The 287,604-nt window shown below is 51.2% G+C and overlaps 1 protein-coding gene across 1 annotated transcript; it reads right to left on the bottom strand.

Moving 5' to 3' along the window:
- Positions 1-111,015: 111,015 nt before the first annotated feature.
- On the bottom strand, positions 111,016-113,774 carry LOC144132232 (uncharacterized). Its single transcript, XM_077664486.1, has one exon. The coding sequence runs from the start codon at positions 113,538-113,540 to the stop codon at positions 112,683-112,685; it is 858 nt and encodes a 285-aa protein (XP_077520612.1). The 5' UTR covers positions 113,541-113,774; the 3' UTR covers positions 111,016-112,682.
- Between the last annotated feature and the right edge of the window lie 173,830 nt (positions 113,775-287,604).

The following is a 287,604-nucleotide window of genomic DNA, read 5'->3' as shown; positions in this document are numbered from 1 at the left end:
GATACGAAATGAGCAGAGTAAAGAGTGACTCGCATCACCGCTTATCAAGGAACTCAGGCTTCTAAACATAAATGCGCGCAGCGTGGTAAATAAAAGCGATCATGTTGAATCCATAATTCTAGGGTATCAGCCACACATTGTTGTAATCACAGAGACTTGGCTGCACGAAGGAATTGATGATGAAGATGTTTTCCCTCCCCTTTACCGGGTGTTCCGTCGGGACAGATCTACCAGAGGAGGCGGTGTTGCCGTACTCGTAAAACATGGCATCGACACTTCTTTTCTAACTCAAATTGAAAGGCATGAAAGCCTCGCGTTAAAACTTTCTTGTTTTGGGCGGTCCTTTTTAGTAATTGCAGTTTACAGAGCTCCCAATTCCCCTCCGCAGTTTCTACGTGAACTGTCTGATTTCATGAATGATTTTCATCATGACAGAATCTTATTAATTGGTGATTTAAACCTTCCATCAATTAACTGGGACAAGCCCTTTCTCAACCCCGATCATGCTGCTCATGAAGAGCACATATTTAATATTATGTTGAGACATGACTTGCAGCAAGTAGTGAGGCAGCCAACACGTGTACATGGTTCTACTTCTTCTCTACTTGACCTTATCTTTGTAAGCCGATCTATTAGTGACTACCATGTTTCAATTGAGCAGGGAATTTCCGATCATGATTTGGTATATTGTTCCTTCCCTGTCCATATTGTTTGCAAAAAGCCTGTGGCCAAAGTGTGCTATGTAAAGGACTTCTCGCGTGCGAAAGATGAGAGCGTGTTGGATTATTTAGATTTTTGCGTCAGCAGTTTCCGAGGCAGTAATGCTGATGAGCTATGGAATAAATTTAAAACATTGTGCACTCACTGCCTTGAGAACTTCGTCCCTAATAAAATAATAAAGTCTCGCAAAGCTTCTCCCTGGATCACACGTGAAGTCCTGCAATTGAAAAGAAAAGTGAAACGTTTGAAGCGTGGAGGCGCCAGTCGTTTCATTATTCAGTCTTTTCAAATATCCCTTAATGCAGCTGTGAGGTCCGCTAAACGTCATTACTTTGAATACAGACTGCCTAATTTCATTCGAACTTCACCTGAAAAATTTTGGAACCACTTATGTCAAAAGAAAAAACCTATTGACCGAATAATGCACGACGGCAAGCCTCTCACAGATAAAAATGATATTGCTACGCAATTTAACCGCTACTTCCACAGTGTCTTTGCTAATGCAAGTGGTGAACATTATTCTTTTGAAACGCCCTCCACTATGCCTTCTATTACGATATCAAGACCTGGCATTGTTGAATTGCTGCTGAACCTGAAAACTAAAGCATCGCCAGGCCCTGATAAAATTCCAAACGCTTTCTTGCGCCGGTATGCCGAAAAGCTTTCCGAGTTTCTGGTTGTTATTTTTTGCGCATCTCTTTCATCAGCTGTCATTCCTTCAGAGTGGAAAACTGCACGTGTTGTTCCTGTTCTAAAGAAAGGGGACGCATCACTGATATCAAATTACCGTCCCATCTCTCTCACTTCAACCTGTTGCAAATTACTAGAACACATAATCGCCAAGTACATCATCGGTTTTTTTGACGATAACAATATCCTTTCTAACGTTCAACACGGGTTTAGGAAGGGCTTTTCTACTGTAACTCAACTAACATCGGTTGTTCATAGTTTTGCATCTGTACTTGATAAATCCGGCCAGGCTGATATTATTTTTATGGATTTTAGTAAAGCTTTTGACCTCGTCTCCCATTCTAAATTAATTTACAAGCTTAAACAAGTTGGTCTTCCTAACTTCATAGTTAACTGGGTTTCAGCTTACTTATCTAACCGACAGCAGTTTGTTAGTATTGACGACCACTATTCAAACAGCCTGCCTGTCTCTTCTGGTGTTCCCCAAGGAAGTGTCCTCGGTCCCCTGTTATTTTTAATATATGTGAATGACATTGTAAAAGTAGTTACTCATCCCGTTCAAATCCGGCTATTTGCAGATGACTGTTTTGTTTAATGTAATTACTTGTCGTGAAGACCAACTATTACTCAATTTAAACCTAAAGAATATTCTGGATTGGTGCAACCAGTGGGACATGAAACTTAACGCTCAGAAAACCGTATTTATGAGATTAACAAAAAAGAAAAACAGCCTTTTATACCCTTACGCTCTTCCATCATTTCCACTTTCGGAGGTAACTGAATATAAATATCTTGGCGTGACGATAACTAATAATCTAAGCTGGAACAAACATATAGGTAACGTATGTGCATCAGGTTTTCGTAAACTTTGTGTCCTCAAGCACAAATTGAAGCATGCTCCTGCAGACTTGAAATTTTTAGCCTATTCATCATTAATCAGACCCAAGTTAGAATACGCTTGCATTGTCTGGGACCCATTTACTAAAACTAACATTCAAGCGCTTGAAATGATCCAGCGCAAGGCCATTCGATTCATCTTTTCAAAATACCGTTCAACCGATTCACCTACTGCCATAATGCGAGCACACCGAATTCAAACATTGCAGGTACGACGTAAAATTCTCAGATTAAAATTTCTTTTCCTTCTCAAACATAACAAGTTGTCAATGTGCCCGGATCCCTACGTCAAGCCATTTTCCGCTCCGCGACCAACAAGACATCGCCACTCTGATTCACTAACTCCATTCACCGCCAGAACTAACCTATTTAAATACTCCTTCTTCCCTCGCACCGTAACTGAATGGAATGCTTTACCTTTAACAGCACTATGTGACATAGATTCCATTGAAAAAATAGAAGATTGACGCCATCAAACTTATTTTGCTTTGTGTTTTAAATCTTCGTTCAGTGTTTTTTGTATATTCATGTTGCACTGTATTGCCCCTCCTGCTAGGGCCCAGAAGGGCCTGCAGTATTCTGTAAATAAATAAATAAATAAAGAAGAGGACCTAGCTAAGATTGCATGAACATGACAGCTAACACGTTAAATAACATTTTCAATCAGACAGCGCGTCATTCCTTCCTGCCATCAGATATATACGCTGCATCCTCGCAGAAAACAAAAACTATCTCTTGCTTTCATATCAACGCACAATCCTTGCGAAATAAAGGCGACGAATTTGAGGCGTTTTTTTCCACACTTAACTTCCGTTTCAACGTTGTCATGGTCACTGAAACGTGGTATCAAAATAGTTGTGAAATACTGCAGTTGCCGAACTACAACACGCATGTACAAAATCGCAATGACAAACGAGGCGGAGGTGTCTTGATAGCAATAGAAAAATGTTTTAAATGCAGTATTCTCGCTGATTTCACTCAAATTCATGATGACTACGAAGTACTGTCCTTACAAAGTGGTAAAAATGTCTTCTCTGTTATATACCGGCCTCCTAAAAGCAACTTCTCAAATTTTGCTTGCTTTCTTGATGAATATCTCCAATGGGTCTCAGATAACAACCTTAACCTAGTATTAGGTGGTGACGTTAACATAGATTTTCTTTCACATTCTGCTAACAAACTAGAAGTTGAGTCTATACTGCAATGCACGGTTTTATTAATGTCATAAATGAACCAACACGATTACAGGCTGCAACGTCAATTGATGTGTTTTTTACTAATTATCCAGCTGATCATCTTAAATCAGGAAAAATTAATGTCCATATCAGTGACCATCTTCCAATATACCTGATTGTTGAGTGTGAAACATCTAGGAAACAATGCGTACCTTCTGCGATAGAATACCGGCGCATTAATAATGAAACACTGAATTTCTTTCGAGGCGCACTTGCAAATGTTGACTGGAACGTTGTGCGAAACAAAAATGCTCCAGAGGATGCCTACAATGCCTTCATCGCCATATTCAGGACTATATATGAGCAAAGCTTTCCTTTTGTCGCTTTCAAAAAACCTCGAAAAGCCAGAAAACCATGGATAACTGCAGAATGTCTTAAAATGATAAAAAAGAAGACGCACCTTTACAACCGCTTCATTCAAACAAAGTTACCCGATGATCTTGTACGATTTAAAACATATCGCAACCAAGTTACGTCTACTCTCCGTCAGGCAAAAAAACAGTACATGGAAAAACTATTTAACCAAGACTTACTAAAAAGGAGCGATCTTGTGTGGCAAAACATTAAAAGAATTTTAAACCGAGGTTCTGCTGCCACTGATGTACTTGAACTTTTTGTTGATAATGAGCTAGTGAGTGGGAAAAAGCTAGCAGATAATTTCAATAATCATTTTGTGTCTCAGGCGGATGGGAATGACGATCTCACGGATGTGAAGTGTCTTGACGTACGGATTGTTTCCAGTGCATTCCTATCGCCAACAGATGCTATTGAAATTAAAAATTGCCTCTTGTCTTTACGCAACAGCAAGGCACTTGACATTGATGGTTTCAGAATTTCCCCAGTAAAGTATGTAGCCGATGTAATTAGCCCAGTGTTAGAATATATCTTTAATTGTTGCATTGAACATGCAGTATTCCCCAAAAGAATGCAGATTGCCAGAGTCACGGTTATACATAAAGGCGGAGACAAAAACATTCTGTCAAATTATCGACCAATATCCATTCTTCCTGTTTTTTCAAAGTGTTTTGAAAAAATCCTGTTTAGACGAATATCTGGTTTCTGTGACAAACATAACATAATAACGCCCAGTCAGCATGGTTTCAGAAAACACTTCTCGACGGAAACCGCGCTTCTAACTCAGAAAGAACTAATCTTAGAGTCCTTTGAACAGAAACTTCTCACTCTTGGCATTTTCATTGATTTTTCCAAAGCATTTGACCGCATGAATCACAGAATAATGATAGCTAAGCTCGAGCACTATGGTTTTCGCGGAAAGTTTCTTCAAATAATTCAGTCTTATTTAGGTTCTCGAGTACAACAGGTAAACATACACAATGACTCCTCAGATTTTAGGCATATCACTTCAGGCGTTCCGCAAGGCAGTATCTTGGGACCACTCCTATTCCTCCTTTATGTTAATGACGTCGTCTGCATTAGTAAGCTGCCAACTTTCATTATTTACGCAGATGACACCACCTTATTTTTTAGAGCCTCACATTTACAAGATCTTCAGCAACAAGCATCACATTGTCTACACTCGCTTTTAGAATGGTCTAAATGCAATTTGTTAAGCATTAATACCCAGAAAACAAAAGCTGTGCTCTTCAGACCTCGCAGTAAGCCTATTAACGGATCGCCACTTTCTTTAAGATTGGGCTCGTCACTCATCCAGATTGTTCCAGTCATCAAAAGTTTAGGTGTGATTTTTCATGAGAACTTATTATGGAATGATCATGTCGAAATGGTAATAAACAAACAGTCCAAGGTTGTCGGTATTTTATGTCGACTAAGGTACTTTATGCCGAAGCGTATTAAGCAAATGCTGTATAACGCACTTTTTTCTTCTGTTCTTAACTATTGCTTTTTGGTCTGGGGCACTACGTCTTTTACCAACATTAATCGTTTGCACCTTCTTCAAAAAAAAAGCTGTTTGTAGCATTGTGAATGCTCCGCGACTAGAGCATAGTGGCCCGATATTTCAGGCACTCGGCATCACCCCCCTTCCCCAGTTGTATGAAACGTTGCTCTTAAGACGGTATGAAACAAGTGTTGTTAAAAACAATTGCTTTATGTTACAGCTGTCTGGACTGAAATACAAAGAGTCTAAATACTCTACTCGAATAGTTTTGAATTGGTTTGTACCTAAGACCCGCACAAATTACGGGTATCAAATGTTGAACTTCACTCTCCCACATTTATTAAATAAGAAATCCTTATAAATATATAGCTAAATAATGCCAAAAACTGTTATATGTCCTGTATGTTTCTACATTTTTTTTGTTGAAAGTGCCCTCGTATTGTTTCTTTCGTTTGTTTTATTAACGTGAACAAGTATATCACTGCCAAGCTTCTGTAGGGTGCGCCGGCCTCGTCAAGCCTTGCCACTGGCTTTTTGCCGGTGCACCCAACATCGCCATGATGGTAAATAAATATATTCTGAAATGTACCGCCAGAAATTATGAGGAGCGGTCTTGATAAAATTAGTTAATGTGACGTTCATCAGCTTTGGACCAGTCATCAGCATTGGACCATTCAAAAATCCATGCTTTTCGTCTTTGAACAGAAGTCGGTGTTCTTAATGGGTGGACACATAATGAGGCCTTATGATCTGAAAGACCATCTACTACCTCACATGAATAATTTGTAAACTGAACTATATCACTAATAAACGTAAGGTCAAGAGTACTCAGTTGGTAAACGATCTTCTGCAGAGGGAATGCATATTTAGCTCCGGAAGGGGGGTCCAACAGCTGGTGTTACCGAAAGATTGTCACGGATTTCCCCGGAGAACACTGACCGAAAGAATGGACTAGGCGACGGGTGTACCCACACCAACGCACATTTATTACACCCTACTTGACACACACACTAGAACACAAAACTAACAAAACTAACACAAAACACAGGCACTTTAAATACACACGACCCGGGCACACTGCTACTAGCGTCTACTACTATAGTTCTACTGGTAGCGGACGGCGTTCGTGCTCACGGTTGGTTCGGTGTGGGTGACGCGTCGTATGAATCCAGTAGGCGGCATCGCTGGCTGCGTTCGACGTGCTTGGGCTGGCGTTGCTGGCGGCGTTCGACGCGCTTGGGCTGGCGTCGCTGGCTGTGTCGTACAAGCTCCCGGTCCAAGCGCCCGTGGAGGTGATGCCGGTGTTGGCTTTGGGGGCACCACCCGGATAGGTGGCAACAGTAATGGAGACCCCCCTGGCCGTAGCAGGTGTTAGCCTCCTCTGTTGACTCCCCGGAACCGGCTCAGGCACGGCAGGGGGTCCACGATGCGTTGCCGTAGAACGCGAGCTCACCGGAGCAATAGCCGGCGTCGCTCTCTTCCAGCCAAAGTGTCCCTGACCCTCCGGAGCCTCCGCTTCTCTGCTGTTCCCCCCTGCGCCTCGCTCTCACTCGCCCTTTTATAGCCTGGGTGTTAGTCCACGTAAGCCTTGTCGTTGTCTTCTTCTCTTCTCCACCAAACATCTCTCTCGACCTCAACGAATGCTTCTTCTTCCTATTCTTTATTCTTCGGTTAATTCGCGTCGTCTTCTTCACACCTTTTTCCTTTAAAATTTAATTTAGGCTCCTTAATATATGTGACAATATCAACACAACATAAAGATACGTTATTGAGTTGCGGGACAGGTTGGAGGAAACATGCAGGCTTGCAGATCAAGGCCTTGAAAGGGCGCGAACGCTATAAGGGATACTATGACAAGAAAGACACTCACAGAAATCCGAAACCGGGCGACAGGGTTCTTATCCTGTTATTCACGGATCATACTAAGTTACTGATGCAATGGAAGTGCCCTTACCTTGTGACGCAGAACAAAAATGACATGGATTATGAATTACTGATAAATAACATAATGGTTTTCCATGCCACAATGTTGAAAAACTACGAAGGGGTCGTGAACGGTACGCCCCCAAGGTAGCACGCTCGGTAGTGGCAGAGGAGGCATGATGTCGCCAAAGTGCCCAAGCGCACTGGGAAGAAAAATATAGGATATTGTCACAAATGGGGTGTAGGATCAAAACGCTAGGCACAGGCCGCAAGGAATCAAGCAGTGTTCCAGCTGCAAAGAGCACGCGCGCTTCACTTCTTTTTCCTCAAGGCGCCGCCCGGGGACACCTAGCGGTATTATTCCCCCTCCCCTTCCAAAAGAACGAAGCGAAAACGTGGGCGTACTTAGGGCGAACGAGGTGCCCGTTACTGCGTAAAGTACGGCTTCATACACAGTACGTGCACGACCTCAGGCTGCGGTCGACGGCGCGAACTGGGCAGAGTGTCATCGAGAAGGACTTCATGCGTCACCACTCTGTTGCGGCGCAGCACTGTGTAGGGTCTAAAGTAGCGGCTCAGGAGCTTCTCCGACAGGCCGGGGCGATGTACCGGGGTCCATACCCACACTTTGTCGTCGGGGTGGCACTCGACGTGGCGATGTCGTTCGTTGCAGCGTTCTGCATCCGTTGGCTGCTGCAGGCGGATGTGCATACGGCCAGTGAGCGGGCTTCCTCTGCGTGCCGGGTAAATTGCTCGGCGTCTGGCGTGAGCGCCTGGTCGTCAGGGGGGCAAGGAAGCATGGCGTCGAGCATCGTTTCGACATCACGCCCGTAGACGAGGCGAAACAGCGTAATTGGAGTCGTTTCCTGAATTGCCGTGTTGTAGGCAAACGTCACATATGGAAAGATCTCGTCCCAAGTCTTGTGCTGTACGTCGACGTACATTGCGAGCATGTCTGCTAAGGTTTTTTTGAGGCACTCCGTGAGCCCGTTTGACTGCGGGTGGTAAGCAGTAGTCTTGCGGTGGTTCTTTTGACTCAGCTAGAACACCTCGTGCATGAGCTGCGCTGTAAACGCGGTGTCCCTATCGGTGATGACGGAGGACGGGGCGCCATGTCGTAAAACAATGCGGTGTATGAAGAAGCGCGCTATTTTAGGTGATGTACTGCGCGGCACCGCCTAGGTTTCCGCATAGCGCGTCAAATAATCAGTCGCAACTATAATCCACTTATTGCCAGAAGGCACAGGGAACGGGCCCAAAAAATCAATGCCGACTTGGTCAAAAGGTGTGCGAGGTGGCACAATTCGTTGGAGCAAACCTGCGGGCTTTAGCGGTGGTGACTTGCGACGCTGGCACTCACGGCAACCTCTGACGTAGCGGTGGATGGTCTTTGCAACTTTAGGCCAATAATAGCCCTGACGCACAGGAGCGAGCGTGCGTGCAAATTCCAAGTGGCCAGAGGTCGGCTCATCATGACACGCCGAAAGGATGTCGTCGCGGAGGTCTGATGGCACGACTAGGAGGTAGGGCCGGTCACCGTTGCTGGAGTTTTTCTTTAACAGTACGCCACTGCGAATGCAAAAAGAGGACAACTGGCGGGAAAAGCATCGGGGTACTTTGGAAGCATGGCCCTCCAGGTGATCCATGACGGACCACCGGTCAGTGTAAGATCGGCCAATTGGTTGGCCCACGCGACAGCAGTAGCTCGGAGAAGGTGACGAGGTTCGCTCGTAAAATTAATAATCAGGAGTTCCGCCCGACCGTCACGGAGGTGAACAACACTTCGGGCCGCGCAAATGCCTTGTGTCAGCAGCAAGGAAATGTTGCCCTCGGCGACTCTAGATCCATCACGTAGCCCATCATCGCATTCGACGCTTGCAAAAACAGTGGAGCGCGGTGGGATCAAGACGCTTTCAGTGGAAAAACGAAGGACGGTGCTGCGTTGCCCAACGTCGGAGGTGTCGTCGGCTTTCGCTGTCGAAAACGTAACGGTTCTGTGCCGCAGGTCGATAACAGCACCATTCTCACGGCGACAATCTACGCCCAAAATCAGGTCACGAGAACAGTCGCGGAGCACCAGGCAGCTAACTATGAACGTCGAGTCGCTGATCCGGACCCTAGCCGTGCACTGTTCAAGCGGAGTAATGATATGGCCCCCCGCCGTCCGGGTCTGCACGCCAGAGCAAGGAGTTTTAACTTTCTTTAGAGGCGCTGCCAATTTGCCACTGATAATAGAAAATTCCGCTCCTGTGTCCACCAACGCTCTAATGCTGTGACCATCGAGAAGCACGGGTATGTCGAGGAAGAAGCGGTCGTTTAGTTCAGCAGCTGTCGTCGACGTCGTCAAAGCTCTATCATCGGATGTCTGCGTCGTCTGCATCGTCATTGGGTCTTGGCAGCGTCGATATCCAGCGACCACGCCCCTGGAGGTCGCTGTCCTCATTTTTCCCGGGGAAGGCTGGGCTAGCAGTCCGCCGTCGCTCGCGAGTTCTGCACATTCGGTGAAAACGATGGACGGTGAGGCGACGGTGATCGGGACTGACGGCGCGCCATGGACTATTGACGTTGCTGGGTCAGGTACTCTTCAATCTCACGGGGCTGTTGGCCAAACCGGGACCTTGGCGCAACGGAGGGAAAACCCTGCAGGCCAAGCTCTTGATATGGGCACCGGCGGAACAGGTGACCGGGCTCCCCACAGTGGAAGCACAAATGCCGGCGGTCAGGGCCACGCCAGTCGTCCGCTCTGCGCAGAGATTTTCGATCACTCAGGATGCGGTGCTGCCCTGGCTGCACGGAGGGTAGCAGGACGTCATGATGGTTGGGAAAAACTACCGCTGGATTCGGGGCAGGGCGTCGCAGCGCGTCAGCGTAGTTAGGGCGGCAGTAGTCTGTCTAGTTGTGCGGTGGAAATGCCGGTAGATTTGAGGCACGGCATCGCAGAGCTTCAGCGTATGTCGGGCGGCATTAGTCTGTCTGGGTAGGCTGTTGTTCGGCGTGTAGTAACGGAGGCCTGATAGCTTGCTGTACCACTTCGCGGATAACGCTTATAAGGCAGCTGGCCGCTGGCTGCGACGTACCACAAATCTCCAGCTCCTCACGGACAACAGCGCGGATCATGTCGCGGAGAAAGTCGGTATTTCTGTTGATAACCTGGATGGACTCCGTAACAGAAGCAGCAAGGGCTGGCCGGTCGTACGCAGCGGAACGCTGCCGGAGGACCTGCTCCATCGTGACTGCCTCCGCTAGAAACTCGGCAACAGTGCTAGCGGGGCTGCGCACGAGGCCGGCGAAAAGCTGTTCTTTAACACCGCGCATTAGGTGGCGCAGCTTTTTGGCTTCCGACATGGCTGGATCAGCCCGTCGGAAGAGCCACGTCATGTCTTCGACGCACATGGTAACCGTTTCGTTGGGAATTTGCATACGGGTCTGCAAGGCTCGTTCAGCTCGTTCCCGACGATCAGCGCTGACATACGCGGCGAGCAGTTGACGTCGGTACTCAGGCCATGATTGAAGTGTCCTCACGGTTTTCGGAACACGCAGGACCACCGTCCTCCAAGCTGAAAATGTTCCTCACCTTGGCGGCGCCATCCCATTGGTTAAATGCGGCGACACGTTCAAACTGGAGGAGCCAGTCTTCCACGTCCTCCAGTTGAGTCCCGTGAAAAGACTGGTAACTGTGGGTTCTGGAGGCTGTAGTACGCGGCGCCTTGCATGACCGGCTGAGGGGTAGGCGCCGAAGGAGAGTCGATGGCCTGAGCACAGGAGGCAGTCTGCCAGGCGACGAGGTTGTATCCAATAGCCCATGCTCAGGGGGCAGTCCAAGATTTCGGCTGCTGACCCGGTGCACTTTCGTGTCGACAGGGAGAGGCCTGGGGTCCTCGGTGTTCGGAGGGGTGTGCGACATATTTCAGAGCGATTTACCCAGCGCACGCCACCACAAAATGTCAAAAATTGCTTGCAGAATCAAAAGGCTAGGCACAGGCCGCAAGGAATCAAGCAGTGTTCCAGCTGCTGTTGTTGTTCTTGCCTCAAATGTCTCACTTCTTTGGCCCCAAGGCGCCGCTCGGGGACACCTGGCGGCAATATATAAGGTGCTAATATAGCCCAATTTGAATGAAGACTGAAGATCACAGATAATGGCCCTACTTCAAAGCAAGAGGGATGTGTTATCGAATCTGCCGGGCAAAACGGATATCATATGTTGCAAATTAGATTTCTCCACAGATAGACTAATCAGTGTGGAACAATACCCACTTAATTTAGTAGTTCACGAATCAATTCAAAATAAGATGCGGGATATGTTTAAGCTTGGTGTGATTGAGACGTCGTGGCCAGCATACAATAAGCCTCTCGTTGTGAAAAATCCGATGGTACTAGCCGATTGTGTGTAGATTTTGTTCGGCTAAATGACATCATATTACTCGATGCCGAACCTATACCAAGAGTGGACGTGGTGTTCGCTAAGGTGGACCACAAAAGGTTTTTTCTAAATTTGATTTGGCAAAAAGGTGCTGGCAAATACCAATGGAAGATTAATCGAAAGAGAAGACTGCCTTTTCTTCTCGGCGAGTTTATTCGAGTTTAAATTCATGAATTGTAGAACTTTTGCTGGGCGAGTTGGTGCATAGCTTTCTTGGTAAAGCGTTGCGCACACGACGAGACGAACACAGCAAAGAGTAGGACGAGAGAAAGAGCGCAAACTATCAACTGACTTTATTGCTATCACAGCAACATATATATGCAGAAATAACACGTGCCAAACAAAGAGGAGCGGGAACAAAGATGAAAGTTGTCTCAAGTCAAGTCTGCATGTGTCAACAAAAGCAGCGGATAAACTTTTTCTCTTTATCATATAAGGTGACCGAGGTATCACACAACTATCACCTTTTCCTCTGATGTAGAATGCCTCCAAAAGTTCGCGGGCTAATTTGTTTTTGCTTTTGCCCAGAATCTTGATTTATTTGAGCATCGGCTCACAACCAGGCCATGAAATGCAATGAGCGGGCAAGTTCGCCCCTTCTCTTTTCTGTATAGAAAGGGCATGCTACCCTGCTCGTTCATTGATGCAGCGTCCAGTTTGGCCGACATACACGCGTCCACATTTGAGCGGGATTTGGTAGAACACGCCAGTGGCACATTTGGCAAACTGTACAGCATGTTTGATTCTGCATGCGCCTCGTGGGGTTCCATCCTCGGTTATCCTGGAGCATAACCCAGCCAGCTTTTTTGGGGCCGAAAATATCACCGGAACGCCATGCCTGCTGGCCTCTTTTTCATATTGTGGGAGACTGTGCAAATATGGCACCACCGTCAGCTTTGTACTCAACATGCGCTCAGGGACACAGCTGCGCTTGCTTTGTCTTCTGCAAAAGGTTCTGCCTTTTGGTTTGAAGACAGCATCCGCAATAATCATGAAGCGAATGAGGATGGTTTTGGATGGGCTTCAAAATGTAGAACCCTTATTGATGGCAACCTGGTGGCAGCAGCTACACGGGAAGAGCATGTAATTACGCTGGAAAAACTGATTGACAGAGTTCAGCAAGCCAGGTTGACCATAATAGCGACAAAATGGGAGGTGGGCTTTGAAGCCATCTCTTTTCTCGGACAAAAGCTGGAGATGGGCCGCATCGCGACGAAAGACGACATCTTGGTCAAAATACAGCAAGCCCAGACAACGACGAGCAAGAAAGAAGTACAGTCGTTCCAGGGATTAGTGGGATATTACAGGGACTTTATTCACGATTATGCTCACATAGCCGATCCGCTTGTCAAACTCGCTAAGAACGGTGGAAGCAATAAGCTGAATTGGACTGCCGAACTGCCGCAAGTTCTGCTCGCCCCGAATTTGGATAAATAATTTGTTTTTTGCACTCATGCATCCGACCGAGCTTTTGGAGCCGTACTTTTGCAAGAAGAGAATCGCGTGCTACATCAGGTATTCTTTCAAGAAAGAGATGATCGGCTAGTGAACGCTACTACTCCACTGTTGAAAAGGAATGCTTGAATACTTAACCAAGGCCAAAATGAACAATATTAAAGTATGAGATGGAGTTTGGCCTTACAAGAATCATCATTTCAGGTGGAATATATTAAAGGAAGAAATAACGTTGGAGTAGACTTCAAAAGTAGAGCCAACTGAACAGCTCTAGCTATCTCTGCGATGTATTTTTTTGTTGTTTTTGTGTGCTTATACAAGGGAGAGCGTTGTGGAAATGAACATGTTTATTGAGGACACCGTACTGACAACGGCAGTGGCGTGTTAATATTCCGAAAATGCAATTTGGTGTGCTGTGTTAGTGGTGTGCTTTTGGTGTGTGCTTGACATATACGGTGTGTTGTGTGCTGTGTTCAGAATTGACACAGAAGACAGTCCGTTGTCCGGGAGGCTGGAAGATGAGAATTATGTGAGCAGTTTTTTTATGGAAAAATCTATTCATAGAAGGAGACCCTTGTCAGATATAATAGAGAGTTTGAAATAAATGTATGAACGAAAGAGGTTTGAAGAAGACGTTGAGGATGGCCATAAGGATGACGTGTGTTACCCGAAGAATAAAGATGTAAAAGTATTCAATGAGGTGGGAAGAGATGATTGGTGGAGAAAAGAGAGGACGACGACAAGGATTACGTGGACTAACGCCAAGGCTCTAAAAGCGCGAGGGAGAGAAGGCACGGGGGGAGGAACAGAGAAGCGGAGGCTTCGGCGGGTCAGGGACGCTTCGGCTGGAAGAGAGCAACGCCGGCTGCTGCTCCGGTGAGCTCGAGTTCTACAGCGCCGAACCGTGTTCTTCCTTCCGTTCCTGAGCACGTTCCGGGGAGTCAACGGCTGAGGCAACCACCTGCTACAGCCAGGGGTGCCTCCAGCGCTGTTTCCAGCCATCCGGGTAGTGCCCCCAACGCCAAAATCACCAGCATCGTCGCTGCCAGCGACGCCAGCCTGAGCACTTCGAACGTCACCTTGACGCCGGCTTCTGGACGCATGCAACGCTGCAGCAGTGCCACACTGTGAGCACGAACGCCAAACGCTAGTAGCAGAACGCTAGTAGTAGAACTGGTAGCAGTGTCCCGGGTAGTGTGTATTGGTAGTTTTGTGTGCTAGTGTTTGGGTAAGGTGGGGTGCATTCAATGTGCGTTTGTATGGGTACGCCGGTCGCCTAGTCCATTCTTTCGGCCCGAGTGTCCTCCGAGGATCCTTGACACGTGCACAGTCACAAAGTTCAAGAGTGTCCGTGTTCCCACAAAGGCAAGCAGTTCCACGAGATAGCGGCCTTCCCAGAGCACCCAGTGTACAGTCACACAGTTCAAGCACGTCCGGGCTCCCAGAAAGAGAAGATGCCACAGAAGACAGCAGCCTTCCGAGAACACGCAGTGGAGAGACGCACAGTTCAAGCACCTCCTCGTTCCCACAAAGAGATGTCGCACGCGATGGCAGCCTTTCCAGAGCGCGCAATCACACAGTTGGAACAAGTCCTGTTTCTCACAAAGGAAAAATATCGCAGCAGAATGCGGCCTTCTTAGTCTAGGAGGACATGTTGGCGAGTTATTTGGCCCATGAAGTTAACAATAGAAAACACCGCAAAAAATAACCACCTGACGAGTGAACAGTACAGTTGATAGTCAGCGCTCGTGCTATTTCGTTCTCTCGTCAAGTAATGTAGAAGAATTTCGTGCTGGGCGAGTTGGTGCATAGCTTTCGGCGCATGGCGCTGCGCACACGACAAATCATACCCAGGAAAGACCAGAAGGTGGCAGATAGAGCACAAACTATCGACTAAATTTATTGCTTTCCCAACAGCATATATATGTTGTATTCACACGTGCAAAATAAGAGCGGAAAAAAATAATGAAAGGGATGATAAGTCAAGTCGTTGTTTTTGCCCTGTTTTCCATTTCCGAGAAAGTGCAGTGCACGGTCACACAGTTGAAGAAGTCAGCGTTACTTAAAAGGACCATGCCAAAGGACATAGCGGCCTTCCGAGAATGTGTAGGGAACAGCCCCAGAAAAGGAACATTTTCAGGAAATAGCGGCTGTCTCAGAAAGCGCAGTGCACAGTCGCACAGTTCAAGCATGTCCGGGTTGCCACAAAGAGGTGATGTCGCAGGGTACTCGTAGAGCGGCCTTTGAATAACGTTCGGTGCACAGTCACACAGCTCCAGCAGGTCAGGGTTGTCGCAAAGGAAACATGTCGCAAGAAAAACTCGCCTTAAGAAAAAGATAGTCCAGGAGGGCACGTTGGTGGGCTAGTTGGTGCATGAAGCTACCAACGGAAACGGCGGAAAAAACGACTTGCCGAGAGAACACGATAGGTGATAGTCAGCGCTCTTATTGTCTCGTTCTCTTGTCAAGTCGTTGTTTTTGCGCTCTTTTCTGTTGGTTGGTAACCGCCGCGAAAATGCAGTGCGGCTTCACACCGCTCACGATGAGGGTTACACAAAGGGAAGATTTCGCATGAGATAGCAGCCTTCCGACAACGCGCAGTGTAAAGTAACGCTATTGAAGCACCTACTGTTTCCCGCAAAAAGAAGTCGTCGCAGGAAATAGCGGCATTCCGAGAACGCGTATTGCAGAGTCACACAGTTCGAGCACGTCCGTATTCCCGCAAAGGCAAGGTGTCGCATCAGTTGGCGGCCTTTCTAGAACGCACAGTGCGCACTCACACAGTTCAAGCATGTATGGGTTCCCACAAAGGGAAGAAGTCACAGGCGACAGAAGAAGCAGGACTTGCCATTACGCGCGATCTTCGACCATATAGGAGACAACCGGCGCCAGAAGGCGTAATTCATGCCCGGCACTCGTGGTCGGTTCTGGTCACCCCAGCTAAGCTGCACGGACCGTCCGACGTCAGCCTACACGACATCATCGGAGGAAACCGGCGCCACGAGGCCTGTTTCTTCAGCGACGCTCGCGATCGTCAGCATTGGATATGGCGGTAAGCCAAAGGGCATTCGCCGGCCGAACTGGTCACTTGGCAGTAGCAGCGAGAGCCTGAAAGACTTAACGAGCTCCCCGGATTCTTTCTGCAGGGCAGTACTGGCACAAGTAATTTTTTCTTTTTTTGTCACTGCTGCTGCCAGGTTGACGTGCACTACTTGTGTGGTAGAATGACTAAGGAAATCACGAAATTGAAAGAGGAATTTCGTAATGAAATCGTGAGGATTAAGGAAGAATTACAAAAAGAACTAAAGACTTCACTTGAAACTAGCGAACGCGGCCTTCGGAATGAAATCCGGGAGCTAAAAAAGGAACAAACGGAACTGACCAGCAGCATTGAGTATACGCAGATTAACTTTGAGGTTGCAGAAAAAGCTTGTCACATATATTAAGGAGCCTAAATTAAATTTTAAAGGAAAGAGGTGTGAAGAAGACGAAGTTCATTAACAGAAGAATAAAGAAGAGGAAGAAGAAGCATTCGGTGAGGTGGAGAGAGATGATTGGTGGAGAAGAGAAGATGACGACGACAAGGCTTACGTGGACTAATACCGAGGCTATAAAAGGGCGAGTGAGAGCGAGGTCCGGGGGGGGAACAGCAGAGAAGCGGAGGCTCCGACGCGTCAGGGACACTTTGGCTGGAAGAGAGCGATGCCGGCTACTGCTCCGGTGAGCTCGCGTTCTACGGCAACGCATCGTGGACTACCTGACGTGCCTGAGCCCGTTCCGGGTAGTCGACGGAGGGCGCTACCAGCTGCAACGGTCAGGGGCATCTCCAGCGCGGTTGCCACCCATCCGGGTGGTGCCCCCAACGCCAACAACACCACAATTACCTCCACGGGCGCTTGGACCGGGAGCTTATACGACGCAGCCAGCGACGCCGCCAGCAACCCCACCCAAGCACGCCGAACTCAGCCTGAGACGCCGGCTACGGGATCCATACAACGACGCAGCCGCACCGAACCAACCGTTAGCACAAACGCCGACTGCTCATAGTAGAACGCTAGTAGTAGACGCTGGTAGCAGTGTGCCAGGGTCGTGTGTACTTATAGTCTTTGTGTTTTGTGTTAGTTTGGTTAGTTTTGTGTTCTAGTGTGTGTGTCACGTAACGTGTATTAAATGTGCGACAAGCGCCAGCTCAAGCGACAGACCGAGCAACGCAGCGTCCGCTCTCTACTCCTGTTACAATGTGCTTTAGCGTAACACCGGGCGAAATTTCAATTAGGCAAAAATAAGACCCGAGCTTGAAAGCCTTCTTCGAACGAGTCGGGGAAAAAGTGAAAAGAAAGAAGAGTCGTACGTCCTTCGAATATCAATTGCTAAATGGTGTTCTGCACAGGGAATTCATATTTAGTTAAGGAAGGCGGGTTCAACAGCTGGTGTTACCAAGAGATATGCGAGAGACCATGCTACGCTAACGACATGCCGCTGTTATGACCGGACACCATGGTGTTGAAAAAACGGTTTCTAGGATCACCGAGGAGCTCTTTTGTCCGGGTGTTCAGAGTGACGTTAAGCGCTTTGTTCGCTCATGTGACGTGCGCCAGCGCACAGTTCCGAAGGAAAGAGTTGGTCCCGTACCTCTGGGCAAGATGCCAGCCACCGACCTACCGTTTCAGCGAGTGGCGATTGACATTGTGGGGCCAATCTCTCCCGTATCCGCCAAAGGCAATAGATATGTGCTTAATCTGGTTGACGTCGCCACTCGTTATCCTGACGCTATTCCACTGAGAACTATTGACAATATCCAAGTGGCGGAGGGTCTCGTGGAAATGTTTTCGCGTTATGGGTTCCCGAGGGAAGTTTTGAGTGCCCGGGGCTCGAATTTCACATCGGCACTAATGAAGGAGGTTAACCGCCTTTTGTCAGTAAGGCAATTACTGACAACGCCTTGTCGTCCCATGTGTAATGGGCTTGTAGAGCGGTTCAACGGCACCCTCAAAAACATGATCAAGAAAACGTGCCAGGAAAGGCCTACTGATTGGGATAGATATCTCCCAGCTCTTTTGTTGTCTTACCGCGAAGTACCGCAAACGAGTCTTGGTTTCTCGCCTTTCAAGATGGTATATGGAAGAACCGTTAGATGTCCACTTGCAATACTCAAGGAGCTGTGGGCTAATAAAGAGATTGCATCAGATCTCAAGACAACATACACGTACGTTCCGGATTTGCAGGACAGGTTGAAGGAAACATGCAGGCTTGCACATTAAGGCCTCGAAAATGCGCGTGAATATCATGAGGGATATTATAGAAAGAAAGAAATTCACAGGAATTTGAATCCGGGCGACAGGGTTCTTGTACTGCTACCCACGGATAATAAGTTACTGATGGAATGGAAGAGCCCGTACCTTGTGACATGGAAGAAAAAGGATATGGATTATGAATTATTGATAGATGACAATAAGTAGGTTTTCCATGTAAATATATTGAAGTACGAAGAAAGGGGTCCCGTAGGTACGCCCCCAAGGTAGAATGTGCGGAAGTGGCTGAGGAGACAGGTGATGCTGGCGGGATCCCCTCGTGCAGTGGGAAGAATAATGCACGAGGGGATGAGGTACTAATGAAGCCCAATGTGAATGAAGACTTAGGACCACAGCTCTACTGCAAATAATGGGGGAGATGTTTTCGGATGGGCCAGGCGAAACGGAGGTCATATGTTAAAAATTAGACTTGTACACAGATAGAGCTAACTGAACAGCTCTAGGTACAACTGGGATGGATCTTGTTGTGGCTGTGTTAATGTATCTCTGGGATTTCTCTTGTTGTTGTTGTTGTGGCTGTTGTTGGTGTTATGTGATCATACAAGGGAATTTGTCGTGGACACGAACATGTTTTTTTAAGGACTCTGTAAGGACAGCGGCAGTGGTGTGTGAGTGTTCTGAAAACGCAATTTGGTTTGCTGTGTTAGTGGTGTGCTTTTGGTGTGTGCTGGGTCCAGAATCGCCACGGAACATACTCTGTTGGCTGGATGGTTTGAAGATGAGGATGACATGAGCAGTTTTTTATGGAAAAACTCTTGAGAGAGGGGGTCCTTGTCACTTATATTAAGAAGCCCAAATTAAATTTTAAAGGAAAGAGGTGTGAAGAAGACGAAGTGGATTAACCGAAAAATAAAGAAGAGGAAGAAGAAGCATTCGGTGAGGTGGAGAGAGATGATTGGTGGAGAAGAGAAGAAGACGACGACAAGGCTTACGTGGACTAACACCGAGGCTATAAAAGGGCGAGTGAGAGCGAGGCCCGGGGGGGAACAGCAGAGAAGCGGAGGCTCCGACGGGTCAGGGACACATCGGCTGGAAGAGAGCGACGCCGGCTACTGCTCCGGTGAGCTCGCGTTCTACGGCACAACATCGTGGACTTCCTACCGTGTTTGAGCCTGTTCCGGAGAGTCAACAGAGGACGCTACCACCTACTACGGCCACGGGTGTCTCCAGCGCTGTTGCCACCCATCCGGGTGGTGCCCCCAACGCCAACAACACCGGCATCACCTCCACGGAAGCTTGGACCGGGAGCTTATACGACGCAGCCAGCGACGCCGCCAGCAACGCCAGCCCAAGCACGCCGAACGCAGCCTCGACGCCGGCTACGGGATCCATACAACGCCGCAGCCGCACCGAACCAACCAACCGTGACCACGAACGCCGACCGCTAATAGTAGAACGCTAGTAGTAGACGCTGGTAGCAGTGTGCCCGGGTAGTGTGTATTTATAGTGTTTATGTTTTGTGTTAGTTTTGTTAGTTTTGTTTTCTAGTGTGTGTGTCACATAGGGTGTATTAAATGTGCGTTTGTGTGGGTACACCCGTCGCCTTTTCCATTCTTTCGGTCCGAGTGTTCTCCGGAGAGATCCGTGATAAATCTGCAGCTTGAAATAGTGCAAAACTCGAAGCTAATGAGTGAAAATCAGGACCTGAGTTCCCGATGAGCTAGCTGCCTTGGGAAAAAAAATCTTGGGACCTTGAGTTACGACTGGTGCAAATTGAACAATACTCTCGAAATATGAACATTGAAACCAAATGTGTCCCAGAAAATGAGGATCAATATATCGCTTTGATCCTGTCAACACTTGGGGATGCCTGTAAGGAACCTATAACTAGCTTGGATGGGGAAGCTGCGCAACGTGTTCCCACCCGCAGCTCTGGCAAATCTAACATCGTGGTAAGATTCAAGTCCAAGGCAAAACATAATGTCATGATGGAAAAAAGGAAAAAAATGCGACTCACTGTTGAGTACGTCGGATTTGAAGGCAGGGTTATAGGCAAGTGAGCACCTAACACCAGAAAACAAAAACTTGCTTGAAGCCGCATGTGCAAAAAAGGCGGAAGTGTTGCTTGTTGGGCGAGTTGGTGATCCATGAAAATAGAGAAGCGCGTAACAAAACAGGACACAAAGGAGAGACACGGAATAACCCGCCACAATGATAAGATTGTTCGAGAGATTATTGAGGCTCGTAGTATTTTGCGTGCAGGTAACAAGTGTGTGAGCGTGGCATCAGTGGCATTGTCAGCTAAAGAGCTCTCCTATCTAGAACGATGGAAACGAGCGAAAGGCTGACCCATCAATCTTTTTTGTTTTTCGTTTCGAGTTGTGGGTCATGTATTTATACGTAGCGACAGCAAGAAATAAACAGTTGATAGTTAGCGCTCGTGTCGTTCCGTGTGTCTCCTTTGTGTCCTGTTTTGTTACGCGCTGCTCTATTTTCAAAAAAGGCGATAGCCTGGAAACACGTGTGAACGAGAAATGGTGCTATCTACGCACGCCAGATTGATGAATCCAGTGATTCGGCTAATCTACAGGAGGATTTGTCAAAAATGACGCAGTGAATGCCATGGATCATTACACTCACTTTTACCGGAATCTTTCACTTGTATGGAAGAGACGACACTCCTCATACGATGTGAATATAACTGCTATCTAAGAAAAAAACGACTGCTCTAAATAAGACAGACGAACTAATTTTTTGAGAAGGCTTGCGTGTTCATTTGACATAATCATGCTCTCTGAAATATCGTATCGCTTCGATACCGATGATATTCTGATTCCCGGATACAAAAGATTCTTAATCGGAGCTCGAAACGTGGTGGGGGCGTTGCCCTTCTAGCAAAGGAAAACTACTCGTGCCAAGTCTTATCAAACCAGTGTGTGAACAGCACGAATATCGCGATGATTACAGTCCAATCAGCCCGAAAAATCTTTACCGTTGTCTATGGCCAGCATAAGGCAATTTAATCAAATTCGTTCGCATTTTAATAGAGAAATAACATATTTTTCTCATAATTACCTGTATTGTATAGGAGGCTATTTTAATATTGACATCAGCACTAATAATTCTGTACAACAAGAACAATGCAAGCCGCGGGCTTCGAAAATGTTATTAATAAACCTACACGCATAACTACGAAATCTTCCGCTAAAGGACGTCTTGCGGTAGATATTCGTGACGACCTCCCTATTTTTTGCGCTTTGAGAAACAACCCCTTCCAACAAATACCTCAATTTATAGCCGGCAGTTTATTTCACAAAAGAACCTCGAAACGTTTAGAGGTCACATACAGCTAGTGGATTGGGGTCCTGTTTTCGCTATTAAGAATGTGCCCTCACTGAAGTAAAGATGGCAAAAATCCTTGCAAACCTTGCAAGTCCACACGACTTATATGACAGTTAAAAAATAACACAGGCTCTTCGCTAAATTCATTAGAACTAAAGCTACCACACTTTGACTCAATTTAAAGCATTGCGCAATCGTTTGAACAATGAAATTAGGTCAGCTAGGACTACTTACTACAATAGCCTATTCGATAGGGAGCTATACACTAATCCTTAGGAAAAAGGAAAACGTCTTAATCTGCTTTTAAACAGAATTCTTCGTCCAAAGAAAATTACAACCCTGAAAGTTGAAGGTACTGAACTAAGTTGATCGTGCTTGGCCAAGGGTTTTAACAAATTTTTTACCTCACTTGGGACTTGCTCTCACAACCCTGCCTGTTCGAGATTTTTGGGTAACAATATATCACAATCCCTGTTTTTTGAATTGACTAATGAAAATTAGGTGTACATTAACCTAAAAACTCTGAAGGGAACGGCAAGCATAGACTCGCAATATCCAAACCCGTACAATAAACTATCTTACATGAAATTGTGCCATGTCGAACGCAGATATATAACATTGTACTTCCTACCGGCAGTTTTTCTGCTGCCATAAAACTTGTTAGGGTGGCTGTAATTTTTGAAAAGGGAGGCAGAAATAATCTAAATAATTATAGGCCAACATCCGTTTTTCCCTTGTTTTCTAAGGGGCTTGAAAGTGTAATTCATTTCTGCGTTCATAATTTTCAACACAAACACTATTACAAATGACTGTCAGTACGGGTTCACCAAAAATTGATCAACAGAACAGGAAATACTTGATCAAAAGAATATATATTAGGCAACATTGAATCCCAGAGGCTTACATTAGGATGGCTTGGCTTATCGGGGTTTAACGTCCCAAAGCGACTCGGGATATGATAGGCGCCGTAGTGAAGGGCTCCTGAAATTTTGACCACCTGGGGTTCTTTAACGTGCACTGACATCACACAGTAGACGGACCTATAGAATTTCGCCTCCATCGAACTTCGACCTCCACGGCCGCGATCGAACTCGCGTCCTTCGGGCCAGAAGCCGAGTGCCATAACTACTCAGCCACAGCGGTGGCTTGGCTTACATTAGGAAGTTTTGTAGAATTTAGTAAGGCTTTTGATACGCTTAGCCGTAATACTCTTTTTGTGAAGCTTGAACATTATTGTATACGCGGTTATGCTCTTAATCTTTTCAAATCATATATGCGCTCCCGATCACAATGTTTCCATCAATAACTGCCATTCTGAACTTGTAAAATTTTCAAACGATGTGCCCCATGGCACTCTTCTAGGTCCTATAATTTTTAATATATATATATATATATATATATATATATATATATATATATATATATATATATATATATATATATATATATATATATATATATACGAAGTAAAGTATTCAACATAGGCAAAGAGACAAAATATATTATTTATGCTGACGACATTATTCTGCTCCTCATATATGCAACAACAGACAGACACCGCGAACACAGCACTGGATAACTTGCGGGAATGGTCTTCACTGAAATAATTATCAGTAAACCAAGAGAAAACAAAGGCATAAATATTTCATTCGAAGGGCAAGGTAATCGTGAATCCACAACCAATCCTTTTCAGAGGCACAGAACTACCATACGTCGAGCCATTCACGTCCCTTGGCATAGATTTTACTCCTACAATATCATGGAATACCCACATCAGCAAGATGTGCGTCACCCTGTCTAAATTTATTGGTATCATAACTCGTAATAAATATATATTTGCCATTGAAAACGAAGCTCGACCGTTATTACGCTTTTTTCTTCTTATAAGTAGGTTATTGTTACTTGGTATGGGGAAATACTACTAAGTCAAATATACAAAAACTTTTTATTCTACAAGAACAAATGATACGGATCATTGCAAATGCTTCCTATGACGCCCCGACTCGCCGCATAAGACAAAAATAATTATTCCGGTTAATAAGCTATTTGAGCAGAGGTTTGCCTGCTTTTATTAAAAAATGATGGCGCGAAATGACCCTTTTATGAGCCCCATTGTTCCTCTTGTACCATATGCCACAACCTATGCAAATAGAGACCATAAATATTTGCAATACCCAGATGCAGAACAAACTACGGATCTGCGATGCTAAAATATATTCTACCGAAACGTTTGAGCACCCCTGTCTAAAGCAATATAACAAAAAAGACTTCTGCATTTAGGGAACTGTTCATTGAGTGGTTGTATTTTGTTACTGTATTGAAATGTTTTTACCTGCTATTGCCCTTTCTTTTTTATCTCTTTTCTCTAACATTGTACAATTATTCTCCCGTGTAACTGTCTCTTCTAATGCTGCCGTCTTCTACGGGTGACGAAGCTTGTTAAGCGGTCATTGCGAACCGTTTTTTTTTCTCGTCACACACGGTTATTTTGTATGACAAAAGCTGAAATAAGTTTAACTTGACTTCACCGAGCACCTAGTGCACAGTAACACAGCTCGAGCACATCCAGGTCGCAAAAAGGGAAGGTGTCGCAGGAGTTGGGGGCTTTTCTAGATAGCGCCGTGCGCGCTCACAGTTCAAGCTTGTCCGGGTTCCCACAAAGGAAAAAAGTCGCAGGAGATTGCGGCCTTCCGAGAACGTGCATTGCACAGTCACACAGTTCAAGGACGTCCGGGTTCCCAGAAAGCAATGAGTCGAAGGAAATAGCTGCCTTACAGAGCGGCCAGTGCACAGCAACACAGTTCTCGCTCGCCCGTGTTCCCAGAAAGAGAAGATGCCGCAGGAGACAGCAGCCTTCCGAGAGCGCGCAGTGCTGAGTCACAGTCCAAGAACCTCGAGGTTATCACAAAAAGATGTTTCAGCAGATAGCGGCCTTCTGAAATAGTGCGGTTCACAGTAACACAGTTCAAGAAGTGCCGGGTTCCCACAAAGGCAAGATATTGCAGGAGCTTGTGGCCCTCCGTCAAGCACTTCGGTATTCTCTCAGTGGCAAGATGTTGAAAGAGCTAGCGACCCTCTGTGAACGCGCATCTCACAGTCACACAGTTCAAACACGTCCGTGATCCCTGAAAGGCAAGATGTTGCAGGTGCTAGTGACCCTCCCAAAACGCGAAGTGCACAGTCACACAGTTCAAGCACTTCCGTGTTCTCACAAAGGCAAGATGTTGCAGGATCTAGTGGCCCACCGAGAACGCGCACCTCCCAGTCACACAGTTCAAGAACGTCCGTAATTCCAAAAAGCCAATATGTTGAAGAGCTAGCGGCCCTTCCAGAGCATGCAGTGCACAGTCACACAGTTCGAGCACACCCGCATTCTCACAATGGCAAGATAATGCAAGAGCTACCGATCCTCCCAGAACGCGCAGCGCAGAGTCACACATATCAAGCACTTCCAAATTCCCACAAAAAGAGGATGTTGCAGGAGCTAGTGGCCCTCTGAGAACGCGCTATGCACAGTCACACAGTGCAAGGATGCCCGTGTTCCCAAAAAGGAAAATGTTGCAGGAGCTAGCGGCCCTCCGTGAAGACGCAGTGCACAGTCATAAAGCTCAAGCGCAGCTATGTTCCCTCAAAGGAAACATGTTGCAGGAGCTAGAGACCCTCCGAAAACGCGCCGCCCACAGTCAAAAACTTCAAGCGCGTCCGTGTTCCCGCAAAGAGAAAATGTTGCAGGGGGTAGCGGGCCTCCCAGAACGCGCAGTGCACAGTTTCATTGTTCGAACACGTCCGTGTCACCACATATCAAGATGTTGCAGGAGCTACCGGCCCTCCGAAGACGCGAAGTGCACAGTCACACAGTTCAAGCACGTCCGTGTTCCCACAAAGCCAAGATGCTGTAGGAGCTAGCGGCTGTCCGGGAACACGCAGTGCACAGTCCCAAGCTTCCAGCGCGTCCTTGTTACCACAAAGGCAAGATGTTGCAGGAGATAGCGGCTCTCCGAGAACGTGCAGAGCACAGTCACAACCTTGGAGCGCGTACTGTCGCCTCAGCTCTGTTTAGTTGCCTAATTTTGCTTCATTTACCTGTTTTTATTTGAATATTCGAAGACACAGCATCTTCAAGGCGGTACTGCCCCTATGGGAAGAGTACGTCTGCTCCATCGCCGGCAAGCCTAAAGGAACAACGCCAATCTGAGGAGGCTGGCTCGGAAGAGGCGGCCATGGCTTCCCAGGCTGTGGAGCGACCAGAACATGGAGACGACCACCCGTCCAGCGAGACCTCATCGTTTGTGGGGATGGGTCAACAATTGTGGACGCTGACAAGTCAGTGCTGAATATGGCTGACATGGACGAGGGCTTTAAGTTGGTGAGTCATCGCAAGCAACGAACGGTCGAGATCCCGGTACTGGTCGAGCCCACATAGAAAGGGGTTGATTTTAGAGAGAGCAATCCCATCTTACTTTTCACAGCCATTCAATCACTGCTGGGATCAGCTCCGATTCGCAGTCTGTTCAGCTTGCACGAGGCTCTTCAGGTGGATGTCTCGACGGAAGAGCAGGTTGACAAGCTCCTGCAGAGCTCTCAGATTTTTGGCATCAAAGTTAACGTGCGGTTGCCCCATTCCTACATAAAGAACACCTGTGTTATTAACGGTGTGCCAAAGTGGTATTAAAAACGCGACCTACTTGATTATGTGAAACCACAAGGAGTTCTGCACATGATACGACTCGTGCGTCGTGTGGAGTCTCCAGGAAAAGAATGGGCTGCGAAATCTACCAAATATATCGTGTTGACATTCGCTCCCAGCTCAGAGCGCCCCGAAAAAATTGATCCGGGATTCAGAAAACACGCAGTTGCTGACTTCACTGAAGCTCCTCCATGGCGTTTTAGATACCAACGATTTGGGCACGTGGCCAAAGTTTGCAAAAAGGATCGAAGCTGTAAGCGGCGCGGAGGCGAGCACGTCTTTAAAACCTGCAAGGCCGACTTTGCTTGCGCTAATTGCGGTGCTGATCATCTAGCGAGTTTTGGAGGCTGCTCCTTCCGTGTGAGCGCTCTTTACCGTCGAATATCCTTTATTGCTGGTCCCAAAACCAAACGGGCTAAGACACCAGTCCCAGGATTAGACGAGTTCCCAGTGTTGGAGTATGATGTTGTTTGGAACCAAACAATGTCCTTAAAAGACCTGAGCCCAGCAAGACGCCAAAGTCCATTGCGTGCGAGTCAGTTGTTCGGCCTCCTGCAAAAAGTGTCCATGTTCCTGAGCGACCGGATCACATCCAGACTCGACGGCAAGGGGGACTCTCATATGCAAAAGTGACAGAAAAACCAGCTACTGCAGCCAAGAGTGTGTCCCCATCGGCATCTTTTGCTGATGTTGTGAGAGCGTTGCGCAAAATAAGCAGCTCAAAAGTCAAGGTATGTCTGACCTTCCTCATGTTTTGTTTCAAGCCCTGCGTTCGCATGTTCCAGCGATGGCGCCTGGTAACCTGAAGGACTTCCTACACCTGGTGCTTTCTTTTGAGTCCCTAATTGCCACCTTCGCAGCGAACTTCCTTGCGACCTAAATTGGATGGGGCTAAACCTCATGGATCTAATGTGGATCGAAAGGTATGTTTATATTGCAATAGAACTTCGCTGTGATTTTAAGTCGGTTAGCTGAACTGGTTTAGTTTGGTTTATGGGGGTTTAACGTCCCAAAGCGACTAAGGCTATGAGAGACGCCGTAGTGAAGGGCTCAGGGAATTTCGACCCCCTGGGGTTCTTTAACGTGCACTGACATCGCACAGTACACGCGCCTCTAGAATTTCGCCTCCATCGAAATTCTACCGCCGTGGCCGGAATCGAACCCGCGTCTTTCGGGCCAGCAGCCGAGTGCCATAACCACTCAGCCACCGCGGCGGCTAGGTTAGTTGAAGGTCCTATTCTTGAAGGTCCTATTCTTGAAGGAGACTTGTGTTCCAGTATGGGCCCTGTCAGAAGCTGGCCTGCCAAACGGGAGATGTTTGACTGGATATGTCGCCCATAAAAACTGCAGCATGAAGCCATTTCCTGCAGGAAGTGCCGCGCTTTGCATAAGAAGGGAAATTCCATATGTTTCTCTACGCGTTGCCGATCTTTGCACGGATGGCATTGAGGTAGCGGCTTTGCAAATACAGCTCGGCTTTCAAACCCTTTCTATTGCTTCCGTGTGCGTGTTCCCCCAGAATAAGGTAGCATTGGATTGGTTTCTACAGCAGCTCTGAGACCGCTGCCCAGCTCTCGAATCATCTGTGGTGATTTCAATGCCCATCATGCCGTCTGGGGGACGAGAACACGGATTCCCGTGGACGCAAACTCGTAGACATTATTGACAGTTTGGACCTGTGTGTTGCCAATGACAGAAGCCGCACTTTCTTCTGGCCTCCAGCGTCAGCGGCAGCTGTAAACCTGACGCTGCATTCACATGACTTCCGCGTGAGGTGGACAACAGCGCCTGATCACATGGGAAGTGATTACTATCCGATTTTTGTGTTTGCTGCCGTTTTTCGTATGCATCTTCCTAAAATTAGCAATGTGGTCAACTGGAACAAATACTGAGAGCACCTAGAACTTGTTTCTGGTGATGTTATTGAAAGAATTATTTCTAGTAAGCTGGCAGTAACTACGGCGGTCAAGTTACCTGATCATTTTCCGGCCCTGGATTTAAAACTCAGGAACGTTTCTGCAGCGAGAAGGGCGGAGCGCCAACTCATGCGGAAGAAGGACGACAGGGACTTGAAGGCGACCTTCAATAGGCTGAATTCGGCCATTCGACGGCACACGAACATGCTCTACAGGTTGCAATGGGCCTCATTCTGCGCTAATTTGACTCTGTTCTCACCGATGACGAGAATATGGCGACTTATTGGCAGCCATGTTGGAGAATCTCGTCCTTCAAAGCGTTTTGAAGCTCTTGCAATGCGCAAGGAGAAACCTATTGCGTGCTTGGCAGAGGAATTCGCAGACGCACTCGTACGTACTAATTATGGAATAGATGTATATATACACACCACCTGCTTCCTCCAGGTCTATCATGGACGTCCGGTTCACGCTTCGTGAGCTTCAAACTGCGTGGCGGCATCTCCAATTAAATGCTTCATAATCTGCCCTTGGAACTCAGGAAGGAGCTCCTCAACTTCGTCAATCGAGTTTGGGAGACTGGCGACGTTCCTATGTCATGGAAGGTGGCCCATGTAGCTCCCGTACTGAAGCCTGGCAAAGACATGACGGACCTTGCCTCGTATCGCCCTGTGTCATTGACCTCCTGTGTAGGTAAGTTTATGGAGAAGCTGGTAAATGAACGCTTATCGTGTTCGCTTGAGGACAGCAAGGCACTACCAACATGCATGACAGGATATCCTTTTAAACGAACACTCGCCAAAGTCATAAAAGAAAAAAAATAACCGTAACCGAATTGACGTTTCGGCACCACTACGGGTGCCTTGTTCACAATGGGATGAAAAACGAGACGGGCTGCTGCTTATGTAGGGAAAAAGTTGCGTATCGTGCGGATGTATATCTCTGGTAGATTGCCCTGCGTCCTGTTAATCGCTTGGCTTGTCATTTGTATGTGAAGGGATTCCTTGAGCAGACGAGTAGATAATGATTTTTCTTTCTCAAGTATTTGCGTGGAATCCCAGTCAATCAAGTGGCCCGTGTTTTGCTGGTGTTCGGCGAGAGCGTTAGAAGTCACTTTTTTGTTTTTGACGTCACGCTGGTGTTCTTTGAATCGTCTCCTGAAGTCCCCTGTTTCGCCTATATAGGCTGCACCGCATTCTTTGCAAGGAATTTTGTAAACTACCCCAGGGTAGCTGGTCTTTTCAAGCGGGTCCTTTGCTCGTACCAAATGGTTTCTGAGCTTGCTGGATGGGACATGGGCAACTTGGATGTCGTAGTCAGCCAGTATCCGGCATAACGTCTCGCTGACCCCAGGGGCATATGGAATGGCTGCACGTTTTTTCTTATTGGCTGCTTTTGCTTCGGCTTGAGGGGCCGCAGCGTGTCGTTCTTGTGATTGTAGCACTTGACGCGGGTATCCGTTCTTTGAAAGCTCCTTTCTTATGCGGCGGACTTCACGAGTTCTTTTGCATGGGCTTGAAAAACCTTGAAGGCACGATTGTAAAGCGCCGCGGCAACGGAGCGAGCGTTTCTGCCCTATTGGGTGCGCAGAATGAAAATTCAGGTACTTCCCTGTGTGGGTAGGCTTCCTGTACACGCTCGTCGTGATGCCGTTTGCTGTTCGTTCGATGAGGACGTCGAGGAAAGGGAGGCGCCCATTGCTCTCTTCTTCCATCGTGAACTGAACGCTCTCTTGAAATGAGTTCAGGTGCCGTAGAAATTTTTCCGCATCCTGTCGTCGGATGATGCAGAAACAGTCGTCGACGTACCGCAGGAAAAACCTAGGTGGCGGGTCGAACGATGCAAGCGCACGACTCTCTATCGTTTCTAGGGCCAGGTTGGAGCAGACTACGGAAATAGAGGCTCCCATTGCTGTGCCGAAGATCTGCTTGTACATCGTCTTGTTGAACACAGAGTATGTGTTTGACAAGCAGAATTTTAGGAGCCGGCGCAAGTCGTCGGTCTCTACGGGCGTACGTTCTGGCAGAGACAAGTCGTTCTTCAGGGCATTCCTGTAACACTCGACTGCGAAGTCCACCGGCACGCAAGTAAACATGGACCTCACGTCGAACGACACCATAATGTGATCATCGCCAAAAGTCGCAGTCTTCAGTTTGTCAATGGAATGTGCCGAGTCTTTGACGTGCGTAGGCGTGTTTCCTGCCAAAGGCGCCAGTATCCGGTGGAGGTATCCCGACAACTTGTTCAGTGGTGACCGTGTGAAGTCAACAATCGGGCGAAGTGGTACCTCCTTCTTGTGTATCTTGGGCACCCCGTATATAGCTGGCGCCGAGCCGTTGTGACAAAGCAGACGAGTGTAAAGATAGCCTTTGTCGGGGGGGGGGGGGGGGACGAACTTGAAAACATCACTAAGAAGTTTTTGCAGCTCCGACTCGATTTTCTTTGTAGGGTCTCGCGCCAGCTTGGCGTACGTCGTTGTGTCCTCCAGAAGGGCGTACATTTTTCGCACATAGTCGGTGCGGTCTAAAACGACAGTGGCGTTACCCTTGTCAGCAGGCAAGATGACGATGTCTTTGTTCTTCTGCAGCCTGGTCAATGCTGTTTGCTCTGCGGGTGTGATAGTGCGAGTCTTGCTTTTAGCAAGCTTAGAAAGAGCTCCAATGGCCATTGAGCGTGCTTCGCTTTGTAAGCTGGGGGCGACCTTGCGTATAGCCTCTTCAACAGCGCAGGTAATGTTAACAGCATTTGGAGGAGCGCCAGTATTGAAGTTGAGGCCTCGGAGAAGTAGGCTGCGTTCATGCGGATCAAGCGTGTGCGAAGACAGGTTGCATATACTCGCTGTCACCCCGGCCTTAGGCGGACTGGCCAACAGCTGCTTGAACTTGGCATTTTGTGCCATATGTTTCAATTCTTGATTCTTGGCGCCCTCGCTGTTGGCATGCAGAAGAACATCAAAGAAGTCCGCGGGAATGAGCTTTTCCAGGAACTGTTGGGCGCCTTAAATGTCATTCTCCAGGCGTTTGTTTGTGCATTTTGTCTCGAGGATCCTTGCCTGTAGTAGTCGCTTTTCAGCTTGAGCAATGGTTTGTTTTCCAGTTGGCGTACGCACGAGGATCGGTAGCCGCAGAGACTTGGGGATCAATCCATGTGATTTGCAACGAAGATTGAACTGGAGGTGGCTTTGGAACGAAGTCAGCCTTGTCTTGAGGTTGACGAATTGTCGAATCTTGGTAACAGCAGGCGGCCCATGTTTCTCGCGAAGAGCAACATAGTTGAGGGTTCGACGGAAACTCGTCTGGCGAGGGAAATTCAGCATATCCTTTTAAACGAACACTCGCCAAAGTCATAAAAGAAAAATAATAACCGTAAGAGAATTGACGTTTCGGCACCACTACGGGTGCCTTGTTCACAATGGGATGAAAAACGAGACGGGCTGCTGCTTATGTAGGGAAAAAGTTGCGTATCGTGCGGATGTATATCTCGGGTAGATTCCCCTGCGTCCTGTTAATCGCTTGGCTTGCCATTTGTATGTGAAGGGATTCCTTGAGCAGACGAGTAGATAATGATTTTTCTTTCTCAAGTATGCGCGTGGAATCCCAGTCAATCAAGGGCAGAAATAGGGCAGAATAGGGCAGAAACGCACCGTTGCCGCGGCGCTTTACAATCGTGCCTTCAAGCTTTGCTCAAGCCCATGCAAAAGAACTCGTGAAGTCCGCCGCATAAGAAAGGAGCTTTCAAAGAACGGATACCCGCGTCAAGTGCTACAATCACAAGAACGACACGTTGCGGCCCCTCAAGCCGAAGCAAAAGCAGCCAATAAGAAAAAACGTGCAGCCATTCCATATGCCCCTGGGGTCACCGAGACGTTATGCCGGATACTGGCTGACTACGACATCCAAGTTGCCCATGTCCCATCCAGCAAGCTCAGAAACCATTTGGTACGAGCAAAGGACCCGCTTGAAAAGACCAGCTACCCTGGGGTAGTTTACAAAATTCCTTGCAAAGAATGCGGTGCAGCCTATATAGGCGAAACAGGGGACTTCAGGAGACGATTCAAAGGACACCAGCGTGACGTCAAAAACAAAAAAGTGACTTCTAACGCTCTCGCCGAACACCAGCAAAACACGGGCCACTTGATTGACTGGGATTCCACGCGCATACTTGAGAAAGAAAAATCATTATCTACTCGTCTGCTCAAGGATTCCCTTCACATACAAATGACAAGCCAAGCGATTAACAGGACGCAGGGCAATCTACCCGAGATATACATGCGCACGATACGCAACTTTTTCTCTACATAAGCAGCAGCCCGTCTCGTTTTTCATCCCATTGTGAACAAGGCACCCGTAGTGGTGCCGAAACGTCAATTCTCTTACGGTTATTTTTTTCTTTTATGACTTGGCGAGTGTTCGTTTAAAAGGATATGCTGAATTTCCCTCGCCAGACGGGTTTCCGTCGAACCCTCAACTATGTATGACAGGATTCCGCCCAGGTCTTAGTACCCAAGTTAGTGTTCTAGACTTGATGAGTCACACTGAACACCAGAGAGCTTTCGTCCTTTCCACATTAGCCATTTTTCTTGACGTTGCGAAAGTTTACGGAAACGTGCTTCAGAACTAAATTCTAAACAGTTTGCAAAGCATGGGCATACAGGGCCATATTTTAAGAATCATTTACAAGTTTATAAGTGATCGCGCGGTTCGTGTACGGTTAGGGAGTACCTTAAGCACTTAAAGGGTTTTATAACGAGGTGTGCCTCAAGAAAGTGTTCTTTCCCCCACGCTCTTTAACGTCGTATTGGCTGGCCATCCCGATTCATTGCAAAAAATTGCAGGCCAGTGCGTATGTTAATATATTCTGACGACATCTCTATTTGGATTACTGGCTACCAACACAAGCGATTAGCCCTGATAGCTCGACAGGCTCTACTTTCGACACAAGCTTACCTTCAAGGTGTGGGACTTCCTCTGTCAGTGAAAATCCCGGCTTTGTTCGGTTTCCCGGTGTCGGAAGACGTCAAGCGCGGTTGAAGATAGACCTCGGGAACTCTTGCATCCGTCAATTCAACCAAACGCGTTACCTGGGCGTCATTATTGACGCCCGTCTACAGTGGCGAAAAGCTGGACACGCGATTGTTTCATCTATATCTTGGCGTCTCAATGTGATCCGTAGAATTGCTCGTGAGCAATGGTCAAACTTCATAAAGCGCTGGTGGTCAGTCGCATAATGTATCAATTACCTTTAATTTCCCCCTCGGCATCACAGCTTGAACGTCTCGAAGTTGTCCACAGAAAGGGCCTAAGAAGAGCCATTGGAGTTCCTCGAGCGGCTGCGGATGCGGCAGTACTTCATGAGTCTCCATCGAAATCTCTTAGCCTTGTCGCTTCTCGGAGACTACTAACGCATGTTGGCCGCCTAGGAGTGATGGTAGTGGGGCGATCCCTTCTCCAGCGCCTCTGCATGAGATATGAGTCGAAGGCTTACTTGGCACTCAATACTCTTAGTTCTTTAGGCCTTAATGTCCAAAGGCAAAGGAAACAGTTGAAACCCCCTGGTCTTTTCCGACCCTCAACTTTAAGGTAACAGTTCTCCATGTGAGCGCAAGGCGCCGCTCTCCTTTGGCAGCAACGCGTTCTCTCGTATTTGAAAATTTGGAGAGTATGCCTGCCATATTCAAATATTCACGGATGGTTCTGTGGACAAGGTCAAACAAGCTAACGCAGCGGCATTTTACAATCCTTCTTTGGACTGTAAGTGGTCCGTACACTTTACTGCTGTCGTTTCCTCCACAACGGCTGAAAGTGTTGCTATTGAGGCTGCTTTACGGAAGTTAGGGTCTTTCTTGTCTGGTTCAACCTGTTGTCATCCGAAATCTGCCATTCAAAGGTTAGAGCGCGGATTTCCTACTGATACCTTGCCTATAAGCTCTCTGCGCTTGGTGCAGAATGTGCACAGCAGAGGCTTTGCTCTTTGTTTCCAATGGGTTCCTTCTAACATAGGAGTCAACGGTAATGAGAGGGCAGACAATCTCGCCAATAAAGCTCTGTCACTTATATTAAGGAGCCTAAATTAAATTTTAAAGGAAAAAGGATGTGAAGAAGACGACATGAATTAACCGAAGAATAAAGAAGAGGAAGAAGAACCATTTGGTGAGGTGGAGAGAAATGATTGGTGGAGAAGCATTCGGTGAGGTGGAGAGAGATGATTGGTGGAGAACAGAAGACGACGACAAGGCTTACGTGGACTAACACCGAGGCTATAAAAGGGCGAGTGAGAGCGAGGCACTGGGGGGCAACAGCAGAGAAGCGGAGGCTCCGACGGGTCAGGGACACATCGGCTGGAAGAGAGCGACGCCGGCTACTGCTCCGGTGAGCTCGCGTTCTACGGCACAACATCGTGGACTTCCTGCCGTGTTTGAGCCTGTTCCGGAGAGTCAACAGAGGACGCTACCACCTACTACGGCCACGGGTGTCTCCAGCGCTGTTGCCACCCATCCGGGTGGTGCCCCCAACGCCAACAACACCGGCATCACCTCCACGGAAGCTTGGACCGGGAGCTTATACGACGCAGCCAGCGACGCCGCCAGCAACGCCAGCCCAAGCACGCCGAACGCAGCCTCGACGCCGGCTACGGGATCCATACAACGCCGCAGCCGCACCGAACCAACCAACCGTGACCACGAACGCCGACCGCTAATAGTAGAACGCTAGTAGTAGACGCTGGTAGCAGTGTGCCCGGGTCGTGTGTATTTATAGTGTTTGTGTTTTGTGTTAGTTTTGTTAGTTTTGTTTTCTAGTGTCTGTGTCACATAGGGTGTATTAAATGTGCGTTTGTGTGGGTACACCCGTCGCCTGGTCCATTCTTTCGGTCCGAGTGTTCTCCGGAGAGATCCGTGATAAATCTGCAGCTTGAAATAGTGCAAAACTCGAAGCTAATGAGTGAAAATCAGGACCTGAGTTCCCGATGAGCTGCCTTGGGAAAAAAAATCTTGGGACCTTGAGTTACGACTGGTGCCAATTGAACAATACTCTCGAAATATGAACATTGAAACCAAATATGTCCCAGAAAATGAGGATCAATATATCGCTTTGATCCTGTCAACACTTGGGGATGCAGGTAAGGAACCTATAACTAGCTTGGATGGGGAAGCTGCGCAACGTGTTCCCACCCGCAGCTCTGGCAAATCTAACATCGTGGTAAGATTCAAGTCCAAGGCAAAACATGATGTCATGATGGAAAAAAGGGAAAAAATGCGACGCACTGTTGAGTACGTCGGATTTGAAGGCACGGATATAGGCAAGTGAGCACCTAACACCAGAAAACAAAAACTTGCTTGGAGCCGCATGTGCAAAAAAGGCGATAGCCTGGAAGCACGTGTGAACGAGAAATGGTGCTATCTACGCACGCCAGATCGATGAATCCAGTGATTCGGCTAATCTACAGGAGGATTTTTCAAAAATGACGCAGTGAATGCCATGGATCATTACACTCACTTTTACCGGATTCTTTCACTTGTATGAAAGAGACGCCGCTCCTCATACGATGTGAATATGACTGCTATCTAAGAAAAAAACAACAGCGGTAAATGCTTGCAAGTCCTACGTTTGAACATGCAGTCTGCTCTAGATAAGACAGATGAACTAATTTTTTGAGAAGGCTTGCGTGTTCATTTGACATAATCATGCTCTCTGAAACATCGTATCGCTTCGATACCGATGTTATTCTGATTCCCGGATACGATAGATTCTTAATCGGAGCTCGAAACGTGGTGAGGGCGTTGCCCTTCTAGCAAAGGAAAACTACTCGTGCCAAGTCTTATCAAACCAGTGTGTGAGCAGCAAGAATATCGCGATGCTTACAGTCCAATCAGCCCGACAAATCTTTACCGTTGTCTATCGCCCACCATAAGGCAATTTAATCAAATACGTTCGCATTTTAATAGAGAAATAAAATATTTTTCTTAGAATTACCTGTATTGTATAGGAGGCTATTTTAATATTGACATCAGCACTAATAATTCTGTACAACAAGAACAATGCAAGCCGCGGGCTTCGAAAATGTTATTAGTAAACCTACACGCATAACTACGAAATCTTCCGCTAACGGGACGTCTTGCGGTAGATATTCGTGACGACCTCCCAATTTTTTGCGCTTTGAGAAACAACCCCTTCCAACAAATACCTCAATTTATAGCCGGCAGTTTATTTCACAAAAGAACCTCGAAACGTTAAGAGGTCATATACAACTAGTGGATTGGGGTCCTGTTTTCGCTTGCGCTGACTCTGATACTACTTATAGTATTTTCTTGAGGCTTTTTATACCCGTCTATTAAGAATGTCCCCTCACTGAAGTAAAGATGGCAAAAAATCCTTGCAAACCTTGCAAGTCCACACGACTTATACGACACGTTAAAAAATAACACAGGCTCTTCGCTAAATTCATTAGAACTAAAGCTACCACACTTTTGACTCAATTTAAAGCATTGCGCAATCGTTTGAACAATGAAATTAGGTCAGCTAGGACTACTTACTACAATAGCCTATTCGATAGGGAGCTATACACTAATCCTTAAGAAAATGGAAAACGTCTTAATCTGCTTTTAAACAGAATTCTTTGTCCAAAGAATATTACAACCCTGAAAGTTGAAGGTACTGAACTAAGTTGATCGTTCTTGGCCAAGGGTTTTAACGAATTTTTTACCTCAGTTGGGACTTGCTCTCACAACCCTGCCTGTTCGAGATTTTTGGGTAACAATATATCACAATCCCTGTTTTTTGAATTGACTAATGAAAATTAGGTGTACATTAATCTAAAAACTCTGACGGGAACGGCAAGCATAGACTCGCAATATCCAAACTCGTACAATAAACTGTCTTACATGAAATTGTGCCATGTCGAACGCAGATATATAACATTGTACTTCCTACCGGCAGTTTTTCTGCTGCCATAAAACTTGTTAGGGTGGCTGTAATTTTTGAAAAGGGAGGCAGAAATAATCTAAATAATTATAGGCCAACATCCGTTTTTCCCTTGTTTTCTAAGGGGCTTGAAAGTGTAATTCATTTCTGCGTTCATAATTTTCAACACAAACACTATTACAAATGACTGCCAGTACGGGTTCACCAAAAATTGATCAACAGAACAGGAAATACTTGATCAAAAGAATATATATTAGGCAACATTGAATCCCAGAGGCTTACATTAGGATGGCTTGGCTTATCGGGGTTTAACGACCCAAAGCGACTCGGGATATGATAGGCGCCGTAGTGAAGGGCTCCTGAAATTTCGACCACCTCGGGTTCTTTAACGTGCACTGACATCACACAGTAGACGGACCAATAGAATTTCGCCTCCATCGAAATTCGACCTCCACGGCCGCGATCGAACTCGCGTCCTTCGGGCCAGAAGCCGAGTGCCATAACCACTCAGCCGCAGCGGTGGCTTGGCGTACATTAGGAAGTTTTGTAGAATTTAGTAACGCTTTTGATACGCTTAGCCGTAATACTCTTTTTGTGAAGCTTGAACATTATTGTATACGCGGTCATGCTCTTAATCTTTCAAATCATATATGTGCTCCCGATCACAATATGTTTCCATCAATAACTGCCATTCTGAACTTGTAAAATTTTCAAACGATGTGCCCCATGGCACTCTTCTAGGTCCTATAATTTTTAATATATATATATATATATATATATATATATATATATATATATATATATATATATATATATATATATATATATGTATATATATATATATATATATATATATATATATATATATATATATATATATATATATATATATATATATATACGAAGTAAAGTATTCAACATAGGCAAAGAGACAAAATATATTATTGATGCTGACGACATTAGTTTATTCTGCTCCTCATATATGCAACAACAGACAGACACCGCGAACACAGCACTGGATAACTTGCGGGAATGGTCTTCACTGAAATAATTATCAGTAAACCAAGAGAAAACAAAGGCATAAATATTTCATTCGAAGGGCAAGGTAATCGTGAATCCACAACCAATCCTTTTCAGAGGCACAGAACTACCATACGTCGAGCCATTCACGTCCCTTGGCATAGATTTTACTCCTACAATATCATGGAATACCCACATCAGCAAGATGTGCGTCACCCTGTCTAAATTTATTGGTATCATAACTCGTAATAAATATATATTTGCCATTGAAAACGAAGCTCCACCGTTATTACGCTTTTTTCTTCTTATAAGTAGGTTATTGTTACTTGGTATGGGGAAATACTACTGTGTCAAATATACAAAAACTTTTTATTCTACAAGAACAAATGCTACAGATCATTGCAAATGCTTCCTATGACGCCCCGACTCGCCGCATAAGACAAAAATAATTATTCCGGTTAATAAGCTATTTGAGCAGAGGTTTGCCTGCTTTTATTAAAAAATGATGGCGCGAAATGACCCTTTTATGAGCCGCATTGTTCCTCTTGTACCATATGCCACACCCTATGCAAATAGTGACCATAAATATTTGCAATACCCAGATGCAGAACAAACTACGGATCTGCGATGCTAAAATATATTCTACCGAAACGTTTGAGCACCCCTGTCTATAGCAATCTAACAAAAAAGACTTCTGCATTTAGGGAACTGTTCATTGAGTGGTTGTATTTTGTTACTATATTGAAATGTTTTTACCTGCTATTGCCCTTTCTTTTTTTATCTCTTTTCTCTAACATTGTACAATTATTCTCCCGTGTAACTGTCTCTTCTAATGCTGAAGTCTTCTACGGGTGACGAAGCTTGTTAAGCAGTCATTGCGAACCGTTTTTTTTCTCGTCACACACGGTTATTTTGTATGACAAAAGCTGAAATAAGATTAACTTGACTTCACCGAGCACCTAGTGCACAGTAACACAGCTCGAGCACATCCAGGTCGCAAAAAGGGAAGGTGTCGCAGGAGTTGGGGGCTTTTCTAGATAGCGCCGTGCGCGCTCACAGTTCAAGCTTGTCCGGGTTCCCACAATGGAAAGAAGTCGCAGGAGATTGCGGCCTTCCGAGAACGTGCATTGCACAGTCACACAGTTCAAGGACGTCCGGGTTCCCAGAAAGCAATGAGTCAAAGGAAATAGCTGCCTTACAGAGCGGCCAGTGCACAGCAACACAGTTCTCGCTCGCCCGTGTTCCCAGAAAGAGAAGATGCCGCAGGAGACAGCAGCCTTCCGAGAGCGCGCAGTGCTGAGTCACAGTCCAAGAACCTCGAGGTTATCACATAAAGATGTTTCAGGAGATAGCGGCCTTCTGAAATAGTGCAGTTCACAGTAACACAGTTCAAGAAGTGCCGGGTTCCCACAAAGGCAAGAGATTGCAGGAGCTTGTGGCCCTCCGTCAAGCATCGGTATTCTCTCAGTGGCAAGATGTCGAAAGAGCTAGCGACCCTCCGTGAACGCGCATCTCACAGTCACACAGTTCAAACACGTCCGTAATCCCTGAAAGGCAAGATGTTGCAGGTGCTAGTGACCCTCCCAAAACGCGAAGTGCACAGTCACACAGTTCAAGCACTTGCGTATTCTCACAAAGGCAAGATGTTGCAGGATCTAGTGGCCCACCGAGAACGCGCACCTCACAGTCACACAGTTCAAGAACGTCCGTAATTCCAAAAAGGCAATATGTTGAAGAACTAGCGGCCCTTCCAGAGCATGCAGTGCAGTCACACAGTTCGAGCACACCCGCATTCTCACAATGGCAAGATAATGCAAGAGCTACCGATCCTCCCAGAACGCGCAGCGCAGAGTCACACATATCAAGCTCTTCCAAATTCCCACAAAAAGAGGATGTTGCAGGAGCTAGTGGCCCTCCGAGAACGCGCTATGCACAGTCACACAGTTCAAGGATGCCCGTGTTCCCAAAAAGCAAAATGTTGCAGGAGCTAGCGGCCCTCCGTGAAGACGCAGTGCACAGTCATAAAGCTCAAGCGCAGCTATGTTCCCTCAAAGGAAACATGTTGCAGGAGCTAGAGACCCTCCGAAAACGCGCCGCCCACAGTCAAAAACTTCAAGCGCGTCCGTGTTCCCGCAAAGAGAAAATGTTGCAGGGGGTAGCGGGCCTCCCAGAACGCGCAGTGCACAGTTTCATTGTTCGAACACGTCCGTGTCACCACAATATCAAGATGTTGCAGGAGCTACCGGCCCTCCGAAGACGCGAAGTGCACAGTCACACAGTTCAAGCACGTCCGTGTTCCCACAAAGCCAAGATGCTGTAGGAGCTAGCGGCTGTCCGGGAACACGCAGTGCACAGTCCCAAGCTTCCAGCGCGTCCTTGTTACCACAAAGGCAAGATGTTGCAGGAGATAGCGGCTCTCCGAGAACGTGCAGAGCACAGTCACAACCTTGGGGCGCGTACTGTCGCCTCAGCTCTGTTTATTTGCCTAATTTTGCTTCATTTACCTGTTTTTATTTGAATATTCGAAGACACAGCATCTTCAAGGCGGTACTGCCCCTATGGGAAGAGTACGTCTGCTCCATCGCCGGCAAGCCTAAAGGAACAACGCCAATCTGAGGAGGCTGGCTCGGAAGAGGCGGCCATGGCTTCCCAGGCTGTGGAGCGACCAGAACATGGAGACGACCACCCGTCCAGCGAGACCTCATCGTTTGTGGGGATGGGTCAACAATTGTGGACGCTGACAAGTCAGTGCTGAATATGGCTGACATGGACGAGGGCTTTAAGTTGGTGAGTCATCGCAAGCAACGAACGGTCGAGATCCCGGTACTGGTCGAGCCCACATAGAAAGGGGTTGATTTTATAGAGAGCAATCCCATCTTACTTTTCACAGCCATTCAATCACTGCTGGGATCAGCTCCGATTCGCAGTCTGTTCAGCTTGCACGGGGCTCTTCAGGTGGATGTCTCGACGGAAGAGCAGGTTGACAAGCTCCTGCAGAGCTCTCAGATTTTTGGCATCAAAGTTAACGTGCGGTTGCCCCATTCCTACATAAAGAACACCTGTGTTATTAACGGTGTGCCAAAGTGGTATTAAAAACGCGACCTACTTGATTATGTGAAACCACAAGGAGTTCTGCACATGATACGACTCGTGCGTCGTGTGGTCTCCAGGAAAAGAATGGGCTGCGAAATCTACCAACTCTATCGTGTTGACATTCGCTCCCAGCTCAGAGCGCCCCGAAAAAATTGATCCGGGATTCACAAAACACGCAGTTGCTGACTTCACTGAAGCTCCTCCATGGCGTTTTAGATACCAACAATTTGGGCACGTGGCCAAAGTTTGCAAAAAGGATCGAAGCTGTAAGCGGCGCGGAGGCGAGCACGTCTTTAAAACCTGCAAGGCCGACTTTGCTTGCGCTAATTGCGGTGCTGATCATCTAGCGAGTTTTGGAGGCTGCTCCTTCCGTGTGAGCGCTCTTTACCGTCGAATATCCTTTATTGCTGGTCCCAAAACCAAACGGGCTAAGACACCAGTCCCAGGATTAGACGAGTTCCCAGTGTTGGAGTCTGATGTTGTTTGGAACCAAACAATGTCCCTAAAAGACCTGAGCCCAGCAAGACGCCAAAGTCCATTGCGTGCGAGTCAGTTGTTCGGCCTCCTGCAAAAAGTGTCCATGTTCCTGAGCGACCGGATCACATCCAGACTCGACGGCAAGGGGGACTCTCATATGCAAAAGTGACAAAAAAACCAGCTACTGCAGCCAAGAGTGTGTCCCCATCGGCATCTTTTGCTGATGTTGTGAGAGCGTTGCGCAAAATAAGCAGCTCAAAAGTCAAGGTATGTCTGACCTTCCTCATGTTTTGTTTCAAGCCCTGCGTTCGCATGTTCCAGCGATGGCGCCTGGTAACCTGAAGGACTTCCTACACCTGGTGCTTTCTTTTGAGTCCCTAATTGCCACCTTCGCAGCGAACTTCCTTGCGACCTAAATTGGATGGGGCTAAACCTCGGGGACCTAATGTGGATCGAAAGGTATGTTTATATTGCAATAGAACTGCGCTGTGATTTTAAGTCGGTTAGCTGAACTGGTTTAGTTTGGTTTATGAGGGTTTAACGTCCCAAAGCGACTAAGGCTATGAGAGACGCCGTAGTGAAGGGCTCAGGGAATTTCGACCCCCTGGGGTTCTTTAACGTGCACTGACATCGCACAGTACACGCGCCTCTAGAATTTCGCCTCCATCGAAATTCTGCCGCCGTGGCCGGAATCGAACCCGCATCTTTCGGGCCAGCAGCCGAGTGCCATAACCACTCAGCCACCGCGGCGGCTAGGTTAGTTGAAGGTCCTATTCTTGAAGGTCCTATTCTTGAAGGAGACTTGTGTTCCAGTATGGGCCCTGTCAGAAGCTGGCCTGCCAAACGGGAGATGTTTGACTGGATATGTCGCCCATAAAAACTGCAGCATGAAGCCATTTCCTGCACGAAGTGCCGCGCTTTGCATAAGAAGGGAAATTCCATGTTTCTTTAAGCGTTGCCGATCTTTGCACGGATGGCATTGAGGTAGCGGCTTTGAGAATACAACTCGGCTTTCAAACCCTTTCTATTGCTTCCGTGTGCGTGTTCCCCCAGGAGAAGGTAGCATTGGATTGGTTTCTACAGCAGCTCTGAGACCACTGCCCAGCTCTCGAATCATCTGTGGTGATTTCAATACCCATCATGCCGTCTGGGGGACGAGAACACGGATTCCCGTGGACGCAAACTCGTAGACATTATTGACAGTTTGGATCTGTGTGTTGCCAATGACGGAAGCCGCACTTTCTTCTGGCCTCCAGCGTCAACGACAGGTGTAAACCTTACACTGCATTCACATGACTTCCGCGTGAGGTGGACAACAGCGCCTGATCACATGGGAAGTGATTACTATCCGATTTTTGTGTTTGCTGCCGTTTTTCGTATGCATCGTCCTAAAATTAGCAATGTGGTCAACTGGAACAAATACTGAGAGCACCTAGAACTTGTTTCTGGTGATGTTATTGAAAGAATTATTTCTAGTAAGCTGGCAGTAACTACGGCGGTCAAGTTACCTGATCATTTTCCGGCCCTGGATTTAAAACTCAGGAACGTTTCTGCAGCGAGAAGGGCGGAGCGCCAACTCATGCGGAAGAAGGACGACAGGGACTTGAAGGCGACCTTCAATAGGCTGAATTCGGCCATTCGACGGCACACGAACATGCTCTACAGGTTGAAATGGGCCTCATTCTGCGCTAATTTGACTCTGTTCTCACCGATGACGAGAATATGGCGACTTATTGGCAGCCATGTTGGAGAATTTCATCCTTCAACGCGTTTTGAAGCTCTTGCAATGCGCAAGGAAAAACCTATTGCGTGCATGGCAGAGGAATTCGCAGACGCACTCGTACGTACTAATTATGGAATAGATGTATATATACACACCACCTGCTTCCTCCAGGTCTATCATGGACGTCCCGTTCACGCTTCGTGAGCTTCAAACTGCGTGGCGCCATCACCAATCAAATGCTTAATAATCTGCCCTTGGAACTCAGCAAGGAGCTCCTCAACTTCATCAATTGAGTTTGGGAGACTGGCGACGTTCTTATGTCATGGAAGGTGGCCCATGTAGTTCCCGTACTGAAGCCTGGCAAAGACATGACGGACCTTGCCTCGTGTCGCCCTGTGTCATTGACCTCCTGTGTAGCTAAGTTTATGGAGAAGCTAGTAGATGAACGCTTATCGTGTTCGCTTGAGGACAGCAAGGCACTACCAACATGTATGACAGGATTCCGCCCAGGTCTTAGTACCCAAGTTAGTGTTGTAGTCTGGATGAGTCACACTGAACACCAGAGAGCTTTCGTCCTTTCCACATTAACCATTTTTTCTTGACGTTGCGAAAGTTTACGGCAACGTGCTTCAGAACTCAATTCTAAACAGTTTGCAAAGCATGGGCATACAGGGCTATATGTTAAGAATCATTTACAAGTTTATAAGTGACCGCGCTGTTCGTGTACGGTTAGGGAGTACCTTAAGCACTGAAAGGGTTTTATCACGAGGTGTGCCTCAAGAAAGTGTTCTTTCCCCCACGCTCTTTAACGTCTTATTGGCTGGCCATCCCGATTCATTGCAAAAAATTGCAGGCAAGTGCTTATGTCAATATATTCTGACGACATCTCTATTTGGATTACTGGCTACCAACACAAGCGATTAGCCCTGATAGCTCGACAGGCTCTACTTTCGACACAAGCCTACCTTCAAGGTGTGGGACTTCCTCTGTCAGTGAAAAAGCCCGGCTTTGTTCGGTTTCCCGGTGTCGGAAGACGTCAAGCGCGGTTGAAGATAGACCTCGGGAACTCTTGCATCCGTCAATTCAACCAAACGCGTTTCCTGGGCGTCATCATTGACGCCCGTCTACAGTGGCGAAAAGCTGGACGCGCGATTGTTTCATCTATATCTTGGCGTCTCAATGTGATCCGTAGAATTGCTCGTGAGCAATGGTCAAACTTCATAAAGCGCTGGTGGTCAGTCGCATAATGTATCAATTACCTTTAATTTCCGCCTCGGCATCACAGCTTGAACGTCTCGAAGTTGTCCACAGAAAGGGCCTAAGAAGAGCCATTGGAGTTCCTCGAGCGGCTGCGGATGCGGCAGTACTTCATGAGTCTCCATCGAAATTTCTTAGCCTTGTCGCTTCTCGGAGACTACTAACGCATGTTGGCCGCCTAGGAGTGATGGTAGTTGGGCGATCCCTTCTCCAGCGCCTCTGCATGAGATATGAGTCGAAGGCTTACTTGGCACTCAATACTCTTAGTTGTTTAGGCCTTAATGTCCAAAGGCAAAGGAAACGGTTGAAACCCCCTGGTCTTTTCCGACCCTCAACGTTAAGGTAACAATTCTCCATGTGAGCGCAAGGCGCCGCTCTCCTTTGGCAGCAACGCGTTCTCTCGTATTTGAAAATTTGGAGAGTATGCCTGCCATATTCAAATATTCACGGATGGTTCTGTGGACAAGGTCAAACAAGCTAACGCAGCGGCATTTTACAATCCTTCTTTGGACTGTAAGTGGTCCGTACACTTTACTGCTGTCGTTTCCTCCACAACGGCTGAAAGATTTGCTATTGAGGCGGCTTTACGGAAGTTAGGGTCTTGTCCGGTTCAACCTGTTGTCATCCGAAATCTGCCATTCAAAGGTTAGAGCGCGGATTTCCTACTGATACCTTGCCTATAAGCTCTCTGCGCTTGGTGCAGAATGTGCACAGCAGAGGCTTTGCTCTATATTTCCAATGGGTTCCTTCTAACATAGGAGTCAACGGTAATGAGAGGGCAGACAATCTCGCCAATAAAGCTCTGTCACTTATATTAAGGAGCCTAAAGTAAATTTTAAAGGAAAAAGGATGTGAAGAAGACGACATGAATAAACCGAAGAATAAAGAAGAGGAAGAAGAACCATTTGTTGAGGTGGAGAGAAATGATTGGTGGAGAAGCATTCGGTGAGGTGGAGAGAGATGATTGGTGGAGAAGAGAAGACGACGACAAGGCTTACGTGGACTAACACCGAGGCTATAAAAGGGCGAGTGAGAGCGAGGCACTGGGGGGGGGGGGGGGGGAACAGCAGAGAAGCGGAGGCTCCGACGGGTCAGGGACACATCGGCTGGAAGAGAGCGACGCCGGCTACTGCTCCGGTGAGCTCGCGTTCTACGGCACCGCATCGTGGACTTCCTGCCGTTCCTGAGCCTGTTCCGGAGAGTCAACAGAGGACGCTACCACCTACTACCGCCACGGGTGTCTCCAGCGCTGTTGCCACCCATCCGGGTGGTGCATCAACGCCAACAACACCGGCATCACCTCCACGGGTGCTTGGACCGGGAGCTTGTACGACACAGCCAGCGACGCCGCCAGCGACGATAGAACAAGCACGTCGAACGCCGCCAGCAACGGCAGCCCAAGCACGCCGAACGCCGCAGCCACACCGAACCAACCGTGAGCACGAACGCCGACCGCTAATAGTAGAACACTACTAGTAGAAGCTAGTAGCAGTGTGACCGGGTCGTGTGAATTTATAGTCTTTGTGTTTTGTATTAGTTTTGTTAGTTTTGTGTTCTAGTGTGTGCGCCACGTAGGGTGTATTGAATGTGCGTTTGTGTGAGTACACCCTTCACCTAGTCCATTCTTTCGGTCCGAGTGTTCTTCGGGGAGATCCGTGACAAAGATAAGTGGCGAGCCTGTTCCAGGATACATTTCCTTTTTCTTTTTTGCTTTGTCTCGAATTTTTCCGATATCTCGACGGCAGAAAGTATGGACTTGGCAAAAACGTTAGAGCTGGCGCTCAAGCTAGGGTTAAGCAAGGAAGAGGCGATGCGTCTCTGTGACGAGGAGCAAGAAGAGGCAAAAGGGCAGAGAGAGGAAAGGGCGCAAGCACGCGCAGACGCTCGTGAAGCAGAAGAACACGAAGCGAAAATAGCTCGCGAGGCAGAAGAGCGAGCAGAGAAAAGAGCTCGCGAGGTGGAAGAGCGAGAAGAGAAAAGAGCTCGCGAGGCGGAAGAACAGGAGAAAAGAAGGATAGAACGGGAGAAAGAGTTTATTTTGTGGAAACAGGCGCATGTCGCGGGAGGATATGAGGAGATCATGGACATTGATCGGCGTTCCATAGCGGATGCAAAATCTCCTTAAACCGACTAGAGATGATTTGGATTCACATCTGCAACAATTCGAGCGGATAGCTTTGGGGCAAGGCTGGGAGCGCAGTGAATGGGCCACGGCATTAAGCATGTGTTTAGTCGTAGATGCGCTGAATATGTTTGGGAAGATGCCTGGTGCTGATTCCATGGACTACGAGAGAGTAAAAAAGGCACTCCTTCAAAGATTCAGGCTTACGGCAGAGGGGTTTCGTGAGAGAATTCGCACCGCGAAACCTGAGGATTCAGAAACCGATACAGTTTTCCTGCAGGCTGACCAACAATTTTGATAGGTGGCTTAATATGTCAAACACAGAAAAGAGTTTTGAAGGGGTGCGTGACAAGCTGGTCACAGAGCAATTTTTAGTGTGCTGCAGCTCAAAGCTAGCGCTATTCCTGAAAGAAAGTTGTGTTCATTGGAAGAGTTCGCCGACACTGCAGACCAATTTCACGAGGCTTAAGGGCTAAGAAATTTGAGTAAGGCAAAGGAGGAAACCCAAAAGACCCTAGAGACAGATGCGGCAAAACAAAGAGTATATGGCGGAGCATCTAAGGCGCCAGTAAGGTGGTTTCTCTGCGGAAAGGTGGGACACCGTGCAGCTGACTGTCGGACTAGTAGCACTGCCCAAAAAACACAGATTTTGTGTCAAGGTTGTAAGTGGAGGGGCCATACTCTGGACGAGTGCCGATACAGAACGCAGGACCGAGCTGCATGCGTTGTCGACTCAAGGGTAGAACTTGTCACGCCATCAGAAGTTCCACAGCTGAAAGGAGAGCAAACGCCGCTGGAAAACGAGGCAGTGAGTGGAACACCCAAGTCTAAAGCAGCAATGCCAGTGGTGGTTGGTCAAATAGGAGACCGTCCTATATTGGTGCTTAGAGACAGCGGAGCCAGCACAGTCTTGGTTCGGAGAAACCTGGTGAAGGACGAGGATCTTACAGGGGAAGCGTCGGCACAGTGAAGTAACTTCCTGAAGCAAGTATTCTAGTGTCCACGCCATATTATACTGCTCAGGTAGTGGCAAAGTGCGTAGACCAACCCATCTACGATCTCATCTTGGGGAACATTACGGGTGCAAGAGGTGTCGAAGACCCCGATCCCGAGTGGAGGATGCTCGATGTTGAAGAATATCCAAAGGAGGAAAGGCCTGCGACAGCTCAGACGGGTGCAGTCAGTTTCTTGTCGGCAGTGGAGACAAGAGCTCAAGCGACAGCCCGAGCAACGCAGCGTCCGCTCTCCACTCCTGTTACGATGTGCTTGAGCGTAACACCGGGCGAAATTGCAATTAGGCAAAAATAAGACCCTAGCCTAAAGACCTGCTTCGAAAGTGTCGGGGAAAGAGTGGAAAGAAGACTCGTACGTCATTCGAATATCAATTGGTAAATGGTCTTCTGCACAGGGAATGCATATTTAGTTCAGGAAGGCGGGTCCAACAGCTGGTGTTACCGAGAGACATGCGAGAGACCGTGCTACGCTTAGGACATGACGCCATTATGGCCGGACACCAGGGTGTTCAAAAAACGGTGTCTAGGATCACCGAGTTGTTCTTTTGGCCGAGTGTTCAGAGTGACGTTAAGCGCTTTGTTCGCTCATGTGATGTGTGCCAGCGCACAGTTCCGAAGGGAAGAGGTGATCCCGTACCTCTTGGGAAGATGCCAGCCATCGACCTACCGTTTCGCCGAGTGGCTATTGACAATGTGGGGCCAATGTCTCTAGTATCCGCCAAAAGCAATAGATATGTGCTTAGTCTACTTAACGTGGCCCCTCGTTATCCTGACACTATTCAACTGAGAACTATTGACAGTATCCAAGTGGCGGAGGGTCTCGTGGAAATGTTTTCGCTTTATGGGTTCCCGAGGGAAGTTTTGAGTTCCCGGGGCTCGAATTTCACTTCGGAACTAATGAAGGAGGTTAACCGCCTTTTGTCAGTAAGGCAATTACTGACAACGCCTTGTCATCCCATGTGTAATGGGCTTGTAGAGCGGTTCAACGGCATGCTCAAAAACATGATCAAGAAAACGCGCCAGGAGAGACCTACTGATTGGGATAGATATCTCCGAGCTCTTTTGTTCGCTTACCGCGAAGTACCACAAACGAGACTTGTTTTCTCGATCTTTGAGATGTATGGGAGAACCGTTAGAGGTCCACTTACAGTACTCAAGGAGCTGTGGGCTAATAAGGAGATTGCATCTGATCACAAGACAACTTACACATACGTTCTTGAGTTGTGGGACAAGTTGGAAGAGATATGCAGACTTGCATATTGCCACGAATATTTGCAGTGTTTGTTCGTTTTTCAAATCTGACGCCACACCACTTTTTCGCTTTCTTTGCGACGCAAGACGCGACTAGATTTATCTCGATTGATTGCAGCGAGGCAGAGCTGATTCTACGTTGTTCCGGAATGTTCTAGTAACTTTGCGCTCTTTATCTGGAAAGTTCGCTATCAGCTTTAAATTGAGCACGGCCGACAGCGGCGGGGATTCTGTTCGACGACCGCCGAGCACGCTTATCGCTTCGCCGCCACCGAGGGATTCAGTCCATTTTGGGTGCAAGTCAGCCCAATAAACAGTTTTCTTTTAGAAGACCCTTTCGTCCGTCTTCGTCGCTGCTTCGACTGCCGTCACCACTACGTGACATCTGGTGGAGGTGCGGGGTAGCCTTCCATGTTCCGGACGCCCCCTTCAAGTCGTGAACCCAGCCCTAAGAGTTCACACCCGAGGACGAACCAGCAGCTCAGCGAGCCAGCCGGCGTCTCCAGGGAGAGGAGCCTGAGTTCGGGAAACTGCCGGACCGCACCAGACAGCGAAAAGACACTGCTACGAGCACCGCAACCTCGCCGAAGATGTCGACACCGATCATACTGCAGCAGCCGCGGGTGCCGCCAACTTTCAATGGATCCCTAGTCGAAGGCCCTGAAGAATGGTTGGACCAATTTGAGCGCGTGGCGTCATTCAACAAGTGGGATGATGCGGCAAAGATTGGACACGTGTTTTCCTCATTGGATGGCTCCGTACGCACGTGGTACGATAACTGCGAGTCGTCCCTTACGACATGGGAGCTATTCAAGAGAGAACTATTGAAGGTATTCACCAGTGTCGTGAGGAAAGAAAGAGCCGAACGACTCCTCGAGTCCAGGATCCAGCTTCCGAACGAGCCCGTCCGCAGTTACGTCGAGGAGATGAAGCGCCTATGTTGCCGCGCCGATCCCGGGATGACCGAGGAAAACAAAGTTCAGATTTTAATGCGCGGCGTAAAAGAACAAATCTTTGCAAGCCTCGTCCGCCAGCCGCCAAAAACAGTCGAGGAGTTCATGCAAGAAGCCTGCACGATTGAGAAGACCCTCGACGTCCGAGCTCGGCAGTACAATCGCCCTTCATCTGCCTGTGCAATCCGTTCGGACACGCCGGCCACCACCAGCGACAGCTTCCCGGAAGTCAACCGCGAAATCGTCCGAGAGGAGCTAAGTCGATTACTGCCATCTTCCCCACAGCCACAAGCAGCGACTCTGATGGATGTGGTACGGGAAGAAGTGCAACAGGCACTTGACACCCCGACGCCACAGAACCCCCGGCCATGACCTACGCCGCTGCAGTAAGGACTGTTCAGCCCCAGCGACAACCCCCACGTCCACCCCGAGATGAGCCAATTGTTACACAACGCCGCCTCCCAGCCCCCGCCCGCCCAGCCTATGACAGATGCTCAAGCCCCAGGAAATGCGACACCTGGAGGACTTCCGACAACCGGCCGTTGTGCTTCCATTGCCGTGAGGCCGGCCATATTCTTCGTCACTGCCCGTACCGACGTATCGGTCTTCGAGGATTTGCCGTTAACGCCCCACGACCACGCTTCGGACAACGTCCGCAGGAAATCGACGAGTACCTGCGTCGAGAAGAGTACACGGCGAACCGCTTTTCGCGCTTACCATCGCCGTCAACCTCGCGCTTTGCGTCCCCACGCCACAGCTACGCAGCCGCGGTACGAGGAAGGTCTCCCAGCCCCCGTGGCGGAAACTAAAGGCAGCAACCTCTAGAGGTGAGGTTGCTCACGAGCTAAACGCCGAAGATCCTCCACCGACCACGCCCCATGAAGACGCTGCACCCGCGACGCCGCATGAAGAACTGACACTCGCTGCACCGACGCCGCACACAATGAGAACCTCGACCACGACGCAAGCTACCTTTAAATCGACGCCGCCACCCAGAGGAGCTTCGACCACACGCCCAACCCGTGACTCACATACGCGACGAAGCCGTTACCCGACGCCGAGAGCGACATTCAATGCAAGAGCCAGGACCTCCGACCTAGAAGGGACTTTCGACGGCCAGAAAGTTACCGCTCTAGTCGACACAGGAGCCGATTACTCCGTGATCAATTTAACATTTGCTGCGCATCTGAAAAACGTCACAACGGCTTGGGACGGCCCACAACTTCGCACCGCAGGAGGCCACCTCATTACGCCATCAGGACGATGTACAGTGCGAGTGACTGTCAAAGGACATACCTATCCTGCGACCTTTGTTGTGCTACCCAATGCTCCCGCGAAGTGATCTTGGGTATGGATTTCCTTGCTGAGCATCAAGCGATCATCGACCTGCGAACCAAGCTGATCACGCTTTCTACGGACGAAGCCATCGCTTCGATGAAAACTCGGGAAAATCTCGCCCTAAGTGTCCTGGAGGAAGAAGTGAGCGTCCCACCCCGTTCAAGCGTTATCGTGACCGTAGGCGCCAAGAAAGCCATTAACGCTGAAGCCGTCATCGAGGGGAACATGCAGTTGCTTCCAGACCGAGGAATCAGCATCGCAAGAGGCGTCGCACATTTCCGCAATGGCCAGGCCGAAGTTCTGCTGACTAACTTCAGTGAAGAATACCGGCACAGTAACAGATGAACGACGATTGCTTTTTTTGACGAAATATCTGACGTACGAGACTACTTCGCCCTCTCCGACCCCTCCGCAGAAGATTCGCCTGACCAAGAGAACTCGCCCACTTCCGACATCAACCCAGTCCTGCACCGGAACAGACAAGACCAGATCCGCAATCTTCCTCGAAGCTACAGTGACTGTTTTTCGACATCGCCGAAGGTCCGACAAACGCCAATTGTTCAGCATCCCATTATAACGGACCAACACGTCCGACCTCTCCGTCAAAGCCCCTACCGTGTGTCACCGCGAGGACGACAAGCCATCTGGGACCAAGTCGAAGAAATGCTTCACGACGGCGTCATCCAGCCTTCAAACAGCCCATGGGCGGCACGGGTTGTTCTAGTGAGAAAGAAAGACGGCGCACTTCGATTCTGCGTTGATTACGGCCGCTTAAACAACATAACAAAGAAGGACGTCTATCCCCTCCCCCGCATCGACGACACGCTGAACCGCCTCTGCAACGCCAAATATTTCTCATCGATGGAACTCAAGAGCGGCTACTGGCAAATTGAGGTCGACGAAAGCGATCGCGAGAAGACAGCATTCATAACTCCGGATGGGCTGTTTGAGTTCAAGGTGATGCCAATTGGTCTCTGTTCTGGACCGGCGACGTTTAAGCGAGTAATGGATACAGTGCTGGCAGGCCTGAAGTCGCAAATTTGTCTGGTATATTTAGATGACGTCGTAGTCTTCGCCTCGAACTTTGAAGAGCACCTCGAAAGACTTCGAACAGTACTAGACACCATCAAGTCGTCTGGTCTAACCTTGAAGGCAGAGAAGTGCCACTTTGCCTACGAAGAGCTACTGTTTCTAGGCGACATCGTTAGCAAGGAGGGAGTATGCCCGAACCCGCAGAAAACAGCTGCTATTGAACAGTTTCCACCGCCGGCCGATAAGAAAGCAGTGCGCAGATTTCTCGGACTGTGCGCATATTACCGACGATTTGTGAAAACCTTTTCGCGCATCGCCGAGCCCCTGACCCAACTGACGAAAACGGACGTGCCATTTAAATTAGAAGCGCCGCAAGGAGAAGCCTTCAAGGAACTTCAGCGTCGTTTACAGTCCCCACCGATCCTCGCGCATTTTGATGAAAACGCCGATACTGAAGTTCATACCGACGCAAGCAGCGTAGGCCTAGGTGCCGTTCTCGTTCGAAAAAGTGACGGGCTGGAGAAGGTCATCGCATACGCTAGCCGTTCCCTTTCCAAGGCCGAGGCTAACTATTCGACAACTGAGGAGTGCCTTGCCGTCATCTGGGCTACGTCGAATTTCCGCCCCTACCTCTACGGGCGGCCGTTTAAGGTGGCCAGCGACCGCCACGCGGTCTGCTGCCTTGCCAATTTGAAGGATCCCTGTGGCCGACTTGCTCGATGGAGTCTGCGTCTCCAGGAGTTTGACGTCACCGTCGTTTAAAAGTCCGGACGCAAGCACTCTGACGCCGATTGCCTCTCACGAGCCCCTGTAGATGCACCGCCGCCGGACGACGATGAGGACGCCTTCTTGGGATCCATCAGCGCAAGCTCTTTTGCTCAGCAGCAACGCTCAGACCTCAACCTAAATGGCCTCATCGAGTACCTGGAAGGCAAGGTTTCTTCACCCCCCGCTTCATTCAAGCGAGGACTGTCTTCCTTCTGTGTGCAGAATGAGGTCCTTGTGAAGAACTTTACAGCGAACAAAACAGCCTACCTCCTGTTGTACCTACTTGTCTCCACGAAGTTCTACAGGCTTCACACGACGAGCCGACAGCTGGATATCTCGGGTTTACTCGCACCCTCTGCCGCATTCAAGACAAGTATTTCTGGCCCCGACTGTCTGGCGATGTCGCCTACTATGTGAAAACATGCCGAGATTGTCAGCGACGAAAGACTCCTCTCACCCGACCAGCAGGATTTCTGAACCCCATTGAACCTCCCTCAAGGCACTTTGAGCAGATTGGCATGGACTTGCTTGGCCCTTTTCCAACCTCAACATCTGGAAATAAGTAGATCATCATAGCGACCGACTACCTCACCCGCTACGCCGAGGCGAAAGCCCTACCGAACGGAACAGCAACAGAAGTCGCCATATTTTTCGTGGAGTGCATTTTTTCTTCGACACGGCGCCCCCGATGTGCTCATCACGGACACAGGAACAGCATTTACGGCGGAACTAACGCAAGCCATCCTGCGCTTCAGCCAAACCAGCCACCGGAGGACAACTGCATACCATCCGCAGACCAACGGACTGACCGAGCGCCTGAACAAAACCATCGCCGATATGCTCGATATGTATGTCGATGCCGAACATAAAACCTGGGATGTCATCCTGCCTTACGTCGTCCTCGCTTACAACACCGCAGTGCCGGAGACCACCCAGATGACGCCTTTTGGGCTCGTCCATGGCAGGGATGCCACGACCACGCTAGACGCCATGCTGCCCAACGTTAGAGAAGAAGAGAACGTCGACGTTGCCGCCTACCTTCAACGCGCAGAAGCTCGAAGGCTTGCCCGGTTACGGATCAAAGATCAGCAGCGGTCCGACGCCAGACGCTACAACCTACGAAGACGCAACGCGGAATACAAGCCAGGAGACTAAGTCTGGGTGTGGATGCCCATTCGCCGCCGTGGATTGAGTGAAAAGCTTTTGCGCCGTTATTTCGGTCCGTACAAGGTTCTTCGTCGGCTGCGTGAACTGGATTATGAAGTCATCCCTGACGCAATGACTGCATCCCAGTTACGCCGCGTACGACCAGAAGTTGTCCATGTAGTCCGTCTGAAGCCGTATTATGCGCGCTAAAGGGCGCTGCATTTCTATGCTCTATTTTCGCAAGATCCGTTTTTTTCCTTACAAGTCGCATTATTTGTTTTAATGCATCGGGTCGATGCTTCTTTGAGAGGGGACTTATGCCGCGAATATTTGCAGTGTTTGTTCGTTTTTCAAATATGCCGCCACACCACTTTATCGCTTTGTTTGCGACGCAAGACGCGACTAGATTTATCTCGCTTGATCGCAGCCAGGCAGAGCTGATTCTACGTTGTTCCGGAATGTTCTAGTAACTTTGCGTTCTTTATCTCGAAAGTTCGCTATCAGCTTTAAATTGAGCACGGCCGACAGCGGCGGAAATTGTGTTCGACGACCGCCGAGCACGCTTGTCGCTTCGCCGCCGCCGAGTGATTCAGTCCATTTTGTGTGCAAGTCAGCCCAATAAACAGTTTTCTTTTAGAAGACTCTTTTGTCCGTCTTCATCGCTGCTTCGACCGCCTTCACCACTACGTGACAATATCAAGGCCTGGAAAGGGCGCGCGAACGCTAAAAGGGCTACTATGACAAGAAAGCCACTCACAGGAATTTGAATCCGGGCGACAAGGTTCTCATCTTGCTACCCACGGATCATAATAAGTTACTGATGCAGTGTAAGGGCCCTTACCTTGTGACGCAGAAGAAAATTACATGGATTATGAGTTACTGATAAACAACACCAAGAAGGTTTTCCATGCAAACGTGTTGAAAAAGTACGAAGAGTTCCCGTACAGTGCGCCCAGCATGCTCGGTAGTAGCCGATGAGACAGATTATGTTGTCGAGATGCCCACATGCAGTTGGAAGAAAACTGTAGGTTGGGATAAGGTGCTAATAAACCCCAATTTGAATGAATACCGAAGTTCACAGATAAAGGCCCTACTCCTAAGCAAAGGGGATGTGTTTACGGATGTGCCGGGCAAAACGAATGTCATATGTTGCTAACTAGATCTTTCTACAGACAGACCAATCAGCGTGAAGCAATACCCACTACCTTTAGCAGTTCAAGAATAAATAGAAAAGGAGGTGGGGATATGTTGGAGCATAGTGTGATTGAGAGGTCGTGGTCAGCATGCAATGAGCCTCTCGTGGCTGTCAAGAAACTCGATGGTACTAACCGACTGTGTGTATATTTTCGTCGGCTAAATGACATCATAGTACCCGATTGAGAACCCATAGCAAGAGCAGACGTGGTGTTCGCTAAGGTGGCTCACAAGAGGTTTTTTTTCTAAATTTGACTGAGCTAAAGGGTATGGGCAAATACCAATGGAAGATTCGTCTAAAGAGAAGACTGCCTTTTCGTGCTCGGCTAGTTTATTCCAGTTTAAATTCATGCCTTTTGGTTTGAAGACAGCATCTGCAATATTCACGAAGCTCATGAGGAAGGTTTTGGATGGGCTCCAAAATGTAGAACATTATATTGATGACAACCAGGGGGCAACAAATACGTGGAAAGAGCACGTAATTACGCTGGAAAAACTATTTGATAGAATTCAGCAAGCCAGGTTGACCATAAAACCGGCAAAATGTGAGGTGGGCTTTGAAGCCATTTCTTTTCTCGGACACAAGCTGGGGATGGGTCGCATCGCGACGAAAGACGAGATCTTGGACACAATACAGCAGGCCGACACCGACGACAAAGAAAGAGGTAAAGTCGTTCCTGGGGTTAACGGGATACAACAGGGACTTTATTCCCGATTACGCCCACATAGCCAACCCGCTTGTCGAACTCATTAAGAAGGGGGCAAGCAATAAGCTGAGTTGGACTGCTGAACATGAAAACGCATTCGTGATGTTAAAAGGGTATATGGCAAAACCGCCCGTTCTGCTTGCTCCGAATCTGGGTAAAGAGTTTGTGCTTCGCGCTGATACATCAGACCGAGCTTTAGGAGCCGTACTCTCGCAAGAAGAGAATCGCGTTCTACATCCGGTATTTTTTGCAAGCAAGAAATTATCGGCTAGTGAACGCAACTGCTCCCCTGTTGAAAAGGAATGTTTGTCGGTGGTGTGGGCGGTAAAGAAATTCCACATTTATCTTTATGGGAGACATTTCAGGATTCAAACAGATCATCAGCCGCTGGAATACTTAACCCAGTCCAAAATGAACCATAGTAAAGTTATGAGATGGAGTATGGCCTTGCAAGCATACTCATTTCAGGTGGAATATATTAAAGGCAGAGATAACGTTGCAGCGGACTTTATGAGTAGAGCCAACTGAACAGCTCTAGTTATCTCTGGGATGTATCTTGTTGTTGTTGTTGTGTTAATGTATCTCTGGATTTATTTTGTTGTTGGTGGTGGTGGTATGTGATTATACAATAGAGTGTGTTGTGAACACGAACATGTTTATTAAGGACTCTGCACGGACAGCGGCAGTGGTGTGTTAGTGTTCTGAAAACGCAATTTGGTGTGCTGCGTGAGTGGTGTGCGTTTGGTGTATGCTGGACATCTGCGGTGTGGTGTGTGCCGGGTCCAGAATCGCCACGGAAGATAGTCGGTTGGCTGGATGGCTTGGAGATGAGGGTGACGTGAGCAGTTTTTCATGGAAAAACTCTTGAGAGAGGGGGCCCTTGTCACATATATTAGGGAGCCAAAATAAATTTTAGGGGAAAAAAGGTGTGAAGAAGACGACGTGAATTAACCGAAGAATAAAGAAGAGGAAGAAGAAGCATTCGGTGAGGTGGAGAGAGATGATTGGTGGAGAAGCATTTGGTGAGGTGGAGAGAGACGATTGGTGGAGAAGAGAAGACGACAACAAGGCTTACGTGGAACAGCAGAGAAGCGGAGGCTCCGGTGGGTCAGGGGCACATCGGCTGGAAGAGAGCGGCGCCGGCTACTGCTCCGGTGAGCTCGCGTTCTACGGCACCGCATCGTGGACTCCTGCCGTGCCTGAGCCCGTTCCGCAGAGTCAACAGAGGACGCTACCACCTGCTACGGCCCGGGGTGTCTCCAGCGCTGTTGCCACCCATCCGGGTGGTGCCCCCAACGCCAACACCGGCATCACATCCACGGGCGCTTGGACCGGGAGCTTGTACGACACAGCCAGCGACGCCGCCAGCTACGGTAGCCCAAGCACGTCGAACGCCGCCTCGACGCCGCCTACTGGATCCATACAATGCTACAGCCACACTGAACCAACCGTGAGCACGAACGCCGACCGCTGACAGTAGTATTAGGCCCTAGTAGCAGTGTGCCCGGGTCGTGTGTATTTATAGTCTTTGTGTTTTGTGTTAGTTTTGCTAGTTTTGTGTTCTAGTGTGTGTGCCACGTAGGGTTTATTAAATGTGCGTTTGTGTGGGTACGCCCCTCGCCTAGTCCATTCTTTCGGCCCGAGTGTTCTCCGGGGAGATCCGTGACAAGCTCTCTCAAAGAATCTATCACAAAAAACTACTTCACGGTGGAGAAACTCTACAGGAATGCGGTACTCGATCATTTCAGTACCCTGTGCAGTGCGCACGGCCTCTGCTCGCACTCGAGCCTGGATGCATAAGAGGGGCATAGCGTCGTCTCCGCTTTGTTCTTTATGTGGTGTGTGCGGGGATATCGAACATTGTATGTACTGCCCATTATATTATATTATATTACATTATATTATGTACGCGGAAAGATCTGTGATTTTCGCTCCCTTCAAGAAGACAGGAACCTCGTCACAGTGCAGTTCAGGACAATGTCTACCCGAGTAGAAACCAGATATGCAGAAGGGAGGATGCACGCCTTCTTTTAACATTTCTGCAGGACACGGATCTTGTTTTCAAATGGTGACAGCAGGAATTAACTATAGATTACTGTGATTGAATGTGAATTTGTGCGTAGATGGAGTCTTCTGGAGTGGACTGCGTTATACTGTGACTGAATGTGTGTATGGATTGTCGCACAGCAATGCCCTATGTTCTACTGCGACTGAATATGAGCATAGATGGTGACTTCTGGAGTGGACTGTGATGTGGACTGTGTGGACTGATTGTTTGCATAGATAGTGACCGCGGGAGCGGAATGTGTGCTATAATAAGAGACTCTGCGCATAGTGGCATAGATGCGACAGGCTTTAGGACATTATAAACATAGAAGGAACGCTACGGTGGGGCAAATGCCGCCACAATAAGTAAAGCTAACCCCACCTGTAGCATTCAACACCTCAACTCAACTCAGCTACACTCAACTTCCAGCGCGTCCGTGTTCCCACTAAAAAGCAAGAAGTTGAAGGAGCTAGGGAACGTCCGAGAACGCGCAGTGCACAGTCACAAATTTCAAGCACGTCCGTATTCCTACATAGGCAAGATGTTGCAGGAGCTATTGACCCTCTGAGAACGCGCAGCGCACAGTTACACAGCTCAAGCACTTCTGTATTCTAACAACGGGAAGATGTTGCAGGAGCTAGCGACCCTCTGATACCGCGCATTGCGCAGTCACAAACTTCAAGCGCGTTCATATTCCCAAATAGGCAAGATGTTGCAGGAGCTATTCACCTTCCGAGAACGTTCAGCGCAGTAACAGAGTTCAAGAACATCAGTTATCCCAAAAAGGCAAGACGTTGCAGCAGCTAGCGGCCCTCAGAAAACGCGCAGTAAAAGCCACAAATTCAAGCGCGTCCGCGTTCAAACGGCAAAATGCTGCAGGAGCTAGTGGCCTCCGAGAACGCTCAGTGCACAGTCACAAACTTCAAGCGCGTCCGTATTCCCACATAGGCAAGATGTTGCGGGAGATATGTCACCTTCTGAGAACGAACAGTCACACAGCTCAAGCACGTGCGTTATCCCAAAAATGCAAGATGTTGCATTAGCTAGCGGTCCTCCGTGAACGCGCAGCGCACAGTAACGCAGATCAAGCACTTCTGTATTCCCACAAAGGCAAGAAGTTGCAGCAGCTAGCGACCCTCCGATAACGCGCATTGCGCAGTAACAAACATCATGCGCGTCCATATTCATAAAAAGCCAAGATGTTGCAGGAGCTATTCCCCTTCCGAGAACGCGCAGCGCAGTCACACAGTTCAAGAACATCAGTTATCCCAAAAAGGAAAGACGTTGCAGCAGATAGCGGCCCTCAGAAAACGCGCAGTAAAAGCCACAAATTCAAGCGCGTCGCGTTCAAGCAACGGCAAGATGCTGCAGGAGCTAGTGGCCTCCGAGAACGCGCAGTGCACAGTAACAGACTTCAAGCGCGTCCGTATTCCCACATATGCAAGATGTTGCAGGAGAAATGTCACCTTCCTAGAACGCACAGTCACACAGTTCAAGCACGTGCGTTATCCCACAATGGCAACATGTTGCAGCAGCTAGCCTCCCTCCGAGAACGCCCAGTGCACAGTCACAAACGTCAAGCGCGTCCTCGTTCCCACAACACCAAAATGCTGAAGGAGCTAGCTGCCCTCTGAGAACGAGCAGTGCCCAGTAACACAGTTAAGGCACTTCTGTATTCCCACAAAGGCAAGATGTTGCAGCAGCTAGAGCCCCTCCGAGAACGCGCAGTGCACAGTCACAAACTTCAACGGGTCCGCGTTTCCACAACGGCAAGATGCTGAAGGAGCTAGCGGCCCTCCGAGAACGCGCAGTGCGCGGTCACACAATTCAATCATGTCCGCGTTCCAACCAGGGCAGTATTTTGTAGGAGCTTGCAGCCCTCCGAGAACGCACAGAGCACAGTCACATTTCAAGCACGTCCATCATCCAAAAAAGAGAGATGTTGGAGGCGCTGACCGCGCTCCGAAACCACGCAGTGCACGGTCACGCAGTTCAAGCACGTCGTTATCCACAAAAAACAAGTTTTTGCAGCAGCTATTGGCTCTCCGAGAACGCGCTGTGCACAGTAGCACAGTACAAGCATTTCTGTGTTCCAACAAAGGGAAGATGCTGTAGGAGCTAGCGGCCCTCTGTGAACGCGCACTGCACACTCACAAACTTCAAGCGCGTCCCGCGTTCCCACAACGGCAAGATGCTGCAGGTCCTAACGGCCCTCCGAGAACGCGCACTGCCCAGTCACAAACATCAAGCGCGTCCGTGTTCCCACAACTGCAAGATGCTGCAGGTGCTAGCGGCCCTCCGAGAACGCGCAGTGCACAGTCACAAACTTCAAGCGCATCCGCGTTCTCACAATGGCAAGATGGTGCAGATGCTAGCGGCCCTCCGAGAACGCGCAGTGCACAGTAACACAGATCAAGCACTTCTGTATTCCATCAAAGGCAAGATGTTGCAGCAGCTAGCTCCCTCCGAGAACGCGCAGTGCACAGTAGCATAGTTAAAGCACAACTGTGTTCCCACAAAACGAAGATGTTGAAGGAGCTAGCGGCCCTCCGAGAACGCGCAGTGCACAGTCACAAACTTCAAGCGCGTCCGCGTTCTCACAATGGCAAGATGGTGCAGGTGCTAGCGGCCCTCCGAGAACGCGCAGTGCAAAGTAACACAGATCAAGCACTCCTGTATTCCATCAAAGGCAAGATGTTGCAGCAGCTAGCTGCCCTCCGAAAACGCGCAGTGCACAGTAGCACAGTTAAAGCACTACTGTGTTCCCACAAAGGGAAGATGTTGCAGGAGCTAGCGGAACTCCGAGAACGCGCAGTGCACAGTCACAAAATTCAAGCGCGTCCGCGTTCTCACAATGGCAAGATGGTGCAGGTGCTAGCGGCCCTTCGAGAACGCGCAGTGCACAGTAACACGTGTACAGTTCAAGCACTTCCGCATTCCCAGAAAGGCAAGATGTTTCAGCAGCTAGCGGCCCTCCGAGAACGCGCAGTGCAAAGTAACACAGTTCAAGCCCTTCTGTATTCCCACAAAGGCACGATGTTGCAGCAGCTAGCGGCGCTTCGAAAACACGCATTGCACAGTAGCACCGTTCAAGAACTTCTGTATTCCCACAAAGGCAAGATGTTCCAGCAGCTAGCGGCCCTCCGAGAACGCGCAGTGCACAGTAACACAGATCAAGCACTCCTGTATTCCATCAAAGGCAAGATGTTGCAGCAGCAAGCTGCCCTCCGAGAACGCGCAGTGCACAGTAGCACAGTTAAAGCACTACTGTGTTCCCACAAAGGGAAGATGTTGCAGGATCTAGCGGCCCTCTGAGAACGCGCAGTGCACAGTCACAAACATCAAGCGCGTCTGCGTTCTCACAATGGCAAGATGGCGTAGGTGCTAGCGGCCCTCCGAGAACGCGCACTGCACAGTCACAAACTTCAAGCGCGTCTGTATTCCCACTTAAGCAAGATGCTGCAGGTGGTAGCGGCCCTTCGAAAACGCGCAGTGCACAGTCAATCGCGTCTGTATTCATACTTAGGCAAGATTATGCAGGTGCTAGTGGGGCTCCGAGAACGCGCACTGCACAGTCACGAAATTCGAGCGCCTCTTTACATCCCTTTAGGCAAGATGCTGCAGGTGCTAGCGGCCCTCCGAGAACGCGCAGTGCAGAGTCACAAACTTCAAGCGCGTCCGTATTCCCACAGAGGCAAGATGTTGCAGGAGAAATGTCACCATCCGAGAACGCACAGTCACACAGTTCAAGCACGTGCGTTATCCCACAAAGGCAACATGTTGCAGCAGCTAGCCTCCCTGCGAGAACGCCCAGTGCACAGTCACAAACTTCAAGCGCGTCCTCGTTCCAACAACAGAAAGATGCTGAAAGAGCTAGCTGCCCTCCGAGAACGCGCAGTACACAGTAACACAGATCAAGCACTTCTGTATTCCATCAAAGGCAAGATGCTGCAGCAGCTAGCTGCCCTCCTAGAACGCGCAGTGCGCAGTAGCACAGTATAAGCTTCTGTGTTCCCACAAAGGGAAGATGGTGCAGGAGCTAGCGGCCCTCCAAGAACGGGAAGTGCCGTCACAGTTTGAGCCCATCCGTGTTCATACAAGTGCAAGATGTTGCAGGGACAAGCGGCCCTCCGAGAACGCGCAGTGCACAGTCACATACTTTAAGCGCGTCCGTGTTCCCTCAAAGGAAAGATGTTGCAGGAGCTAGCGGACCTCCAAGAATGTGCAGTGCACAGTTTCCCAGTTCAAGCACGTCCGTGCTCCCAAATGTCAAGATGCTGCAGGAGCTAGCCGCTCTCTGAGAACGCCAAGTGCACAGTCGCAAAATGCAAGCGTATCCGTGTTCAAACAAAAGGATGATATGTCAGGAGCCAGCGACCATCCGAGAACGCGCAGTGCACAGTCACACAGTTCAAGCACATCTGTATTTCCACAAAGACAAGATGTTACAGGAGCTAGCGGCCCTCCGAGAACGCGCAGTAGCACACTTAAAGCACTTCTGTGTTCCCACGAAGGGAAGACGTTGCAGGAGCTAGCGGCCCTCCGAGAATGCGCAGTGCAGTCACAAACTTCAAGCGCGTCTGTATTCCCACATATGCAAGGTGTTGCAGGAGGAATGTTACCCTCCGAGAACGCACAGTCACACAATTTAAGCACGTGCGTTCTCCCAAAAAGGCAAGATGTTGCAGCAGCTTCCGGCCCTTTGAGAACGCGCAGTGCACAGTCACAAACTTCAAGCGCGTCTGTATTCCCACATAGGCAAGATGTTGCAGAAGGATTGTCACTCTCCGAGAACGCACATGTTGAATTCCAATGGCAGATCGAGAGCGCTCCGCCGTATCACGAACGGAGCGCGTAGTTCAGGCGGAGATCACTCCCTCCCATTTTGCCAATGGAATGCATGCGCTCCCGCGGGGGCACTTCAGCACAAGAATAGCTCCAACGTCAGGCAACAAGGCGGCGCCCTTCGAAGCACGGCCTCTCGCTTCTCCAGCGATTCGTCCTTGCCGCCACACTGTCTCTCACGTTCGCGGCAAACAAAAGGCGCACGAAGCTTTCGCTTTATGTGATGATGCCCGCACCACAAAATTGTAGTGATGAAACGCGCCAAATTTTCAGATTCCTTCCTTATTAACAGACCTGCTAGGCTTAGAGAGTACGCGTCGTCTGACATCAGAAAGCGCGGGAGGTTCAAACAAGTCAACGATTTTGGTCTAAAAAGCGGTCACAAAGAATTGACCGCGATAGAATTGACATCCCGTTAAGAAACATTTTTGTTTTAACTTGTGCGGACGCGAACAAAACGAAAAATAATTACATTTGGGAGAATTCAATTTAGAAAAAGCACAAAATACTGCTTGTACGTTTCCCGGATCACCGCGTAGCGACGACAGGAAGTTCGCGTATGCGACAGGACGGATGCAGCCGGTCATGACTGGAAGCAGACGCGGGAAAGTAAAACGTCGCGCGAGGTTCCGGATAAATCTGCCGATTTCGGCGGAGCAAATATCGCTGCTCCACGGAGTGATCCGGGATCGACGTCTGATGCCGATCTGCCATTGGAACAGACAACTCGCACTCCCATTTTGCCATTTGGATATGATTGCTCCCAACAGAGAAGAAAAACTTGATCCGGATCTACCATTGGAATTGAACAACAGTCTCACAGTTAAAGCACGTGCGTTATCCCAAAAATGCAACATGTTGCAGCAGCTAGCGGCCCTCTGAGAACGCGCAGTGCACTGTCACAAACTTCAAGCGCGTCTGTTTTCCCACATAGGCAAGATGTTGCAGTAGGAATGTCACCCTCTGAGAACGCAGTCACACAGTTCAAGCACGTGCGTTATCCCAAAAAGGCAAGATATTGCAGCAGCTAGCGGCCCTCTGAGAACGCGCAGTGCGCAGTAGCACAGTTCAAGCACTTCTGAGTTTCCACAAACGGAAGATGTTGCAGGAGCTAGCGGCTCTTCGTGAACGCGCAGTAGCAGTAACGCAGTTCAATCACGTCCGTGTTCCAACAAAGGCAACATGCTACAAGAGCCTGACGCCCTCCGAGAATGCGCAGTGCATAGTTACGCAGCTCAAGCACATTTGTGTTCCCACAAGGAAAATATTTTGTAGGAGCTTACAGCGATCCGAGAACGCACAATGCTCTGTCACACAATTCAATCACGTCCGTGTTCCCATAAAGGCAAGATGTTGCAGGAGCTAGCGGACCTCCTAGAATGCGCAGTGCACAGTTTCCCAGTTCAAGCACGTCCGTGTTCCCACAATGGCAAGATGCTGCAGGAGGTAGCGGATGTCTGAGAACGCTAAGTGCACAGTCGCAAACTGCAAGCGTATCCGTGTTCAAACAAAAGGAAGATGTGTCATGAGCTAGCAACCCTCCGAGAACGCGCAGTGCACAGTCACATAGTTCAAGCACTTCTATATTCCCACAAAGGCAAGATGTTGCAGCAGCTAGCGGCCCTTCGAGAACGCGCTTTGCACAGTAACACATTTGAAGTACTTCTCTATTCCCACAAATACAAGATATTGCAGGAGCTAGCGGCCCTACGAGAACGCGAAGTGCCGTCACACAGTTTGAGCCCGTCCGTGTTCACACAAATGCAAGATGTTGCAGGGACAAGCGGCCCTTTGAGAACGCGTAAGGCACAGTGAAGAACTTCAAGGATGTCTGTATTTCCACTTAGGCAAGATGTTGCAGGAGCTGTTGACCCTCCGAGAACGCGCAGCGCACACACAGTTCAAGCACGTCGTTATCCCAAAAAGGCAAGATTTTGCAGCAGCTAGCGGCTTTCTGAGAATCCCCATTGCACAGTAGCACAGTTCAAGCACTTCTGTGTTCCCACAAAGAGATGTTGCCGGAGCTAGCGGCCCTAGGAGAACGCGCAGTGCGCAGTCACAAAATTCAATCACGTCCGCGTTCCAACCAGGGCAGTATTTTGTAGGAGCTTGCAGCCCTCCGAGAACGCGCAGAGCACAGTCACATTTCAAGCGCGTCCGTGATCCAAAAAAGGGAGGTGTTGGAGGCGCTGACCGCGCTCCGAAACCACGAAGTGCACGGTCACACAGTTCATGCACGTCGCTATCCCCAAAAAGCAAGATTTTGCAGCAGCTATTGGCCCTCCGAGAACGCGCAGTGCACAGTAGAACAGTTCAAGCACTTCTGTGTTCCCACAAAGGGAAGATGCTGTAGGAGCTAGCGGCCCTCTGTGAACGCGCACTGCACTCAAAAACTTCAAGCGCGTCCGCGTTCCCACAACGGTAAGATGCTGCAGGTACTAACGGCCCTCCGGGAACGCGCACTGCAAAGTCAGAAACTTCAAGCGCGTCTTCATTCCCATTTAGGCAAGATGCTGCAGGTGGTAGCGGCCCTCCGAAAACGCGCAGTGCACTGTCAAGCGCGTCTGTATTCATACTTAGGCAAGATGCTGCAGGTGCTAGCGGGCCTCCGAGAACGCGCACTGCACAGTCACAAAATTCAAGCGCCTGTTTACACCCACTTAGGCAAGATGCTGCAGGTGCTAGCGGCCCTCTGTGTATGCGCACTGCACAGTCACAAACTTCAAGCGCGTCCGCGTTCCCACAACGGCAAGATGCTGCAGGTGCTAGCGGCCCTCCGAGAACGCGCAGTGCACAGTAACAGAGTTCAAGCACTTCTGTATTCCCACAAAGGAAAGATATTGCAGCAGCTGGCGGCCCTCCGTGAACGCGAAGTGCACAGTAGCACAGTTCAAGCACTTCTGTATTCCTACAACGGCAAGATGTTGCAGCAGCTAGCGGCCTTCCGAGAACGCGCAGTGCACAGTAACACAGATCAAGCACTTCTGTATTCCATCAAAGGCAAGATGTTGCCGCAGCTAGCTGCCCTCCGAGAACGCGCAGTGCACAGTAGCATAGTTAAAGCACTACTGTGTTCCCACAAAAGGAAGATGTTGAAGGAGCTAGCGGCCCTCCGAGAACGCGCAGTGCACAGTCACAAACTTCAAGCGCGTCCGCGTTCCCACAACGGCAAGATGCTGCAGGAGCTAGCGGCCCTCCGAGAACGCGCAGTGCACAGTCACAAACTTCAAGCGCGTCTGTATTCCCACATAGGCATTATGTTGCAGGAGGAATGTTACCCTCCGAGAACGCACCATCGCACATTTAAAGCCCGTGCGTTATCCCAAAAAGGCAAGATGTTGCAGCAGCTTCCGGATCTCTGAGAACGCGCAGTGCACAGTCACAAACTTCAAGCCCCTCTGTATCCGCAAATAGGCAAGATGTCGCAGAAGGAACGTCACCCTCCGAAAACGCACAGTCACGCAGCTCATGCAAGTCCGATATCCCAAAAAGACAAGATGTTGCAGCAGCTAGCGGCCCCCCGAAAACGCGCAGTGCACAGTAACACAGCTCAAGCACTTCAGTATTGCAACAAAAGGAAGATGTTGCAGGAGCTAGCGGACCTCCTAGAATGCGCAGTGCGCAGTTTCCCGGTTCAAGAACGTCCGTGTTCCCACAATGGCAAGATGCTGCAAGAGCTAGCGACTCTCTGAGAATGCTAAGTGCACAGTCGCAAGCTGCAAACGTATCCGTGTTCAAACAAAAGGAAGATTTGTCAGGAACTAGCGACCCTCCGAGAACGCGCAGTGCCCAGTAACACATTTCGAGCACTTCTGTATTCCTACAAAGGCAAGATGTTGCAGCAGCTAGCGACCCTGCGAGAGTGCGAAGTGCACAGTAACACAGTTCAAGCATTTCTGTATTCCCACTAAGGCAAGATGTTGCAGCAGCTAGCGGACCTTCTAGAATTCACAGTGCGCAGTTTCCCAGTTAAAGCACGTCCGTGTTCCCACAATGGCAAGATGCTGCAGGAGGTAGCGGATGTCCGAAAACGCTAAGTGCACAGTCGCAAACTGCAAGCGTATCCGTGTTCAAACAAAAGGAAGATGTGTCATGAGCTAGCAACCCTCCGAGAACGCGCAGTGCACAGTCACACAGTTCAAGCACTACTGTATTCCCACAAAGGCAAGATGTTGCAGCAGCTAGCGGCCCTTCGAGAACGCGCTTCGCACAGTAAGACATTTGAAGTACTTCTCTATTCCCACAAAGACAAGATGTTGCAGGAGCTAGCGGCCCTCCGAGAACGCGAAGTGCCGTCACACAGTTTGAGCCCGTCCGTGTTCACACAAATGCAAGATGTTGCAGGGACAAGCGGCCTATCCGAGAACGCGTAGGGCACAGTGAAGAACTTCAAGGACGTCTGTATTTCCACTTAGGCAAGATGTTGCAGGAGCTGTTGACCCTCCGAGAACGCGCAGCGCACACACAGTTCAAGCACGTCGTTATCCCAAAAAGGCAAGATTTTGCAGCAGCTAGCGGCTTTCTGAGAATCCGCATTGCACAGTAGCACAGTTCAAGCACTTCTGTGTTCCCACAAAGAGAAGATGTCGCAGGAGCTAGCGGCCCCCCTAGAACGCGCAGTGCGCAGTCACAAAATTCAATCACGTCCGCGTTCCAACCAAGGCAGTATTTTGTAGGAGCTTGCAGCCCTCCGAGAACGCGCAGAGCACAGTCACATTTCAAGCGCGTCCGTGATCCAAAAAAGGGAGGTGTTGGAGGCGCTGACCGCGCTCCGAAACCACTAAGTGCACGGTCACACAGTTCATGCACGTCGCTATCCCCTAAAGGCAAGATTTTGCAGCAGCTATTGGCCCTCCGAGAACGCGTAGTGCACAGTAGCACAGTTCAAGCACTTCTGTGTTCCCACAAAGGGAAGATGCTGTAGGAGCTAGCGGCCCTCTGTGAACGCGCACTGCACAATCACGAACTTCAAGCGCGTCCCGCGTTCCCACAACGGTAAGATGCTGCAGATGCTAAAGGCCCTCCGAGAACGCGCAGTGCACAGTCACAAACTTCAAGCGCGCCTGTATTCCCACTTAGGCAAGATGCTGCAGGTGATAGCGGCCCTCCGAGAACGCGCACTGCACAGTCACAAACTTCAAGCGCGTCTCTATTACAACATAGGCAAGATGCTGCAGGTGGTAGCGGTCCTCCGAAAACGCGCAGTGCACAGTCAATCGCGTCTGTATTCATACTTAGGCAGTCACATACTTAGGCACATCGGCACTGCACAGTCACGAAATTTGAGCGCCTCTTACACCCACTTAGGCAAGATGCTGCAGGTGCTAGCGGCCCTCTGTGAGCGCGCACTGCACAGTCACAAACTTCAAGCGCGTCCGCGTTCCCACAACGGCAAGATGCTGCAGGTGCCAGCGGCCCTCCGAGAACGCGCAGTGCACAGTCACAAACTTCAAGCGCGTCCGCGATCCCACAATGGCAAGATGCTGCTGGTGCTAGCGGCCCTCCGAGAACGCGCAGTGCACAGTAACACAGTTCAAGCACATCTGTATTCCCACAAAGGCAAGATGTTGCAGCAGCTGGCGGCCCTCCGAGAACGCGAAGTGCACAGTAACACGTGTACAGTACAATCACTTCTGTATTCCCACAAAGGCACGATGTTGCAGCAGCTAGCGGCAATCCGAACACGCATTGCACAGTAGCACAGTTCAAGCACTTCTGTATTCCCACAAATGCAAGATGTTCCAGCAGCTAGCGGCCCTCCGAGAACGCGCAGTGCACAGTAACACAGATCAAGCACTTCTGTACTCTATCAAAGGCAAGTTGTTGCAGCAGCTAGCTGCCCTCCGAGAACGCGCAGTGCGCAGTAGCACAGTTAAAGCACTTTTGTGTTCCCACAAAGGGAAGATGTTGGAGGAGCTAGCGGCCGTTCGAGAACGCGCAGTGTACAGTCACAAACTTCAAGCGCGTCCGCGTTCCCACAATGGCAAGATGCTGCAGGAGCTAGCGGTCCTCCGAGAGCGCGCAGTGCCCATTAACACATTTCAAGCACTTCTGTATTCCCACAAAGACAAGATGTTGCAGGAGCTAGCGGCCCTGCGAGAACGCGAAGTGCCGTCACACAGTTTGAGCCCATCCGTGTTCACACATAGGCAAGTTGTTGCAGGGACAAGCGGCCTTCCGAGAACGCGCAGTGCACAGTCACATACTTTAAGCGCGTCCGCGTTCCCACAGAGGGAAGATGTTGCAGCAGCTAGCGGACCTCCGAGAATGCGCAGTGCACAGTTTCCCAGTCGAAGCACGTCCGTGTTCCCACATTAGCAAGATGCTGCAAGTGCTAGCGGCTCTCAGAGAACGCTAAGTGCACAGTTGCAAACTTTGCACTTAGCGTGTTGCATTTTTGTCGCTGATGAATGTTTCGATGTTATAAAGTCCCCCCTGCTGTTGTCGGGGGATTTTGAGACGAACCCTGGTCCTGATAAATTGGACCATATTCTTGCTAAGCTGGAGACATTGTCAACTGGTCAAGACCAAATAATTACCGATGTACAGAACCTTAAGCGTAAGATGCGTTCTATTGACATCACAATTTCTGATTTGAGTAAGCGCGTAGCTGACCTAGAAAGTGTCTTCCAGGGTTTCTCTGCTCTCAAAACCGATCTACAATTTGCCCAATCTGTCTCCGCTAAGTCTGCTGCTCTTGTTACTAACCTTGAAGCTCGGTTAGATGGCACCAAAAATAAGTCACGCCGTAACAATTTGACATTCTATGGCCTTTCGGATTCTAATTCGCGCGAAACGCTCGTCGAATCGGAAGAAAGAATAATCCACCATTGTCATGACAAATTACAGATAACCTTGGGCACAAGTCAAATTGAGCGTGCACATCGTTTGGGCCGCTATGAGGAAGGCCGTCGACGGCCGATTATATTAAAATTTTTGTCCTCTAAAACAAAACAAACTATCCTCTCAGAGGGGCCCAAGTTGAAGGGCACCGATTTAAGAATCGGAGAAGACTTTTTCATTCCTGTTCGAAAAGCACGCAAACACCTTGTCGCGTTTGCAAAAGCAGAAACAGGACCGTTCTCCCTGCGGTACAAGACACTTTTTCTCGGAAAAAAACGCTACACCTTTGATGCTGCCACAGAAACGGTTACAGAAATAGCATAGCGCTTATCTCGCCACCGTCACAAATCTAATATGTGCTATACCACCCCTCGAGAGAATATTTGTCTGTCCGTTATCTATACCAATACATGCAGCCTGCTTTCAATGACCGATCTTCTGTCCAGACCCGTGTCTTAAACGGGCAGCAATCTGCTTGTTTTGACAGAGACATGGCTGACATAGTATAAGCGACGCTGAAGTTCTTTGCAACTTACCAAACTTTAATCTTTTCCGTGCTGATCGCACTAGCTCTCGAGGGGGTGGCGTCCTTATTGCTACAAGCAATCAGTTACAGTGTTCCCGCATCAACATCACATCAGACCTCGAAATACCATGGCTCGTTTGCCGAGCCACACCAGTATCTATATTAATTGGAGTTTGTTACAGACCCCCTCATAATAGTCCCGAACTCTCCCGTAAACTGCAGAACATTTTAAACGTACTTAAAACTAGACACCCCAACCATGTACATACTCAGTACTCTTAGGCCCTATACACCTGGTTATAACTTTACCATCTGCACACACTTTAGCCCGACTCGACCATAAACCCTGTGTTTGGCGCTCTTTGGCCCCAGTTGCCCTTGCGCTAATAAAAACCTAGCATCATCATCATCACCATCAAAACTAGACACCCTAAGGCACACATCCTCCTTTTTGGAGATTTCAACTATCCTGGCATAGCTTCGTCTACTCCTCATCAACCTGTTTTTAGGCAGTATGAATCCCGTTAATTTATGGATATCTGCATAAACTTTAACCTAGCGCAACTAGTAACACAGCCTACACGCATCGCCGGAGATACTGCTAGCATTGTTGACCTCATACTATCTAACTACCCCGACAGCCTCAACGCTATCACTTACCTCCATGAAATCAGCGATCATAAAGTTATTCATACATGCTTTAACTTCTCTTCGATGCAAAAGAAACTTCCCAAAAAACAATTTCTCTTTACAACAAAGGAAACTATGAGGCCTTCAACGCGGAATTGGAGGCCTTTTTTTCATCTTATCAGGAATCTTTTGACGAACAAGACATCCACACAAACTGGTCAGTGTTTAAACACAAAATGAATGAATTGACTAACAAATATATCCTAAAATGCAGCTTCCGCGCTAACCACCACAAACCATGGTTCACCGAGACTCTTGGAAGATTAGAAAATAAAAAGAAACGCCTCTTCAGAAGTGCCAAACTGAGCAGAGCAGACTGCGCATGGGAAAAATATTACGGTGTTGAAAATGCGTATTTGGTCGCACTAAGAAACGCTAAACGTTCCTTTTATCATATCGACTTGCCAAATATACTTACAAATAACCCGACTAAATTCTGGCAGCTTATAAATCCCCAGTCTTCGCGCGTTGTTAGCCTGACTGAAAATTCTGGACGTGTTATTTCGGACGTTGAGTGCGCTAATATATTTAATTCTGCCTTCGCATCTGTATTCACTAAAGAACAAGAACCGCCACCCCTCATGACAACCAATGACCCCACAACTGCAATGCCAACCGTTACGTTCGCAGAAACCGGCATATACCTTCTAATAGATAAATTAAAACTTTATTCATCCACCGGCATTTATGGAATTAACACAAATGTCCTAAAGAACACTCGCATGCATCTGCCAAGTTCTTATGCTTACTGTTCGCGCAGTCCATTTCAACGGGTATCATACCCTACGACTGGAAAGTGGGGAAGGTCGTTCCAGTCCACAAGTCGGGTAAAAAAGATTCGCGACTTAACTACCGCCCCATATCACTAACCAGCATACCCGGCAAGCTCATGGAACACGTCATTTACTCTTTAACAATGCAGTTTCTTGACTCAAATAATTTCTTCCATTCATCACAACACGGATTTCGTAAAGGATACTCCTGTGAAACTCAATTAGCTATCTTCGTTCATGACCTGCATGCCAACCTTGACGCTAACCTCCAAACCGACGCAATCTTCCTCGACTTTGCTAAGGCTTTTGACAAGGTACCCCACAACCGCCTATTTCTAAAACTTTCCTGCCTAAGCTTGCATCCTGACATACTAGCATGGATAAAAGAATTTTTGACTCACCGTTCCCAATCAGTCGTCATTATTAATCAAATGTCTAACTTATTATCAGTTTCCTCAGGGGTGCCCCAAGGATCCGTCCTAGGGCCTCTTTTGTTTCTAATTTATATTAACGACCTGCCTCAGAAATTAGATTGCCATATTCGGATGTTTGCCGACGATTGCGTTATTTAGAAAACAGTTACTGACTCCGTTAAACCAGCAATCCCTACAAGATAACCTAAATCTGGTACAAAACTGGTGCAACGACTGGCTAATGACACTTAATATAAACAAATGCAAGTATATATCTTTTTACCGTCGCAGTAATCCTCTCCTGTTCCCCTACTCTATCTCTAAAGTTCCTATCGACCCTGTCCAATCATATAAATATCTCAGTGTTCATCTTAGTCATGACTTCACGTGGAATAGTCATATCGCGAACATACTATTTCATCTGCTAACAAAACGCTTGGCTTCTTAAAGCGTCATCTCCACTCTGCCCCCCCAGCATGCTAAGATACTCGCATACAAATCACTAGTTCGATCAAAATTAGAATACGCATCGCCCATCTGGTCTCCGAAACAAGTACACCTTCTAACTGACTTGAATCAGTTCAAAATAGGGCAACTAGATTCATTCATTCCTCATTCTCTTTTGATATCAGCATATCAGCTCTGAAATCGCAGTCCAATTTACCTACAATTGCACTTAGTCGCCACATCGCTAGTTTATCCCTATTTCATAAATTCTTTTTTATTTTTTTATTTATTTATTTTACCCTCAGGGCGCACAGAAGCATTGTAGAGGGGAGGGGCAGAAATACAAGGAACACTATGCAATTTGGTTAATAAAAGGGAACAGAAAAAAAATAAGGCAACAACAACAACGACGAAAAAAGAACAAAAACGGCAGGTATTCAAAGCACACGGGCAGGTTACAAATGCGCAATAGTTTGGTTGAACAGAATGCAGCAGAGTACAGTATCAACATAAAAAAAAATGAAGGAAACAGTCATACAGAACATAAGCGCCAGTGCAAATTTTAAAAAGAAAATAAAAAAGGGCTTCAAAATATGTTAGTAAGGCAATACGAAATCGGTGGTTGTCAGTGATAGCGACCAGGTCAGCAGGTAGTTGGTTCCAGTCACGGGATGTTTTTGGTAGAAATGAATGTGCATATGTCGTGGTGTTGTGGCGAGGTATGGCGACTTTGTAGCAGTGATCTACACGGGCAGAAACATGAGCAGCATCTGTGATAAGGCGCGTCCTGAGTTGATGGTTATGATGATAAATTTTATGGAAGAGGCAAATACGAGCAATGTTACGACGGACAGTGAGAGGGGGCAAATTTAGATTTAGTTTCATGTTAGTGACGCTTGCTGTGCGGTGGTAATTATTGAGAATAAAACGAGCAGAGTGATTTTGTACGCTCTCCAAGGTTTTATTCAGTGATACATGGCCAGGGTCCCATATGGATGAAGCGTACTCGAGATTGGGTCGTACATAGGTAGTATATAGCTGTTTTTTAAGTGGAGACGGCGCTAGTGAAAAGTTACGTTTCAAATACTCAAGCAGGCGATTGGCTTTGGCTGTTACGTAGTTAATATGAAACTTCCAGGAAAGGTTATTCGCAATGTGTACTCCAAGGTACTTATAAGTTGAAACGGAGTCGAGTGGAGAATCATTATTACAATATCTTGGACAGGATGATTGACTGCGGGAAATTCGCATTGTTTTGCATTTTGTAGCATTCAGTTTCATCTGCCAAATGGAGCACCAAGAAGCGATATTATTTAAGTCAGTCTGGAGTAAAGTCACATCGGAAGTATTAGCTATTTTACGGTAAATTACACAGTCATCAGCGAAAAGACAGAGCTGGAAACACACTTGGGTAAGTCATTAATATAAATAAGAAAAAGCAATGGAGCCAAGACAGATCCCTGAGGCACTCCTGATTGGACGGGTACCTCAAGGGAGTCAGTCTCGTTAGCTGTGACATACTGGGTGCGGTTTGAAAGAAATGCGATTATCCAGTTAAGTACTACAGGATCGATGTTAAGGCGACTGAGTTTTAGTATAAGAAGTTGATTGTTAATCTTATCAAAGGCCTTCGAAAAATCTAGAAACGCACAATCAGTAATGAACCACGAGTCTAAAAATGAATGTAGATCATTGGTGAACATAAGTAACTGTGTTTCGCATGAGTATAATTTGCGGAATCCATGCTGGGAGGGATGAAAAAACTGGTTTGATTCGAGAAAGTTGACGAGGTTGGTGAAAATTATGTGCTCAAGTACTTTGCAGGGTATTGATGTCATGGAAATGGGGCGATAGTTAGACGGTTTGTGTGAATGGCCAGATTTGTATATAGGAACAACTTTCCCTGTTTTCCAGTCTTTGGGTAGACAGCTCTCGGTAAGTGATTTGGTAAAAATAAAGCTTAATAAAATAGAGCAGTATTCAGTAGTGTTCTGAAGGAATTTTGATGTGATTCCATCGACACCACAAGACGATGATCGTTTCAGTTTACTAATGATGGTTCTGATTCCGGCGGGATCAAAAACAATGGGGTCCATTGGAGAAAAATGAGCGTGAGGGAAAAGCGGGCATTGAGTGGCTGAGGGAGTAGTGAACGAGAGAGAGAAGGTGTTATTCAATAAGGCAGCGCATAAATTTTCAGGGACCTGTTTGCCACACTCGTCAATCAGGGTGATTGTTCGATCGTTGGAGCTCTTTACAATGTTCCAAAATTGTTTCGGATTCGTACTTATTAAGGAAGGAAGTGTCGTGTTAAAGAAATTGAATTTAGCTGTCTTCAGAGCGTTTATGTAGTTTTGCGCTGCCTGATTGTATATTGACCATCGTTTAGGACTACATCTCATTTTTGCTTGGCGAAAGAGCCTTTTTTTCTTATTGGATAAGCGTTTTATATAGGTGTTATACCAGGGGGCACTGGATGAGTGATGGATCGTTCTTAGTGGAATATACTTGTCACTGAGATGGAGAAGTTTACTTTTGAAAGATGACCAGAGTTCGGAAACCGAAAGCCTCGAGTGGATTAGCAAAATGTCATCGAGAAATGAGGAGAGCTTCATATTAATATCGTCAAAGTTGGCTTTGTTGTAATCTCGGATACGTTTCTTTTGTCGCTTTGCTCGCGTAGATGGCACTGAAAACGAGAAGTGTAATATGTTATGGTCGCTGAAGCCTGGTACGTGTAACACTGCAGAACTGATGTCAGGAGCTGATATAAGTATTAGATCAATCAGAGAAGATGACGTTGGTGTTACACGTGTTGGTAGATTGACAAGCTGAGATAAACTGAAGTCAGAACAAACAGTGACAAAGTTAGAAGCTTCAGCGGTAGTAGAACTAGCGCAAAGATTGGACTAGTCAATGCTTGGGAAGTTAAAATCCCCAAGCAAAAAAATAGGTGCACCAGGAAACTGTACAGTGATTTGGTTAAGACAGTCATGGATACCTTCACAAAACGCCGTGCTGCAATTGGGAGGGCGGTAACAGGCACCAATGACAAATTTTTTGAAAGCAACAGTTATACAGCACCAAACTGTTTCTAAGTCACAATCAACAGATATAGGAAAACACTGAAAACTTTCATTGATAGCAATTAGGACTCCACCACCCATTCTATCAGCTCGATCATAACGAAAAGTAATGAAGTGTTTATTGCAGTCGAACAGTTCATTTGATGATATTTTCTCAGAAAGCCAAGTTTCGGTTAGGACAATTATGTCGGCTTCAGAGTCGTTAATTAGCGCATTAAGATAGTCCTTTTTATTGTAAAGGCTGCGAATGTTCGTGTATAGCACGGAAACTTTCGACACTGATCCGCTTCCCCTCACACATCCCTAACTTTTGGACGAGTAAGTGCGGCCAGAACGTGTTGCCATGGTGGGTGGGGCCTCGTTATCAACTGTTCGGCTAGCGGGTGGCATCTCGCGTATGTTGTTGGTAAGCGCGTCATAAAAGTAGCATTTGTCTTTGGCAAGTAATTTATTGTGACGTAGCTTGTACTTAGTTTTGAGTGATTTCGCGAACTCAAGATGTTTCTTTCGAGCTTGTCGAGTAGCTGGGCAGAAGTCCTCGCTCATGCTGAAATCGCTATCCTGAAGGCCGGACCGCTTAGAAAATACCAGCTCTTTGGTCTTGTGGGTTATGAATTTAACAATTAGCGGCCTGTTTTTTTTGGAATCGTATCGGCCAATTCTATGAGCACGCGCTACCGCATCTGATGTTAGCTGCAGCTCAAGTTCCTCAGAAAGTAGAGCTAAAAGTTTTTCTTCGGACTGCTGGGGTGTTTCTGATTCGTCGTCACTGATTCCAGAAAAATTAAATTATCGCGACGAGAATGGTCTTCCATTTGATCAAGTCGAGAGCGGAGGACTATGGAATCTTGTTCAAGGCGGTCAATGTTTTCTTGTGCTTCATTCATATCTAGCTGTACGGTTGCCAATGAAGCGGTTTGCTGCTCAACACTTGCTAAACGTTCATTTATTTCAGATATGGTGCTAGAGAGCAAGACCTGCTCCTGCTTGATTTCGATAATAGTCTGGGGTAAGTTAGCTTGGTTTGCTTCTATCCTGATGCATCTCTCGTTGGTTTCTTTAACCATTTTGAGCAATTCAGTCATATCGTTATCTTTCGGTCCCGGGTTTTCTTCAACATCACCACACATTAACAGAAAGAGCGAGCAAAATGAGGCTGCCAGTGTTCCAGGGCATGGAAGCACAATAATAAATGGATCATCTGATTTAAAGCATTTAGTAGGGAGAAATGGACGACTAACCTGCGCAAAGAAGACGATAACGTGTGAGTGCATCATCGTCGAAGAGGTGCTTCCATGAGCGTAAATTGCTGGGCTAGTTGGTTCATAATGTTGTCAGGGTGGAACCAGCGGAACACAGACGCAGGACAAGAAAAGGAGGTACACACACCACACCGCTGGACTTGCAACTGATTTATTTCGAAGAAAACCACCACATTTAAAGGATTCCCTGCGCAAGCGCACACTCTGGATGAAGGGAACAACTGTATTAAGATAAAAGAAGGTTATATTCTTTATCCGTGATAAAAACCGAGGGATCGCTGACACACTTTTCCTTGTTTTTCCTGATTAGAAACGCTTCAAGAATTTCACGCTCTCGTCTTGTTCTCCCCCGACCGATAATGCTCGTGCGGTGAAGCAAAGGAGAACATCCCTCGCATACCTTAACATGCAAGGCTAAATTGCTGCCAGTGCCTGAATTGAACGTTGTTCGATGCTGCCTCAGACGTTCATTGATGCACCCTCCGGTTTGCCCGATGTAGGTTTTCCCACAGGACAATGGGATGCAATATACCACCCCTACTTCACACGAAGTGAACCTCGTCTGGTGCTTGGTTTTACAGGTCCCCTTTTTCTGCGGACCACCAGACATACGGGCGCACAAACCAGATAATTTCCGGGGGGCAGAAAAAACCGCAGTGACACCGAATTTTTGTGCCACTTTTTTTAGACCATGCGATGTCTTGTGGCAGTAAGGAAGCACTTCAATCTTCTTCCTGTTCTCTTGCGATGGACTAGCAGACTTAGCCGACAGTTTCTTCATCTTATTCCCCAGTGATTCAGCCACTGCAAGCAAAACCGACGAGGGAAACCCAGAATCTGACAACCGCGCGACCTGCTCGGCCAGACTTTGCTGCATGACATGTGGGCAACTTTTCTTGAGAGCGTTCGAAAAACACAAATATTTGCGATGCTGCGCTTCACCAGCTTCGAATGCGCCGATTCAAATGGCAAAAGCGACTTTTTAGTCCTGGGCGAATATTTCCAACACACGTGCCCATCGGGTAAAAAAGTCAATTCTAAATCAAGGAACCTAATGGTCTTGTCAGATGGAATCTCTTTGGTAAAAGCCAAGTTGCTAGAGCATGCGCTAAAAACATTTAAAAGCTGGTCTGCCACAAGAGTGAGCTTGTCAGTTTCGTTTAATTTTAAAATGACTAGAAAATCGTCCACATATCTGAAAACCCTAATAACACGTGTGTCTTGAATGGAATCCTGTAGAATCGAGTCAATTTTTGCTAAAAAAATTTCGCACAGAAATGGCGCTACACACGAGCCAATGCAGATACCTCGGTTTTGCACCACGTACTTGCTGTCATATTGAACAATTGTCGAATTTAAATACACCTTCAACAGCTCAAGGAAAGATTCCAGAGATATGCCACACTTGTTCTGGAAGGAAATTGTCCCCGTTTTTTCAATTAATTCGCGTACAGCACAAAAGAGTTCATGCGGAACAGAGTAAAACAAGTCCTCAATGTCCAAAGAGAAGGCTGCATTGGCACCGGGAAAACCGGTGTGTACCTCCTTTTCTTGTCCTGCGTCTGTGTTCCGCTGGTTCCACCCTGACAACAAGGTGCTTCCATGCCCACTGAAGACGAACCGCTCGGCGTCCGCTTTTAAGCCGTCCGTTTTTCGAAATGTTGATGACGCTGTGGCTGGACTACGATGGATGAGGCCTGGTCTAGCAGTGCAGATGGCAAAAAGGCAGGGGAAGACGGCGAAATGCGGCAAACCAGCGAAGCATTGTCCAGGCAATTCAGTGTTCAGTGTTCTTTTCACTGGAGTCGAATGTTCCGGCTTTGAAGGGCGTTTCCGCACCATGATTGCAGCAGCTGAAGATAGCAGAAAGCTGCGCAAAGAAGACGATAACGTGTGAGTGCATCATCGTCGAAGAGGTGCTTCCATGCCCACTCCATGGTGCTTCCATGCGCTGTCACAGGAACCCTATATCTGCCTCCCCCACCACGCTTTTCTCTTCGCACCGGACATCAGCAGCTGGTATCTCGGCCACGAGCACGCACAACAACTTTTTCTTCATCATTCTTTCCCCGGACTGCTAGCGACTGGAACGGCCTTCCCCATGAACTTGCTGCCATCACATGCCAAACTATGTTTCTTAACCAAATTACGCGTTTGCTTGCATCACGATAATCATTTTTCTTTGTATAACTCGTTCAATTTTTGTGTACTTTTTCTGTTGTTAATCTATAAGTGTCCACCCCTTATGTAATACCCTCACACGAGGGTCTTTAAGGAAATAAAGTGAAGTGAAGTGAAGCAAGCGTATACGTGTTCAAACAAAAGGAAGATGTGTCAGAAGATTTGACCCCCGAGAACGCGCAGTGCACAGTCACACAGTTCGAGCCCTTCTGTATTTCCACAAAGACAAGATGTTGCAGGAGCTAGCGGCCCTCCGAGAACGCGCAGTGCCAATAACACAGTTCAAGCACTTATGTATTCCCACAAAGGCAAGATGTTGCAGCAGCTAACGGCTCTCCGAGAACGCGCAGTGCACAGTAACACAGTTCAAGCGCGTCTGTATTCCGACTTACGCGAGATGCTGCAGGTGATAGCGGCTCTCCGAGAACGCGCACTCCACAGTCACAAACTTCAAGCGAATCTGTATTCCCACTTAGGCAAGATGCTGCAGGTGCTAGTAGCCCTCCGTGAACGCGCAGTGCACAGTCACAAACTTCAATCGCGTCTGTATTCTCAGTTAGGCAAGATGCTGCCCGTGCTAGTGGCCCTCCGAGAACGCGCACTGCTCAGTCACAAAACTCAAGCGCGTCTGTATTCCTACTTACGCAAGATGCTGCAGGTGCTAGCGGCCTTTCGTGAACGCGCACTGCAGATTCACAAACTTCAAGTGCGTCCGCGTTCCCACAATGGCAAGATGCTGCAGTTGCTAGCGGCCCTACGCGAATGCGCAGTGCACAGTCACAAACTTCAAGCGTGTCCACGTTCCCACAACGGCAAGATGCTGCAGGTGCTATCGGCCCTCCGAGAACGCGCAGTGCACAGTTAAAAACTTCACGCGCAGTGCACAGTTAAAAACTTCACGCGCGTCCGCGTTCCCACAACGGAAACATGCTGCAGGCGCTAGCGGCCCTCCGAGAACGCGCAGTGCGTAGTCGCAAGCTTCAAGCGCGTCCGCGTTCCCACAACGTCAATATGCCGCAGGTGTTAGCGGCGCTGCTAGTACCCGCAGTGCACAGTCACATACTTCAAATGTTGAACGCCTCCAAAAACGGCTTCGGTGCGCACAGTTAATCTGTACAAAGGTGGCAGATGTGAAGAATCCAGTCAGCGGTGGCAGCTTGCGAATCCGGTAGGCATCGCGGCGAAATGGGTGGCTGATAGTAGAATCCGGCCAGCAGCAGCGCCTGAAACAGCATGGGCGGTGAGTGGCGTGTCTTTTCGTAAGCAGTGCCGTCGCTCAAGGGACGGTGAAAAGCGCACGCCTTAGGTAGGTATCCTCATCAGCTGATATTGTTGCGTGTTGCCAGGTCAGAATGTTAAACGCCTCCAAATACGACTGCGGTGCGCACAGGTAATCTGTACAACGGTTGCAGATGTGAAGACTCCAGTCAGCGGTGGCAGCTTGCGGATCCGGTAGGCATCGCGGTTTAAATGGGTGGCTGATAGCAGAATCCGGTAAGCAGCAGCGCCTGAAACAGCATGGGCGGTGAGTGGCGTGTCTTTTCGTAAGCAGTGCCGTCGCTCAAGGGGACGGTGAAAACCGCACGCATCATGTAGGTGTCATCATCAGCGGATATTGTTGCGTGTTGCCAGGTCAGAAGGTTAAACGCCTCCAAAAATGACTGCGGTGCGCACAGGTAATCTCTACAACGGTTGCAGATATCAAGAATCCAGTCAGGGGAGGCAGGTTGCGGATCCAGTAAGCTTCTCGATGAAACGGGTGGCTGATATTTGAATCCGGTCAGCAGCCGCGCCTGAAGCAGTATGAGCGGTGAGTGGCGTGGCATTTCGTCAGCAGTGCGGTGGCTCAAGGGGACGGTGAAAACTGCACGCCTTTGTATAGGTGTCCTGATCAGCTGATATTGTTGCGTGTTGCCAGGTCATAATGTTAAACGCCTGCAAAAACGCCTGCGATGCGCACAGGTAATCTGTACAACGGTTTCAGATGTGAAGAATCCAGTCAGCTGTGGCAGCTTGCGAATCTGGTAGGCGTCTCGATGAAACGGGTGGCTGATAGTAGAATCCGGTCAGCAGCAGCGCCTGAAACAGCATGAACGGTAGGTGGCGTGGCATTTGGTCAGCAGTGCCGTGGCTCATAGGGACGGTGAAAATCGCACTCCTTATGTAGGTGTCCTCATCAGCTGATATCGTTGCGTGTTGCCAGGTCAGAAGGTTAAACGCCTCCAAAAATGGCTGCGGTGCGCACAGGTAATCTCTACAACGTTTGCAGATGTCAAGAATCCAATCAGCGGTGGCAGCTTGCGGATCCGGTAGGCGTCTCGATGAAACGGGTGGCTGAGAGTAGAATCCGGTCAGCAGCAGCGCCTGAAACAGCATGAGCGGTGAGTGGCGTGGCATTTCGTCAGCAGTGCTGTGGCTCAAGTTAACGGTGAAAACCGCACGCCTTATGTAGGTGTCCTAATCAGCTGAAATCGTTGTGTGTTGCCAGGTGAGAATGTTGAACGCCTCCAAAAACGGCTGCGGTGCCCAGAGGTAATCTGTACAAAGGTTGTAGATGTGAAGAATCCAGTCAGCGGCGGCAGCTTGCGAATCCGGTAGGCATCGCGGTGAAATGGGTGGCTGATAGTAAAATCCGGCCAGCGGCAGCGCCTGAAACAGCATGAGCGGTGAGTGGCGTGTCATTTCGTCAGCAGTGCCGTCGATCAAGGGGACGGTGAAAACCGCACACCTTATGTAGGTGTCCTCATCAGCTGATATTGTTGCGTGTTTCAAGGTCCGAATGTTGAACGCTTCCAAAAACAGCTGCGGTGCGCACAGGTAATCTGTAAAACGCTTGCAGATGTGAAGAATCCAGTCAGCGGTGGCAGCTTGCGAATCCGGTAGGCATCGCGGCGAAACGGGTGGCTGATAGTAGAATCCGGTTAGCAGCAGCACCTGAACCAGCATGAGCGGTGGCGTGTCATTTCGTCAGCAGTGCCGTCGCTCAAGGGGACGGTGAAAAGCGCACGCCTTATGTAGGTATCCTCATCAGCTGATATTGTTGCGTGTTGCCAGGTCAGAAAGTTAAGCAAAACTTGGTGCTGGGCTAGTTGGTTAAGCATTTCGTTTGAAACAGGTCAGCGCTAAAAAATACAAACACGGCGAGAGAACGACGACACAAGGGATGAGCGCTACTAACAACTGGTTTTATTTTTCGCTTCAGGGAAAGTAGTTAAAGCCTTGTCACATCATATCGTGCACACAGCCAGGGGCGTCAACATTTTTTCATATCAAAAAGTTAAGATATATATCTTAACACAGCAAGCCACAAAGAGCCAGTAATCGACAGCGTGAATAACACAAAAGGAAAAAGGAAGAAACAAACAGGACTAATAAAAATATAATCAGTTATTTTTTAAACGCGTCTCAAGAAATACCCGCTCCGCAGAGAACAACGTTATTGAGGCATCGCTCACACACTGATCTCGTTTTTTGTTTATGTGGAACGCTTCCAGCAAGACTCTGGATGTACTGCTCGCACTTCTGCCTAGAACCTTAGCCTCGTTAAATCGTGGCACACATTTGCACTCCAAAACATGCGAAACTAAGTTCGCCAGCTTGTCTTTTACCCTCAAGTTATTTGCATGTTGCCTTAAACGATCGTTAAGGCAACGCCCCGTCTGCCCGACATAGCACCTTCCGCAGGAAAGGGGGATCATATACACCACTCCTAGAGCACATCCGACATAGGCTTCTTCATGTTTAGTTTTGCATCCACGCTCACGTTCGCCGCAAATGCGCGGGCACAGCTTCGCCAGCTTACTTGGCGCCGAGAACACAAGTGGCACGTTGTGCCTGCTGGCCACTTTTTTGAGGTTATGCGACACCTTATGTACATAAGGTATCACCTCAGGCATTGTCTTCGCGCGTTCCGCGACAGCCATTTTTTGTCGGGCACCAGACTTCTTTAGGAGGTTTTCAGCAATGGCCACTATGATCGAGCAAGGGAAGCCTGCAGCCAAAAGGCGGTTGACCTGATTATTACAGCTAGCATGCATTTGGTGTGGACACGACCTGCGAAGCGCAGATTCCAGACAAAGCGAAGCAATAGCTCTTTTCACAGTCTTAGAATGATTTGAGTCGTAGGGCAATAGCTCTTTGTTAGCACGCGGGATATAGGCCCAGCAGTTATAACCTTTGCACAACCTCAGCCTCAGATCCAAAAAACGTAATTCGTTGTTGTCAGGAATTTCATGGGTAAAACTCAGGCCTTTACCATGCTTCTCAAATGTTCTTAGGACCTGTTGGATGGAGTCTGCGAATGTGGAGTCATTAGGGGCTTTTAAAAGAATTAAAAAATCGTCTACATATCTGAAGACCTTTAAAACAGGGCCTTCCAATAAAATCCGGATCCAAAAGGCGATCCATGCATGCTAAAAAAATGTGACACAATATTGGCGCCACACATGAACATATACAAACACCATTACGCTGAAGAAAAGGTTGCTTGTTAAAAGAGATAAAAGTGACGCTTAGATAGAATTCTAAAAGCTTTAAAAAATTGTCAAGGGACATACCCGCTGAAGACTGAAAGGAAATTTCGCCAGTAACTTCAGCAGATTCTTTCACAGCAACTGAAAGTTCGGCTTGAGAAACTGAATAAAACAAATCCTCGACATCAACAGAAAATGCGTAACCGACCTGGCTATTATCCTCAATGTAATCTGACACATTTTGGGACTTCTTTGTCTGGAAGGGATCATCCACCTTGATCACCGAGAGCTTCTTTAAAAGGAACCGGCAAGCACATTGCTGCCATGAGCCATTCTCGCTGAAGATCGTTCTGAAGGGTATTTCAGGCTTGTGAGTCTTAGCCGTGAAGAAGACGTTCAAGCAGTTGCCTCAACATTTACTAATATCATTAGCTAAAGAAAACAGATTGAGGTCCTTGCAAAAATCCATGAACTTAGTTTTAACGCGTACATCGCTTTTCCTCACAGGTGCAAAGATGGGGGATTCGTCGTCATGAAACAACAAGCCTACAAAGAAAAAGCACTGCAAGCTGTGGAAAAGAACTTTGCACCTGTGAGGAAAAGCGATGTACGCGTTAAAACTAAGTTCATGGATTTTTGCAAGGATCTCAATCTGTTTTCTTTAGCTAATGATATTAGTAAAAGCAGAGGCAACTGCTTGAACGTCTTCTTCACGGCTAAGACTCACAAGCCTGAAATACCCTTCAGAACGATCATCAGCGAAAATGGCTCATGGCAGCAATGTGCTTGCCGGTTCCTTTTAAAGAAGCTCTCGGTGATCAAGGTGGATGATCCCTTCGAGACAAAGAAGTCCCAAAATGGGTCAGATTACATTGAGGATAATAGCCAGGTGGGTTACGCATTTTCTGTTGATGTCGAGGATTTGTTTTATTCAGTTCCTCAAGCCGAACTTTTAGTTGCTGTGAAAGAATCTGTTGAAGTTACTGGCGAAATTTCCTTTCAGGCTTCAGCTGGTATGTCTCTTGACAATTTTTTAAAGCTTTTAGAATTCTATCTCAGCGTCACTTTTATCTCTTTTAACAAGCAACCTTTTCTTCAGCGTAATGGTGTTTGTATAGGTTCATGTGTGGCGCCAATTTTGTGTCACATTTTTTTAGCATGCATTGATCGCCTTTTGGATCAGGATTTTATTGGTGGCCCTGTTTTAAAAGTCTTCAGATATGTAGACGATTTTTTAATTCTTTTAAAAGCCACTAATGACTACACATTCGCAGACTCCATCCAACAGGTCCTAAGAACATTTGAGAAGCATGGTAAAGGCCTGAGTTTTACCCATGAAATTCCTGACAACAACGAATTACGTTACTCGGATCTGAGGCTGAGGTTGTGCAAAGGACATACCTGCTAGGCCTATTTCCCGCGTGCTAACAAAGAGCTATTGCCCTACGACTCAAATCATTCTAACACTGTGAAAAGAGCTATTGCTTCGCTTTGTCTGGAATCTGCGCTTCGCAGGTCGTGTCCACACCAAATGCATGCTACCTTTCATAATCAGGTCAACCGCCTTTTGGCTGCAGGCTTCCCTTGCTCGATCATAGTGGCCATTGCTGAAACCCTCCTAAAGAAGTCTGTTGCCCGACAAAAAATGGCTGTCGCGGAACGCGCGAACACAATGCCTGAAGTGATACCTTATATACATAAGGTTTCACATAACCTCAAAAAAGTGGCCAGCAGGCACAACGTGCCACTTGTGTTCTCGGCGCCAAATAAGCTGGCGAAGCTGTGCCCGCGCATTTGCGGCGAACGTGAGCGTGGATGCAAAACTAAACATGAAGTATCCTATGTCGGATGTGCTCTAGGAGTGGTGTATATGATCCCCCTTTCCTGCGGAAGGTGCTAAGTCGGGCAGACGGGGCGTTGCCTTAACGATCGTTTAAGGCAACATGCAAATAACTTGAGGGTAAAAGACAAGCTGGCGAACTTAGTTTCGCATGTTTTGGAGTGCAAATGTGTGCCACGATTTAACGAGGCTAAGGTTCTAGGGAGAAGTGCAAGCAGTACATCCAGAGCCTTGATGGAACCGTTCCACATAAGCAAAAAACGAGATCAGAGTGTGAGCGATACCTCAATAACGTTGTTCTCTGCGGAGCGGGCATTTCTTGAGACGCGTTTAAGAAATAACTGATTATATTTTTATTAGTCCTGTTTTGTTTCTTCCTTTTTCCTTTTCTGTTATTCACGCTGTCGATTACTGTCTCTTTGTGGCTTGCTGTGTTAAGATATATATCTTAACTTTTTGATATGAAAAAACGTTGACGCCCCTGGCTGTGTGCATGATATGATGTGACAAGGCTTTAAATACTTACCCTGAAGCGAAAAATAAAACCAGTTGTTAGTAGCGCTCATCCCTTGTGTCGTCGTTCTCTCGCCGTGTTTGTCTTTCTTAGCGCTGACTTGTTTCAAACAGAATGTTAAACGCCTCCAAATACGACTGCGGTGCGCACAGGTAATCTGTACAACGGTTGCAGATGTGAAGAATCCAGTCAGCGGCGGCAGCTTGCGGATACGGTAGGCATCGCGGTGAAACGGGTGGCTGATAGCAGAATCCGGTCAGCAGCAGCGCCTGAAATAGCAAGGGCGGTGAGTGGCGTGTCTTTTCGTAAGCAGTGCCGTCGCTCAAGGGGACGGTGAAAACCGCACGCATCATGTAGGAGTCCTCATCAGCTGATATTGTTGCGTGTTGCCAGGTCAGAATGTTGAACACCTACAAAAACGGCTGCGCTGCGCACAGGTAATCTGTACAACGGTTGCAGATGTGAAGAATCCAGTCAGCTGTGGCAGCACGCGAATCTGGTAGTCGTCTCGATGAACCGGCGGGCTGATAGTAGAATCCGGTCAGCAGCAGCACCCGAAACAGCATCAAGGGTGAGTGGCGTGGCATTTCGTCAGCAGGGCCGTGGCTCAAAGGGACGGTGAAAACCGCATGCATTATGTAGGTGTCCTGATCAGCTGATATTGTTGCGTGTTGCCAGGTCAGAAGGTTAAACGCCTGCAAAAATGGCTGCGGTGCGCACAGGTAATCTGTACAACGGTCGCAGATGTCAAGAATCCAGTCAGCGGTTTCATCTTGCGAATCCGATAGGCATCGCGGTGAAACGGGTGGCTGATAGTAGAATCTGGTTAGCAGCAGCACCTGAACCAGCATGAGCGGTGAGTGGCATGTCATTTCGTCAGCAGTGCCGTCGCTCAAGGGGACGGTGAAAAGCGCACGCCTTATGTAGTTATCCTCATCAGCTGATATTGTTGCGTGTTGTCAGGTCAGAATGTTAAACGCCTCCAAATACGACTGCGGTGCGCACAGGTAATCTGTACAACGGTTGCAGATGTGAAGAATCCAGTCAGCGGCGGCAGCTTGAGGATCCGGGTATGCATCGCGGTGAAACAGGTGGCTGATAGCAGAATCCGGTGAGCAGCAGCTCCTGAAACAGCATGAGCGCTGAGTGGCATGTCATTTCGTCAGCAGTGCCGTCGCTCAAAGGGACGGTGAAAACTTTACGCCTTATGTAGGTGTCCTAATCAGCTGATATCGTTTTGTGTTGACAGGTCAGAATGTTGAACGCCTCCAAAAAGGGCTCCGGTGCGCACAGGTAATCTGTACAACGGTTGCAGATGTGAAGAATCCAGTCAGCGGTGGCATCTTGCGAATTTGGTAGGCGTCGCGGTGAAACGGGTGGCTGATAGTAGAATCCGGTCAGCAGCAGCGCCTGAAAGAGCATGGGCGGTGAGTGGCGTGTCATTTCGTCAGCAGTGCCGTCACTCAAGTGGACGGTGCAAACCGCACGCCACATGTAGGAGTCCTCATCAGCTGATATTGTTGCGTGTTGGCAGGTCAGAATGTTGAACGCCTCCAAAAACGGCTGCGCTGCGCACAGGTAATCTGTACAACGGTTGCAGATGTGAAGAATCCAGTCAGCGGTGGCAGCTTGCGATGTTGGTAGGCATCGCGTTGAAACAGGTGGCTGATAGTAGAATCCGGTCAGCAGAATCGCCTGACAGAGCATGAGGAGTGAGTGGCGTGTCAATTCCTCAGCAGTGCCGTCGCTCAAGATGACGGTGAAAACCGCACGCCTTATGTAGGTGTCCTCATCAGCTGATATTGTTGCGTGTTGCCAGGTAAGAAGGTTAAACGCCTCCAAAAATGGCTGCGGTGCGCACAGGTAATCTCTACAACGGTTGCAGATGTCAAGAATCCAGTCAGCTGTGGCAGCTTGCGAATCTGGTAGGCGTCTCGATGAAACGGGTGGCTGAAACAGCATAAACGGTGAGTGGCGTGGCATTTCGTCAGCAGTGCCGTGGCTCAAAGGGACGGTGAAAACCACACGCCTTATGTAGGTGTTCTGATCAGCTGATATCGTTTTGTGTTGACAGGTCAGAATGTTGAACGCCTCCAAAAAGGGCTCCGGTGCGCACAGGTAATCTGTACAACGGTTGCAGATGTCAAGAATTCAGTCAGCGGTGGCAGCTTGCGGATCCGGTAGGCGTCTCGATGAAACGGGTGGCTGAGAGTAGAATCTCGTTAGCAGCAGCGCCTGAAACAGCATAAGCCGTGAGTGGCGTGGCATTTCCTCAGCCGTGCTGTGGCTCAAGTTGACGGTGAAAACGGCACGACTTATTTAGGTGTCCTGATCATCTGATATCGTTGCGTGTTGCCAGGTGAGAATGTTGAGCGCCTCCAAAAACGGATGCGGTGCTCAGAGGTAATCTGTACAAAGGTTGCAGATGTGAAGAATCCAGGCAGCGGTGGCAGCTTGCGAATCCGGTAGGAATCGCGGTGAAATGGGTGCTGATAGTAGAATCCGGTTAGCAGCAGCACCTGAACCAGCATGAACGGTGGCGTGTCATTTCGTCAGCAGTGCCGTCGCTCAAGGGGACGGTGAAAAGCGCACGCTTTAAGTAGGTATCCTCATCAGCTGATATTGTTGCGTGTTGCCAGGTCAGAATGTTAAACGCCTCCAAATACGACTGCGCTGCGCACAGGTAATCTGCACAACGGTTGCAGATGTAAAGAATCCAGTCAGCTGTGGCAGCACGCGAATCTGGTAGGCGTCTCGATGAAACGGGTGGCTGATAGTAGAATCCGGTCAGCAGCAGCGCCCGAAACAGCATGAAGGGTGAGTGGCGTGGCATTTCTTCAGCAGTGCCGTGGCTCAAAGGGACGGTGAAAACCGCACGCATTATGTATTTGTCCTGATCAGCTTATATCGTTGCGTGTTGCCAGGTTAGAAGGTTAAACGCCTCCAAAAATGGCTGCGGTGCGCACAGGTAATCTGTACAACGGTCGCAGATGTCAAGAATCCAGTCAGCGATGGCATCTTGCGAATCCGATAGACATCGCGGAGAAATGGGTGGCTGATAGTGGAATCTGGTTAGCAGCAGCACCTGAACCAGCATGAGCGGTGAGTGGCATGTCACTTCGTCAGCAGTGCCGTCGCTCAAGGGGACGGTGAAAAGCGCACGCCTTATGTAGTTATCCTCATCAGCTGATATTGTTGTGTGTTGTCAGGTCAGAATGTTAAACGCCTCCAAATACGACTGCGGTGCGCACAGGTAATCTGTACAACGGTTAAAGATGTGAAGAATCCAGTCAGTGGCGGCAGCTTGTGAATCCGGTAGGCATCGCGGTGAAACGGGTGGCAGATAGTAGAATCCGGTCAGCTGCAGCGCCTGAAATAGCATGAGCGTTGATTGGCGTGTCATTTCTTCAGCAGTGCCGTCGCTCAAGGGGACGGTGAAAACCGCACGCCTTATGTAGGTGTCCTGATCATCTGATATTGTTGCGTGTTGCCAGGTCAGAATGTTAAACGCCTCCAAGAACGGCTGCGCTGCGCAGATGTAATCTGTACAACGGTTGCAGATGTGAAGAATCCAGTCAGCGGCGGCAGCTTGCGAATCTGGTAGGCATCGCGGTGAAACGGGTGGCTGATAACAGAATCCAGTCAGCAGCAGCGCCTGAAACAGCATGAACGGGGAGTGTCGTGTCATTTCGTCAGCAGAGCCATCGCCCAAGGGGACGGTGAAAACCGCACGCCTTATGTAGGTGTGCTCATCAGCTGATATTGTTGGCGTTGCCAGGTCAGAATTTTAAACGCCTCCAAAACGGCTGCGGTGCGTACAGGTAATCTGTACAACAGTTGCAGATGTGAAGAATCCAGTCAGCGGTGGCATCTTGCGCATCCGGTAGGCATCGCGGTGAAACGGGTGGCTGATAGTAGAATCCGGTTAGCAGCAGCACCCGAAACAGCATGAAGGGTGAGTGGCGTGGCATTTCGTCAGCAGTGCCGTCGCTCAAGGGGACGGTGAAAAGCGCACGCCTTATGTAGTTATCCTCATCAGCTGATATTGTTGCGTGTTGTCAGGTCAGAATGTTAAACGCCTCCAAATACGACTGCGGTGCGCACAGGTAATCTGTACAACGGTTGCAGATGTGAAGAATCCAGTCAGCGGCGGCAGCTTGAGGATCCGGGTATGCATCGCGGTGAAACAGGTGGCTGATAGCAGAATCCGGTGAGCAGCAGCTCCTGAAACAGCATGAGCGGTGAGTGGCATGTCATTTCGTCAGCAGTGCCGTCGCTCAAAGGGACGGTGAAAACTGCACGCCTTATGTAGGTGTCCTAATCAGCTGATATCGTTTTGTGTTGACAGGTCAGAATGTTGAACGCCTCCAAAAAGGGCTCCGGTGCGCACAGGTAATCTGTACAACGGTTGCAGATGTGAAGAATCCAGTCAGCGGTGGCATCTTGCGAATTTGGTAGGCGTCGCGGTGAAACGGGTGGCTGATAGTAGAATCCGGTCAGCAGCAGCGCCTGAAAGAGCATGGGCGGTGAGTGGCGTGTCATTTCGTCAGCAGTGCCGTCACTCAAGTGGACGGTGCAAACCGCACGCCTCATGTAGGAGTCCTCATCAGCTGATATTGTTGCGTGTTGGCAGGTCAGAATGTTGAACGCCTCCAAAAACGGCTGCGCTGCGCACAGGTAATCTGTACAACGGTTGCAGATGTGAAGAATCCAGTCAGCGGTGGCAGCTTGCGATGTTGGTAGGCATCGCGTTGAAACAGGTGGCTGATAGTAGAATCCGGTCAGCAGAATCGCCTGACAGAGCATGAGGAGTGAGTGGCGTGTCAATTCCTCAGCAGTGCCGTCGCTCAAGATGACGGTGAAAACCGCACGCCTTATGTAGGTGTCCTCATCAGCTGATATTGTTGCGTGTTGCCAGGTCAGAAGGTTAAACGCCTCCAAAAATGGCTGCGGTGCGCACAGGTAATCTCTACAACGGTTGCAGATGTCAAGAATCCAGTCAGCTGTGGCAGCTTGCGAATCTGGTAGGCGTCTCGATGAAACGGGTGGCTGAAACAGCATAAACGGTGAGTGGCGTGGCATTTCGTCAGCAGTGCCGTGGCTCAAAGGGACGGTGAAAACCACACGCCTTATGTAGGTGTTCTGATCAGCTGATATCGTTGCGTGTTGCCAGGTCAGAAGGTTATACGTCTCCAAAAATGGCAGCGGTGCGCACAGGTAATCTGTACAACGGTTGCAGATGTCAAGAATTCAGTCAGCGGTGGCAGCTTGCGGATCCGGTAGGCGTCTCGATGAAACGGGTGGCTGAGAGTAGAATCTCGTTAGCAGCAGCGCCTGAAACAGCATAAGCCGTGAGTGGCGTGGCATTTCCTCAGCCGTGCTGTGGCTCAAGTTGACGGTGAAAACGGCACGACTTATTTAGGTGTCCTGATCATCTGATATCGTTGCGTGTTGCCAGGTGAGAATGTTGAGCGCCTCCAAAAACGGATGCGGTGCTCAGAGGTAATCTGTACAAAGGTTGCAGATGTGAAGAATCCAGGCAGCGGTGGCAGCTTGCGAATCCGGTAGGAATCGCGGTGAAATGGGTGCTGATAGTAGAATCCGGTTAGCAGCAGCACCTGAACCAGCATGAACGGTGGCGTGTCATTTCGTCAGCAGTGCCGTCGCTCAAGGGGACGGTGAAAAGCGCACGCTTTAAGTAGGTATCCTCATCAGCTGATATTGTTGCGTGTTGCCAGGTCAGAATGTTAAACGCCTCCAAATACGACTGCGCTGCGCACAGGTAATCTGCACAACGGTTGCAGATGTAAAGAATCCAGTCAGCTGTGGCAGCACGCGAATCTGGTAGGCGTCTCGATGAAACGGGTGGCTGATAGTAGAATCCGGTCAGCAGCAGCGCCCGAAACAGCATGAAGGGTGAGTGGCGTGGCATTTCTTCAGCAGTGCCGTGGCTCAAAGGGACGGTGAAAACCGCACGCATTATGTATTTGTCCTGATCAGCTTATATCGTTGCGTGTTGCCAGGTCAGAAGGTTAAACGCCTCCAAAAATGGCTGCGGTGCGCACAGGTAATCTGTACAACGGTCGCAGATGTCAAGAATCCAGTCAGCGGTGGCATCTTGCGAATCCGATAGACATCGCGGAGAAATGGGTGGCTGATAGTGGAATCTGGTTAGCAGCAGCACCTGAACCAGCATGAGCGGTGAGTGGCATGTCACTTCGTCAGCAGTGCCGTCGCTCAAGGGGACGGTGAAAAGCGCACGCCTTATGTAGTTATCCTCATCAGCTGATATTGTTGTGTGTTGTCAGGTCAGAATGTTAAACGCCTCCAAATACGACTGCGGTGCGCACAGGTAAACTGTACAACGGTTAAAGATGTGAAGAATCCAGTCAGTGGCGGCAGCTTGTGAATCCGGTAGGCATCGCGTGAAACGGGTGGCAGATAGTAGAATCCGGTCAGCTGCAGCGCCTGAAATAGCATGAGCGTTGATTGGCGTGTCATTTCTTCAGCAGTGCCGTCGCTCAAGGGGACGGTGAAAACCGCACGCCTTATGTAGGTGTCCTGATCATCTGATATTGTTGCGTGTTGCCAGGTCAGAATGTTAAACGCCTCCAAGAACGGCTGCGCTGCGCAGATGTAATCTGTACAACGGTTGCAGATGTGAAGAATCCAGTCAGCGGCGGCAGCTTGCGAATCTGGTAGGCATCGCGGTGAAACGGGTGGCTGATAACAGAATCCAGTCAGCAGCAGCGCCTGAAACAGCATGAACGGGGAGTGTCGTGTCATTTCGTCAGCAGAGCCATCGCCCAAGGGGACGGTGAAAACCGCACGCCTTATGTAGGTGTGCTCATCAGCTGATATTGTTGGTGTTGCCAGGTCAGAATTTTAAACGCCTCCAAAACGGCTGCGGTGCGTACAGGTAATCTGTACAACAGTTGCAGATGTGAAGAATCCAGTCAGCGGTGGCATCTTGCGCATCCGGTAGGCATCGCGGTGAAACGGGTGGCTGATAGTAGAATCCGGTTAGCAGCAGCACCCGAAACAGCATGAAGGGTGAGTGGCGTGGCATTTCGTCAGCAGTGCCGTCGCTCAAGGGGACGGTGAAAAGCGCACGCCTTATGTAGTTATCCTCATCAGCTGATATTGTTGCGTGTTGTCAGGTCAGAATGTTAAACGCCTCCAAATACGACTGCGGTGCGCACAGGTAATCTGTACAACGGTTGCAGATGTGAAGAATCCAGTCAGCGGCGGCAGCTTGAGGATCCGGGTATGCATCGCGGTGAAACAGGTGGCTGATAGCAGAATCCGGTGTGCAGCAGCTCCTGAAACAGCATGAGCGGTGAGTGGCATGTCATTTCGTCAGCAGTGCCGTCGCTCAAAGGGACGGTGAAAACTGCACGCCTTATGTAGGTGTCCTAATCAGCTGATATCATTTTGTGTTGCCAGGTCAGAATATTGAACGCCTCCAAAAAGGGCTCCGGTGCGCACAGGTAATCTGTACAACGGTTGCAGATGAGAAGAATCCAGTCAGCGGTGGCAGCTTGCGAATTTGGTAGGCGTCGCGGTGAAACGGGTGGCTGATAGTAGAATCCGGTCAGCAGCAGCGCCTGAAAGAGCATGGGCGGTGAGTGGCGTGTCATTTCGTCAGCAGTGCCGTCGCTCAAGTGGACGGTGCAAACCGCACGCCTCATGTAGGAGTCCTCATCAGCTGATATTGTTGCGAGTTGGCAGGTCAGAATGTTGAACGCCTCCAAAAACGGCTGCGCTGCGCACAGGTAATCTGTACAACGGTTGCAGATGTGAAGAATCCAGTCAGCGGTGGCAGCTTGCGATGTTGGTAGGCATCGCGTTGAAACAGGTGGCTGATAGTAGAATCCGGTCAGCAGAATCGCCTGACAGAGCATGAGGAGTGAGTGGCGTGTCAATTCCTCAGCAGTGCCGTCGCTCAAGATGACGGTGAAAACCGCACGCCTTATGTAGGTGTCCTCATCAGCTGATATTGTTGCGTGTTGCCAGGTCAGAAGGTTAAACGCCTCCAAAACTGGCTGCGGTGCGCACAGGTAATCTCTACAACGGTTGCAGATGTCGAGATCAGTCAGCGGTGGCAGCTTGCGGATCCGGTTGGCGTCTCGATGAAACGGGTGGCTGAGAGTAGAATCTGGTTAGCAGCAGCGCCTGAAACAGCATAAGCCGTGAGTGGCGTGGCATTTCGTCAGCAGTGCTGTTGCTCAAGTTGACGGTGAAAACCGCACGACTTATTTAGGTGTCCTGATCATCTGATATCGTTGCGTGTTGCCAGGTGAGAATGTTGAGCGCCTCCAAAAACGGATGCGGTGCTCAGAGGTAATCTGTACAAAGGTTGCAGATTTGAAGAATCCGGGCATCGGTGGCAGCTTGCGAATCCGGTAGGAATTGCGGTGAAATGGGTGCTGATAGTAGAATCCGGTTAGCAGCAGCAGCTGAACCAGCATGAACGGTGGCGTGTCATTTCGTCAGCAGTGCCGTCGCTCAAGGGGACGGTGAAAAGCGCACGCTTTAAGTAGGTATCCTCATCAGCTGATATTGTTGCGTGTTGCCAGGTCAGAATGTTAAACGCCTCCAAATACGACTGCGCTGCGCACAGGTAATCTGCACAACGGTTGCAGATGTGAAGAATCCAGTCAGCTGTGGCAGCACGCGAATCAGGTAGGCGTCTCGATGAAACGGGTGGCTGATAGTAGAATCCGGTCAGCAGCAGCGCCCGAAACAGCATGAAGGGTGAGTGGCGTGGCATTTCTTCAGCAGTGCCGTGGCTCAAAAGGACGGTGAAAACCGCACGCATTATGTAGGTGTCCTGATCAGCTTATATCGTTGGGTGTTGCCAGGTCAGAAGGTTAAACGCCTCCAAAAATGGCTGCGGTGCGCACAGGTAATCTGTACAACGGTCGCAGATGTCAAGAATCCAGTGAGCGGTGGCATCTTGCGAATCCGATAGACATCGCGGTGAAATGGGTGGCTGATAGTGGAATCTGGTTAGCAGCAGCACCTGAACCAGCATGAGCGGTGAGTGGCATGTCACTTCGTCAGCAGTGCCGTCGCTCAAGGGGACGGTGAAAAGCGCACGCCTTATGTAGTTATCCTCATCAGCTGATATTGTTGCGTGTTGTCAGGTCAGAATGTTAAACGCCTCCAAATACGACTGCGGTGCGCACAGGTAATCTGTACAACGGTTAAAGATGTGAAGAATCCAGTCAGTGGCGGCAGCTTGTGAATCCGGTAGGCATCGCGGTGAAACGGGTGGCAGATAGTAGAATCCGGTCAGCTGCAGCGCCTGAAATAGCATGAGCGTTGATTGGCGTGTCATTTCGTCAGCAGTGCCGTCGCTCAAGGGGACGGTGAAAACCGCACGCCTTATGTAGGTGTCCTGATCATCTGATATTGTTGCGTGTTGCCAGGTCAGAATGTTAAACGCCTCCAAGAACGGCTGCGCTGCGCAGATGTAATCTGTACAACGGTTGCAGATGTGAAGAATCCAGTCAGCGGCGGCAGCTTGCGAATCTGGTAGGCATCGCGGTGAAACGGGTGGCTGATAGTAGAATCCAGTCAGCAGCAGCGCCTGAAACAGCATGAACGGTGAGTGACGTGGCATTTCGTCAGCAGTGCCGTGGCTAAAAGGGACGGTCAGAACCGCACTCCTTATGTAGGTGTGCTGATCAGCTGATATCGTTGCGTGTCCAGGTCAGAAGGTTAAACGCCTCCAAAAATCGGTGCGGTGCTCACAGGTAATCTGTACAACGGTTGCAGATGTGAAGAATCCAGTCAGCGGTGGCAGCTTGCGAATCCGGTAGGCATTGCTATGAAACGGGTGGCTGATAGTAGAATCCGGTCAGGAGCAGCTCCTGAAACAGCATGAGCGGTAAAAGGCGTGTCAGTTCGTCAACTGTGCCGTCGCTCAAGGGGACGATGAAAACCGCACGCCTTATGTAGGTGTCCTCATCAGCTGATATTGTTGCATGTTGCCAGGTCAGAATGTTAAACTCCTTCAAAAGCGACTGTGGTGGGCACAGGTAATACGTACAACGGTTGCAGATGTGAAGAATCCAGTGAGCGGCGGCAGCTTGCGAATCCGGTAGGCATAGCGGTGAAACGGGTGGAAGATTGTGGCTTGTCATTTCTTCAGCAGTGCCGTCGCTAAGGGGACGGTGAAAACCTCACGCCTTATGTAGGTGTCCTCACCAGCTGATATTGTTGCGTGTTGCCAGGTCAGAATGTTAAACGCCTCCAAATACGACTGCGGTGCGCACAGGTAGTCTGTACAACGGTTGCAGATGTGAAGAATCCAGTCAGCGGCGGCAGCTTGTGAATCCGGTAGGCATCGCGGTGAAACGGGTGGCTGATAAGAGAATCCGTTCAGCAGCAGCGCCTGAAACGGCATGAGCGGTAAGTGTCGTGTCGTTTCGTCAGCAGCGCCATCGCCCAAGGGGACGGTGAAAACCGCACACCTTATGTAGGTGTGCTCATAAGCTGATATTGTTGCGTGTTGCTAGGTAAGAATTTTAAACGCCTCCAAAAACGGCAGCGGTGCGTACAGGTAATCTGTACAACAGTTGCAGATGTGAAGAATCCAGTCAGCGGTGGCATCTTGCGAATCCGGTAGGCATCGCGGTGAAACGGGTGGCTGATAGTAGAATCCGGTTAGCAGCAGCACCTGAACCAGCATGAGCGGTTAGTGGCTTGTCATTTCTTCAGCAGTGCCGTCGCTCAAGATGACGGTGAAAGCGGCACGCCATATGTAGGTGTCATCATCAGCTGATATGGTTGCGTGTTGCCAGGTCAGAATGTTAAACGCCTCCAAGAACGGCTGCGGTGCCCAGATGAAATCTGTACAACGGTTGCAGATGTCAAGAATCCAGTCAGCTGCGGCAGCTTGCGGATCCGGTAGGGGTCTCGATGAAACGGGTGGCTGATACTAGAATCCGGTCAGCAGCCGCGCCTGAAACAGCATGAGCGGTGAGTGGCGTGGCATTTCTTCAGCAGTGCGGTGGCTCAAGGGGACGGTGAAAACTGCACGTCTTATGTAGGTGTCCTGATCAGCTGATATTGTTGCGTGTTGCCAGTTCAGAATGTTAAACGCCTGCAGAAACGGCTACGATGCGCACAGGTAATCTGTACAACGGTTCCAGATGTGAAGAATCTAGTCAGCGGTGGCAGCTTGCGAATCCGGTAGGCGTCTCGATGACGGTAGGCGTCTCGAGACGTGCAGGCCACGGCACCGCCACTGCGATCCCACGCTCACCACTGATGTATCTACAGGTGCTGCTGCTGATTTTCCTGGGCCGGCCATGGACGATGCACAAGACGGAATGCCTCAACGATACAAGCTCCCAGCTCGGCGCGTGTACGTCAACCGACTGCGGCCTATCAACATGTTTTTTGCCTGCGTCACCTATTGTGGATGCTCCGCCACTTCTGGACGCAGTGGTCGATTCCGTCTGGCAACGTGGGACTCTGACTGCTGATCGGGCGGTACAAAAGTGCGCGCCTTTCGACGCCCCTCTGGGCCACGGCACCGCCACTGCGATCCCACGCTCACCACTGATGTATCTGCAGGTGCTGCTGCTGATTTTCCTGGGCCGGCCATGGACGATGCACAAGACGGAATGCCTCAACGATACAAGCTCCCAGCTCGGCGCGTGTACGTCAACCGACTGCGGCCTATCAACATGTTTTTTGCCTGCGTCACCTATTCTGGATGCTCCGACACTTCTGGACGCAGTGGTCGATTCCGTCTGGCAACGTGGGACTCTGACTGCTGATCGGGCGGTACAAAAGTGCGCGCCTTTCGACGCCCCTCTGGGCCACGGCACCGCCACTGCGATCCCACGCTCACCACTGATGTATCTACAGGTTGGTTACTATGACGCTTATTCTTACCGTGACGATGACGTCTGTCTTTTAGCGGTGTCGTGGCCACCTCATGTTTTAAAAAGTTTCCGCGCTGGTGTATCCTATTTATGGTGTCTGCTAGTTTTGGGAGGCGATGTCGAGCTAAACCCGGGACCCATGACTAAGGCTCAAGAGGAAAAGCTGGACCTTGTGGCTGGTTCCATCTTACGCCTTGAAGCCAGCAATGCAGCCCTTCAAGACTCTGTCAACAAAGTGCTTCAGATTCACGCAGACTTAAAAATTGACTTAGAAAAACTAACAAAGCGAGTTCACGATCTAGAGCAGAAATTTGCAACCGCACCATCTGCTGAGCTCGTGGGGAACAGTGACAAAGGTCTCGCAAATGTACAGGCAAAAATTGACGACCTTGAAATTCGCTCTAGGCGATCCAATGTTCTATTTTACGGTATAGATGATCCAGAGAAGTCGGAAACTTGGGAGGAGTCTGAACGTCTCGTAAATGACTTTTGGAAAGAAAAACTTGGGCTTACTGTTGAATCTGTTTCCAGAGCACATCGCGTGGGCCGCTTTTCTTCCGAGAAAAAGCGGCCTATCATAGCCAAATTTTTTAATGAAAGGGAAGTTGACACTGTCATGAGCCGCGGCTATAAGTTAAAAAACACTAATTTAAGCATCTCGCGCGATTACTCCGAAGCCGTTCGCGAAAATCGACGGAAGCTTCTCCAGTTTTCAAAAGCTATTAAGAAAGATGGGGATAAAGTTCGACTCGTTTTCAACAAGCTCTTCGTTAACGATGATCTTTACATGTGGAACACCAACGAAAGTCGAGCCATTCTTGTATCAGGGCGCGAGGACGGCGAATGACGTCCTCCCTCCGTTTCCGTTAACCTGCGTTCATCGACCACCTCACCTGCCAAATTACATTGTGGTAATGATGACGAATGGCTGTTTTTGTACACCAACATTAGAAGTGTTGTAGCTAACGGTATTGCACTATCATCTTTCATCGATTCATGTCAAGCTTCTTTAGTGGTACTAACTGAGACGTGGCTGAACGACACTACTCATGATGTCAACATCTTTACCAGTGCATGCAATTTCAAATTTTTTCGCTGCGATAGACAATTGCGAAGGGGGGGGGGGGGGGGGGCGGTGTTCTCATCGCGATAAAGGAGGATTTCATTGCCACACCTATCGTTATCGATTCTTTCCTTGAATGTGTTTGGGTTTCTTTGAATGATGGTGCATTTCGTGTCATCATCAGCGTTTTCTACCGTCCTCCCGACATGTCTGGTGCGTTTTCAGATGAATATCATCGGGTGCTCAGTGAAATGTATGCGCGTTTTCCCAATTCCGCTGTTATTATATTTGGAGATTTCAATTTTCCAATTGGTCAACACTTTCTGTAGTGGACACAGATGCAGAAGCACATTCTTTTCTCAGCACTTGCCTTGATTTTTCACTAACACAACTCATTAACCAACCAACACGATCAACTAAAGCCTCTTCCAATGTACTTGACTTAGTTCTCACAAACAAACCTGATATATTTTCAGGCATAACTCATGAGGAACGCATCTCTGACCACGATGTTATCACTGGGTACATTAAATCTCGCACTAGTAAAAAGATAACTACTAAAAAGAACATAAGATGTTACGGCAAAGCCAATTTTGATGCAATTAATGCAGAATTATTAATGTTTTCTGATAAATTTTTGCATGATTTCTGCTCTCGCTCTATAGAGCAGAACTGCATCCTTTTTAAAACTGCCCTCAATGATCTCATCGACCAGTTCATTCCCATGTTAACCATTACCTGTGATAGCAGTTCTCCTTGGTTTACCAACCGTCTTCGGCGGCTGAACAACAAAAAGAAACAACTATACAGACAGGCAAAACTGAATGGTCTTGTGAGTTCACATGACAAATACAGAGCATGTGAAAAGGATTATAAAGCACTATTAAAATCTACTCAGCGCAACTTTTTTTCTCATGACTTGTCTTCCATGCTGAAAAATAATATTCGCCGTTTTTGGCGTGTGGTAAACCCAGTAATTCGACCTGACATCACTCTTACAGATTCTGTTGGTGTTCCCATCCCTGATTCAGAGTGCGCTCAACTTCTTAACGATGCGTTTGTAACTGTGTTCACAGATGAAGACATTACATCTTTGCCTACATTAAGCGCACTAGTGGAACTAACTATGGACGAGATAGTCATCAGTGAGCCTGGTGTTTTATCTCTACTAAACAATCTCAAAACATCTTCTAGCGCTGATCATATGGGCTTCAATAATAAAATTTTAAGGAATACATCACATAGCATTTGTTCCATGTTAACCGCATTATTTTCCCAGTCGCTATCAACTGGCACCATTCCTAACGACTGGCGCATAGCTAAGATAATACCCATTTTCAAATCAGGTGATCGTGCTTCTCCGCTTAACTATCGTCCCATCTCCTTAACAAGTACAGTTTGTAAATTACTCGAGCATATTATACATACTCAGGTCATCAACTACCTTGAAGATCATAACATTATCTTCGATCATCAGCACGGTTTTCGCAAGGGCTACTCAAGCGACACCCAACTTGCCGGTTTTATTAACGATATTCATGCACTGATTGACACTGGTTTCCAAGTTGACGCAATATTTTTAGATTTTTCTAAAGCATTTGATCGCGTTCCACACCAAAGGTTGTTGCTTAAACTTTCCCAACTGAACATTCACCCTAATATTATTGCATGGATAGCAGATTTTCTCTCATCTAGAATTCAGTTCTCATCAGTTAACAACTCTAACTCATGTTACGCTAATGTTATGTCTGGAGTTCCACAAGGCAGTGTACTGGGACCTTTACTTTTCCTTATCTATATTAATGACTTACCCAATTGCGTGACGTCCAGAATCAGACTATTTGCTGACGATTGTGTGCTTTATCGACGTATAACCTGTAACACTGACAGCCAGCCACTGCAGTCTGATCTTGAAGCGATAAGCACATGGTGTTCTATTTGGTTAATGCCTTTAAATCTTTCCAAAACTAAGCTCATGTCTTTCACTAACAAGCCACGTATTCCTACCGCCTACTTTCTTGATAACAATAGTGTAGAATTCACCACAAGTTACAAGTATCTTGGCATTAACCTTCAATCCGACTTATCATGGAATCATCATATTAATCTCACTATTGCCTCCGCTAACCGTACTTTCGGACTTCTCAAACATAATTTAAAAGATGCCGCGACACATGTAAAAAAACTAGCGTACACCACATTAATCCGTCCGAAACTCGAATACGCGTCTGCCATTTGGGATCCTCATCAGAATTATATCATCAGTAACATCGAAGCCCTGCAAAACCGTGCTGCGCGATTCATCTTTTCTGATTATTCATGTTACACCAGCGTCACCTCATTGAAGACTAAAGCCGAGTTAGATAACTTAGCACTGCGCCGCAAAATTTCCCGTCTGTCACTTTTCCACAAGCTTTATCACCATCCTTCCCTTCATGATGAATTCTTTCAGCCACCGCCAGTTATCTTTCCACGTCGCGATCATCCTTACAAAGTTAAACGCATTAACTCCCAGTCATTCCATTATGCCTATTCTTTTTTACCACGCACAATAACCGAATGGAACGCTTTGCCATCAGAAATTGCCACTGAATCTGATCTAAATAAATTCCAACATCTTATGCACTCATGTTTCAACAACTAAAAAGGTATTTTTTTAGCGTTCTTTTCTTCCGCCTTGTCTTCTTTTTATTTTATATTTTTTTTGTACTTCAGCGCACCTTTTCCAGTGTTGTCTTTTTCTTTTTCTAGCGGTGCTGTTATTTATGCTCAAATTTTGCTGTTATGTGCATTGTTGCGACCCTTTCTGTGAATGCCTATTTATGATTAATATTTTGTGATTTCTATTTTATTTTAGTGCAATATCTTTAACCTTATAACAATGCTTTGTACTTACTCCCCCCCCCCATGTAATACCCTCAAATGAGGGCCTTTGGGGGTATTTTGAAAAAATAAATAAATAAATAAAACGGGTGGCTGATAGTGGAATCCAGCCAGCAGCAGAGCCTGAAACAGCATGAACGGTGAGTGGCGTGGTATTTCGTCAGCAGTGCCGTGGCTCAAAGGGACGGTGAAAACCGCACGCCTTATGTAGGTGTCCTGATCAGCTGATATTGTTGCGTGTTGCCAGGTCAGAATGTTAAACGCCTTAAAGAACGGCTGCGCTGCGCAGATGTAATCTGTACAACGGTTGCAGATGTGAAGAATCCAGTCAGCGGCGGCAGCTTGCGAATCTGGTAGGCATCGCGGTGAAACGGGCGGCTGATAAGAGAAGCCAGTCAGCAGCAGCGCCTGAAACAGCATGAACGGGGAGTGTCGTGTCATTTCGTCAGCAGTGCCATCGCCCAAGGGGACGGTGAAAACCGCACGCCTTATGTAGGTGTGCTCATCAGCTGATATTGTTGCGTGTTGCCAGGTCAGAATCTTAAGCGCCTCCAAATACGTCTGCGGTGCGCACAGGTAGTCTGTGCAACGGTTTCAGATGTGAAGAATCCAGTCACCGGTGGCAAGTTGCGGATCCGGTAGGCGTCTCGACGAAACGGGTGGCTGATAGTTGAATCTGGTCAGCAGCCGCGCCTGAAACAGCATGAGCGGTGAGTGGCGTGGCAATTCGTTAGCAGTGCGGTGGCTCAAGGGGACGGTGAAAACTGCACGTCTTATGTAGGTGTCCTGATGAGCTGATATTGTTGCGTGTTGCCAGGTCAGAATGTTAAACGCCTGCAAAAACGGCTGCGATGCGCACAGGTAATCTGTACAACGGTTTCAGATGTGAAGAATCCAGTCAGCGGTGGCAGCTTGCGAATCCGGTAGGCGTCTCGATGAAACGGGTGGCTGAAACAGCATGAACGGTGAGTGGCGTGGCATTTCGTCAGCAGTGCCGTGGCTCAAAGGGACGGTGAAAACCGCACGCCTTATGTACGTGTGCTGATCAGCTGATATCGTTGCGTGTTACCAGGTCAGAAGGTTAAAGGCCTCTAAACAACGCTGCGGTGCGCAAAGGTAATCTGTATAACGGTTGCAGATGTCAAGAATCCAGTCACCGGTGGCAGCTTACGAATCCTATAGGGATCGCGGTGAAACGGGTGGCTGATAGTCGAATCCGGTCAGCAGCAGCGCCTGCAACAGCATGAGCGGTGAGTGGCGTGTCATTTCGTCAGCAGTGCCGTCGCTAAAGGGGACGGTGAAAACCGCACGCCTTATGTAGGAGTCCTCATCAGCTGATATTGTTGCGTGTTGCCAGGTCAGAATGTTGAACTCCTCAGAAAACGGCTGCGCTGCGCACAGGTAATCTGTACAACGGTTGCAGATGTGAAGCATCCAGTCAGCGGTGGCAGCTTTTGAATTTGGTAGGCATCGCGGTGAAACGGGTGGTTGATTGTAGAATACGGTCAGCAGCAGCGCCTGAAAGAGCATAGGCGGTGAGTGGCGTGTCATTTCGTCAGCAGTGCCGTTGGTCAAGGGGACGGTGGAAACCGCACGCCTTATGTAGGAGTCCTGATCAGCTGATATTGTTGCGTGTTGCCAGGTCAGAATGTTGAACGCCTCCAAAAACGGCTGCGCTGCGCTCTGGTAATCTTTACAACGGTTGCAGATGTGAAGAATCCAGTCAGTGGTGGCAGCTTGCGAATTTGGTAGGCACCGCGGTGAAACGGGTGGCTGATAGTAGAATCCGGTCAGCAGCAGCGCCTGAAAGAGCATGGGCCGTGAGTGGCGTGTCATTTCGACAGCAGTGCCGTCGCTCAAGGGGACGGTGAAAACCGCACGCCTCATGTAGGAGTCCTCATAAGCTGATATTGTTGCGTGTTGCCAGGTCAGAATGTTGAACACCTACAAAAACGGCTGCGCTGCGCACAGAGAATCTGTACAACGGTTGCAGGTGTGAAGAATCCAGTCAGCGGTGGCAGCTTGCGAATTTAGTAGGCATCGCGTTGAAACATGTGGCATATAGTAGAATCCGGTCAGCAGCAGCGCCTGAAAGAGCATGAGCGGTGAGTGGCGTGTCATTTCTTCAGCAGTGCCGTCGCTCAAGGGGACGGTGAAAACCGCACGCCTTATGTAGGTGTCCTTATCAGCTGATATTGTTGCGTGTTGCCAGGTCAGAAAGTTAAACGCCTCCAAGAACGGCGGTGGTGCGCACAGGTATTCTGTACAACGGTTGCAGATGTCAAGAATCCAGTCAGCGGCGGCAGCTTGCGAATCTGGTAGGCATCGCGGTGAAACGGGCGGCTGATAAGAGAAGCCAGTCAGCAGCAGCGCCTGAAACAGCATGAACGGGGAGTGTCGTGTCATTTCGTCAGCAGTGCCATCGCCCAAGGGGACGGTGAAAACCGCACGCCTTATGTAGGTGTGCTCATCAGCTGATATTGTTGCGTGTTGCCAGGTCAGAATCTTAAGCGCCTCCAAATACGTCTGCGGTGCGCACAGGTAGTCTGTGCAACGGTTTCAGATGTGAAGAATCCAGTCACCGGCGGCAAGTTGCGGATCCGGTAGGCGTCTCGACGAAACGGTTGGCTGATAGTTGAATCTGGTCAGCAGCCGCGCCTGAAACAGCATGAGCGGTGAGTGGCGTGGCAATTCGTTAGCAGTGCGGTGGCTCAAGGGGACGGTGAAAACTGCACGTCTTATGTAGGTGTCCTGATGAGCTGATATTGTTGCGTGTTGCCAGGTCAGAATGTTAAACGCCTGCAAAAACGGCTGCGATGCGCACAGGTAATCTGTACAACGGTTTCAGATGTGAAGAATCCAGTCAGCGGTGGCAGCTTGCGAATCCGGTAGGCGTCTCGATGAAACGGGTGGCTGAAACAGCATGAACGGTGAGTGGCGTGGCATTTCGTCAGCAGTGCCGTGGCTCAAAGGGACGGTGAAAACCGCACGCCTTATGTACGTGTGCTGATCAGCTGATATCGTTGCGTGTTACCAGGTCAGAAGGTTAAAGGCCTCCAAACAACGCTGCGGTGCGCAAAGGTAATCTGTATAACGGTTGCAGATGTCAAGAATCCAGTCACCGGTGGCAGCTTACGAATCCTATAGGGATCGCGGTGAAACGGGTGGCTGATAGTCGAATCCGGTCAGCAGCAGCGCCTGCAACAGCATGAGCGGTGAGTGGCGTGTCATTTCGTCAGCAGTGCCGTCGCTAAAGGGGACGGTGAAAACCGCACGCCTTATGTAGGAGTCCTCATCAGCTGATATTGTTGCGTGTTGCCAGGTCAGAATGTTGAACTCCTCAGAAAACGGCTGCGCTGCGCACAGGTAATCTGTACAACGGTTGCAGATGTGAAGCATCCAGTCAGCGGTGGCAGCTTTTGAATTTGGTAGGCATCGCGGTGAAACGGGTGGTTGATTGTAGAATACAGTCAGCAGCAGCGCCTGAAAGAGCATAGGCGGTGAGCGGCGTGTCATTTGGTCAGCAGTGCCGTTGGTCAAGGGGACGGTGGAAACCGCACGCCTTATGTAGGAGTCCTGATCAGCTGATATTGTTGCGTGTTGCCAGGTCAGAATGTTGAACGCCTCCAAAAACTGCTGCGCTGCGCTCTGGTAATCTTTACAACGGTTGCAGATGTGAAGAATCCAGTCAGTGGTGGCAGCTTGCGAATTTGGTAGGCACCGCGGTGAAACGGGTGGCTGATAGTAGAATCCGGTCAGCAGCAGCGCCTGAAAGAGCATGGGCCGTGAGTGGCGTGTCATTTCGACAGCAGTGCCGTCGCTCAAGGGGACGGTGAAAACCGCACGCCTCATGTAGGAGTCCTCATAAGCTGATATTGTTGCGTGTTGCCAGGTCAGAATGTTGAACACCTACAAAAACGGCTGCGCTGCGCACAGAGAATCTGTACAACGGTTGCAGGTGTGAAGAATCCAGTCAGCGGTGGCAGCTTGCGAATTTAGTAGGCATCGCGTTGAAACATGTGGCAGATAGTAGAATCCGGTCAGCAGCAGCGCCTGAAAGAGCATGAGCGGTGAGTGGCGTGTCATTTCTTCAGCAGTGCCGTCGCTCAAGGGGACGGTGAAAACCGCACGCCTTATGTAGGTGTCCTTATCAGCTGATATTGTTGCGTGTTGCCAGGTCAGAAAGTTAAACGCCTCCAAGAACGGCGGTGGTGCGCACAGGTAATCTGTACAACGGTTGCAGATGTCAAGAATCCAGTCAGCGGAGGCAGGTTGCGGATCCGGTAGGCGTCTCGACGAAACAGGTGGCTGATAGTAGAATCCGGTCAGCAGCAGCGCCTGAAAGAGCATGGCCGGTGAGTGGCGTGTCATTTCGTCAGCAGTGCCGTCGCTCAAGGGGACGGTGAAAACCGCACGCCTCATGTAGGAGTCCTCATCAGCTGATATTGTTGCGTGTTGCCAGGTCAGAATGTTGGACTCCTACAAAAAAGGCTGCGCTGCGCACATGTAATCTGTACAACGGTTGCAGATGTGAAGAATCCAGTCACCGGTGGCAGCTGCGAATTCAGTAGGCATGCCGTTGAAACGGGTGGCTGATAGAAGAATCCGGTCACAAGCAGCGCCTGAAAGAGCATGGGCGGTGAGTGGCGTGTCATTTCTTCAGCAGTGCCGTCGCTCAAGGGGACGATGAAAACCGCACGCCTTATGTAGGTGTCCTCATCAGCTGATATTGTTGCGTGTTGCCAGGTCAGAATGTTAAACTCCTCCAAAAACGGCTGCGGTGCGCACAGGTAATCTGCACAACGGCTGGAGATGTCAAGAATCCAGTCAGCGGTGGCATCTTGCGAATCCGGTAGGCATCGCGGTGAAACGGGTGGCAGATAGTAGAATCCGGTCAGCAGCAGCGCCTGAAAGAGCATGGCCGGTGAGTGGCGTGTCATTTCGTCAGCAGTGCCGTCGCTCAAGGGGACGGTGAAAACCGCACGCCTCATGTAGGAGTCCTCATCAGCTGATATCGTTGCGTGTTGCCAGGTCAGAAGGTTAAATGCCTACAAAAACGGCTGCGGTGCGCACATATAATCTGTACAACGGTGGCAGATGTGAAGAATCCGGTCAGTGGCGGCAGCTTGCGAATCCGGTGGGCATCGCGGTGAAACGGGTGGCAGATAGTAGAATCCGGTCAGCAGCAGCGCCTGAAACAGCATGAACGGGGTGTGTTGCGTCATTTCGTCAGCAGTGCCATCGCCCAAGGGGACGGTGTAAACCGCATGCCTTATGTAGGTGTGCTCATCAGCTGATATTGTTGCGTGTTGCCAGGTCAGAATTTTAAACGCCTCTAAAAACGGCAGCGGTGCGTACAGGTAGTCTGTACAACGGTTGCAGATGTGAAGAATCCAGTCAGCGGTGGCAGCCTACGAATTCGGTAGGCGTCGAGGTTAAACAGGTGGGTGATAGTAGAATCCGGTCAGCAGCAGCGCCTGACACAGCATGAGCAGTGAGTGGCGTGTCATTTCGTCAGCAGTGCCGTCGCTCAAGATGGCGGTGAAAACCGCACGCCTTATGTAGGTGTCCTCATCAGTTGATATTGTTGCGTGTTGCCGGGTCAGAATGTTAAACTCCTCCAAAAATGGCTGCGGTGCGCACAGGTAATCTGCACAACGGCTGGAGATGTCAAGAATCCAGTCAGCGGTGGCAGGTTGCGGATCCGGTAGGCGTCTCGATGAAACGGGTTGCTGATATAAGAATCCGGTCAGCAGCCGCGCCTGAAAACGCATGACCGGTGAGTGGCGTGGCATTTCGTCAGCAGTGCGGTGGCTCAAGGCGACGGTGAAAACTGTGCGCCTAATGTAGGTGTCCTGATCAGCTGATATCGTTGCGTGTTGCCAGTTCAGAATGTTAAACGCCAGCAAAAACGGCTGCGATGCGCACATGTAATCTGTACAACGGTTGCAGATGTGAAGAATCCAGTCAGCGGTGGCAGCTTGCGAATCCGGTAGGCATCGCTATGAAACGGGTGGGTGATAGTAAAATCCGGTCAGCAGCAGCTCCTGAAACAGCATGAGCGGTAAAAGGCGTGTCATTTCGTCAACTGTGCCATCGCTCAAGGGGACGATGAAAACCGCACGCATTATGTAGGTGTCCTCATCAGCTGATATTGTTGCGTGTTGCCAGGTCAGAATGTTAAACTCCTCCAAAGTCGCCTGCGGTGGGCACAGGTAATATGTACAACGGTTGCAGATGTGAAGAATCCAGTCAGCGGCGGCAGCTTGCGGATCCGGTAGGCATAGCGGTGAAACGGGTGGAAGATTGTAGAATCCAGTCAGCAGAAGCGCCTGAAACAACATGAGCGAGGAGTGGCTTGTCATTTCTTCAGCAGTGCCGTCGCTCAAGTTGACGGTGAAAACCTCACGCCTTATGTAGGTGTCCTCATCAGCTGATATTGTTGCGTGTTGCCAGGTCAGAATGTTAAACGCCTCCAAGAACGGCTGCGGTGCCCAGATGTAATCTGTACAACGGTTGCAGATGTGAAGAATCCAGTCAGCGGTGGCGTCTTGCGAATCCGGTAGGCATCGCGGTGAAACGGGTGGCTGATAGTAGAATCCGGTTAGCAGCAGCACCTGAACCAGCATGAGCGGTGAGTGGCGTGTCATTTCGTCAGCAGTGCCGTCGCTCAAGATGAGGGTGAAAACCGCACGCCTTATGTAGGTGTCCTAATCAACTGATATTGTTGCGTGTTGCCAGGTCAGAAAATTAAAAGCCTCCAAAAATGGCTGCGGTGCGCACAGGTAATCTGCACAACGGTTGCAGATGTCAAGAATCCAGTCAGCGGTGGCAGGTTGCGGATCCGGTAGGCGTCTAGATGAAACGGGTGGCTGATAGTAGAATCCGGCCAGCAGCCGCGCCTGAAACAGCATGAGCGGTGAGTGGCGTGGCATTTCGTCAGCAGTGAGGTGGCTCAAGGGGACGGTGAAAACCGCACGCCTTATGTAGGAGTCCTCATCAGCTGATATTGTTGTGTGTTTCCAGGTCAGAATGTTGAACGCCTCCAAAAACGGCTGCGCTGCGCACAGGTAATCTGTACAATGGTTGCAGATGTGAAGAATACAGTCAGCGGTGGCAGCTTGCGAATTTGGTAGGCATCGCGGTGAAACGGGTGGCTGATAGTAGAATCCGGTCAGCAGCAGCGCCTGAAATAGCATGAACGGGGAGTGTCGTGTCATTTCGTCAGCAGTGCCATCGCCCAAGGGGACGGTGAAAACCGCACGCATTATGTAGGTGTGCTCATCAGCTGATATTGTTGCCTGTTGCCAGGTCAGAATCTTAAGCGCCTCCAAATACGACTGCGGTGCGCACAGGTAGTCTGTACAACGGTTGCAGATGTGAAGAATCCAGTCAGCGGCGGCATCTTGCAGATCCGGTAGGCGTCTCGATGAAACGGGTGGCTGATAGCAGAATCCGGTCAGTAGCCGCGCCTGAAACAGCATGAGCGGTGAGTGGCGTGGCAATTCGTTAGCAGTGCGGTGGCTCAAGGGGACGGTGAAAACTTCACTTTCACTTTCACTTTCACTTTATTCACCTTAAAGACCCCCTTCAGGGGGTAATACATAAGGGGTGGGTTAATATGTTGATCAACAAGTACAAGTCATTGCTTTGAAATAATTGCTTATCGTATCTGAAAATGCAGACAGGTGTGTGATGGCAGCGATATCGGTGGGGAGGCCATTCCAGTCCACAACAGTTCGGAGAAAAAATGAACCTGAAAAAGTTGCAGTACGCGACACAGGGCGGGCGATCTGAAACGGATGGGCAGTGCGGTGAGATATGCGGTTCGGATGAGTAATGTAGGGTGGTTGATTTAGAGAACTATGGAAAAACTTGTGGAGCAAATAGAGGCTGGCAATGCGGCGGCGGTCTGCGAGGCTTTCAAGAGCGGAATTCTTCTTCAGAGCTGAAACGCTGGTGGTATATGAATATGCAGAGTGAATGAAACGAATGGCGCGGTTCTGAACTGATTCGAGTGCATTTGTTAGGTATGCATGGTGTGGGCTCCAGATGGGGCTGGCGTACTCAAGTTTGGGTCTGATGAGGGTTTTATAAGCGAGCAGCTTCACGTGTTGCGGCGCATGACGAAGATGACGTTTCATGAATCCTAGAGATCTGTTAGCAGATGATATGATTGTGGTAATGTGTGTTCGCCAAGAAAGATCGCTGCAGAGGGTGACACCAAGATACCTAAACGATTGGACGCTTTCTATAAACGAGTTAGCAACTGCATAGGAAAAAATAAGAGGGTTGTGTTGTCGATGAAAGGAAATGAGTTTGCATTTGTTAGCATTTAGCGTCATTAGCCAGAGGTCACACCATTTATGGACGCTGTTAAGGTTGTTTTGAAGGGCCATTTGATCAGAAATGTTAGTGACAGTGCGATAGATTACGCAGTCATCAGCGAAGATACGAATTTTACATGACACATGTGAAGCTAGATCATTAATATATATTAGAAACAAGAGTGGGCCGAGCACAGATCCCTGAGGGACGCCAGATTTAACAGGGAGAGCGCTTGAGCGGTGGTTGTTAATAGAAACGAACTGAGATCGGTTAGCTAGAAATTCTTTAATCCATTGCAGGATATTAGGGTGTAAATTTAAAAGGGCGAGTTTTAGTATTAGGCGCTGGTGAGGTACCTTGTCAAATGCCTTCGCAAAATCTAAAAATAACGCATCGGTCTGCAGGTTGCGGTCAAGGTTAGCATGCACGTCGTGAGTGAAGATTGCCAGTTGGGTTTCGCAGGAGAGCCCCCTACGAAACCCGTGATGAGCCGGATCAAGGAAGCTGTTTGAATCTAGAAAGTTTATGATATGGGAATAGATGACATGTTCCATGATTTTGCAAGGCACGCTGGTTAAGGAGATGGGACGATAATTTAGCGGAGAATCCTTTTGACCTGATTTGTGGGCCGGGATGACCCTCCCCACCTTCCAGTCGTCCGGTAAAGTTCCTGTCGACAGCGATTGCAGAAACAGTAATGAGAGATAAATGGCAGAAATGTGTTTTGTGTTTTTCAGTACTTTTGAGTTCATTTCGTCCACTCCAGCGGCTGACGAAAGTTTAATTCTGTCGATAAGGTTTTCGATACCCTGCGCTGTGATTTCGATGGGAGACATTGCTGGCAGTGTTAGAGTAGGCGGAGTGGGCAATGGTGAGGCAGTTTCGTTTGTGAAAACAGATACAAACGCGCGATTAAATATTTCGGCACATTCAGTATCACTGGCATCCTCGCCTGCGGCATTCGTTAGAGCGATGATGCGAGTTGCTTGCGGATTTATTATTTCCCAAAACCTCCTGGGGTTATTCGTTAGGATTTTTGGTAGATCAGTTTGGAAAAATGCTTGTTTGGCGCAGCGAATTGCATTGTAATACGTGTCCTCGGCCTGATAGTACCTATCCCATGCATCTGCGTCTGGGCTCCGTTTCGCTGCACTATAAAGTCGTTTTTTTCTTCTTTCTAATCTCTTAAGGTTGTGTGAAAACCACGGTTTTTGGCGGTTTTCTCGAAAGCTGATAGAGGGAATAAATTTGTTTGTCAGATCTTCGATCTTCTTTTTGAAAATCGACCAGTTATCATTGACAGACCGGTGATGAAATGTGGATTGAAAATAAGGCAGGAATGCTTCTAGCTCGTTGTTGATTTCTTCGTAATTGCCTTTGTCGTACATACGGATGGTTTTCTTGAACGTTTGGCGGGATGTGGGGGAGAACTTGAATATGGCATGAATAACCTTATGATCACTGATTTCACGCAGGTAAGTAACCGATGATAAGCTTTCAGGGTTGTTGGTCAGTATTAAGTCCAGAATATTTGAAGATCCGTGAGCGACGCGTGTCGGTTCGAGCACCATTTGCGTCAGGTTAAAGTTTAGGCATACATCTACGAATTCTCTTGCTTCAGGGTTACCGGCGGTTAGTGGTCCTACGTTTTGCCAATCGATGCCAGGGTAGTTAAAATCGCCTAAGAGAACAATTTGTGCACCAGGGTGTTTTTTAGTAATTTGGACTAGTGCATCGTTCAGGTTAAGCGCGAATCCTGGGTTGCTGTTGGGGGCCCTGTAGCAGACGCCAAGTAGAACTGTTTCCGGTGGAGCGCAACATTTTAACCACAATATTTCTAGATCTGAACTAATGTTAACATGAGAACAAGATATTTGGCTGTTAATGGCAATAAGAACACCTCCACCGCGTGTGCCTTGACGATCATTGCGGTAAACATTGAAATTTGGCAATTCACCCAGAATTTCATTATCTGTCACGTCGCTTGTCAGCCACGTTTCAGTTAAGATTAATATGTTGCTGCCTGAAGATGACAGGAGATTAGACAGGGCTTCGCGCTTTGGAAGGAAACTGCGTATATTGGTGTAGATTATGGAAAAAGAAAGATTAACTCGACGGGTAGCCTGTGGTTGCTTGCGCGCGATCCGACGGCGACATGATTCCTATGCGATTTCTTTCACGGTCTGTGTGTCTTGGTCAAACATATAACGTTTCGGTCCCATGTGCAGCGTTTTGTATCGAAGGGAAAAGGGTCCTGACTTGGTTCTGGCGAAAGCCACAAGGTGTTTTCGGGCATTTCGGACGGACCGAGAAAAATCTTCGCCGATACTGAAATCTGTATTTTTAAGCTTAGGGCCATTCGAAAGAATGACCCCTTTGGTTTTGAAAGCAGACAGCTTCACTATTATAGGTCTTTGGCGGTCAATGCTGTGACGGCCAAGGCGGTGTGCGCGCTCTATGTCTTTAGGGTCGATTACGAGGTTCAAGCTATCAAGGCAGTGCTGGATTATTATTTTTTCTGATTGGTCATATGATTCTTTCTCATTTGGGTCGGGAAGTCCATAGAATACTAGATTGTTTCTTCTTGAGCGGTTCTCAAGATCATCCAGACGTGTGTCTATCTCGGAAAGCTGGTGGGTCGTTCTAGCAGTGCTGGTTTGAAGTGTTTCGATTTCTGTTCGCAGGGTACTAATTACCTCAAATTGGGTTTCAAGATTCGCAATTCGTTCACTTAGGGCAGATATTGTTTTATCTGTTGTTACTAGTTGATTTTTCAGGCCTTGGACTTCAGAAATAAGTTTTCTCTGACCAGCGCTCAACTTTTGCAGTTCGGCCAAAACAGCATCAGTATTAGGTGGTCCCGGATTTGTTTCAACATCGCCCGATAGTAATAGTAAAGCACGAATCACATTGACACATTCAACAGCAAGGCAGAAGCAGCACTGTGGGCTCGGCAGCTGCACCAGACAATAATTACTAGATTTCTTAGCAAAAAGAGTATATGGAACACCGACCTGCATGACGAAGGTAAGCGGATTAGCGGTCCGTACAGTGGCACAGCCGCAAAGCCCACAGTGTGCCGAAAGTGGGTGTCGCTGTTTTATAGCTGACGCAAACGGTGCTGTCGGTGACGATGGGGCTGCCGACGCCGCTTGTTTGGTCCAGTTTTCGAGAGGTGGCGTTGCCAGGGGCTCCCAAGTGTCGGTGGCGACCGGGTGACGAGCACAAATTTCGCCTTCTTGGTGTGGCGTCCAGATGCCTGGCACGATGCCAGGTGGTCTGGCCGTCAAGACCGGCAGGAAAGCGAAGGCGATGATTTGAGCAAAGACCTGCATGACGAAGGTAAGCGGATTAGCGGTCCGTACAGTGGCACAGCCGCAAAGCCCACAGTGTGCCGAAAGTGGGTGTCGCTGTTTTATAGCTGACGCAAACGGTGCTGTCGGTGACGATGGGGCTGCCGACGCCGCTTGTTTGGTCCAGTTTTCGAGAGGTGGCGTTGCCAGGGGCTCCCAAGTGTCGGTGGCGACCGGGTGACGAGCACAAATTTCGCCTTCTTGGTGTGGCGTCCAGATGCCTGGCACGATGCCAGGTGGTCTGGCCGTCAAGACCGGCAGGAAAGCGAAGGCGATGATTTGAGCAAAGACCTGCATGACGAAGGTAAGCGGATTAGCGGTCCGTACAGTGGCACAGCCGGTGTCCTGATGAGCTGATATTGTTGCGTGTTGCCAGGTCAGAATGTTAAACGCCTGCAAAAACGGCTGCGATGCGCACAGATAATCTGTACCACGGTTTCAGATGTGAAGAATCCAGTCAGCGGTGGCAGCTTGCGAATCCGGTAGGCGTCTCGATGAAACGGGTGGCTGAAACAGCATGAACGGTGAGTGGCGTGGCATTTCGTCAGCAGTGCCATGGCTCAAAGGGACGGTGAAAACCGCACGCCTTATGTACGTGTGCTGATCAGCTGATATCGTTGCGTGTTACAAGGTCAGAAGGTTAAAGGCCTCCAAACAACGCTGCGGTGCGCAAAGGTAATCTGTATAACGGTTGCAGATGTCAAGAATCCAGTCACCGGTGGCAGCTTACGAATCCTATAGGCATCGCGGTGAAACGGGTGGCTGATAGTCGAATCCGGTCAGCAGCAGCGCCTGCAACAGCATGAGCGGTGAGTGGCGTGTCATTTCGTCAGCAGTGCCGTCGCTCAAGGGGATGGTGAAAACCGCACGCCTTATGTAGGAGTCCTCATCAGCTGATATTGTTGCGTGTTGCCAGGTCAGAATGTTGAACTCCTCAGAAAACGGCTGCGCTGCGCACAGGTAATCTGTACAACGGTTGCAGATGTGACGCATCCAGTCAGCGGTGGCAGCTTTCGAATTTGGTAGGCATCGCGGTGAAACGGGTGGTTGATTGTAGAATACGGTCAGCAGCAGCGCCTGAAAGAGCATGGCCGGTGAGTGGCGTGTCATTTCGTCAGCAGTGTCGTCGCTCAAGGGGACGGTGAAAACCGCACGCCTCATGTAGGAGTCCTCATCAGCTGATATTGTTGCGTGTTGCCAGGTCAGAATGTTGAACACCTACAAAAACGGCTGCGCTGCGCACAGGGAATCTGTACAACGGTTGCAGGTGTGAAGAATCCAGTCAGCGGTGGCAGCTCTCGATTTAGTAGGCATCGCGTTGAAACGGGTGGCAGATAGTAGAAACCAGTCAGCAGCAGCGGCTGAAAGAGCATGAGCGGTGAGTGGCGTGTCATTTCTTCAGCAGTGCCGTCGCTCAAGGGGACGGTGAAAACCGCACGCCTTATGTAGGAGTCCTCATAAGCTGATATTCTTGCGTGTTGCCAGGTCAGAATGTTGAACACCTCCAAGAACGGCTGTGGTGCGTACAGGTAATCTGTACAACAGTTGCAGATGTGAAGAATCCAGTTAGCGGTGGCATCTTGCGAATCCGGTAGGCATCGCGGTAAAACGGTTGGCTGATAGCAGAATCCGGTGAGCAGCAGCTCCTGAAACAGCGTGAGCGGTGAGTGCCATGTCATTTCGTCAGCAGTGCCGTCGCTCAAGGGGACGGTGAAAACCGCACGCCTTATGTAGGTGTCCTTATCAGCTGATATTGTTGCGTGTTGCCAGGTCAGAAAGTTAACCGCCTCCAAGAACGGCTGTGGTGCGCACAGGCAATCTGTACAACGGTTGCAGATGTCAAGAATCCAGTCAGCGGAGGCAGGTTGCGGATCCGGTAGGCGTCTCGACGAAACAGGTGGCTGATAGTAGAATCCGGTCAGCAGCAGCGCCTGAAAGAGCATGGCCGGTGAGTGGCGTGTCATTTCGTCAGCAGTGTCGTCGCTCAAGGGGACGGTGAAAACCGCACGCCTCATGTAGGAGTCCTCATCAGCTGATATTGTTGCGTGTTGCCAGGTCAGAATGTTGAACACCTACAAAAACGGCTGCGCTGCGCACAGGGAATCTGTACAACGGTTGCAGGTGTGAAGAATCCAGTCAGCGGTGGCAGCCCTCGAATTTAGTAGGCATCGCGTTGAAACGGGTGGCAGATAGTAGAAACCGGTCAGCAGCAGCGCCTGAAAGAGCATGAGCGGTGAATGGCGTGTCATTTCTTCAGCAGTGCCGTCGCTCAAGGGGACGGTGAAAACCGCACGCCTTATGTAGGTGTCCTTATCAGCTGATATTGTTGCGTGTTGCCAGGTCTGAAAGTCAAACGCCTCCAAGAACGGCTGTGGTGCGTACAGGTAATCTGTACAACGGTTGCAGATGTGAAGAATCCAGTTAGCGGTGGCATCTTGCGAATCCGGTAGGCATCGCGGTAAAACGGTTGGCTGATAGCAGAATCCGGTGAGCAGCAGCTCCTGAAACAGCGTGAGCGGTGAGTGCCATGTCATTTCGTCAGCAGTGCCGTCGCTCAAGGGGACGGTGAAAAGCGCACGCCTTATGTAGGTGTCCTTATCAGCTGATATTGTTGCGTGTTGCCAGGTCAGAAAGTTAACCGCCTCCAAGAACGGCTGTGGTGCGCACAGGCAATCTGTACAACGGTTGCAGATGTGAAGAATCCAGTTAGCGGTGGCATCTTGCGAATCCGGTAGGCATCGCGGTAAAACGGTTGGCTGATAGCAGAATCCGGTGAGCAGCAGCTCCTGAAACAGCGTGAGCGGTGAGTGCCATGTCATTTCGTCAGCAGTGCCGTCGCTCAAGGGGACGGTGAAAAGCGCACGCCTTATGTAGGTGTCCTTATCAGCTGATATTGTTGCGTGTTGCCAGGTCAGAAAGTTAACCGCCTCCAAGAACGGCTGTGGTGCGCACAGGCAATCTGTACAACGGTTGCAGATGTCAAGAATCCAGTCAGCGGAGGCAGGTTGCGGATCCGGTAGGCGTCTCGACGAAACAGGTGGCTGATAGTAGAATCCGGTCAGCAGCAGCGCCTGAAAGAGCATGGCCGGTGAGTGGCGTGTCATTTCGTCAGCAGTGTCGTCGCTCAAGGGGACGGTGAAAACCGCACGCCTCATGTAGGAGTCCTCATCAGCTGATAGTGTTGCGTGTTGCCAGGTCAGAATCTTAAGCGCCTCCAAATACGACTGCGGTGCGCACAGGTAGTCTGTGCAACGGTTTCAGATGTGAAGAATCCAGTCACCGGTGGCAAGTTGCGGATCCGGTAGGCGTCTCGACGAAACGGGTGGCTGATAGTTGAATCTGGTCAGCAGCCGCGCCTGAAACAGCATGAGCGGTGAGTGGCGTGGCAATTCGTTAGCAGTGCGGTGGCTCAAGGGGACGGTGAAAACTGCACGTCTTATGTAGGTGTCCTGATGAGCTGATATTGTTGCGTGTTGCCAGGTCAGAATGTTAAACGCCTGCAAAAACGGCTGCGATGCGCACAGGTAATCTGTACAACGGTTTCAGATGTGAAGAATCCAGTCAGCGGTGGCAGCTTGCGAATCCGGTAGGCGTCTCGATGAAACGGGTGGCTGAAACAGCATGAACGGTGAGTGGCGTGGCATTTCGTCAGCAGTGCCGTGGCTCAAAGGGACGGTGAAAACCGCACGCCTTATGTACGTGTGCTGATCAGCTGATATCGTTGCGTGTTACCAGGTCAGAAGGTTAAAGGCCTCCAAACAACGCTGCGGTGCGCAAAGGTAATCTGTATAACGGTTGCAGATGTCAAGAATCCAGTCACCGGTGGCAGCTTACGAATCCTATAGGCATCGCGGTGAAACGGGTGGCTAATAGTCGAATCCGGTCAGCAGCAGCGCCTGCAACAGCATGAGCGGTGAGTGGCGTGTCATTTCGTCAGCAGTGCCGTCGCTCAAGGGGATGGTGAAAACCGCACGCCTTATGTAGGAGTCCTCATCAGCTGATATTGTTGCGTGTTGCCAGGTCAGAATGTTGAACTCCTCAGAAAACGGCTGCGCTGCGCACAGGTAATCTGTACAACGGTTGCAGATGTGACGCATCCAGTCAGCGGTGGCAGCTTTCGAATTTGGTAGGCATCGCGGTGAAACGGGTGGTTGATTGTAGAATACGGTCAGCAGCAGCGCCTGAAAGAGCATGGCCGGTGAGTGGCGTGTCATTTCGTCAGCAGTGTCGTCGCTCAAGGGGACGGTGAAAACCGCACGCCTCATGTAGGAGTCCTCATCAGCTGATATTGTTGCGTGTTGCCAGGTCAGAATGTTGAACACCTACAAAAACGGCTGCGCTGCGCACAGGGAATCTGTACAACGGTTGCAGGTGTGAAGAATCCAGTCAGCGGTGGCAGCTCTCGATTTAGTAGGCATCGCGTTGAAACGGGTGGCAGATAGTAGAAACCAGTCAGCAGCAGCGCCTGAAAGAGCATGAGCGGTGAGTGGCGTGTCATTTCTTCAGCAGTGCCGTCGCTCAAGGGGACGGTGAAAACCGCACGCCTCATGTAGGAGTCCTCATAAGCTGATATTCTTGCGTGTTGCCAGGTCAGAATGTTGAACACCTCCAAGAACGGCTGTGGTGCGTACAGGTAATCTGTACAACAGTTGCAGATGTGAAGAATCCAGTTAGCGGTGGCATCTTGCGAATCCGGTAGGCATCGCGGTAAAACGGTTGGCTGATAGCAGAATCCGGTGAGCAGCAGCTCCTGAAACAGCGTGAGCGGTGAGTGCCATGTCATTTCGTCAGCAGTGCCGTCGCTCAAGGGGACGGTGAAAACCGCACGCCTTATGTAGGTGTCCTTATCAGCTGATATTGTTGCGTGTTGCCAGGTCAGAAAGTTAACCGCCTCCAAGAACGGCTGTGGTGCGCACAGGCAATCTGTACAACGGTTGCAGATGTCAAGAATCCAGTCAGCGGAGGCAGGTTGCGGATCCGGTAGGCGTCTCGACGAAACAGGTGGCTGATAGTAGAATCCGGTCAGCAGCAGCGCCTGAAAGAGCATGGCCGGTGAGTGGCGTGTCATTTCGTCAGCAGTGTCGTCGCTCAAGGGGACGGTGAAAACCGCACGCCTCATGTAGGAGTCCTCATCAGCTGATATTGTTGCGTGTTGCCAGGTCAGAATGTTGAACACCTACAAAAACGGCTGCGCTGCGCACAGGGAATCTGTACAACGGTTGCAGGTGTGAAGAATCCAGTCAGCGGTGGCAGCCCTCGAATTTAGTAGGCATCGCGTTGAAACGGGTGGCAGATAGTAGAAACCGGTCAGCAGCAGCGCCTGAAAGAGCATGAGCGGTGAGTGGCGTGTCATTTCTTCAGCAGTGCCGTCGCTCAAGGGGACGGTGAAAACCGCACGCCTTATGTAGGTGTCCTTATCAGCTGATATTGTTGCGTGTTGCCAGGTCTGAAAGTCAAACGCCTCCAAGAACGGCTGTGGTGCGTACAGGTAATCTGTACAACGGTTGCAGATGTGAAGAATCCAGTTAGCGGTGGCATCTTGCGAATCCGGTAGGCATCGCGGTAAAACGGTTGGCTGATAGCAGAATCCGGTGAGCAGCAGCTCCTGAAACAGCGTGAGCGGTGAGTGCCATGTCATTTCGTCAGCAGTGCCGTCGCTCAAGGGGACGGTGAAAAGCGCACGCCTTATGTAGGTGTCCTTATCAGCTGATATTGTTGCGTGTTGCCAGGTCAGAAAGTTAACCGCCTCCAAGAACGGCTGTGGTGCGCACAGGCAATCTGTACAACGGTTGCAGATGTCAAGAATCCAGTCAGCGGAGGCAGGTTGCGGATCCGGTAGGCGTCTCGACGAAACAGGTGGCTGATAGTAGAATCCGGTCAGCAGCAGCGCCTGAAAGAGCATGGCCGGTGAGTGGCGTGTCATTTCGTCAGCAGTGTCGTCGCTCAAGGGGACGGTGAAAACCGCACGCCTCATGTAGGAGTCCTCATCAGCTGATAGTGTTGCGTGTTGCCAGGTCAGAATCTTAAGCGCCTCCAAATACGACTGCGGTGCGCACAGGTAGTCTGTGCAACGGTTTCAGATGTGAAGAATCCAGTCACCGGTGGCAAGTTGCGGATCCGGTAGGCGTCTCGACGAAACGGGTGGCTGATAGTTGAATCTGGTCAGCAGCCGCGCCTGAAACAGCATGAGCGGTGAGTGGCGTGGCAATTCGTTAGCAGTGCGGTGCTCAAGGGGACGGTGAAAACTGCACGTCTTATGTAGGTGTCCTGATGAGCTGATATTGTTGCGTGTTGCCAGGTCAGAATGTTAAACGCCTGCAAAAACGGCTGCGATGCGCACAGGTAATCTGTACAACGGTTTCAGATGTGAAGAATCCAGTCAGCGGTGGCAGCTTGCGAATCCGGTAGGCGTCTCGATGAAACGGGTGGCTGAAACAGCATGAACGGTGAGTGGCGTGGCATTTCGTCAGCAGTGCCGTGGCTCAAAGGGACGGTGAAAACCGCACGCCTTATGTACGTGTGCTGATCAGCTGATATCGTTGCGTGTTACCAGGTCAGAAGGTTAAAGGCCTCCAAACAACGCTGCGGTGCGCAAAGGTAATCTGTATAACGGTTGCAGATGTCAAGAATCCAGTCACCGGTGGCAGCTTACGAATCCTATAGGGATCGCGGTGAAACGGGTGGCTGATAGTCGAATCCGGTCAGCAGCAGCGCCTGCAACAGCATGAGCGGTGAGTGGCGTGTCATTTCGTCAGCAGTGCCGTCGCTAAAGGGGACGGTGAAAACCGCACGCCTTATGTAGGAGTCCTCATCAGCTGATATTGTTGCGTGTTGCCAGGTCAGAATGTTGAACTCCTCAGAAAACGGCTGCGCTGCGCACAGGTAATCTGTACAACGGTTGCAGATGTGAAGCATCCAGTCAGCGGTGGCAGCTTTTGAATTTGGTAGGCATCGCGGTGAAACGGGTGGTTGATTGTAGAATACGGTCAGCAGCAGCGCCTGAAAGAGCATAGGCGGTGAGTGGCGTGTCATTTCGTCAGCAGTGCCGTTGGTCAAGGGGACGGTGGAAACCGCACGCCTTATGTAGGAGTCCTGATCAGCTGATATTGTTGCGTGTTGCCAGGTCAGAATGTTGAACGCCTCCAAAAACGGCTGCGCTGCGCTCTGGTAATCTTTACAACGGTTGCAGATGTGAAGAATCCAGTCAGTGGTGGCAGCTTGCGAATTTGGTAGGCACCGCGGTGAAACGGGTGGCTGATAGTAGAATCCGGTCAGCAGCAGCGCCTGAAAGAGCATGGGCCGTGAGTGGCGTGTCATTTCGACAGCAGTGCCGTCGCTCAAGGGGACGGTGAAAACCGCACGCCTCATGTAGGAGTCCTCATAAGCTGATATTGTTGCGTGTTGCCAGGTCAGAATGTTGAACACCTACAAAAACGGCTGCGCTGCGCACAGAGAATCTGTACAACGGTTGCAGGTGTGAAGAATCCAGTCAGCGGTGGCAGCTTGCGAATTTAGTAGGCATCGCGTTGAAACATGTGGCAGATAGTAGAATCCGGTCAGCAGCAGCGCCTGAAGGAGCATGAGCGCTGAGTGGCGTGTCATTTCTTCAGCAGTGCCGTCGCTCAAGGGGACGGTGAAAACCGCACGCCTTATGTAGGTGTCCTTATCAGCTGATATTGTTGCGTGTTGCCAGGTCAGAAAGTTAAACGCCTCCAAGAACGGCGGTGGTGCGCACAGGTAATCTGTACAACGGTTGCAGATGTCAAGAATCCAGTCAGCGGAGGCAGGTTGCGGATCCGGTAGGCGTCTCGACGAAACAGGTGGCTGATAGTAGAATCCGGTCAGCAGCAGCGCCTGAAAGAGCATGGCCGGTGAGTGGCGTGTCATTTCGTCAGCAGTGCCGTCGCTCAAGGGGACGGTGAAAACCGCACGCCTCATGTAGGAGTCCTCATCAGCTGATATTGTTGCGTGTTGCCAGGTCAGAATGTTGGACTCCTACAAAAAAGGCTGCGCTGCGCACATGTAATCTGTACAACGGTTGCAGATGTGAAGAATCCAGTCACCGGTGGCAGCTGCGAATTCAGTAGGCATGCCGTTGAAACGGGTGGCTGATAGAAGAATCCGGTCACAAGCAGCGCCTGAAAGAGCATGGGCGGTGAGTGGCGTGTCATTTCTTCAGCAGTGCCGTCGCTCAAGGGGACGATGAAAACCGCACGCCTTATGTAGGTGTCCTCATCAGCTGATATTGTTGCGTGTTGCCAGGTCAGAATGTTAAACTCCTCCAAAAACGGCTGCGGTGCGCACAGGTAATCTGCACAACGGCTGGAGATGTCAAGAATCCAGTCAGCGGTGGCATCTTGCGAATCCGGTAGGCATCGCGGTGAAACGGGTGGCAGATAGTAGAATCCGGTCAGCAGCAGCGCCTGAAAGAGCATGGCCGGTGAGTGGCGTGTCATTTCGTCAGCAGTGCCGTCGCTCAAGGGGACGGTGAAAACCGCACGCCTCATGTAGGAGTCCTCATCAGCTGATATCGTTGCGTGTTGCCAGGTCAGAAGGTTAAATGCCTACAAAAACGGCTGCGGTGCGCACATATAATCTGTACAACGGTGGCAGATGTGAAGAATCCGGTCAGTGGCGGCAGCTTGCGAATCCGGTGGGCATCGCGGTGAAACGGGTGGCAGATAGTAGAATCCGGTCAGCAGCAGCGCCTGAAACAGCATGAACGGGGTGTGTTGCGTCATTTCGTCAGCAGTGCCATCGCCCAAGGGGACGGTGTAAACCGCATGCCTTATGTAGGTGTGCTCATCAGCTGATATTGTTGCGTGTTGCCAGGTCAGAATTTTAAACGCCTCTAAAAACGGCAGCGGTGCGTACAGGTAGTCTGTACAACGGTTGCAGATGTGAAGAATCCAGTCAGCGGTGGCAGCCTACGAATTCGGTAGGCGTCGAGGTTAAACAGGTGGGTGATAGTAGAATCCGGTCAGCAGCAGCGCCTGACACAGCATGAGCAGTGAGTGGCGTGTCATTTCGTCAGCAGTGCCGTCGCTCAAGATGGCGGTGAAAACCGCACGCCTTATGTAGGTGTCCTCATCAGTTGATATTGTTGCGTGTTGCCGGGTCAGAATGTTAAACTCCTCCAAAAATGGCTGCGGTGCGCACAGGTAATCTGCACAACGGCTGGAGATGTCAAGAATCCAGTCAGCGGTGGCAGGTTGCGGATCCGGTAGGCGTCTCGATGAAACGGGTTGCTGAAATAAGAATCCGGTCAGCAGCCGCGCCTGAAAACGCATGACCGGTGAGTGGCGTGGCATTTCGTCAGCAGTGCGGTGGCTCAAGGCGACGGTGAAAACTGTGCGCCTAATGTAGGTGTCCTGATCAGCTGATATCGTTGCGTGTTGCCAGTTCAGAATGTTAAACGCCAGCAAAAACGGCTGCGATGCGCACATGTAATCTGTACAACGGTTGCAGATGTGAAGAATCCAGTCAGCGGTGGCGTCTTGCGAATCCGGTAGGCATCGCGGTGAAACGGGTGGCTGATAGTAGAATCCGGTTAGCAGCAGCACCTGAACCTGCATGAGCGGTGAGTGGCGTGTCATTTCGTCAGCAGTGCCGTCGCTCAAGATGAGGGTGAAAACCGCACGCCTTATGTAAGTGTCCTAATCAACTGATATTGTTGCGTGTTGCCAGGTCAGAAAATTAAACGCCTCCAAAAATGGCTGCGGTGCGCACAGGTAATCTGCACAACGGTTGCAGATGTCAAGAATCCAGTCAGCGGTGGCAGGTTGCGGATCCGGTAGGCGTCTAGATGAAACGGGTGGCTGATAGTAGAATCCGGCCAGCAGCCGCGCCTGAAACAGCATGAGCGGTGAGTGGCGTGGCATTTCGTCAGCAGTGAGGTGGCTCAAGGGGACGGTGAAAACCGCACGCCTTATGTAGAGTCCTCATCAGCTGATATTGTTGCGTGTTTCCAGGTCAGAATGTTGAACGCCTCCAAAAAACGGCTGCGCTGCGCACAGGTAATCTGTACAATGGTTGCAGATGTGAAGAATACAGTCAGCGGTGGCAGCTTGCGAATTTGGTAGGCATCGCGGTGAAACGGGTGGCTGATAGTAGAATCCGGTCAGCAGCAGCGCCTGAAATAGCATGAACGGGGAGTGTCGTGTCATTTCGTCAGCAGTGCCATCGCCCAAGGGGACGGTGAAAACCGCACGCATTATGTAGGTGTGCTCATCAGCTGATATTGTTGCCTGTTGCCAGGTCAGAATCTTAAGCGCCTCCAAATACGACTGCGGTGCGCACAGGTAGTCTGTACAACGGTTGCAGATGTGAAGAATCCAGTCAGCGGCGGCATCTTGCGGATCCGGTAGGCGTCTCGATGAAACGGGTGGCTGATAGCAGAATCCGGTCAGTAGCCGCGCCTGAAACAGCATGAGCGGTGAGTGGCGTGGCAATTCGTTAGCAGTGCGGTGGCTCAAGGGGACGGTGAAAACTTCACGCCTTATGTAGGTGTCCTGATGAGCTGATATTGTTGCGTGTTGCCAGGTCAGAATGTTAAACGCCTGCAAAAACGGCTGCGATGCGCACAGATAATCTGTACCACGGTTTCAGATGTGAAGAATCCAGTCAGCGGTGGCAGCTTGCGAATCCGGTAGGCGTCTCGATGAAACGGGTGGCTGAAACAGCATGAACGGTGAGTGGCGTGGCATTTCGTCAGCAGTGCCGTGGCTCAAAGGGACGGTGAAAACCGCACGCCTTATGTACGTGTGCTGATCAGCTGATATCGTTGCGTGTTACAAGGTCAGAAGGTTAAAGGCCTCCAAACAACGCTGCGGTGCGCAAAGGTAATCTGTATAACGGTTGCAGATGTCAAGAATCCAGTCACCGGTGGCAGCTTACGAATCCTATAGGCATCGCGGTGAAACGGGTGGCTGATAGTCGAATCCGGTCAGCAGCAGCGCCTGCAACAGCATGAGCGGTGAGTGGCGTGTCATTTCGTCAGCAGTGCCGTCGCTCAAGGGGATGGTGAAAACCGCACGCCTTATGTAGGAGTCCTCATCAGCTGATATTGTTGCGTGTTGCCAGGTCAGAATGTTGAACTCCTCAGAAAACGGCTGCGCTGCGCACAGGTAATCTGTACAACGGTTGCAGATGTGACGCATCCAGTCAGCGGTGGCAGCTTTCGAATTTGGTAGGCATCGCGGTGAAACGGGTGGTTGATTGTAGAATACGGTCAGCAGCAGCGCCTGAAAGAGCATGGCCGGTGAGTGGCGTGTCATTTCGTCAGCAGTGTCGTCGCTCAAGGGGACGGTGAAAACCGCACGCCTCATGTAGGAGTCCTCATCAGCTGTTATTGTTGCGTGTTGCCAGGTCAGAATGTTGAACATCTACAAAAACGGCTGCGCTGCGCACAGGGAATCTGTACAACGGTTGCAGGTGTGAAGAATCCAGTCAGCGGTGGCAGCTCTCGAATTTAGTAGGCATCGCGTTGAAACGGGTGGCAGATAGTAGAAACCGGTCAGCAGCAGCGCCTGAAAGAGCATGAGCGGTGAGTGGCGTGTCATTTCTTCAGCAGTGCCGTCGCTCAAGGGGACAGTGAAAACCGCACGCCTCATGTAGGAGTCCTCATAAGCTGATATTCTTGCGTGTTGCCAGGTCAGAATGTTGAACACCTCCAAGAACGGCTCTGGTGCGTACAGGTAATCTGTACAACAGTTGCAGATGTGAAGAATCCAGTTAGCGGTGGCATCTTGCGAATCCGGTAGGCATCGCGGTAAAACGGTTGGCTGATAGCAGAATCCGGTGAGCAGCAGCTCCTGAAACAGCGTGAGCGGTGAGTGCCATGTCATTTCGTCAGCAGTGCCGTCGCTCAAGGGGACGGTGAAAACCGCACGCCTTATGTACGTGTGCTGATCAGCTGATATCGTTGCGTGTTACAAGGTCAGAAGGTTAAAGGCCTCCAAACAACGCTGCGGTGCGCAAAGGTAATCTGTATAACGGTTGCAGATGTCAAGAATCCAGTCACCGGTGGCAGCTTACGAATCCTATAGGCATCGCGGTGAAACGGGTGGCTGATAGTCGAATCCGGTCAGCAGCAGCGCCTGCAACAGCATGAGCGGTGAGTGGCGTGTCATTTCGTCAGCAGTGCCGTCGCTCAAGGGGATGGTGAAAACCGCACGCCTTATGTAGGAGTCCTCATCAGCTGATATTGTTGCGTGTTGCCAGGTCAGAATGTTGAACTCCTCAGAAAACGGCTGCGCTGCACACAGGTAATCTGTACAACGGTTGCAGATGTGACGCATCCAGTCAGCGGTGGCAGCTTTCGAATTTGGTAGGCATCGCGGTGAAACGGGTGGTTGATTGTAGAATACGGTCAGCAGCAGCGCCTGAAAGAGCATGGCCGGTGAGTGGCGTGTCATTTCGTCAGCAGTGTCGTCGCTCAAGGGGACGGTGAAAACCGCACGCCTCATGTAGGAGTCCTCATCAGCTGATATTGTTGCGTGTTGCCAGGTCAGAATGTTGAACATCTACAAAAACGGCTGCGCTGCGCACAGGGAATCTGTACAACGGTTGCAGGTGTGAAGAATCCAGTCAGCGGTGGCAGCTCTCGAATTTAGTAGGCATCGCGTTGAAACGGGTGGCAGATAGTAGAAACCGGTCAGCAGCAGCGCCTGAAAGAGCATGAGCGGTGAGTGGCGTGTCATTTCTTCAGCAGTGCCGTCGCTCAAGGGGACGGTGAAAACCGCACGCCTCATGTAGGAGTCCTCATAAGCTGATATTCTTGCGTGTTGCCAGGTCAGAATGTTGAACACCTCCAAGAACGGCTGTGGTGCGTACAGGTAATCTGTACAACAGTTGCAGATGTGAAGAATCCAGTTAGCGGTGGCATCTTGCGAATCCGGTAGGCATCGCGGTAAAACGGTTGGCTGATAGCAGAATCCGGTGAGCAGCAGCTCCTGAAACAGCGTGAGCGGTGAGTGCCATGTCATTTCGTCAGCAGTGCCGTCGCTCAAGGGGACGGTGAAAACCGCACGCCTTATGTAGGTGTCCTTATCAGCTGATATTGTTGCGTGTTGCCAGGTCAGAAAGTTAACCGCCTCCAGGAACGGCTGTGGTGCGCACAGACAATCTGTACAACGGTTGCAGATGTCAAGAATCCAGTCAGCGGAGGCAGGTTGCGGATCCGGTAGGCGTCTCGACGAAACAGGTGGCTGATAGTAGAATCCGGTCAGCAGCAGCGCCTGAAAGAGCATGGCCGGTGAGTGGCGTGTCATTTCGTCAGCAGTGTCGTCGCTCAAGGGGACGGTGAAAACCGCACGCCTCATGTAGGAGTCCTCATCAGCTGATATTGTTGCGTGTTGCCAGGTCAGAATGTTGGACGCCTACAAAAAAGGCTGCGCTGCGCACATGTAATCTGTACAACGGTTGCAGATGTGAAGAATCCAGTAAGCGGTGGCAGCTGCGAATTTAGTAGGCATAGCGTTGAAACGGGTGGCTGATAGAAGAATCCGGTCACCAGCAGCGCCTGAAAGAGCATGTGCGGTGAGTGGCGTGTCATTTCTTCAGCAGTGCCGTCGCTCAAGGGGACGATGAAAACCGCACGCCATATGTAGGTGTCCTCATCAGCTGATATTGTTGCGTGTTGCAAGGTCAGAATGTTAAACTCCTCCAAAAACGGCTGCGGTGCGCACAGGTAATCTGCACAACGGCTGGAGATGTCAAGAATCCAGTCAGCGGTGGCATCTTGCGAATCCGGTAGGCATCGCGGTGAAACGGGTGGCAGATAGTAGAATCCGGTCAGCAGCAGCGCCTGAAAGAGCATGGCCGGTGAGTGGCGTGTCATTTCGTCAGCAGTGCCGTCGCTCAAGGGGACGGTGAAAACCGCACGCCTCATGTAGGAGTCCTCATCAGCTGATATCGTTGCGTGTTGCCAGGTCAGAAGGTTAAATGCCTACAAAAACGGCTGCGGTGCGCACATATAATCTGTATAACGGTCGCAGATGTGAAGAATCCAGTCAGTGGCGGCAGCTTGCGAATCCGGTAGGCATCGCGGTGAAACGGGTGGCAGATAGTAGAATCCGGTCAGCAGCAGCGCCTGAAACAGCATGAACGGGGTGTGTTGTGTCATTTCGTCAGCAGTGCCATCGCCCAAGGGGACGGTGTAAACCGCATGCCTTATGTAGGTGTGCTCATCAGCTGATATTGTTGCGTGTTGCCAGGTCAGAATTTTAAACGCCTCTAAAAACGGCAGCGGTGCGTACAGGTAATCTGTACAACAGTTGCAGATGTGAAGAATCCAGTCAGCGGTGGCATCTTGCGAATCCGGTAGGCATCGCGGTGAAACGGGTGGCTGATAGTAGAATCCGGTTAGCAGCAGCACCTGAACCAGCATGAGCGGTGAGTGGCATGTCAATTCCTCAGCAGTGCCGTCGCTCAAGAGGAGGGTGAAAACCGCACGCCTTATGTAGGAGTCCTCATCAGCTGATATTGTTGCGTGTTGCCAGGTCCGAATGTTAAACGTTCTAAATACGGCTGCGCTGCGCACAGGTAGTCTGTACAACGGTTGCAGATGTGAAGAATCCAGTCAGTGGCGGCAGCTTGCGAATCCGGTAGGCATCGCGGTGAAACGGGTGGCAGATAGTAGAATCCGGTCAGCAGCAGCGCCTGAAACAGCATGAACGGGGTGTGTTGTGTCATTTCGTCAGCAGTGCCATCGCCCAAGGGGACGGTGTAAACCGCATGCCTTATGTAGGTGTCCTCATCAGCTGATATTGTTGCGTGTTGCCAGGTCAGAATTTTAAACGCCTCTAAAAACGGCAGCGGTGCGTACAGGTAATCTGTACAACAGTTGCAGATGTGAAGAATCCAGTCAGCGGTGGCATCTTGCGAATCCGGTAGGCATCGCGGTGAAACGGGTGGCTGATAGTAGAATCCGGTTAGCAGCAGCACCTGAACCAGCATGAGCGGTGAGTGGCATGTCAATTCCTCAGCAGTGCCGTCGCTCAAGAGGAGGGTGAAAACCGCACGCCTCATGTAGGAGTCCTCATCAGCTGATATTGTTGCGTGTTGCCAGGTCCGAATGTTAAACGCTCTAAATACGGCTGCGCTGCGCACAGGTAGTCTGTACAACGGTTGCAGATGTGAAAAATCCAGTCAGTGGCGGCAGCTTGCGAATCCGGTAGGCATCGCGGTGAAACGGGTGGCAGATAGTAGAATCCGGTCAGCAGCAGCGCCTGAAACAGCATGAACGGGGTGTGTTGTGTCATTTCGTCAGCAGTGCCATCGCCCAAGGGGACGGTGTAAACCACATGCCTTATGTAGGTGTCCTCATCAGCTGATATTGTTGCGTGTTGCCGGGTCAGAATGTTAAACTCCTCCAAAAATGGCTGCGGTGCGCACAGGTAATCTGCACAACGGCTGGAGATGTCGAGAATCCAGTCAGCGGTGGCATGTTGCGGATCCCGTAGGCGTCTCGATGAAACGGGTGGCTGATAGTAGAATCCGGTCAGCAGCAGCGCCTGAAACAGCATGAACGGTGAGTGGCGTGGCATTTCGTCAGCAGTGCCGTGGCTAAAAGGGACGGTGAAAACCGCACTCCTTATGTAGGTGTGCTGATCAGCTGATATCGTTGCGTGTCCAGGTCAGAAGGTTAAACGCCTCCAAAAATCGCTGTGGTGCTCACAGGTAATCTGTACAACGGTTGCAGATGTGAAGAATCCAGTCAGCGGTGGCAGCTTGCGAATCCGGTAGGCATCGCTATGAAACGGGTGGGTGATAGTAGAATCCGGTTAGCAGCAGCACCTGAACCAGCATGAGCGGTGAGTGGCATGTCAATTCCTCAGCAGTGCCGTCGCTCAAGAGGAGGGTGAAAACCGCACGCCTTATGTAGGAGTCCTCATCAGCTGATATTGTTGCGTGTTGCCAGGTCAGAATGTTACTCCTCCAAAGTCGGCTGCGGTGCCCAGATGTAGTCTGTACAACGGTTGCAGATGTGAAGAATCCAGTCAGCGGCGGCAGCTTGTGAATCCGGTAGGCATCGCGGTGAAACGGGTGGCTGATAAGAGAATCCGGTCAGCAGCAGCGCCTGAAACGGCATGAGCGGTAAGTGTCGTGTCGTTTCGTCAGCAGTGCCATCGCCCAAGGGGACGGTGAAAACCGCACGCCTTATGTAGGTGTGCTCATCAACTGATATTGTTGCGTGTTGCCAGGTCAGAAAATTAAACGCCTCCAAAAATGGCTGCGGTGCGCACAGGTAATCTGCACAACGGTTGCAGATGTCAAGAATCCAGTCAGCGGTGGCAGGTTGCGGATCCGGTAGGCGTCTAGATGAAACGGGTGGCTGATAGTAGAATCCGGTCAGCAGCCGCGCCTGAAACAGCATGAGCGGTGAGTGGCGTGGCATTTCGTCAGCAGTGCGGTGGCTCAAGGGGACGGTGAAAACCGCACGCCTTATGTAGGAGTCCTCATCAGCTGATATTGTTGCGTGTTTCCAGGTCAGAATGTTGAACGCCTCCAAAAACGGCTGCGCTGCGCACAGGTAATCTGTACAATGGTTGCAGATGTGAAGAATACAGTCAGCGGTGGCAGCTTGCGAATTTGGTAGGCATCGCGGTGAAACGGGTGGCTGATAGTAGAATCCGGTCAGCAGCAGCGCCTGAAAGAGCATGGCCGGTGAGTGGCGTGTCGTTTCGTCAGCAGTGCCGTCGCTCAAGGGGATGGTGAAAACCGCACGCCTCATGTAGGAGTCCTCATCAGCTGATATTGTTGCGTGTTGCCAGGTCAGAATCTTGGACGCCTCCAAAAACGGCAGCGGTGCGTACATGTAATCTGTACAACAGTTGCAGATCTGAAGAATCCAGTCAGCGGTGGCATCTTGCAAATCCGGTAGCCATCGCGGTGAAACGGGTGGCTGATAATAGAATCCGGTTAGCAGCAGCACCTGAACCAGCATGAGCGGTGAGTGGCATGTCATTTCTTCAGCAGTGCCGTCGCTCAAGGGGATGGTGAAAAGCGCACACTCTATGTAGGTATCCTCATCAGCTCATATTGTTGCGTGTTGCCAGGTCAGAATGTTAAACGCGTCCAAATGCGACTGCGGTGCGCACAGCTAATCTGTACAACGGCCGCAGATGTGAAGAATCCAGTCAGCGGTGGCAGCTTGCGAATTTAGTCGGCATCGCGGTGAAACGGGTGGCAGACATTAGAATCCGGTCAGCAGCAGCGCCTGAAACAGCATGAGCGTTGACTGGAATGACATTTCTTCAGCAGTGCCGTCGCTCAAGGGGACGGTGAAAACCGCATGCCTTATGTAGGTGTCGTGATCAGCTGATATTGTTGCGTGTTGCCAGGTCAGAATGTTAAACGCCTCCAAGAATCGCTGCTGTGCGCAGATGTAATCTGTACAACGGCTGCAGATGTCAAGAATCCAGTCAGCGGTGGCATCTTCCGAATCCGGTAGGCATCGCGGCGAAACGGGTGGCTGATAGCAGAATCCGGTGAGCAGCAGCTCCTGAAACAGCATGAGCGGTGAGTGGCATGCCATTTCGTCAGCAGTGCCGTCGCTCAAGGGGACGGTGAAAACTGCACACCTTATGTAGGTGTCCTGATCAGCTTATATCGTTGTATGTTGCCAGGCCAGAATGTTGAACGCCTCCAAAAAGGGCTGCGGCGCGCAGGTAATCTGTACAACGGTTGCAGATGTGAAGAATCCAGTCAGCGGTGGCAGCTGCGAATTTAGTAGGCATAGCGTTGAAACGGGTGGCTGATAGTAGAATCCGGTCAGCAGCAGCGCCGGAAAGAGCATGGGCGGTGAGTGGCGTGTCATTTCGTCAGCAGTGCCGTCGCTCAAGTGGACGGTGCAAACCGCACACTTCATGTAGGAGTCCTCATCAGGTGGTATTGTTGCGTGTTGCCAGGTCAGAATGTTGAACGCCTCCAAAAATGGCTGCGGTGCGTACAGGTAATCTCTACAACGGTTGCAGATGTGAAGAATTCAGTCAGCGATGGCATCTTGCGAATCCGGTAGGCATCGCGGTGAAACGGGTGGCTGATAGTAGAATCCGGTCAGCAGAAGCGCCTGACAGAACATGAGCAGTGAGTGGCGTGTCAATTCCTCAGCAGTGCCGTCGCTCAAGGGGATGGTGAAAACCGCACGCTTTATGTAGGAGTCCTCATCAGCTGATATTGTTGCGTGTTGCCAGGTCCGAATGTTAAACGCCTCCAAATACGGCTGCGCCGCGCACAGGCAGTCTGTACAACGGTTGCAGATGTGAAAAATCCAGGCAGCGGTGGCAGCCTACGAATTCGGTAGGCATCGTGGTGAAACAGGGGGGTGATAGTAAAATCCGGTCAGCAGCAGCCCCTGACACAGCATGAGCAGTGAGTGGCGTGTCATTTCGTCAGCAGTGCCGTCGCTCAAGATGACAGTGAAAACCGCACGCCTTATGTAGGTGTCCTCATCAGCTGATATTGTTGCGTGTTGCCGGGTCAGAAGGTTAAACGCCTCCAAAAATGGCTGCGGTGCAGAATGGTAACCTGCACAACCGCTGGAGATGTCAAGAATCCATTCAGCGGTGGCAGGTTGCAGATCCGGTAGGCGTCTCGAAGAAACGGGTGGCTGATAGTAGAATCCGGTCAGCAGCCGCGCCTGAAACAGCATGAGCGGTGAGTGGCGTGGCATTTCGTCAGCAGTGCTATATCTCAAGTTGACGGTGAAAACCGCCCGCCTTATGAAGGTGTCCTGATCAGCTGATATCGTTGCGTGTTGCCAGGTCAGAAGGTTAAACGCCTCCAAAAATCGCTTCGGTGCTGACAGGTAAACTGTACAACGGTTGCAGATGAGAAGAATCCAGTCAGCGATGGCAGCTTGCGAATCCCGTAGGCATCGCTATGAAACGGGTGGCTGATAGTAGAATCCGGTTAGCAGCAGCACCTGAACCAGCAAGAGTGGTGAGTGGCGTGTCATTTCGTCAGCAGTGCCGTCACTCAAGATGAGGGTGAAAACCGCACGCCTTATGTAGGTGTCCTCATTAAATGATATTGTTGCGTGTTGCCAGGTCAGAAGGTTAAACGCCTCCAAAAATGGCTGCGGTGCGCACAGGTAATCTGCACAACGGTTGCAGATGTCAAGAATCCAGTCAGCGGTGGCAGGTTGCGGATCCGGCAGGCGTCTCGATGAAACAGGTGGCTGATACTAGAATCGGTCGGCAGCAGCGCCTGAAAGAGCATGGCCGGTGAGTGGCGTGTCGTTTCGTCAGCAGTGCCGTCGCTCAAGGGGATGGTGAAAACCGCACGCCTCATGTAGGAGTCCTCATTAGCTGATATTGTTGCGTGTTGCCAGGTCAGAATCTTGGACGCCTCCAAAAACGGCAGCGGTGCGTACATGTAATCTGTACAACAGTTGCAGATCTGAAGAATCCAGTCAGCGGTGGCATCTTGCGAATCCGGTAGCCATCGCGGTGAAACGGGTGGCTGATAATAGAATCCGGTTAGCAGCAGCACCTGAACCAGCATGAGCGGTGAGTGGCATGTCATTTCTTCAGCAGTGCCGTCGCTCAAGGGGATGGTGAAAAGCGCACACTCTATGTAGGTATCCTCATCAGCTCATATTGTTGCGTGTTGCCAGGTCAGAATGTTAAACGCGTCCAAATGCGACTGCGGTGCGCACAGCTAATCTGTACAACGGCCGCAGATGTGAAGAATCCAGTCAGCGGTGGCAGCTTGCGAATTTAGTAGGCATCGCGGTGAAACGGGTGGCAGACATTAGAATCCGGTCAGCAGCAGCGCCTGAAACAGCATGAGCGTTGACTGGAATGACATTTCTTCAGCAGTGCCGTCGCTCAAGGGGACGGTGAAAACCGCATGCCTTATGTAGGTGTCCTGATCAGCTGATATTGTTGCGTGTTGCCAGGTCAGAATGTTAAACGCCTCCAAGAATCGCTGCTGTGCGCAGATGTAATCTGTACAACGGCTGCAGATGTCAAGAATCCAGTCAGCGGTGGCATCTTCCGAATCCGGTAGGCATCGCGGCGAAACGGGTGGCTGATAGCAGAATCCGGTGAGCAGCAGCTCCTGAAACAGCATGAGCGGTGAGTGGCATGCCATTTCGTCAGCAGTGCCGTCGCTCAAGGGGACGGTGAAAACTGCACACCTTATGTAGGTGTCCTGATCAGCTTATATCGTTGCATGTTGCCAGGCCAGAATGTTGAACGCCTCCAAAAAGGGCTGCGGCGCACAGGTAATCTGTACAACGGTTGCAGATGTGAAGAATCCAGTCAGCGGTGGCAGCTGCGAATTTAGTAGGCATAGCGTTGAAACGGGTGGCTGATAGTTGAATCCGGTCAGCAGCAGCGCCGGAAAGAGCATGGGCGGTGAGTGGCGTGTCATTTCGTCAGCAGTGCCGTCGCTCAAGTGGACGGTGCAAACCGCACACCTCATGTAGGAGTCCTCATCAGGTGGTATTGTTGCGTGTTGCCTGGTCAGAATGTTGAACGCCTCCAAAAATGGCTGCGGTGCGTACAGGTAATCTCTACAACGGTTGCAGATGTGAAGAATTCAGTCAGCGATGGCATCTTGCGAATCCGGTAGGCATCGCGGTGAAACGGGTGGCTGATATTAGAATCCGGTCAGCAGAAGCGCCTGACAGAACATGAGCAGTGAGTGGCGTGTCAATTCCTCAGCAGTGCCGTCGCTCAAGGGGATGGTGAAAACCGCACGCTTTATGTAGGAGTCCTCATCAGCTGATATTGTTGCGTGTTGCAAGGTCCGAATGTTAAACGCCTCCAAATACGGCTGCGCCACGCACAGGCAGTCTGTACAACGGTTGCAGATGTGAAAAATCCAGGCAGCGGTGGCAGCCTACGAATTCGGTAGGCATCGTGGTGAAACAGGGGGGTGATAGTAAAATCCGGTCAGCAGCAGCCCCTGACACAGCATGAGCAGTGAGTGGCGTGTCATTTCGTCAGCAGTGCCGTCGCTCAAGATGACAGTGAAAACCGCACGCCTTATGTAGGTGTCCTCATCAGCTGATATTGTTGCGTGTTGCCGGGTCAGAAGGTTAAACGCCTCCAAAAATGGCTGCGGTGCAGAATGGTAACCTGCACGACCGCTGGAGATGTCAAGAATCCATTCAGCGGTGGCAGGTTGCAGATCCGGTAGGCGTCTCGAAGAAACGGGTGGCTGATAGTAGAATACGGTCAGCAGCCGCGCCTGAAACAGCATGAGCGGTGAGTGGCGTGGCATTTCCTCAGCAGTGCTATATCTCAAGTTGACGGTGAAAACCGCCCGCCTTATGAAGGTGTCCTGATCAGCTGATATCGTTGCGTGTTGCCAGGTCAGAAGGTTAAACGCCTCCAAAAATCGCTTCGGTGCTGACAGGTAAACTGTACAACGGTTGCAGATGAGAAGAATCCAGTCAGCGATGGCAGCTTGCGAATCCCGTAGGCATCGCTATGAAACGGGTGGCTGATAGTAGAATCCGGTTAGCAGCAGCACCTGAACCAGCAAGAGCGGTGAGTGGCGTGTCATTTCGTCAGCAGTGCCGTCACTCAAGATGAGGGTGAAAACCGCACGCCTTATGTAGGTGTCCTCATTAAATGATATTGTTGCGTGTTGCCAGGTCAGAAGGTTAAACGCCTCCAAAAATGGCTGCGGTGCGCACAGGTAATCTGCACAACGGTTGCAGATGTCAAGAATCCAGTCAGCGGTGGCAGGTTGCGGATCCGGCAGGCGTCTCGATGAAACGGGTGGCTGATACTAGAATCGGTCAGCAGCCGCGCCTGAAACAGCATGAGCGGTGAGTGGCGTGGCATTTCGTCAGCAGTGCGGTGGCTCAAGGGGACGGTGAAAACTGCACGTCTTATGTAGGTGTCCTGATCAGCTGATATTGTTGCGTGTTGCCAGTTCGGAATGTTAAACGCCTGCAAAAACGGCTGCGATGCACACAGGTAATCTGTACAACGGTTTCAGATGTGAAGAATCTAGTCAGCGATGGCAGCTTGCGAATCCGGTAGGCGTCTCGATGAAACGGGTGGCTTAGTGGAATCCAGCCAGCAGCAGAGCCTGAAACAGCATGAACGGTGAGTGGCGTGGTATTTCGTCAGCAGTGCCGTGGCTCAAAGGGACGGTGAAAACCGCACGCCTTATTTAGGTGTCCTGATCAGCTGATATTGTTGCGTGTTGCCAGGTCAGAATGTTAAACGCCTCCAAGAACTGCTGCGCTGCGCAGATGTAATCTGTACAACGGTTGCAGATGTGAAGAATCCAGTCAGCGGCGGCAGCTTGCGAATCTGGTAGGCATCGCGGTGAAACGGGTGGCTGATAAGAGAAGCCAGTCAGCAGCAGCGCATGAAACAGCATGAACGGAGAGTGTCGTGTCATTTCGTCAGCAGTGCCATCGCCCAAGGGGACGGTGAAAACCGCACGCATTATGTAGGTGTCCTCATCAGCTGATATTGTTGCGTGTTGCCAGGTCAGAATGTTAAACTCCTCCAAAGTCGGCTGCGGTGGGCACAGGTAATATGTACAATGGTTGCAGATGTGAAGAATCCAGTCAGCGGCGGCAGCTTGCGAATCCGGTAGGCATAGCGGTGAAACGGATGGAAGATTGTAGAATCCGGTCAGCAGAGGCGCCTGAAACAACATGAGCGAGGAGTGGCTTGTCATTTCTTCAGCAGTGCCGTCACTCAAGGGGACGGTGAAAACCTCACGCCTTATGGAGGTGTCCTGACCAGCTGATATTGTTGCGTGTTGCCAGGTCAGAATGTTAAACGCCTCCAAGAACGGCTGCGGTGCCCAGATGTAATCTGTACAACGGTTGCAGATGTGAAGAATTCAGTCAGCGGCGGCAGCTTGTGAATCCGGTAGGCATCGCGGTGAAACGGGTGGCTGATAAGAGAATCCGGTCAGCAGCAGCGCCTGAAACGGCATGAGCGGTAAGTGTCGTGTCGTTTCGTCAGCAGTGCCATCGCCCAAGGGGACGGCGAAAACCGCACTACTTATGTAGGTGTGCTCATAAGCTGATATTGTTGCGTGTTGCTAGGTCAGAATGTTGAATGCCTCCAAAAACGGCAGCGGTGCGAACAGGTAATCTGTACAACAGTTGCAGATGTGAAGAATCCAGTCAGCGGTGGCATCTTGCGAATCCGGTAGGCATCGCGGTGAAACGGGTGGCTGATAGTAGAATCCGGTTAGCAGCAGCACCTGAACAAGCATGAGCGGTGAGTGGCGTGTTATTTCGTCAGCAGTGCCGTCGCTCAAGATGAGGGTGAAAACCGCACGCCTTATATAGGTGTCCTCATCAACTGATATTGTTGCGTGTTGCCAGGTCAGAAAATTAAACGCCTCCAAAAATGGCTGCGGTGCGCACAGGTAATCTGCACAACGGTTGCAGATGTCAAGAATCCAGTCAGCGGTGGCAGGTTGCGGATCCGGTAGGCGTCTAGATGAAACGGGTGGCTGGTAGTAGAATCCGGTCAGCAGCCGCGCCTGAAACAGCATGAGCGGTGAGTGGCGTGGCATTTCGTCAGCAGTGTGGTGGCTCAAGGGGACGGTGAAAACCGCACGCCTTATGTAGGAGTCCTCATCAGCTGATATTGTTGCGTGTTTCCAGGTCAGAATGTTGAACGCCTCCAAAAACGGCTGCGCTGCGCACAGGTAATCTGTACAATGGTTGCAGATGTGAAGAATACAGTCAGCGGTGGCAGCTTGCGAATTTGGTAGGCATCGCGGTGAAACGGGTGGCTGATAGTAGAATCCGGTCAGCAGCAGCACCTGAACCAGCATGAGCGGTGAGTGGCATGTCATTTCTTCAGCAGTGCCGTCGCTCAAGGGGATGGTGAAAAGCGCACGCTCTATGTAGGTATTTTCATCAGCTCATATTGTTGCGTGTTGCCAGGTCAGAATGTTAAACGCATCCAAATGCGACTGCGGTGCGCACAGCTAATCTGCAGTACGGCCGCAGATGTGAAGAATCCAGTCAGCGGTGGCAGCTTGCGAATTTAGTAGGCATCGCGGTGAAACGGGTGGCAGACATTAGAATCCGGTCAGCAGCAGCGCCTGAAACAGCATGAGCGTTGAGTGGAATGACATTTCTTCAGCAGTGCCGTCGCTCAAGGGGACGGTGAAAACCGCACGCCTTATGTAGGTGTCCTGATCAGCTGATATTGTTGCGTGTTGCCAGGTCAGAATGTTAAACGCCTCCAAGAATGGCTGCTGTGCGCAGATGTAATCTGTACAACGGCTGCAGATGTCAAGAATCCAATCAGCGGTGGCATCTTCCGAATCCGGTAGGCATCGCGGCGAAACGGGTGGCTGATAGCAGAATCCGGTGAGCAGCAGCTCCTGAAACAGCATGAGCGGTGAGTGGCATGCCATGTCGTCAGCAGTGCCGTCGCTCAAGGGGACGGTGAAAACTGCACACCTTATGTAGGTGTCCTGATCAGCTTATATCGTTGCATGTTGCCGGGTCAGAATGTTGAACGCCTCCAAAAAGGGCTGCGGTGCGCACAGGTAATCTGCACAACGGCTGGAGATGTCAAGAATCCAGTCAGCGGTGGCAGGTTGCGGATCCGGTAGGCGTCTCGATGAAACGGGTGGCTGATATTAGAATCCGGTCAGCAGCCGCGCCTGAAAACGCATGACCGGTGAGTGGCGTGGCATTTCGTCAGCAGTGCGGTGGCTCAAGGCGACGGTGAAAACTGTACGCCTAATGTAGGTGTCCTGATCAGCTGATATCGTTGCGTGTTGCCAGTTCAGAATGTTAAACGCCAGCAAAAACGGCTGCGATGCGCTCATGTAATCTGTACAACGGTTGCTGATGTGAAGAATCCAGTCAGCGGTGGCAGCTTGCGAATCCGGTAGGCATCGCTATGAAAAGGGTGGGTGATAGTAAAATCCGGTCAGCAGCAGCTCCTGAAACAGCATGAGCGGTAAAAGGCGTGTCATTTCGTCAACTGTGCCATCGCTCAAGGGGACGATGAAAACCGCACGCATTATGTAGGTGTCCTCATCAGCTGATATTGTTGCGTGTTGCCAGGTCAGAATGTTAAACTCCTCCAAAGTCGCCTACGGTGGGCACAGGTAATATGTACAACGGTTGCAGATGTGAAGAATCCAGTCAGCGGCGGCAGCTTGCGAATCCGGTAGGCATAGCGGTGAAACGGGTGGAAGATTGTAGAATCCAGTGAGCAGAAGTGCCTGAAACAACATTAGCGAGGAGTGGCTTGTCATTTCTTCAGCAGTGCCGTCGCTCAAGGGGACGGTGAAAACCTCACGCCTTATGTAGGTGTCCTCATCAGCTGATATTGTTGCGTGTTGCCAGGTCAGAATGTTAAACGCCTCCAAGAACAGCTGCGGTGCCCAGATGTAATCTGCACAACGGTTGCAGATGTGAAGAATCCAGTCAGCGGCGGCAGCTTGTGAATCCGGTAGGCATCGCGGTGAAACGGGTGGCTGATAAGAGAATCCGGTCAGCAGCTGCGCCTGAAACGGCATGAGCGGTAAGTGTCGTGTCGTTTCGTCAGCAGTGCCATCGCCCAAGGGGACGGTGAAAACCGCACGCCTTATGTAGGTGTGCTCATAAGCTGATATTGTTGCGTGTTGCTAGGTGAGAATTTTAAAAGCCTCCAAAAACGGCAGCGGTGCGAACAGGTAATCTGTACAACAGTTGCAGATGTGAAGAATCCAGTCAGCGGTGGCGTCTTGCGAATCCGGTAGGCATCGCGGTGAAACGGGTGGCTGATAGTAGAATCCGGTTAGCAGCAGCACCTGAACCAGCATGAGCGGTGAGTGGCGTGTCATTTCGTCAGCAGTGCCGTCGCTCAAGATGAGGGTGAAAACCGCACGCCTTATGTAGGTGGCCTAATCAACTGATATTGTTGCGTGTTGCCAGGTCAGAAAATTAAACGCCTCCAAAAATGGCTGCGGTGCGCACAGGTAATCTGCACAACGGTTGCAGATGTCAAGAATCCAGGCAGCGGTGGCAGGTTGCGGATCCGGTAGGCGTCTAGATGAAATGGGTGGCTGATAGTAGAATCCGGTCAGCAGCCGCGCCTGAAACAGCATGAGCGGTGAGTGGCGTGGCATTTCGTCAGCAGTGAGGTGGCTCAAGGGGACGGTGAAAACCGCACGCCTTATGTAGGAGTCCTCATCATCTGATATTGTTGCGTGTTGCCAGGTCAGAATCTTAAGCGCCTTCAAATACGACTGCGGTGCGCACAGGTAGTCTGTACAACGGTTGCAGATGTGAAGAATCCAGTCAGCGGCGGCATCTTGCGGATCCGGTAGGCGTCTCGATGAAACGGGTGGCTGATAGCAGAATCCGGTCAGTAGCCGCGCCTGAAACAGCATGAGCGGTGAGTGGCGTGGCAATTCGTTAGCAGTGCGGTGGCTCAAGGGGACGGTGAAAACTTCACGCCTTATGTAGGTGTCCTGATGAGCTGATTGTTGCGTGTTGCCAGGTCAGAATGTTAAACGCCTGCAAAAACGGCTGCGATGCGCACAGATAATCTGTACAACGGTTTCAGATGTGAAGATCCAGTCAGCGGTGGCAGCTTGCGAATTCGGTAGGCGTCTCGATGAAACGGGTGGCTGAAACAGCATGAATGGTGAGTGGCGTGGCATTTCGTCAGCAGTGCCGTGGCTCAAAGGGACGGTGAAAACCGCACGCCTTATGTACGTGTGCTGATCAGCTGATATCGTTGCGTGTTACAAGGTCAGAAGGTTAAAGGCCTCCAAACAACGCTGCGGTGCGCAAAGGTAATCTGTATAACGGTTGCAGATGTCAAGAATCCAGTCACCGGTGGCAGCTTACGAATCCTATAGGCATCGCGGTGAAACGGGTGGCTGATAGTCGAATCCGGTCAGCAGCAGCGCCTGCAACAGCATGAGCGGTGAGTGGCGTGTCATTTCGTCAGCAGTGCCGTCGCTCAAGGGGACGGTGAAAACCGCACGCCTTATGTAGGAGTCCTCATCAGCTGATATTGTTGCGTGTTGCCAGGTCAGAATGTTGAACTCCTCAGAAAACGGCTGCGCTGCGCACAGGTAATCTGTACAACGGTTGCAGATGTTAAGCATCCAGTCAGCGGTGGCAGCTTTCGAATTTGGTAGGCATCGCGGTGAAACGGGTGGTTGATTGTAGAATACGGTCAGCAGCAGCGCCTGAAAGAGCATAGGCGGTGAGTGGCGTGTCATTTCGTCAGCAGTGCCGTTGGTCAAGGGGACGGTGGAAACCGCACGCCTTATGTAGGAGTCCTGATCAGCTGATATTGTTGCGTGTTGCCAGGCCAGAATGTTGAACACCTCCAAAAACGGCTGCGCTGCGCTCTGGTAATCTTTACAACGGTTGCAGATGTGAAGAATCCAGTCAGTGGTGGCAGCTTGCGAATTTGGTAGGCACCGCGGTGAAACGGGTGGCTGATAGTAGAATCCGGTCAGCAGCAGCGCCTGAAAGAGCATGGGCCGTGAGTGGCGTGTCATTTCGTCAGCAGTGCCGTCGCTCAAGGGGACGGTGAAAACCGCACGCCTCATGTAGGAGTCCTCATAAACTGATATTGTTGCGTGTTGCCAGGTCAGAATGTTGAACACCTACAAAAACGGCTGCGCTGTGCAAAGGGAATCTGTACAACGGTTGCAGGTGTGAAGAGTCCAGTCAGCGGTGGCAGCTCTCGAATTTAGTAGGCATCGCGTTGAAACGGGTGGCAGATAGTAGAAACCGGGCAGCAGCAGCGCCTGAAAGAGCATGAGCGGTGAGTGGCGTGTCATTTCTTCAGCAGTGCCGTCGCTCAAGGGGACGGTGAAAACCGCACGCCTTATGTAGGTGTCCTTATCAGCTGATATTGTTGCGTGTTGCCAGGTCAGAATGTTAAACTCCTCCAAAAACGGCTGCGGTGCGCACAGGTAATCTGCACAACGGCTGGAGATGTCAAGAATCCAGTCAGCGGTGGCATCTTGCGAATCCGGTAGGCATCGCGGCGAAACGGGTGGCAGATAGTAGAATCCGGTCAGCAGCAGCGCCTGAAAGAGCATGGCCGGTGAGTGGCGTGTCATTTCGTCAGCAGTGCCGTCGCTCAAGGGGACGGTGAAAACCGCACGCCTCATGTAGGAGTCCTCATCAGCTGATATCGTTGCGTGTTGCCAGGTCAGAAGGTTAAATGCCTACAAAAACGGCTGCGGTGCGCACATATAATCTGTACAACGGACGCAGATGTGAAGAATCCAGTCAGTGGCGGCAGCTTGCGAATCCGGTAGGCATCGCGGTGAAACGGGTGGCAGATAGTAGAATCCGGTCAGCAGCAGCGCCTGAAACAGCATGAACGGGGTGTGTTGTGTCATTTCGTCAGCAGTGCCATCGCCCAAGGGGACGGTGTAAACCGCATGCCTTATGTAGGTGTGCTCATCAGCTGATATTGTTGCGTGTTGCCAGGTCAGAATTTTAAACGCCTCTAAAAACGGCAGCGGTGCGTACAGGTAATCTGTACAACAGTTGCAGATGTGAAGAATCCAGTCAGCGGTGGCATCTTGCGAATTTAGTAGGCATCGCGGTGAAACGGGTGGCTGATAGTAGAATCCGGTTAGCAGCAGCACCTGAACCAGCATGAGCGTTGAGTGGAATGACATTTCTTCAGCAGTGCCGTCGCTCAAGGGGACGGTGAAAACCGCACGCCTTATGTAGGTGTCCTGATCAGCTGATATTGTTGCGTGTTGCCAGGTCAGAATGTTAAACGCCTCCAAGAATGGCTGCGGTGCGTACAGGTAATCTCTACAACGGTTGCAGATGTGAAGAATTCAGTCAGCGATGGCATCTTGCGAATCCGGTAGGCATCGCGGTGAAACGGGTGGCTGATAGTAGAATCCGGTCAGCAGAAGCGCCTGACAGAACATGAGCAGTGAGTGGCGTGTCAATTCCTCAGCAGTGCCGTCGCTCAAGGGGATGGTGAAAACGGCACGCTTTATGTAGGAGTCCTCATCAGCTGATATTGTTGCGTGTTGCCAGGTCCGAATGTTAAACGCCTCCAAATACGGCTGCGCCGCGCACAGGCAGTCTGTACAACGGTTGCAGATGTGAAAACTCCAGGCAGCGGTGGCAGCCTACGAATTCGGTAGGCATCGTGGTGAAACAGGGGGGTGATAGTAAAATCCGGTCAGCAGCAGCCCCTGACACAGCATGAGCAGTGAGTGGCGTATCATTTCGTCAGCAGTGCCGTCGCTCAAGATGACAGTGAAAACCGCACGCCTTATGTAGGTGTCCTCATCAGCTGATATTGTTGCGTGTTGCCGGGTCAGAAGGTTAAACGCCTCCAAAAATGGCTGTGGTGCAGAATGGTAACCTGCACAACCGCTGGAGATGTCAAGAATCCATTCAGCGGTGGCAGGTTGCAGATCCGGTAGGCGTCTCGAAGAAACGGGTGGCTGATAGTAGAATCCGGTCAGCAGCCGCGCCTGAAACAGCATGAGCGGTGAGTGGCGTGGCATTTCGTCAGCAGTGCTATATCTCAAGTTGACGGTGAAAACCGCCCGCCTTATGAAGGTGTCCTGATCAGCTGATATCGTTGCGTGTTGCCAGGTCAGAAGGATAAACGCCTCCAAAAATCGCTGCGGTGCTCACAGGTAAACTGTACAACGGTTGCAGATGAGAAGAATCCAGTCTGCGATGGCAGCTTGCGAATCCGGTAGGCATCGCTATGAAAAGGGTGGCTGATAGTAGAATCCGGTTAGCAGCAGCACCTGAACCAGCAAGAGCGGTGAGTGGCGTGTCATTTCGTCAGCAGTGCCGTCACTCAAGATGAGGGTGAAAACCGCACGCCTTATGTAGGTGTCCTCATTAAACGATATTGTTGCGTGTTGCCAGGTCAGAAGGTTAAACGCCTCCAAAAATGGCTGCGGTGCGCACAGGTAATCTGCACAACCGTTGCAGATGTCAAGAATCCAGTCAGCGGTGGCAGGTTGCGAATCCGGTAGGCATCGCTATGATACGGGTGGGTGATAGTAGAATCCGGTCAGCAGCCGCGCCTGAAACAGCATGAGCGGTGAGTGGCGTGGCATTTCGTCAGCAGTGCGGTGGCTCAAGGGGACGGTCAGAACTGCACGTCTTATGTAGGTGTCCTGATCAGCTGATATTGTTGCGTGTTGCCAGTTCAGAATGTTAAACGCCTGCAAAAACGGCTGCGATGCACACAGGTAATCTGTACAACGGTTTCAGATGTGAAGAATCTAGTCAGCGATGGCAGCTTGCGAATCCGGTAGGCGTCTCGATGAAACGGGTGGCTGATAGTGGAATCCAGCCAGCAGCAGAGCCTGAAACAGCATGAACGGTGAGTGGCGTGGTATTTCGTCAGCAGTGCCGTGGCTCAAAGGGACGGTGAAAACCGCACGCCTTATGTAGGTGTCCTGATCAGCTGATATTGTTGCGTGTTGCCAGGTCAGAATGTTAAACGCCTCCAAGAACGGCTGCGCTGCGCAGATGTAATCTGTACAACGGTTGCAGATGTGAAGAATCCAGTCAGCGGCGGCAGCTTGCGAATCTGGTAGGCATCGCGGTGAAACGGGTGGCTGATAAGAGAAGCCAGTCAGCAGCAGCGCCTGAAACAGCATGAACGGGGATTGTCGTGTCATTTCGTCAGCAGTGCCATCGCCCAAGGGGACGGTGAAAACCGCACGCCTTATGTAGGTGTCCTCATCAGCTGATATTGTTGCGTGTTGCCGGGTCAGAATGTTAAACTCCTCCAAAAATGGCTGCGGTGCGCACAGGTAATCTGCACAACGGCTGGAGATGTCAAGAATCCAGTCAGCGGTGGCATGTTGCGGATCCGGTAGGCGTCTCGATGAAACGGGTGCCTGATAGTAGAATCCGGTCAGCAGCAGCGCCTGAAACAGCATGAACGATGAGTGGCGTGGCATTTCGTCAGCAGTGCCGTGGCTAAAACGGACGGTGAAAACCGCACTCCTTATTTAGGTGTGCTGATCAGCTGATATCGTTGCGTGTCCAGGTCAGAAGGTTAAACGCTTCCGAAAATCGCTGTGGTGCTCACAGGTAATCTGTACAACGGTTGCAGATGTGAAGAATCCAGTCAGCGGTGGCAGCTTGCGAATCCGGTAGACATCGCTATGATACGGGTGGGTGATAGTAGAATCCGGTCAGCAGCAGCTCCTGAAACAGCATGAGCGGTAAAAGGCGTGTCATTTCGTCAACTGTGCCGTCGCTCAAGGGGACGATGAAAACTGCACGCATTATGTAGGTGTCCTCATCAGCTGATATTGTTGCGTGTTGCCAGGTCAGAATGTTAAACTCCTCCAAAGTCGGCTGCGGTGGGCACAGGTAATATGTACAACGGTTGCAGATGTGAAGAATCCAGTCAGCGGCGGCAGCTTGCGAATCCGGTAGGCATAGCGGTGAAACGGGTGGAAGATTGTAGAATCCGGTCAGCAGAGGCGCCTGAAACAACATGAGCGAGGAGTGGCTTGTCATTTCTTCAGCAGTGCCGTCGCTCAAGGGGACGGTGAAAGCCTCACGCCTTATGTAGGTGTCCTGACCAGCTGATATTGTTGCGTGTTGCCAGGTCAGAATGTTAAACGCCTCCAAGAACGGCTGCGGTGCCCAGATGTAATCTGTACAACGGTTGCAGATGTGAAGAATTCAGTCAGCGGCGGCAGCTTGCGAATCCGGTAGGCATCGCGGTGAAACGGGTGGCTGATAAGAGAATCCGGTCAGCAGCAGCGCCTGAAACGGCATGAGCGGTAAGTGTCGTGTCGTTTCGTCAGCAGTGCCATCGCCCAAGGGGACGGTGAAAACCGCACTACTTATGTAGGTGTGCTCATAAGCTGATATTGTTGCGTGTTGCTAGGTCAGAATTTTAAAAGCCTCCAAAAACGGCAGCGGTGCGAACAGGTAATCTGTACAACAGTTGCAGATGTGAAGAATCCAGTCAGCGGTGGCATCTTGCGAATCCGGTAGGCATCGCGGTGAAACGGGTGGCTGATAGTAGAATCCGGTTAGCAGCAGCACCTGAACCAGCATGAGCGGTGAGTGGCGTGTTATTTCGTCAGCAGTGCCGTCGCTCAAGATGAGGGTGAAAACCGCCCGCCTTATATAGGTGTCCTCATCAACTGATATTGTTGCGTGTTGCCAGGTCAGAAAATTAAACGACTCCAAAAATGGCTGCGGTGCGCACAGGTAATCTGCACAACGGTTGCAGATGTCAAGAATCCAGTCAGCGGTGGCAGGTTGCGGATCCGTTAGGCGTCTAGATGAAACGGGTGGCTGATAGTAGAATCCGGTCAGCAGCCGCGCCTGAAACAGCATGAGCGGTGAGTGGCGTGGCACTTCGTCAGCAGTGTGGTGGCTCAAGTTGACGGTGAAAACCGCACGCCTTATGTAGGAGTCCTCATCAGCTGATATTGTTGCGTGTTTCCAGGTCAGAATGTTGAACGCCTCCAAAAACGGCTGCGCTGCGCACAGGTAATCTGTACAATGGTTGCAGATGTGAAGAATACAGTCAGCGGTGGCAGCTTGCGAATTTGGTTGGCATCGCGGTGAAACGGGTGGCTGATAGTAGAATCCGGTCAGTAGCAGCGCCTGAAAGAGCATGGCCGGTGAGTGGCGTGTCATTTCGTCAGCAGTGCCGTCGCTCAAGGGGATGGTGAAAACCGCAGGCCTCATGTAGGAGTCCTCATCAGCTGATATTGTTGCGTGTTGCCAGGTCAGAATCTTGGACGCCTCCAAAACCGGCAGCGGAGCGTACATGTAATCTGTACAACAGTTGCAGATCTGAAGAATCCAGTCAGCGTTGGCATCTTGCGAATCCGGTAGCCATCGCGGTGAAACGGGTGGCTGATAATAGAATCTGGTTAGCAGCAGCACCTGAACCAGCATGAGCGGTGAGTGGCATGTCATTTCTTCAGCAGTGCCGTCGCTCAAGGGGATGGTGAAAAGCGCACGCTCTATGGAGGTATCCTCATCAGCTCATATTGTTGCGTGTTGCCAGGTCAGAATGTTAAACGCATCCAAATGCGACTGCGGTGCGCACAGCTAATCTGCACAACGGCCGCATTTGTGAAGAATCCAGTCAGCGGTGGCAGCTTGTGAATTTAGTAGGCATCGCGGTGAAACGGGTGGCAGACATTAGAATCCGGTCAGCAGCAGCGCCTGAAACAGCATGAGCGTTGAGTGGAATGACATTTCTTCAGCAGTGCCGTCGCTCAAGGGGACGGTGAAAACCGCACGCCTTATGTAGGTGTCCTGATCAGCTGATATTGTTGCGTGCTGCCAGGTCAGAATGTTAAACGCCTCCAAGAATGGCTGCTGTGCGCAGATGTAATCTGTACAACGGCTGCAGATGTCAAGAATCCAATCAGCGGTGTTATCTTCCGAATCCGGTAGGCATCGCGGCGAAACGGGTGGCTGATAGCAGAATCCGGTGAGCAGCAGCTCCTGAAACAGCATGAGCGGTGAGGGGCATGCCATTTCGTCAGCAGTGCCGTCGCTCAAGGGGACGGTGAAAACTGCACACCTTATGTAGGTGTCCTGATCAGCTTATATCGTTGCATGTTGCCAGGCCAGAATGTTGAACGCCTCCAAAAAGGGCTGCGGCGCACAGGTAATCTGTACAACGGTTGGAGATGTGAAGAATCCAGTCAGCGGTGGCAGCTGCGAATTTAGTAGGCATAGCGTTGAAACGGGTGGCTGATAGTAGAATCCGGTCAGCAGCAGCGCCGGAAAGAGCATGGGCGGTGAGTGGCGTGTCATTTCGTCAGCAGTGCCGTCGCTCAAGTGGACGGTGCAAACCGCACACCTCATGTAGGAGTCCTCATCAGATGGTATTGTTGCGTGTTGCCAGGTCAGAATGTTGAACGCCTCCAAAAATGGCTGCGGTGCGTACAGGTAATCTCTACAACGGTTGCAGATGTGAACAATCCATCAGCGATGGCAGCTTGCGAATCCGGTAGGCGTCTCGATGAAACGGGTGGCTGATAGTAGAATCCGGTTAGCAGCAGCACCTGAACCAGCATGACCGGTGAGTGGCGTGTCATTTCGTCAGCAGTGCCGTCGCTCAAGATGAGGGTGAAAACCGCACGCCTTATATAGGTGTCCTCATCAACTGATATTGTTGCGTGTTGCCAGGTCAGAAAATTAAACCCCTCCAAAAATGGCTGCTGTGCGCACAGGTAATCTGTACAACGGTTTCAGATGTGAAGAATCCAGTCAGCTGTGGCAGGTTGCGGATCCGGTAGGCGTCTCGATGAAACGGGTGGCTGATAGTTGAATCCGGTCAGCAGCCGCGCCTGAAACAGCATGAGCGGGGAGTGCCGTGTCATTTCGTCAGCAGTACCATCGCCCAAGGGGACGGTGAAAACCGCACGCCTTATGTAGGTGTCCTCGTCAGCTGATACTGTTGCGTGTTTTAAGGTCAGAATGTTGAACGCCTCCAAAAACAGCTGCGGTGCGCACAGGTAATCTGTACAACGCTTGCAGATGTGAAGAACCCAGTCAGAGGCGGCAGCTTGCGAATCCGGTAGGCATCGCGGTGAAACGGGTGGGAGATATCAGAATCCGGTCAGCAGCAGCGCCTGAAACAGCGTGAGCGGTTAGTGGCGTGTCATTTCGTCAGCAGTGCCGTGGCCCAAGGGGACGGTGAAAACCGCATGCTTTATGTAGGTGTCCTCATTAACTGATATTGTTGCGTGTTGCCAGGTCAGAAGTTAAACGCCTCCAAAAATGGCTACGGTGCGCACAGGTAATCTGCACAACGGTTGCAGATGTCAAGAATCCAGTCAGCGGTGGCAGGTTGCGGATCCGGCAGGCGTCTCGATGAAACGGGTGGCTGATACTAGAATCCGGTCAGCAGCCGCGCCTGAAACAGCATGAGCGGTGAGTGGCGTGGCATTTCGTCAGCAGTGCGGTGGCTCAAGGGGACGGTGAAAACTGCACGTCTTATGTAGGTGTCCTGATCAGCTGATATTGTTGCGTGTTGCCAGTTCAGAATGTTAAACGCCTGCAAAAACGGCTGCGATGCACACAGGTAATCTGTACAACGGTTTCAGATGTGAAGAATCTAGTCAGCGATGGCAGCTTGCGAATCCGGTAGGCGTCTCGATGAAACGGGTGGCTGATAGTGGAATCCAGCCAGCAGCAGAGCCTGAAACACCATGAACGGTGAGTGGCGTGGTATTTCGTCAGCAGTGCCGTGGCTCAAAGGGACGGTGAAAACCGCACGCCTTATGTAGGTGTCCTGATCAGCTGATATTGTTGCGTGTTGCCAGGTCAAAATGTTAAACGCCTCCAAGAACGGCTGCGCTGCGCAGATGTAATCTGTACAACGGTTGCAGATGTGAAGAATCCAGTCAGCGGCGGCAGCTTGCGAATCTGGTAGGCATCGCGGTGAAACGGGTGGCTGATAAAAGAAGCCAGTCAGCAGCAGCGCCTGAAACAGCATGAACGGGGAGTGTCGTGTCATTTCTTCAGCAGTGCCATCGCCCAAGGGGACGGTGAAAACCGCACGCCTTATGTAGGTGTGCTCATCAGCTGATATTGTTGCGTGTTGCCAGGTCAGACTCTTAAGCGCCTCCAAATACGACTGCGGTGCGCACAGGTAGTCTGTGCAACGGTTGCAGATGTGAAGAATCCAGTCAGCGGCGGCATCTTGCGGATCCGGTAGGCGTCTCGATGAAACGGGTAGCTGATAGCAGAATCCGGTCAGTAGCCGCGCCTGAAAAAGCATGAGCGATGAGTGGCTTGGCAATTCGTTAGCAGTGCGGTGGCTCAAGGGGACGGTGAAAACTTCACGCCTTATGTAGGTATCCTGATGAGCTGATATTGTTGCGTGTTGCCAGGTCAGAATGTTAAACGCCTGCAAAAACGGCTGCGATGCGTACAGGTAATCTGTACAACGGTTTCAGATGTGAAGAATCCAGTCAGCGGTGGCAGCTTGCGAATCCGGTAGGCGTCTCGATGAAACGGGTATCTGAAACAGCATGAACGGTGAGTGGCGTGGCATTTCGTCAGCAGTGCCGTGGCTCAAAGGGACGGGGAAAACCGCACGCCTTATGTACGTGTGCTGATCAGCTGATATCGTTGCGTGTTACCAGGTCAGAAGGTTAAAGGCCTCCAAACAACGCTGTGGTGCGCAAAGGTAATCTGTATAACGGTTGCAGATGTCAAGAATCCAGTCACCGGTGGCAGCTTACGAATCCTATAGGTATCGCGGTGAAACGGGTGGCTGATAGTCGAATCCGGTCAGCAGCAGCGCCTGCAACAGCATGAGCGGTGAGTGGCGTGTCATTTCGTCAGCAGTGCCGTCGCTCAAGGGGACGGTGAAAACCGCACGCCTTAAGTAGGAGTCCTCATCAGCTGATATTGTTGCGTGTTGCCAGGTCAGAATGTTGAACTCCTCAGAAAACGGCTGCGCTGCGCACAGGTAATCTGTACAACGGTTGCAGATGTGAAGCATCCAGTCAGCGGTGGCAGCTTTCGAATTTGGTAGGCATCGCGGTGAAACGGGTGGTTGATTGTAGAATACGGTCAGCAGCAGCGCCTGAAAGAGCATAGGCGGTGAGTGGCGTGTCATTTCGTCAGCAGTGCCGTTGGTCAAGGGGACGGTGGAAACCGCACGCCTTATGTAGGAGTCCTGATCAGCTGATATTGTTGCGTGTTGCCAGGTCAGAATGTTGAACGCCTCCAAAAACGGCTGCGCTGCGCTCTGGTAATCTTTACAACGGTTGCAGATGTGAAGAATCCAGTCATTGGTGGCAGCTTGCGAATTTGGTAGGCACCGCGGTGAAACGGGTGGCTGATAGTAGAATCCGGTCAGCAGCAGCGCCTGAAAGAGCATGGGCCTTGAGTGGCGTGTCATTTCGTCAGCAGTGCCGTCGCTCAAGGGGACGGTGAAAACCGCACGCCTCATGTAGGAGTCCTCATAAGCTGATACTGTTGCGTGTTGCCAGGTCAGAATGTTGAACACCTACAAAAACGGCTGCGCTGCGCGCAGGTAATCTGTACAACGGTTGCAGATGTCAAGAATCCAGTCAGCGGTGGCAGCCTGCGAATTTAGTAGGCATCGCGTTGAACCGGGTGGCAGATAGTAGAATCCGGTCAGCAGCAGCGCCTGAAAGAGCATGAGCGGTGAGTGGCGTGTCATTTCTTCAGCAGTGCCGTCGCTCAAGGGGACGGTGAAAACCGCACGCCTTATGTAGGTGTCCTTATCAGCTGATATTGTTGCGTGCTGCCAGGTCAGAAAGTAAACGCCTCCAAGAACGGCTGTGGTGCGCACAGGTAATCTGTACAACGGTTGCAGATGTCAAGAATCCAGTCAGCGGAGGCAGGTTGCGGATCCGGTAGGTGTCTCGACGAAACAGGTGGCTGATAGTTGAATCTCGTCAGCAGCCGCGCCTGAAACAGCATGAGCGGTGAGTGGCGTGGCATTTCTTCAGCAGTGCGGTTGCTCAAGGGGACGGTGAAAACCGCACGCCTTATGTTGGTGTGCTGACCAGCTGATATTGTTGCGTGTTGCCAGGTCAGAAGGTTAAACGCCTCCAAAATTCGCTGCGGTGCGCACAGGTAATCTGTACAACGGTTGCAGATGTCAAGAATCCAGTCAGCGGTGGCAGCTTACGAATCTGGTAGGCATCCCGGTGAAACGGTTGGCTGATAGTAGAATCCGGTCAGCAGCAGCGCCTGAAACAGCATGAACGGTGAGTGGCGTAGTATTTCGTCAGCAGTTCCGTGGCTCAAAGGGACGTTGAAAACCGCACGCCTTATGTAGGTGTGCTGTTCAGCTGATATCGTTGCGTGTTGCCAGGTCAGAAGGTTAAACGCCTCCAAAAATCGCTGCGGTGCGCAGAGGTAATCTGTACAACGGTTGCAGATGTGAAGAATCCAGTCAGTGGCGGCAGTTTGCGAATCCGGTAGGCATCGCGATGAAACGGGTGGCAGATAGTAGAATCCGGTCAGCAGCAGCGCCTGAAATAGAATGAGCGTTGAGTGGCGTGTCATTTCGTCAGCATTGCCGTCGCTCAAGGGGACGGTGAAAACCGCACGCCTTATGTAGGTGTCCTGATCAGCTGATATTGTTGCGTGTTGCCAGGTCAGAATGTTAAACGCCTGCAAAAACGGCTGCGATGCGCACAGGTAATCTGTACAACGGTTTCAGATGTGAAGTATCCAGTCAGCGGTGGCAGGCTACGAATTCGGTAGGCATCGCGGTGAAACAGGTGTGTGATAGTAGAATCCGTCCTGCAGCAGCGCCTAAAACAGCATGAGCGGTGAGTGGCGTGTTATTTCGTCAGCAGTGCCGTCGATCAAGGGGACGGTGAAAACCGCACGCCTTATGTAGGTGTCCTCGTCAGCTGATATTGTTGCGTGTTTTAAGGTCAGAATGTTGAACGCCTCTAAAAACAGCTGCGGTGCGCACAGGTAATCAGTACAACGCTTGCAGATGTGAAGAACCCAGTCAGCGGTGGCAGCTTGCGAATCCGGTAGGCATCGCGGTGAAACGGGTGGGAGATATTAGAATCCGGTCAGCAGCAGCGCCTGAAACAGCGTGAGCGGTGAGTGGCGTGTCATTTCGTGAGCAGTGCCGTGGCCCATGGGGACGGTGAAAACCGCATGCTTTATGTAGGTGTGCTCATTAGCTGATATTGTTGCGTGTTGCCAGGTCAGAATTTTAAACGCTTCCAAAAACGGCAGCGGTGCGTACAGGTAATCTGTACAACAGTTGCGGATGTGAAGAATTCAGTCAGCGGTGGCATCTTGCGAATCCGGAAGGCATCGCGGTGAAACGGGTGGCTGATAGTAGAATCCGGTCAGCAGAAGCGCCTGACAGGACATGAGCAGTGAGTGGCGTGTCAATTCCTCAGCAGTGCCGTCGCTCAAGGGGATGGTGAAAACCGCACGTCTTATGTAGGAGTCCTCATCAGCTGATATTGTTGCATGTTGCCAGGTCCGAATGTTAAACGCCTCCAAATACGGCTGCGCCGCGCACAGGCAGTCTGTACAACGGTTGCAGATGTGAAAAATCCAGGCAGCGGTGGCAGCCTACGAATTCGGTAGGCATCGTGGTGAAACAGGGGGGTGATAGTAAAATCCGGTCAGCAGCAGCCCCTGACACAGCATGAGCAGTGAGTGGCGTGTCATTTCGTCAGCAGTGCCGTCGCTCAAGATGACGGTGAAAACCGCACGCCTTATGTAGGTGTCCTCATCAGCAGATATTGTTGCGTGTTGCCGGATCAGAAGGTTAAACGCCTCCAAAATGGCTGCGGTGCACAATGGTAACCTGCACAACCGCTGGAGATGTCAAAAATCCAGTCAGCGGTGGCAGGATGCGGATCCGGCAGGCGTCTCGATGAGACGGGTGGCTGATACTAGAATCCGGTCAGCAGCCGCGCCTGAAACAGCATGAGCGGTGAGTGGCGTGGCATTTCGTCAGCAGTGCGGTGGCTCAAGGGGACGGCGAAAACTGCACATCTTATGTAGGTGTCCTGATCAGCTGATATCGTTGCGCGTTGCCAGGTCAGAGGGTAAACGCCTCCAAAAATCGCTGCGGTGCTCACAGGTAATCTGCACAACGGTTGCAGATGTCAAGTATCCAGTCAGCGGTGGCAGGTTGCGGATCCGGTAGGCGTCTCGATGAAACGGGTGGCTGATACTAGAATCCGGTCAGCAGCCGCGCCTGAAACAGCATGAGCGGTGAGTGGCGTGGCATTTCGTCAGCAGTGCGTTGGCTCAAGGGGACGGTGAAAACTGCAAGTCTTATGTAGGTGTCCTGATCAGCATATATTGTTGCGTGTTGCCAGTTCAGAATGTTAAACGCCTGCAAAAACGGCTGCGGTGCGCACAGGTAATATGTACAACGGTTGCAGATGTCAAGAATCCAGTCAGCGGTGGCAGGTTGCGGATCCGGCAGGCGTCTCGATGAAACGGGTGGCTGATAGTAGAATCCAGTCAGCAGCAGCGCCTGAAACAGCATGAACGGTGAGTGGAGTGGCATTTCGTCAGCAGTGCCGTGGCTAAAAGGGACGGTGAAAACCGCGCTCCTTATGTAGGTGTGCTGATCAGCTGATATCGTTGCGTGTTGCCAGGTCAGAAGGTTAAACGCCTCCAAAAATGGCTGCGGTGCGCACAGGTAATCTGTACAACGGTTTCAGATGTGAAGAATCTAGTCAGCGACGGCAGCTTGCGAATCCGGTAGGCGTCTCGATGAAACGGGTGGCTGATAGTGGAATCCAGCCAGCAGCAGAGCCTGAAACAACATTAACGGTGAGTGGCGTGGTATTTCGTCAGCAGTGCCGTGGCTCAAAGGGACGGTGAAAACCGCACGCCTTATGTAGGTGTCCTGATCAGCTGATATTGTTGCGTGTTGCCAGGTCAGAATGTTAAACGCCTCCAAGAACGGCTGCGCTGCGCAGATGTAATCTGTACAACGGTCGCAGATGTGAAGAATCCAGTCAGTGGCGGCAGCTTGCGAATCCGGTAGGCATCGCGGTGAAACGGGTGGCAGATAGTAGAATCCGGTCAGCAGCAGCGCCTGAAACAGCATGAACGGGGTGTGTTGTGTCATTTCGTCAGCAGTGCCATCGCCCAAGGGGACGGTGTAAACCGCATGCCTTATGTATGTGTGCTCATCAGCTGATATTGTTGCGTGTTGCCAGGTCAGAATTTTAAACGCCTCTAAAAACGGCAGCGGTGCGTACAGGTAATTTGTACAATACTTGCAGATGTTTAGAATCCAGTCAGCGGTGGCATCTTGCGAATACGGTAGGCATCGCGGTGAAACGGGTGGCTGATAATAGAATCCGGTTAGCAGCAGCACCTGAACCAGCATGAGCGGTGAGTGGCATGTCATTTCTTCAGCAGTGCCGTCGCTCAAGGGGATGGTGAAAAGCGCACGTTCTGTGTAGGTATCCTCATCAGCTCATATTGTTGCGTGTTGCCAGGTCAGAATGTTAAACGCGTCCAAATGCGACTGCGGTGCGCACAGCTAATCTGTACAACGGCCGCAGATGTGAAGAATCCAGTCAGCGGTGGCAGCTTGCGAATTTAGTAGGCATCGCGGTGAAACGGGTGGCAGACATTAGAATCCGGTCAGCAGCAGCGCCTGAAACAGCATGAGCGTTGAGTGGAATGACATTTCTTCAGCAGTGCCGTCGCTCAAGGGGACAGTGAAAACCGCACGCCTTATGTAGGTGTCCTGATCAGCTGATATTGTTGCGTGTTGCCAGGTCAGAATGTTAAACGCCTCCAAAAATGGCTGCGGTGCGTACAGGTAATCTCTACAATGGTTGCAGATGTGAAGAATTCAGTCAGCGATGGCATCTTGCGAATCCGGTAGGCATCGCGGTGAAACGGGTGGCTGATAGTAGAATCCGGTCAGCAGAAGCGCCTGACAGAACATGAGCAGTGAGTGGCGTGTCAATTCCTCAGCAGTGCCGTCGCTCAAGGGGATGGTGAAAACCGCACGCTTTATGTAGGGGTCCTCATCAGCTGATATTGTTGCGTGTTGCCAGGTCCGAATGTTAAACGCCTCCAAATACGGCTGCGCCGCGCACAGGCAGTCTGTACAACGGTTGCAGATGTGAAAAATCCAGGCAGCGGTGGCAGCCTACGAATTCGGTAGGCATCGTGGTGAAACAGGGGGGTGATAGTAAAATCCGGTCAGCAGCAGCTCCTGAAACAGCATGAGCGGTAAAAGGCGTGTCATTTCGTCAACTGTGCCATCGCTCAAGGGGACGATGAAAACCGCACGCATTATGTAGGTGTCCTCATCAGCTGATGTTGTTGCGTGTTGCCGGGTCAGAAGGTTAAACGCCTCCAAAAATGGCTGCGGTGCAGAATGGTAACCTGCACAACCGCTGGAGATGTCAAGAATCCATTCAGCGGTGGCAGGTTGCAGATCCGGTAGGCGTCTCGAAGAAACGGGTGGCTGATAGTAGAATCCGGTCAGCAGCCGCGCCTGAAACAGCATGAGCGGTGAGTGGCGTGGCATTTCGTCAGCAGTGCTATATCTCAAGTTGACGGTGAAAACCGCCCGCTATATGAAGGTGTCCTGATCAGCTGATATCGTTGCGTGTTGCCAGGTCAGAAGGTTAAACGCCTCCAAAAATCGCTGCGGTGCTCACAGGTAAACTGTACAACGGTTGCAGATGAGAAGAATCCAGTCAGCGGTGGCAGCCTACGAATTCGGTAGGCATCGCTATGAAACGGGTGGCTGATATTAGAATCCGGTTAGCAGCAGCACCTGAACCAGCAAGAGCGGTGAGTGGCCTGTCATTTCGTCAGCAGTGCCGTCACTCAAGATGACGGTGAAAACCGCACGCCTTATGTAGGTGTCCTCATTAAACGATATTGTTGTGTGTTGCCAGGTCAGAAGGTTAAACGCCTCCAAAAATGGCTGCGGTGCGCACAGGTAATTTGCACAATGGTTGCAGATGTCAAGAATCCAGTCAGCGGTGGCAGGTTGCGGATCCGGCAGGCGTCTCGATGAAACGGGTGGCTGATACTAGAATCCGGTCAGCAGCCGCGCCTGAAACAGCATGAGCGGTGAGTGGCGTGGCATTTCGTCAGCAGTGCGGTGGCTCAAGGGGACGGTGAAAACTGCACGTCTTATGTAGGTGTCCTGATCAGCTGATATTGTTGCGTGTTGCCAGTTCAGAATGTTAAACGCCTGCAAAAACGGCTGCGATGCACACAGGTAATCTGTACAACGGTTTCAGATGTGAAGAATCTAGTCTGCGATGGCAGCTTGCGAATCCGGTAGGCGTCTCGATGAAACGGGTGGCTGATAGTGGAATCCAGCCAGCAGCAGAGCCTTGAACAGCATGAACGGTGAGTGGCGTGGTATTTCGTCAGGAGTGCCGTGGCTCAAAGGGACGGTGAAAACCGCACGCCTTATGTAGGTGTCCAGATCAGCTGATATTGTTGCGTGTTGCCAGGTCAGAATGTTAAACGCCTCCAAGAACGGCTGCGCTGCGCAGATGTAATCTGTACAACGGTTGCAGATGTGAAGCATCCAGTCAGCGGCGGCAGCTTGCGAATCTGGTAGGCATCGCGATGAAACGGGTGGCTGATAAGAGAAGCCACTCAGCAGCAGCGCCTGAAACAGCATGAACGGGGAGTGTCGTGTCATTTCGTCAGCAGTGCCATCGCCCAAGGGGACGGTGAAAACCGCACGCCTTATGTAGGTGTCGTCATCAGCTGATATTGTTGCGTGTTGCCGGGTCAGAATGTTAAACTCCTCAAAAAATGGCTGCGGTGCGCACAGGTAATCTGCACAACGGCTGGAGATGTCAAGAATCCAGTCAGCGGTGGCATGTTGCGGATCCGGTAGGCGTCTCGATGGAACGGGTGGCTGATAGTAGAATCCGGTCAGCAGCAGCGCCTGAAACAGCATGAACGATGAGTGGCGTGGCATTTCGTCCGCAGTGCCGTGGCTAAAACGGATGGTGAAGACCGCACTCCTTATGTAGGTGTGCTGATCAGCTGATATCGTTGCGTGTCCAGGTCAGAAGGTTAAACGCCTCCGAAAATCGCTGTGGTGCTCACAGGTAATCTGTACAACGGTTGCAGATGTGAAGAATCCAGTCAGCGGTGGCAGCTTGCGAATCCGGTAGGCATCGCTATGATACGGGTGGGTGATAGTAGAATCCGGTCAGCAGCAGCTCCTGAAACAGCATGAGCGGTAAAAGGCGTGTCATTTCGTCAATTGTGCCGTCGCTGAAGGGGACGATGAAAACCGCACGCATTATGTAGGTGTCCTCATCAGCTGATATTGTTGCGTGTTGCCAGGTCAGAATGTTAAACTCCTCCAAAGTCGGCTAAGGTGGGCACAGGTAATATGTACAACGGTTGCAGATGTGAAGAATCCAGTCAGCGGCGGCAGCTTGCGAATCCGATAGGCATAGCGGTGAAACGGGTGGAAGATTGTAGAATCCGGTCAGCAGAGGCGCCTGAAACAACATGAGCGAGGAGTGGCTTGTCATTTCTTCAGCAGTGCCGTCGCTCAAGGGGACGGTGAAAACCTCACGCCTTATGTAGGTGTCCTGACCAGCTGATATTGTTGCGTGTTGCCAGGTCAGAATGTTAAACGCCTCCAAGAACGGCTGCGGTGCCCAGATGTAATCTGTACAACGGTTGCAGATGTGAAGAATTCAGTCAGCGGCGGCAGCTTGTGAATCCGGTAGGCATCGCGGTGAAACGGGTGGCTGATAAGAGAATCCGGTCAGCAGCAGCGCCTGAAACGGCATGAGCGGTAAGTGTCGTGTCGTTTCCTCAGCAGTGCCATCGCCCAAGGGGACAGTGAAAACCGCACTACTTATGTAGGTGTGCTCATAAGCTGTTATTGTTGCGTGTTGCTAGGTCAGAATTTTAAAAGCCTCCAAAAACGGCAGCGGTGCGAACAGGTAATCTGTACAACAGTTGCAGATGTGAAGAATCCAGTCAGCGGTGGCATCTTGCGAATCCGGTAGGCATCGCGGTGAAACGGGTGGCTGATAGTAGAATCCGGTTAGCAGCAGCACCTGAACCAGCATGAGCGGTGAGTGGCATGTCATTTCTTCAGCAGTGCCGTCGCTCAAGGGGATGGTGAAAAGCGCACGCTCTATGTAGGTATCCTCATCAGCTCATATTGTTGCGTGTTGCCAGGTCAGAATGTTAAACGCATCCAAATGCGACTGCGGTGCGCACAGCTAATCTGCACAACGGCCGCAGATGTGAAGAATCCAGTCAGCGGTGGCAGCTTGCGAATTTAGTAGGCATCGCGGTGAAACGGGTGGCAGACATTAGAATCCGGTCAGCAGCAGCGCCTGAAACAGCATGAGCGTTGAGTGGAATGACATTTCTTCAGCTGTGCCGTCGCTCAAGGGGACGGTGAAAACCGCACGCCTTATGTAGGTGTCCTGATCAGCTGATATTGTTGCGTGTTGCCAGCTCAGAATGTTAAACGCCTCCAAGAATGGCTGCTGTGCGCAGATGTAATCTGTACAACGGCTGCAGATGTCAAGAATCCAATCAGCGGTGGCATCTTCCGAATCCGGTAGGCATCGCGGCGAAACGGGTGGCTGATAGCAGAATCCGGTGAGCAGCAGCTCCTGAAACAGCATGAGCGCTGAGTGGCATGCCATTTCGTCAGCAGTGCCGTCGCTCAAGGGGACGGTGAAAACTGCACACCTTATGTAGGTGTCCTGATCAGCTTATATCGTTGCATGTTGCCAGGCCAGAATGTTGAAGGCCTCCAAAAAGGGCTGCGGCGCACAGGTAATCTGTACAACGGTTGGAGATGTGAAGAATCCAGTCAGCGGTGGCAGCTGCGAATTTAGTAGGCATAGCGTTGAAACGGGTGGCTGATAGTAGAATCCGGTCAGCAGCAGCGCCGGAAAGAGCATGGGCGGTGAGTGGCGTGTCATTTCGTCAGCAGTGCCGTCGCTCAAGTGGACGGTGAAAACCGCACGCCTTATATAGGTGTCCTCATCAACTGATATTGTTGCGTGTTGCCAGGTCAGAAAATAAACGCCTCCAAAAATGGCTGCTGTGCGCACAGGTAATCTGTACAACGGTTTCAGATGTGAAGAACCCAGTCAGCGGTGGCAGCTTGCGAATCCGGTAGGCATCGCGGAGAAACGGGTGGGAGATATTAGAATCCGGTCAGCAGCAGCGCCTGAAACAGCGTGAACTGGGAGTGTCGTGTCATTTCGTCAGCAGTGCCGTGGCCCAAGGGGACGGTGAAAACCGCATGCTTTATGTAGGTGTGCTCATCAGCTGATATTGTTGCGTGTTGCCAGGTCAGAATTTTAAACGCCTCCAAAAACGGCAGCGGTGCGTACAGGTAATCTGTACAACAGTTGCGGATGTGAAGAATTCAGTCAGCGGTGGCATCTTGCGAATCCGGTAGGCATCGCGGTGAAACGGGTGGCTGATAGTAGAATCCGGTCAGCAGAAGCGCCTGACAGAACATGAGCAGTGAGTGGCGTGTCAATTCCACAGCAGTGCCGTCGCTCAAGGGGATGGTGAAAACCGCACGCCTTATGTAGGAGTCCTCATCAGCTGATATTGTTGCGTGTTGCCAGGCCCGAATGTTAAACGCCTCCAAATACGGCTGCGCCGCGCACAGGCAGTCTGTACAACGGTTGCAGATGTGAAAAATCCAGGCAGCGGTGGCAGGTTGCAGATCCGGTAGGCGTGCCGAAGAAACGGGTGGCTGATAGTAGAATCCGGTCAGCAGCCGCGCCTGAAACAGCATGAGCGGTGAGTGGCGTGGCATTTCGTCAGCAGTGCTATATCTCAAGTTGACGGTGAAAACCGCCCGCCTTATGAAGTGTCCTGATCAGCTGATATCGTTGCGTGTTGCCAGGTCAGAAGGTTAAACGCCTCCAAAAATCGCTGCGGTGCTCACAGGTAAACTGTACAACGGTTGCAGATGTGAAGCATCCAGTCAGCGATGGCAGCTTGCGAATCCGGTAGGCATCGCTATGAAACGGGTGGCTGATAGTAGAATCCGGTTAGCAGCAGCACCTGAACCAGCAAGAGCGGTGAGTGGCGTGTCATTTCGTCAGCAGTGCCGTCACTCAAGATGAGGGTGAAAACCGCACGCCTTATGTAGGTGTCCTCATTAACTGATATTGTTGCGTGTTGCCAGGTCAGAAGTTAAACGCCTCCAAAAATGGCTGCGGTGCGCACAGGTAATCTGCACAACGGTTGCAGATGTCAAGAATCCAGTCAGCGGTGGCAGGTTGCGGATCCGGCAGGCGTCTCGATGAAACGGGTGGCTGATACTAGAATCCGGTCAGCAGCCGCGCCTGAAACAGCATGAGCGTTGAGTGGCGTGGCATTTCGTCAGCAGTGCGGTTGCTCAAGGGGACGGTGAAAACTGCACGTCTTATGTAGGTGTCCTGATCAGCTGATATTGTTGCGTGTTGCCAGTTCAGAATGTTAAACGCCTGCAAAAACGGCTGCGATGCACACAGGTAATCTGTACAACGGTTTCAGATGTGAAGAATCTAGTCAGCGATGGCAGCTTGCGAATCCGGTAGGCGTCTCGATGAAACGGGTGGCTGATAGTGGAATCCAGCCAGCAGCAGAGCCTGAAACAGCATGAACGGTGAGTGGCGTGGTATTTCGTCAGCAGTGCCGTGGCTGAAGGGGACGGTGAAAACCGCACGCCTTATGTTGGTGTGCTGACCAGCTGATATTGTTGCGTGTTGCCAGGTCAGAAGGTTAAACGCCTCCAAAATTCGCTGCGGTGCGCACAGGTAATCTGTACAACGGTTGCAGATGTCAAGAATCCAGTCAGCGGTGGCAGCTTACGAATCTGGTAGGCATCCCGGTGAAACGGTTGGCTGATAGTAGAATCCGGTCAGCAGCAGCGCCTGAAACAGCATGAACGGTGAGTGGCGTAGTATTTCGTCAGCAGTTCCCTGGCTCAAAGGGACGTTGAAAACAGCACGCCTTATGTAGGTGTGCTGATCAGCTGATATCGTTGCGTGTTGCCAGGTCAGAAGGTTAAACGCCTCCAAAAATCGCTGCGGTGCGCAGAGGTAATCTGTACAACGGTTGCAGATGTGAAGAATCCAGTCAGTGGCGGCAGTTTGCGAATCCGGTAGGCATCGCGGTGAAACGGGTGGCAGATAGTAGAATCCGGTCAGCAGCAGCGCCTGAAATAGCATGAGCGTTGAGTGGCGTGTCATTTCGTCAGCATTGCCGTCGCTCAAGGGGACGGTGAAAACCGCACGCCTTATGTAGGTGTCCTGATCAGCTGATATTGTTGCGTGTTGCCAGTTCAGAATGTTAAACGCCTGCAAAAACGGCTGCGATGCACACAGGTAATCTGTACAACGGTTTCAGATGTGAAGAATCTAGTCAGCGATGGCAGCTTGCGAATCCGGTAGGCGTCTCGATGAAACGGGTGGCTGATAGTGGAATCCAGCCAGCAGCAGAGCCTGAAACAGCATGAACGGTGAGTGGCGTGGTATTTCGTCAGCAGTGCCGTGGCTCAAGGGGACGGTGAAAACCGCACGCCTTATGTTGGTGTGCTGACCAGCTGATATTGTTGCGTGTTGCCAGGTCAGAAGGTTAAACGCCTCCAAAATTCGCTGCGGTGCGCACAGGTAATCTGTACAACGGTTGCAGATGTCAAGAATCCAGTCAGCGGTGGCAGTTTACGAATCTGGTAGGCATCCCGGTGAAACGGTTGGCTGATAGTAGAATCCGGTCAGCAGCAGCGCCTGAAACAGCATGAACGGTGAGTGGCGTAGTATTTCGTCAGCAGTTCCGTGGCTCAAAGGGACGTTGAAAACCGCACGCCTTATGTAGGTGTGCTGATCAGCTGATATCGTTGCGTGTTGCCAGGTCAGAAGGTTAAACGCCTCCAAAAATCGCTGCGGTGCGCAGAGGTAATCTGTACAACGGTTGCAGATGTGAAGAATCCAGTCAGTGGCGGCAGTTTGCGAATCCGGTAGGCATCGCGGTGAAACGGGTGGCAGATAGTAGAATCCGGTCAGCAGCCGCGCCTGAAATAGCATGAGCGTTGAGTGGCGTGTCATTTCGTCAGCATTGCCGTCGCTCAAGGGGACGGTGAAAACCGCACGCCTTATGTAGGTGTCCTGATCAGCTGATATTGTTGCGTGTTGCCAGGTCAGAATGTTAAACGCCTGCAAAAACGGCTGCGATGCGCACAGGTAATCTGTACAACGGTTTCAGATGTGAAGAATCCAGTCAGCGGTGGCAGCCTACGAATTCGGTAGGCATCGCGGTGAAACAGGTGTGTGATAGTAGAATCCGTCCTGCAGCAGCGCCTAAAACAGCATGAGCGGTGAGTGGCGTGTCATTTCGTCAGCAGTGCCGTCGATCAAGGGGACGGTGAAAACCGCACGCCTTATGTAGGTGTCCTCGTCAGCTGATATTGTTGCGTGTTTTAAGGTCAGAATGTTGAACGCCTCCAAAAACAGCTGCAGTGCGCACAGGTAATCAGTACAACGCTTGCAGATGTGAAGAACCCAGTCAGCGGTGGCAGCTTGCGAATCCGGTAGGCATCGCGGTGAAACGGGTGGGAGATATTAGAATCCGGTCAGCAGCAGCGCCTGAAACAGCGTGAGCGGTGAGTGGCGTGTCATTTCGTCAGCAGTGCCGTGGCCCATGGGGACGGTGAAAACCGCATGCTTTATGTAGGTGTGCTCATCAGCTGATATTGTTGCGTGTTGCCAGGTCAGAATTTTAAACGCTTCCAAAAACGGCAGCGGTGCGTACAGGTAATCTGTACAACAGTTGCGGATGTGAAGAATTCAGTCAGCGGTGGCATCTTGCGAATCCGGAAGGCATCGCGGTGAAACGGGTGGCTGATAGTAGAATCCGGTCAGCAGAAGCGCCTGACAGGACATGAGCAGTGAGTGGCGTGTCAATTCCTCAGCAGTGCCGTCGCTCAAGGGGATGGTGAAAACCGCACGTCTTATGTAGGAGTCCTCATCAGCTGATATTGTTGCATGTTGCCAGGTCCGAATGTTAAACGCCTCCAAATACGGCTGCGCCGCGCACAGGCAGTCTGTACAACGGTTGCAGATGTGAAAAATCCAGGCAGCGGTGGCAGCCTACGAATTCGGTAGGCATCGTGGTGAAACAGGGGGGTGATAGTAAAATCCGGTCAGCAGCAGCGCCTGACACAGCATGAGCAGTGAGTGGCGTGTCATTTCGTCAGCAGTGCCGTCGCTCAAGATGACGGTGAAAACCGCACGCCTTATGTAGGTGTCCTCATCAGCAGATATTGTTGCGTGTTGCCGGATCAGAAGGTTAAACGCCTCCAAAATGGCTGCGGTGCGCAATGGTAACCTGCACAACCGCTGGAGATGTCAAGAATCCAGTCAGCGGTGGTAGCCTACGAATTCGGTAGGCATCGCGGTGAAACAGGTGTGTGATAGTAGAATCCGTCCTGCAGCAGCGCCTAAAACAGCATGAGCGGTGAGTGGCGTGTCATTTCGTCAGCAGTGCCGTCGATCAAGGGGACGGTGAAAACCGCACGCCTTATGTAGGTGTCCTCGTCAGCTGATATTGTTGCGTGTTTTAAGGTCAGAATGTTGAACGCCTCCAAAAACAGCTGCGGTGCGCACAGGTAATCAGTACAACGCTTGCAGATGTGAAGAACCCAGTCAGCGGTGGCAGCTTGCCAATCCGGTAGGCATCGCGGTGAAACGGGTGGGAGATATTAGAATCCGGTCAGCAGCAGCGCCTGAAACAGCGTGAGCGGTGAGTGACGTGTCATTTCGTCAGCAGTGCCGTGGCCCATGGGGACGGTGAAAACCGCATGCTTTATGTAGGTGTGCTCATCAGCTGATATTGTTGCGTGTTGCCAGGTCAGAATTTTAAACGCTTCCAAAAACGGCAGCGGTGCGTACAGGTAATCTGTACAACAGTAGCGGAAGTGAAGAATTCAGTCAGCGGTGGCATCTTGCGAATCCGGAAGGCATCGCGGTGAAACGGGTGGCTGATAGTAGAATCCGGTCAGCAGAAGCGCCTGACAGGACATGAGCAGTGAGTGGCGTGTCAATTCCTCAGCAGTGCCGTCGCTCAAGGGGATGGTGAAAACCGCACGCCTTATGTAGGAGTCCTCATCAGCTGATATTGTTGCGTGTTGCCAGGTCCGAATGTTAAACGCCTCCAAATACGGCTGCGCCGCGCACAGGCAGTCTGTACAACGGTTGCAGATGTGAAAAATCCAGGCAGCGGTGGCAGCCTACGAATTCGGTAGGCATCGTGGTGAAACAGGGGGGTGATAGTAAAATCCGGTCAGCAGCAGCGCCTGACACAGCATGAGCATTGAGTGGCGTGTCATTTCGTCAGCAGTGCCGTCGCTCAAGATGACGGTGAAAACCGCACGCCTTATGTAGGTGTCCTCATCAGCAGATATTGTTGCGTGTTGCCGGATCAGAAGGTTAAACGCCTCTAAAATGGCTGCGGTGCGCAATGGTAACCTGCACAACCGCTGGAGATGTCAAGAATCCAGTCAGCGGTGGCAGGTTGCGGATCCGGCAGGCGTCTCGATGAGACGGGTGGCTGATACTAGAATCCGGTCAGCAGCCGCGCCTGAAACAGCATGAGCGGTGAGTGGCGTGGCATTTCGTCAGCAGTGCGGTGGCTCAAGGGGACGGCGAAAACTGCACATCTTATGTAGGTGTCCTGATCAGCTGATATCGTTGCGTGTTGCCAGGTCAGAAGGTTAAACGCCTCCAAAAATCGCTGCGGTGCTCACAGGTAATCTGCACAACGGTTGCAGATGTCAAGAATCCAGTCAGCGGTGGCAGGTTGCGGATCCGGCAGGCGTCTCGATGAAACGGGTGGCTGATACTAGAATCCGGTCAGCAGCCGCGCCTGAAACAGCATGAGCGGTGAGTGGCGTGGCATTTCGTCAGCAGTGCGTTGGCTCAAGGGGACGGTGAAAACTGCAAGTCTTATGTAGGTGTCCTGATCAGCATATATTGTTGCGTGTTGCCAGTTCAGAATGTTAAACGCCTGCAAAAACGGCTGCGGTGCGCACAGGTAATATGTACAACGGTTGCAGATGTCAAGAATCCAGTCAGCGGTGGCAGGTTGCGGATCCGGCAGGCGTCTCGATGAAACGGGTGGCTGATAGTAGAATCCAGTCAGCAGCAGCGCCTGAAACAGTATGAACGGTGAGTGGAGTGGCATTTCGTCAGCAGTGCCGTGGCTAAAAGGGACGGTTAAAACCGCGCTCCTTATGTAGGTGTGCTGATCAGCTGATATCGTTGCGTGTTGCCAGGTCAGAAGGTTAAACGCCTCCAAAAATGGCTGCGGTGCGCACAGGTAATCTGTACAACGGTTTCAGATGTGAAGAATCTAGTCAGCGACGGCAGCTTGCGAATCCGGTAGGCGTCTCGATGAAACGGGTGGCTGATAGTGGAATCCAGCCAGCAGCAGAGCCTGAAACAACATTAACGGTGAGTGGCGAGGTATTTTGTCAGCAGTGCCGTGGCTCAAAGGGACGGTGTAAACCGCATGCCTTATGTAGGTGTGCTCATCAGCTGATATTGTTGCGTGTTGCCAGGTCAGAATTTTAAACGCCTCTAAAAACGGCAGCGGTGCGTACAGGTAATCTGTACAACAGTTGCAGATGTGAAGAATCCAGTCAGCGGTGGCATCTTGCGAATCCGGTAGGCATCGCGGTGAAACGGGTGGCTGATAATAGAATCCGGTTAGCAGCAGCACCTGAACCAGCATGAGCGGTGAGTGGCATGTCATTTCTTCAGCAGTGCCGTCGCTCAAGGGGATGGTGAAAAGCGCACGCTCTATGTAGGTATCCTCATCAGCTCATATTGTTGCGTGTTGCCAGGTCAGAATGTTAAACGCGTCCAAATGCGACTGCGGTGCGCACAGCTAATCTGTACAACGGCCGCAGATGTGAAGAATCCAGTCAGCGGTGGCAGCTTGCGAATTTAGTAGGCATCGCGGTGAAACGGGTGGCAGACATTAGAATCCGGTCAGCAGCAGCGCCTGAAACAGCATGAGCGTTGAGTGGAATGACATTTCTTCAGCAGTGCCGTCGCTCAAGGGGACAGTGAAAACCGCACGCCTTATGTAGGTGTCCTGATCAGCTGATATTGTTGCGTGTTGCCAGGTCAGAATGTTAAACGCCTCCAAAAATGGCTGCGGTGCGTACAGGTAATCTCTACAACGGTTGCAGATGTGAAGAATTCAGTCAGCGATGGCATCTTGCGAATCCGGTAGGCATCGCGGTGAAACGGGTGGCTGATAGTAGAATCCGGTCAGCAGAAGCGCCTGACAGAACATGAGCAGTGAGTGGCGTGTCAATTCCTCAGCAGTGCCGTCGCTCAAGGGGATGGTGAAAACCGCACGCTTTATGTAGGAGTCCTCATCAGCTGATATTGTTGCGTGTTGCCAGGTCCGAATGTTAAACGCCTCCAAATACGGCTGCGCCGCGCACAGGCAGTCTGTACAACGGTTGCAGATGTGAAAAATCCAGGCAGCGGTGGCAGCCTACGAATTCGGTAGGCATCGTGGTGAAACAGGGGGGTGATAGTAAAATCCGGTCAGCAGCAGCCCCTGACACAGCATGAGCAGTGAGTGGCGTGTCATTTCGTCAGCAGTGCCGTCGCTCAAGATGACAGTGAAAACCGCACGCCTTATGTAGGTGTCCTCATCAGCTGATATTGTTGCGTGTTGCCGGGTCAGAAGGTTAAACGCCTCCAAAAATGGCTGCGGTGCAGAATGGTAACCTGCACAACCGCTGGAGATGTCAAGAATCCATTCAGCGGTGGCAGGATGCAGATCCGGTAGGCGTCTCGAAGAAACGGGTGGCTGATAGTAGAATCCGGTCAGCAGCCGCGCCTGAAACAGCATGAGCGGTGAGTGGCGTGGCATTTCGTCAGCAGTGCTATATCTCAAGTTGACGGTGAAAACCGCCCGCCTTATGAAGGTGTCCTGATCAGCTGATATCGTTGCGTGTTGCCAGGTCAGAAGGTTAAACGCCTCCGAAAATCGCTGTGGTGCTCACAGGTAATCTGTACAACGGTTGCAGATGTGAAGAATCCAGTCAGCGGTGGCAGCTTGCGAATCCGGTAGGCATCGCTATGAAACGGGTGGGTGATAGTAGAATCCGGTCATCAGCAGCTCCTGAAACAGCATGAGCGGTAAAAGGCGTGTCATTTCGTCAATTGTGCCGTCGCTCAAGGGGACGATGAAAACCGCACGCATTATGTAGGTGTCCTCATCAGCTGATATTGTTGCGTGTTGCCAGGTCAGAATGTTAAACTCCTCCAAAGTCGGCTGCGGTGGGCACAGGTAATATGTACAACGGTTGCAGATGTGAAGAAACCAGTCAGCGGTGGCATCTTGCGAATCCGATAGGCATCGCGGTGAAACGGGTGGCTGATAGTAGAATCCGGTTAGCAGCAGCACTTGAACCAGCATGAGCGGTGAGTGGCATGTCATTTCTTCAGCAGTGCCGTCGCTCAAGGGGACGGTGAAAAGCGCACGCTTTATGTAGGTGTCCTCATCAGCTGATATTGTTGCGTGTTGCCAGGTCAGAATGTTAAACGCCTCCAAATACGACTGCGGTGCGCACAGGTAATCTGTACAACGGTTGCAGATGTGAAGAATCCAGTCAGCGGCGGCAGCTTCTGGATCCGGTAGGCGTCTCGATGAAACGGGTGCCTGATAGTGGAATCCAATCAGCAGCAGAGCGTGAAACAGCATGAACGGTGAGTGGCGTGGTATTTCGTCAGCAGTGCCGTGGCTCAAAGGGACGGTGAAAACCGCACGCCTTATGTATGTGTGCTGATCAGCTGATATCGTTGCGAGTTGCCAGGTCAGAATGCTGAACGCCCCCAAAAAAAGGGCTGCGGTGCGCACAGGTATTCTGTACAAAGGTTGCAGATGTGAAGAATCCAGTCAGCGATGGCAGCTTGCGAATCCGGTAGGCGTCTCGATGAAACGGGTAGCTGATAGTATACTCTGGTCAGCAGCCGCGCCTGAAACAGCATAAGCGGTGAGAGGCGTGGCATTTCGTCAGCAGTGCGGTGGCTCAAGGGGACGGTGAAAACCGCACGCTTTATGTAGGAGTCCTCATCAGCTGATATTGTTGCGTGTTGCCAGGTCCGAATGTTAAACGCCTCCAAATACGGCTGCGCCGCGCACAGGCAGTCTGTACAACGGTTGCAGATGTGAAAAATCCAGGCAGCGGTGGCAGCCTACGAATTCGGTAGGCATCGTGGTGAAACAGGGGGGTGATAGTAAAATCCGGTCAGCAGCAGCCCCTGACACAGCATGAGCAGTGAGTGGCGTGTCATTTCGTCAGCAGTGCCGTCGCTCAAGATGACAGTGAAAACCGCACGCCTTATGTAGGTGTCCTCATCAGCTGATATTGTTGCGTGTTGCCGGGTCAGAAGGTTAAACGCCTCCAAAAATGGCTGCGGTGCAGAATGGTAACCTGCACAACCGCTGGAGATGTCAAGAATCCATTCAGCGGTGGCAGGATGCAGATCCGGTAGGCGTCTCGAAGAAACGGGTGGCTGATAGTAGAATCCGGTCAGCAGCCGCGCCTGAAACAGCATGAGCGGTGAGTGGCGTGGCATTTCGTCAGCAGTGCTATATCTCAAGTTGACGGTGAAAACCGCCCGCCTTATGAAGGTGTCCTGATCAGCTGATATCGTTGCGTGTTGCCAGGTCAGAAGGTTAAACGCCTCCGAAAATCGCTGTGGTGCTCACAGGTAATCTGTACAACGGTTGCAGATGTGAAGAATCCAGTCAGCGGTGGCAGCTTGCGAATCCGGTAGGCATCGCTATGAAACGGGTGGGTGATAGTAGAATCCGGTCATCAGCAGCTCCTGAAACAGCATGAGCGGTAAAAGGCGTGTCATTTCGTCAATTGTGCCGTCGCTCAAGGGGACGATGAAAACCGCACGCATTATGTAGGTGTCCTCATCAGCTGATATTGTTGCGTGTTGCCAGGTCAGAATGTTAAACTCCTCCAAAGTCGGCTGCGGTGGGCACAGGTAATATGTACAACGGTTGCAGATGTGAAGAAACCAGTCAGCGGTGGCATCTTGCGAATCCGATAGGCATCGCGGTGAAACGGGTGGCTGATAGTAGAATCCGGTTAGCAGCAGCACTTGAACCAGCATGAGCGGTGAGTGGCATGTCATTTCTTCAGCAGTGCCGTCGCTCAAGGGGACGGTGAAAAGCGCACGCTTTATGTAGGTGTCCTCATCAGCTGATATTGTTGCGTGTTGCCAGGTCAGAATGTTAAACGCCTCCAAATACGACTGCGGTGCGCACAGGTAATCTGTACAACGGTTGCAGATGTGAAGAATCCAGTCAGCGGCGGCAGCTTCTGGATCCGGTAGGCGTCTCGATGAAACGGGTGCCTGATAGTGGAATCCAATCAGCAGCAGAGCGTGAAACAGCATGAACGGTGAGTGGCGTGGTATTTCGTCAGCAGTGCCGTGGCTCAAAGGGATGGTGAAAACCGCACGCCTTATGTATGTGTGCTGATCAGCTGATATCGTTGCGAGTTGCCAGGTCAGAATGCTGAACGCCCCCAAAAAAAGGGCTGCGGTGCGCACAGGTATTCTGTACAAAGGTTGCAGATGTGAAGAATCCAGTCAGCGATGGCAGCTTGCGAATCCGGTAGGCGTCTCGATGAAACGGGTAGCTGATAGTATACTCTGGTCAGCAGCCGCGCCTGAAACAGCATAAGCGGTGAGAGGCGTGGCATTTCGTCAGCAGTGCGGTGGCTCAAGGGGACGGTGAAAACTGTACGCCTAATGTAGGTGTCCTGATCAGCTGATATTGTTGCGTGTTGCCAGTTCAGAATGTTAAACGCCTGCAAAAACGGCTGCAATGCGCACAGATAATCTGTACAACGGTTTCAGATGTGAAGAATCCAGTCAGCGACGGCAGCTTGCGAATCCGGTAGGCGTCTCGATGAAACGGGTGGCTGATAGTATACTCTGGTCAGCAGCAGCACCTGAACCAGCATGAGCGGTGAGTGGCATGTCATTTCTTCAGATGTGCCGTCGCTCAAGGGGACGGTGAAAACCGCACGCCTTATGTAGGTGTCCTGATCAGCTGATATTGTTGTTGCGTGTTGCCAGGTCAGAATGTTGGACGCCTACAAAAAAGGCTGCGCTGCGCACATGTAATCTGTACAACGGTTGCAGATGTGAAGAATCCAGTCAGCGGTGGCAGGTTGCGGATCCGGTAGGCGTCTCGATGAAACGGGTGGCTGATAGTAGAATCCGGTCAGCAGCAGCGCCTGAAACGGCATGAGCGGTAAGTGTCGTGTCGTTTCGTCAGCAGTGCCATCGCCCAAGGGGACGGTGAAAACCGCACGCCTTATGTAGGTGTGCTCATAAGCTGATATTGTTGCGTGTTGCTAGGGCAGAATTTTAAACGCCTCCAAAAACGGCAGCGGTGCGTACAGGTAATCTGTACAACAGTTGCAGATGTGAAGAATCCAGTCAGTGGTGGCATCTTGCGAATCCGGAAGGCATCGCGGTGAAACGGGTGGCAGACATTAAACTCCGGTCAGCAGCAGCACCTGAACCAGCATGAGCGGTGAGTGGCGTGTCATTTCATCAGTAGTGCCGTCGCTCAAGATGAGGGTGAAAACCGCACGCCTTATGTAGGTGTCCTCATCAACTGATATTGTTGCGTGTTGCCAGTTCAGAATGTTAACCGCCAGCAAAAACGGCTGCGATGCGCACAGGTAATCTGTACGACGGCTTCAGATGTGAAGAATGCAGTCAGCAATGGCAGCTTGCGAATCCGGTAGGCGTCTCGATGAAACGGGTGGCTGATAGTGGAATCCAATCAGCAGGAGAGCGTGAAACAGCATGAACGGTGAGTGGCGCGGTATTTCGTCAGCAGTGCCGTGGCTCAAGGGGACGGTGAAAACCGCACGCCTTATGTAGGTGTGCTGATCAGTTGATATCGATGCGTGTTGCCAGGTCAGAAGGTTAAACGCCTCCAAAAATCGCTGCGGTGCGCACAGGTAATCTGTACAACGGTTGCAGATGTGAAGAATTCGGTCAGTGGCGGCAGCTTGCGAATCCGGTAGGCATCGCGGGGAAACGGGTGGCAGATAGTAGAATCCGGTCAGCAGCAGCGCCTGAAACAGCATGAACGGTGAGTGGCATGTCATTTCTTTAGCAGTGCCGTCGCTCATGGGGACGGTGAAAAGCGCATGCCTAATGTAGGTGTCCTCATCAGCTGATATTGTTGCGTGTTGCCAGGTCCGAATGTTAAACGCCTCCAAATACGGCTGCGCTGCGCACAGGTAGTCTGTACAACGGTTGCAGATGTGAAGAATCCAGTCAGCGGTGGCAGCCTACGAATTCGGTAGGCGTCGCGGTGAAACAGGTGGGTGATAGTAGAATCCGGTCAGCAGCCGCGCCTGAAACAGCATGAGCGGTGAATGGCGTGGCATTTCGTCAGCAGTGCGGTGGCTCAAGGGGACGGTGAAAGCTGCACGTCTTATGTAGGTGCCCTAATCAGCTGATATTGTTGCGTGTTGCCAGTTCAGAATGTTAAACGCCTGCAAAAACGGCTGCGATGCGCACAGGTAATCTGTACAGCGGTTTCAGATGTGAAGAATCCAGTCAGCGATGGCAGCTTGCGAATCCGGTTGGCGTCTCGATGAAACGGGTGTCTGATAGTGGAATATAGTCAGCAGCACAGCCTGAAACAGCATGAGTGTTGAGTGGCGTGTCATTTCGTCAGCAGTGCCGTCGCTCAAGGGGACGGTGAAAACCGCACGCCTTATGTAGGAGTCCTCATCAGCTGATATCGTTTCGTGTTGCCAGGTCAGAAGGTTAAATTCCTCCAAAAACGGCTGCGCTGCGCACAAGGTAATCTGTACAATGGTTGCAGATGTGAAGAATCCAGTCAGCGGTGGCATCTTGCGAATCCGGTAGGCATCGCGGTGAAACGGGTGGCTGATAATAGAATCCGGTTAGCAGCAGCACCTGAACCAGCATGAGCGGTGGGTGGCATGTCATTTCTTCAGCAGTGCCGTCGCTCAAGGGGACGGTGAAAAGCGCACGCCCTATGTAGGTATCCTCATCAGCTGATATTGTGGCGTTTTGCCAGGTCAGAATGTTAAACGCCTCCAAAAAGGGCTGCGGCGCACAGGCAATCTGTACAACGGTTACAGATGGGAAGAATCCACTCAGCGGTGGCAGCTTGCGAATTTAGTAGGCATCGCGGTGAAACGGGTGGCTGATAGTAGAATCCGGTCAGCAGCAGCGCCGGAAAGAGCATGGGCGGTGAGTGGCTGATCATTTCGTCAGCAGTGCCGTCGCTCAAGTGGACGGTGCAAACCGCACGCCTCATGTAGGAGTCCTCATCAGATGGTATTGTTGCGTGTTGCCAGGTCAGAATGTTGAACGCCTCCAAAAATGGCTGTGGTGCGTACAGGTAATCTCTACAACGGTTGCAGATGTCGAGAATCCAGTCAGCGGAGGCAGGTTGCGGATCCGGTAGGCGTCTCGATGAAACGGGTGGCTGATAGTTGAATCCGGTCAGCAGCCGCGCCTGAAAGAGTATGGGCGGTGAGTGGTGTGGCATATCGTCAGCAGTGCGGGGGCTCAAGGGGATGGTGAAAACCGCACGCCTTATGTAGGAGTCCTCATCAGCTGATATTGTTGCGTGTCGCCAGGTCAGAATGTTAAACGCCTCCAAATACGGCTGCGCAGCCCACAGGTAGTCTGTACAACGGTTTCAGATGTGAAGAATCCAGTCAGTGGTGGCAGCCTACGAATTCGGTAGGCATCGCGGTGAAACGGGTGGCTGATAGTGGAATCCGGTCAGCAGCTGCGCCTGCAACAGCATGAGCGGTGAGTTGCGTTTCATTTCGTAAGCAGTGCCGTCGCTCAAGGGGACGGTGAAAACCGCACGCCTTATGTAGGAGTCCTCATCAGCTGATATTGTTGCGTGTTTCCAGGTCAGAATGTTGAACGCCTCCTAAAACGGCTGCGCTGCGCACAGGTAATCTGTACAATGGTTGCAGATGTGAAGAATTCAGTCAGCGGTAGCAGCTTGCGAATTTGCTAGGCATCGCGGTGAAACGGGTGGCTAATAGTAGAATCCGGTCAGCAGCAGCGCCTGAAAGAGTATGGCCGGTGAGTGGAGTGTCCTTTCGTCAGCAGTGCCGTCGCTCTAGGGGACGGTGAAAACCGCACGCCTCATGTAGGAGTCCTCATCAGCTGATATTGTTGCGTGTTGCCAGGTCAGAATGTTGGACGCCTACAAAAAAGGCTGCGCTGCGCACATGTAATCTGTACAACAGTTGCAGATGTGAAGAATCCAGTCAGCGGTGGCAGCTGCGAATTTAGTAGGCATAGCGTTGAAACGGGTGGCTGATAGTAGAGTCCGGTCAGCAGCAGCGCCTGAAACAGCATGAGCGGGGAGCGTCGTGTCATTTCGTCAGCAGTGCCATCGCCCAAGGAGACGGTGAAAACCGCACGCCTTATGTAGGTGTGCTCATCAGCTGATATTGTTGCGTGCTGCCAGGTCAAAATTTTAAACGCCTCCAAAAACGGCAGCGGTGCGTAAAGGTAATCTGTAAAACAGCTGCAGATGTGAAGAATCCAGTCAGCGGTGGCATCTTGCGAATCCGGTAGGCATCGCGGTGAAACGGGTGGCTGATAATAGAATCCGGTTAGCAGCAGCACCTGAACCAGCATGAATGGTGAGTGGCATTTCATTTCTTCAGCAGTGCCGTCGCTCAAGGGGACGGTGAAAACTGCACGCCTTATGTAGGTGTCCTGATCAGCTGATATCGTTGCGTGTAGCCCGGTCAGAATGTTGAACGCCTCCGAAAAGCGCTGCGGTGCGCAGAGGTAATCTGTACAACGGTTGCAGATGTCAAGAATCCAGTCAGTGGTGGCAGCTTGCGGATCCGGTAGGCGTCTCGACGAAACGGGTGGCTGATAGTTGAATCCGGTCAGCAGCCGCGCCTGAAACAGCATGAGCGGTGAGTGGCGTGGCATTTCTTCAGCAGTGCGGTGGGTCAAGGGGACGGTGAAAACCGCACTCCTTATGTAGGTGTGCTGATCAGCTGATATCGTTGCGTGTTGCCAGGTCAGAATGTTAAACGCCTCCAAAAATCGCTGCGGTGCGCAGAGGTAATCTGTACAACGGTGGCAGATGTCAAGAATCCAGTCAGCGGTGGCAGCTTACGAATCCGGTAGGCATCGCGGTGAAACGGGTTGCTGATAGTGGAATCCGGTCAGCAGCAGCGCCTGCAACAGCATGAGCGGTGAGTGGCGTGTCATTTCTTCACCAGTGCTGTCGCTCAAGGGGACGGTGAAAACCGCACGCCTTATGTAGGAGTCCTCATCAGCTGATATTGTTGCGTGTTTCCAGGTCAGAATGTTGAACGCCTCCAAAAACGGCTGCGCTGCGAAAAAGTAGTCTGTACAATGGTTGCAGATGTGAAGAATTCAGTCAGCGGTAGCAGCTTGCGAATTTGGTAGGCATCGCGGTGAAACGGGTGGCTAATAGTAGAATCCGGTCAGCAGCAGCGCCTGAAAGAGCATGGCCGGTGAGTGGCGTGTCATTTCGTCAGCAGTGCCGTCGCTCTAGGGGACGGTGAAAACCGCACGCCTTATGTAGGAGTCCTCATCAGCTGATATTGTTGCGTGGTTCCAGGTCAGAATGTTGAACGCCTACAAAAAAGGCTGCGCTGCGCACATGTAATCTGTACAACAGTTGCAGATGTGAAGAATTCAGTCAGCGGTAGCAGCTTGCGAATTTGGTAGGCATCGCGGTGAAACGGGTGGCTGATAGTGGAATCCGGTCAGCAGCAGCGCCTGCAACAGCATGAGCGGTGAGTAGCGTGTCATTTCGTCAGCAGTGCCGTCGCTCAAGGGGACGGTGAAAACCGCACGCCTAACGTAGGAGTCCTCATCAGCTGATATTGTTGCGTGTTTCCAGGTCAGAATGTTGAACGCCTCCAAAAACGGCTGCGCTGCGCATAGGTAATCTGTACAATGGTTGCAGATGTGAAGAATCCAGTCAGCGGTGGCAGCTTGCGAATTTGTGGGCATCGCGGTGAAACAGGTGGCTGATTAGAGAATCCAGTCAGCAGCAGCGCCTGAAACAGCAAGAACGGGGAGTGTCGTGTCATTTCGTCAGCAGTGCCATCGCCCAAGGGGATGGTGAAAACCGCATGCTTTATGTAGGTGTGCTCATCAGCTGATATTGTTGCGTGTTGCCAGGTCATAATTTTAAACGCCTCCAAAAACGGCAGCGGTGCGTACAGGTAATCTGTACAACAGTTGCAGATGTGAAGAATCCAGTCAGCGGTGGCATCTTGTGAATCCGGTAGGCATCGCGGTGAAACGGGTGGCTGATAGTAGAATCCGGTCAGCAGAAGCGCCTGACAGAACATGAGCAGTGAGTGGCGTGTCAATACCTCAGCAGTGCCGTCGCTCAAGGGGATGGTGAAAACCGCACGCCTTATGTAGGAGTCCTCATCAGCTGATATTGTTTCGTGTTGCCAGGTCCGAATGTTAAACGCCTCCAAAAATGGCAGCGGTGCGTACAGGTAATCTGTACAACAGTTGAAGATGTGAAGAATCCCTCAGCGGTGGCATCTTGCGAATCCGGTAGGCATCGCGGTGAAACGGGTGGCTGATAATAGAATCCGGTTAGCAGCAGCACCTGAACCAGCATGAGCGGTGAGTGGCATGTCATTTCTTCAGCAGTGCCGTCGCTCAAGGGGACGGTGAAAACCGCACGCCTTATGTTGGAGTCCTCATCAACTGATATTGTTGCGTGTTGCCAGGTCGGAATGTTAAACGCATCCAAGTGCGACTGCGGTGCGCAAAGCTAATCTGTGAAACGGTCGCACACGAGAAGAATCCAGTCTTCGGTGGCAGCTTGCGAATTTAGTAGGCATCGCGGTGAAACGGGTGGCTGATAGTGAAATCCGGTCAGCAGCAGCGCCTGAAACAGCATGACCGGTGAGTGGCGTGTCATTTCGTCAGCAGTGCCGTCGCACAAGGGGATGATGAAAACCGCTCGTCTTATGTAGGTGTCCTCATCAGCTGATATTGTTGCGTGTTGCCAGGTCAGAATGTTAAACGCCTCCAAAAACGGCTGCGGTGCGCACAGGTAATCTGCACAACGGTTGGAGATGTGAAGAATCCAGACAGCGGCGGCAGCTTGCGAAACCTGTAGGCATCACGGTGAAACGGGTGGCAGACATTAGAATCCGGTCAGAAGCAGCGCCTGAAACAGCATGAGCGTTGAGTGGAATGTCATTTCTTCAGCAAAGCCGTCGCTCAAGGGGACGGTGAAATCCGCACGCCTTATGTAGGTGTCCTTATCAGCTGATATTCTTGCGTGTTGCCAGGTCAGAATGCTAAACGCCTCCAAATACGACTGCGGTGCGCACAGGTAGTCTGTACAACGGTTGCAGATGTGACGAATCCAGTCAGCGGCGGCAGCTTGATGATCTGAGTAGGCATCGCGGTGAAACGGGTGGCTGATAGCAGAATCCAGTGAGCAGCAGCTCCTGAAACATATGAGCGGTGAGTGGCATGTCATTTCGTCAGCAGTGCCGTGGCCCAAGGGGACGGTGAAAACCGCACGCCTTATGTAGATGTCCTGATCAGCTGATATCGTTGCGTGTTGCCAGGTCAGAATGTTTAACGCCTGCAAAAACGGCTGCGGTGCGCACAGGTAATCTGTACAACGGTTGCAGATGTGAAGAATCCAGTCGGCGGTGGCATCTTGCGAATCCGGTAGACATCGCGGTGAAACGGGTGGCTGATAGTAGAATCCGGTTAGCAGCAGAACCTGAACCAGCATGAGCGGTGAGTAGCATGTCATTTCGTCAGCAGTGCCGTCGCTCAAGGGGGCGGTGAAAAGCGCACGCCTTATGTAGGTATCTCACCAGCTGATATTGTTGCGTGTTGCAAGGTCAGAAGGTTAAACGCCTAAAAATGGCTTCGGTGCGCACAGGTAATCTGCACAACGGTTGCAGATGTCAAGAATCCAGTCAGCGGTGGCAAGTTGCGGATCCGGTAGGCGTCTCGATGAAACGGGTGGCTGATAGTAGAATCCGGTCAGCAGCCGCGCCTGAAACAGCATGAACGGTGAGTGGCGTGGCATTTCGTCAGCAGTGCTGTGGCTCAAAGGGACGGTGAAAACCGCACGCCTTATGTAGGTGTGCTGATCAGCTGATATTGTTGAGTGCTGCGAGGTGAGAAGGTTAAACGCCTCCAAAAATCGCTGCGGTGCGCAGAGGTAGTCTGTATAACGGTTGCAGATGTCAAGAATCCAGTCAGCGATAGCAGCTTGCGAATTTGGTAGGCATCGCGTTGAAACGAGTGGCTGATAGTAGCATCCGGTCAGCAGCAGCGCCTGAAAGAGCATGGGCGGTGAGTGGCGTGTCATTTCGTCAGCAGTGCCGTCGCTCAAGGGGACGGTGAAAACCGCACGCCTTATGTAGGTGTCATCATCAGCTGATATTGTTGCGTGTTGCCAGGTCAGAATTTTAAACGCCTCTAAAAACGGCAGCGGTGCGTACAGGTTATCTGTACAACAGTTGCAGATGTGAAGAATCCAGTCAGAGGTGGCATCTTTCGAATCCGGTAGGCATCGCGGTGAAACGGGTAGCTGATAGTGGAATCCGGTTAGCAGTAGCACCTGAACCAGCATGAGCGGTGAGTGGCGAGTCATTTCGTCAGCAGTGCCGTCGCTCAAGGGGACGGTGAAAACCGCATGTTTTAAGTAGGTGTCCTCATCAGCTGATATTGTTGCGTGTTGCCAGGTCAGAATGTTAAACGCCTCCAAAAATGGCTGCGGTGCGCACAGGTAATCTGTATTACGGTTGCAGATGTGAAGAATCCAGTCAGCGGCGGCAGCTTGCGAATCCTGTAGGCATCGCGGTGAAACGAGTGGCAGACATTAGAATCCGGTCTGCAGCAGCGCCTGAAACAGCATGAGCGGTGAGTGGCGTGTCATTTCTTCAGCAGTGCCGTCGCTCAAGGGGACGATGAAAACCGCACGCCTTATGTAGGTGTCATCATCAGCTGATATTGTTGCGTGTTGCCAGGTCAGAATATTAAACTCCTCCAAAAACGGCTGCGGTGCGCACAGGTAATCTGTATTACGGTTGCAGATGTGAAGAATGCAGTCAGTGGCGGCAGCTTGCGAATCCGGTAGGCATCGCGGTGAAACGGGTGGCACATAATAGAATCCGGTCAGCAGCAGCGCCTGAAACAGTATGAACGGTGAGTGGCGTGTCATTTCATCAGCAGTCCCGTCGCTCAAGGGGACGGTGAAAACCGCACGCCTTACGTAGGTGTCTTGATCAGCTGATATTGTTGCGTGTTGCCAGGTCAGAATGTTAAACGCCTCCTAGAACAGCTGCGGTGCGCACAGGTAATCTGTACAACGGTTGCAGATGTGAAGCATCCAGTCAGCGGTGGCATCTTTCGAATCCGGTAGGCATCGCGGTGAAACGGGTGGCTGGTAGTAGAATCCGGTCAGCAGCAGCGCCCGAAACAGCATGAACGGCGAGTGGCATGTCATTTCGTCAGCAGTGCCGTCACTCAAGGGGACGGTGAAAACCACACCCCTTATGTAGGTGTCCGCATCAGCTGATATTGTTGCGTGTTGCCAGGCCAGAATGTTAAACGCCTCCAAGAAAGGCTGCTGTGCGCACAGGTAATCGGTACAACGGTTGCACATGTCAAGAAACCAGTCAGCGGTGGCAGCTTGCGAATCCGGTAGGCATCGCGCTGAAACGATTGGCTGATAGCAGAATCCGTTCAGCAGCAGCGCCTGAAACAGCGTGAACGGTGAGTGGCATAGCATATCTTCAGCAGTGCCGTGTCTGAATGGGACGGTGAAAACCGCACGCCTTATGTTGGTGTCCTGACCAGCTGATATTGTTGCGTGTTGACAGGTCAAAAGGTTGGAAGCCTCCATAAACGGCTGAGGTGCGCCCAGGTAATCTGTAAAATGGGTGCAGGTGTGAAGAATAGTCAGCGGTGGCAGCTTGCGAATCCGGCAGGCATCGCGGTGAAACGGGTGGCTGATAGTAGAAACTGGTCAGCAGCAGCTCCTGAAACAGCATGAGCGGTGAGTGGCGTGTCATTTCTTCAGCAGTGCCGTCACTCAAGGGGACGGTGAAAACCGCACGCCTTATGTAGGTGTCCTGATCATCTGATATTGTTGCATGTTGCCAGGTCAGAAATTTGGACGCCTGCAAAAACGGCTGCGGTGCGCACAGGAAACCTATACAACGGTTGCAGGTGTGAATAATCCCGTCAGCGGTGGCAGCTTGCGAATCCGGTAGGCGTAGCGGTGAAACGGGTGGCTGATATGAGAATCTGGTAAGCAGCAGCTCCTGAAACAGCAAGAGCGGTGAGGGGCGTGTCATTTCGTCAGCAGTGCAATCGCTCAAGGGGACGGTGAAAACCGCAGCCTTATGTAGGTCTCCTGATCAGCTGATAATGTTGCGTTTTGCCACGTCAGAATGGTAAACCCCTCCAAAAAAGGCTGCGCTGCGCACAGGTAATCGGTACAACGGTTGCATATGTCAAGAATCTAGTCAGTGGTGGCAGCTTGCGAATCCGGTAGGCATTGCGCTGAAACGGGTGGCTGATAGTATAATCCGGTCAGCAGCAGCGCCTGAAACAGCATGAACGGTGAGTGGCGGGGCATTTCTTCAGCAGTGCCGTTGCTCAATGGGACGGTGAAAACCGCACACCTTATGTAGGTGTCCTGATCAGCTGATATTGTTGCGTGATGCCAGGTCAGAATGTTAAACGCCTCCAAAAACGGCTGCGGCGGGCAAAGGTAATCTGTACAACGGTTGCAGATGTGAAGAATCCAGTCAGCGGTGGCAGCTTACGAATCCGGTAGCCATCGCGGTGAAACGGGTGGCTGATAGTAGAATCCGGTCAGCAGCAGTGCCTGGAACAGCGTAAGCGGTGAGTGGCGTGTCATTTCGTCAGCAGTGCCGTCGCTCAAGGGGACGGTGAAAACCGCACGCCTTATATAGGTGTCCTCATGAGCTGATATTGTTGGGTGTTGCCAGTTCAGAAGGATGGACGCCTCCATAAAAGGCTGAGGTGCGCCCAGGTAACCTGTACAGCGGTTGCAGATGTCAAGAAACCAGTCAGTGGAGGCAGCTTGCGGATCCGGTAGGCGTCTCGATGTTAACGGGTGGCTGATATTTGAATCCGGTCAGCAGCAGTGCCTGGAACAGCGTGAGCGGTGAGTGGCGTGTCATTTCTTCAGCAGTGCCGTCGCTCAAGGGGACGGAGAAAACCGCACGCCTTATGTAGGTGTCCTCATCAGCTGATATTGTTGGGTGTTGCCAGATCAGAAGGTTGGACGCCTCCATAAACGGCTGAGGTGCGCACAGGCAATCTCTATAGCGGTTGCAGATGTCACGAAACCAGTCATTGGCGGCAGCTTGCGGATCAGGTAGGCGTCTCGATGAAACGTGGGGCTGATAGTAGAATACGGTCAGCAGCAGCGCCTAAAACAGCATGAACGGTGAATGGCGTGGCATTTCTTCAGCAGTGCCGTTCCTCAAGGCAACGGTGAAAACCGCACGCCTTATGTAGGTGCCCTGATCAGCTGATATTGTTGCGTGTTGCCAGGTCAGAATGTTAAACGCCTCCAAGAAAGGCTGCGGTGCGCACAGGTAATCGGTACAACGGTTGCACATGTCAAGAAACCAGTCAGCGGTGGCAGCTTGCGAATCCGGTAGGCATCGCGCTGAAACGGGTGGCTGATAGTAGAATCCGGTCGGCAGCAGCGCCTGAAACAGCCGAACGGTGAGTGGCATAGCATTTCTTCAGCAGTGCCGTGTCTGAATGGGATGGTGAAAACCGCAATCCTTATGTTGGTGTCCTGATCAGCTGATATTGTTGCGTGTTGCCAGGTCAGAAGGTTAAACGCCTCCATAAACGGCTGAGGTGCGCCCAGGTAATCTGCAAAATGGGTGCAGGTGTGAAGAATAGTCAGCGGTGGCAGCTGGCGAATCCGGTAGGCACCGCGGTGAAACGGGTGGCTGATAGTAGAAACTGGTCAGCAGCAGTGCCTGAAACAGCATGAGCGATGAGTGGCGTGTCGTTTATTCTGCAGTGCCATCACTCAAGGGGACGATGAAAACCGCACGCCCCATGTAGGAGTCCTCATCAGGTGATATTGTTGCGTGTTCCCAGGTCAGAATGTTGAACAAGTACAAAAACGGCTGCGCTGCGCACAGGTAATCTGTACAATGGTTGCAGATGTGAAGAATCCAGTCAGCGGTGGCAGCTTGCGAATTTGGTAGGCATCGCGGTGAAACGGGTGACTGATAGTAGAATCCGGTCAGCAGCAGCGCCTGACACAGCATGAGCAGTGAGTAGCGTGTCAATTCGTCAGCAGTGCCGTCGCTCAAGATGAGGGTGAAAACCGCACGCCTTATGTAGGTGTCCTCATCAGCTGATATTGTAGCGTGTTGCCAGGTCAGAAGGTTAAACGCCTCCAAAAATGGCTGCGGTGCGCACAGGTAATCTCTACAACGGTTGCAGATGTCAAGAATCCAGTCAGCGGAGGCAGGTTTCGGATCCGGTAGGCGTCTCGATGAAACGGGTGGCTGATAGTTGAATCCGGTCAGCAGCCGCGCCTGAAGCAGCATGTGCGGTCAGTGGTGGGACATTTCGTCAGCAGTGCGGTGGCTCAAGTGGAAGGTGAAAACTGCACGCAATATGTAGGTGTCCTGATCTGCTGATATTGTTGGGTGTTGCCAGGTCAGAATGTTAAACGCCTGAAAAAACGGCTGCGGTGAGCACAGGTAATCTGTACAACGGTTTCAGATGTGAAGAATCCAGTCAGCTGTGGCAGCTTGCGAATCCGGTAGGCCTCTCGATGAAACGGGTGGCTGATAGTAGAATCCGGTCAGCAGCCGCGCCTGAAACAGCATGAACGGTGAGTGGCGTGGCATTTCTTCAGCAGTGCTGTGGCTCAAAGGGACGGTGAAAACCGCACGCCTTATGTAGGTGTGCTGATCAGCTGATATTGTTGAGTGTTGCCAGGTGAGAAGGTTAAACGCCTCCAAAAATTGCTGCGGTGCGCAGAGGTAGTCTGTACAACGGTTGCAGATGTCAAGAATCCAGTCAGCGGCAGCAGCTTGCGAATTTGGTAGGCATCGCGTTGAAACGGGTGGCTGATAGTAGCATCCGGTCAGCAGCAGCGCCTGAAAGAGCATGGGCGGTGAGTTGCGTGTCATTTCGTCAGCAGTGCCGTCGCTCAAGGGGACGGTGGAAACCGCACGCCTTATGTAGGTGTCATCATCAGCTGATATTGTTGCGCGTTGCCAGGTCAGAATGTTAAACTCCTCCAAAAACGGCTGCGGTGCGCACAGGTAATATGTACTACGGTTGCAGATGTGAAGAATGCAGTCAGTGGCGGCAGCTTGCGAATCCGGTAGGCATAGCGGTGAAACGGGTGGCAGATAGTAGAATCCGGTCAGCAGCAGCGCCTGAAAAGCATGAGTGGTGAGTGGCGTGTCATTTCGTCAGCAGTGCCGTCGCTCAAGGGGACGGTGAAAACCGCATGTTTTATGTAGGTGTCCTGATCAGCTGATATTGTTGCGTGTTGCCAGGTCAGAATGTTAAACGGCTCCAAGAACGGCTGTGTTGCGCAGATGTAATCTGTACAACGGTTGCAGATGTGAAGAATCCAGTCAGCGGCGGCAGCTTGCGAATCCGGTAGGCATCGCGGTGAAACGGGTGGCTGATAAGAGAATCCGGTCAGCAGCACCGCCTGAAACAGCATGAGCGGGGAGTGTCGTGTCATTTCGTCAGCAGTGCCATCGCCCAAGGGGACGGTGAAAACCGCACGCCTTATGTAGGTGTGCTCATCAGCTGATATTGTTGCGTGTTGCCAGGTCAGAATTTTAAACGCCTCTAAAAACGGCAGCTGTGCGTACAGGTAATCTGTACAACAGTTGCAGATGTGAAGAATCCAGTCAGCGGTGGCATCTTGCGAATCCGGTAGGCATCGCGTTGAAACGCGTAGCTGATAGTGGAATCCGGTCTGCAGTAGCGCCTGAAACAGCATGAGCGGTGAGTGGCGTGTCATTTCTTCAGCAGTGCCGTTGCTCAAGGGGACGATGAAAACCGCACGTCCTATGTAGGTGTCCTCGTCAGCTGATATTGTTGCGTGTTGCCAGGTCAGAATGTTAAACGCCTCCAAAAACGGCTGCGGTGCGCACAGGTAATCTGCACAACGGTTGCAGATGTGAAGAATCCAGTCAGCGGCGGCAGCTTGCGAATCCTGTAGGCATCGCGGTGAAACGAGTGGCAGACATTAGAATCCGGTCAGCAGCAGCGCCTGAAACTGCATGAGCGGGGAGTGTCGTGTCATTTCGTCAGCAGTGCCCTCGCCCAAGGGGACGGTGAAAACCGCACGCTTTATGTAGGTTTGCTCATCACCTGATATTGTTGCGTGTTGCCAGGCCAGAATGTTAAACGCCTCCAAGAAAGGCTGCTGTGCGCACAGGTAATCGGTACAACGGTTGCACATGTCAAGAAACCAGTCAGCGGTGGCAGCTTGCGAATCCGGTAGGCATCGCGCTGAAACGATTGGCTGATAGCAGAATCCGGTCAGCAGCAGCGCCTGAAACAGCGTGAACGGTGAGTGGCATAGCATATCTTCAGCAGTGCCGTGTCTGAATGGGACGGTGAAAACCGCACGCCTTATGTTGGTGTCCTGACCAGCTGATATTGTTGCGTGTTGACAGGTCAAAAGGTTGGAAGGCTCCATAAACGGCTGAGGTGCGCCCATGTAATCTGTAAAATGGGTGCAGGTGTGAAGAATAGTCAGCGGTGGCAGCTTGCGAATCCGGTAGGCATCGCGGTGAAACGGGTGGCTGATAGTAGAAACTGGTCAGCAGCAGCTCCTGAAACAGCATAAGCGGTGAGTGGCGTGTCATTTCTTCAGCAGTGCCGTCACTCAAGGGGACGGTGAAAACCGCACGCCTTATGTAGGTGTCCTGATCATCTGATATTGTTCAATGTTGCCAGGTCAGAAATTTGGACGCCTGCAAAAACGGCTGCGGTGCGCACAGGAAACCTATACAACGGTTGCAGGTGTGAATAATCCAGTCAGCGGTGGCAGCTTGCGAATCCGGTAGGCGTAGCGGTGAAACGGGTGGCTGATATGAGAATCTGGTAAGCAGCAGCTCCTGAAACAGCAAGAGCGGTGAGGGGCGTGTCATTTCGTCAGCAGTGCAATCGCTCAAGGGGACGGTGAAAACCGCAGCCTTATGTAGGTCTCCTGATCAGCTGATAATGTTGCGTTTTGCCACGTCAGAATGTTAAACCCCTCCAAAAAAGGCTGCGCTGCGCACAGGTAATCGGTACAACGGTTGCATATGTCAAGAATCTAGTCAGTGGTGGCAGCTTGCGAATTCGGTAGGCATTGCGCTGAAACGGGTGGCTGATAGTATAATCCGGTCAGCAGCAGCGCCTGAAACAGCATGAATGGTGAGTGGCGGGGCATTTCTTCAGCAGTGCCGTTGCTCAATGGGACGGTGAAAACCGCACACCTTATGTAGGTGTCCTGATCAGCTGATATTGTTGCGTGATGCCAGGTCAGAATGTTAAACGCCTCCAAAAACGGCTGCGGCGGGCAAAGGTAATCTGTACAACGGTTGCAGATGTGAAGAATCCAGTCAGCGGTGGCAGCTTACGAATCCGGTAGCCATCGCGGTGAAACGGGTGGCCGATAGTAGAAACTGGTCAGCAGCAGCTCCTGAAACAGCATTAGCGGTGAGTGGCGTGTCATTTCTTCTGCAGTGCCGTCACTCAAGGGGACGGTGAAAACTGCACGCCTTATGTAGGTGTCCTCATCAGCTGATATTGTTTCATGTTGCCAGGTCAGAAATTTGGACGCCTGCAAAAACGGCTGCGGTGCGCACAGGTAACCTGTACAACGGTTGCAGGTGTGAAGAATCCAGTAAGCGGGGGCAGCTTGCGAATCCGCTAGGCGTAGCGGTGAAACGGGTGGCAGATAGTAGAATCCGGTCAGCAGCAGCGCCTGAAACAGCATGAGTGGTGAGTGGCCTGTCATTTCGTCAGCAGTGCCGTCGCTCAAGGGGACGGTGAAAACCGCATGTTTTATGTAGGTGTCCTGATCAGCTGATATTGTTGCGTGTTGCCAGGTCAGAATGTTAAACGCCTCCAAGAACGGCTGTGGTGCGCAGATGTAATCTGTACAACGGTTGCAGATGTGAGGAATCCAGTCAGCTGCGGCAGCTTGCGAATCCGGTAGGCATTGCGGTGAAACGGGTGGCTGATAAGAGAATCCGGTCAGCAGCACCGCCTGAAACAGCATGAGCGGGGAGTGTCGTGTCATTTCGTCAGCAGTGCCATCGCCCAAGGGGACGGTGAAAACCGCACGCCTTATGTAGGTGTCCTCATCAGCTGATATTGTTGCGTGTTGCCAGGTCAGAATGTTAAACGCCTCCAAAAACGGCTGCGGTGCGCACAGGTAATCTGCACAACGGTTGCAGATATGAAGAATCCAGTCAGCGGTGGCATCTTGCGAATCCGGTAGGCATCGTGGTGAAACGGGTAGCTGATAGGGGAATCCGGTTAGCAGCAGCACCTGAACCAGCATGAGCGGTGAGTGGCATGTCATTTCATCAGCAGTCCCGTCGCTCAAGGGGACGGTGAAAAGCGCACACCTTGTGTAGGTATCCTCATCAGCTGATATTGTTGCGTGTTGCCAGGTCATAATGTTAAACGCATCCAAATGCGACTGCGGTGCGCACAGCTAATCTGTACAACGGTTGCAGATGTGAAGAATCTAGTCAGCGTTGGCAGCTTGCGAATTTAGTAGGCATCGCGGTGAAACTGATGGCTGATAGTAGAATCCGGTCTGCAGCAGCGCCTGAAACAGCATGAGCGGTGAGTGGCGTGTCATTTCTTCAGCAGTGCCGTCGCTCAAGGGGACGATGAAGACCGCACGTCCTATGTAGGTGTCCTCATCAGCTGATATTGTTGCGTGTTGCCAGGTCAGAATGTTAAACGCCTCCAAAAACGGCTGCGGTGCGCACAGGTAATCTGCACAACGGTTGCAGATGTGAAGAATCCAGTCAGCGGCGGCAGCTTGCGAATCCTGTAGGCATCGCGGTGAAACGAGTGGCAGACATTAGAATCCGGTCAGCAGCAGCGCCTGAAACAGCATGAGCGTTGAGTGGCGTGTCATTTCTTCAGCAGTGCCGTCGCTCAAGGGGACGATGAAAACCGCACGCCTTATGTAGGTCTCATCATCAGCTGATATTGTTGCGCGTTGCCAGGTCAGAATGTTAAACTCCTCCAAAAACGGCTGCGGTGCGCACACGTAATCTGTACTACGGTTGCAGATGTGAAGAATCCAGTCAGCGGCGGCAGCTTGCGAATCCGGCAAGCATCGCGGTGAAACGGGTGGCTGATAAGAGAATCCGGTCAGCAGCAGCGCCTGAATCTGCATGAGCGGGGAGTGCCGTGTCATTTCGTCAGCAGTGCCCTCGCCCAAGGGGACGGTGAAAACCGCACGCTTTATGTAGGTTTGCTCATCAGCTGATATTGTTGCGTGTTGCCAGGTCAGAATTTTAAACGCCTCTAAAAACGGCAGCGGTGCGTACAGGTAATCTGTACAACAGTTGCAGATGTGAAGAATCCAGTCAGAGGTGGCTTCTTGCGAATCCGGTAGGCATCGCGGTGAAACGGTTAGCTGATAGTGGAATCCGGTTAGCAGTAGCACCTGAACCAGCATGAGCGGTGAGTGGCATGTCATTTCATCAGCAGTCCCGTCGCTCAAGGGGACGGTGAAAAGCGCACGCCTTATGTAGGTATCCTCATCAGCTGATATTGTTGCGTGTTGCCAGATCATAATGTTAAACGCATCCATATGCGACTGCGGTGCGCATTGCTAATCTGTACAACGGTTGCAGATGTGAAGAATCCAGTCAGCGGTGGCAGCTTGCGAATTTAGTAGGCATCGCGGTGAAACTGATGGCTGATAGTAGAATCCGGTCTGCAGCAGCGCCTGAAACAGCATGAGCGGTGAGTGGCGTGTCATTTCTTCAGCAGTGCCGTCGCTCAAGGGGACGATGAAGACCGCACGTCCTATGTAGGTGTCCTCATCAGCTGATATTGTTGCGTGTTGCCAGGTCAGAATGTTAAACGCCTCCAAAAACGGCTGCGGTGCGCACAGGTAATCTGCACAACGGTTGCAGATGTGAAGAATCCAGTCAGCGGCGGCAGCTTGCGAATCCTGTAGGCATCGCGGTGAAACGAGTGGCAGACATTAGAGTCCGGTCAGCAGCAGCGCCTGAAACAGCATGAGCGTTGAGTGGCGTGTCATTTCTTCAGCAGTGCCGTCGCTCAAGGGGACGATGAAAACCGCACGCCTTATGTAGGTCTCATCATCAGCTGATATTGTTGCGCGTTGCCAGGTCAGAATGTTAAACTCCTCCAAAAACGGCTGCGGTGCGCACACGTAATCTGTACTACGGTTGCAGATGTGAAGAATCCAGTCAGCGGCGGCAGCTTGCGAATCCGGCAGGCATCGCGGTGAAACGGGTGGCTGATAAGAGAATCCGGTCAGCAGCAGCGCCTGAATCTGCATGAGCGGGGAGTGCCGTGTCATTTCGTCAGCAGTGCCCTCGCCCAAGGGGACGGTGAAAACCGCACGCTTTATGTAGGTTTGCTCATCAGCTGATATTGTTGCGTGTTGCCAGGTCAGAATTTTAAACGCCTCTAAAAACGGCAGCGGTGCGTACAGGTAATCTGTACAACAGTTGCAGATGTGAAGAATCCAGTCAGAGGTGGCTTCTTGCGAATCCGGTAGGCATCGCGGTGAAACGGTTAGCTGATAGTGGAATCCGGTTAGCAGTAGCACCTGAACCAGCATGAGCGGTGAGTGGCATGTCATTTCATCAGCAGTCCCGTCGCTCAAGGGGACGGTGAAAAGCGCACGCCTTATGTAGGTATCCTCATCAGCTGATATTGTTGCGTGTTGCCAGATCATAATGTTAAACGCATCCATATGCGACTGCGGTGCGCATTGCTAATCTGTACAACGGTTGCAGATGTGAAGAATCCAGTCAGCGGTGGCAGCTTGCGAATTTAGTAGGCATCGCGGTGAAACGGGTGGCTGATTTTAGAATCCGGTCTGCAGCAGCGCCTGAAACAGCATGAGCCGTGAGTGGCGTATCATTTCGTCAGCAGTGCCGTCGCTCAAGGGGACGATGAAAACCGCAGGTCTTATGTAGGTGTCCTCATCAGCTGATATTGTTGCGTGTTGCCAGGTCAGAATGTTAAACGCCTCCAAAAACGGCTGCGGTGCGCACAGGTAATCTGCACAACGGTTGCAGATGTGAAGAATCCAGTCAGCGGCGGCAGCTTGCGAATAGTGTAGGCATCGCGGTGAAACGAGTGGCAGACATTAGAATCCGGTCTGCAGCAGCGCCTGAAACAGCATGAGCCGTGAGTGGCGTATCATTTCGTCAGCAGTGCCGTCGCTCAAGGGGACGATGAAAACCGCAGGTCTTATGTAGGTGTCCTCATCAGCTGATATTGTTGCGTGTTGCCAGGTCAGAATGTTAAACGCCCCCAAGAAAGGCTACTGTGCGCACAGGTAATCGGTACAACGGTTGCACATGTCAAGAAACCAGTCAGCGGTGGCAGCTTGCGAATCCGGTAGGCATCGCGCTGAAACGGGTGGCAGATAGTAGAATCCGGTCAGCAGCAGCGCCTGGAACAGCCTGAACGGTGAGTGGCATAGCATATCTTCAGCAGTGCCGTGTCTGAATGGGACGGTGAAAACCGCACGCCTTATGTTGGTGTCCTGACCAGCTGATATTGTTGCGTGTTGACAGGTCAAAAGGTTGGAAGCCTCCATAAACGGCTGAGGTGCGCCCAGGTAATCTGTAAAATGGGTGCAGGTGTGAAGAATAGTCACCGGTGGTAGCTTGCGAATCCGGTAGGCATCGCGGTGAAACGGGTGGCTGATAGTAGAAACTGGTGAGCAGCAGCTCCTAAAACAGCATGAGCGGTGAGTGGCGTGTCATTTCTTCAGCAGTGCCGTCACTCAAGGGGACGGTGAAAACCGCACGCCTTATGTAGGTGTCCTGATCATCTGATATTGTTGCATGTTGCCAGGTCAGAAATTTGGACGCCTGCAAAAACGGCTGCGGTGCGCACAGGAAACCTATACAACGGTTGCAGGTGTGAATAATCCAGTCAGCGGTGGCAGCTTGCGAATCCGGTAGGCGTAGCGGTGAAACGGGTGGCTGATATGAGAATCTGGTAAGCAGCAGCTCCTGAAACAGCAAGAGTGTTGAGGGGCGTGTCATTTCGTCAGCAGTGCAATCGCTCAAGGGGACGGTGAAAACCGCAGCCTTATGTAGGTCTCCTGATCAGCTGATAATGTTGCGTGTAGCCAGGTCAGAATGTTAAACGCCTCCAAGAAAGGCTGCTGTGCGCACAGGTAATCGGTACAACGGTTGCACATGTCAAGAAACCAGTCAGCGGTGGCAGCTTGCGAATCCGGTAGGCATCGCGCTGAAACGGGTGGCTGATAGCAGAATCCGGTCAGCAGCAGCGCCTGAAACAGTCTGAACGGTGAGTGGCATAGCATATCATCAGCAGTGCCGTGTCTGAATGGGACGGTGAAAACCGCACTCCTTATGTTGGTGTCCTGACCAGCTGATATTGTTGCGTGTTGACAGGTCAAAAGGTTGGAAGCCTCCATAAACGGCTGAGGTGCGAGGTAATCTGTAAAATGGGTGCGGTGGGAAAAGAAGACGAAGACCTAGTGGGTGGATACGTGTCTGCTTCTAGGTTTGTGTTTTCGCTTTTCGCTGTCTTCTCGTGTGTGGCGTGGGTCGGACAGTGCCCTCCGTGCGACCGAATGCTGACGACGCCCCTACGGAGAAATTCCCGGCACGGCGGGCGCATTCTCAAGTGAGAAAACCCAACCGGAACCCTCAGGGGCAAGCTAGGCATAGCTCGGCGCTGCCGAGCGAGGCCGCGCTACGCGTCTGCATGGATTCTGCGTTGTCGACGACGGCTACGCGGATGCCCGCTGTGTTGCCACCTGACGCAGCCTCCACGTCCACGCAATCGTCAGCGCCTCTAGGCCTCCAGCCTGCGCCGTCTTCCGATGCTACGACTTTGGCCTGTGACATGGACTGCTCTACCGCCTCCGTGCCCGTGGCACTCCCTCAAGAAACTGTGCCCGTCGCGCCAGTTCAGTATTCCCACCAAGAGCCGTCACCAGCGTCTGAGCCTCCTCCACAGATGCCTCCCGTGAGTCAAGGCTCTCTTTCTCCTGCTGCGAACTCGTTCCGCGTTACCATCAAGCCTACATTGCGCTTTGATATGACTGCCATCCCTGCCCGGAATGTTCAAGCCACAATTGACCATGCCCTTGGCTCTTCGAACTACTGCGGGTTTGTCGTCCATCGCCCATCGAACACCATCACGGTAAACTTGTCATCCTTGATGGACGCCCAGAAACTTTGCGCAGTTACGCGGATCCCCCTGGATGACAGCAAGCATGTCCCGGTGCAAATATATTTTGCATCTGGTCCTGACACACTCCGCTGCATGGTTTATCATGTCGACAGCACGAGCCCTCCCGAGGAGGTGCGCGCCAATATTCGCTGCTCAACTCATGTTGTACTGCAAGCACGGCCTATGGGTCGCCGGGGCTCATACCTGCTCATCCTGCAAGGCCCGTTGACTCTCCCGAAGTACCTTACCTACTACGGTGCGATCGTCAAACCACAGCCCTTCCGACCTCGTCGTATTTTTTGCTATCACTGCCACAAAGAAGGACATATGCAAAATACCTGCCCTAATCCAGCAGCTGTGGCCGACATGAATGAACCAACAGCTCATTGTGCCCTGTGCAAATCGCCGGACCATGACATTCGCTCCCCCGCTTGTCCAAAGAAGAAGCAAGCGAAGAAGGTTCACAAGTCGCCTGCAAAAATGGATGTCCCTACAAGTAATCGCTTTGCAGCTCTCGCATGTGACGACAACGACTTCCCTGAACTTCCTTTATCTGAGCCTGCTGCTCACCATACGTCTCCTCGCCAGCGTACATATGCACAAGCGGCTCACCTTCCCGGATCAAATGGTACGCCCAAACGTCCAGTGCATCCATCACATGTGGATACTACAGATGAAGACACAGCTTTAGACAATGCAATCGCGGAGGCTCGCCGCCGACTAGACGAACTCACCCAGCGGCGGGAACAGCGTCGTTCTCAATCCTCTCGAAGAATTCTCATAACTCGGGAGCAATCATCAGAGGAATCACCTAGGGTAAGCACTGGCCCACAATCAGGTGCCGACCACCTGTTAGCCGTGACTACCCCGACAGTGGACAAGATATTAGCGCTGATGAAGCAGGTGACATCCCTCATCGTGGAAGCTCTTCGGCCTCGTCATGGATAGCGCATCATCATCGGTGGTGGTGCAGTGGAACTGTCGAGGTTTCGCTAATAAGGCCTCTGAAGTGAACATCCGCCTTCGCGACGAAAAGCTGAGGGCATGGGCGTTCCTACTGCAAGAGCATAATGCACTCCCACGCCTTTCAGGTTTCTGCGCATACCATTCACCATCTATCCCTGATCGCCGTTGCACCGCCTCCTCCCTCAGCCCAGGTAAATCTGCAATTTATATTCACAGTTCAGTTCCGCACACACCGCTCGACCTTTCACGGTGGTGCAACACACGTCAAGAGGTTGTCGCCCTTCTCGTAAAACCTGCACGCACACCCCTTATTCTAGTTTTTTTTTATAGTCGTCCTGGCTCCGCATCTCCCAATCTGGGATGGGTTCGTTTTCTACGTTCTACCAACTCGGGTATCCCTATTCTAGTTGGCGGTGACTTCAACGGCGCACACACTGCGTGGGGTTACCCATCGGATTCCTCAAGGGGTTCACACATCCAAGGGAGCTTTTCAGATCATTCCTTTCAACTTTTAAATCACCCGAATACTTCTACCCGCCCACGAGGTGGCCCGTATTCACCTGATTTGACTTGGTGGTTAGGCCCCGGTAACCCTCGTTGGGCTGTTGATTCTGATACTTGGGGTAGCGATCACAGCCCTATTTTTATCTCCCTCACGCCTACGCGTCTACGGAAAATACGCCGCACTGTACGAATAACATCATGGGATTCTGTACGCGCAGACAATCATTTATCTACATTCAACCCCTCTTCAGCATTGTCTACTCTATCTGATGTTCTCGCTACTCACACTATTACCACTACTGTAAATGAAGATGACCCAAACCCGGACATACATCTCTTGAATCTGTGGGCTCTTCGTCGCCAGGCGTATCTTTACGCTGCTCGTCACCCCGATGACCCTTCGGCTCTTCCTACTCTTCACCGCGCTACCGCACGGGCGCGGCGCTATGCAAAGCGGCTAGGCAGGCAACGCTGGGCTGCATGGTGGGCCCGCCTGTCCTCTACGCAGGGCAATCGACATCTTTGGAGAGTGTTTCACGCCATGGAGCGCCCTTCTCAGGTTGCAGATTACACAGAGAGCATTCGCCTCGCGCTAAATGTGGATGAGGAAACATTTGCACAACAAGCGGCCCGTCAATTTTTTCCAAACCATGACTGCACCGCTACGTCTCCACCTGACTTATCGGTAACAGAGCCCCCCGATGGGATTACTTCTGACCTCACCATGGCAGAGCTGCTGGCCTCTATTGACCGTTTAAAAACTACTACTACTCCCGGGCACGACGGCATACCTAACTCCTTATTCCGTAACTTGGAAGGGAGGGCTTTGGAAACCCTACTTGATACTTTTAACGAAATGTGGCTTTCTGGCATCATGCCGGGAGACTGGAAGCATTCTATTGTGGTTCCAATCCCCAAGTCAGGTCAGCCACCAGTATCTCTCTCGGCCCTTCGTCCAATTTCCCTTACCCCTACCATCTGCAAGCTTTATGAAAACATTCTAGCCGCACGCTTATCATGGTGGCTGGAATCCCATGATTGTTACCCAGATTCCCAAATTGGTTTCCGCCCACATATTGGAACGGAGGACGGCCTTGCTACTTTGGCTGCTGACGTGCTTGACCACTCTCCACAGAGTCACCTTGTACGAACCGTAATCGCTACAGACATAACAAAGGCATATGATAACATCCTTCACTCTGCCATTCTTGCCTCCCTTCAAACTCTTGGTCTCCCTCACCGGTTCCTCCTCTCCATTCACGCCTTTTTAGCAAATCGAACCTTCAGCGTGCGTGTCCACGGAAAGCCCTTTGGTAATTTCACTTCCAATAGAGGAGTGCCGCAGGGCTCCGTTCTCGCCCCCACATTATTTAATGTGGCTTTAATTCCTCTGGTTCGAGCCCTAGAGACCATCCCTTCTATCCGCTTGCTTGCATATGCCGATGATATCACCTTGTGGTGCTGTCATCCAGATGCATCTATTCATCAGTCGGTCCTTCAACACGCGCTGGATGTATTGACATCTCGCCTCCCACCTTTGGGTCTAACACTCTCTCATACTAAATCATGTTTCATTCGAATTGGAAATAAAGCCGCCTTACGGAAAGCTCCCCCTTTAAATTTTACGGTACATAATTCTCTGATTCCTCAGGTAGAAACTGTTCGTATTCTTGGTCTTCTCCTCCATACATCTGGGACTGGCACCCCGTGGCTGACAGCCACCCGTAAATCGGCTCACGCTACTCTAGGTCTGATTCGTCGCATAGCTATGCGCTCTGGTGGCGCACGTGCTCATACGGCCCGCCAGCTTGTGCGCTCTATTCTTCAGCCACGGATAGTATATCAGGCTCAATTTCAACGTCTCACCCGCCGACAGTGGGACTCCCTTGAAGCTATCAATCGTGAGGCTATGCGCGTCATAACGTATCTGCCTCGTTTAACACCCATACCTGTGCTACAGGAGTTCGCCCAACTTAATACACTCAGTGAAATCATCGACCAACGGGTGGCAAATAGAGCTCGAAAACAGTCTCTCAAACTTCATCGTTTAAAGACACTTCCACCGTGGTCCTATTGCCAGCTCACTGACAATCGCCCCACTGTTTCCCCGTCGGTATCAGCAGCGTATCTGCCTGAAGGGTGCATATTATACACGGATGCATCTCATTCTGCAGAGAGGGGAGTTACTGCTGTGTATAGTCCATCTCATCCGCATCTCAACTCTCGCGCGACGTATACTGCGGATACGTGCACTCCCCTGGCATTGGAACTTCAAGCCATTTACAATGCCATTGCTTCCCTTCCGCTCGTTCCAACATTCAATACAGTTCACATTTACACCGACTCCCGCGCCGCCCTTAAACAGCTGAAGGCTGTTCGACTAACGTTCCAGATTTCACAATCTATTCATGTGCTCTGCGCAAAGTATCCATGTCTTGTGCGCATACACTGGATTCGCGGCCATGCCCAGGATCCACATAACATTCAAGCGGATGCTATGACTCATCTTCATACATTAGACGATCCGCCACCTTCCCCTCTTCCCCCAGATCCGTTCCTGTCCCACGTTTCCGATTCCGAAGTTCTGCGCCAGCGAACACGCGCTCTAATTCCTCCGTGTTCGCACCCTCTCCCCCGTAGTCTTACTCGGCAGGAGGAGGTATCCGTGCGCCGGATTCGGGCAGGGGCGGCTCTGACACCATCTGTCCGTCATCGGTGGCGTGCCAAAGATCTGCCACTACCTGACAGGTGCCCTCACTGTGGCGCTGCACCGGACATATGTGATGTGCGGCACTTGTTGTGGACGTGCCCAGCGACGGCTGCTATCAGAAAACGGCTCCTCAGGGAGGTTGGCCTGCGGTGGAACCGCGAAAGTGACTTCGTGAAGTGGACAATGGACAACCGTTTCATTAACAACCTCTGCGACTACCTCAGCGCAACGGTTCTTCACTCCTTCTTTTAACTTTCAATCCCGTGCATTCCTTCCCCCCTTTCCTTTTTCAACTTATGCCTCATGGCACACTTCTCGAATAAAAAAAAAAAAAAGAATAGTCACCGGTGGCAGCTTGCGAATCCGGTAGGCATCGCGGTGGAACGGGTGGCTGATAGTAGAAACTGGTAAGCAGCAGCTCCTGAAACAGCATGAGCGGTGAGTGGCGTGTCATTTCTTCAGCAGTGCCGTCACTCAAGGGGACGGCGAAAACCGCACGCCTTATGTAGGTGTCCTGATCATCTGATATTGTTGCATGTTGCCAGGTCAGAAATTTGGACGCCTGCAAAAACGGCTGCGGTGCGCACAGGAAACCTATACAACGGTTGCAGGTGTGAATAATCCAGTCAGCGGTGGCAGCTTGCGAATCCGGTAGGCGTAGCGGTGAAACGGGTGGCTGATATGAGAATCTGGTAAGCAGCAGCTCCTGAAACAGCAAGAGCGGTGAGGGGTGTGTCATTTCGTCAGCAGTGCAATCGCTCAAGGGGGCTGTGAAAACCGCAGCCTTATGTAGGTCTCCTGATCAGCTGATAATGTTGCGTTTTGCCACGTCAGAATGTTAAACCCCTCCAAAAAAGGCTACGCTGCGCACAGGTAATCGGTACAATGGTTGCATATGTCAAGAACCTAGTCAGTGGTGGCAGCTTGCGAATCCGGTAGGCATTGCGCTGAAACGGGTGGCTGATAGTAGAATCCGGTCAGCAGCAGCGCCCGAAACAGCATGAACGGCGAGTGGCATGTCATTTTGTCAGCAGTGCCGTCGCTCAAGGGGACGGTGAAAACCACACCCCTTACGTAGGTGTCTTGATCAGCTGATATTGTTGCGTGTTGCCAGGTCAGAATGTTAAACGCCTCCAAGAACGGCTGCGGTGCGCACAGGTAATCTGTACAACGGTTGCAGATGTGAAGCATCCAGTCAGCGGTGGCATCTTTCGAATCCGGTAGGCATCGCGGTGAAACGGGTGGCTGGTAGTAGAATCCGGTTAGCAGCAGCACCTGAACCAGCATGAGCGGTGAGTGGCATGTCATTTCGTCAGCAGTGCCGTCGCTCAAGGGGACGGCGAAAACCACACGCCTTATGTAGGTCTCCTGATAAGCTGATAATGTTGCGTTTTGCCAGGTCAGAATGTTAAACCCCTCCAAAAAAGGCTGCGGCGCGCACAGGTAATCTGTACAACGGTTGCAGATGTGAATAATCCAGTCAGCGGTGGCAGCTTACGAATCCGGTAGCCATCGCGGTGAAACGGGTGGCTGATAGTAGAATCCGGTCAGCAGCAGCGCCTGGAACAGCGTCAGCGTTGAGTGGCGTGTCATTTCGTCAGCAGTGCCGTCGCTCATGGGGACGGTGAAAACCGCACGCCTTATATAGGTGTCCTCATCAGCTGATATTGTTGGGTATTGCCAGGTCAGAAGATTGGACGCCTCCATAAACGGCTGCGGTTTGCACAGGAAACCTATACAACGGTTGCAGGTGTGAATAATCCAGTCAGCGGTGGCAGCTTGCGAATCCGGTAGGCGTAGCGGTGAAACGGGTGGCTGATATGAGAATCTGGTAAGCAGCAGCTCCTGAAACAGCAAGAGTGGTGAGGGGCGTGTCATTTCGTCAGCAGTGCAATCGCTCAAGGGGACGATGAAAACCGCAGCCTTATGTAGGTCTCCTGATCAGCTAATAATCTTGCGTGTAGCCAGGTCAGAATGTTAAACGCCTCCAAGAAAGGCTGCTGTGCGCACAGGTAATCGGTACAACGGTTGCACATGTCAAGAAACCAGTCAGCGGTGGCAGCTTGCGAATCCGGTAGGCATCGCGCTGAAACGGGTGGCTGATAGCAGAATCCGGTCAGCAGCAGCGCCTGAAACAGTCTGAACGGTGAGTGGCATAGCATATCATCAGCAGTGCCGTGTCTGAAGGGGACGGTGAAAACCGCACGCCTTATGTTGGTGTCCTGACCAGCTGATATTGTTGAGTGTTGACAGGTCAAAAGGTTGGAAGCCTCCATAAACGGCTGAGGTGCGCCCAGGTAATCTGTAAAATGGGTGCAGGTGTGAAGAATAGTCACCGGTGGCAGCTTGCGAATCCGGTATGCATCGCGGTGAAACGGTTGGCTGATAGTAGAAACTGGTCAGCAGCAGCTCCTGATACAGCAAGAGCGGTGAGTGGCGTGTCATTTCTTCAGCAGTGCCGTCACTCAAGAGGACGGTGAAAACCGCACGCCTTATGTAGGTGTCCTGATCATCTGATATTGTTGCATGTTGCCAGGTCAGAAATTTGGACGCCTGCAAAAACGGCTGCGGTGCGCACAGGAAACCTATACAACGGTTGCAGGTGTGAATAATCCAGTCAGCGGTGGCAGCTTGCGAATCCGGTAGGCGTAGCGGTGAAACGGGTGGCTGATATGAGAATCTGGTAAGCAGCAGCACCTGAAACAGCAAGAGCGGTGAGGGGCGTGTCATTTCGTCAGCAGTGCAATCGCTCAAGGGGGCGGTGAAAACCGCAGCCTTATGTAGGTCTCCTGATCAGCTGATAATGTTGCGTTTTGCCACGTCAGAATGTTAAACCCCTCCAAAAAAGGCTACGCTGCGCACAGGTAATCGGTACAATGGTTGCATATGTCAAGAATTTAGTCAGTGGTGGCAGCTTGCGAAGCCGGTAGGCATTGCGCTGAAACGGGTGGCTGATAGTAGAATCCGGTCAGCAGCAGCGCCCGAAACAGCATGAACGGCGAGTGGCATGTCATTTCGTCAGCAGTGCCGTCGCTCAAGGGGACGGTGAAAACCACACCCCTTACGTAGGTGTCTTGATCAGCTGATATTGTTGCGTGTTGCCAGGTCAGAATGTTAAACGCCTCCAAGAACGGCTGCGGTGCGCACAGGTAATCTGTACAACGGTTGCAGATGTGAAGCATCCAGTCAGCGGTGGCATATTTCGAATCCGGTAGGCATCGCGGTGAAACGGGTGGCTGGTAGTAGAATCCGGTTAGCAGCAGCACCTGAACCAGCATGAGCGGTGAATGGCATGTCATTTCGTCAGCAGTGCCGTCGCTCAAGGGGACGGTGAAAAGCACACGCCTTATGTAGGCCTCCTGATAAGCTGATAATGTTGCGTTTTGCCAGGTCAGAATGTTAAACCCCTCCAAAAAAGGCTGCGGCGCGCACAGGTGATCTGTAGAACGGTTGCAGATGTGAAGAATCCAGTCAGCGGTGGCAGCTTACGAATCCGGTAGCCATCGCGGTGAAACGGGTGGCTGATAGTAGAATCCGGTCAGCAGCAGCGCCTGGAACAGCGTAAGCGTTGAGTGGCATGTCATTTCGTCAGCAGTTCCGTCGCTCATTGGGACGGTGAAAACCGCACGCCTTATATAGGTGTCCTCATCAGCTGATATTGTTGGGTATTGCCAGGTCAGAAGATTGGACGCCTCCATAAACGGCTGCGGTTTGCACAGGTAATCTCTACAGCGATTGCAGATGTCAAGAAACCAGTCAGTGGCGGCAGCTTGCGGATCCGGTAGGCGCCTCGATGTTAACGGGTGGCTGATAGTAGAATCCGGTCAGCAGCAGCGCCCGAAACAGCATGAACGGCGAGTGCCATGTCATTTCGTCAGCAGTGCCGTCGCTCAAGGGGACGGTGAAAACCACACCCCTTATGTAGGTGTCCGCATCAGCTGATATTGTTGCGTGTTGCCAGGCCAGAATGTTAAACGCCTCCAAGAAAGGCTGCTGTGCGCACAGGTAATGGTACAACGGTTGCACATGTCAAGAAACCAGTCAGCGGTGGCAGCTTGCGAATCCGGTAGGCATCGCGCTGAAACGGGTGGCTGATAGCAGAAACCGGTCAGCAGCAGCGCCTGCAACAGCCTGAACGGTGAGTGGCATAGCATATCTTCATCAGTGCCGTGTCTGAATGGGACGGTGAAAACCGCACGCCTTATGTTGGTGTCCTGACCAGCTGATATTGTTGCGTGTTGACAGGTCAAAAGGTTGGAAGCCTCCATAAACGGCTGAGGTGCCCCCAGGTAATCTGTAAAATGGGTGCAGGTGTGAAGAATAGTCAGCGGTGGCAGCTTGCGAATCCGGTAGGCATCGCGGTGAAACGGGTGGCTGATAGTCGAAACTGGTCAGCAGCAGCTCCTGAAACAGCATGAGCGGTAAGTGGCGTGTCATTTCTTCAGCAGTGCCGTCACTCAAGGGGACGGTGAAAACCGCACGCCTTATGTAGGTGTCCTGATCATCTGATATTGTTGCATGTTGCCAGGTCAGAAATTTGGACGCCTGCAAAAACGGCTGCGGTGCGCACAGGAAACCTATACAACGGTTGCAGGTGTGAATAATCCAGTCAGCGGTGGCAGCTTGCGAATCCGGTAGGCGTAGCGGTGAAACGGGTGGCTGATATGAGAATCTGGTAAGCAGCAGCTCCTGAAACAGCAAGAGCGGTGAGGGGCGTGTCATTTCGTCAGCAGTGCAATCGCTCAAGGGGACGGTGAAAACCGCAGCCTTATGTAGGTCTCCTGATCAGCTGATAATGTTGTGTTTTGCCACGTCAGAATGTTAAACCCCTCTAAAAAAGGCTACGCTGCGCACAGATAATCGGTACAATGGTTGCATATGTCAAGAATCTAGTCAGTGGTGGCTGCTTGCGAATCCGGTAGGCATTGCGCTGAAACGGGTGGCTGATAGTAGAATCCGGTCAGCAGCAGCGCCCGAAAAGCATGAACGGCGAGTGGCATGTCATTTCGTCAGCAGTGCCGTCGCTCAAGGGGACGGTGAAAACCACACCCCTTATGTAGGTGTCCGCATCAGCTGATATTGTTTCGTGTTGCCAGGCCAGAATGTTAAACGCCTCCAAGAAAGGCTGCTGTGCGCACAGGTAATCGGTACAACGGTTGCACATGTCAAGAAACCAGTCAGCGGTGGCAGCTTGCGAATCCGGTAGGCATCGCGGTGAAACGGGTGGCTGATAAGAGAATCCGGTCAGCAGCACCGCCTGAAACAGCATGAGCGGGGAGGGTCGTGTCATTTCGTCAGCAGTGCCATCGCCCAAGGGGACGGTGAAAACCGCACGCCTTATGTAGGTGTGCTCATCAGCTGATATTGTTGCGTGTTGCCAGGTCAGAATTTTAAACGCCTCTAAAAACGGCAGCTGTGCGTACAGGTAATCTGTACAACAGTTGCAGATGTGAAGAATCCAGTCAGCGGTGGCATCTTGCGAATCCGGTAGGCATCGCGGTGAAACGGGCAGCTGATAGTGGAATCCGGTTAGCAGTAGCACCTGAACCAGCATGAGCGGTGAGTGGCATGTCATTTCATCAGCAGTCCCGTCGCTCAAGGGGACGGTGAAAAGCGCACACCTTGTGTAGGTATCCTCATCAGCTGATATTGTTGCGTGTTGCCAGGTCATAATGTTAAACGCATCCAAATGCTGTGAGGTGCGCACAGCTAATCTGTACAACGGTTGCAAATGTGAAGAATCTAGTCAGCGGTGGCAGCTTGCGAATTTAGTAGGCATCGCGGTGAAACGGGTGGCTGATAGTAGAATCCGGTCTGCAGCAGCGCCTTAAACAGCATGAGCGGTGAGTGGCGTGTCATTTCTTCAGCAGTGCCGTCGCTCAAGGGGACGATGAAAACCGCACGTCCTATGTAGGTGTCCTCATCAGCTGATATTGTTGCCTGTTGCCCGGTCAGAATGTTAAACGCCTCCAAAAACGGCTGCGGTGCGCACAGGTAATCTGCACAACGGTTGCAGATGTGAAGAATCCAGTCATTGGCGGCAGCTTGCGAATCCTGTAGGCATCGCGGTGAAACGAGTGGCAGACATTAGAATCCGGTCAGCAGCAGCGCCTGAAACAGCATGAGCGTTGAGTGGCGTGTCATTTCTTCAGCAGTGCCGTCGCTCAAGGGGACGATGAAAACCGCACGCCTTATGTAGGTCTCATCATCAGCTGATATTGTTGCGCGTTGCCAGGTCAGAATGTTAAACTCCTCCAAAAACGGCTGCGGTGCGCACACGTAATCTGTGCAACGGTTGCAGATGTGAAGAATCCAGTCAGCGGCGGCAGCTTGCGAATCCGGTAGGCATCGCGGTGAAACGGGTGGCTGATAAGAGAATCCGGTCAGCAGCAGCGCCTGAAACTGCATGAGCGGGGAGTGTCGTGTCATTTCGTCAGCAGTGCCCTCGCACAAGGGGACGGTGAAAACCGCACGCTTTATGTAGGTTTGCTCATCACCTGATATTGTTGCGTGTTGCCAGGTCAGAATTTTAAACGCCTCTAAAAACGGCAGCGGTGCGTACAGGTAATCTGTACAACAGTTGCAGATGTGAAGAATCCAGTCAGAGGTGGCATCTTGCGAATCCGGTAGGCATCGCGGTGAAACGGGTAGCTGATAGTGGAATCCGGTTAGCAGTAGCACCTGAACCAGCATGAGCGGTGAGTGGCATGTCATTTCATCAGCAGTCCCGTCGCTCAAGGGGACGGTGAAAAGCGCACGCCTTATGTAGGTATCCTCATCAGCTGATATTGTTGCGTGTTGCCAGGTCATAATGTTAAACGCATCCATATGCGACAGCGGTGCGCATAGCTAATCTGTACAACGGTTGCAGATGTGAAGAATCCAGTCAGCGGTGGCAGCTTGCGAATTTAGTAGGCATCGCGGTGAAACGGGTGGCTGATAGTTGAATCCGGTCTGCAGCAGCGCCTGAAACAGCATGAGCCGTGAGTGGCGTGTCATTTCGTCAGCAGTGCCGTCGTTCAAGGGGACGATGAAAACCGCAGGTCTTATGTAGGTGTCCTCATCAGCTGATATTGTTGCGTGTTGCCAGGTCAGAATGTTAAACGCCTCCAAAAACGGCTGCGGTGCGCACAGGTAATCTGCACAACGGTTGCAGATGTGAAGAATCCAGTCAGCGGCGGCAGCTTGCGAATCCTGTAGGCATCGCGGTGAAACGAGTGGCAGACATTAGAATCCGGTCAGCAGCAGCGCCTGAAACAGCATGAGCGGTGAGTGGCGTGTCATTTCTTCAGCAGTGCCGTCGCTCAAGGGGACGATGAAAACCGCACGCCTTATGTAGGTGTCATCATCAGCTGATATTGTTGCGTGTTGCCAGGTCAGAATGTTAAACTCCTCCAAAAACGGCTGCGGTGCGCACAGGTAATCTGTATTACGGTTGCAGATGTGAAGAATGCAGTCAGTGGCGGCAGCTTGCGAATCCGGTAGGCATCGCGGTGAAACGGGTGGCAGATAATAGAATCCGGTCAGCAGCAGCGCCTGAAACAGCATGAGCGGTGAGTGGCGTGTCATTTCATCAGCAGTCCCGTCGCTCAAGGGGACGGTGAAAACCGCACGCCTTACGTAGGTGTCTTGATCAGCTGATATTGTTGCGTGTTGCCAGGTCAGAATGTTAAACGCCTCCAAGAACGGCTGCGGTGCGCACAGGTAATCAGTACAACGGTTGCAGATGTGAAGCATCCAGTCAGCGGTGGCATCTTTCGAATCCGGTAGGCATCGCGGTGAAACGGGTGGCTGGTAGTAGAATCCGGTCAGCAGCAGCGCCCGAAACAGCATGAACGGCGAGTGGCATGTCATTTCGTCAGCAGTGCCGTCGCTCAAGGGGACGGTGAAAACCACACCCCTTATGTAGGTGTCCGCATCAGCTGATATTGTTGCGTGTTGCCAGGCCAGAATGTTAAACGCCTCCAAGAAATGCTGCTGTGCGCACAGGTAATCGGTACAACGGTTGCACATGTCAAGAAACCAGTCAGCGGTGGCATCTTTCGAATCCGGTAGGCATCGCGGTGAAACGGGTGGCTGGTAGTAGAATCCGGTCAGCAGCAGCGCCCGAAACAGCATGAACGGCGAGTGGCATGTCATTTCGTCAGCAGTGCCGTCGCTCAAGGGGACGGTGAAAACCACACGCCTTATGTAGGTGTCCTGATCAGCTGATATTGTTGCGTGTAGCCAGATCAGAATGTTAAACGCCTCCAAGAAAGGCTGCTGTGCGCACAGGTAATCGGTACAACGGTTGCACATGTCAAGAAACCAGTCAGCGGTGGCAGCTTGCGAATCCGGTAGGCATCGCGCTGAAACGATTGGCTGATAGCAGAATCCGGTCAGCAGCAGCGCCTGAAACAGCGTGAACGGTGAGTGGCATAGCATATCTTCAGCAGTGCCGTGTCTGAATGGGACGGTGAACACCGCACGCCTTATGTTTGTGTCCTGACCAGCTGATATTGTTGCGTGTTGACAGGTCAAAAGGTTGGAAGCCTCCATAAACGGCTGAGGTGTGCCAAGGTAATCTGTAAAATGGGTGCAGGTGTGAAGAATAGTCAGCGGTGGCAGCTTGCGAATCCGGTAGGCATCGCGGTGAAACGGCTGGCTGATAGTAGAAACTGGTCAGCAGCAGCTCCTGAAACAGCATGAGCGGTGAGTGGCGTGTCATTTCTTCAGCAGTGCCGTCACTCAAGGGGACGGTGAAAACCGCACGCCTTATGTAGGTGTCCTGATCATCTGATATTGTTGCATGTTGCCAGGTCAGAAATTTGGACGCCTGCAAAAACGGCTGCGGTGCGCACAGGAAACCTATACAACGGTTGCAGGTGTGAATAATCCAGTCAGCGGTGGCAGCTTGCGAATCCGGTAGGCGTAGCGGTGAAACGGGTGGCTGATATGAGAATCTGGTAAGCAGCAGCTCCTGAAACAGCAAGAGCGGTGAGGGGCGTGTCATTTCGTCAGCAGTGCAGTCGCTCAAGGGGACGGTGAAAACCGCAGCCTTATGTAGGTCTCCTGATCAGCTGATAATGTTGCGTTTTGCCACGTCAGAATGTTAAACCCCTCCAAAAAAGGCTGCGCTGCGCACAGGTAATCGGTACAACGGTTGCATATGTCAAGAATCTAGTCAGTTGTGGCAGCTTGCGAATCCGGTAGGCATTGCGCTGAAACGGGTGGCTGATAGTATAATCCGGTCAGCAGCAGCGCCTGAAACAGCATGAACGGTGAGTGGCGGGGCATTTCTTCAGCAGTGCCGTTGCTCAATGGGACGGTGAAAACCGCACACCTTATGTAGGTGTCCTGATCAGCTAATATTGTTGCGTGATGCCAGCTCAGAATGTTAAACGCCTCCAAAAACGGCTGCGGCGGGCAAAGGTAATCTGTACAACGGTTGCAGATGTGAAGAATCCAGTCAGCGGTGGCAGCTTACGAATCCGGTAGCCATCGCGGTGAAACGGGTGGCTGATAGTAGAAACTGGTCAGCAGCAGCTCCTGAAACAGCATGAGCGGTGAGTGGCGTGTCATTTCTTCTGCAGTGCCGTCACTCAAGAGAACGGTGAAAACTGCACGCCTTATGTAGGTGTCCTCATCAGCTGATATTGTTGCGTGTTGCCAGGTCAGAAGGTTGGACGCTTGCAAAAACGGCTGCGGTGCGCACAGGTAATCTGTACAACGGTTGCAGGTGTGAAGAATCCAGTCAGCGGTGGCAGCTAGCGAATCCGGTAGACATCGCGGTGAAACGGCTGGCTGATAGTAGAATCTGGTCAGCAGCAGCTCCTGAAACAGCATCAGCGGTGAGTGGCGTGTCATTTCTTCAGCAGTGCCGTCACTCAATGGGGCGGTGAAAACCGCACGCCTTATGTAGGTGTCCTCATCAGCTGATATTGTTTCATGTTGCCAGGTCATAAATTTGGACGCCTGCTAAAACGGCTGTGGTGCGCACAGGTAACCTGTACAACGGTTGCAGGTGTGAAGAATCCAGTCAGCGGGGGCAGCTTGCGGATCAGGTAGGCGTCTCGATGAAACGGGTGGCTGATAGTAGAATCCGGTCAGCAGCAGCCCATAAAACAGCATGAATGGTGAGTGGCGTGGCATTTCTTCAGCAGTTCCGTTCCTCAAAGGGACGGTAAAAACCGCACGCCTTATGTAGGTGTCCTGATCAGCTGATATTTTTGCGTGATGCCAAGTCAGAATGTTAAGCGCCTCCAAAAACGGCTGCGGCGGGCAAAGGTAATCTGCACAACGGTTGCAGATGTGAAGAATCCAGTCAGCGGTGGCAGCTTACGAATCCGGTAGCCATCGCGGTGAAACGGGTGGCTGATAGTAGAATCCGGTCAGCAGCAGCGCCTGGAACAGCGTAAGCGGTGAGTGGCGTGTCATTTCGTCAGCAGTGCCGTCGCTCAAGGGGACGGTGAAAACCGCACGCCTTATATAGGTGTCCTCATCAGCTGATATTGTTGGGTGTTGCCAGTTCAGAAGGTTGGACGCCTCCATAAAAGGTTGAGATGCGCCCAGGTAACCTGTACAGCGGTTGCAGATGTCAAGAAACCAGTCAGTGACGGCAGCTTGCGGATCCCGTAGGCGTCTCTATGTTAACGGGTGGCTGATATTTGAATCCGGTCAGCAGCAGTGCCTGGAACAGCGTGAGCGGTGAGTGGCGTGTCATTTCTTCAGCAGTGCCGTCGCTCAAGGGGACGGTGAAAACCGCACGCCTTATGTAGGTGCCCTCATCAGCTGATATTGTTGGGTGTTGGCAGGTCAGAAGGTTGGACGCCTCCACAAACGGCTGAGGTGCGCACAGGCAATCTCTATAGCGGTTGCAGATGTCACGAAACCAGTCAGTGGCGGCAGCTTGCGGATCAGGTACGCGTCTCGATGAAACGGGTGGCTGATAGTAGAATACGGTCAGCAGCAGCGCCTAAAACAGCATGAACGGAGAATGGCGTGGCATTTCTTCAGCAGTGCCGTTCCTCAAGGGGACGGTGAAAACCGCACGCCTTATGTAGGTGTCCTGATCAGCTGATATTGTTGCGTGTTGCCAGGTCAGAATGTTAAACGCCTCCAAGAAAGGCTGCGGCGCGCACAGGTAATCGGTACAACGGTTGCACATGTCAAGAAACCTGTCAGCGGTGGCAGCTTGCGAATCCGGTAGGCATCGCGCTGAAACGGGTGGCTGATAGTAGAATCCGGTCAGCAGCAGCGCCTGAAACCGCCGAACGGTGAGTGGCATAGCATTTCTTCAGCAGTGCCGTGTCTGAATGGGATGGTGAAAACCGCAAGCCTTATGTTGGTGTCCTGATCAGCTGATATTGTTGCGTGTTGCCAGGTCAGAAGGTTAAACGCCTCCATAAACGGCTGAGGTGCGCCCAGGTAATCTGTAAAATGGGTGCAGGTGTGAAGAATAGTCAGCGGTGGCAGCTTGCGAATCCGGTAGGCACCGCGGTGAAACGGGTGGCTGATAGTAGAAACTGGTCAGCAGCAGTGCCTGAAACAGCATGAGCGATGAGTGGCCTGTCGTTTCTTCTGCAGTGCCATCACTCAAGGGGACGGTGAAAACTGCACGCCTTATGTAGGTGTCCTCATCAGCTGATATTGTTGGTGTTGCCAGGTCAGAAGGTTGGACGCTTGCAAAAACGGCTGCGGTGCGCACAGGTAATCTGTACAACGGTTGCAGGTGTGAAGAATCCAGTCAGCGGTGGCAGCTTTTGAATCCGGTAGGCATCGCGGTGAAACGAGTGGCTGATAGTAGAATCCGGTCAGCAGCAGTGCCTGAAACAGCGTGAGCGGTGAGTGGCGTGTCGTTTCATCAACAGCGCCGTCGCTCAAGGGGACTTTGAAAACCGCACGCCTTATGTAGGTGTCCTGATCAGCTGATATTGTTGCGTGTTGCAGGTCAGAATGTTAAACGCCTCCAAGAAAGGCTGCGGTGCGCACAAGTAATCGGTACAACGGTTGCACATGTCAAAAAACCAGTCAGCGGTGGCAGCTTGCGAATCCGGTAGGCATTGCGCTGAACGGGTGGCTGATAGTATAATCCGGTCAGCAGCAGCGCCTGAAACATCATGAACGGTGAGTGGCATAGCATTTCTTCAGCAGTGCCGTGTCTGAATGGGATGGTGAAAACCGCAAGCCTTATGTTGGTGTCCTGATCAGCTGATATTGTTGCGTGTTGCCAGGTCAGAAGGTTAAACGCCTCCATAAACGGCTGAGGTGCGCCCAGGTAATCTGTAAAATGGGTGCAGGTGTGAAGAATAGTCAGCGGTGGCAGCTTGCGAATCCGGTAGGCACCGCGGTGAAACGGGTGGCTGATAGTAAAAACTGGTCAGCAGCAGTGCCTGAAACAGCATGAGCGGTGAGTGGCGTGTCGTTTCTTCTGCAGTGCCATCACTCAAGGGGACGGTGAAAACTGCACGCCTTATGTAGGTGTCCTCATCAGCTGATATTGTTTCATGTTGCCAGGTCAGAAATTTGGACGCCTGCAAAAACGGCTGCGGTGCGCACAGGAAACCTATACAACGGTTGCAGGTGTGAATAATCCAGTCAGCGGTGGCAGCTTGCGAATCCGGTAGGCGTAGCGGTGAAACGGGTGGCTGATATGAGAATCTGGTAAGCAGCAGCTCCTGAAACAGCAAGAGCGGTGAGGGGCGTGTCATTTCGTCAGCAGTGCAATCGCTCAAGGAGGCGGTGAAAACCGCAGCCTTATGTAGGTCTCCTGATCAGCTGATAATGTTGCGTTTTGCCACGTCAGAATGTTAAACCCCTCCAAAAAAGGCTACGCTGCGCACAGGTAATCGGTACAATGGTTGCATATGTCAAGAATCTAGTCAGTGGTGGAGGCTTGCGAATCCGGTAGGCATTGCGCTGAAACGGATGGCTGATAGTATAATCCGGTCAGCAGCAGCGCCTGAAACAGCATGAACGGTGAGTGGCGGGGCATTTCTTCAGCAGTGCCGTTGCTCAATGGGACGGCGAAAACCGCACACCTTATGTAGGTGTCCTGATCAGATGATATTGTTGCGTGATGCCAGGTCAGAATGTTAAACGCCTCCAAAAACGGCTGCGGTGGGCAAAGGTAATCTTTACAACGGTTGCAGATGTGAAGAATCCAGTCAGCGGTGGCAGCTTACGAATCCGGTAGCCATCGCGGTGAAACGGGTGGCTGATAGTAGAAACTGGTCAGCAGCAGCTCCTGAAACAGCATGAGTGGTGAGTGGCGTGTCATTTCTTCTGCAGTGCCGTCACTCAAGGGGACGGTGAAAACCGCACGCCTTATGTAGGTGTCCTCATCAGCTGATATTGTTTCATGTTGCCAGGTCAGAAATTTGGACGCCTGCAAAAACGGCTGCGGTGCGCACAGGTAACCTGTACAACGGTTGCTGGTGTGAAGAATCCAGTCAGCGGGGGCAGCTTGCGGATCAGGTAGGCGTCTCGATGAAACGGGTGGCTGATAGTAGAATCCGGTCAGCAGCAGCGCATAAAGCAGCATGAATGGTGAGTGGCGTGGCATTTCTTCAGCAGTGCCGTTCCTCAAAGGGACGGTAAAAACCGCACGCCTTATGTAGGTGTCCTGATCAGCTGATATTGTTGCGTGATGCCAAGTCAGAATGTTAAACGCCTCCAAAAACGGCTGCGGCGGGCAAAGGTAATCTGCACAACGGTTGCAGATGTGAAGAATCCAGTCAGTGGTGGCAGCTTGCGAATCCGGTAGGCATCGCGCTGAAACGGGTGGTTGATAGTAGAATCCGGTCAGCAGCAGCGCCTGGAACAGCGTAAGCGGTGAGTGGCGTGTCATTTCGTCAGCAGTGCCGTCGCTCAAGGGGACAGTGAAAACCGCACGCCTTATGTAGGTGTCCTGATCAGCTGATATTGTTGCGTGATGCCAAGTCAGAATGTTAAACGCCTCCAAAAACGGCTGCGGCGGGCAAAGGTAATCTGCACAACGGTTGCAGATGTGAAGAATCCAGTCAGTGGTGGCAGCTTGCGAATCCGGTAGCCATCGCGGTGAAACGGGTGGCTGATAGTAGAATCCGGTCAGCAGCAGCGCCTGGAACAGCGTAAGCGGTGAGTGGCGTGTCATTTCGTCAGCAGTGCCGTCGCTCAAGGGGACGGTGAAAACCGCACGCCTTATGTAGGTGTCCTCATCAGCTGATATTGTTGGGTGTTGCCAGGTCAGAAGGTTGGACGCCTCCACAAACGGCTGAGGTGCGCACAGGCAATCTGTATAGCGGTTGCAGATGTCACGAAACCAGTCAGTGGCGGCAGCTTGCGTATCAGGTACGCGTCTCGATGAAACAGGTGGCTGATAGTAGAATACGGTCAGCAGCAGCGCCTAAAACAGCATGAACGGTGAATGGCGTGGCATTTCTTCAGCAGTGCCGTTCCTCAAGGGGACGGTGAAAACCGCACGCCTTATGTAGGTGTCCTGATCAGCTGATATTGTTGCGTGTTGCCAGGTCAGAATGTTAAACGCCTCCAAGAAAGGCTGCGGTGCGCACAGGTAATCGGTACAACGGTTGCACATGTCAAGAAACCTGTCAGTGGTGGCAGCTTGCGAATCCGGTAGGCATCGCGCTGAAACGGGTGGTTGATAGTAGAATCCGGTCAGCAGCAGCGCCTGAAACCGCCGAACGGTGAGTGGCATAGCATTTCTTCAGCAGTGCCGTGTCTGAATGGGATGGCGAAAACCGCAAGCCTTATGTTGGTGTCCTGATCAGCTGATATTGTTGCGTGTTGCCAGGTCAGAAGGTTAAACGCCTCCATAAACGGCTGAGGTGCGCCCAGGTAATCTGTACAACGGTTGCAGGTGTGAAGAATCCAGTCAGCGGTGGCAGCTTTTGAATCCGGTAGGCATCGCGGTGAAACGAGTGGCTGATAGTAGAATCCGGTCAGCAGCAGTGCCTGAAACAGCATGAGCGGTGAGTGGCGTGTCGTTTCTTCTGCAGTGCCATCACTCAAGGGGACGGTGAAAACTGCACGCCTTATGTAGGTGTCCTCATCAGCTGATATTGTTTCATGTTGCCAGGTCAGAAATTTGGACGCCTGCAAAAACGGCTGCGGTGCGCACAGGTAACCTGTACAACGATTGCAGGTGTGAAGAATCCAGTAAGCGGGGGCAGCTTGCGAATCCGCTAGGCGTAGCGGTGAAACGGGTGGCAGATAGTACAATCTGGTCAGCAGCAGCGCCTGAAACAGCATGAGTGGTGAGTGGCGTGTCATTTCGTCAGCAGTGCCGTCGCTCAAGGGGACGGTGAAAACCGCATGTTTTATTGAGGTGTCCTGATCAGCTGATATTGTTGCGTGTTGCCAGGTCAGAATGTTAAACGCCTCCAAGAACGGCTGTGGTCCGCATATGTAATCTGTACAACGGTTGCAGATGTGAAGAAACCAGTCAGTGACGGCAGCTTGCGGATCCCGTAGGCGTCTCTATGTTAACGGGTGGCTGATATTTGAATCCGGTCAGCAGCAGTGCCTGGAACAGCGTGAGCGGTGAGTGGCGTGTCATTTCTTCAGCAGTGCCGTCGCTCAAGGGGACGGTGAAAACCGCACGCCTTATGTAGGTGTCCTCATCAGCTGATATTGTTGGGTGTTGGCAGGTCAGAAGGTTGGACGCCTCCACAAACGGCTGAGGTGCGCACAGGCAATCTCTATAGCGGTTGCAGATGTCACGAAACCAGTCAGTGGCGGCAGCTTGCGGATCAGGTACGCGTCTCGATGAAACGGGTGGCTGATAGTAAAATACGGTCAGCAGCAGCGCCTAAAACAGCATGAACGGAGAATGGCGTGGCATTTCTTCAGCAGTGCCGTTCCTCAAGGGGACGGTGAAAACCGCACGCCTTATGTAGGTGTCCTGATCAGCTGATATTGTTGCGTGTTGCCAGGTCAGAATGTTAAACGCCTCCAAGAAAGGCTGCGGCGCGCACAGGTAATCAGTACAACGGTTGCACATGTCAAGAAACCTGTCAGCGGTGGCAGCTTGCGAATCCGGTAGGCATCGCGCTGAAACGGGTGGCTGATAGTAGAATCCGGTCAGCAGCAGCGCCTGAAACCGCCGAACGGTGAGTGGCATAGCATTTCTTCAGCAGTGCCGTGTCTGAATGGGATGGTGAAAACCGCAAGCCTTATGTTGGTGTCCTGATCAGCTGATATTGTTGCGTGTTGCCAGGTCAGAAGGTTAAACGCCTCCATAAACGGCTGAGGTGCGCCCAGGTAATCTGTAAAATGGGTGCAGGTGTGAAGAATAGTCAGCGGTGGCAGCTTGCGAATCCGGTAGGCACCGCGGTGAAACGGGTGGCTGATAGTAGACTCTGGTCAGCAGCAGTGCCTGAAACAGCATGAGCGATGAGTGGCCTGTCGTTTCTTCTGCAGTGCCATCACTCAAGGGGACGGTGAAAACTGCACGCCTTATGTAGGTGTCCTCATCAGCTGATATTGTTGGTGTTGCCAGGTCAGAAGGTTGGACGCTTGCAAAAACGGCTGCGGTGCGCACAGGTAATCTGTACAACGGTTGCAGGTGTGAAGAATCCAGTCAGCGGTGGCAGCTTTTGAATCCGGTAGGCATCGCGGTGAAACGAGTGGCTGATAGTAGAATCCGGTCAGCAGCAGTGCCTGAAACAGCGTGAGCGGTGAGTGGCGTGTCGTTTCATCAACAGCGCCGTCGCTCAAGGGGACTTTGAAAACCGCACGCCTTATGTAGGTGTCCTGATCAGCTGATATTGTTGCGTGTTGCAGGTCAGAATGTTAAACGCCTCCAAGAAAGGCTGCGGTGCGCACAAGTAATCGGTACAACGGTTGCACATGTCAAAAAACCAGTCAGCGGTGGCAGCTTGCGAATCCGGTAGGCATTGCGCTGAACGGGTGGCTGATAGTATAATCCGGTCAGCAGCAGCGCCTGAAACATCATGAACGGTGAGTGGCATAGCATTTCTTCAGCAGTGCCGTGTCTGAATGGGATGGTGAAAACCGCAAGCCTTATGTTGGTGTCCTGATCAGCTGATATTGTTGCGTGTTGCCAGGTCAGAAGGTTAAACGCCTCCATAAACGGCTGAGGTGCGCCCAGGTAATCTGTAAAATGGGTGCAGGTGTGAAGAATAGTCAGCGGTGGCAGCTTGCGAATCCGGTAGGCACCGCGGTGAAACGGGTGGCTGATAGTAAAAACTGGTCAGCAGCAGTGCCTGAAACAGCATGAGCGGTGAGTGGCGTGTCGTTTCTTCTGCGGTGCCATCACTCAAGGGGACGGTGAAAACTGCACGCCTTATGTAGGTGTCCTCATCAGCTGATATTGTTTCATGTTGCCAGGTCAGAAATTTGGACGCCTGCAAAAACGGCTGCGGTGCGCACAGGAAACCTATACAACGGTTGCAGGTGTGAATAATCCAGTCAGCGGTGGCAGCTTGCGAATCCGGTAGGCGTAGCGATGAAACGGGTGGCTGATATGAGAATCTGGTAAGCAGCAGCTCCTGAAACAGCAAGAGCGGTGAGGGGCGTGTCATTTCGTCAGCAGTGCAATCGCTCAAGGAGGCGGTGAAAACCGCAGCCTTATGTAGGTCTCCTGATCAGCTGATAATGTTGCGTTTTGCCACGTCAGAATGTTAAACCCCTCCAAAAAAGGCTACGCTGCGCACAGGTAATCGGTACAATGGTTGCATATGTCAAGAATCTAGTCAGTAATGGAGGCTTGCGAATCCGGTAGGCATTGCGCTGAAACGGATCGCTGATAGTATAATCCGGTCAGCAGCAGCGCCTGAAACAGCATGAACGGTGAGTGGCGGGGCATTTCTTCAGCAGTGCCGTTGCTCAATGGGACGGTGAAAACCGCACACCTTATGTAGGTGTCCTGATCAGATGATATTGTTGCGTGATGCCAGGTCAGAATGTTAAACGCCTCCAAAAACGGCTGCGGCGGGCAAAGGTAATCTTTACAACGGTTTCAGATGTGAAGAATCCAGTCAGCGGTGGCAGCTTACGAATCCGGTAGCCATCGCGGTGAAACGGGTGGCTGATAGTAGAAACTGGTCAGCAGCAGCTCCTGAAACAGCATGAGTGGTGAGTGGCGTGTCATTTCTTCTGCAGTGCCGTCACTCAAGGGGACGGTGAAAACCGCACGCCTTATGTAGGTGTCCTCATCAGCTGATATTGTTTCATGTTGCCAGGTCAGAAATTTGGACGCCTGCAAAAACGGCTGCGGTGCGCACAGGTAACCTGTACAACGGTTGCTGGTGTGAAGAATCCAGTCAGCGGGGGCAGCTTGCGGATCAGGTAGGCGTCTCGATGAAACGGGTGGCTGATAGTAGAATCCGGTCAGCAGCAGCGCATAAAGCAGCATGAATGATGAGTGGCGTGGCATTTCTTCAGCAGTGCCGTTCCTCAAAGGGACGGTAAAAACCGCACGCCTTATGTAGGTGTCCTGATCAGCTGATATTGTTGCGTGATGCCAAGTCAGAATGTTAAACGCCTCCAAAAACGGCTGCGGCGGGCAAAGGTAATCTGCACAACGGTTGCAGATGTGAAGAATCCAGTCAGTGGTGGCAGCTTGCGAATCCGGTAGGCATCGCGCTGAAACGGGTGGTTGATAGTAGAATCCGGTCAGCAGCAGCGCCTGGAACAGCGTAAGCGGTGAGTGGCGTGTCATTTCGTCAGCAGTGCCGTCGCTCAAGGGGACGGTGAAAACCGCACGCCTTATGTAGGTGTCCTGATCAGCTGATATTGTTGCGTGATGCCAAGTCAGAATGTTAAACGCCTCCAAAAACGGCTGCGGCGGGCAAAGGTAATCTGCACAACGGTTGCAGATGTGAAGAATCCAGTCAGTGGTGGCAGCTTGCGAATCCGGTAGCCATCGCGGTGAAACGGGTGGCTGATAGTAGAATCCGGTCAGCAGCAGCGCCTGGAACAGCGTAAGCGGTGAGTGGCGTGTCATTTCGTCAGCAGTGCCGTCGCTCAAGGGGACGGTGAAAACCGCACGCCTTATGTAGGTGTCCTCATCAGCTGATATTGTTGGGTGTTGCCAGGTCAGAAGGTTGGACGCCTCCACAAACGGCTGAGGTGCGCACAGGCAATCTGTATAGCGGTTGCAGATGTCACGAAACCAGTCAGTGGCGGCAGCTTGCGGATCAGGTACGCGTCTCGATGAAACGGGTGGCTGATAGTAGAATACGGTCAGCAGCAGCGCCTAAAACAGCATGAACGGTGAATGGCGTGGCATTTCTTCAGCAGTGCCGTTCCTCAAGGGGACGGTGAAAACCGCACGCCTTATGTAGGTGTCCTGATCAGCTGATATTGTTGCGTGTTGCCAGGTCAGAATGTTAAACGCCTCCAAGAAAGGCTGCGGTGCGCACAGGTAATCGGTACAACGGTTGCACATGTCAAGAAACCTGTCAGTGGTGGCAGCTTGCGAATCCGGTAGGCATCGCGCTGAAACGGGTGGTTGATAGTAGAATCCGGTCAGCAGCAGCGCCTGAAACCGCCGAACGGTGAGTGGCATAGCATTTCTTCAGCAGTGCCGTGTCTGAATGGGATGGCGAAAACCGCAAGCCTTATGTTGGTGTCCTGATCAGCTGATATTGTTGCGTGTTGCCAGGTCAGAAGGTTAAACGCCTCCATAAACGGCTGAGGTGCGCCCAGGTAATCTGTACAACGGTTGCAGGTGTGAAGAATCCAGTCAGCGGTGGCAGCTTTTGAATCCGGTAGGCATCGCGGTGAAACGAGTGGCTGATAGTAGAATCCGGTCAGCAGCAGTGCCTGAAACAGCATGAGCGGTGAGTGGCGTGTCGTTTCTTCTGCAGTGCCATCACTCAAGGGGACGGTGAAAACTGCACGCCTTATGTAGGTCTCCTCATCAGCTGATATTGTTTCATGTTGCCAGGTCAGAAATTTGGACGCCTGCAAAAACGGCTGCGGTGCGCACAGGTAACCTGTACAACGGTTGCAGGTGTGAAGAATCCAGTAAGCGGGGGCAGCTTGCGAATCCGCTAGGCGTAGCGGTGAAACGGGTGGCAGATAGTAGAATCCGGTCAGCAGCAGCGCCTGAAACAGCATGAGTGGTGAGTGGCGTGTCATTTCGTCAGCAGTGCCGTCGCTCAAGGGGACGGTGAAAACCGCATGTTTTATTGAGGTGTCCTGATCAGCTGATATTGTTGCGTGTTGCCAGGTCAGAATGTTAAACGCCTCCAAGAACGGCTGTGGTCCGCATATGTAATCTGTACAACGGTTGCAGATGTGAAGAATCCAGTCAGCGGCGGCAGCTTGCGAATCCGGTAGGCATCGCGGTGAAACGGGTGGCTGATAAGAGAATCCGGTCAGCAGCACCGCCTGAAACAGCATGAGCGGGGAGTGTCGTGTCATTTCGTCAGCAGTGCCATCGCCCAAGGGGACGATGAAAACCGCACGTCCTATGTAGGTGTCCTCATCAGCTGATATTGTTGCGTGTTGCCAGGTCAGAATGTTAAACGCCTCCAAAAACGGCTGCGGTGCGCACAGGTAATCTGCACAACGGTTGCAGATGTGAAGAATCCAGTCAGCGGCGGCAGCTTGCGAATCCTGTAGGCATCGCGGTGAAACGAGTGGCAGACATTAGAATCCGGTCAGCAGCAGCGCCTGAAACAGCATGAGCGTTGAGTGGCGTGTCATTTCTTCAGCAGTGCCGTCGCTCAAGGGGACGATGAAAACCGCACGCCTTATGTAGGTCTCATCATCAGCTGATATTGTTGCGCGTTGCCAGGTCAGAATGTTAAACTCCTCCAAAAACGGCTGCGGTGCGCACACGTAATCTGTACAACGGTTGCAGATGTGGAGAATCCAGTCAGCGGCGGCAGCTTGCGAATCCGGTAGGCATCGCGGTGAAACGGGTGGCTGATAAGAGAATCCGGTCAGCAGCAGCGCCTGAATCTGCATGAGCGGGGAGTGTCGTGTCATTTCGTCAGCAGTGCCCTCGCCCAAGGGGACTGTGAAAACCGCACGCTTTATGTAGGTTTGCTCATCAGCTGATATTGTTGCGTGTTGCCAGGTCAGAATTTTAATCGCCTCTAAAAACGGCAGCGGTGCGTACAGGTAATCTGTACAACAGTTGCAGATGTGAAGAATCCAGTCAGAGGTGGCATCTTGCGAATCCGGTAGGCATCGCGGTGAAACGGGTAGCTGATAGTGGAATCCGGTTAGCAGTAGCACCTGAACCAGCATGAGCGGTGAGTGGCATGTCATTTCATCAGCAGTCCCGTCGCTCAAGGGGACGGTGAAAAGCGCACGCCTTATGTAGGTATCCTCATCAGCTGATATTGTTGCGTGTTGCCAGGTCATAATGTTAAACGCATCCATATGCGACTGCGGTGCGCATTGCTAATCTGTACAACGGTTGCAGATGTGAAGAATCCAGTCAGCGGTGGCAGCTTGCGAATTTAGTAGGCATCGCGGTGAAACGGATGGCTGATAGTAGAATACGGTCTGCAGCAGCGCCTGAAACAGCATGAGCGGTGAGTGGCGTATCATTTCGTCAGCAGTGCCGTCGCTCAAGGGGACGATGAAAACCGCAGGTCTTATGTAGGTGTCCTCATCAGCTGATATTGTTGCGTGTTGCCAGGTCAGAATGTTAAACGCCTCCAAAAACGGCTGCGGTGCGCACAGGTAATCTGCACAACGGTTGCAGATGTGAAGAATCCAGTCAGCGGCGGCAGCTTGCGAATCCTGTAGGCATCGCGGTGAAACGAGTGGCAGACATTAGAATCCGGTCAGCAGCAGCGCCTGAAACAGCATGAGCGGTGAGTGGCGTGTCATTTCTTCAGCAGTGCCGTCGCTCAAGGGGACGATGAAAACCGCACGCCTTATGTAGGTGTCATCATCAGCTGATATTGTTGCGTGTTGCCAGGTCAGAATGTTAAACTCCTCCAAAAACGGCTGCGGTGCGCACAGGTAATCTGTATTACGGTTGCAGATGTGAAGAATGCAGTCAGTGGCGGCAGCTTGCGAATCTGGTAGGCATCGCGGTGAAACGGGTGGCAGATAATCGAATCCGGTCAGCAGCAGCGCCTGAAACAGCATGAGCGGTGAGTGGCGTTTCATTTCATCAGCAGTCCCGTCGCTCAAGGGGACGGTGAAAACCGCACGCCTTACGTAGGTGTCTTGATCAGCTGATATTGTTGCGTTTTGCCAGGTCAGAATGTTAAACGCCTCCAAGAACGGCTGCGGTGCGCACAGGTAATCTGTACAACGGTTGCAGATGTGAAGCATCCAGTCAGCGGTGGCATCTTTCGAATCCGGTAGGCATCGCGGTGAAACGGGTGGCTGGTAGTAGAATCCGGTCAGCAGCAGCGCCTGGAACAGCGTAAGCGGTGAGTGGCGTGTCATTTCGTCAGCAGTGCCGTCGCTCAAGGGGACGGTGAAAACCGCACGCCTTATGTAGGTGTCCTCATCAGCTGATATTGTTGGGTGTTGCCAGGTCAGAAGGTTGGACGCCTCCACAAACGGCTGAGGTGCGCACAGGCAATCTGTATAGCGGTTGCAGATGTCACGAAACCAGTCAGTGGCGGCAGCTTGCGGATCAGGTACGCGTCTCGATGAAACGGGTGGCTGATAGTAGAATACGGTCAGCAGCAGCGCCTAAAACAGCATGAACGGTGAATGGCGTGGCATTTCTTCAGCAGTGCCGTTCCTCAAGGGGACGGTGAAAACCGCACGCCTTATGTAGGTGTCCTGATCAGCTGATATTGTTGCGTGTTGCCAGGTCAGAATGTTAAACGCCTCCAAGAAAGGCTGCGGTGCGCACAGGTAATCGGTACAACGGTTGCACATGTCAAGAAACCTGTCAGTGGTGGCAGCTTGCGAATCTGGTAGGCATCGCGCTGAAACGGGTGGTTGATAGTAGAATCCGGTCAGCAGCAGCGCCTGAAACCGCCGAACGGTGAGTGGCATAGCATTTCTTCAGCAGTGCCGTGTCTGAATGGGATGGCGAAAACCGCAAGCCTTATGTTGGTGTCCTGATCAGCTGATATTGTTGCGTGTTGCCAGGTCAGAAGGTTAAACGCCTCCATAAACGGCTGAGGTGCGCCCAGGTAATCTGTACAACGGTTGCAGGTGTGAAGAATCCAGTCAGCGGTGGCAGCTTTTGAATCCGGTAGGCATCGCGGTGAAACGAGTGGCTGATAGTAGAATCCGGTCAGCAGCAGTGCCTGAAACAGCATGAGCGGTGAGTGGCGTGTCGTTTCTTCTGCAGTGCCATCACTCAAGGGGACGGTGAAAACTGCACGCCTTATGTAGGTGTCCTCATCAGCTGATATTGTTTCATGTTGCCAGGTCAGAAATTTGGACGCCTGCAAAAACGGCTGCGGTGCGCACAGGTAACCTGTACAACGGTTGCAGGTGTGAAGAATCCAGTAAGCGGGGGCAGCTTGCGAATCCGCTAGGCGTAGCGGTGAAACGGGTGGCAGATAGTAGAATCCGGTCAGCAGCAGCGCCTGAAACAGCATGAGTGGTGAGTGGCGTGTCATTTCGTCAGCAGTGCCGTCGCTCAAGGGGACGGTGAAAACCGCATGTTTTATTGAGGTGTCCTGATCAGCTGATATTGTTGCGTGTTGCCAGGTCTGAATGTTAAACGCCTCCAGGAACGGCTGTGGTGCGCATATGTAATCTGTACAACGGTTGCAGATGTGAAGAATCCAGTCAGCGGCGGCAGCTTGCGAGTCCGGTAGGCATCGCGGTGAAACGGGTGGCTGATAAGAGAATCCGGTCAGCAGCACCGCCTGAAACAGCATGAGCGGGGAGTGGAGTGTCATTTCTTCAGCAGTGCCGTCGCTCAAGGGGACGATGAAAACCGCACGCCTTATGTAGGTCTCATCATCAGCTGATATTGTTGCGCGTTGCCAGGTCAGAATGTTCAACTCCTCCAAAAACGGCTTCGGTGCGCACACGTAATCTGTACAACGGTTGCAGATGTGAAGAATCCAGTCAGCGGCGGCAGCTTGCGAATCCGGTAGGCATCGCGGTGAAACGGGTGGCTGATAAGAGAATCCGGTCAGCAGCAGCGCCTGAATCTGCATGAGCGGGGAGTGTCGTGTCATTTCGTCAGCAGTGCCCTCGCCCAAGGGGACGGTGAAAACCGCACGCTTTATGTAGGTTTGCTCATCAGCTGATATTGTTGCGTGTTGCCAGGTCAGAATTTTAATCGCCTCTAAAAACGGCAGCGGTGCGTACAGGTAATCTGTACAACAGTTGCAGATGTGAAGAATCCAGTCAGAGGTGGCATCTTGCGTATCCGGTAGGCATCGCGGTGAAACGGGTAGCTGATAGTGGAATCCGGTTAGCAGTAGCACCTGAACCAGCATGAGCGGTGAGTGGCATGTCATTTCATCAGCAGTCCCGTCGCTCAAGGGGACGGTGAAAAGCGCACGCCTTATGTAGGTATCCTCATCAGCTGATATTGTTGCGTGTTGCCAGGTCATAATGTTAAACGCATCCATATGCGACTGCGGTGCGCATTGCTAATCTGTACAACGGTTGCAGATGTGAAGAATCCAGTCAGCGGTGGCAGCTTGCGAATTTAGTAGGCATCGCGGTGAAACGGGTGGCTGATAGTAGAATACGGTCTGCAGCAGCGCCTGAAACAGCGTGAGCGGTGAGTGGCGTATCATTTCGTCAGCAGTGCCGTCGCTCAAGGGGACGATGAAAACCGCAGGTCTTATGTAGGTGTCCTCATCAGCTGATATTGTTGCGTGTTGCCAGGTCAGAATGTTAAACGCCTCCAAAAACGGCTGCGGTGCGCACAGGTAATCTGCACAACGGTTGCAGATGTGAAGAATCCAGTCAGCGGCGGCAGCTTGCGAATCCTGTAGGCATCGCGGTGAAACGAGTGGCAGACATTAGAATCCGGTCAGCAGCAGCGCCTGAAACAGAATGAGCGGTGAGTGGCGTGTCATTTCTTCAGCAGTGCCGTCGCTCAAGGGGACGATGAAAACCGCACGCCTTATGTAGGTGTCATCATCAGCTGATTTTGTTGCGTGTTGCCAGGTCAGAATGTTAAACTCCTCCAAAAACGGCTGCGGTGCGCACAGGTAATCTGTATTACGGTTGCAGATGTGAAGAATGCAGTCAGTGGCGGCAGCTTGCGAATCTGGTAGGCATCGCGGTGAAACGGGTGGCAGATAATAGAATCCGGTCAGCAGCAGCGCCTGAAACAGCATGAGCGGTGAGTGGCGTGTCATTTCATCAGCAGTCCCGTCGCTCAAGGGGACGGTGAAAACCGCACGCCTTACGTAGGTGTCTTGATCAGCTGATATTGTTGCGTGTTGCCAGGTCAGAATGTTAAACGCCTCCAAGAACGGCTGCGGTGCGCACAGGTAATCTGTACAACGGTTGCAGATGTGAAGCATCCAGTCAGCGGTGGCATCTTTCGAATCCGGTAGGCATCGCGGTGAAACGGGTGGCTGGTAGTAGAATCCGGTTAGCAGCAGCACCTGAACCAGCATGAGCGGTGAGTGACATGTCATTTCGTCAGCAGTGCCGTCGCTCAAGGGGACGGTGAAAACCACACGCCTTATGTAGGTCTCCTGATAAGCTGATAATGTTGCGTTTTGCCAGGTCAGAATGTTAAACCACTCCAAAAAAGGCTGCGGCGCGCACAGGTAATCTGTACAACGGTTGAAGATGTGAAGAATCCAGTCAGCGGTGGCAGCTTACGAATCCGGTAGCCATCGCGGTGAAACGGGTGGCTGATAGTAGAATCCGGTCAGCAGCAGCGCCTGGAACAGCGTAAGCGTTGAGTGGCGTGTCATTTCGTCAGCAGTGCCGTCGCTCATGGGGACGGTGAAAACCGCACGCCTTATATAGGTGTCCTCATCAGCTGATATTGTTGGGTATTGCCAGGTCAGAAGATTGGACGCCTCCATAAACGGCTGCGGTGTGCACAGGTAATCTCTACAGCGATTGCAGATGTCAAGAAACCAGTCAGTGGCGGCAGCTTGCGGATCCGGTAGGCGCCTCGATGTTAACGGGTGGCTGATAGTAGAATCCGGTCAGCAGCAGCGCCCGAAACAGCATGAACGGCGAGTGGCATGTCATTTCGTCAGCAGTGCCGTCGCTCAAGGGGACGTTGAAAACCACACCCCTTATGTAGGTGTCCGCATCAGCTGATATTGTTGCGTGTTGCCAGGCCAGAATGTTAAACGCCTCCAAGAAAGGCTGCTGTGCGCACAGGTAATCGGTACAACGGTTGCACATGTCAAGAAACCAGTCAGCGGTGGCAGCTTGCGAATCCGGTAGGCATCGCGCTGAAACGGGTGGCAGATAGTAGAATCCGGTCAGCAGCAGCGCCTGGAACAGCGTGAGCGGTGAGTGGCGTGTCATTTCGTCTGCAGTGCCGTCGCTCAAGGGGACGGTAAAAACCACACGCCTTATGTAGGTGTCCTGATCAGCTGATATTGTTGCGTGTTGCCAGGTCAGAATGTTAAACGCCTCCAAGAACGGCTGCGGTGCGCACAGGTAATCTGTACAACGGTTGCAGATGTGAAGCATCCAGTCAGCGGTGGCATCTTTCGAATCCGGTAGGCATCGCGGTGAAACGGGTGGCTGGTAGTAGAATCCGGTTAGCAGCAGCACCTGAACCAGCATGAGCGGTGAGTGACATGTCATTTCGTCAGCAGTGCCGTCGCTCAAGGGGACGGTGAAAACCACACGCCTTATGTAGGTCTCCTGATAAGCTGATAATGTTGCGTTTTGCCAGGTCAGAATGTTAAACCACTCCAAAAAAGGCTGCGGCGCGCACAGGTAATCTGTACAACGGTTGAAGATGTGAAGAATCCAGTCAGCGGTGGCAGCTTACGAATCCGGTAGCCATCGCGGTGAAACGGGTGGCTGATAGTAGAATCCGGTCAGCAGCAGCGCCCGAAACAGCATGAACGGCGAGTGGCATGTCATTTCGTCAGCAGTGCCGTCGCTCAAGGGGACGTTGAAAACCACACCCCTTATGTAGGTGTCCGCATCAGCTGATATTGTTGCGTGTTGCCAGGTCAGAATGTTAAACGCCTCCAAGAAAGGCTGCCGTGCGCACAGTTAATCGGTACAACGGTTGCACATGTCAAGAAACCAGTCAGCGGTGGCAGCTTGCGAATCCGGTAGGCATCGCGCTGAAACGGGTGGCTGATAGCAGAATCCGGTCAGCAGCAGCGCCTGAAACCGCCGAACGGTGAGTGGCATAGCATTTCTTCAGCAGTGCCGTGTCTGAATGGGATGGTGAAAACCGCAAGCCTTATGTTGGTGTCCTGATCAGCTGATATTGTTGCGTGTTGCCAGGTCAGAAGGTTAAACGCCTCCATAAACGGCTGAGGTGCGCCCAGGTAATCTGTAAAATGGGTGCAGGTGTGAAGAATAGTCAGCGGTGGCAGCTTGCGAATCCGGTAGGCACCGCGGTGAAACGGGTGGCTGATAGTAGAAACTGGTCAGCAGCAGTGCCTGAAACAGCATGAGCGATGAGTGGCGTGTCGTTTATTCTGCAGTGCCATCACTCAAGGGGACAGTGAAAACTGCACGCCTTATGTAGGTGTCCTCATCAGCTGATATTGTTGCGTGTTGCCAGGTCAGAAGGTTGGACGCTTGCAAAAACGGCTGCGGTGCGCACAGGTAATCTGTACAACGGTTGCAGGTGTGAAGAATCCAGTCAGCGGTGGCAGCTTTTGAATCCGGTAGGCATCGCGGTGAAACGAGTGGCTGATAGTAGAATCCGGTCAGCAGCAGTGCCTGAAACAGCATGAGCGGTGAGTGGCGTGTCGTTTCATCAACAGCGCCGTCGCTCAAGGGGACTTTGAAAACCGCACGCCTTATGTAGGTGTCCTGATCAGCTGATATTGTTGCGTGTTGCAGTTCAGAATGTTAAACGCCTCCAAGAAAGGCTGCGGTGCGCACAAGTAATCGGTACAACGGTTGCACATGTCAAGAAACCAGTCAGCGGTGGCAGCTTGCGAATCCGGTAAGCATTGCGCTGAACGGGTGGCTGATAGTATAATCCGGTCAGCAGCAGCGCCTGAAACATCATGAACGGTGAGTGGCATAGCATTTCTTCAGCAGTGCCGTGTCTGAATGGGATGGTGAAAACCGCAAGCCTTACGTTGGTGTCCTGATCAGCTGATATTGTTGCGTGTTGCCAGGTAAGAAGGTTAAACGCCTCCATAAACGGCTGAGGTGCGCCCAGGTAATCTGTAAAATGGGTGCAGGTGTGAAGAATAGTCACCGGTGGCAGCTTGCGAATCCGGTAGGCACCGCGGTGAAACGGGTGGCTGATAGTAAAAACTGGTCAGCAGCAGTGCCTGAAACAGCATGAGCGGTGAGTGGCGTGTCGTTTCTTCTGCGGTGCCATCACTCAAGGGGACGGTGAAAACTGCACGCCTTATGTAGGTGTCCTCATCAGCTGATATTGTTTCATGTTGCCAGGTCAGAAATTTGGACGCCTGCAAAAACGGCTGCGGTGCGCACAGGAAACCTATACAACGGTTGCAGGTGTGAATAATCCAGTCAGCGGTGGCAGCTTGCGAATCCGGTAGGCATCGCGGTGAAACGGGTAGCTGATAGTGGAATCCGGTTAGCAGTAGCACCTGAACCAGCATGAGCGGTGAGTGGCATGTCATTTCATCAGCAGTCCCGTCGCTCAAGGGGACAGTGAAAAGCGCACGCCTTATGTAGGTATCCTCATCAGCTGATATTGTTGCGTGTTGCCAGGTCATAATTTTAAACGCATCCATATGCGACTGCGGTGCGCATTGCTAATCTGTACAACGGTTGCAGATGTGAAAAATCCGGTCAGCGGTGGCAGCTTGCGAATTTAGTAGGCATCGCGGTGAAACGGGTGGCTGATAGTAGAATCCGGTCTGCAGCAGCGCCTGAAACAGCATGAGCGGTGAGTGGCGTATCATTTCGTCAGCAGTGCCGTCGCTCAAGGGGACGATGAAAACCGCAGGTCTTATGTAGGTGTCCTCATCAGCTGATATTGTTGCGTGTTGCCAGGTCAGAATGTTAAACGCCTCCAAAAACTGCTGCGGTGCGCACAGGTAATCTGCACAACGGTTGCAGATGTGAAGAATCCAGTCAGCGGCGGCAGCTTGCGAATCCTGTAGGCATCGCGGTGAAACGAGTGGCAGACATTAGAATCCGGTCAGCAGCAGCGCCTGAAACAGCATGAGTGGCGTGTCATTTCTTCAGCAGTGCCGTCGCTCAAGGGGACGATGAAAACCGCACGCCTTATGTAGGTGTCATCATCAGCTGATATTGTTGCGTGTTGCCAGGTCAGAATGTTAAACTCCTCCAAAAACGGCTGCGGTGCGCACAGGTAATCTGTATTACGGTTGCAGATGTGAAGAATGCAGTCAGTGGCGGCAGCTTGCGAATCCGGTAGGCATCGCGGTGAAACGGGTGGCAGATAATAGAATCCGGTCAGCAGCAGCGCCTGAAACAGCATGAGCGGTGAGTGGCGTGTCATTTCATCAGCAGTCCCGTCGCTCAAGGGGACGGTGAAAACCGCACGCCTTACGTAGGTGTCTTGATCAGCTGATATTGTTGCGTGTTGCCAGGTCAGAATGTTAAACGCCTCCAAAAACGGCTGCGGTGCGCACAGGCAATCTGTACAACGGTTGCAGATGTGAAGCATCCAGTCAGCGGTGGCATCTTTCGAATCCGGTAGGCATCGCGGTGAAACGGGTGGCTGGTAGTAGAATCCGGTTAGCAGCAGCACCTGAACCAGCATGAGCGGTGAGTGCCATGTCATTTCGTCAGCAGTGCCGTCGCTCAAGGGGACGGTGAAAACCACACGCCTTATGTAGCTCTCCTGATAAGCTGATAATGTTGCGTGTAGCCAGGTCAGAATGTTAAACGCCTCCAAGAAAGGCTGCTGTGCGCACAGGTAATCGGTACAACGGTTGCACATGTCAAGAAACCAGTCAGCGGTGGCAGCTTGCGAATCCGGTAGGCATCGCGCTGAAACGGGTGGCTGATAGCAGAATCCGGTCAGCAGCAGCGCCTGAAACAGCCTGAACGGTGAGTGGCATAGCATATCTTCAGCAGTACCGTGTCTGAATGGGACGGTGAAAACCGCACGCCTTATGTTGGTGTCCTGACCAGCTGATATTGTTGCGTGTTGACAGGTCAAAAGGTTGGAAGCCTCCATAAACGGCTGAGGTGCGCCCAGGTAATCTGTAAAATGGGTGCAGGTGTGAAGAATAGTCAGCGGTTGCAGCTTTCGAATCCGGTAGGCATCGCGGTGAAACGGGTGGCTGATAGTAGAAACTGGTCAGCAGCAGCTCCTGAAACAGCATGAGCGGTGAGTGGCGTGTCATTTCTTCAGCAGTGCCGTCACTCAAGGGGACGGTGAAAACCGCACGCCTTATGTAGGTGTCCTGATCATCTGATATTGTTGCATGTTGCCAGGTCAGAAATTTGGACGCCTGCAAAAACGGCTGCGGTGCGCACAGGAAACCTATACAACGGTTGCAGGTGTGAATAATCCAGTCAGCGGTGGCAGCTTGCGAATCCGGTAGGCGTAGCGGTGAAACGGGTGGCTGATATGAGAATCTGGTAAGCAGCATCTCCTGAAACAGCAAGAGCGGTGAGGGGCGTGTCATTTCGTCAGCCGTGCAATCGCTCAAGGGGACGGTGAAAACCGCAGCCTTATGTAGGTCTCCTGATCAGCAGATAATGTTGCGTTTTGCCACGTAAGAATGTTAAACCCCTCCAAAAAAGGCTACGCTGCGCACAGGTAATCGGTACAATGGTTGCATATGTCAAGAATCTAGTCAGTGCTCGCAGCTTGCGAATCCGGTAGGCATTGCGCTGAAACGGGTGGCTGATAGTAGAATCCGGTCAGCAGCAGCGCCCGAAACAGCATGAACGGTGAGTGGCATGTCATTTCGTCAGCAGTGCCGTCGCTCAAGGGGACGGTGAAAACCACACCCCTTACGTAGGTGTCTTGATCAGCTGATATTGTTGCGTGTTGCCAGGTCAGAATGTTAAACGCCTCCAAGAACGGCTGCGGTGCGCACAGGTAATCTGTACAACGGTTGCAGATGTGAAGCATCCAGTCAGCGGTGGCATCTTCCGAATCCGGTAGGCATCGCGGTGAAACGGGTGGCTGGTAGTAGAATCCGGTTAGCAGCAGCACATGAACCAGCATGAGCGGTGAGTGGCATGTCATTTCGTCAGCAGTGCCGTCGCTCAAGGGGACGGTGAAAACCATACGCCTTATGTAGGTCTCCTGATAAGCTGATAATGTTGCGTTTTGCCAGGTCAGAATGTTAAACCCCTCCAAAAAAGGCTGCGGCGCGCACAGGTAATCTGTACAACGGTTGCAGATGTGAAGAATCCAGTCAGCGGTGGCAGCTTACGAATCCGGTAGCCATCGCGGTGAAACGGGTGGCTGATAGTAGAATCCGGTCAGCAGCAGCGCCAGGAACAGCGTAAGCGTTGAGTGGCGTGTCATTTCGTCAGCAGTGCCGTCGCTCATGGGGACGGTGAAAACCGCACGCCTTATATAGGTGTCCTCATCAGCTGATATTGTTGGGTATTGCCAGGTCAGAAGATTGGACGCCTCCATAAACGGCTGCGGATTGCACAGGTAATCTCTACAGCGATTGCAGATGTCAAGAAACCAGTCAGTGGCGGCAGCTTGCGGATCCGGTAGGCGCCTCGATGTTAACGGGTGGCTGATCGTAGAATCCGGTCAGCAGCAGCGCCCGAAACAGCATGAACGGCGAGTGGCATGTCATTTCGTCAGCAGTGCCGTCGCTCAAGGGGACGGTGAAAACCACACCCCTTATGTAGGTGTCCGCATCAGCTGATATTGTTGCGTGTTGCCAGGCCAGAATGTTAAACGCCTCCAAGAAAGGCTGCTGTGGGCACAGGTAATCAGTACAACGGTTGCACATGTCAAGAAACCAGTCAGCGGTGGCAGCTTGCGAATCCGGTAGGCATCGCGCTGAAACGGGTGGCTGATAGCAGAATCCGGTCAGCAGCAGCGCCTGAAAGAGCCTGAAAGGTGAGTGGCATAGCATATCTTCAGCAGTGCCGTGTCTGAATGGGACGGTGAAAACCGCACGCCTTATGTTGGTGTCCTGACCAGCTGATATTGTCGTGTTGACAGGTAAGAAGGTTAAACGCCTCCATAAACGGCTGAGGTGCGCCCAGGTAATCTGTAAAATGGGTGCAGGTGTGAAGAATAGTCAGCGGTGGCAGCTTGCGAATCCGGTAGGCACCGCGGTGAAACGGGTGGCTGATAGTAGAAACTGGTCAGCAGCAGAGCCTGAAAAAGCATGAGCGGTGAGTGGCGTGTCGTTTCTTCTGCAGTGCCATCACTCAAGGGGACGGTGAAAACTGCACGCCTTATGTAGGTGTCCTCATCAGCTGATATTGTTTCATGTTGCCAGGTCAGAAATTTGCACGCCTCTAAAAACGGCAGCGGTGCGTACAGGTAATCGGTAAAACGGTTGCACATGTCAAGAAACCAGTCCGCGGTGGCAGCTTGCGAATCCGGTAGGTATCGCGCTGAAACGGGTGGCAGATAGTAGAATCCGGTCAGCAGCAGCGCCTGGAACAGCGTGAGCGGTGAGTGGCGTGTCATTTCGTCTGCAGTGCCGTCGCTCAAGGGGACGGTGAAAACCACACGCCTTATGTAGGTGTCCTGATCAGCTGATATTGTTGCGTGTAGCCAGGTCAGAATGTTAAACGCCTCCAAGAAAGGCTGCTGTGCGCACAGGTAATCGGTACAACGGTTGCACATGTCAAGAAACCAGTCAGCGGTGGCAGCTTGCGAATCCGGTAGGCATCGCGCTGGAACGGGTGGCTGATAGCAGAATCCGGTCAGCAGCAGCGCCTGAAAGAGCCTGAAAGGTGAGTGGCATAGCATATCTTCAGCAGTGCCGTGTCTGAATGGGACGGTGAAAACCGCACGCCTTATGTTGGTGTCCTGACCAGCTGATATTGTCGTGTTGACAGGTAAGAAGGTTAAACGCCTCCATAAACGGCTGAGGTGCGCCCAGGTAATCTGTAAAATGGGTGCAGGTGTGAAGAATAGTCAGCGGTGGCAGCTTGCGAATCCGGTAGGCACCGCGGTGAAACGGGTGGCTGATAGTAGAAACTGGTCAGCAGCAGAGCCTGAAAAAGCATGAGCGGTGAGTGGCGTGTCGTTTCTTCTGCAGTGCCATCACTCAAGGGGACGGTGAAAACTGCACGCCTTATGTAGGTGTCCTCATCAGCTGATATTGTTTCATGTTGCCAGGTCAGAAATTTGCACGCCTCTAAAAACGGCAGCGGTGCGTACAGGTAATCGGTACAACGGTTGCACATGTCAAGAAACCAGTCAGCGGTGGCAGCTTGCGAATCCGGTAGGTATTGCGCTGAAACGGGTGGCAGATAGTAGAATCCGGTCAGCAGCAGCGCCTGGAACAGCGGGAGCGGTGAGTGGCGTGTCATTTCGTCTGCAGTGCCGTCGCTCAAGGGGACGATAAAAACCACACGCCTTATGTACGTGTCCTGATCAGCTGATATTGTTGCGTGTAGCCAGGTCAGAATGTTAAACGCCTCCAAGAAAGGCTGCTGTGCGCACAGGTAATCGGTACAACGGTTGCACATGTCAAGAAACCAGTCAGCGGTGGCAGCTTGCGAATCCGGTAGGCACCGCGCTGAAACGGGTGGCTGATAGCAGAATCCGGTCAGCAGCAGCGCCTGAAACAGCCTGAACGGTGAGTGGCATAGCATATCTTCAGCAGTACCGTGTCTGAATGGGACGGTGAAAACCGCACGCCTTATGTTGGTGTCCTGACCAGCTGATATTGTTGCGTGTTGACAGGTCAAAAGGTTGGAAGCCTCCATAAACGGCTGAGGTGCGCCCAGGTAATCTGTAAAATGGGTGCAGGTGTGAAGAATAGTCAGCGGTGGCAGCTTTCGAATCCGGTAGGCATCGCGGTGAAACGGGTGGCTGATAGTAGAAACTGGTCAGCAGCAGCTCCTGAAACAGCATGAGCGGTGTGCGGCGTGTCATTTCTTCAGCAGTGCCGTCACTCAAGGAGACAGTGAAAACCGCACGCCTTATGTAGGTGTCCTGTTCATCTGATATTGTTGCATGTTGCCAGGTCAGAAATTTGGACGCCTGCAAAAACGGCTGCGGTGCGCACAGGAAACCTATACAACGGTTGCAGGTGTGAATAATCCAGTCAGCGGTGGCAGCTTGCGAATCCGGTAGGCGTAGCGGTGAAACGGGTGGCTGATATGAGAATCTGGTAAGCAGCATCTCCTGAAACAGCAAGAGCGGTGAGGGGCGTGTCATTTCCTCAGCAGTGCAATCGCTCAAGGGGACGGTGCAAACCGCAGCCTTATGTAGGTCTCCTGATCAGCTGATAATGTTGCGTTTTGCCACGTAAGAATGTTAAACCCCTCCAAAAAAGGCTACGCTGCGCACAGGTAATCGGTACAATGGTTGCATATGTCAAGAATCTAGTCAGTGCTGGCAGCTTGCGAATCCGGTAGGCATTGCGCTGAAACGGGTGGCTGATAGTAGAATCCGGTCAGCAGCAGCGCCCGAAACAGCATGAACGGCGAGTGGCATGTCATTTCGTCAGCAGTGCCGTCGCTCAAGGGGACGGTGAAAACCACACCCCTTACGTAGGTGTCTTGATCAGCTGATATTGTTGCGTGTTGCCAGGTCAGAATGTTAAACGCCTCCAAGAACGGCTGCGGTGCGCACAGGTAATCTGTACAACGGTTGCAGATGTGAAGCATCCAGTCAGCGGTGGCATCTTTCGAATCCGGTAGGCATCGCGGTGAAACGGGTGGCTGGTAGTAGAATCCGGTTAGCAGCAGCACATGAACCAGCATGAGCGGTGAGTGGCATGTCATTTCGTCAGCAGTGCCGTCGCTCAAGGGGACGGTGAAAACCATACGCCTTATGTAGGTCTCCTGATAAGCTGATAATGTTGCGTTTTGCCAGGTCAGAATGTTAAACCCCTCCAAAAAAGGCTGCGGCGCGCACAGGTAATCTGTACAACGGTTGCAGATGTGAAGAATCCAGTCAGCGGTGGCAGCTTACGAATCCGGTAGCCATCGCGGTGAAACGGGTGGCTGATAGTAGAATCCGGTCAGCAGCAGCGCCAGGAACAGCGTAAGCGTTAAGTGGCGTGTCATTTCGTCAGCAGTGCCGTCGCTCATGGGGACGGTGAAAACCGCACGCCTTATATAGGTGTCCTCATCAGCTGATATTGTTGGGTATTGCCAGGTCAGAAGATTGGACGCCTCCATAAACGGCTGCGGATTGCACAGGTAATCTCTACAGCGATTGCAGATGTCAAGAAACCAGTCAGTGGCGGCAGCTTGCGGATCCGGTAGGCGCCTCGATGTTAACGGGTGGCTGATCGTAGAATCCGGTCAGCAGCAGCGCCCGAAACAGCATGAACGGCGAGTGGCATGTCATTTCGTCAGCAGTGCCGTCGCTCAAGGGGACGGTGAAAACCACACCCCTTATGTAGGTGTCCGCATCAGCTGATATTGTTGCGTGTTGCCAGGCCAGAATGTTAAACGCCTCCAAGAAAGGCTGCTGTGGGCACAGGTAATCGGTACAACGGTTGCACATGTCAAGAAACCAGTCAGCGGTGGCAGCTTGCGAATCCGGTAGGCATCGCGCTGAAACGGGTGGCAGATAGTAGAATCCGGTCAGCAGCAGCGCCTGGAACAGCGTGAGCGGTGAGTGGTGTGTCATTTCGTCTGCAGTGCCGTCGCTCAAGGGGACGGTGAAAACCACACGCCTTATGTAGGTGTCCTGATCAGCTGATATTGTTGCGTGTAGCCAGGTCAGAATGTTAAACGCCTCCAAGAAAGGCTGCTGTGCGCACAGGTAATCGGTACAGCGGTTGCACATGTCAAGAAACCAGTCAGCGGTGGCAGCTTGCGAATCCGGTAGGCATCGCGCTGGAACGGGTGGCTGATAGCAGAATCCGGTCAGCAGCAGCGCCTGAAAGAGCCTGAAAGGTGAGTGGCATAGCATATCTTCAGCAGTGCCGTGTCTGAATGGGACGGTGAAAACCGCACGCCTTATGTTGGTGTCCTGACCAGCTGATATTGTTGCGTGTTGACAGGTAAGAAGGTTAAACGCCTCCATAAACGGCTGAGGTGCGCCCAGGTAATCTGTAAAATGGGTGCAGGTGTGAAGAATAGTCAGCGGTGGCAGCTTGCGAATCCGGTAGGCACCGCGGTGAAACGGGTGGCTGATAGTAGAAACTGGTCAGCAGCAGTGCCTGAAAAAGCATGAGCGGTGAGTGGCGTGTCGTTTCTTCGCAAGTGCCATCACTCAAGGGGACGGTGAAAACTGCACGCCTTATGTAGGTGTCCTCATCAGCTGATATTGTTTCATGTTGCCAGGTCAGAAATTTGCACGCCTCTAAAAACGGCAGCGGTGCGTACAGGTAATCTGTACAACAGTTGCAGATGTGAAGAATCCAGTCAGAGGTGGCATCTTGCGAATCCGGTAGGCATCGCGGTGAAACGGGTAGCTGATAGTGGAATCCGGTTAGCAGTAGCACCTGAACCAGCATGAGCGGTGAGTGGCATGTCATTTCATCAGCAGTCCCGTCGCTCAAGGGGACGGTGAAAAGCGCACGCCTTATGTAGGTATCCTCATCAGCTGATATTGTTGCGTGTTGCCAGGTCATAATGTTAAACGCATCCATATGCGACTGCGGTGCGCATTGCTAATCTGTACAACGGTTGCAGATGTGAAGAATCCAGTCAGCGGTGGCAGCTTGCGAATTTAGTAGGCATCGCGGTGAAACGGGTGGCTGATAGTAGAATCCGGTCTGCAGCAGCGCCTGAAACAGCATGAGCGGTGAGTGGCGTATCATTTCGTCAGCAATGCCGTCGCTCAAGGGGACGATGAAAACCGCAGGTCTTATGTAGGTGTCCTCATCAGCTGATATTGTTGCGTGTTGCCAGGTCGGAATGTTAAACGCCTCCAAAAACTGCTGCGGTGCGCACAGGTAATCTGCACAACGGTTGCAGATGTGAAGAATCCAGTCAGCGGCGGCAGCTTGCGAATCCTGTAGGCATCGCGGTGAAACGAGTGGCAGACATTAGAATCCGGTCAGCAGCAGCGCCTGAAACAGCATGAGTGGTGAGTGGCGTGTCATTTCTTCAGCAGTGCCGTCGCTCAAGGGGACGATGAAAACCGCACGCCTTATGTAGGTGTCTTCATCAGCTGATATTGTTGCGTGTTGCCAGGTCAGAATGTTAAACTCCTCCAAAAACGGCTGCGGTGCGCACAGGTAATCTGTATTACGGTTGCAGATGTGAAGAATGCAGTCAGTGGCGGCAGCTTGCGAATCCGGTAGGCATCGCGGTGAAACGGGTGGCAGATAATAGAATCCGGTCAGCAGCAGCGCCTGAAACAGCATGAGCGGTGAGTGGCGTGTCATTTCATCAGCAGTCCCGTCGCTCAAGGGGACGGTGAAAACCGCACGCCTTACGTAGGTGTCTTGATCAGCTGATATTGTTGCGTGTTGCCAGGTCAGAATGTTAAACGCCTCCAAAAACGGCTGCGGTGCGCACAGGTAATCTGTACAACGGTTGCAGATGTGAAGCATCCAGTCAGCGGTGGCATCTTTCGAATCCGGTAGGCATCGCGGTGAAACGGGTGGCTGGTAGTAAAATCCGGTTAGCAGCAGCACCTGAACCAGCATGAGCGGTGAGTGCCATGTCATTTCGTCAGCAGTGCCGTCGCTCAAGGGGACGGTGAAAACCACACGCCTTATATGTAGGTCTCCTGATAAGCTGATAATGTTGCGTTTTGCCAGGTCAGAATGTTAAACTCCTCCAAAAAAGGCTGCGGCGCGCACAGGTAATCTGTACAACGGTTGCAGATGTGAAGAATCCAGTCAGCGGTGGCAGCTTACGAATCCGGTAGCCATCGCGGTGAAACGGGTGGCTGATAGTAGAATCCGGTCAGCAGCAGCGCCTGGAAAAGCGTAAGCGTTGAGTGGCGTGTCATTTCGTCAGCAGTGCCGTCGCTCATGGGGACGGTGAAAACCGCACACCTTATATAGGTGTCCTCATCAGCTGATATTGTTGGGTATTGCCAGGTCAGAAGATTGGAAGCCTCCATAAACGGCTGCGGTGTGCAGAGGTAATCTCTACAGCGATTGCAGATGTCAAGAAACCAGTCAGTGGCGGCAGCTTGCGGATCCGGTAGGCGCCTCGATGTTAACGGGTGGCTGATAGTAGAATCCGGTCAGCAGCAGCGCCCGAAACAGCGTGAGCGGTGAGTGGCGTGTCATTTCGTCTGCAGTGCCGTCGCTCAAGGGGACGATAAAAACCACACGCCTTATGTAGGTGTCCTGATCAGCTGATATTGTTGCGTGTAGCCAGGTCAGAATGTTAAACGCCTCCAAGAAAGGCTGCTGTGCGCACAGGTAATCGGTACAACGGTTGCACATGTCAAGAAACCAGTCAGCGGTGGCAGCTTGCGAATCCGGTAGGCATCGCGCTGAAACGGGTGGCTGATAGCAGAATCCGGTCAGCAGCAGCGCCTGAAACAGCCTGAACGGTGAGTGGCATAGCATATCTTCAGCAGTACCGTGTCTGAATGGGACGGTGAAAACCGCACGCCTTATGTTGGTGTCCTGACCAGCTGATATTGTTGCGTGTTGACAGGTCAAAAGGTTGGAAGCCTCCATAAACGGCTGAGGTGCGCCCAGGTAATCTGTAAAATGGGTGCAGGTGTGAAGAATAGTCAGCGGTGGCAGCTTTCGAATCCGGTAGGCATCGCGGTGAAACGGGTGGCTGATAGTAGAAACTGGTCAGCAGCAGCTCCTGAAACAGCATGAGCGGTGAGTGGCGTGTCATTTCTTCAGCAGTGCCGTCACTCAAGGGGACGGTGAAAACCGCACGCCTTATGTAGGTGTCCTGATCATCTGATATTGTTGCATGTTGCCAGGTCAGAAATTTGGACGCCTGCAAAAACGGCTGCGGTGCGCACAGGAAACCTATACAACGGTTGCAGGTGTGAATAATCCAGTCAGCGGTGGCAGCTTGCGAATCCGGTAGGCGTAGCGGTGAAACGGGTGGCTGATATGAGAATCTGGTAAGCAGCATCTCCTGAAACAGCAAGAGCGGTGAGGGGCGTGTCATTTCGTCAGCAGTGCAATCGCTCAAGGGGACGGTGAAAACCGCAGCCTTATGTAGGTCTCCTGATCAGCTGATAATGTTGCGTTTTGCCACGTAAGAATGTTAAACCCCTCCAAAAAAGGCTACGCTGCGCACAGGTAATCGGTACAATGGTTGCATATGTCAAGAATCTAGTCAGTGCTGGCAGCTTGCGAATCCGGTAGGCATTGCGCTGAAACGGGTGGCTGATAGTAGAATCCGGTCAGCAGCAGCGCCCGAAACAGCATGAACGGCGAGTGGCATGTCATTTCGTCAGCAGTGCCGTCGCTCAAGGGGACGGTGAAAACCACACCCCTTACGTAGGTGTCTTGATCAGCTGATATTGTTGCGTGTTGCCAGGTCAGAATGTTAAACGCCTCCAAGAACGGCTGCGGTGCGCACAGGTAATCTGTACAACGGTTGCAGATGTGAAGCATCCAGTCAGCGGTGGCATCTTTCGAATCCGGTAGGCATCGCGGTGAAACGGGTGGCTGGTAGTAGAATCCGGTTAGCAGCAGCACATGAACCAGCATGAGCGGTGAGTGGCATGTCATTTCGTCAGCAGTGCCGTCGCTCAAGGGGACGGTAAAAACCATACGCCTTATGTAGGTCTCCTGATAAGCTGATAATGTTGCGTTTTGCCAGGTCAGAATGTTAAACCCCTCCAAAAAAGGCTGCGGCGCGCACAGGTAATCTGTACAACGGTTGCAGATGTGAAGAATCCAGTCAGCGGTGGCAGCTTACGAATCCGGTAGCCATCGCGGTGAAACGGGTGGCTGATAGTAGAATCCGGTCAGCAGCAGCGCCAGGAACAGCGTAAGCGTTGAGTGGCGTGTCATTTCGTCAGCAGTGCCGTCGCTCATGGGGACGGTGAAAACCGCACGCCTTATATAGGTGTCCTCATCAGCTGATATTGTTGGGTATTGCCAGGTCAGAAGATTGGACGCCTCCATAAACGGCTGCGGATTGCACAGGTAATCTCTACAGCGATTGCAGATGTCAAGAAACCAGTCAGTGGCGGCAGCTTGCGGATCCGGTAGGCGCCTCGATGTTAACGGGTGGCTGATCGTAGAATCCGGTCAGCAGCAGCGCCCGAAACAGCATGAACGGCGAGTGGCATGTCATTTCGTCAGCAGTGCCGTCGCTCAAGGGGACGGTGAAAACCACACCCCTTATGTAGGTGTCCGCATCAGCTGATATTGTTGCGTGTTGCAAGGCCAGAATGTTAAACGCCTCCAAGAAAGGCTGCTGTGGGCACAGGTAATCGGTACAACGGTTGCACATGTCAAGAAACCAGTCAGCGGTGGCAGCTTGCGAATCCGGTAGGCATCGCGCTGAAACGGGTGGCAGATAGTAGAATCCGGTCAGCAGCAGCGCCTGGAACAGCGTGAGCGGTGAGTGGTGTGTCATTTCGTCTGCAGTGCCGTCGCTCAAGGGGACGGTGAAAACCACACGCCTTATGTAGGTGTCCTGATCAGCTGATATTGTTGCGTGTAGCCAGGTCAGAATGTTAAACGCCTCCAAGAAAGGCTGCTGTGCGCACAGGTAATCGGTACAGCGGTTGCACATGTCAAGAAACCAGTCAGCGGTGGCAGCTTGCGAATCCGGTAGGCATCGCGCTGGAACGGGTGGCTGATAGCAGAATCCGGTCAGCAGCAGCGCCTGAAAGAGCCTGAAAGGTGAGTGGCATAGCATATCTTCAGCAGTGCCGTGTCTGAATGGGACGGTGAAAACCGCACGCCTTATGTTGGTGTCCTGACCAGCTGATATTGTTGCGTGTTGACAGGTCCTCCATAAACGGCTGAGGTGCGCCCAGGTAATCTGTAAAATGGGTGCAGGTGTGAAGAATAGTCACCGGTGGCAGCTTGCGAATCCGGTAGGCATCGCGGTGAAACGGGTGGCTGATAGTAGAAACTGGTCAGCAGCAGCTCCTGAAACAGCATGAGCGGGGAGTGGCGTGTCATTTCTTCAGCAGTGCCGCCACTCAAGGGGACGGTGAAAACCGCACGCCTTATGTATGTGTCCTGATCATCTGATATTGTTGCATGTTGCCAGGTCAGAAATTTGGACGCCTGCAAAAACGGCTGCGGTGCGCACAGGAAACCTATACAACGGTTGCAGGTGTGAATAATCCAGTCAGCGGTGGCAGCTTGCGAATCCGGTAGGCGTAGCGGTGAAACGGGTGGCTGATATGAGAATCAGGTAAGCAGCAGCTCCTGAAACAGCAAGAGCGGTGAGGGGCGTGTCATTTCGTCAGCAGTGCAATCGCTCAAGGGGACGGTGATAACCGCAGCCTTATGTAGGTCTCCTGATCAGCTGATAATGTTGCGTTTTGCCACGTCAGAATGTTAAAGCCCTCCATAAAAGGCTACGCTGCGCACAGGTAATCGGTACAACGGTTGCATATGTCAAGAATCTAGTCAGTGGTGGCAGCTTGCGAATCCGGTAGGCATTGCGCTGAAACGGGTGGCTGATAGTATAATCCGGTCAGCAGCAGCGCCTGAAACAGCATGAACGGTGAGAGGCGGGGCATTTCTTCAGCAGTGCCGTTGCTCAATGGGACGGTGAAAACCGCACACCTTATGTAGGTGTCCTGATCAGCTGATATTGTTGCGTGATGCCAGGTCAGAATGTTAAACGCCTCCAAAAACGGCTACGGCGGGCAAAGGTAATCTATACAACGGTTGCAGATGTGAAGAATCCAGTCAGCGGTGGCAGCTTACGAATCCGGTAGCCATCGCGGTGAAACGGGTGGCTGATAGTAGAATCCGGTCAGCAGCAGCGCCTGGAACAGCGTAAGCGGTGAGTGGTGTGTCATTTCGTCAGCAGTGCCGTCGCTCAAGGGGACGGTGAAAACCGCACGCCTTATATAGGTGTCCTCATCAGCTGATATTGTTGGGTGTTGCCAGTTCAGAAGGATGGACGCCTCCATAAAAGGCTGAGGTGCGCCCAGGTAACCTGTACAGCGGTTGCAGATGTCAAGAAACCGGTCAGTGGCGGAAGCTTCCGGATCCGGTAGGCGTCTCGATGTTAACGGGTGGCTGATATTTGAATCCGGTCAGCAGCAGCGCCTGGAACAGCGTGAGCGGTGAGTGGCGTGTCATTTCTTCAGCAGTGCCGTCGCTCAAGGGGACGGTGAAAACCGCACGCCTTATGTAGGCGTCCTCATCAGCTGATATTGTTGGGTGTTGCTAGGTCAAATGGTTGGACGCCTCCATAAACGGCTGAGGTGCGCACAGGCAATCTCTATAGCGGTTGCAGATGTCACGAAACCAGTCATTGGCGGCAGCTTGCGGATCAGGTAGGCGTCTCGATGAAACGGGTGGCTTATAGTAGAATACGGTCAGCAGCAGCGCCTAAAACAGCATGAACGGTGAATGGCGTGGCATTTCTTCAGCAGTGCAGTTCCTCAAGGGAACGGTGAAAACCGCACGCCTGATGTAGGTGCCCTGATCAGCTGATATTGTTGCGTGTTGCCAGGTCAGAATGTTAAACGCCTCCAAGAAAGGCTGCGGTGCGCACAGGTAATCGGTACAACGGTTGCACATGTCAAGAAACCAGTCAGCGGTGGCAGCTTGCGAATCCGGTAGGCATCGCGCTGAAACGGGTGGCTGATAGTAGAATCCGGTCAGCAGCAGCGCCTGAAACAGCCGAACGGTGAGTGGCATAGCATTTCTTCAGCAGTGCCGGGTCTGAATGGGATGGTGAAAACCGCAAGCCTTATGTTGTTGTCCTGAAAAGCTGATATTGTTGCGTGTTGCCAGGTCAGAAGGTTAAACGCCTCCATAAACGGCTGAGGTGCACCCAGGTAATCAACAAAATGGGTGCAGGTGTGAAGAATAGTCAGCGGTGGCAGCTTGCGAATCCGGTAGGCACCGCGGTGAAACGGGTGGCTGATAGTAGAAACTGGTCAGCAGCAGCTCCTGAAACAGCATGAGCGGTGAGTGGCGTGTCATTTCTTCTGCAGTGCCGTCACTCAAGGGGACGGTGAAAACTGCACGCCTTATGTAGGTGTCCTCATCAGCTGATATTGTTTCATGTTGCCAGGTCAGAAATTTGGACGCCTGCAAAAACGGCTGCGGTGCGCACAGGTAACCTGTACAACGGTTGCAGGTGTGAAGAATCCAGTCAGCGGGGGCAGCTTGCGGATCAGGTAGGCGTCTCGATGAAACGGGTGGCTGATAGTAGAATCCGGTCAGCAGCAGCGCCTAAAACAGGATGAATGGTGAGTGGCGTGGCATTTCTTCAGCAGTGCCGTTCCTCAAAGGGACGGTGAAAACCGCACGCCTTATGTAGGTGTCCTGATCAGCTGATATTGTTGCGTGATGCCAGGTCACAATGTTTAACGCCTCCAAAAACGGCTGCGGCGGGCAAAGGTAATCTGTACAACGGTTGCAGATGTGAAGAATCCAGTCAGCGGTGGCAGCTTACGAATCCGGTAGCCATCGCGGTGAAACGGGTGGCTGATCGTAGAATCCGGTCAGCAGCAGCGCCTGGAACAGCGTAAGCGGTGAGTGGCGTGTCATTTCGTCAGCAGTGCCGTCGCTCAAGGGGACGGTGAAAACCGCACGCCTTATATAGGTGTCCTCATCAGCTGATATTGTTTGGTGTTGCCAGTTCAGAAGGATGGACGCCTCCATAAAAGGCTGAGATGCGCCCAGGTAACCTGTACAGCGGTTGCAGATGTCAAGAAACCAGTCAGTGGCGGCAGCTTGCGGATCCGGCAGGCGTCTCGATGTTAACGGGTGGCTGATGTTTGAATCCGGTCAGCAGCAGCGCCTGGAACAGCGTGAGCGGTGAGTGGCGTGTCATTTCTTCAGCAGTGCCGTCGCTCAAGGGGACGGTGAAAACCGCACGCCTTATGTAGGTGTCCTCATGAGCTGATATTGTTGGGTGTTGCCAGGTCAGAAGGTTGGACGCCTCCATAAACGGCTGAGGTGCGCACAGGCAATCTCTATAGCGGTTGCAGATGTCACGAAACCAGTCAGTGGCGGCAGCTTGCGGATCAGGTAGGCGTCTCGATGAAACGGGTGGCTGATATTAGAATACGGTCAGCAGCAGCGCCTAAAACAGCATGAACGGTGAATGGCGTGGCATTTCTTCAGCAGTGCCGTTCCTCAAGGGGACGGTGAACACCGCACGCCTTATGTAGGTGTCCTGATCAGCTGATATTGTTGCGTGTTGCCAGGTCAGAATGTTAAACGCTTCCAAGAAAGGCTGCGGTGCGCACAGGTAATCGGTACAACGGTTGCACATGTCAAGAAACCTGTCAGCGGTGGCAGCTTGCGAATCCGGTAGGCATCGCGCTGAAACGGGTGGCTGATAGTAGAATCCGGTCAGCAGCAGCGCCTGAAACAGCCGAACGGTGAGTGGCATAGCATTTCTTCAGCAGTGCCGTGTCTGAATGGGATGGTGAAGACCGCAAGCCTTATATTGGTGTCATGATCAGCTCATATTGTTGCGTGTTGCCAGGCCAGAAGGTTACACGCCTCCATAAACGGCTGAGGTGCGCCCAGGTAATCCGTAAAATCGGTGCAGGTGTGAAGAATAGTCAGCGGTGGCAGCTTGCGAATCCGGTAGGCACCGCGGTGAAACGGGTGGCTGATAGTAGAAACTGGTCAGCAGCAGTGCCTGAAACAGCATGAGCGATGAGTGGCGTGTCGTTTCTTCTGCAGTGCCATCACTCAAGGGGACGGCGAAAACTGCACGCCTTATGTAGGTGTCCTCATCAGCTGATATTGTTGCGTGTTGCCAGGTCAGAAGGTTGGACGCTTGCAAAAACGGCTGCGGTGCGCACAGGTAATCTGTACAACGGTTGCAGGTGTGAAGAATCCAGTCAGCGGTGGCAGCTTTTGAATCCGGTAGGCATCGCGGTGAAACGAGTGGCTGATAGTAGAATCCGGTCAGCAGCAGTGCCTGAAACAGCATGAGCGGTGAGTGGCGTGTCGTTTCTTCAACAGCGCCGTCGCTCAAGGGGGCTTTGAAATTCGCACGCCTTATGTAGGTGTCCTGATCAGCTGATATTGTTGCGTGTTGCAGGTCAGAATGTTAAACGCCTCCAACAAAGGCTGCGGTGCGCACAAGTAATCGGTACAACGGTTGCACATGTCAAGAAACAAGTCAGCGGTGGCAGCTTGCGAATCCGGTAGGCATTGCGCTGAAACGGGTGGCTGATAGTATAATCCGGTCAGCAGCAGCGCCTGAAACATCATGAACGGTGAGTGGCATAGCATTTCTTCAGCAGTGCCGTGTCTGAATGGGATGGTGAAAACCGCAAGCCTTATGTTGGTGTCCTGATCAGCTGATATTGTTGCGTGTTGCCAGGTCAGAAGGTTAAACGCCTCCATAAACGGCTGAGGTGCGCCCAGGTAATCTGTAAAATGGGTGCAGGTGTGAAGAATAGTCAGCGGTGGCAGCTTGCGAATCCGGTAGGCACCGCGGTGAAACGGGTGGCTGATAGTAGAAACTGCTCAGCAGCAGTGCCTGATACAGCATAAGCGGTGAGTGGCGTGTCGTTTCTTCTGCAGTGCCATCACTCAAGGGGACGGTGAAAACTGCACGCCTGATGTAGGTGTCCTCATCAGCTGATATTGTTTCATGTTGCCAGGTCAGAAATTTGGACGCCTGCAAAAACGGCTGCGGTGCGCACAGGTAACCTGTACAACGGTTGCAGGTGTGAAGAATCCAGTCAGCGGGGGCAGCTTGCGGATCAGGTAGGCGTCTCGATGAAACGGGTGGCTGATAGTAGAATCCGGTCAGCAGCAGCGCCTAAAACAGCATGAATGGTGAGTGGCGTGGCATTTCTTCAGCAGTGCCATTCCTCAAAGGGACGGTGAAAACCGCACGCCTTATGTAGGTGTCCTGATCAGCTGATATTGTTGCGTGATGCAAGGTCAGAATGTTAAACGCCTCCAAAAACGGCCGCGGCGCGCACAGGTAATCTGTACAACGGTTGCAGATGTGAAGAATCCAGTCAGCGGTGGCAGCTTGCGAATCCGGTAGCCATCGCGGTGAAACGGGTGGCTGATAGTAGAATCCGCTCAGCGGCAGCGCCTGGAGCAGCGTAAGCGTTGATTGGCGTGTCATTTCGTCAGCAGTGCCGTCGCTCAAGGGGACGGTGAAAACCGCACGCCCTATATAGTTGTCCTTATCAGCTGATATTGTTGGGTGTCGCCATTTCAGAAGTTTGGACGCCTCCATACACGACTGCGGTGCGCACAGGTAATCTGTACAGCGGTTGCAGATGACAAGAAACCAGTCAGTGGCGGCATCTTGCGGATCAGGTAGGCGTCGCGATGAAACGGGTGGCTGATAGTAGAATCCGGTCAGCAGCAGCGCCTAAAAGAGCATGAATAGTGAGTGGCGTGGCATTTCTTCAGCAGTGCCGTTCCTCAAGGGGACGGTGAAAACCGCACGCCTTATGTAGATGTCCTGATCAGCTGATATTGTTTCATGTTGCCAGGTCAGAAATTTGGACGCCTGCAAAAACGGCTGCGGTGCGCACAGGTAACCTGTACAACGGTTGCAGGTGTGAAGAATCCAGTCAGCGGGGGCAGCTTGCGGATCAGGTAGGCGTCTCGATGAAACGGGTGGCTGATAGTAGAATCCGGTCAGCAGCAGCGCCTAAAACAGCATGAATGGTGAGTGGCGTGGCATTTCTTCAGCAGTGCCGTTTCTCAAAGGGACGGTGAAAACCGCACGCCTTATGTAGGTGTCCTGATCAGCTGATATTGTTGCGTGATGCCAGGTCAGAATGTTAAACGGCTTTAAAAACGACTGCGGCGGGCAAAGGTAATCTGTACAACGGTTGCAGATGTGAAGAATCCAGTCAGCGGTGGCAGCTTACGAATCCGGTAGCCATCGCGTTGAAACGGGTGGCTGATAGTAGAATCCGGTCAGCAGCAGCGCCTGGAACAGCGTAAGCGGTGAGTGGCGTGTCATTTCGTCAGCAGTGCCGTCGCTCAAGGGGACGGTGAAAACCGCACGCCTTATATAGGTGTCCGCATCAGCTGATATTGTTGGGTGTTGCCAGTTCAGAAGGATGGACGCCTCCATAAAAGGCTGAGGTGCGCCCAGGTAACCTGTACAGCGGTTGCAGATGTCAAGAAACCAGTCAGTGGCGGCAGCTTGCGGATCCGGTAGGCGTCTCGATGTTAACGGGTGGCTGATATTTGAATCCGGTGAGCAGCAGCGCCTGGAACAGCGTGAGCGGTGAGTGGCGTGTCATTTCTTCAGCAGTGCCGTCGCTAAAGGGGACGGTGAAAACCGCACGCCTTTTGTAGGTGTCCTCATCAGCTGATATTGTTGGGTGTTGCCAGCTGAGAAGGTTGCACGCCTCCATAAACGGCTGAGGTGCGCGCAGGCAATCTCTATAGCGGTTGCAGATGTCACGAAACCAGTCAGTGGCGGCAGCTTGCGGATCAGGTAGGCGTCTCGATGAAACGGGTGGCTGATAGTAGAATACGGTTAGCAGCAGCGCCTGAAACAGCCGAACGGTGAGTGGCATAGCATTTCTTCAGCAGTGCCGTGTCTGAATGGGATGGTGAAAACCGCAAGCCTTATGTTGGTGTCCTGATCAGCTGATATTGTTGCGTGTTGCCAGGTCAGAAGGTTAAACGCCTCCATAAACGGCTGAGGTGCGCCCAGGTAATCTGTAAAATGGGTGCAGGTGTGAAGAATAGTCAGCGGTGGCAGCTTGCGAATCCGGTAGGCACCGCGGTGAAACGGGTGGCTGATAGTAGAAACTGGTCAGCAGCAGTGCCTGAAACAGCATGAGCGGTGAGTGGCGTGTCATTTCTTCTGCAGTGCCATCACTCAAGGGGACGGTGAAAACTGCACGCCTTATGTAGGTGTCCTCATCAGCTGATATTGTTTCATGTTGCCAGGTCAGAAATTTGGACGCCTGCAAAAACGGCTGCGGTGCGCACAGGTAACCTGTACAGCGGTTGCAGGTGTGAAGAATCCAGTAAGCGGGGGCAGCTTGCGAATCCGCTAGGCGTAGCGGTGAAACGGGTGGCTGATATTAGAATCTGGTAAGCAGCAGCTCCTGAAACAGCATGAGCGGTGTGGGGCATGTCATTTCGTCAGCAGTGCAGCCGCTCAATGGGACGGTGAAAACCGCAGCCTTATGTAGGTCTCCTGATCAGCTGATATTGTTGCGTGTTGCAGGTCAGAATGTTAAACGCCTCCAAGAAAGGCTGCGGTGCGCACAAGTAATCGGTACAACGGTTGCACATGTCAAGAAACCAGTCAGCGGTGGCAGCTTGCGAATCCGGTAGGCATTGCGCTGAAACGGGTGGCTGATAGTATAATCCGGTCAGCAGCAGCGCCTGAAACATCATGAACGGTGAGTGGCGGGGCATTTCTTCAGCAGTGCCGTTGCTCAATGGGACGGTGAAAACCGCACACCTTATGTAGGTGTGCTGATCAGCCGATATTGTTGCCTGTTGCCAGGTCAGAAGGCTGGACGCCTGCAAAAGCGGCTGCGGTGCGCACAGGTAATCTGTTCAACGGGTGCAGGTGTGAAGAATACAGTGAGTGGTGGAAGCTTGCGAATCCAGTAGGCATCGCGGTGAAACGGGTGGCTGATAGTAGAATCTGGTCAGCAGCAGCTCCTGAAACAGCATCAGCGGTGAGTGGCGTGTCATTTCTTCAGCAGTGCCGTCACTCAAGGGGACGGTGAAAACCGCACGCCGTATGTAGGTGTACTCATCAGCTGATATTGTTGGTTGTGTCCAGGTCAGGATGTTAAACGCCTCCGAAAACGGCTGCGGTGCGTAAAGGTAATCTGTACGTCGGTTGCATATGTGAAGAATCCAGTAAGCGGTGGCAGCTTTTGAATCCGGTAGGCATCGCGGTGAAACGAGTGGCTGATAGTAGAATCCGGTCAGCAGCAGTGCCTGAAACAGCATGAGCGGTGAGTGGCGTGTCGTTTTTTCAACAGCGCTGTCGCTCAAGAGGACTGTGATAACCGCACGCCTTATACAGGTGTCCTCATCAGCTGACATTGTTGCGTGTTGCCAGGTCAGAAGGCTGGACGCTTGCAAAAACGGCTGCGGCGCGCAAAGGTAATCTGTACAACGGTTGCAGATGTGAAGAATCCAGTCAGCGGTGGCAGCTTACGAATCCGGTAGCCATCGCGGTGAAACGGGTGGCTGGTAGTAGAATCCGGTCAGAAGCAGCGCCTGGAACAGCGTAAGCGGTGAGTGGCGTGTCGTTTCATCAACAGCGCCGTCGCTCGAGGGGACTGTGAAACCCGCACGCCTTATGTAGGTGTCCTGATCAGCTGATATTGTTGCATGTTGCCAGGTCAGAAATTTGGACGCGTGCAAAAACGGCTGCGGTGCGCACAGGTAACCTGTACAATGGTTGCAGGTGTGAAGAATCCAGTCAGCGGGGGCAGCTTGCGAATCCGGTAGGCGTAGTGGTGAAACGGGTGGCTGATATTAGAATCTGGTAAGCAGCAGCTCCTGAAACAGCATGAGCGGTGAGTGACGTGTCATTTCGTCAGCAGTGCAGTCGCTCAAGGGGACGGTGAAAACCGCAGCCTTATGTAGGTCTCCTGATCAGCTGATATTGTTGCCTGTTGCCAGGTCAGAATGTTAAACGCCTCCAAGAAAGGCTGCGGTGCGCACAGGCAATCGGAACAACGGTTGCACATGTCAAGAAACCAGTCAGCGGTGGCAGCTTGCGAATCCGGTAGGCATTGCGCTGAAACGGGTGGCTGATAGTATAATCCTGTCAGCAGCAGCACCTGAAACAGCATGAACGGTGAGTGGAGGGGCATTTCTTCAGCAGTGCCGTTGCTAAATGGGACGGTGAAAACGCACACCTTATGCAGGTGTCCTGATCAGCTGATATTGTTGAGTGTTGCCAGGTCAGAAGGTTGGACGCCTGAAAAAGCGGCTGCGGTGCGCACAGGTAATCTGTACAACGGGTGCAGGTGTGAAGAATACAGTCAGTGGTGGCAGCTTGCGAATCCGGTAGGCATCGCGGTGACACGGGTGGCTGATTGTAGAATCTGGTCACCAGCAGCTCCTGAAACAACATGAAAGTTGAGTGGCGTGTCATTTCTTCAGCAGCGCCCTCACTCAAGGGGACAGTGAAAACCACACGCCTTTTGAAGGTGTCCTGATCAGCTGATATCGTTGGTTGTTGCCAGGTCAGAATGTTAAACGCCTCCAAAAACGGCCGCGGCGCGCACAGGTAATCTGTACAACGGTTGCAGATGTGAAGAATCCAGTCAGCGGTGGCAGCTTGCGAATCCGGTAGCCATCGCGGTGAAACGGGTGGCTGATAGTAGAATCCGGTCAGCAGCAGCGCCTGGAGCAGCGTAAGCGGTGAGTGGCGTGTCATTTCGTCAGCAGTGCCGTCGCTCAAGGGGACGGTGAAAACCGCACGCCTTATATAGTTGTCCTTATCAGCTGATATTGTTGGGTGTTGCCAGGTCAGAAGTTTGGACGCCTCCATACACGGCTGCGGTGCGCACAGGTAATCTCTACAGCGGTTGCAGATGACAAGAAACCAGTCAGTGGCGGCAGCTTGCGGATCAGGTAGGCGTCTCGATGAAACGGGTGGCTGATAGAAGATTCCAGTCAGCAGCAGCGCCTAAAACAGCATGAATGGTGAGTGGCGTGGCATTTCTTCAGCAGTGCCGTTCCTCAAGGGGACGGTGAAAACCACACGCCTTATGTAGGTGTCCTGATCAGCTGATATTGTTGCGTGTTGCCAGGTCGGAATGTTAAACGCCTCCAAGAAAGGCTGCGGTGTGCACAGGTAATCGGTACAACGGTTGCACATGTCAAGAATCCAGTCAGCGGTGGCAGCTTGCAGATTCGGTAGGCATCGCGGTGAAACGGGTGGCTGATGGTAGAATCCGGTCAGCAGCAGCACCTGAAACAGCATGAACGGTGAGTGGCGTGGAATTTCTTCAGCAGTGCCGTTGCTCAAGGGGATGGTCAAAACCGCACGCCTTATGTAGCTCTCCTGATCAGCTGATAATGTTGCGTTTTGCCAGGTCAGAATGTTAAAGCCATCCAAAAAGGCTGCGCTGCGCACAGGTAATCGGTACAACGGTTCCACACGTCAAGAATCCAGTCAGCGGTGGCAGCTTGCGGGTCCGGTAGGCATCGCGGTGAAACGGGAGGCTGATAGTAGAATCCTATCAGAAGCAGCGCCTGAAACAGCATGAACGGTGAGTGGCGTGGCATTTTGTCAGCAGTCTCGTGGCTCAAGGGTACGGTGAAAACCGCACGCCTTATGTATGTCTCCTGATCAGCTGCTAATCTTGCGTTTTGCCAGGTCAGAATGTTAAACGCCTCCAAAAAAGGCTGCGGTGCGAACAGGTAATCGGTACAAGGGTTGCACAAGTCAAGAATCCAGTCAGCAGTGGCACCTTGCGAATCCGGTAGGCATCGCGCTGAAACGGGTTGCTGATAGTATTTTTGGATTACAGGCGCGAATACAGACAGACCACAAGGTAGATAAACGGGACGGAGCGCCACTCACAACTGATTTATTCAGAGGCACGACAAACATATATATACCAGCTGACACGCAAGGAAATCTATCATGTTCCAATCTGATATGACAGCGAACGCGTGAAAAAATCGTTCTCTGCCCTATACAACGATATGGACGTGTCGCTGACACACATGCTTCTTTTCTTAGCAATAAAGAATGCTTCGATTAATTCCCTGGCTTTTGTGTCTTTACTTCTTTATAAAATTCGCACACCAGAAAAACATGGCTCACAAGAGCGTGACGGGCAAGACCTTATATGCTTAGGCAAATTTGGCCCTTCCTTATTTTGCTCCACATTTCTTTCATGTTCCCTGATTCGCTCATTAACGCAGCGTCCAGTTTGCCCTATATAGGAGCGGCCGCACGAGAGGGGGATTTCATAGACCACACCTTCGGTGCACTTCATGAATGATCGCCCATGTTTGGTGCCACACCCTCTCTCATCCTTTCGTTCTCTTTCAATGCGAGAACAAAGGCTTCCGAGCTTTTTTTGGGCTGAAAAGACAAGCGGCACACCATGCCTGCTCGCAACCTTTTTCAAATTGTAGAATAACTTGTGCACATAGGGCACCACCACAGGTCGCACCACCTCTTCTCGAGGGACATCTTGGCCAGCTCTCACAGCCTTTCTTTTTATTTTCTGTAGTAGGCTTTCTGCGACCGCCGTTACGAGCGAACCAGGGAACCCGGCTGAAAACAGCCTAGCCAATTGGTTTTGGAAACTTAGTTGCATCTTGTGAGAGCATGATTTTCTAATAGCGGATTCGAGGCAGAGTGTAGCAATCCCCCTTTTTATTAGCTTGGAGTGAGCAGAATCATATAGCAGAAGCCCCTTTTTTGCGCGCGGAGCATACGCCCAACAAACCTGTTCCTCACAAAAATCAAAACTGACATCTAAAAACTGTAAAACATTGCCTTCAGGAACTTCACAAGTAAAACTTAAGCCATTTCCATTTTGTCTAAATAAGGATAACACATCACGCACACTTTCGTCGAAGTTTAAACTTCCGTCCTTGGTAAGAATGATTAAAAAGTCGTCCACATATCTGAACACTTTAAAAACTTTGCTGGCTGGTAAAACCTGGTTCAAAACTTGATCCATCTGTGAAAGAAAAATATTACACAAAACCGGTGCAACACAGGAGCCTATACATATGCCAGATTTTTGCAGAAAACACTGCTCGTCAAAAGTTACGTAGGTAGACTGTAAATAAAACTGTAAAAGGGTTAAAAAGTCATCGATGGATACACCCGCAGTATTTTGAAAGGAAATAGGGTCTTTTCTTTCAATGCAATCTCTGACAGCAGTAAACAAGGCTTCATGAGGAACAGAATAAAATAAATCCACAACATCTACCGAAAAGGCTCGTCCAACATCACGATGCGATTCAAAAAATTCACACACTTGATCGGACTTTTTGGTAAGAAAGGGGTCTTCTATATCAAGCTTACCCAACTTATCTAACAAGAACCGGCTAAGCAGCCTCTGCCATGACCCCTTTTCAGTAACGATAGTTCTAAAGGCCATACCTTGCTTGTGCGTTTTTACTGAAAAGAACACTTTTAATGCATTATTCTTATATTTGGCAATCTGTTTGCTCAACCGGACTAAACCGAGTTGCTCACACATTGCAACAGCTCTGTTCTTAACTTTTGTCGCTTTCACTTTGACAGGCGAAAAATTCTTATCAATTGCCCGGGTTGCTCTTTCCGAGCAATTATTTTCCGATAAAACTACAAATCCACCTTCTTTATCTGCTTGTAAAAGCTTTAGGTTATTGTTCTTAAAGAAAGACACAATAGCTCGGGGTGAAGTTCCCTTATGACGAACAGGTACCCGGTTACAGGATTTAAGCAGGCAGTCCACGCCCTCAAGTAGACACTTTTCATGCTCCTCTGGATTGGCCTTACTGGCGATTCGACGATTGATGGCTATCAGTTCTTGAGGCGGCACTTGTGGTTCCAGTCCACGCGTTCGCTGTCATATCAGATTGGAACATGATAGTATTCCTTGCGTGTCAGCTGGTATATATATGTTTGTCGTGCCTTTGAATAAATCAGTTGTGAGTGGCGCTCCGTCCCGTTTATCTACCTTGTGGTCTGTCTGTTTTCGCGCCTGTAATCCAAAGATGTACCAACTTGCCCAGCAAGACGTTCTTTTATGCTGATAGAATCCGGTAAGCAGCAGCTCCTGATACAGCATGAGCGGTGAGTGGCGTGTCATTTCGTCAGCAGTGCAGTCGCTCAAGGGGACGGTGAAAACCGCACGCCTTATGTAGGTCTCCTGATCCGCTGATAATGTTGCGTTTTGCCAGGTCAGAATGTTAAACCTCTCCAACAAAGGCTGCGCTGCGCACAGGTAATCGGTACAACGGTTGCATATGTCAAGAATCCAGTCAGTGGTGGCAGCTTGCGAATCCGGTATTCATTGCGCTGAAACGGGTGGCTGATAGTAGAATCCGGTCAGCAGCAGCGCCAGGAACAGCGTAAGCGTTAAGTGGCGTGTCATTTCGTCAGCAGTGCCGTCGCTCATGGGGACGGTGAAAACCGCACGCCTTATATAGGTGTCCTCATCAGCTGATATTGTTGGGTATTGCCAGGTCAGAAGATTGGACGCCTCCATAAACGGCTGCGGATTGCACAGGTAATCTCTACAGCGATTGCAGATGTCAAGAAACCAGTCAGTGGCGGCAGCTTGCGGATCCGGTAGGCGCCTCGATGTTAACGGGTGGCTGATCGTAGAATCCGGTCAGCAGCAGCGCCCGAAACAGCATGAACGGCGAGTGGCATGTCATTTCGTCAGCAGTGCCGTCGCTCAAGGGGACGGTGAAAACCACACCCCTTATGTAGGTGTCCGCATCAGCTGATATTGTTGCGTGTTGCCAGGCCAGAATGTTAAACGCCTCCAAGAAAGGCTGCTGTGGGCACAGGTAATCGGTACAACGGTTGCACATGTCAAGAAACCAGTCAGCGGTGGCAGCTTGCGAATCCGGTAGGCATCGCGCTGAAACGGGTGGCAGATAGTAGAATCCGGTCAGCAGCAGCGCCTGGAACAGCGTGAGCGGTGAGTGGTGTGTCATTTCGTCTGCAGTGCCGTCGCTCAAGGGGACGGTGAAAACCACACGCCTTATGTAGGTGTCCTGATCAGCTGATATTGTTGCGTGTAGCCAGGTCAGAATGTTAAACGCCTCCAAGAAAGGCTGCTGTGCGCACAGGTAATCGGTACAGCGGTTGCACATGTCAAGAAACCAGTCAGCGGTGGCAGCTTGCGAATCCGGTAGGCATCGCGCTGGAACGGGTGGCTGATAGCAGAATCCGGTCAGCAGCAGCGCCTGAAAGAGCCTGAAAGGTGAGTGGCATAGCATATCTTCAGCAGTGCCGTGTCTGAATGGGACGGTGAAAACCGCACGCCTTATGTTGGTGTCCTGACCAGCTGATATTGTTGCGTGTTGACAGGTAAGAAGGTTAAACGCCTCCATAAACGGCTGAGGTGCGCCCAGGTAATCTGTAAAATGGGTGCAGGTGTGAAGAATAGTCAGCGGTGGCAGCTTGCGAATCCGGTAGGCACCGCGGTGAAACGGGTGGCTGATAGTAGAAACTGGTCAGCAGCAGTGCCTGAAAAAGCATGAGCGGTGAGTGGCGTGTCGTTTCTTCGCAAGTGCCATCACTCAAGGGGACGGTGAAAACTGCACGCCTTATGTAGGTGTCCTCATCAGCTGATATTGTTTCATGTTGCCAGGTCAGAAATTTGCACGCCTCTAAAAACGGCAGCGGTGCGTACAGGTAATCTGTACAACAGTTGCAGATGTGAAGAATCCAGTCAGAGGTGGCATCTTGCGAATCCGGTAGGCATCGCGGTGAAACGGGTAGCTGATAGTGGAATCCGGTTAGCAGTAGCACCTGAACCAGCATGAGCGGTGAGTGGCATGTCATTTCATCAGCAGTCCCGTCGCTCAAGGGGACGGTGAAAAGCGCACGCCTTATGTAGGTATCCTCATCAGCTGATATTGTTGCGTGTTGCCAGGTCATAATGTTAAACGCATCCATATGCGACTGCGGTGCGCATTGCTAATCTGTACAACGGTTGCAGATGTGAAGAATCCAGTCAGCGGTGGCAGCTTGCGAATTTAGTAGGCATCGCGGTGAAACGGGTGGCTGATAGTAGAATCCGGTCTGCAGCAGCGCCTGAAACAGCATGAGCGGTGAGTGGCGTATCATTTCGTCAGCAATGCCGTCGCTCAAGGGGACGATGAAAACCGCAGGTCTTATGTAGGTGTCCTCATCAGCTGATATTGTTGCGTGTTGCCAGGTCGGAATGTTAAACGCCTCCAAAAACTGCTGCGGTGCGCACAGGTAATCTGCACAACGGTTGCAGATGTGAAGAATCCAGTCAGCGGCGGCAGCTTGCGAATCCTGTAGGCATCGCGGTGAAACGAGTGGCAGACATTAGAATCCGGTCAGCAGCAGCGCCTGAAACAGCATGAGTGGTGAGTGGCGTGTCATTTCTTCAGCAGTGCCGTCGCTCAAGGGGACGATGAAAACCGCACGCCTTATGTAGGTGTCTTCATCAGCTGATATTGTTGCGTGTTGCCAGGTCAGAATGTTAAACTCCTCCAAAAACGGCTGCGGTGCGCACAGGTAATCTGTATTACGGTTGCAGATGTGAAGAATGCAGTCAGTGGCGGCAGCTTGCGAATCCGGTAGGCATCGCGGTGAAACGGGTGGCAGATAATAGAATCCGGTCAGCAGCAGCGCCTGAAACAGCATGAGCGGTGAGTGGCGTGTCATTTCATCAGCAGTCCCGTCGCTCAAGGGGACGGTGAAAACCGCACGCCTTACGTAGGTGTCTTGATCAGCTGATATTGTTGCGTGTTGCCAGGTCAGAATGTTAAACGCCTCCAAAAACGGCTGCGGTGCGCACAGGTAATCTGTACAACGGTTGCAGATGTGAAGCATCCAGTCAGCGGTGGCATCTTTCGAATCCGGTAGGCATCGCGGTGAAACGGGTGGCTGGTAGTAAAATCCGGTTAGCAGCAGCACCTGAACCAGCATGAGCGGTGAGTGCCATGTCATTTCGTCAGCAGTGCCGTCGCTCAAGGGGACGGTGAAAACCACACGCCTTATATGTAGGTCTCCTGATAAGCTGATAATGTTGCGTTTTGCCAGGTCAGAATGTTAAACTCCTCCAAAAAAGGCTGCGGCGCGCACAGGTAATCTGTACAACGGTTGCAGATGTGAAGAATCCAGTCAGCGGTGGCAGCTTACGAATCCGGTAGCCATCGCGGTGAAACGGGTGGCTGATAGTAGAATCCGGTCAGCAGCAGCGCCTGGAAAAGCGTAAGCGTTGAGTGGCGTGTCATTTCGTCAGCAGTGCCGTCGCTCATGGGGACGGTGAAAACCGCACACCTTATATAGGTGTCCTCATCAGCTGATATTGTTGGGTATTGCCAGGTCAGAAGATTGGAAGCCTCCATAAACGGCTGCGGTGTGCAGAGGTAATCTCTACAGCGATTGCAGATGTCAAGAAACCAGTCAGTGGCGGCAGCTTGCGGATCCGGTAGGCGCCTCGATGTTAACGGGTGGCTGATAGTAGAATCCGGTCAGCAGCAGCGCCCGAAACAGCGTGAGCGGTGAGTGGCGTGTCATTTCGTCTGCAGTGCCGTCGCTCAAGGGGACGATAAAAACCACACGCCTTATGTAGGTGTCCTGATCAGCTGATATTGTTGCGTGTAGCCAGGTCAGAATGTTAAACGCCTCCAAGAAAGGCTGCTGTGCGCACAGGTAATCGGTACAACGGTTGCACATGTCAAGAAACCAGTCAGCGGTGGCAGCTTGCGAATCCGGTAGGCATCGCGCTGAAACGGGTGGCTGATAGCAGAATCCGGTCAGCAGCAGCGCCTGAAACAGCCTGAACGGTGAGTGGCATAGCATATCTTCAGCAGTACCGTGTCTGAATGGGACGGTGAAAACCGCACGCCTTATGTTGGTGTCCTGACCAGCTGATATTGTTGCGTGTTGACAGGTCAAAAGGTTGGAAGCCTCCATAAACGGCTGAGGTGCGCCCAGGTAATCTGTAAAATGGGTGCAGGTGTGAAGAATAGTCAGCGGTGGCAGCTTTCGAATCCGGTAGGCATCGCGGTGAAACGGGTGGCTGATAGTAGAAACTGGTCAGCAGCAGCTCCTGAAACAGCATGAGCGGTGAGTGGCGTGTCATTTCTTCAGCAGTGCCGTCACTCAAGGGGACGGTGAAAACCGCACGCCTTATGTAGGTGTCCTGATCATCTGATATTGTTGCATGTTGCCAGGTCAGAAATTTGGACGCCTGCAAAAACGGCTGCGGTGCGCACAGGAAACCTATACAACGGTTGCAGGTGTGAATAATCCAGTCAGCGGTGGCAGCTTGCGAATCCGGTAGGCGTAGCGGTGAAACGGGTGGCTGATATGAGAATCTGGTAAGCAGCATCTCCTGAAACAGCAAGAGCGGTGAGGGGCGTGTCATTTCGTCAGCAGTGCAATCGCTCAAGGGGACGGTGAAAACCGCAGCCTTATGTAGGTCTCCTGATCAGCTGATAATGTTGCGTTTTGCCACGTAAGAATGTTAAACCCCTCCAAAAAAGGCTACGCTGCGCACAGGTAATCGGTACAATGGTTGCATATGTCAAGAATCTAGTCAGTGCTGGCAGCTTGCGAATCCGGTAGGCATTGCGCTGAAACGGGTGGCTGATAGTAGAATCCGGTCAGCAGCAGCGCCCGAAACAGCATGAACGGCGAGTGGCATGTCATTTCGTCAGCAGTGCCGTCGCTCAAGGGGACGGTGAAAACCACACCCCTTACGTAGGTGTCTTGATCAGCTGATATTGTTGCGTGTTGCCAGGTCAGAATGTTAAACGCCTCCAAGAACGGCTGCGGTGCGCACAGGTAATCTGTACAACGGTTGCAGATGTGAAGCATCCAGTCAGCGGTGGCATCTTTCGAATCCGGTAGGCATCGCGGTGAAACGGGTGGCTGGTAGTAGAATCCGGTTAGCAGCAGCACATGAACCAGCATGAGCGGTGAGTGGCATGTCATTTCGTCAGCAGTGCCGTCGCTCAAGGGGACGGTAAAAACCATACGCCTTATGTAGGTCTCCTGATAAGCTGATAATGTTGCGTTTTGCCAGGTCAGAATGTTAAACCCCTCCAAAAAAGGCTGCGGCGCGCACAGGTAATCTGTACAACGGTTGCAGATGTGAAGAATCCAGTCAGCGGTGGCAGCTTACGAATCCGGTAGCCATCGCGGTGAAACGGGTGGCTGATAGTAGAATCCGGTCAGCAGCAGCGCCAGGAACAGCGTAAGCGTTGAGTGGCGTGTCATTTCGTCAGCAGTGCCGTCGCTCATGGGGACGGTGAAAACCGCACGCCTTATATAGGTGTCCTCATCAGCTGATATTGTTGGGTATTGCCAGGTCAGAAGATTGGACGCCTCCATAAACGGCTGCGGATTGCACAGGTAATCTCTACAGCGATTGCAGATGTCAAGAAACCAGTCAGTGGCGGCAGCTTGCGGATCCGGTAGGCGCCTCGATGTTAACGGGTGGCTGATCGTAGAATCCGGTCAGCAGCAGCGCCCGAAACAGCATGAACGGCGAGTGGCATGTCATTTCGTCAGCAGTGCCGTCGCTCAAGGGGACGGTGAAAACCACACCCCTTATGTAGGTGTCCGCATCAGCTGATATTGTTGCGTGTTGCCAGGCCAGAATGTTAAACGCCTCCAAGAAAGGCTGCTGTGGGCACAGGTAATCGGTACAACGGTTGCACATGTCAAGAAACCAGTCAGCGGTGGCAGCTTGCGAATCCGGTAGGCATCGCGCTGAAACGGGTGGCAGATAGTAGAATCCGGTCAGCAGCAGCGCCTGGAACAGCGTGAGCGGTGAGTGGTGTGTCATTTCGTCTGCAGTGCCGTCGCTCAAGGGGACGGTGAAAACCACACGCCTTATGTAGGTGTCCTGATCAGCTGATATTGTTGCGTGTAGCCAGGTCAGAATGTTAAACGCCTCCAAGAAAGGCTGCTGTGCGCACAGGTAATCGGTACAGCGGTTGCACATGTCAAGAAACCAGTCAGCGGTGGCAGCTTGCGAATCCGGTAGGCATCGCGCTGGAACGGGTGGCTGATAGCAGAATCCGGTCAGCAGCAGCGCCTGAAAGAGCCTGAAAGGTGAGTGGCATAGCATATCTTCAGCAGTGCCGTGTCTGAATGGGACGGTGAAAACCGCACGCCTTATGTTGGTGTCCTGACCAGCTGATATTGTTGCGTGTTGACAGGTCCTCCATAAACGGCTGAGGTGCGCCCAGGTAATCTGTAAAATGGGTGCAGGTGTGAAGAATAGTCACCGGTGGCAGCTTGCGAATCCGGTAGGCATCGCGGTGAAACGGGTGGCTGATAGTAGAAACTGGTCAGCAGCAGCTCCTGAAACAGCATGAGCGGGGAGTGGCGTGTCATTTCTTCAGCAGTGCCGCCACTCAAGGGGACGGTGAAAACCGCACGCCTTATGTATGTGTCCTGATCATCTGATATTGTTGCATGTTGCCAGGTCAGAAATTTGGACGCCTGCAAAAACGGCTGCGGTGCGCACAGGAAACCTATACAACGGTTGCAGGTGTGAATAATCCAGTCAGCGGTGGCAGCTTGCGAATCCGGTAGGCGTAGCGGTGAAACGGGTGGCTGATATGAGAATCAGGTAAGCAGCAGCTCCTGAAACAGCAAGAGCGGTGAGGGGCGTGTCATTTCGTCAGCAGTGCAATCGCTCAAGGGGACGGTGATAACCGCAGCCTTATGTAGGTCTCCTGATCAGCTGATAATGTTGCGTTTTGCCACGTCAGAATGTTAAAGCCCTCCATAAAAGGCTACGCTGCGCACAGGTAATCGGTACAACGGTTGCATATGTCAAGAATCTAGTCAGTGGTGGCAGCTTGCGAATCCGGTAGGCATTGCGCTGAAACGGGTGGCTGATAGTATAATCCGGTCAGCAGCAGCGCCTGAAACAGCATGAACGGTGAGAGGCGGGGCATTTCTTCAGCAGTGCCGTTGCTCAATGGGACGGTGAAAACCGCACACCTTATGTAGGTGTCCTGATCAGCTGATATTGTTGCGTGATGCCAGGTCAGAATGTTAAACGCCTCCAAAAACGGCTACGGCGGGCAAAGGTAATCTATACAACGGTTGCAGATGTGAAGAATCCAGTCAGCGGTGGCAGCTTACGAATCCGGTAGCCATCGCGGTGAAACGGGTGGCTGATAGTAGAATCCGGTCAGCAGCAGCGCCTGGAACAGCGTAAGCGGTGAGTGGTGTGTCATTTCGTCAGCAGTGCCGTCGCTCAAGGGGACGGTGAAAACCGCACGCCTTATATAGGTGTCCTCATCAGCTGATATTGTTGGGTGTTGCCAGTTCAGAAGGATGGACGCCTCCATAAAAGGCTGAGGTGCGCCCAGGTAACCTGTACAGCGGTTGCAGATGTCAAGAAACCGGTCAGTGGCGGAAGCTTCCGGATCCGGTAGGCGTCTCGATGTTAACGGGTGGCTGATATTTGAATCCGGTCAGCAGCAGCGCCTGGAACAGCGTGAGCGGTGAGTGGCGTGTCATTTCTTCAGCAGTGCCGTCGCTCAAGGGGACGGTGAAAACCGCACGCCTTATGTAGGCGTCCTCATCAGCTGATATTGTTGGGTGTTGCTAGGTCAAATGGTTGGACGCCTCCATAAACGGCTGAGGTGCGCACAGGCAATCTCTATAGCGGTTGCAGATGTCACGAAACCAGTCATTGGCGGCAGCTTGCGGATCAGGTAGGCGTCTCGATGAAACGGGTGGCTTATAGTAGAATACGGTCAGCAGCAGCGCCTAAAACAGCATGAACGGTGAATGGCGTGGCATTTCTTCAGCAGTGCAGTTCCTCAAGGGAACGGTGAAAACCGCACGCCTGATGTAGGTGCCCTGATCAGCTGATATTGTTGCGTGTTGCCAGGTCAGAATGTTAAACGCCTCCAAGAAAGGCTGCGGTGCGCACAGGTAATCGGTACAACGGTTGCACATGTCAAGAAACCAGTCAGCGGTGGCAGCTTGCGAATCCGGTAGGCATCGCGCTGAAACGGGTGGCTGATAGTAGAATCCGGTCAGCAGCAGCGCCTGAAACAGCCGAACGGTGAGTGGCATAGCATTTCTTCAGCAGTGCCGGGTCTGAATGGGATGGTGAAAACCGCAAGCCTTATGTTGTTGTCCTGAAAAGCTGATATTGTTGCGTGTTGCCAGGTCAGAAGGTTAAACGCCTCCATAAACGGCTGAGGTGCACCCAGGTAATCAACAAAATGGGTGCAGGTGTGAAGAATAGTCAGCGGTGGCAGCTTGCGAATCCGGTAGGCACCGCGGTGAAACGGGTGGCTGATAGTAGAAACTGGTCAGCAGCAGCTCCTGAAACAGCATGAGCGGTGAGTGGCGTGTCATTTCTTCTGCAGTGCCGTCACTCAAGGGGACGGTGAAAACTGCACGCCTTATGTAGGTGTCCTCATCAGCTGATATTGTTTCATGTTGCCAGGTCAGAAATTTGGACGCCTGCAAAAACGGCTGCGGTGCGCACAGGTAACCTGTACAACGGTTGCAGGTGTGAAGAATCCAGTCAGCGGGGGCAGCTTGCGGATCAGGTAGGCGTCTCGATGAAACGGGTGGCTGATAGTAGAATCCGGTCAGCAGCAGCGCCTAAAACAGGATGAATGGTGAGTGGCGTGGCATTTCTTCAGCAGTGCCGTTCCTCAAAGGGACGGTGAAAACCGCACGCCTTATGTAGGTGTCCTGATCAGCTGATATTGTTGCGTGATGCCAGGTCACAATGTTTAACGCCTCCAAAAACGGCTGCGGCGGGCAAAGGTAATCTGTACAACGGTTGCAGATGTGAAGAATCCAGTCAGCGGTGGCAGCTTACGAATCCGGTAGCCATCGCGGTGAAACGGGTGGCTGATCGTAGAATCCGGTCAGCAGCAGCGCCTGGAACAGCGTAAGCGGTGAGTGGCGTGTCATTTCGTCAGCAGTGCCGTCGCTCAAGGGGACGGTGAAAACCGCACGCCTTATATAGGTGTCCTCATCAGCTGATATTGTTTGGTGTTGCCAGTTCAGAAGGATGGACGCCTCCATAAAAGGCTGAGATGCGCCCAGGTAACCTGTACAGCGGTTGCAGATGTCAAGAAACCAGTCAGTGGCGGCAGCTTGCGGATCCGGCAGGCGTCTCGATGTTAACGGGTGGCTGATGTTTGAATCCGGTCAGCAGCAGCGCCTGGAACAGCGTGAGCGGTGAGTGGCGTGTCATTTCTTCAGCAGTGCCGTCGCTCAAGGGGACGGTGAAAACCGCACGCCTTATGTAGGTGTCCTCATGAGCTGATATTGTTGGGTGTTGCCAGGTCAGAAGGTTGGACGCCTCCATAAACGGCTGAGGTGCGCACAGGCAATCTCTATAGCGGTTGCAGATGTCACGAAACCAGTCAGTGGCGGCAGCTTGCGGATCAGGTAGGCGTCTCGATGAAACGGGTGGCTGATATTAGAATACGGTCAGCAGCAGCGCCTAAAACAGCATGAACGGTGAATGGCGTGGCATTTCTTCAGCAGTGCCGTTCCTCAAGGGGACGGTGAACACCGCACGCCTTATGTAGGTGTCCTGATCAGCTGATATTGTTGCGTGTTGCCAGGTCAGAATGTTAAACGCTTCCAAGAAAGGCTGCGGTGCGCACAGGTAATCGGTACAACGGTTGCACATGTCAAGAAACCTGTCAGCGGTGGCAGCTTGCGAATCCGGTAGGCATCGCGCTGAAACGGGTGGCTGATAGTAGAATCCGGTCAGCAGCAGCGCCTGAAACAGCCGAACGGTGAGTGGCATAGCATTTCTTCAGCAGTGCCGTGTCTGAATGGGATGGTGAAGACCGCAAGCCTTATATTGGTGTCATGATCAGCTCATATTGTTGCGTGTTGCCAGGCCAGAAGGTTACACGCCTCCATAAACGGCTGAGGTGCGCCCAGGTAATCCGTAAAATCGGTGCAGGTGTGAAGAATAGTCAGCGGTGGCAGCTTGCGAATCCGGTAGGCACCGCGGTGAAACGGGTGGCTGATAGTAGAAACTGGTCAGCAGCAGTGCCTGAAACAGCATGAGCGATGAGTGGCGTGTCGTTTCTTCTGCAGTGCCATCACTCAAGGGGACGGCGAAAACTGCACGCCTTATGTAGGTGTCCTCATCAGCTGATATTGTTGCGTGTTGCCAGGTCAGAAGGTTGGACGCTTGCAAAAACGGCTGCGGTGCGCAGCGCTGTTGTGTCCCCTTCTTGTTCTGTGCCGTCTTTGCGCTGTAATAATGAATGTAGGTAACCAACTCGCCCAAAATGTTGTATTCTGTACAACGGTTGCAGGTGTGAAGAATCCAGTCAGCGGTGGCAGCTTTTGAATCCGGTAGGCATCGCGGTGAAACGAGTGGCTGATAGTAGAATCCGGTCAGCAGCAGTGCCTGAAACAGCATGAGCGGTGAGTGGCGTGTCGTTTCTTCAACAGCGCCGTCGCTCAAGGGGGCTTTGAAATTCGCACGCCTTATGTAGGTGTCCTGATCAGCTGATATTGTTGCGTGTTGCAGGTCAGAATGTTAAACGCCTCCAACAAAGGCTGCGGTGCGCACAAGTAATCGGTACAACGGTTGCACATGTCAAGAAACAAGTCAGCGGTGGCAGCTTGCGAATCCGGTAGGCATTGCGCTGAAACGGGTGGCTGATAGTATAATCCGGTCAGCAGCAGCGCCTGAAACATCATGAACGGTGAGTGGCATAGCATTTCTTCAGCAGTGCCGTGTCTGAATGGGATGGTGAAAACCGCAAGCCTTATGTTGGTGTCCTGATCAGCTGATATTGTTGCGTGTTGCCAGGTCAGAAGGTTAAACGCCTCCATAAACGGCTGAGGTGCGCCCAGGTAATCTGTAAAATGGGTGCAGGTGTGAAGAATAGTCAGCGGTGGCAGCTTGCGAATCCGGTAGGCACCGCGGTGAAACGGGTGGCTGATAGTAGAAACTGGTCAGCAGCAGTGCCTGATACAGCATAAGCGGTGAGTGGCGTGTCGTTTCTTCTGCAGTGCCATCACTCAAGGGGACGGTGAAAACTGCACGCCTGATGTAGGTGTCCTCATCAGCTGATATTGTTTCATGTTGCCAGGTCAGAAATTTGGACGCCTGCAAAAACGGCTGCGGTGCGCACAGGTAACCTGTACAACGGTTGCAGGTGTGAAGAATCCAGTCAGCGGGGGCAGCTTGCGGATCAGGTAGGCGTCTCGATGAAACGGGTGGCTGATAGTAGAATCCGGTCAGCAGCAGCGCCTAAAACAGCATGAATGGTGAGTGGCGTGGCATTTCTTCAGCAGTGCCATTCCTCAAAGGGACGGTGAAAACCGCACGCCTTATGTAGGTGTCCTGATCAGCTGATATTGTTGCGTGATGCAAGGTCAGAATGTTAAACGCCTCCAAAAACGGCCGCGGCGCGCACAGGTAATCTGTACAACGGTTGCAGATGTGAAGAATCCAGTCAGCGGTGGCAGCTTGCGAATCCGGTAGCCATCGCGGTGAAACGGGTGGCTGATAGTAGAATCCGCTCAGCGGCAGCGCCTGGAGCAGCGTAAGCGTTGATTGGCGTGTCATTTCGTCAGCAGTGCCGTCGCTCAAGGGGACGGTGAAAACCGCACGCCCTATATAGTTGTCCTTATCAGCTGATATTGTTGGGTGTCGCCATTTCAGAAGTTTGGACGCCTCCATACACGACTGCGGTGCGCACAGGTAATCTGTACAGCGGTTGCAGATGACAAGAAACCAGTCAGTGGCGGCATCTTGCGGATCAGGTAGGCGTCGCGATGAAACGGGTGGCTGATAGTAGAATCCGGTCAGCAGCAGCGCCTAAAAGAGCATGAATAGTGAGTGGCGTGGCATTTCTTCAGCAGTGCCGTTCCTCAAGGGGACGGTGAAAACCGCACGCCTTATGTAGATGTCCTGATCAGCTGATATTGTTTCATGTTGCCAGGTCAGAAATTTGGACGCCTGCAAAAACGGCTGCGGTGCGCACAGGTAACCTGTACAACGGTTGCAGGTGTGAAGAATCCAGTCAGCGGGGGCAGCTTGCGGATCAGGTAGGCGTCTCGATGAAACGGGTGGCTGATAGTAGAATCCGGTCAGCAGCAGCGCCTAAAACAGCATGAATGGTGAGTGGCGTGGCATTTCTTCAGCAGTGCCGTTTCTCAAAGGGACGGTGAAAACCGCACGCCTTATGTAGGTGTCCTGATCAGCTGATATTGTTGCGTGATGCCAGGTCAGAATGTTAAACGGCTTTAAAAACGACTGCGGCGGGCAAAGGTAATCTGTACAACGGTTGCAGATGTGAAGAATCCAGTCAGCGGTGGCAGCTTACGAATCCGGTAGCCATCGCGTTGAAACGGGTGGCTGATAGTAGAATCCGGTCAGCAGCAGCGCCTGGAACAGCGTAAGCGGTGAGTGGCGTGTCATTTCGTCAGCAGTGCCGTCGCTCAAGGGGACGGTGAAAACCGCACGCCTTATATAGGTGTCCGCATCAGCTGATATTGTTGGGTGTTGCCAGTTCAGAAGGATGGACGCCTCCATAAAAGGCTGAGGTGCGCCCAGGTAACCTGTACAGCGGTTGCAGATGTCAAGAAACCAGTCAGTGGCGGCAGCTTGCGGATCCGGTAGGCGTCTCGATGTTAACGGGTGGCTGATATTTGAATCCGGTGAGCAGCAGCGCCTGGAACAGCGTGAGCGGTGAGTGGCGTGTCATTTCTTCAGCAGTGCCGTCGCTAAAGGGGACGGTGAAAACCGCACGCCTTTTGTAGGTGTCCTCATCAGCTGATATTGTTGGGTGTTGCCAGCTGAGAAGGTTGCACGCCTCCATAAACGGCTGAGGTGCGCGCAGGCAATCTCTATAGCGGTTGCAGATGTCACGAAACCAGTCAGTGGCGGCAGCTTGCGGATCAGGTAGGCGTCTCGATGAAACGGGTGGCTGATAGTAGAATACGGTTAGCAGCAGCGCCTGAAACAGCCGAACGGTGAGTGGCATAGCATTTCTTCAGCAGTGCCGTGTCTGAATGGGATGGTGAAAACCGCAAGCCTTATGTTGGTGTCCTGATCAGCTGATATTGTTGCGTGTTGCCAGGTCAGAAGGTTAAACGCCTCCATAAACGGCTGAGGTGCGCCCAGGTAATCTGTAAAATGGGTGCAGGTGTGAAGAATAGTCAGCGGTGGCAGCTTGCGAATCCGGTAGGCACCGCGGTGAAACGGGTGGCTGATAGTAGAAACTGGTCAGCAGCAGTGCCTGAAACAGCATGAGCGGTGAGTGGCGTGTCATTTCTTCTGCAGTGCCATCACTCAAGGGGACGGTGAAAACTGCACGCCTTATGTAGGTGTCCTCATCAGCTGATATTGTTTCATGTTGCCAGGTCAGAAATTTGGACGCCTGCAAAAACGGCTGCGGTGCGCACAGGTAACCTGTACAGCGGTTGCAGGTGTGAAGAATCCAGTAAGCGGGGGCAGCTTGCGAATCCGCTAGGCGTAGCGGTGAAACGGGTGGCTGATATTAGAATCTGGTAAGCAGCAGCTCCTGAAACAGCATGAGCGGTGTGGGGCATGTCATTTCGTCAGCAGTGCAGCCGCTCAATGGGACGGTGAAAACCGCAGCCTTATGTAGGTCTCCTGATCAGCTGATATTGTTGCGTGTTGCAGGTCAGAATGTTAAACGCCTCCAAGAAAGGCTGCGGTGCGCACAAGTAATCGGTACAACGGTTGCACATGTCAAGAAACCAGTCAGCGGTGGCAGCTTGCGAATCCGGTAGGCATTGCGCTGAAACGGGTGGCTGATAGTATAATCCGGTCAGCAGCAGCGCCTGAAACATCATGAACGGTGAGTGGCGGGGCATTTCTTCAGCAGTGCCGTTGCTCAATGGGACGGTGAAAACCGCACACCTTATGTAGGTGTGCTGATCAGCCGATATTGTTGCCTGTTGCCAGGTCAGAAGGCTGGACGCCTGCAAAAGCGGCTGCGGTGCGCACAGGTAATCTGTTCAACGGGTGCAGGTGTGAAGAATACAGTGAGTGGTGGAAGCTTGCGAATCCAGTAGGCATCGCGGTGAAACGGGTGGCTGATAGTAGAATCTGGTCAGCAGCAGCTCCTGAAACAGCATCAGCGGTGAGTGGCGTGTCATTTCTTCAGCAGTGCCGTCACTCAAGGGGACGGTGAAAACCGCACGCCGTATGTAGGTGTACTCATCAGCTGATATTGTTGGTTGTGTCCAGGTCAGGATGTTAAACGCCTCCGAAAACGGCTGCGGTGCGTAAAGGTAATCTGTACGTCGGTTGCATATGTGAAGAATCCAGTAAGCGGTGGCAGCTTTTGAATCCGGTAGGCATCGCGGTGAAACGAGTGGCTGATAGTAGAATCCGGTCAGCAGCAGTGCCTGAAACAGCATGAGCGGTGAGTGGCGTGTCGTTTTTTCAACAGCGCTGTCGCTCAAGAGGACTGTGATAACCGCACGCCTTATACAGGTGTCCTCATCAGCTGACATTGTTGCGTGTTGCCAGGTCAGAAGGCTGGACGCTTGCAAAAACGGCTGCGGCGCGCAAAGGTAATCTGTACAACGGTTGCAGATGTGAAGAATCCAGTCAGCGGTGGCAGCTTACGAATCCGGTAGCCATCGCGGTGAAACGGGTGGCTGGTAGTAGAATCCGGTCAGAAGCAGCGCCTGGAACAGCGTAAGCGGTGAGTGGCGTGTCGTTTCATCAACAGCGCCGTCGCTCGAGGGGACTGTGAAACCCGCACGCCTTATGTAGGTGTCCTGATCAGCTGATATTGTTGCATGTTGCCAGGTCAGAAATTTGGACGCGTGCAAAAACGGCTGCGGTGCGCACAGGTAACCTGTACAATGGTTGCAGGTGTGAAGAATCCAGTCAGCGGGGGCAGCTTGCGAATCCGGTAGGCGTAGTGGTGAAACGGGTGGCTGATATTAGAATCTGGTAAGCAGCAGCTCCTGAAACAGCATGAGCGGTGAGTGACGTGTCATTTCGTCAGCAGTGCAGTCGCTCAAGGGGACGGTGAAAACCGCAGCCTTATGTAGGTCTCCTGATCAGCTGATATTGTTGCCTGTTGCCAGGTCAGAATGTTAAACGCCTCCAAGAAAGGCTGCGGTGCGCACAGGCAATCGGAACAACGGTTGCACATGTCAAGAAACCAGTCAGCGGTGGCAGCTTGCGAATCCGGTAGGCATTGCGCTGAAACGGGTGGCTGATAGTATAATCCTGTCAGCAGCAGCACCTGAAACAGCATGAACGGTGAGTGGAGGGGCATTTCTTCAGCAGTGCCGTTGCTAAATGGGACGGTGAAAACGCACACCTTATGCAGGTGTCCTGATCAGCTGATATTGTTGAGTGTTGCCAGGTCAGAAGGTTGGACGCCTGAAAAAGCGGCTGCGGTGCGCACAGGTAATCTGTACAACGGGTGCAGGTGTGAAGAATACAGTCAGTGGTGGCAGCTTGCGAATCCGGTAGGCATCGCGGTGACACGGGTGGCTGATTGTAGAATCTGGTCACCAGCAGCTCCTGAAACAACATGAAAGTTGAGTGGCGTGTCATTTCTTCAGCAGCGCCCTCACTCAAGGGGACAGTGAAAACCACACGCCTTTTGAAGGTGTCCTGATCAGCTGATATCGTTGGTTGTTGCCAGGTCAGAATGTTAAACGCCTCCAAAAACGGCCGCGGCGCGCACAGGTAATCTGTACAACGGTTGCAGATGTGAAGAATCCAGTCAGCGGTGGCAGCTTGCGAATCCGGTAGCCATCGCGGTGAAACGGGTGGCTGATAGTAGAATCCGGTCAGCAGCAGCGCCTGGAGCAGCGTAAGCGGTGAGTGGCGTGTCATTTCGTCAGCAGTGCCGTCGCTCAAGGGGACGGTGAAAACCGCACGCCTTATATAGTTGTCCTTATCAGCTGATATTGTTGGGTGTTGCCAGGTCAGAAGTTTGGACGCCTCCATACACGGCTGCGGTGCGCACAGGTAATCTCTACAGCGGTTGCAGATGACAAGAAACCAGTCAGTGGCGGCAGCTTGCGGATCAGGTAGGCGTCTCGATGAAACGGGTGGCTGATAGAAGATTCCAGTCAGCAGCAGCGCCTAAAACAGCATGAATGGTGAGTGGCGTGGCATTTCTTCAGCAGTGCCGTTCCTCAAGGGGACGGTGAAAACCACACGCCTTATGTAGGTGTCCTGATCAGCTGATATTGTTGCGTGTTGCCAGGTCGGAATGTTAAACGCCTCCAAGAAAGGCTGCGGTGTGCACAGGTAATCGGTACAACGGTTGCACATGTCAAGAATCCAGTCAGCGGTGGCAGCTTGCAGATTCGGTAGGCATCGCGGTGAAACGGGTGGCTGATGGTAGAATCCGGTCAGCAGCAGCACCTGAAACAGCATGAACGGTGAGTGGCGTGGAATTTCTTCAGCAGTGCCGTTGCTCAAGGGGATGGTCAAAACCGCACGCCTTATGTAGCTCTCCTGATCAGCTGATAATGTTGCGTTTTGCCAGGTCAGAATGTTAAAGCCATCCAAAAAGGCTGCGCTGCGCACAGGTAATCGGTACAACGGTTCCACACGTCAAGAATCCAGTCAGCGGTGGCAGCTTGCGGGTCCGGTAGGCATCGCGGTGAAACGGGAGGCTGATAGTAGAATCCTATCAGAAGCAGCGCCTGAAACAGCATGAACGGTGAGTGGCGTGGCATTTTGTCAGCAGTCTCGTGGCTCAAGGGTACGGTGAAAACCGCACGCCTTATGTATGTCTCCTGATCAGCTGCTAATCTTGCGTTTTGCCAGGTCAGAATGTTAAACGCCTCCAAAAAAGGCTGCGGTGCGAACAGGTAATCGGTACAAGGGTTGCACAAGTCAAGAATCCAGTCAGCAGTGGCACCTTGCGAATCCGGTAGGCATCGCGCTGAAACGGGTTGCTGATAGTATTTTTGGATTACAGGCGCGAATACAGACAGACCACAAGGTAGATAAACGGGACGGAGCGCCACTCACAACTGATTTATTCAGAGGCACGACAAACATATATATACCAGCTGACACGCAAGGAAATCTATCATGTTCCAATCTGATATGACAGCGAACGCGTGAAAAAATCGTTCTCTGCCCTATACAACGATATGGACGTGTCGCTGACACACATGCTTCTTTTCTTAGCAATAAAGAATGCTTCGATTAATTCCCTGGCTTTTGTGTCTTTACTTCTTGATAAAATTCGCACACCAGAAAAACATGGCTCACAAGAGCGTGACGGGCAAGACCTTATATGCTTAGGCAAATTTGGCCCTTCCTTATTTTGCTCCACATTTCTTTCATGTTCCCTGATTCGCTCATTAACGCAGCGTCCAGTTTGCCCTATATAGGAGCGGCCGCACGAGAGGGGGATTTCATAGACCACACCTTCGGTGCACTTCATGAATGATCGCCCATGTTTGGTGCCACACCCTCTCTCATCCTTTCGTTCTCTTTCAATGCGAGAACAAAGGCTTCCGAGCTTTTTTTGGGCTGAAAAGACAAGCGGCACACCATGCCTGCTCGCAACCTTTTTCAAATTGTAGAATAACTTGTGCACATAGGGCACCACCACAGGTCGCACCACCTCTTCTCGAGGGACATCTTGGCCAGCTCTCACAGCCTTTCTTTTTATTTTCTGTAGTAGGCTTTCTGCGACCGCCGTTACGAGCGAACCAGGGAACCCGGCTGAAAACAGCCTAGCCAATTGGTTTTGGAAACTTAGTTGCATCTTGTGAGAGCATGATTTTCTAATAGCGGATTCGAGGCAGAGTGTAGCAATCCCCCTTTTTATTAGCTTGGAGTGAGCAGAATCATATAGCAGAAGCCCCTTTTTTGCGCGCGGAGCATACGCCCAACAAACCTGTTCCTCACAAAAATCAAAACTGACATCTAAAAACTGTAAAACATTGCCTTCAGGAACTTCACAAGTAAAACTTAAGCCATTTCCATTTTGTCTAAATAAGGATAACACATCACGCACACTTTCGTCGAAGTTTAAACTTCCGTCCTTGGTAAGAATGATTAAAAAGTCGTCCACATATCTGAACACTTTAAAAACTTTGCTGGCTGGTAAAACCTGGTTCAAAACTTGATCCATCTGTGAAAGAAAAATATTACACAAAACCGGTGCAACACAGGAGCCTATACATATGCCAGATTTTTGCAGAAAACACTGCTCGTCAAAAGTTACGTAGGTAGACTGTAAATAAAACTGTAAAAGGGTTAAAAAGTCATCGATGGATACACCCGCAGTATTTTGAAAGGAAATAGGGTCTTTTCTTTCAATGCAATCTCTGACAGCAGTAAACAAGGCTTCATGAGGAACAGAATAAAATAAATCCACAACATCTACCGAAAAGGCTCGTCCAACATCACGATGCGATTCAAAAAATTCACACACTTGATCGGACTTTTTGGTAAGAAAGGGGTCTTCTATATCAAGCTTACCCAACTTATCTAACAAGAACCGGCTAAGCAGCCTCTGCCATGACCCCTTTTCAGTAACGATAGTTCTAAAGGCCATACCTTGCTTGTGCGTTTTTACTGAAAAGAACACTTTTAATGCATTATTCTTATATTTGGCAATCTGTTTGCTCAACCGGACTAAACCGAGTTGCTCACACATTGCAACAGCTCTGTTCTTAACTTTTGTCGCTTTCACTTTGACAGGCGAAAAATTCTTATCAATTGCCCGGGTTGCTCTTTCCGAGCAATTATTTTCCGATAAAACTACAAATCCACCTTCTTTATCTGCTTGTAAAAGCTTTAGGTTATTGTTCTTAAAGAAAGACACAATAGCTCGGGGTGAAGTTCCCTTATGACGAACAGGTACCCGGTTACAGGATTTAAGCAGGCAGTCCACGCCCTCAAGTAGACACTTTTCATGCTCCTCTGGATTGGCCTTACTGGCGATTCGACGATTGATGGCTATCAGTTCTTGAGGCGGCACTTGTGGTTCCAGTCCACGCGTTCGCTGTCATATCAGATTGGAACATGATAGTATTCCTTGCGTGTCAGCTGGTATATATATGTTTGTCGTGCCTTTGAATAAATCAGTTGTGAGTGGCGCTCCGTCCCGTTTATCTACCTTGTGGTCTGTCTGTTTTCGCGCCTGTAATCCAAAGATGTACCAACTTGCCCAGCAAGACGTTCTTTTATGCTGATAGAATCCGGTAAGCAGCAGCTCCTGATACAGCATGAGCGGTGAGTGGCGTGTCATTTCGTCAGCAGTGCAGTCGCTCAAGGGGACGGTGAAAACCGCACGCCTTATGTAGGTCTCCTGATCCGCTGATAATGTTGCGTTTTGCCAGGTCAGAATGTTAAACCTCTCCAACAAAGGCTGCGCTGCGCACAGGTAATCGGTACAACGGTTGCATATGTCAAGAATCCAGTCAGTGGTGGCAGCTTGCGAATCCGGTATTCATTGCGCTGAAACGGGTGGCTGATAGTATAATCCGGTCAGCAGCAGCGCCTGAAACAGCATGAACGGCGAGTGGCGGGGCATTTCTTCAGCAGTGCCGTTGCTCAATGGGACGGTGAAAACCGCACACCTTATGTAGGTGTCCTGATCAGCTGATATTGTTGCGTGTTGCCAGGTCAGAAAGTTCGACGCCTGCAAAAGCGGCTGCGGTGCGCACAGGTTATCTGTACAACGGGTGCAGGTGTGAAGAATACAGTCAGTGGTAGCAGCTTGCGAATCCGGTAGACATCGCGGTGGAACGGGTGGCTGATTGTAGAATCTGGTCACCAGCAGCTCCTGAAACAGCATGAGCGGTGAGTGGCGTGTCATTTCTTCAGTAGCGTCCTCACTCAAGGAGACAGTGAAAACCGCACGCCTTTTGTAGGTGTCCTGATCAGCTGATATCGTTGGTTGTTGCCAGGTCAGAATGTTAAACACCTCCAAAAACGGCTGCGGCGCGCACAGGTAATCTGTACAACGGTTGCAGATGTGAAGAATCCAGTCAGAGGTGGCAGCTTACGAATCCGGTAGCCATAGCCGTGAAACGGGTGGCTGATAGTAGAATCCGGTCAGCAGCAGCGCCTGGAATCGCGTAAGCGGTGAGTGGCGTGTCATTTCGTCAGCAGTGCAGTCGCTCAAGGGGACAGTGAAAACCGAACGCCTTATATAGATGTCCTCATCAGCTGATATTGTTGGGTGTTGCCAGGTCAGAAGTTTGGACGCCTGCATAAACGGCTGCGGTGCGCACAGGTAATCTCTACAGCGGTTGCAGATGACAAGAAAATAGTCAGTGGCGGCAGCTTGTGGATGAGTTTGGCGTCTCGATGAAACGGGTGGCTGATAGTAGAATCCGGTCAGCAGCAGCGCCTAAAACTGCATGAATGGTGAGTGGCGTGGCATTTCTTTAGCAGTGCCGTTCCTCAAGGGGACGGTGAAAACCGCACGCCTTATGTAGGTGTCCTGATCAGCTGATATGGTTGCGTGTTGCCAGGTCAGAATGTTAAACGCCTCTAAAAAAGGCTGCGGTGCGCACAGGTAATCGGTACACCGGTTGCACATGTCAAGAATCCAGTCAGCGGTGGCAGCTTGCAGATTCTGTATGCATCGCGGATAAACGGGTGGCTGATGGTAGAATCCGGTCAGCAGCAGCACCTGAAACAGCATGATCGGTGAGTGGCGTGTCATTTCTTCAGCGGTGCCGTTGCTCAAGGGGACGGTCAAAACCGCACGCCTTACGTAGGTGTCCTCATCAGCCGATATTGCTGCGTGTTGCCAGGTCAGAATGTTAAATTCCTCCAAAAACGGCTTCGGTGCACAGAGGTAATCTGTACAACGGTTGCAGATGTGAACAATCCCGTAAGCGGTGGCAGCTTGCGAATCCGGTGGGCATCGCGGTGAAATAGTGGCTGATAGTAGAATCCGGTCAGCAGCAGCTCCTGAAATTGCATGAGCGGTGAGTGGCGTGGCATTTCTTCAGCAGTCTCGTGGCTCAAGGGTGCGGTGAAAACCGCACTCCTTATGTATGTCTCCTGATCAGCTGATAATCTTGCGTTTTGCCAGGTCAGAATGTTAAACACCTCCAAAAAAGGCTGCGGTGCGAACAGGTAATCGGTACAAGGGTTGCACATGTCAAGAATCCAGTCAGCAGTGGCACCTTGCGAATCCGGTAGGCATCGCGCTGAAATGGCTGGCTGATAGTAGAATCCGGTAAGCAGCAGCTCCTGATACAGCATGAGCGGTGAGTGGCGTGTCATTTCGTCAGCAGTGCAGTCGCTCAAGGGGACGGTGAAAACCGCACGCCTTATGTAGGTCTCCTGATCCGCTGATAATGTTGCGTTTTGCCAGGTCAGAATGTTAAACCCCTCCAGCAAAGGCTGCGCTGCGCACAGGTAATCGGTACAACGGTTGCATATGTCAAGAATCCAGTCAGTGGTGGCAGCTTGCGAATCCGGTATTCATTGCGCTGGAACGGGTGGCTGATAGTATAATCCGGTCAGCAGCAGCGTCTGAAACAGCATGAACGGTGAGTGGCGGGGCATTTCTTCAGAAGTGCGTTGCTCATTGGGACGGTGAAAACCGCACACCTTATGTAGGTGTCCTGATCAGCTGATATTGTTGCGTGTTGCCAGGTCAGAAGATTGGACGCCTGCAAAAGCGGCTGTGGTGCACACAGGTAATCTGTACAACGGGTGCAGGTGTGAAGAATACAGTCAGTGGTAGCAGCTTGCGAATCCGGTAGGCATCGCGGTGAAACGGGTGGCTGATATTAGAATCTGGTAAGCACCAGCTCCTGAAACAGCATGAGCGGTGAGTGGCGTGTCATTTCGTCAGCAGTGCAGTCGCTCAAGGGGACGGTGAAAACCGCACGCCTTATGTAGGTCTCCTGATCAGCTGATAATGTTGCGTTTTGCCAGGTCAGAATGTTAAACCCCTCCAAAAAAGGCTGTGCTGCGCTCAGGTAATCGGTACAACGGTTGCATATGTCAAGAACCCAGTCAGTGGTGGCAGCTTGCGAATCCGGTATTCATTGCGCTGAAACGGGTGGCTGATAGTATAATCCGGTCAGCACCAGCGCCTGAAACAGCATGAACGGTGAGTGGCGGGGCATGTCTTCAGCAGCGCCCTTACTCAAGGGGACAGTGAAAACCGCACGCCTTTTGTAGGTGTGCTGATCAGCTGATATCGTTGGTTGTTGCCAGGTCAGAATGTTAAATTCCTCCAAAAACGGCTGCGGTGCGTAAAGGTAATATGTACATCGGTTGCAGATGTGAAGAATCCAGTCAGCGGTGGCAGCTTTTGAATCCGGTAGGCATCGCGGTGAAACGAGTGGCTGATATTAGAATCCGGTCAACAGCAGCGCCTGAAACAGCATGAGCGGTGAGTGGCGTGCCATTTCGTCCGAAGTGCCGTCGCTCAAGGGGACGGTGAAAAGCGCGCCTTATGTAGGTGTCCTTATCAGCTGATATTGTTGCGTGCTGCCAGGTCAGAATGTTAAACCCCTGCAAAAACGGCTGCAGTGCGCACAGGTAATCTGTACAACGCTTGCAGGAGTGAAGAATCCAGTCAGCGATGGCAGCTTTCGAATCCGGTATTCGTCCCGGTGAAACGGGTGGCTGATAGTACAATACGGTCAGCAGCAGCTGCTGAAACAGCATGAACGGTGAGTGGCGTGTGATTTCTTCAGCAGTGCAGTCGCTCAAGGGTACGGTGAAAACCGCACGCCTTATGTAGGTCTCCTGATCAGCTGATAATGTTTCGTTTTGCCAGGTCAGAATGTTAAACCCCTTCAAAAAAGGCTGCACTGCGCACAGGTAATCGGTACAACGGTTGCATATGTCAAGAATCCAGTCAGGGGTGGCAGCATGCGAATCCGGTTGCCATCGCGCTGAAACGGGTGGCTGATAGTAGAATCCGGTCAGCCGAAGAGCCTGAAACAGTCTGAACGGTGAGTGGCGTACCATTTCTTCAGCAGTGCCATCGCTCAAGGCGACGGTGAAAACCAAACGCCTTATATAGGTGTCCTCATCAGCTGATATTGTTGCGTGTTGCCAGGTTAGAAGGCTGGACGCCTCCATAAACTGCTGAGGTGCGCCCAGGTAATCTGTACAGCGGTTGCAGATGTCAAGAAACCAGTCAGTGGCGGCAGCTTGCGGATCCGGTAGGCGTCTAGATGAATCGGGTGGCTGATAGTAGAATCCGGTCAGCAGCAGCACCTGAAACAGCATGAACGGTGAATGGCGTGGCATTTCTTCAGCAGTGCCGTTCCTCAAGGGGACGGTGAAAACCGCACGCCTTATGTAGCTGTCCTCATCAGCTGATATTGTTGCGTGTTGCCAGGTCAGAATGTTAAACGCCTCCAAGAAAGGCTGCGGTGCGCACAGGTAATCGGTACAACGGTTGCACATGTCAAGAAACCTGTCAGCGGTGGCAGCTTGCGAATCCGGTAGGCATCGCGCTGAAACGGGTGGCTGATAGTAGAATCCGGTCAGCACCAGCGCCTGAAACAGCCGAACGGTGAGTGGCATAGCATATCTTCAGCAGTGCCGTCACTCAAAGGCACGGTGAAAACAGCACGCCTTATGTAGTTGTCCTCATCAGCTGATATTGTTGCGTGTTGCCAGGTCAGAATGTTAAATTCCTCCAAAAACGGCTGCGGTGCGTAAAGGTAATATGTACATCGGTTGCAGATGTGAAGAATAGTCAGCGGTGGCAGCTTGCGAATCCGGTAGGCACCGCGGTGAAACGGGTGGCTGATAGTAGAAACTGGTCAGCAGCAGTGCCTGAAACAGCATGAGCGGTGAGTGGCGTGTCGTTTCTTCTGCAGTGCCATCACTCAAGGGGACGGTGAAAACTTCACGCCTTATGTAGGTGTCCTCGTCAGCTGATATTGTTTCATGTTGCCAGGTCAGAAATTTGGACGCCTGCAAAAACGGCTGCGGTGCGACCAGCTAACCTGTACAACGGTTGCAGGTGTGAAGAATCCAGTAAGCGGGGGCAGCTTGCGAATCCGCTAGGCGTAGCGGTGAAACGGGTGGCTGATATTGGAATCTGGTAAGCAGCAGCTCCTGAAACAGCATGAGCGGTGTGTGGCATGTCATTTCGTCAGCAGTGCAGCCGCTCAATGGGACGGTGAAAACCGCAGCCTTATGTAGGTCTCCTGATCAGCTGATATTGTTGCGTGTTGCAGGTCAGAATGTTAAACGCCTCCAAGAAAGGCTGCGGTGCGCACAAGTAATCTGTTCAACGGGTGCAGGTGTGAAGAATACAGTCAGTGGTGGAAGCTTGCGAATCCAGTAGGCATCGCGGTGAAACGGGTGGCTGATAGTAGAATCTGGTCAGCAGCAGCTCCTGAAACAGCATCAGCGGTGAGTGGCGTGTCATTTGTTCAGCAGTGCCGTCACTCAAGGGGACGGTGAAAACCGCACGCCGTATGTAGGTGTACTCATCAGCTGATATTGTTGGTTGTGTCCAGGTCAGGATGTTAAACGCCTCCGAAAACGGCTGCGGTGCGTAAAGGTAATCTGTACGTCGGTTGCATATGTGAAGAATCCAGTAAGCGGTGGCAGCTTTTGAATCCGGTAGGCATCGCGGTGAAACGAGTGGCTGATAGTAGAATCCGGTCAGCAGCAGTGCCTGAAACAGCATGAGCGGTGAGTGCCGTGTCGTTTCTTCAACAGCGCTGTCGCTCAAGGGGACTGTGATAACCGCACGCCTTATACAGGTGTCCTCATCAGCTGATATTGTTGCGTGTTGCCAGGTCAGAAGGCTGGACGCTTGCAACAACGGCTGCGGCGCGCAAAGGTAATCTGTACAACGGTTGCAGATGTGAAAAATCTAGTCAGCGGTGGCAGCTTACGAATCCGGAAGCCATCGCGGTGAAACGGGTGGCTGATAGTAGAATCCGGTCAGAAGCAGCGCCTGGAACAGCGTAAGCGGTGAGTGGCGTGTCGTTTCATAACAGCGCCGTCGCTCGAGGGGACTGTGAAACCCGCACGCCTTATGTAGGTGTCCTGATCAGCTGATATTGTTGCATGTTGCCAGGTCAGAAATTTGGACGCGTGCAAAAATGGCTGCGGTGCGCACAGGTAACCTGTACAATGGTTGCAGGTGTGAAGAATCCAGTCAGCGGGGGCAGCTTGCGAATCCGGTAGGCGTAGTGGTGAAACGGGTGGCTGATATTAGAATCTGGTAAGCAGCAGCTCCTGAAACAGCATGAGCGGTGAGTGGCGTGTCATTTCGTTAGCAGTGCAGTCGCTCAAGGGGACGGTGAAAACCGCAGCCTTATGTAGGTCTCCTGATCAGCTGACATTTTTGCCTGTTGCCAGGTCAAAATGTTAAACGCCTCCAAGAAAGGCTGCGGTAAGCACAGGCAATCGGAACAACGGTTGCACATGTCAAGAAACCAGTCAGCGGTGGCAGCTTGCGAATCCGGTAGGCATTGCGCTGAAACGGGTGGCTGATAGTATAATCCGGTCAGCAGCAGCACCTGAAACAGCATGAACGGTGAGTGGAGGGGCATTTCTTCAGCAGTGCCGTTGCTAAATGGGACGGTGAAAACGCACACCTTATGCAGGTGTCCTGATCAGCTGATATTGTTGAGTGTTGCCAGGTCAGAAGGTTGGACGCCTGAAAAAGCGGCTGCGGTGCGCACAGGTAATCTGTACAACGGGTGCAGGTGTGAAGAATACAGTCAGCGGTGGCAGCTTGCGAATACGGTAGGCATCGCGCTGAAACGGGTGGCTGATAGTAGAATCCGGTCAGCACCAGCGCCTGAAACAGCCGAACGGTGAGTGGCATAGCATATCTTCAGCAGTGCCGTCACTCAAAGGCACGGTGAAAACCGCACGCCTTATGTAGGTGTCCTCATCAGCTGATATTGTTGCGTGTTGCCAGGTCAGAATGTTAAATTCCTCCAAAAACGGCTGCGGTGCGTAAAGGTAATATGTACATCGGTTGCAGATGTGAAGAATCCAGTCAGCGGTGGCAGCTTTTGAATCCGGTAGGCATCGCGGTGAAACGAGTGGCTGATAGTAGAATCCGGTCAGCAGGAGCGCCTGAAACAGCATGAGCGGTGAGTGGCGTGTCATTTCGTCAGCAGTGCCGTCGCTCAATGGGACGGTGAAAACCACACGTCTTATGTAGGTGGCCTCATCAGCTTATATTGTTGCGTGTTGACAGGTCAGAATGTTAAATGCCTCCAAAAACGGCTTCGGTGCACACAGGTAATCTTTACAACGGTTGCAGATGTGAAGAATCCCGTCAGCGGGGGCAGCTTGCGAATCCGGTAGGCGTAGCGGTGAAACGGGTGGTTGATATTTGAATCTGGTAAGCAGCAGCTCCTGAAACAGCATGAGCCTTGAGTGACGTGTCATTTCGTCAGCAGTGCAGTCGCTCAAGGGTACGGTGAAAACCGCACGCCTTATGTAGGTCTCCTGATCAGCTGATAATGTTGCGTTTTGCCAGGTCAGAATGTTAAACCCCTTCAAAAAAGGCTGCACTGCGCACAGGTAATCGGTACAACGGTTGCATATGTCAAGAATCCAGTCAGGGGTGGCAGCATGCGAATCCGGTTGCCATCGCGCTGAAACGGGTGGCTGATAGTAGAATCCGGTCAGCCGAAGAGCCTGAAACAGTCTGAACGGTGAGTGGCGTACCATTTCTTCAGCAGTGCCATCGCTCAAGGCGACGGTGAAAACCAAACGCCTTATATAGGTGTCCTCATCAGCTGATATTGTTGCGTGTTGCCAGGTTAGAAGGCTGGACGCCTCTATAAACTGCTGAGGTGCGCCCAGGTAATCTGTACAGCGGTTGCAGATGTCAAGAAACCAGTCAGTGGCGGCAGCTTGCGGATCCGGTAGGCGTCTAGATGAATCGGGTGGCTGATAGTAGAATCCGGCCAGCAGCAGCGCCTGAAACAGCATGAACGGTGAGTGGCGGGACATTTCTTCAGCAGTGCCGTTGCTCAATGGGACGGTGAAAACGCTCAACTTATGTAGGTGTCCTGATGAGCTGATATTGTTGCGTGTTGCCAGGTCGGAAGGTTGGACGCCTGCAAAAGCGGCTGCAGTGCGCACATGTAATCTGTACAACGGGTTCAGGTTAGAAGAATCCAGTCAGCGGTGGCAGCTTGCGAATCCGGTAGCCATCGCGGTGAAACGGGTGGCTGATAGTGGAATCTAGTCGGCAGCAGCTCCTGAAACAGCATGAGCGGTGAGTGGCGTGTCATTTATTCAGCAGCGCCGTCACTCAAGGGGACGGTGAAAACAGCACGCCTTATGTAGGTGTCCTGATCAGCTGATATCGTTGGTTGTTGCCAGGTCAGAATGTTAAACGCCTACATAAACGGCTGCGGTGCGCGCAGGTAATCTCTACAGCGGTTGCAGATGACAAGAAAACAGTCAGTGGTGGTAGCTTGAGGATCAGGTAGGCGTCTCGATGAAACTGGTGGCCGATAGTAGAATCCGGTCAGCAGCAGCGCCTGAAACAGCATGGTCTGTGAGTGGTGTGGCATTTCTTCAGCAGTGCCGTTCCTCAAGGGGACGGTGAAAACCGCAAGCCTTATGTATGTGTCCTGATCAGCTGATATTGTTGTGTGTTGCCAGGTCAGAACGTTAAACGCCTCCAAGAAAGGCTGCGGTGCGCACAGGTAATCGGTACAACGGTTGCACATGTCAAGAATCCACTCAGCGGTGGCAGCTTGCAGATTCGGTATTCATCGCGATGAAAAGGGTAGCTGATGGTAGAATCCGGTCAGCAGCAGCACCTGAAACAGCATAACGGTGAGTGGCGTGGCATTTCTTCAACAGTGCCGTTGCTCGAGGGGACGGTCAAAACCGCACGCCTTATGTAGCTCTCCTGATCAGCTGATAATGTTGCGTTTTGCCAGGTCAGAATATTAAACCCCTCAAAAAATGCTGCGCTGCGCACAGGTAATCGGTACAACGGTTGCACACGTCAAGAATCAAGTCAGCAGTGGCACCTTGCGAATCCGGTAGGCATCGCGCTGAAACGGGTTATTGATAGTAAAATCCGGTCAGCAGCAGCGCCTGAAACAGCATGAACGATAGGTGGCGTGGCATTTCTTCAGCAGTGCCGTTCCTCAAGGGGATGGTAAAAACCGCACGCCTTATGTAGGTGTCCTGATCAGCTGATATTGTTGCGTGTTGCCAGCTCAGAATGTTAAACGCCTCCAAGAAAGGCTGCGGTGCGCACAGGTAATCGGTACAACGGTTGCACATGTCAAGAATCCAGTCAGCGGTGGCACCTTGCGGATCCGGTAGGCGTCTCGATGAAACGGGTGGCTGATAGTAAAATCCGGTCAGCAGCAGCGCCTGAAACAGCATGAACGATGAGTGGCGTGGCATTTCTTCAGCAGTGCCGTGGCTCAAGGGAACGGTGAAAACCGCACCCCTTATGTAGGTGTCCTTATCAGCTCATATTGTTGCGTGTTGCCAGGTCAGAATGTTAAACGCCTCCAAAAACGGCTGCGGTGCGTAAAGGTATTCTGTACATCGGTTGCAGATGTGAAGAATCCAGTCAGCTGTGGCACCTTGCGAATCCGGTAGGCATCGCGTTGAAACGGGTGGCTGATAGTAGAATCCGGTCAGCTGCAGCGCCTGAAACAGCATGAGCGGTGAGTGGCGTGTCGTTTCGTCAACAGCGCCTTCGCTGAAGGGGACTGTGATAACCGCACGCCTTTCGTAGATGTCCTCATCAGCTGATATTGCGTGTTGGCAGGTCAGAATGTTAATCAGTAAAGCAGCTGAATGGGCTAGTTGGTTTTGCATCTTAGTGAAAAACAGCGCACAAGCAAACAGACAGAAAGAAGGGGACAAGCGCTGAAATAGCAACTGAGGTTTTATTGAGAAGCATGGCGAAATATATACAGCACAGCATACAGCATTCAAAAAACATATAAACAGCACATAAAAGGCGGATAAGAAGCCAGAATGTTAAACGTCTCAAAAAACGGCTGCGGTGCACAAAGGTAATCTGTACATCGGTTGTAGATGTGAAGAATCCAGTCAGCGGTGGCAGCTTTTGAATCCAGGAGGCAGCGCGGTGAAACGAGTGGCTGATAGTAGAATCCGGTCAGCAGCAGCGCCTGAAACAGCATGAGCGGTGAGTGGCGTGTCATTTCGTCAGCAGTGCCGTCGCTCACGGGGACGGTGAAAACCGCGCGCTTTATATAGGTGTCCTCATCAGCTGATATTGTTGCGTGTTGCCAGGTCAGAATGTTAAACGTCTCCAAAAAAGGCTGCGGTGCACAAAGGTAATCTGTACAACGGTTGCAGATGTGAAGAATCCAGTCAGCGGTGCCAGCTTGCGAATCCGGAAGGCATCGCGGTGAAATGGGTGGCTGATATTAGAATCTGGTCAAAAGCAGCTCCTGAAACAGCATGAGCGGTGAGTGGCGTGTCATTTTGTCAGCAGTGCCATCGCTCAAGGGGACGGTGAAAACCGCACGCCTTATGTAGGTGTCCTCATCAGCTGATATTGTTGCGTGTTGCCAGGTCAGAATGTTAAACGCCTCCTAAAACGGCTGCGGTGCGCACAGGTCATCTGTACAATGGTTGCAGAAGTGAAGAGGCCAGTCAGCGGTGGCACCTTGCGAATCCGGTAGGCATCGCGGTGAAACGGGTGGCTCAGAGTAGAATCCGGTCGGCAGTAGCGCCTGAAACAGCATAAGCGGTGAGTGGCGTGTCATTTCGTCAGCAGTGCCGTCGCTCAAGGGGACGTTGAAAACCGCACACCTTTTGTAGGTGTCCTGATCAGCTGATATTGTTGAGTGTTGCCAAGTCAGAATTGTAAACACCCCCAAAAACGGCTGCGGCGCGCACAGGTCATCTGTACAACGGTTGCAGAAGTGGGCGCGGCGGAAGCTCAAGGAATATGCGTCTTACAAGCCCCTTCTTGTTTCTTATCCAGGCCGTGCACTTCATCGCTGTGAAGCTTTCACCAGACGAAATATGCTTCGGTTTTCCTGTCGAAGCGACCGAGCATCACGTTTTCTTGACCAACCAGTCAGCGAAAAACACCTGCGGAACTGAAAATCCGGACCTGCCCGCCTGGAATCTACCACACGCTGATTATCACCAGCCACCATCGTCTACGTCACCAGCTCCGACGGGTATAAAGACGGACCTGCGGTGCAGCCTTGTCAGTGGGCGCGGCGGAAGCTCAAGGAATATGCGTCTTACAAGCCCCTTCTTGTTTCTTATCCAGGCCGTGCACTTCATCGCTGTGAAGCTTTCACCAGGCGAAATATGCTTCGGTTTTCCTGTCGAAGCGACCGAGCATCACGTTTTCTTGACCAACCAGTCAGCGAATAACACCTGCGGAACTGAAAATCCGGACCTGCCCGCCTGGAATCTACCACACGCTGATTATCACCAGCCACCATCGTCTACGTCACCAGCTCCGACGGGTATAAAGACGGACCTGCGTTGAGCCTTGTCAGTGGGCGCGGCGGAAGCTCAAGGAATATGCGTCTTACAAGCCCCTTCTTGTTTCTTATCCAGGCCGTGCACTTCATCGCGGTGAAGCTTTCACCAGGCGAAATATGCTTCGGTTTTCCTGTCGAAGCGACCGAGCATCACGTTTTCTTGACCAACCAGTCAGCGAAAAACACCTGCGGAACTGAAAATCCGGACCTGCCCGCCTGGAATCTACCACACGCTGATTATCACCAGCCACCATCGTCTACGTCACCAGCTCCGACGGGTATAAAGACGGACCTGCGGTGCAGCCTTGTCAGTGGGCGCGGCGGAATCTCAAGGAATATGCGTCTTACAAGCCCCTTCTTGTTTCTTATCCAGGTGAGGGACAAGCGTCCTGTCCATGTTTACCATAGCGATGATGCCTTTCTTTTGCTTCTGCCGTGCCCACGGCCCCTGAGCGTAGTGCTTTTGGCGACTTACCATTGTTTCGTGGACTTGCTTTGTTCTTGTGGTGACGTCGAACTTAATCCTGGACCTGGCACTGAAACTATGTTTACACAAATTCTGGCTGAACTGAATGTCCTAAAGCAAACCACGCAGTCAGTACATCAACAACTTGGCGAAACAAATAACAGGATAGCTGCTATCGAAGGAAAACTGGACGGATTGACTTCTACTGTTACATCTTATTCACAGAGAGTCGACGAGATGCAAAAAACTGTGGAAACTTTGCTTCGTAAGGTTGACGACTTAGAAAACAGAAGCAGGAGAAATAATCTAGTTGTCTACGGTGTGCCAGAAAATAATGAAGAGCAGCACGAGGACCTAGAGGCAATTATGTCTAAAAAAATTCTCAACGACATACTGAAGGTGCCTAATGTAGCTATCGAGCGAATTCACAGACTTGGAAGACCTGCGGAAAAGAAATGCCGCCCACTAATCTTTAAACTGTTGAACGGAAGGGACAAGGGAAGGATCCTTCAAAATTGCAGCAAGCTAAAAAACACGAAATACGTCATCTCGGAAGACTTTTCGCCACGGGTTCAGTCGATACGTAAGAAGCTTTGGAACAGTGCCCAACAGCAAAAAGCAAATGGTGCGAAGGTCGGGCTCTTTTTTACAAGATAAAGATCAACAGAAAACTGTTCCGATGGGACGAAACTCTCGAAGAAAGAGTGACCGTAAATGATCCCTGACCAGTCTGTTCGGACGCTCGCAAATATCACAGACATGCGCACACTGTGAAGTTACCCAGCCAATGCCTCAAAGTCCGCCCCACTGCGGGCCCTTTTTCTTTGTTGAACATTAATGCCAGAAGCATATGGAATAAATGCGATGACTTAGAAGGTCTTCTTATCACACACGACGCTGACATCACAATCATAACCGAGACTTGGTTGAACGAAGCTATTCCTGATTCAGAAGTAATACCCAACACTCATGAGATAGTACGGCGCGACCGTAGCAGACGGGGAGGGGGCGTAGCCATAGCTATAAAAAAGGGACTAGATTACACAGTTATTCCTCATAATACAGGCATCGAAATGGTTTGGATATTGCTTCGGTTTAACAATTTGAACATTTTTATTGGTTCTGTGTATAGACCCCCGGATGCAGACGTCTCGGTTCTAGAACGACTGCACGAATTTTTGTTAGAACATGGTAAAAAATATGCTTATGTAATGATGTGTGGTGACTTTAATTTACCAAAAATCAACTGGGAACTTCTGCGTACTGTAGCTTCATGTCAACATTCTGATCTTTTGCTTGATATCGCCTTTGCAATTAATTTAAAGCAGGTCGTGCAGGGGCCGACACGTACTGCATCAGGTTCAAGCTCCCTTCTAGACCTTGTGTTTGTTACCGATACTATTGAAAAACTTGGCTTCTCCGTGGAAATCATACCAGGCATTTCTGATCACAAAGCTGTACTCTTCAAAAGTGACATGATGCGACCGCCTGTCCCTGAGTTAAGAAAACCATTTCATGACTTCAACAATGCCCTAGACGAAAGTATCTTAGATTTATTGGAACAAGACTACGATGAATTCGTTGAGAAACACGCGACTGGTCTCATGAAAGTCAATGACCTATGGGTGCACTTCAAGTTTATTGTACACAAATGTATCACAAGATACGTGCCGACTAAACTTAGAAAAATGAATCGCAGTAGTCCCTGGATTACTCGCGAACTGCTCCAGCTCAAGCGACGTATCAAGCGTCTAGGATCCAAGCGATTTAAAACAGGGCACATTTCCCTACAGTCACTTCGCACAGAGTTGCGCATGAAAATTAAACAGTCTAAGTACACTTTTTTTAACGTTAAAATGCATAACTTTCTCACCACAGACCCACACAAATTTTGGACACACTTAACAAAGAAGAAGGATACAGTCAGTAAAATTCGTTTGAATAACAGAGAAAGTAAGGATCCTTATGACATTGCATCAGCTTTCAATAATTACTTTTCTTCAGTGTTTTCTACTGACAGTAGGCAGGAGCCTGAATTTCAATCCACGTGCCTTATCTTACCAGACCTGCAAATATCTGTCGAAGGAGTTTTTTCAGCTCTACTCAGTTTAGACAAAAAGAAGTCTCCTGGGCCCGATGGCATTCCAAATGCGTTTCTCTCCCGCTACGCAGAATGGTGCGCGAAATATCTTGTCATCATTTACAATGAAAGTCTTCTAAATTCAGAAGTTCCGGCTGACTGGAAGACTGCAAAGGTCATCCCTATCCACAAATCGGGTGACAAACTTTGTCTAAACAACTACAGGCCAGTTTCACTCCTTTGTACCTCGGGTAAGGTTATGGAGCATTTCATTTTCAAGCACTTGATTTCTTTTCTAGAAAGTAGTAACTTCTTTTCTAGTAACCAGCATGGGTTTCGGCGTGGCCTGTCCACCGTACCACAACTAATTCACACAACCTATGAACTTTTGGCATGCATTGATAAGGGTGGGCAAGTAGATGCAATATTTCTCGACTTCGCGAAGGCCTTTGATCGCGTTTCGCACCGTAATCTAATAATAAAGCTCAAACATCTATTACAAAATCAGCGTCTTGTTCAATGGCTAGATTCCTACCTCTCTGAACGGTACCAGTACGTCCAGATCTCAGGTTCCAATTCTGTGCCAGCTCCAGTTCTCTCAGGAGTACCCCAGGGCTCTGTTCTCGGTCCACTATTGTTCCTTATTTACTTAAAGGACTTAAACTTCGTCTCCCCTGTACGGTGCCGTTTTTTCGCTGACGACTGCGTTGTATATCTGCCTATTCAAAATGCGGAGGATCACCATGTGCTGAATGACTACCTTTCAGAGGTCTCAAGGTGGTGCCTAGTCTGGCAAATGTCACTAAACACGTCTAAGTGCTCAAAAATGACGTTTACGCGTAAAAAGTGCGCTCTTAATTACACATATACAATACACGGTGCAGCTGTCTCCCCCGTAAACGAATACAAATACTTGGGGGTTGTATTCAATAGCAACTTGAGTTGGAGTTCGCACATCGGGCATATAGTCTCAAAGGCGTCCAACAGGCTTTGGCTGTTAAGAAATCGTCTAAAGCACTGCACATCTAAAACTAAATTAGCAGCTTACACTGCACTCGTACGGCCATTACTGGAATACGCAGATGTGGTTTGGGATCCGCACACCCAAGTAGATGTACAGCGCATTGAAGGCGTTCAAAGGAAGGCGCTTAGATTTATCTACAACGCATATGGAAGGCACGTTTCGGTTACTAATCTATTGAGGGAATATGAACTGCAGACACTTCAATCTCGTCGCAAGTTGCACCGTCTAAAAATGTTGCATGGGATTGTTAATAACTTAACAAACATTCATTTTGAGACCTACATGGCATAAAACACTTCACGACAAACGCGCAATAAACACAATTTGACAATCATGGTGCCACGGTGCCGAACGAAAGCGTATCAGTTTTCTTTTTTTCCAAGAACGATATTGGAATGGAACGGGCTTCCGTGTGACGTGGTCCGTTTGACAGACCAGAAGTCTTTTTTATCTGCTGTCATATCGTCATTTTAAGCGCAGTGTATTCGTTCATGCTCTTTTGTTTGCTTTCTTTTGTATTTTAGGTAACCGAGTGCATTTAACTTTGCTCTTTGTCTTTCTATAAAACCCTGTGTGTTAGCTTTTGCTTCTTTATCCGCGTTTTTACTTGCTTTGTTTTGTCGCGATGTACGATGTATCCTTGTACCGCTCCTGCCTTGGCCACCAAATGGAGGCTGGCAGTATTGAATAAAATAAAATAAAAATAAGAGTCCAGTCAGCGGTGGCACCTTGCGAATCCGGTAGGCATCGCGGTGAAACGGGGGCTGATAGTAGAATCCGGTCAGCTGCAGCGCCTGAAACAGCATGAGCGGTGAGTGGCGTCTGTTTCGTCAGCAGGGCCGTCGCTCAAGGGGACGGTGAAAACCACGCGCCTTATGTAGGTGTCCTCATCAGCTGATATTGTTGCGTGTTGCCGGGTCTGAAGGTTGGACGCCTCCATAAACGGCTGAGGTGCGCACAGGTAATCTGTACAGCGGTTGCGCATGTCAAGAAACCAGTCAATGGCGGCAGCTTACGGATCCAGTAGGCGTATCGATAAAAAGGGTGGCTGATGGTAGAATCTGCTCAGCAGCAACGCCTGAAACAGCATGAACGGTGAGTGGCGTGGCATTTCTTCATCAGTGCTGTGGCTCAAGGGGACGGTGAAAACCGCACGCTTTATGTAGGTGTCCTGATCAGCTGATATCGTTGTGTGTTGCCAGGTCAGAAGTTTAAACGCCTCCAAAAACGGCTGCGGGGGTCACAGGTAATCTGAACAACGGTTGCAGATGTGACGAATCCAGTCAGCGGTGGCAGCTTGCGAATCCGATAGGCATCGGTGTGGCTGATAGTAGAATCCGGTCAGCAACAGCACCTGAAACAGCCTGAGCGGTGAGTGGCGTGTCATTTCATCAGCAGTCCCGTGGCTCAAGGGCACGATGCAAACCGCATGCCTTATGTACGTCTCCTGATCAGCAGATAATGTTGCGTGTTGCCAGGTCTGAAGGTTGGACGCCTCCATAAACGGCTGCGGCGCGCACAGGTTATCTGTACAACGGTTGCAGAAGTGAAGAATCCAGTCAGCGGTAGCAGCTTACGAATCCGGTAGGCATCGCGATGAAACGGGTGGCTGAGAGTAGAATCCGGTCAGCAGCAGCGCCTGAACCAGCATGAGCGGTGAGTGGCGTGTCATTTCGTCAGCAGTTCCGTCGATCAAAGGGACTGTGAAAACCGCACGCCTTATGTAGGTGTCCTCATCAGCTGATATTGTTGCGTGCCGCCAGGTCAGAATGTTAAACGCCTCCAAAAACGGCTGCAGTGCGCACAGGTAATCTGTACAACGCTTGCAGGTGTGAAGAATCCAGTCAGCTGTGGCAGCTTGCGAGTCCGGTAGGCATCCCGGTGAAACGGGTGGCTGATAGTAGAATACGGTCAGCAGCAGCTGCTGAAACAGCATGAGCGGTGAGTGGCGTGTCATTTCTTCAGCAGTGCCGTCGCTCAAGGGGACGGTGAAAACCGTGCGCCTTATGTAGGTGTCCTTATCAGCTGATATTGTTGCGTGCCGCCAGGTCAGAATGTTAAACGCCTCCAAAAACGGCTGCAGTGCGCACAGGTAATCTGTACAACGCTTGCAGGTGTGAAGAATCCAGTCAGCTGTGGCAGCTTGCGAGTCCGGTAGGCATCCCGGTGAAACGGGTGGCTGATAGTAGAATACGGTCAGCAGCAGCTGCTGAAACAGCATGAGCGGTGAGTGGCGTGTCATTTCTTCAGCAGTGCCGTCGCTCAAGGGGACGGTGAAAACCGTGCGCCTTATGTAGGTGTCCTTATCAGCTGGTATTGTTGCGTGCCGCCAGGTCAGAATGTTAAACGCCTCCAAAAACGGCTGCAGTGCGCACAGGTAATCTGTACAACGCTTGCAGGTGTGAAGAATCCAGTCAGCTGTGGCAGCTTTCGAATCCGGTAGGCATCCCGGTGAAACGGGTGGCTGATAGTAGAATACGGTCAGCAGCAGCTGCTGAAACAGCATGAGCGGTGAGTGGCGTGTCATTTCTTCAGCAGTGCCGTCGCTCAAGGGGACGGTGAAAACCGTGCGCCTTATGTAGGTTTCCTTATCAGCTGATATTGTTGCGTGCTGCCAGGTCAGAATGTTTAACGCCTCCAAAAACGGCTGCAGTGCGCACAGGTAATCTGTACAACGCTTGCAGGTGTGAAGAATCCAGTCAGCTGTGGCAGCTTTTGAATCCGGTAGGCATCCCGGTGAAACGGGTGGCTGATAGTAGAATACGGTCAGCAGCAGCTGCTGAAACAGCATGAGCGGTGAGTGGCGTGTCATTTCTTCAGCAGTGCCGTCGCTCAAGGGGACGGTGAAAACCGTGCGCCTTATGTAGGTTTCCTTATCAGCTGATATTGTTGCGTGCTGCCAGGTCAGAATGTTTAACGCCTCCAAAAACGGCTGCAGTGCGCACAGGTAATCTGTACAACGCTTGCAGGTGTGAAGAATCCAGTCAGCTGTGGCAGCTTTCGAATCCGGTAGGCATCCCGGTGAAACGGGTGGCTGATAGTAGAATACGGTCAGCAGCAGCTGCTGAAACAGCATGAGCGGTGAGTGGCGTGTCATTTCTTCAGCAGTGCCGTCGCTCAAGGGGACGGTGAAAACCGTGCGCCTTATGTAGGTGTCCTTATCAGCTGATATTGTTGCGTGCCGCCAGGTCAGAATGTTAAACGCCTCCAAAAACGGCTGCAGTGCGCACAGGTAATCTGTACAACGCTTGCAGGTGTGAAGAATCCGGTCAGTGGTGGCAGCTTTCGAATCCGGTATTCATCACGGTGAAACGGGTGGCTGATAGTGCAATACGGTCAGCAGCAGCTGCTGAAACAGCATGAGCGGTGAGTGGCGTGTCATTTCTTCAGCAGTGCCGTCGCTCAAGGGGACGGTGAAAACCGCACGCCTTATGTAGGTGTCCTCATCAGCTGATATTGCTGCGTGTTGCCAGGTAAGAATGTTAAACGCCTCCAAACACGGCTGCGGTGCGCACAAGTAATCTGTACAACGCTTGCTGATGTGAAGAATCCAGTCGGCGGTGGCAGCTTGCGAGTCCGGTAGGCATCGCAGTGAAACGGGTGGCAGATCGTAGAACCCGGTCAGCAGCAGCGCCTGAAACAGCATTACCGTTGAGTGGCGTGTCATTTCTTCAGCAGTGCCGTCGCTCAAAGGGACGCTGAAAACCGCGCGCCTTATATAGGTGTCCTGATCAGCTGATATTGTTGCGTGTTGCCAGGTCAGAATGTTAGACGCCTCCAAGAACGGCTGCGGGGGTCAGAGCTAATCTGTACAACGGTTGCAGATGTGAAGAATCCAGTCAGCGGTGGCAGCTTGCTAATCCTGTAGACATCGGTGTGGCTGATAGTAGAATCCGGTCAGCAGCAGCGCCTGAAACAGCATGAGTGGTGAGTGGCGTGTCATTTCGTCAGCAGTGCCGTCGCTCAAGGGGACGGTGAAAACCGAGCGCCTTAGGTAGGTGTCCTCACCAGCTGATATATTTGCGTGTTGCCAGATCTGAAGGTTGGATGCCTCCATAAACGGCTGAGCTGCGCACAGGTAATCTGTACAGCGGTTGCGGATGTCAAGAAACCAGTCAATGGCGGCAGCTTGCGGATCCAGTAGGCGTCTCGGTGAAAAGTGTGGCTGATAGTAGAATCCGGTCAGCACCAGCTCCTGAAACAGCATGAGCGGTGAGTGGCGTGTCTTTTCTTCAGCAGTGCAGTCGCTCAAGGGGACGGTGAAAACCGCACGCCTTATGCAGGTGTCCTCATCAGCTCATATTGTTGAGTGTTGCCAGGTCAGATTTGTAAACGCCTCCAAAAACAACTGCGGTCAGCGCAGGTAATCGGTGCAAAGGTTGCAGATGTGAAGAATGCAGTCAGCGGTGGCAGCTTGCAAATTCGGTAGGAATCGCGGTGAAACGGGTGGCTGATAGTAGAATCCGGTCAGCAGCAGCGCCTGAAACAGCATGAGCGGTGAGTGGCGTATCATTTCGTCAGCAGTGCCAACGCTCAAGGGGACGGTGAAAACCGCACGCCTTAAGTAGGTATCGTCATCAGCTGATATTGTTGCGTGGTTGCCAGGTCAGCAGGTTGGACGCATGCAAAAACGCCTGCGGTGTGCACAGGTAATCTATACAACGGTTACAGGAGTGAAGAATACAGCCAGCGGTGGCAGCTTGCTAATCCGGTAGGCATTGCGCTGAAACGGGGTGCTGAAAG

This window comes from Amblyomma americanum, chromosome 5, assembly GCF_052857255.1.
Source record: "Amblyomma americanum isolate KBUSLIRL-KWMA chromosome 5, ASM5285725v1, whole genome shotgun sequence".
In the NCBI taxonomy this organism is placed as follows: Eukaryota; Metazoa; Arthropoda; class Arachnida; order Ixodida; family Ixodidae; genus Amblyomma; species Amblyomma americanum.
Note: the sequence above shows the minus strand (reverse complement) of the source record. Positions and strands in the feature narration are given on the sequence as shown.

What these genes read in the sequence shown, in the direction of transcription:
- LOC144132232 (XM_077664486.1), bottom strand. Translation starts at nt 113,540, where the DNA reads ATGCAGGTCGGTGTTCCATATACTCTTTTTGCTAAGAAATCTAGTAAT.